Here is a 288,358-nt window from a genome sequence, read left to right as displayed (position 1 = left end):
GTTAGAAGAAATGGAAACTTTTTTTTTTTCTCACAAAGTGTCATTTTCCGCTTACTTGTGACAAAAAATAATATCTTCTATGAACTCACTATGCCTCTCAGTGAATACTTTGGGATGTCTTCTTTCCAAAATGGGGTCATTTGGGGGGTATTTATACTATCCTGGAATTCTAGCCCCTCATGAAACATGACAGGGGGTCAGAAAAGTCATAGATGCTTGAAAATGGGAAAATTCACTTTTTGCACCATAGTTTGTAAACGCCATAACTTTTACCCAAACCAATAAATATACGCTGAATGGGTTTTTTTTAATCAAAAACATGTTTGTCCACATTTTTCGCGCTGCATGTATACAGAAATTTTACTTTATTTGAAAACTGTCAGCACAGAAAGTTAAAAAAATCATTTTTTTGCCAAAATTCATGTCTTTTTTGCTGAATATAATAAAAAGTAAAAATCGCAGGAGCAATCAAATAGCACCAAAAGAAAGCTTTATTAGTGACAAGAAAAGGATCCAAAATTCATTTAGGTGGTAGGTTGTATGAGCGAGCAATAAACCGTGAAAGCCGGTCCTTAAGGGGTAGAAAGCCCTAGGTCCTCAAGTGGTTAAGCTTCTGCTGTGATCACTTCCTACGGCTGCTGGAGGACGGCGTTGCCATATACAAAAATCTTGGTGCCGTCTCATCCTAGCCATCTCCCCCTTGTCAGATGCCACTGTGCACCCGCGTGCACTCACCGCTCAAACTGCCCACCTGGCCGAGCTAAGTGAGATCATCTGCGACCCTTCAGGTTACCGAAGGGGGGAGATTCCCAGCGTCATAACACACACAGACATGATGACCACCTGGGAACAGAAGCACTATGTCTAACTATTGCAGGCAGGATAAACTTCCCAACGCCTGATCACAGGCCAGGATGGGATCTTATCCCAAACAAACTGCTCTGCATAGCTACACAAAGTCGCCAAATAGATAAATAAACTACAGCTGTCAACTGTGTCCTCGGCAGGCCGGAAACACAAGATACTGAGGGTAGCAGGGGGTGGGGGCCTTTTAAACTTCTTGTCAATTGTGTTTCCCTTGGAGGAGGAGCCTGGAGTCTCTCCTTTTCCTGCCGTACACTGAGATGGTTAGAGAAAGTACTGTATTAAAAATGGTTACTCAAACATGTGAAAGTGACAGCGCATAGAGTGATAACGGGTTCTCCCCCGTGCCTCTCCGGATAGGCTCGCTGGATTCGCCGGTATCTCCGTTGTGATGCTTCCTGCTTGTCTTGCTAGCTCCACCCTACGCGTTTCGTCACATCCGCGTGACTCATCAGGGGCGTGGTTAGCTTGCAAGACGTCAGGCGTAGTTATAGGTGGAAATAGCCAAGCCTGATTGGATCAGCTCTATTGTGCAGGCCCAAAGGACTCGCGCCTGCGCACTAGAGTAGATCAGGTTTGGCTATTTCCACCTTAACCCGAATGAAGCTGCTAGTACGCCTGCGCAGGATCGCAATAGGTAAATATTTAACTCGCTGCTGTTCAGAGGGTTGCCATGCTGGATTGCTGGGACATTAGTTAGGTTATCAGCACCACTATTCATACAAAATGTGCTTTGTGGCGTTTTGTCAAATGAATCAGGGCAACTAACCATTTGCTTATAAAGGTGCGTACAAACATCAGATAAAAGTCTTTGGAAAATGAATGATCACAGACCAATTTTACCCCCTTTCATGTAGTATGAGAGCCATACCTACACAGTCTATTCTATTGAGCTGAACGCTCCATCAGATACAAATCTTTTGCATGTGTACAGCATCTTGCAAAGATCAGTATCTGCAAAAAATCTGTTCCATTTATCTGCAGATCAGATCCACCAGGATGGATCTTCAGATGAATGTCTGCTATGGTGCGTACACATGCCTGATCTTTACAAACCATAGGTCGTCAGACTCCGCCGAGCGGATCATTAAAAATCAGCCTGCCAACAGACTGTACCCACTAGGAAACTGTCAGCAGAACGGCCGCGGGTCTGATGATTTGTAAAGATCAGACATGTGTACGCAGCTTAAAACAAGGTGTGTATGAGGATCTACAGATATCAGACTGAATGCAATTTGCAGGAACTGATCTTTTGCAGACACTGATCTGTTGCATGTGTACAGCATCTTGCAAAGATTTTTATCGGATGGGTAGTTCAGCTCAATAGAATAGACTGTGTAGGTATGGCTATCGTACCACATGAAAGGGGGTACAATTGGTCTGTGATCTTTCATGTTCTAAAGACTTATCTGATGTGTGTACCCAATTTAAGTCTGGATAGCACTAATTCACTATCAATTCTAAAGAACAGGGAAAAGATTGGCATTGCTTAATTAGGCTGCAACTGAAATGAACAAAAATTGCATCCTGTTTTTTATCATCTTACAAGTTCCAAAAGCTATTCTAATGTGTTCTGGCTTACTGCAGCACGTTCTACTATCACCATCTCTGTAATAAGTCAACTTGTCTCTCTCTTGTCAGACTTGTCAGGCCTGTGTCTGGAAGGCTGCCAAGTTCTTCAGTGTTGTGGTTCTGTGATGCATCTCCCCCCTCCAGGCCCCTCTCTGCACACTGCCTGTGTATTATTTAGATTAGGGCATCTTCTCTCTTATCTTTTACAAGCTGGATAAATCCTCCTCTGAGCTGGCTGGGCTTTCACATACTGAGGAATTACATACAGGCAGAGCTGTCTGCACTCTGCAGGAAGAAACAGCCTGACACTTCAGTGGAAGATAGCTGCAGGGGGAAAGAAACACACAAATGATCTCTTGAGATTCAAAAGGAAGGGTGTATACAGCCTGCTTGTGTATGAATGTATTTTCTATGTGTGGACATACTGTACATCAATCTACTTCCTGTTTTGGTGGCCATTTTGTTTGTTTATAAACAAACTTTTAAAAACTGTTTTTAACCACTTTTAATGCGGCGAGGAGCGGCGAAATTGTGACAGAGGGTAATAGGAGATGTCCCCTAACACACTGGTATGTTTACTTTTGTGCGATTTTAACAATACAGATTCTCTTTAAAGCGGACCCAAACCAAACTTTTTTTAATTAAAATATTTAGTTGCACCACTCTGACACATACAAAGATAAATAAACACTCCTTCAAACCTATGAGCATTTCCGTGCCTGCTTTTCACCCATCTCTTTTCATAACTAGGGTTATACTGGGGGCAGCTATTAGCAATTACTCCATTGTCAGACACCACTTACTCCATCAGTTTGCCGGTTTTGTCCCGGCAATTTGAAAGGAAGGGAGGGGTTCCTTTAATAAATGTATATTTTATATTTGTCATTATGCAGCTAAAAAAAAGCCTGCTATTATAATTTATAAAATAGATTTTATTTCTGAAATCTTGTATTTTTAATTTGGGTCCACTTTAAAGAAAACATGAACTGAAAATTAAAAGTCAAAATAAACATACACAAGTCATACTTACCTCCTGTGTAGTCTACTCCTCAATCTATTTTTTCTCTCCTGCATCCTGTTTGTCCACTGTGATCAATGGAATTCTCCGTCCTCCATTTTGAAAATAGCCATTACACCATAACAGCTTTCTGGTCAGCACACAGTTAAACTGTAACATCGCCCACTTGAGCCATAGGGAAACATGGACACTTCAGTTCTCCTCTCAGCTGTAACTGACAGCAACTGATATATTTTAGTTCTGACAAAATGTTGTCAGAACTGGAAGGGATCACTGTAAGAAGAAAATGGTGAGCTTCTGAGAGGAACTGATGGCAAGGTAACTATGTAATGTTCATTTGAAGTTACCTCATGTGTTTATTTTAAATAATTTTACTCAGTACAGGTTCTCTTTAACTACACTTAACTGCTTGTCAGGCACTCCTGTTTATTTACTGGGTGCTTGCAGCTGGCTGCAAGTGTCCAGCACTGTCAGTGGTCTCATGCATTCATATCTGAGCTGGGAGCAGTCACTGCTGGACTTAATGTGGCATTGAAAGTACAACTGTATGGAGGCTGACATTTATTTCCTTTTAAAGCAGTACCAGGTGCCTGACAGTCCTGCTGATCCTCTGCCTCTAATACTTTTAGCCAGAGGATTCTGACATTGTCAGATCTGACAAAATTAGCAGCATGCGAATAAAGATGGAGGAAAAGATGGCACTGCTGTGAATGTTCAGATTATTCTATGGAGGCTCCGTAGAAGCGCTGTTTGGCGCGAAACGGCCGTCAAGCATCCTGCGCCCAGCACCCACGCCTCTTCTCACATGGTATGTGCATCACCAATTACAGCTTTCTTTGATGTTGTACTTTTTGCACCATTTGATATCTCAGCAATAATCTGAACATTTGCAGCAGTGCCAGCTTTTCCTCCATCTTTATTCGCTTGCAATTAAACTCTATAGCTTTAGCACGCTGAAGAGGTTCGTATGAAGAGGTGCGTTTGCAGTCCATCTACATCCACTGCATGTTCCCAACGTTGAGTCATTTATCTCATGCCACTGTAGTGCCAACCTCTAACCTCTCTCTGCCCGTTTAAGATTAGCAGCATCCTTGTTTCTGGTGTGATTCAAACTCTACTGCAGCCAAAGAAATCAGGCCACTAGTATTGTTTAAAAGGAAATAAATATGGCAGCCTCCATATTCTTCCCACTTGAGTTGTCCTTTAAAACATGTTACCTGCAAACATGCATTTGGTTGCAAATGCTCCTATTTGGTTGCATTATTTTGCAACCAGAAGATGCTTACTCCTGGCAATTGGCCAACTATACACTTGCCATCCATTTGAAAGAGCCTTAAAGGAAACCTAAAGATGCAAAAAAAAAAAAAAAAAGTTTCCCTTACCCGGGGCATCTGCCAGCCCCCTGTAGCCACCCTGTGCCCGCACTGGTCCTCAATTATCCTCCGCTGCGGCGCAGTTTCAGCATCTGACCTGCAAGTCGATGGTCCCGGAAGCATCTTGCGCAGACGCAGCACGAGGTTCTCTTGTACTGCGCCTGCGCAGGATGCTACCCACGCGAACGAGGAGGGCAGATGCAATGGCCGTCGACTTGTAAGTCGGCGATACCGAAACAGTGCCGCAGCGGGGGACTGGTGGTTTGTTCCAGGACAGCATAGGCACAGGGGACTGGCAGAAGCCCCAGGTACCTTTTTATTCAGGTTTCCTTTAAAGAAAATCTGATCTGAGTCAGTCATATAGGCATAGAAGCACACACTTCCAAGAGTAATAAATGCCCTTACTAGGGACCACATTTCACAATTTTTGCAATGATACAAATTACCAGCAAAAATGGAATTTTGAAGAAAAAAAAAAAGAAAAAACAGATTTTGCGTTACACCTCACCAGTATTTAAAAACTTTTTTGTATTAATTATATTGAGGGAAATAAAAACTGCACACTAGTGTATTTTACGATGCATTTATTAACATAACTAAGTGCTGTTTGAGATGGCAACAAACAGGTTCTTACGCCTGTATAAAGACTTGAGTTATCTTCCACCCATTTTAGTATTCAAGATATGGAAAAAGGTTCAGACAATTTTAAATGATCCACAATTCTGTAATCCAAATACAAGCAATATGGTTTACCAGATAATAATTGTAACCATTCAAAAATCTAAACAGAGCAAAAAACAAACAAAAAAAAACTTGGACAAGTCTGTCAATTCTTCACAAATTGTAGTGCTTGAATTGTATTCTAGCTTCAAGCCAGAATCAAATACTGCAGAACATTTTCACACCGGTGCACTTTCATGACATTAGAAACAGTATGCTGTACTCTAATCACACCTAAAATAGAAAAGAAATAGGTTAAAAGCTAATAATGTGCACATAATTGAGCGTTTTACTGAGATTTCAGCCCAAGTCTAATGCCTGGCATACATGGGTCGACCGGCGGCTCGATTAGCCGCCGGATCGACCCTCGCCGCATCCCCGCGGATCGATTCGCACTCATCCCCGCCGGCGGTCCTTATCAGCCGCTCGATTCCCTGCCATTGTCCGCCAGTGGGAATCGAGCATGCGCGGGTCGAGCGGCATTATCGGGCCAGCTGAATATTATCAGCGGGTCAATACACGGTACAGAAACATACCGCAGTGTTCTCCCCAGGCTCTTTTAGCCGGGTGCTCCACCCGGCTAGATTTGGTGACCACCCGGCTGTCATCGGCTCACCTCCTCACCTCCTCCTATGCTGTAAGCACAGTTGCCCTGCATTTTCAACTCGCCCCACCCGGCTACTTTTTCATGCCACCCGGCAGCTATTTCATGCCACCCGGCTGGAAAAAAATTCTGGGGAGAACACTGTACCGTGTATCCCCAGCATAAATCTATGAAAGCTTGATCTGGCTGTTTTAGGATTGATGTCCTCATGTTCAAAGAATACTTTTAACCTCCTTGCCAGTTATCCCGAGCTCAGCTCGGGGTAACCTGCACAGGAGGATTTCTCAGGCCCCGCTGGGCCGATTTTCACAATTTTTTTGATTGCACGCAGCTAGCACTTTGCTAGCTGCGTGCATATTTCGATCGCCGCCGATTCGCCGCTACCCGCCGCGCCGACCCCCCCTCCAGACCCCTTGCGCAGCCTGGCCAATCGGTGCCAGGCAGCGCGGTGGGGTGGATCGGGATTCCCTCTGACGTCCCAAAGTCCATGACGTCGATGACGTCATCCCACCCCGTCACCATGGCGGCGATCGGTTGAGGTAGGGGGATGCTGCTCGTCAGCGGCTATCATGTAGCTAGCGCTAAGCTAGCTACATGAATACAAAAAAAAAAAATTGATAAAAAAAAAAACACAATTGGAACGGCAAGGGGGTTAAGCAGCACTAACTGAGCCCTGGTGACAGGAAGGGGCAGGACTTGCGTGATCACTATTCTTTCCTACAGACAGCGGATCAGAGATGAAAAACGAACTAACAAGTAACGTGTCTATATATCTTATTTAAAGTTTAGATAGTTTACACAGCAAATCTAGCTGCAAACAGATTCAACAGAATATGATTATTTCTTCCTGTGATACAATGGCAGCGGCCATGTTCTGTTTGTAAACATTACACACAGGCAAGCTGATCTGCATCTCCAGCCATCAGCCTGTGAAAACCTAATTCTCCTCCCTCCCCTCTGCCTCTGAAATCTCTGGCTAGTAAGACCTCCCCCTCCTCCTGCCCAGACTGAGCTCCCATAAGCCCTTGCTACTGTCTGAAAATGCCAAGGCAATCTGAAAAGCTGTGGGCGAGGCTTGTTTACTTTAAAGGGAATTAGAGTATTAAAAAAAACAAAAAAGTATTTGGCTTGAGGAATGCCCTATAAACTATATGAAAGGAACACAATTATGCAATAAGTAAAAAGTTTATCTGGAATCCACTACCCGAAAAAAAAAAAAAAGTGTTTAAAGGAAAACTGTAGGGCAGGTGTCTCGAACTCAATTTACCTGGGGGCCGCAGGAGGCAAAGTCAGGATAAGGCTGGGCCGCATAAGGAATTTCACAATCGCGGCGCATCGCGCCTCTGCCCGCCCATCTCACTCTTCCTTCACAGAGAGGGGTGGGGAGAGGCGGCGATCCGTGCGGCAATTGACGTCAGGAGGGGCAGAGCTGAAGCTGAAAGCTCTGCCCCTTCCAGGAAATGCCGGCGGATTGCCTCCCGGGCGATTTGGGGGCTCTGCAGCCCTCATTTAGTGGCAGGGATGCGGCGGATTACTTGGGAGCACTGAAGCGAACTATAAGGAAGCTTTTGCCGGCGAGGGCCTCAAAATATTGTATCGAGGGCTGCAAATGGCCCACAGGCCACGAGTTTGAGACCCCTGCTGTAGGGGGACGGGGGAAAATGAGTTTAACTTACCTGGGGCTTCTAATGGTCCCCCGCAGACATCCCGCTGTCACCAGGAGCGTACTGCGCAGGCACAGACCATACTGGGCCTGCGCAGTACGCTCCTGGCGACATTAGCAGGAGCGAGGACACGGCAAATGCAGGTGTAGTGGTTTTCAGACTTTAAAGTCTGGAATTCCAGAAGTGAACATGAGGCAGGGCCGGAGCATCGGTGAGTGGCTGCGCGGGCACAGGATTTCCTCCACGACCCCCCCCCCCCCCTCTACAGTATTCCTTTAAAGAAAACCTGTAACAAAAAAACCTCTGGGGGGGGGTACTCACCCCAGGTGGGGGAAGCCTCCGGATCCTATTGAGGCTTCCCCCGTCCTCCTCGGTCCCATGGTGGCGGCGATAAAGCTCCCTGAACATCGGGGATGTAAATATTTACCTTCCCAGCTCCAGCGCAGGCACAGTATCGGCTCTCCGCTAGGAGATAGGCGGAAATAGCCGATCATTGTCGGGCCGCTCTACAGCACAGGCGCATGTCGCCTGTGCAGTAGAGCGGACCCAACAGCTATTTTCACCTATCTCCGTGCGGAGAGCCGCAACAGCGCCCCCGCTGGAGCCAGGGAAGGTAAATAAATCAACGCTTGTCAGGCTTATCGAGGGAGGATTTCAGGACACTTTGGGGGAGCCAGCGCTGGACTGCCTGCAGCTACAGGCGAGGGGGAAGCCTCATTGGGACCCTGAGGATTCCCCCTCCCGAGGTGAGTACCCCCCAGGGGAACTTTTTTTTGTTACAGGTTCTCTTTAAAGGAGGTTTATTTCAGCCAGCAGATTGGGTCCTTCAATGTAGGATGACCTGTAGCTAAACATCTGATTACACTTTGTATCCACATTGGGAAATGGTTGGTCTTTTCAGCACAAATTGTCATAACTGTCCATCTCTTTAATCACTTCGGGACCGTCTCTAGCCCCTTAACCATTTCAGTCCGTGGGTTGTTTTCACCTTATAGACACAAGGAATTTTCACATTTCAGCGCTTCTCCCATTCATTCCCCAATAACTTTATCATGATCACAACAAAATGATCTATACCTTCTTTTCCGCCACCAATTAGGCTTTCTTTGGGTGGTACATTATGCTAAGTATTTTATTCTAAATGCATTTTAATGGGAATAAGAAGAAAAAAATAGAAAAAAAAAAAACAATTTCTTCTCAGTTTTCAGCCATTATAGTTTTAAAATAAAATGCAAAAATGTGGATAAAAGCCACACATTTTATTTACCCATTTGTCCCAGTTATTGCAATGTTTACATTATATATCTAGTACAATGTATGGGGACAATACTTTATTTGGAAATAAAGGTGGACTTTTTCAGTTTTACATCCATCCATCTAATTACAAGCCCATAATGTAATAATAATATTATACCCTCCTGACATACATATTAAAAAAAAATTTTGTCTCTAAAGTCTGTAGGTGTAATTTTACTATTTGGCCACAAGATGTCCTCGCGCATTATTTCAATAAGTACACTAAATACAAACACACAGAACATTTATATCGCGCTTTTCTCCTGGCGGACTTAAAGCGCCAGAGCTGCAGCCACTAGGACGCGCTCTATAGGCAGTAGCAGTGTTAGGAAGACTTACCCAAGGTCTCCTACTGAATAGGTGCTGGCTTACTGAACAGGCAGAGCCGAGATTCGAACTCAGGTCTCCTGTGTCAGAGGCAGAGCCCTTTACCATTAATACGTGTCTGTGTTACTTCGGAAGGGACACAGGCATCTCATTGATCATAGGGACCTAGAGGGGAGGAACAGTCGGTGGCAGGAGCAACGGAAATGTGTGAGCGGGAGAAAGCGCGGCAGCACCATTTGAGAATAATCACCGATTTTGTTAAAAAAACAGTGATCATTCTCACTGGACAAGTACGGACTGGCCCAGGGGACTTCTGTCCCCTGCCACCAATCCGCCGTCATCACAATCCCCCGATCATCACAATCGTGTGCACAGCCCTGCAGACTGCACGGACGTGAAGAACTTCAAGTGAGAGGAATACAAAGTTTGCTATCTTCATTCCCTTATAAACAATGCCAGTTGTCTGCCTGTCATGCTGAGCTTTTGGCAACTGGCACGGTTTATTAGAGAATGAAGATGGTAGCCTCTGTATTTCTCCCATTAAGTATGAAGGAGAAGCACGAAGGGGTCTGAGAACTCAGGGTAACCATAAAAGGTTAGTATTAGACGTTGGTAGGGAAAAGGTTCGAGTTAGGTATAGGTAGGGTGTAGGTTAAAGTTAGGCATAGATGGTAGGAGGGGTTAGCCAAAGATGTAGAGAAGGTCCATTTGCAAATAGGATAAAGGTGACAGTACACTATTGGTAATGTTATTGCTAATCTATTATTTGGAATAGTAAGAGAACAGTAAAAATACTATCACTATCCAGGAAAGCAGCTAGTAGAATAGCGGTAACATAGGTACTGTACTTTTCAGAATAGCTGCTAGTAGAATAACGGTATTAATAATTAAGTATCAAAATAGTCATATCCAAATTTTCTTGCGGCTTTTATATATAGATGCCATAATGTGGGCTAATAAAAGGTTTTGGAGTTGCAAAGACTTCAAAAGGTGTAGGAAAAATATACAGCTTGAAGATGGGTTCAAATACAAACCTGCCAATTCTCTAACCTTCCAGCAGCACTTTCGGTGGTCCTAAATGACCCAAATGAGGCTAATAAACTTGACAACTAAGATTAGACACTATTTTACTAACTCAAGGCCAGATCTGCAGGATCAACATTACCACCCAATCTTCTTTACCTCAGCTCCATGAATTTTAATTCACAAGGGAGCTAACGGTTCTGTCTTTTTCCCCCCCCCCCATTTTATAGCTAAAATACTGCACACACACACTGTCTCTTCCAGGGCTAGTAGCCAATTCCCAAAATACTCACTGCTGAAGAGATTCCAGGCCAGGAGGCAGGTTGCATCCAGTGTATGCTTCATTTACTATGCTGTATTCAAGCAACGCACTTATGCAAGGATCCTACAAATTGAAACATATCACATGTAAAAGATCAGCATTTGCACAAGGTAAACTAAAATGGGTAAGTGGGCAATCTGTAAATTACTGTGTACACTAATCATCCAGATGCCAAACTTGTAGGGGGGCAATCTAACTATCCTGACTTTAAAGGACAACTGTAACAAGAGGGAAATGGAGGCTGCCATATTTATTTCCTTTTAAACAATACCAGTTTCCTGGCAGCCCTACTGATCTATATGGCTGCAGTAGTGTCTGAATAACACCAGAAACAGGCATGCAGCTAATCTTGCTAGGTCTGACAATGTCAGAAACACCTGATCTGCGTATGCTTGCTCAGGGTCTATGGCTAAAAGTATTAGAGGCTGAGGATCAGCAGGACTGCCAGGCAACTGGTATTGCTTAAAGCGGACCCAAACCAAACATTTTTTTAATTCAAAATATTTAGTTGCACCACTCTGACACATACAAAGATAAATAAACTCTCCTTCAAGCCTATGAGCCTTTCAGTGCATGCTTTTCACCCATCTCTTTTCATAACTAGGCATATACAGGTGGCAGCCATTAGCATTAGTATTAGTGAGGAAGAGATCTCAAACATCCTCTGTCGTCTCCGCCAGACAACCTGCGACCTGGACCCTGGACCAACTAAACATATGCTGAAATGCCCTGACCTGCTTGGTCCAGCATTTCACAAAATAGTAAATTGCTCTCTGCAAGCAGGGAGGTTTCCTACCTCTCTAAAAGAAGGAATCATCAAGCCCCTTCTTAAAAAACCTTCCATGGATCCAGATGCTATGAGCAGCTACAGACCTGTCTCCAACCTCCCCTTCTTAGGTAAAGTTATTGAAAAGGCTGTCTATCTGCAACTTGAAACCAGGCTGTCAGTAAACAACATCCTGGACCCTCTACAATCTGGCTTTAAGAAACACCACAGCTGTGAAACAGCCCTCATCCAAGTCTGCAACGATCTGCTCATGGCAAGGGACAGAGGGGAATGCTCCATCCTAATCCTGTTGGATCTCTCAGCTGCTTTTGATACAGTTGACCATGAAATCCTGCTTAACAGACTGCAGGAGTACTGTGGCATCAGTGGATCAGTCCTCCAGTGGTTCAGATCATTCCTGACTGACAGAACACAGAGAGTATCCCTAGGACCTATAATGTCCAAACCTGCACCTCAACAATTCGGAGTGCCACAAGGATCAATCCTATCCCCTCTGCTGTTTGCAATCTACATGTTGCCACTCGGTACACTTATCCAACGACATGGCCTGACGTACCACTGCTACGCCGATGACACACAGCTATACCTGTCCTTCAAACCTGGTGGAACAGACCCTACCCCAAAAATAAACTCTTGCTTAGCTGAGCTTCAGGCATGGATGAATGATAACTGGTTGAAACTGAATGCTGACAAAACTGAGGTCCTGTTTGTCCAAAGCCAGTGCTCGCCATCAAAACAGCTCTATCCTAAAGCAACACCAATCAGGATTGGGAATTCAGACATAAACAGCTCCAACCTTGTGCGCAGCCTTGGCGTACTAATCGATGGGGAATTGAGTTTCAGAAACCAAATTTCATCTGTAGTTAAATCTTCCTTCTTTCATCTGAAGAACATTGCAAAGATTAAACATCTGATTCCCCCAGAGGATCTTCAAACCCTAGTCCACGCCTTCATCACATCACGGCTGGACTACTGCAATGCCCTTTATGCTGGCCTCCCCAAAAAAGACCTGCGTCGCCTTCAATTAGTGCAGAATGCTGCTGCCAGATTGCTAACAAACCAGCCTCGCCACTGTCACATTACACCGATCCTTCGCTCACTGCACTGGCTACCAGTAGAATGGAGAATACTCTTCAAGATTGGACTGCTGACATTCAAATCCCTGCACAATCTGGGCCCTGGATACATGAAGGACTTGCTGAAGCTGCACCACACCTCTCACAACCTCAGATCAGCAAGTTCTATAAACTTGGTCACTCCCAGAGTGCACCTCAAAAAATCTGGAGACAGAGCCTTCTGTCATGCTGCCCCTACTCTTTGGAACTCCCTACCACACCCAGTAAAGACAGCACCATCCCTGGAGCTATTCAAATCCAGACTGAAAAGCCACCTGTTTAGCCTGGCATTTCCAGATTTATAAAATTCTTCCTCTGTACCACGATGGTCGGAGCCATGCTTATGCGCTTTGAGTCCCACGGGAGAAAAGCACTTTACAAATGTTATTTGTTGTTGTTGATTATACAGGTGGCAGCCATTAGCAATTCCTCCTTTGCCAGACACCACCTACTCCAGCATTTTGCCGGATTCTGTCCCGGCAATATGAAAGGAAGGGAGGGGTTCCTCCAATAAATGTAAAATATACAGTTGCGGACACACGGATAAACACAGTATTCAGAATTCCAAATCACAAATACACGACTGCCTGACACGTGTTTCACGATCAAGGATCGCTTCTTCAGAGGAATACAGTATACATGTACATCATATGTGGACCCTTGTGTAGCTTAAGACCGCAATCTGCAAGAACGTGAAGACCAAGTCTAATGGACTAGTTCCAAAACGCCACCGCCGACTCCACGAGTCGGGAAGTATTTGTGATTTGGAATTCTGAATACTGTGTTTATCCGTGTGTCCGCAACTGTTAAGATTTTGATAAGAAGAGTTAAAAGACTATAATTGTCCATTTAAAGCCCCATACTCATTTTTAGTAAAGTTGGCATTTAACTTAGGGGTGGAACTACACTATTCTGGTTTTATCTGTAACGTGTTGTGTACGTAGCGCATTTTGCCATTGCGGCAAATCGCCTGTGATTGACAGCAACCGCGGCAGTGAGATCACTGCCATATAGTTAGTATTGCGCTAGCGCTTTAGAGAGCTCTAGCACTCGCCGGAGATTAGCAGGAATCTTCCCAGTGAGAATAGGCCTTCAAACAGCATGATTTTCATCATAGTGTCTCTTTATGCGTTCCCACTTGTTCTATTGGGGTGAGCTGAAGTGAAAGGCAAACATTTCATTTCAACATTTCATCATTCAGGGATGCAAATGAGTCCAAATCAATTTCACGATCAAGGATCGCTTCTTCAGAGGCATACAGTATACATGTACATCACATGTGGACCCTAGTGTAGCTTGGGACCGCAATCTGCAAGAACGCGAAGACCAAGTCTAATGGACTAGTTCCAAAACGCCACCCCCGACTCCACGAGTCGGGAAGTATTTGTGATTTGGAATTCTGAATACTGTGTTTATCAGTGTGTCCGCAACTGTGAAGATTTTGATAAGAAGAATTAAAAGACTATAATTGTTCATTTAAAGCCCCATACTCATTTTTTGTAAAGTTGGCAAAATGCGCTACGTGCAGCATTTTCCCGGAATTCTAGAGCGATCGCGATTAGAATGCTAAAAAGCGCTAATCGTGATCGCTCAAAAATCTAGAGAGTGTACAGCGATTTTACAATGTTAATCGCTGTAAAATCACGCTTGCAAAACGTTTTGTGACTACAAGTGAGAATGGGCCTTTAATGTCCCCATTATCAGTTGTGTAAGAGGGACAGCATAAAATGATCCATGGAGCCTGTTGTAAAAAAAAAAAAAAATCCCCATTTTTTATCTTCTTGCAGCTAATCTGGTCTCTGGTCCTTAAGGGGATGATACTTAAGTAGTTAAAATAACCTCAAAATTAATTCTGCAGCTTGTCACTCCTTAATTGTAATTTCACCAACAGAAAATGGAATGCAATAGAATATGAAGGGTGCACAGTGAACTTACCTTGACAAGAATATGCGGGTTACCAAGTATGATTAACAGGGCCTTTGGTCGAGTTGTTGCAACATTGAATCGTTTTGGATTGGAAAGAAATCCTAGCAAGCTTCTGGAGTCTTTATAAACAGATTCCTCGCAAGACCTTACCTGTAAAGATTAGAAATTGCAATATATGTCATTACAACACACAACCAAAGCACTGTAAACATTGCAGATTGTGTAAAAAAAAAAAAAAAGAGGGGAAAATGTATAATGCCAAATTGTGTTATATCAGTGTACAAATGCGAGCACTGAACAATCTTCACAAGGCAACAAATGCCACATAGCAATACACACATAGGCTTAATACTAATGGGAGTGTTTTTTAAAAAGCTCTCAGAAAGCTCTGGAGGCCAAAAAGCGCTCAGAAAAGCACTTCTAGTGTGTCTGTTGCCCTTGCTGCTATCTTTCGGTATAGTTCCTCTAAAAGGCTATTCTAAAGGTGGTCTGAAAGAACGTGGAAGGTAATATTAAGCCTGTGTATTTGGAGATAGCACCAGCCAGGTGAATGCTGTTTACTAAAAATATATTCAGGCTACGTTCACAGTGGGACATTGCGGAGCTGCATTACAAAGTTTTATTGTGCAGCTGACCACACTTACACACTGATAAGCCTATGGGACGTTCACAGTGCAACGTTAGTGTTGTATTATAATGTGTAGCGTTATGGTAATGCACTGCTGCAGTGCCTTACCTCTAAATGCACAGGTTACCAGGTACAGGAATGCATACTTTTCATTGCCTGAATGCTTTACTGTACCTATTGTGTGCAACAGTAATGCATCGTTAATGTACGTTACCACCTTTTTTTTGCATTGTAATGCTGCATTGTGACATTAAGGTTGCATTACAACGTCCCACTGGGAATAAGCCCTCAAGCATAAAGAAGGCCCTCTCAAAGAGGTAAGTGGAACAAATAAGTAATAATTCTCTGAGATTCTACAAACACAGAACATTTATATTGCGCATTTCTCCTGGCGGACTCAAAGCGCCAGAGCTACAGCCACTAGGACGCGCTCTATAGGCAGTAGCAGTGTTGTGGAGACTTGCCCAAGGTCTTCTACTGAATAGGTGCTGGCTTACTGAACAAGCAGAGCCGAGATTCGAACCCAGGTCTTGTGCGTCAGAGGCAGAGCCCTTCACCAGTACACTATCCAGCCACAGCATTCATACTTCTACATAACCATCCTCAAAATAGATTTTAACCTGATATAAATAGAAATCAGGCAACCAAGCCATTCTCAATATCTGTCAGCTTCACGTTATAGCAAAATTTTGTCACTGCCGGACATCCACTGTAAGTGCACACTGTTAATAGTCACTTTTTAAAGTGGAACTGAAAAGTGGAACTGAATATGAATTTTGTACAATATCTGCTGAATTCCATAACAGGGCAGTGATGCCGGAGGTGGGGCAACTTGGGCATTAAACACTCAACCTTACCTGCAAAATAATTTTATGTATTTATTTTTTGCACCACTCTGTTAACTTCACTTACTCAATACTGCAAAATGCTTATTCTGTTGCTTGGCCACACCCCCTCCCAGCCCGTGATCAACCACCCATCCCTCTGCACTGGTGCACCAGACAGGATAGTAGTTCTAAACAGATTGGCACTTCTGTGCTAGGGATGATCAATGAAATACACATTTCTTGCAGCATTTTACATTTCATGTAAATTATATGCACTTTGAAAATGGATCAATAAAAATTGTCAGAAAGTTATTCTGATTGGTCCAATTTTAAGCTGCCTATAATTTACATGAAATTTGAATGCATGTAGACCTTTTTTACATTTCGTTGATCATCCCTATTATGGGCCATCTTCGCTCACACACAAGTGCAGGCCACTCAATGGAGAGGGTGACATGGCCAGAGGGGTGAGTGGGGAGTTGTGACAGTAGGTTCTCTGTAGTCTGCCTAAAAAAGCCACATAGTCATTCCAACACTACAAGTCTCAGGGACATCTCCAGCAAACTTGAAGCCATTTGAAGCATTTTTTTCATTTAAAAAGGAAAGGCTGTTCTGTTCATCAATCACACTTATCCTCTATGATAAAACCTAACTGTCTCTGCGTCCCATCCCTGCACATCCTGTGTGTGTGTGTGTACAGTGTTTTGCGCTACTGCGCATGTGCAGGGAGGGACGCAGAGACTGAGGAGAGCTGCGAGAGGATGAAGCCAGAAGGGGCGGGCGTGTGTGTGGGCGTGTGCACACATGCGCACGCCCGCCCCTTCTGTGAGAGCACTTTTCACACATCACGCTTCTTCCATTCATTTGCCAATAACTTTATCGCCACTTCTGACACCCAAATTATCTATTCATCTGGGTTTTTTTTGCCGCAAGTTAAGCTTTCTTTGGGTGGCAATTTTTACTAAGAATTATTTTATTTTAGCTGCATTTCAAAGGGAGTAATAAGAAAAAAATATGCTCAGGTTTTAGCCATTATCGTTTTAAAATAATCTGTGCTGTGATAAATAAAATCGATATTTGTCCATTTGTTCCGGTTCTAACATTGTATAAATTGTGTTCCTAGCACAATGTATCGTGACAATATTTTATTTGGAAAGAAAAAAGGTATTTTTTCAATTTTCGTTTCTCTATACTAGATTTTTTTTTTTTTTAAACAACTATTGGCGGGGGAAATAAGGGGTTCAAATGGGTATCTTTTTTAACAACATTTTTAGGTTTAGGTTTTGGGGCACACATTGCCTCTAAACAGTGCCATATGTTTAGCTGCGCCCTTGGTGCTAAAGTGAAGTCCATAGCAGCATAGATACACTATACAGCGGTGCTAAACAGATTTAAGGATATCTGAAGTGAGAGGGATATAGAGGCTGCCATATTTTTTTTTTTCCTTTTAAACAATGCAAATTGCCTGGCTGCCCTGTAGATCCTCCGCCTGTATTAAATTTAGCCATAGACCCTGAACAAGCTTACAGATCAGAGGTTTGACTCAAGTTTGATTGGATTAGCTGCAGGCTTGTTTCAGATGTGTGATTCAGCCACTACTGAAAGATCAGCAGCATGTCAGACAGCTATTCTTATTAATGTTTTAGTATTTATAGTGCTGACAGCTTGCACAGTGCTGTACAGAGTACTAGTATATAGTCTTATCACTTAACCGTCCCTCAGAGGAGCTTTCAACCTAATCTCTACTATAGTCTAATGTCTATCATAGTCTAGGGCCAATTTTAGGGGGAAGACAATTAAATTATCTGTATGTTTTGGGATGTGGGAGGAAACCACTGTGCCCGGAGAAACCCACACAGACACGGGGAGAACATACTAACTCCGTGCAGATACTGCCTAAAAGGAAATAAATATGGCAGCCTCCAGAGTCCTCTCATTTCAGGTGTCCTTTAATGCTTGCACTGTGGTCCATTTAAACCAAGATTCCCAGTTCCAGAAGGCAAAACTGGCATTTCAATATATACACATCTGTAAAAGCTTCTTGTCTAAGTTCAGCTACATTTAAAACATTCATTATAATTATTTCTTTACAATATTTTAACACCTAAAAGCAAACACTTGTAAACGTCTGAAAAACAACCACTTTAACACAAAATTCACAGAAGGCCCTTTAGTATTCGCACTAAATGGCCCATTGGCTTATTTTATACATACCATTGAAATGATGATCACCAGGAACTCTTGGCCTTGAAATTCTTCAACTGACCCCACTTTAATGTCCATAAGGTCAACAGTCCGCAACAGAGTTCTGATTTTCTCACCCTAAAAACAGATAAATACAGCTTATTTTTTCACAGTATTACTTCCAGCACATAAAAGATTGCAAGATCACAAGGACAGGGTCTTTCCACTAGTATCCCATGTCTATATGGCACGCTTGTACATGTATTGCTAGAGGTTCTGACCTGTGCATTAACTAAGTATGTATTTATGATAACCTCTACTGCCTGTATGGTTTTCTTTTTCACAACTGGGGAAATGGTGCTATATAAATTAAAAAATAGTGTTATTAATTAAAGCAACACTAAACATTCCAATTTTCCATGTTCATGTGCAAAGTACCTGTTTCCGGTATGGAGTAATTACTCCAATGTCTTTAGCAGACACCGATGTGGTAACATGCTTCGCTAGAATACAGCAGTAACGCATAACCTGGACAGCTTCTGATGGGTTAAACCAGGATGGGTTGCCTGCTTCACGCATTTCTGTTCCCTGTGGAAAGGATAGGAGAGCAAGTCTTTAGAGAAAGATAGAGAAATTCCCACATCAAGCAGCAGGTTGGGGGGAAAAAAAATCATTAACCCTTTTTAAATCAATAGATAAGAACATAAAAATGTAATAAAATACATATAGAAAAGAAATGGATAGTTCATTCATTTTGTCACTAAAAGAAAGGTCTGTTAAAAAAAAGTAGGATACCCAAATTGTCTATTTGTGTAAAAAGTTTGCCTCTGTAAAAGATGCAGTAATTTGTAAAAACAAACAAAAACAACAACAACAAAAACACGAGCAGCTAAAACAAAATAAAAATAAAGCTGTTGAGTTGCTTTGGCTACTTACCCTTATGCCATGGAATATTAATGGGAAGCCTTTTCTAGGCAGTTTATCCCATCTCAAGAGTTTATTTACTACGGCAGGATCGGCACAGACCTCCAGTTCCTTGTGGTAGAAAAGCTTGGATGGGAGCTTTAGCAGGGCAGCATGAGACCGATAGTTCTTTACTAGCTTTGTGACCTTAAATTTGAAAACAAAAATATCACAGGAATTACTGTTACTGGTACTAATAAAGTATTTATGTGAAATAACCGTTACAGCACCCACAAAAGTGTGATGCCCTCAAATTCAAAGGAGCCCTCCATATAGCAGTATTAGGTGGCCACTGTTTACCCCACCCACTCTTCATATAGCAGCATCTCCTTAGCGGCACCCTGTAGGGGGGAGACTTGGAGGGCTCTTACAGTCTTCAGGGCCCTGGTTAATTGCTCAGCTGGCCCCTATGGAAGCACTAGTCCTGCATAAAAGTATTCCCACAAGTGGGTGGTCTGTACTGTCATGGTTATTTTGTGGAAATATTACTGGTAATTGCCATAATTCACTTCAAACCACCACAACAACACACATAAGAGCAGTTATTTACAAAAGGGAAATGGGCGTCAGGAAAGAAAGACATGACCTGGGCGGGTGATTTCAGTCACTGTTGACTCCACCCTTACTCTGCAAAACAGAAAACATTAGCCTTCTAAAAACCAGGAAAGTGCCAGAAACCAGTGCGAGCTGGACTGCTGCTGTAAAGGACAAAGCCATTGAGACACAGATTCTGGAAGGACAGTGAGCACTTATTGAAGACCCCAGACTCTTAAGTTCCTGCTGCCTATCCCTGCAAGATGTTTGGAAGCGCTGCCAATGTCTCCTGCTGTACAAGATACAAGAAACCACTGTTTGGTAGAGGAGTGGTTCACTATAAGATTAGCGTTAGTTTCTGATTTCCTGTCCCCCTGCATGTAAACTAATACTTTTTTTAATGTGTGTGCAGTCATGATTTTTGCACAAAACAGTATGGGAACATACTTTTGTTTTAGTGAAAACTAACAGTCTTGTCAGGATATTATACAGTGATGTGAAAAACTATTTGCCCCCTTCCTGATTTCTTATTCTTTTGCATGTTTGTCACACTTAAATGTTTCTGCTCATCAAAAACCGTTAACTATTAGTCAAAGATAACATAATTGAACACAAAATGCAGTTTTAAAATGATGGTTTTTATTATTTAGTGAGAAACAAAACTCCAAATCTACATGGCCCTGTGTGAAAAATGTGAAAAAGTGATTGCCCCCCTTGTTAAAAAAAATAACTTAACTGTGGTTTATCACACCTGAGTTCAATTTCTGTAGTCACCCCCAGGCCTGATTACTGCCACACCTGTCTTAACCAAGAAATCACTTAAATAGGAGCTAACTGACACAGAGAAGTAGACCAAAAGCTCCTCAAAAGCTAGACATCATGCCAAGATCCAAAGAAATTCAGGAACAAATGAGAACAAAAGTAATTGAGATCTATCAGTCTGGTAAAGGTTATAAAGCCATTTCTAAAGCTTTGGGACTCCAGCGAACCACAGTGAGATCCATTATCCACAAATGGCAAAAACATGGAACAGTGATGAACCTTCCCAGGAGTGGCCGGCCGACCAAAATTACCCCAAGAGCGCAGAGAAAACTCATCCGAGATGCCACAAAAGACCCCAGGACAACATCTAAAGAACTGCATGCCTCACTTGCCTCAATTAAGATCAGTGTTCACGACTCCACCATAAGAAAGACTGGGCAAAAACTGCCTGCATGGCAGATATCCAAGGTGCAAACCACTTTTAAGCAAAAAGATCACCACGGCTCCTCTCAATGTTGCTAAAAAACATCTCAATGATTGCCAAGACTGGGGAAAATACCTTGTGGACCGACGAGACAAAAGTTGAACTTTTTGGAAGGTGCGTGTCCCGTTACATCTTGCGTAGAAGTAACACAGCATTTCAGCAAAAGAACATCATACCAACAGTAAAATATGATGGTGGTAGTGTGATGGTCTGGGGTTGTTTTGCTGCTTCAGGACCTAGAAGGCTTGCTGTGATAGATGGAACCATGAATTCTACTGTCTACCAAAAAATCCTGAAGGAGAATGTCCGGCTGTCTGTTAGTCAACTCAAGCTGAAGCAATCTTGGGTGCTGCAGCAGGACAATGACTGAAAACACACCAGCAAATCCACCTCTGAATGGCTGAAGAAAAACAAAATGAAGACTTTGGAGTGGCCTAGTCAAAGTCCTGACCTGAATCCTATTGAGATGTTGTGGCATGACCTTAAAAAGGCAGTTCATGCTAGAAAACCCTCAAAGCTGAATTACAACAATTCTGCAAAGATGAGTGTGATCCAGAGCGTTGTAATAGACTCGTTGCAAGTTATCGCAAACGCTTGATTGCAGTTATTGCTGCTTTCTTTTTCACAGAGGGCCATGTAGGTTTTGAATTTTTTTTCTCACTAAATAATAAAAAACATAATTTAAAACTGCATTTTGTGTTCAATTATGTTATCTTTGACTAATAGTTAACGGTTTTTGATGAGCAGAAACATTTAAGTGTGACAAACATGCAAATGAATAAGAAATCAGGAAAGCAGCAAATAGTTTTTCACATCACTGTATGCATGTATGCAGACCCAGCCTCTGACTGGTGTAAGTAGTCCATCCCCTTACTGTTGTACGTACCAACAACGGATTGTAGTTCCCACATGCTCCATAGGTTTTCTCATCTCTTAAATATATGGGTAAATTCATCAGTCGCTCCAACAGTGATAAGTTCAGCCCATATGCCAACGCAAATCTTGACTTTATAACTGGTCCAAGCTGCAAGGGATCTCCTGCGAGAACAATCTGTCAAAAGATACATGTCAAGCACAATCTATGTAGATGAAGTATAAAAAAAAGAGTGAGAAAAAGGTTAAATACCTGTCCAGTCACTTCAGAAACGAGGCCCAGCGGTATAAGGCACTCCGGCTCACTGGCCTGTCCTGCTTCATCAACAAATATGTGAGTAAAGTGACCAATCCTGAAAAAAAAATCACAAGAATTTGTTTTGCTTCCTCGTTTAGCGTAAACTTTGTATCACAACACCAGCAATAAGTTATGGACAGCAAGATTTGTGACAGGAAATGTAAAATAGAGCTGAATGTTAAATGTTTCTGCTTTGTGTGATATGTAGGAAAAGAAACAAGACTCCCGAGCATCTGATATCCAGGATTACATGAAATAAGGCATCCCCTGGATCCCTTACACTGTGACTCTGCTGGTCTCTTCCCTGAGTTGTATGTTTATAAAGTTAAATAAAAGGACAAATAAATATATCCTATTGGGATTACATTTTTTCACAAAAAAATTAATGACATTCCTTTGTAACAATATGTGTGTCTGTATTTTTGGAGCTGTCCAGTGCAACCATGGGGATGTACAGATTACCCAGCAAGGTCAGGGTGAACAAAACTCCTAGGAGTGTGTAAGGGGCTAAATGGGACCAAAAAGCCTCCTTACTAAAATGCTATATACACAGAATTTTGCCTTCTTAAAACAGAAGGTATTTGTGATTATACAGGTTGGAGTGCGCATATGTTCAGACTTGTTGATCCTCACCAGTGCTCACTCCAACCTGAATGATCACAAATACCTGCTCTTTTAAAGGGACCCTGAACAGAGACTAAAAATGGAATTTGAACTTACCAGCCCCCCCCCCCCCCCCCCATAGCCCTGAGGTCCATCGGCGTCCTCTGGGTCCCTTCTGTTCTCCCGATGGCGACTCCGGTAGTGCGCGACTTCACCAGGAGTCCTGTACAGCTGTGCATTCTTGGCCCAATCAAGCGCTCGTCGCCATGAGCGTTGTGTGGTTTTCGAAATAATGAACCATGCTTGCGCAGAACACTTACGACGACAGGTGCATGATCGGGCTGGGCGCATGGACAGGCTGCACATGCGCACGACTCCCAGCGAAGTTGCATGCTATCGGAGCCACCAGCTGGAGCTGGGAGGGGACCGAGAGGAAGCAGAGTGGGCTACAGCTACAGGGTAGGGAGGAGGGGGGGCGGTGGATTTGGGCCTACAGGAACCCCCAAGGTAAGTTCAAATTCCATTTTTAGTCTTTGTTTAGGGTCCCTTTAAGAAGGCAAAATTCTGTTTTACATAGCATTTCTTGTAAGAGGGCTTATAAGTCCTTTTTGGCTCTGGTTCACAATAAGCCTGCTGGGCAATCTAGGTGTTTCAAGTTCTACCTCATAGAGCCATATTAATCCATGCCATGCACTGATGAGGATCAACCAGTCTGAAACAGCCTGTATGCATGTTAGATTAGTGTGGCTCCGCAATGTTAACAAGCAGACACATAATTGCACTCCTGCGGTTCTGGAGAGGTGTTTAGCTTTCTGGGACAATTTGCATATTCAGCAGTGATGCGCTGTGGGGCAGCTCATGTGCTCACTCCAACCCGAATAATTGCAGATACCTTTTAAGAAAGCAAATTTATGTTTTACACACATATTGTAAATTCTTAAAGGAAGCATCATGCAATATAGAGAAAATGAGATCTACTTACCCCTCGCCAGGTCAGCATCTTCTGCGATCATGCTCACGTGGTCTGGAGTGTTCTGCTCAGGCGCAGAACTACTGCACAGTACAATCTGAACCACGTCAGCGCGACCACAAGCGGCTGTCGCGCAAGTGCAGTAGATGCCGACCTAGCGGGTCGGTATCTCCAACCGAGGGGAGATGAGATGAGATCCCATATAATGCAACTTTAAAGAATGAACTGACCTTATCTGCGAGGAAGACATCAGATGACAGAATGAATGTTGCCGCATCAACAACTTAATCAGGTTGGAGGGAAGACAGGAGCTCTCCTATTGCCAGGCTGCTTCCACCCATCTTCCCTACTGATTTGGTAGGAGAAGAGAGGATAACTGTCATTGAAGTTAAAGGGGGGTGGTAATAGAGAGTGTCACAAACCATACAGGAGAGTACCCTGGCCTTGATCTCTTGTTGTCCTGATACCTTATCAGGTATCCAGTGAGTGGTATGAAAATGGGTATTTCTGGTTTGCTATGGAATATTGCTTACTACCACTGTACATAACCAAAAATAAAATTTCAAGCTTGAGGCTAGGTTCACAGTAGGACATTGTGGTGCTGCACAGCTGGATAGTGTAATGGTTAAGGGCTCTGCCTCTGGAGACCTGGGTTCGAATCTCGGCTCTGCCTGTTCAGTAAGCCAGCACCTATTCAGTAGGAGACCTTAGGCAAGTCTCCCTAACATTGCTACTGCCTATAGAGAATGTCCTAGTGGCTGCAGCTCTGGCGCTTTGAGTCCGCCAGGAGAAAAGCGCTATACAAGTGTTTGTCTTTTTTGTCTTTAATGCAGCTTACCGTACTGCAATAAGAAGTCTAGGCGACATTCACAGTGCAACGTTAGCATCGCATTGTAACATGTTGAGTTATGATAACACACTGCTGCGGTGAGTTACTGCTAAATGCACACGTTACCAGGTACAGGAAAGCATGTGTTTCATTGCCTGTATGCTTCACTGTACCTACTTAACGTGATGGTAATGTAGCGTTAATGTGCGTTACCACTTTTTTTGTTGCACTGTAATGTTGTGTAGCAACTTTAACCTTTTGCTGACCACGTCACGCCGATGGGCGTGGTCGCGTCGGCAGCCCCAGGACCGCCTAACGGCAATTGACGTAAAGTCCTGGGGCTCTGTTTTGCAGGAGATCGCGTGCAGGCTGCGCGCGCATCTCCTGCTTGGAGGGGCGGAGTTCCGCCCCGCCTTCAGTCTCCATGCGGCTATTGCCGCTCGGGAGACTGTTAGACGGCGTGATCGCGCCGTCTATTTAGACTGTGCAGCGCTGCGATCAGCAGCAGCGCTGCACTGGGGACAGCCGTGTGACACGGCTGTCCCCCTGGGGACAAGAGAGCGATCGGCTCTCATAGGCAGAAGCCTATGACAGCCGATCGCAGTAATTGGCTGGCTGTGGGGAGGGAGGGAAGGTAGTTAAAGAAACAGTGTTTTTTTTAAACACGTACAATAATATTTATTAAAAAAAAATTAAAATAAACATGGGGGGAGCGATCAGAGCTCTCTGTTGGTGGGGAGAAAAGGAGGGGGGGGGGATCACTTGTGTGCTGTGTTGTGCGGCCCTGCAGCTTGGCCTTAAAGCTGCAGTGGCCAATTTTACTCAAAATAGCCTGGTCACTAGGGGGGTTTAGCCCTGCAGTCCTCAAGAGGTTAAGGTTGCATCACAAGGCAGCGTTGTACTGTGAACTTAGCTTGAGAGAATTAGGTTTTTTAAAGGCAATGAGGCCAACTCATAAAAGGCTGTGCTAAAGAAAAATCTGGTCAGTAAAATACCGCATTCTGTATTTTAGACTTCTGTGTGCTAATTCATAAAAATGTTCACAGGTGCGGTAAATTACCGAAGTCCATTGACAAAAACCTATTGCGAGGCATCCCGACATCCTTTTAGATGTACATGTTTTGTTATACTGCCTCTGCTTGCTCTGAATGTCTATTAGGGTCAGTTTCAAACTCTGCTATAGGGGATAATGGCGCCGCCGGCCGAATCGCTTGCGTTAGCGATTCGGCCGGTACCGCCTGCAGAATTTGCTCGGGAGGCTGCGAATCCCATAGCCGTGCATGGCACGGCTCATGGGATTCGCCTGCGATCCCGCACAACCGGAAGTGCCGCCGCACGTCTCCCTGACACGTGCGGCACAAGTGGAAACTGGCCCTTAGGCTTTCTTAACATTCTATTTAATTTCCACAGCTTAGATTAACTTCCAAGAAACTTTACACATGCCCTGCTTTGGTGATTTTCCCCACTAGCTCCTAACAGGTACCCAAGTGGTTAAATAGACACACAGCCTAAGGTATTCAGGGGATGCCCGTTCTTGTTCAGATCTCGCTCTGCTGCTGCCTGGGGGGGGGGGGGGGGGGGTTTAAAAACTTGTCCCACCAGTGAAAGCTGCAAGTCCTATCATGGCCGCGCTTCATTGTACGAGTGTAGCTACACTGTGTAAGCACCAAGCACAGCCCATGCCTGCGCAGTGGCGCCATGCCACAGGTGCACAGCTTTTTTTCTCAGTGTGCAAACTGCTCCATGCTACTTTGCAAACCCTCCTGGCCGCAAAGAAGAGGGCCCCCGGTTGGCAGTGGAGGGTCTTGGAGGATTGGGGAAGCCTTTGCAGCTTCCCTCTACCTACTTATTTAGGTTTAGTTTTTTTCTCAATTCAAATTTGCTTTATCTAATTCCATTGGCTCACATTGATGACAGGGTCAGGAGCCGATTTCATTGGCTCACAGAGCTCTGCAGTCACTATGAAGGGCCTGCTGCGATGGGTGACCGGCGAGTACGTGCAGTGATTCGTTGGTAAGCACAGTTTTTGTTTTTTTTTGGTACCAGCAGTCGTTGGTCCTTAATGGAGTTCTGTGGGGAGGGGATTGAAAATAGAAATGGACACTTACCTGGAGCTTCTATCGGCCCCCTGCAGCTGTAATGTCCCACGCCGTCCTCCAACTGTTCCCTGCCGCCGGTCTAATCTGCAGTCTAATTAGACTGCCGCTGCGCGGTTGTGGCCGCGCGCCTCATTGGGAGCTTACTGCGCAGGCGCAGTACAAGAAAACTTTGTACTGTGCCTGCGCAGTAAGCTCCGGGAGCGAACACTATTAGTCTACCAAGTCGGATATCAGACCAAGACCGGTGGCAAGGAATGGAGCATCGTTGGAGGACAGCGTGGGATATTACAGCTGCAGGGGGCCGATAGAAGTCCCAGGTAAGTGTCCGCTTTTATTCTGAAGCCCCCCCCCAACAGAACTTAAGGGGCCAGAGACTGCTGGTACCCATGTGGTTAAGATTATTTTTACTTTCACATAGCAGCTAATTTGAATTTACAGACAGACAAACTGTTTAGCCTGCTATGGCAGGTCTAACATTTAACCAACCTTAAACCAATCTGGTAAAACATTCCAGCACTGCTGCATGTGGATATTATAATCCGAAATCGTGAAGCTTTTTGGATATCTTCCCCTGATGTCGAGTAAGGCCTCACCATTTCATGTATAGACTAGAAACAGAAGGTGATACATAAATAAGATTCAATATGACATTGAAAGGTGGCAGGAATTAAAAAAAAAAATAAAAAATTATGAGATAGAATATATATATATATATATATATATATATATATATATATATATATATATATATATATATATATATATATATATATATATTTTTTTTTTTCCCTCCTCCATTTACTTCCGTTGTGGAAGAGGAAGGATCCCCTTGTTTCCTAGCTGCACATCACTCTTAAGCACTCTTAACACACAATACAATAAAAGGACCTGATTCAACACAAAATGATCATAAAAATGGATCGGCTGTACAGAACAATTTTTTTTTTAATTCGAGCAAGAAATGAATGGATTTTATTTTATGTTTTTTTTTAATAAACTTGATAGAGAGTGGCAGAAACTTCAGTACCATATTTATGAAAATGTAATGGTGTAGGGTAGATTGTTAATTTCTTGACTTATAGGCCCAAGCTATTTTAGTTTTCAAACATTTCTTTTTTCCATAAGTGTGGAAAAATTGAACACACGGGTGTGCTACATTGGTCAGAGTTTCAAATGTTACAACCAATCAAAGATTTATTGTAATTATTGAATTGGAGTGAATTGTAAAAAATTGTATCGAATGTGTTGCATTGCCTGAGGTCTGATTGGTGTTCAGGGTTCCAGTCTGCACCCTCTATATGTACTTCTACTGAGGGTTGCACTTTCAGCATACTTTTATGCGCCTTGGGTACTATGGGAGAAAAGAGCTTTACAAATGAGTACTAAGCAATCAGATAACCAGGGGACCCAGTCTCCCCTATACCCAACTGAGCTAAGTGGTTTTGGGTTCTCCATTTTTTTGGGATTTATGAAGTTTAACCTGTTCTGGCTTCAGATCGACCAAAGGACATGGTTTATATTTTTAAACTTAAACGTGGTTTCTGATGTTTACATATTCTGTTTACTTTAAGGCCTCTTGATAAGAAACAAATTAACCCATAGCTCCGTATTAGAAGGAAAAAAAAAATAGTACCAAGCACCCACACAACAATTTAGAATGTAAGCTCCTTGTGTATCCTACTTGATGGTGCATTATTGGGCTACTACTCCGATGCATAATCAGGCATTGCGTGTCTTAATGCTTATTATCTGTATTGTGTTGTCGGTCACCCCTATTATTATCTGTAACCTTATTTATTGTCCATCACTGCATAATATTTTGGCACTACAGTATATAAATCCAGAAAATAATATTAATAAGACAATATGGATGAAACAACTAATATCAACTTACCTCCTACTAACTTCACAACTAGAGATAGTCAATAGGATGCTAATAGTTTTAAACTGAAACAAATGTTATATTTTATGTAAATGTATGCACCTTGAAATTGGACTAATTGAATGCAATAGCTGATGATTTTGATTGGTTCAAATCCAAGCTGCATAAATTTGAAGCAACTCAAAATGATTAGCATTTTATTGACCATCTCGATTTACAACCACCCCTATCCCTCAGGGATGCAGTCTTGGAGTCACCTTTGGCTCTTCAATCTCCTTTGCTCCACACATTCAAAACATTTTTACGTCCTGTCACTTCTACTTGTGCAACATTTCCAAAATATGGCCCTTCCTATCCCCAGAGACCACCCATCTCCTGGTAGAATGGTCTCTCAACTACTGTCGCATACTCTTATCTTGTAATCCACTAATTTGACTTTCATATCTACAATTTATCATGAATTCTACAGCTAGACTTACCCAGCCTTTTTCCCACTCCTAATCTGCTGCTTCTCGGGACAGATTTTTAAAATGGCTTCAATTTCACCTCAAAATCAAATTTTAAGTTACTGTACTTTGTGTCCAGGTCACTCTACTGCACCTGTCACACCTATTATTATCGATTTATAAAGCTCCAACATATACCATGGCGCTGACCTATGACGTGATATAAATACATTTCCAACTGTTCTCTCTAGTCTTCCACTTGACTTTTTCACTCATTGCCTCTACCAATGCAGGGCACTAAAACATCTCCAGGAACGGACTACCAAGTCCTACCAAACTTGCCCCAAGTACTCAAAATACATCTCTTCAAACTTGCTTACACATCTTCTTTTAACCAATACTAATTAGCCACAGATCAATTTAAACTACGTTCATCAGCTTCCTCAACTGTAAACTAGATTGGGCCGAGTCCTCTTCTCCTCCCTGTGTCAGTTTTTACTTATTATGTATGCAGGTTTGTCTTTTGTATCCTCTCTTTACTGTACAGCATTGCATAATGTAGGCATTCTATAACTTTATAAATAAAAAATATAATCAATAAAGTTTACTTACCTCTTCTTGGCGACTGGATGCATTCACCCTAACCATACTACCAGGTTCTAAATGCCCACTTTCATGCAGACGCAGGCACACAAGATCTGCAGCACTGTTAGATGGAGCACACACCAAAATACGACTGTCTGGCAAGGCATAATGGATCTATAAAAATAAAAAAAAATGTGAATTGTGAGGTGCACTCTATAGTGAACGCCAAATAAATACAAGAAGTAAACCTCAATAATGTACAAGCATACAAAGGACTAGTCTGAGTTCATTTTGTTCTTTTTCTGCCTGACCTTAAGGTATGCAAGTGACAGTTTCTCTCTAGTCAAAGCCTAGCCCGACTGTAGTGTAATCCTTACTGACAAGCAATTACTGACATAAAACTCTTGCCTGGCAGAGAACAGCTTCTGAGTGCAAGAGGATAGGTAAAAAAGGTCAACAGTTCATATATTTTAGCTTCTGGAACACTGGAAGAGTGTACCAGTCATAGTAGATAACAAACCTTTTTTTTAGCTTTTAAAAAGCAAATAAAAAACTCTAGTAATTTTCAGGAGGAGGAGGATAGATCCAATTATTTTTACCTCGTATGTACTTTAGGCTCATGAGCATAATACACTTTGCAAAGAGGCACTTATCTTATGAACTTCTCTTATAAACACACAGTGGCAGTTAATTATTGTGTACTCACATTTTCTTTAAAAAAAAACAAAAACAAAAAACTTCCAAAAACACAGAATATGCTCAAGTATAAGCAGACCTCCCAACTTTTACCCTACAAAACAGGGAAAAATGATTGACCCGAGTATAAGCAGAGATATCTCCAGTGTAGGTTAGCCAGCCATAGGTGCCACAGTATAGGTATTCCCAGTATAGGTTAGCCAGCCATAGGTTCCCCAGTATAGGTTATCTAGCCATAGGTGCTCCAGTATAGGTAACCAAGTGTAGACGTCCCCAGTATAGGTAGCCAGCCATAGGTGCTTCAGTATAGGTATCCAGGTGTAGTTGTTCCCAGTATAGCCAGGCATAGGTGTGCCCCCTCCCCTTGCAGGCACTTCACTCCTCACTTCCCCAGCACGCAGTGTTCCTCCCTCCCTCTCCTGCAGACTGGAAGATTAGATAGAAGGAGAGGGAACTAGCTGCACAGAGGGACTCGGCCGTAGGGATTCCTCCATCCCTCTCCTAAGGTCCTCCTTCCTGGCTGAAATCACAGCAGCCGGAAGACTCACCTTCCGGGGGGCGGCTCCAGGAGATGATCACGTGTAGTCGGGCTCCTCTGTATACATTGCGGCTAACAGGAAGTAGTGTGATTACTACTTCCTGTTAGCAGCGATGTACACAGAAGAATGTGGCGGCACGTGATCACCACCTTGAGCCGCCCAGAATGTGATTCACCCAGCTGCGATTTCAGCCAGAGAGGGGAGCAAGGAGGGGGACCCAAGGAGAGGAAAGGAGGAGTCAGCCTCCCCTCCCCGCGACCGAGTCCTGCTGCTCCCCTCTCCTATCTAATCTTCCAGCCTGCGGGGGAGGGAGGGGGCAGCAAACTGCTTCGAGGGGAGGGGGGGAGGGAGTGGGAGGTTCACTTATACTTCACTGCAGTATAAGCAGAGACCCCCACTTTGGAACCACTTTTTTGGTCCCAAAAACTCTGCTTCTACTCAAGTATATACGGTACATACAAAATGGAGACTTCAAGCATCAAATTGATTCTTGTCTCAAATAAATTAAAGATAATATTAGCACACTGCTGTTCTAAACATCCTACTTCCAATATAAAACTACAGAATAGATACATTTCTGCATTTTACTTCAAAATACAGTCTCTTTACCTAGTAAGAAAATACACATTACACCATTATATGTTATAAATAGGAGAAAAATATCTGTTTATTTAGTTGAATTTACAGAGACAAACTAGGGCCATCACCTGCAAAATAGCTTCTATAACCGTAATTGTTTTTCCTGTTCCCGGAGGCCCAAATAGAATGTATGGGGTGGGACGACACTCTCCACTCAGTATCCGCCTCACAGCCACCTTCTGATGGTCATTTAGTATTGGATTGAAGAACTGACTCATTTTCTTTGCAGCAGTTTTCATACCTGTATAAACCAAACAAACCACTGAGACATCAAATAAACTTGTTTTGCAATAGAATACGCAATTTTTTGTAATTACGACAAGTACAGGTTTCTTCTTTGCCAACTATGTTCAAAGTGAAAGCGGAGCAAGAAAAGTGATCCCTCAGCTCTACCGCAAAGTAATAGATATACCAGGGAGTCAACCAGTCCACACCTGGATCCCCTCTTAGGTGTGTGACAATCACAGCAGCAAAGACAGAACGACTGGGTCTCCACCTGGATTTGTGCAAAAATGCTGGTTTATTGTACCATAGTAATAGAAAAAACACACGACGTTTCGGCCAGCGGCCTTTATCAAGTGACACTTGATAAAGGCCGCTTGACGAAACGTCGTGTGTTTTTTCTATTACTGTGGTAACCAGCATTTTTGCACAAATCCAGGTGGAGACCCAGTCATTCTGTGTTTGCCAAAGTGAAAGCGGAGTCATCCTCAGGTTCCAAACATGGAGAGGCTTCACATTCTGCCATTTTTAGCCATTTATCACAGACCATGGGAATCCGTGGCCTGTCCTCATCACTTAGTGTTTTGTTTTGAAAATTAAAGCCTCAGATCAAATTTTAATGTTTTTTTAGCTATTCATTTGCAAAACTTTCTTATATCCTTGTATGAGCTCCTTGATTATCTGCTGCCAAATAAAGCACTCCTAAAATACCTGGTAAAGAGTCAAGACACCAGCCACTTCTTGTGCCACTGGCACAGTCTTGAGTCTGTCTGACGAGAGAGCAGCCTACATCACGTAGGCTGCTCTCTCGTCAGACAGGCTCAAGACTGTGCCACCCTCTTGCAGTCTGAACAGCAGCTTCTGGTCTTGTGAATAACGTTTATACAAATGCCTGAGACTCACCATGGCTCAGCAGAACTTCGAGAGCAGCCTGTGCAGTTGAGTTAAGGCTGCATAGTATACACAGGTTAATTGCAAGGTAGGGAGACAGAAACACACTACAGGTTCAAATTAAAAAGTAAACCTTTAAGTTTAAAAGCTGCAGAATCAAAAGTTCTGCAAACTTGTCTACAGCACTCAGTTTCCAGAATGGGTCCTGTGAACCCCAGCTGGTTGTCACACTTCGGACACTTTTTGAGTATTAAAACTGTAGCTGTTCCCCCACCCAAATAATACTCCAGCCAACTGCATAGGTCAGAGCATGATCTCATGGAGCAGAGGAGAGGGTCTGTGCAAAGCATTCAAATCCTATAAACTCCAGATTACACTCCAGCAACATGCTAGAGCTCCATTTTGGAGATTAGTGCTGGCAGCAATTTCGTAAGCCTGAGTACGCAGTCTTAAAATGTTATTTACAATTTTTAACACTGCCCTACAGCAAGTAAGATTTCACAGCCTACTTGTGCTAAAAAAAGTTAGTGTATCACACAACTGAACCTTGTGTAGCAGTCTGTGTAGCAACTGTCACCATGTCGCTCATGGAAATAGAATTCTTCTCTCGAGCAGATGCCCGGTTTTCCTCGTTCTGCAAATTACAAAAGAAAAAAGTATATAATGTATTACTGCAGTATTTAGAATACATTATTATGAGTCTTCAAAACTTGCACAGAAATCTACGGTAAAACCAAGTCTGATTAAGTGTAACGCCATAGCCTCTTGATCTACTGCTGCCTTGCCCCCAATCGACCTGGATTTTCCGGCCTGTCCAATCTGTACTTAAAATACATTTTTAGTCGAAAAACAACCGAAACCCTTGCTCCATCCTTCCTCTCCGAACAGCAAAATGAAATACTGACAGGTAGATGTAGGAGATAAATATTTAAGAACTACTGAATGCACACAGCCATTTTTGATTTGCAAATTCAGTTTTCTGCAGAAACACCGGATAGTTAGCAAAAATAATGCTGCCATTGGTAAAACTGATTAGTATTTCTTAGTGAATTCCCAAAACTGTTGATGAATACAAAGTCTTCCTCAAAGCCGGTTAAAATCAACAATTTCTTTTATAAGAGCTGACTGCCATATAAGTTGCCCACTAACAGTAGTCTTTATTGTAGTTATACCACTTCTATACTTGTCCACCATCTTGATTTTACTAATGGATGTAGTAGGGGGTGAGTGAATATACTTAGAATGGATTTTTTAGGTAGTCCCTCACATTATATAGAAGTGGTAAGATTGTACAATCAAGATATCACTAGTGGGCACCAGAGACTACCTAAAGTATCCATTCAAAGTACTGTACAGTTTACTCTTCAACTATTCAGATTGGTAGAGTTGCGCAATCAAGATTAGATCGTTAGTGGGCACCAATAGGCTAAAGAATTCTCTCTCAGATTACACCATTGCTCCTTCACATTTACAGAGACAACACTTGAAAGCAACATTTGTGTGTCTTGGGGGGTGTACACACATTCAGTTTTGATTAGCCAATGATTAGCCAATTTTACCACTTCCATGTAATGAGGACCAACAGAGTTTAAATTTTATAAACGGATTGTGTAGGAAAGCTATAATACATACATGGAAGTAGTAAATTTGGCCAAACATTGTCCAAACAAAAGTGGATGTGTGTACACATCCTTAAACCTGATACACATCAAATTTTGATTGGCCAATGATCGGCCAATTTTACCACTTCCTTATAGTATGAGAGCTTACCTACACAATCTCAGTGTTCTCCCCAGACACTTTTAGCCGGGTGCTCCATCCAGCTAGTTTTGGTGAGCACCTGGCTGTCATCGACTCATCTCTTCCTATGCTGTAAGCAAAGTTGCCTACAGAAGCACCGCCTCTGCATTCTCTCATCGTGCTCCACCCGGCTACTTTTTTATGCCATCCGGCTGGAAAAAAACTCTGGGGAGAACACTGCAATTTGTATAGTATTCAAAATATGTGTAGAAACATTTTCCTCCCACTTTACTGACTCATAACTATGCTGAGTCTACTCTTTATACGGCATCTTTGAGCAGTTGAAGAAAAAAAAAATAGTTAAAATCGGACATCTTTTGTGTTCTAGAAGAAATGTTGTCAATCATTTAAGTCATTTGTAGAAAAATTGTTGATTGATAATAGTATATGTATCAAGGGGTTGAGGTAATCTTTACCATTCCAGGGAGTGCTTGGCCATCCCAGGCTTTCAAAAAAGGGGTATATACCCATGAAATGTTGAGAAACACTGTCCTAGAACACAAAAAACATGTTCAGTTGCTTTTTTTTTCTTCTCCCCCCCCCCCCCCCCTTTCAGGTAATAATGGGCAAAAAGAACTATGGTTACAGTCCAGAGCAAAGCTGGTGACGCATATTATATTGGTTTAATTCCTACAATGGTATGAAACGTTTACTACCCCATGCTAACAAAGTCTTTTCTACTGATCACTTTAATTAAATTGGCAATCTAAAAAGAGTTTTTCCAGCAGAAACCATGCGATTTTTCTGCTAAACAGTATCCCCCCACCCCCCTTTATAAAATAAGTCCCATTATAGGGGTAACCTAAAAACTACTAATTTTTCTGTCCTGACAGGTTCCCAAATCTCTTGAGTAGGCCATTTCTGAATCAGTTATAAAGTGGTCAACCTGAGTTTGCATAACACAGAAGACAACATAGGTTTAATAATCTCCAAAGGCTAACACTTCAAATAGCAAAATACATATGCTAAGTGCTCCTGAAAAAATCATTCATATATCAGACTTAAAGAGCATCTGAAGCCTTCTAAAAATCATCTTTTTATTAGACCTTTATCTTTAACAATATGAGCAGTGCTAAAATGCCGCATTCACGCAGCAGAAAGAGGTCATTAACCCCCCTAAATCCCCAGGGCAAAATGCGGAAATTCCACGACTTTCTAAGTCATGGATTTTGCTGCCCGGGGAGGCAGAGCTTTGCGCTGTAGCTCTGCCTCCATTAGTGCCAATCCCCACTGATCGCCGCCCATCTCCCCACCCCTCTCAGTGAAAGAAGACTGAGAGCAGCAGGAAGAGACGGTGATCAGCTGGGATTGACGCAAGTAGAGACAGAGCTACAACACAAAGCTCTGTCTCCTACAGGAAGCGATCCCCCGCATTTTGCCCTGGGGATTTAGGGGGGTTAATGACCTCTTTCTGCAGCGTGAATGCGGCATTTTAGCACTGCTGATATTGACTGGTAGATAATGGCACAGGTTTACTGAGAGCAACAGAACAGAAGAGCATTTGTTATGCAATTACATTTCAAAAGCATCATTGTACTCTTTATTTTTCCGCACAAATTAGGGTGCTCTGAAGCAAAGCACTGGGAAGACAAGAGCAAAGAGAAATAAAAGCTGTGGAAAATGAAGCAGCGTATTTTACTAACAAAGACATGGGTGTGCAAAGCATGGAAACTAAAGGCAAAGAAGGAATTTTTTTTGCAAACATAAAAAGAAACTTGCATCAAGAATGCACTTATGAGACCCTAGCTCTCTATATTCCAGAAATATTTCCCCACTGATCAAAGCGGTCATAGCCCAAATGCAGGGTTGGGTTTAAGATTCCATTGGGGATATCCGGTAGATCTGCTCTGCTCAAAATGATCAGCTTCGGGAGACTTTTATATCCCATGCAGGTGTTACCATTGTTGTGGAAACACTCTGATATAAAAGGTATTGAACAAGGCCTTCATGAGATTTTTATGGAGTAATAAGAGGGTACGGATTGAGCTGTCTAGATTGCAACTCCCAAAGGAGATGGGGGCCTCGGTCCCCAAACATACAAAAAAAAAAAGAAGAAAGATGACCAGCACTTGCAAATTCTTAAAAAGCAGAATATTTATTCACAAAAAAGAGTGAATAAAAATAGCCATGACATCCGGACTCCCAGAATGTAACTATATCTCTTGGTAGTAAGTATAGCTCTTAGCTGCATACAATGGCATGAGGACTTCCTCCAGAATAGGTTACGCCTCCATTGCAGCCCAATTCTAGTCACAACGGACTGTCGCCGTTTCGAACGGATAAACCGCTCTTTGTCAAGTGAAAGTATGTCTCCCAAACATACGGAGATATAATCTAGCTTGTATATTCCATCATGTACGTGATTGGATTACTGGCACTGAGGAATTTTCTACCGGTGCTGGAGTGTCAGGTTGCAGAACCCCTAGAGCTAGTAAGCCTTTTACATGCTAATTGGCCACCCTGCCTTTGTGACTAAAACATAGTATAATCTATAGGGATACCCTTTTAGCATGGAGAAAAGTGAGAAAGCTCTTTAGTCTTCCTTAGAGAATTGTAAAATATGCACCTCTGGTAATAATCCAGGATTCAAACCAGGATTGATGCAGGATAATATACATATGATAGACAAAAGGTCCCAAAATAAAGCAGTACATAGCATGAAAGGGTGAAAAAAATATTTGACAGTACCGAACCTGTAACTTTGTATATTGGAGGGCAACAACTGTGTGAAAAAAGTGATAATCATTGAGCGATGGAGGGAATCACATTTACTCATGATATCTCAGGCCAAATCTGCCTTTAACATACAATACCAGACATCTATACCAGAATATGTGGATTACTGTCCGAAATGAAAACATCCCAGGGCAGACCTGGTTCATTGCATTTGGAACTGCCTGATGATTCAGATGTACTGAGACAATGTGCTGAGGTATGCAGTAAACTAGGCCGCAGTGCCCTACCGAAAGACCCTATGTTACTATTGTTCCAACTCAGTAGCGGATGGCACAACTACCCTCAAAGTATCTGACTTGCAACATGTGCTATTCATAGCCACACGAAAAGTAATACAATACAATAACATTTGTAAAGCGCTTTTCTCCCATAGGACTCAAAGCGCATAGTTGTGTCTCAGATTAATACAGGGTCTCAGGCTGGGTTGTGTTACAGAGGAGATAGTCAGATGTTCATGAATGCAGACTAAAGAGGTAGGTTTTCAGTTAGACTTAAATGCTTCCAGGGATGGAGCTGTCCTGATTGGGTGTGGCAGGGAGTTCCAAAGTGCAGGGGCAGCATGACAAAAGGCTGTCTCTAAAGGTTTTGAGGTGGACTCTGGGAGTGACCATGGTGTTGCGTCCTTTTGATCTAAGATTGTGGGGGGGTGTGATGCAGTTGCAACAAGTCCTTCAGGTATCCAGGGCCCAGATTGTGCAAGGATTTGAATGTCAGTAAGCCAATCTTAAACAGAATTCTCCATTTTATCGGTATCCAGTGGAGTGAGCTCAGGGCTGGTGTTATGTGGCAATGGCGGGGTTGGCTCGTTAACAGCCTTGCGGCGCCATTCTTTGCTAATTGCAGGCGGCGTAAGTCTTTCTTATGCAGGCCTGTGTAGAGGGCGTTGCAGTAGTCTAACCTTGATGTGACGAAGGCATGAACTAGGGTTGGAAGATCCTCTGAAGGAATTAGGTGTTTAATCTTTGCAATATTCCTTAGATGAAAGAAGGAATGTTTCACAACAGCTGAGATTTGATTCCTGAAGCTTAATTTCCTATCAACCAGTACTCCCAGGCTGCGCACACAGTCTGAGTTTTTCAGGTCTGAGCTCCCTATCCTTAGCGGTGTTGGTTGAGACTGGGGCTGCTTTGCTGTTTAGCCCTGGCCCTCGATAACAAGAACCTCAGTTTTGTCAGCATTAAGTTTTAGCCAATTAATATTCATCCACTCCTGAAGCTCAGCTAAGCATGAGTTTATTTGTGGAGTAGGGGTCTGTGATGCCAGGTTTGAATGACAAATATAGCTGGGTGTCATCAGCATAGCAATATGTCAGGCCATGTTTTTGTATGATTTCTCCAAGTGGCAGCATGTATATGGTGAAAAGTAAAGGGGATAATATTGCACCCTGAGGTACACCGTATTTTAGTGGTACAGGGTTGGAGAGGAAGGGCCCTAAGGCTACCCTTTGTGTTCTGCCAGCCAGGAAGGAGTTGAACCACTGGAGAACAATGCCATCTATGCCACAGTACTCTTGTAGCCTGTTGAGCAAGATTTCATGATCGACTGTGTCAAAAGCCGCTGAGAGGTCGAGCAAAATCAGGATGGAACATTGGCCCTTGTCTCTTGCAATGAGCAGATCATTGCAAATCTGGGTGAGGGCTGTTTCACAGCTGTGATATTTCCTGAAGCTAGATTGAAGAGGGTCAAGGATGTGGTTTCTGGAGAGCCTGTCTTCAAGTTGGAGGTAGACAGCCTTTTCAATAACTTTTCCCAGAAAGGGGAGGTTAGAGACAGGTCTGTAGCTGTTTAGAGCATCTGGGTCTAAGGATGGTTTCTTGAGTAGTGGCCTGACGATTGCTTCTTTCAGAGTAGAGGGAAACCACCCTTCTTGTAAGGAACCGTTGACTATTTTGTGGAATGCCGGTGTAAATAGTTCAGGGCATTTCAACATGAACTTAGTGGGGCCAGGGTCCAGATCGCAGGTAGTCTGGCGAAGGTTTGAGAGGATGTCCAAGATGTCTTTTTCAGTGAAGTAATATACACTAGGTCAGTGATGGCTAACCTTGGCACTCCAGCTGTGACAGAACTACAAATCTAATCATGCCTCTGTTTCCCCGAATTATGCGAAGAGCTGTAAGAGTATAGCAATGCCTCATGGGACTTGTAGTTCCACCACAGCTGGAGTGCCAAGGTTAGCCATCACTGCATTAGGTGGATTTATGCCACCTCACCTTCCATCAGGGACTTAAAAGAGGAACTAAGACACTTAATGATGCTGGATAAATTGGACGCCAGTTTGAAGAAGGACAAAGGCACAAAAAAGTTCTTCCCCAAATGGAAACTGTTTATGCTGGATTTCTTGTCTACTACAGATCTTTGTACATTGGTGACTCCCTGTAAATATACGGCCTGGTACCTGAAAGCGCAAATTGTCAACGCCCTGGGTCGCCTGGACTTTTTAGTTCTAGTTTAGATCAGAGAGTGGTTGGGGTGGGGGGACAGACAGGGGGGGGGGGGGAATGGGAAGTCAAATTGGTTCATGCTGCACACACACTATTTTGTACCGCTTTTTGGTTCACTTTTTTTTTTTTTATGAAAAATAAACACTTATATAAAAAAATGCACTTACAATTAGCAACAATGCCTCACCTTCTAGTTTTGCTATTAGCAGTTTTCAAATGTGAAATACTTTACCCCACGTGGACACAGAAATTGCTAGTGTTGGTTAACAAATACTGGTTTCCTACTTCGGAAACCTTAATTGCGTTGCAGAACACACTTCAAAAACCTCAGGTGGTGGAGGCGGGCAGGGAGAGGTCATGTGGCTGCGGTCCACGCTGCCTTACATGATACTCTGAAGCTTCCTCCTTCCAAGCCAGTGAGAGAAAGCAATGGTCTTGTGGCGTGGCCCACACGTCAGTGACCTCCCTCTGCCCATCTCTACTACCTGTGGCTCTGAAGTGTGTTGCACAATGTAATCCAGGTTTCTGAAGTAGGAAACCCAGATTCAAAACAGTAACACTAGAAACTGCTTCCATGTTCCAGAGATCCTTAGAGTTTGGAAAAGTTTCTTGACTTTCACTCCCTTAAAATGATGGTCTGCTAGGACTTTTTTAGCTTTGTATCATGTCTTCCAAAAAAAGTAGAGGCAAAGAGACGGTCACTAGAGAGAGAGAGAGAGAGAGAGAGAGAGAGAGAGAGAGAGAGAGAGAGAGAGAGAGAGAGAGAGAGAGAGAGAGAGAGAGAGAGAGAGAGAGGGGAGGGAGAGAGAGAGAGAGAGAGAGTAGCCATGCCCCCAGTGATACTCAGCTGTGGCAATTTCGTGCACTGCAAGTGCTATAAAAATGATAAAAATCAACATTATGCAAACCAAATTTCTTCAGATTTGCTCCACTTTAAACTACAAAGAATTATTGGTCACCAAACAGATGTAGCAGTTTTCAACAAAGAGCTATTTCAAAGAAACAGGTTTGCCCATGAACATTTAATATTCACATTGTGACAAAGGCACCGATACCGATACAAAATAAGTGAAAAAAAACAAAACAAAACAAAAAACCAGACAGATGGAAGCCATCATGGCTACTGGCCACACACTGCTATGACAACTGTTGTAAATCGACACAATAAATCTGAACTACACATTTTCAGCACGGGAAAGGCTGGAAAGCAGATTGTTCTGTAAGTAGCACTTTATTTATAGCTGCATTACAGCACCAAGCAACGGAGCACAAAAACAATGCAGCCACTAGTAATTCAGAGCTATTAAGTGCTCCCGAATCAAAAGAGCAAGAACAAGGAGAGTATTGTATTTATTAAAATGGGAACCATGCTATCTGCCAAAGCAATCATTTGGGCTTTGTTTTGTGCAATACTTATGACATTCATACAATAAAATCCCACGGGGTTGCTCAGTACATACACGGTTACATTTAAAGCGGATTTGTGACATTTTATAACAGGCATTTTTATTTTTTACAACCAGAGAATTCTTTACAGGGTATTGAACATGCTCTTTATCTTGCCTCTAGAAGCCTATGTACATTGATTCATCTACATAAGAAATGCTCATTGCAAGTGTTCCAATTGTTTCAAACAATGGCACTAACTACTTATTGAAAAACAAAGTCAACAGAGCTTTCTCTTGAAAAAAAAAATGTTGATGCAGTTACCTTGTTGTCCTGCTGGGAGAGGGTCTGCTCCTCTTTGCCCACACAGTCTTGTGTGTTGAGCCCTGTGGTGCTGACCTGTGGAGACTGTAGTACCACTGTCTCTGGAAACAACACTTTAGAAATGCAAACACAAGAAACAAATCCAGTGAACTGAGCCATGTTTAATGTATACTTCACAATTCCATCAGCTTGAGATACTGCACAATAAAACAGGCATTTCAGGCAACTTTCAACACATTTCTTTAAATGTTACTGTTGCAAAATAATGTGGACAAGGCAACATCTAATAGCAATAAGATTAATAAGCAAATGTATACAGTGTGTAGTAATGCAGTGGACAAAATATTTATGTTAGCCAAATCTGCTTGGAGCCGCTGAATAACCCATTTCTCCCTTTGTAGAATCACTTAGTGCACAGGTGTCAAACAAGGCCCGTGGGCCAAATGTGGTGCTCCATGCTATGTTGTGTGTCCCTCAAGAGCTTTAAATGTGCATGAATATATATTCCATAAATAATCATGCACCCCTCCTTGGATCCAAACCCCCCCCCCCCCCCCCCCGAAACACACACACCTCTTTCCCGTAGCACCCTTTCCCCACGTAGAGTAGCGAAGCCGTGCAATATTTGTGCCTCTTCTGTTCTTCCCCGCAGCCGCACGATGTGCTTCCATCCCTCCTTCTCCCGATGACGTTCATTATCAGGATCCAGAGGTATGCAGCAGAGCGTGTGGCTATCGAGATCAGTGGAGACCCAAAACAGCACTGAAGCAGTTGAATATTAAACTGCTCCACTACACAAATTTGCAGAAGGGGGAGGAGCAAGGATCCAGCCTCCCCTCATACACCATAGTTAGGCCACTTTGAGACTTAAATAAATGTTAAAACTTAAACAATTTTGCCCGCGACAGCCTTTTTTTTTTTTTTCTTTTTACATTTTGGCACCTTATGAGTGCATTTTCACCCCTCAAAGTAGAATGAACAAAAGGAGGACAGCTTACAGTTCCCAACACTACACTACAAGAGGAACTTAAGCTAGGCAGGAAAAAAAAAATTAGTTTTACTCACCTGGGGCTTCTACCAACCCCCTGCAGCCGTCCTGTGCCCTCACAGTCACTCACGGATCCTCCAGTCCCCCACCATAAGCTAGTTTTGGTTCGACAGGCTTGGCCACGCGTAGCCTTCTTTGCGTTTCCGTCTGTAATAGCGCCCTGCACAGTTTGCTACTGCAGACGGGAAGCCGCGAAGGAGACGCGTAGCCAGGCCTGCGCAGGAAAAGTAAGCCTGTCTGCGAAAACAAAACTAGCTGGTAGCAGGGAACAGGAAGATCCGTGAGAGACTGTGGGCACAGGACGGCTGCAGGGGGCTCTCCCAAGCTTAAGTATCTCTATAAGGAAGGTGGCGATAAAGGGTGGTGACTGAGGCAGTAACAAGTTTTTTGTTTTTTTTACATTTGTTTTTATCTGCACAGTTCACCACCCACCTTATTCATACTTCATTCTCTGCTCAAGAGGTAAATGGAAGTTTTTGTTAGTCACTGTACTGACACAGACTGCTATGGACCTGTAGGTCACAAGAAGTACAATTTCAAGACCCCACGTCTGAATAGAATAGATGCAGGAATGGTGTATCTGCATATGCAGTGCAAAAGTAATAACTCACAATTTACATTAAGCAACGCGAGTGCTTTAGAATGCAACATCAATTTTGGGTTTAGTTAGGTTTTAAAGTCTACTTAAATTTCTGAGCAAAACAGAGACAACAATTTTGTGAGTTTACATGGTGCATGAAGTTACGAGTTCTTACGGAATATTTGTGTACCCAATAAATACCCATTTGTTTGAGCAATTCTTATAGCATAAATACAAGGATTTACTATAAATACATCAATGCCATTCCTACCCCTAACAGAAGTGATCGCTCCTAATATGGCAATAAGCAAATTATAGGTTTTTAAGTAAACCCAAGCTTAAAGCTGCAAAAAAAAAAAAAAAAAAAAAAAAAAAAAAAATTACTAGAAGCTTTCTGTGTCCTCCTCAACCCCACCACTGCTGCTCGGGACCCTCTGGAATATTGCCACCGTGCTCTTCTTCATGCACGAGCGCAGCCATAATATGCCCATGCGGCTCTGGCTTACTGCACAGGCACGACCGTACATATGCAGGTGCAGTACTACCCCACTTGTACACTGCAGGGAGCGCGGCCACAATAACATATCCAACAAGCTCTTGTCAGCTACATAGTGGGGGTCCATGTGAGACAACCGTGAGGGTAAGACATAAGCCACTTGACTATTTAGATGCTTCCCTCTACCTAGGTAAGCATCTGTTTTTTTTTTTTTTTTGTTACAGCTTTCGTTTTGGGTACACCAAGTTGTAAAAGCACTATATTCTTCCCTGGACTGCCAAAGTCAGACACCTCCCCCAGTCATGCGTTGCTACACAAGGCACATCAGCAACCAGGTACATAGTGTACTACCCACACCACAAGGGGTGGGAATGGTAGAGAACAGTCAAAGTCACATGACTGCCTTTTACAACTATTAAAAATGTTTTTTGTTTAAATATTAGCAGTTACCACGAATGTAATCTTGGTGAAGTGGCAAGAATGTATTGTAGCAACTGCAGTGAGTCTCTGGGAAAGGGATATATATGCTGTGCCATTGTCAATTCACTCCAGGATTTGGAGTTCACTCTGAGACAGGTGCTCAGGTGCAACAAAAAAGGCCACTTTGGTCAGTGCAAAAAGTCCTGCTCTGGGAACCACATTTGTGGTAGATTGATCCCTATGTACATGGATTTTGACAAACATTAGGTTTGCACCTTGTAGAAAGGATTATTGGTTGTTGTAGTTAGCCAAACATCTAGAGGCCAAGTTTGTTTGTTTGAAGACTATCTACAGATCTGCTTTTGCAATGTGCCAAAAAGAAAAGAAACCTGCAACCAATCCCCTTCTATTTATAATAAATATAGGAGAGCCACTTTAAAAACTTAAACTGAAATCTAAACTGAATTTGGCCCTGATTTTAAGCCTTCGAGTGCTTACCTGCTTGTCCAAGGTGTACTGCTTGTTCAACAGCAAACTGGCATCTTCTGCTAGTGACCCTACACAAAATATATTGTACATAAATGCAACAAATGTATGCAAGATGCAAAGAGCACTACAAGACTTTTTAATTAGGACTGTAAGGATGAAAATAGAAAGCACAAAAAAGGGCACAATAAGTTACTTCTGTAACACAAAAACCATACCAGATTTTAGAAGTTAAAGAGGAAAGCCATCCAAAATGTTAGACATTTTGTACTTGTAAGTTAAATTACGATAATATTGTACTTCAGCTTGTCTTTTGTATGTTTCTGTAGAAACTAAATTAACATAGCTACACTTCGTTGATTGGGTTCACAAAGGAAGGGAGTTACTGTAATTCCATTTTTTCCATTGTCACATGACTGACCGTCATGTGGAGTGCAGCAGCAGCAGAAGTGCAAATTGGCACCACTTATTGGGTTTTAGCACTGCCATCTAGGCAATAGTAGTTCAGTGTCACTAATGGACATTCTGGGAAATGTAGACTCGTGACTAAAGCTGGGTACACACGGTACAATTTTTCTTCAGATCGATGGATCTATCAGATAATTTCCCACCGGTGCGAAAGGATTCTGATCGATTTTGCAAACTTAGCGCAAAATCGATTGGGAACAATTTGGATGTCTACAATGAACTTCTTATGAGATCAGTCGATCTGGTGGAAAATTGTACCGTGTGTATGAGGCTTAACATACAGTAAGTATGGCGGGCAGCATTATCCCCTTCCATGGCTCTAGATGTTCATTTTGAATATCCTGATGGCACGACCAGTCCTACTGTCATTGTATCCTATTTTACAGTATTTGCATGCTTTTTTTTAAAAAGAGAATCGAATGAAATCATGGTGTATGGGAGATTATCTAGTAGTTTGGAGTTCCTCTTTAAATACTGCAGTATTATTCAAAGAATACTGTAAATGTCACAGGTGTGTGAATATAAGAACATTAACAAGTTACCCTGTACTTATAAAAGACCTCTGACTAACTTTATTCAGCAACAAGCCCTCCAAAAATACAGATCTGGATCCTACAATTAAAGGATTAAGTGACAATAAAGCTAATGTAAACACAGCCTCACATAGGGCAGTGATTGTACTTACAGTCAGTACCATCTGTGACCTGATCTGTGTTAGCATAGTACACCATAACCCAAGGCAAGCTCTGTGCAAATCTGACCTGCATCGTGTCACATTGAACTTTCATGCAGAGGCCAACACTGCCCTTCTCTGTGCCCATAACACTATCACACTCTGCTCACCTCCCCCCTTGCCAGCATTTATGGACAGGATACTGTGGGGAAAGTGGGTGTGAGATCCAGGTGCAGCTCTGTGCAACCAGGCTTCTGGACATCAAAAGCACTTGCATTTAGGATTTTTATTACCATTGCATAGTGACACTTAAAACATTCACATAAGATGCTAATGCAAAACACTAAACTAATAATATATGCAGAAACATAGTAGTTCAGAAAATGTGTTATAAGCAGACAAGCATGCCTGTTATAGGTGAACTCCACTTCCATTGGCTCAAAATCATAGGACTGCTCCAAATTCGAGTTAACACGTAGTGAAACTTCCTCATCGTGTATCTAAAAACGGTAAAAAGTGTACAAGCAAGTAATGCATGTGCAAAAATGTTGATCTAGCTAAAATACTGAGTTAATATTGTTTACTGCCAAAGTAATATTCATTTCAGTGTTAATGAGATGTAATAGGACTTAAAACATGGAACAAATATTAATTACACCATACAACCAATGCCTAACCTTAACCACCTACCCCGGTTAACCTTTACCCCCCACCCCCAATGGCTAACCTTAACCACCTATCCGCCACAGCTAACCACAGCCACTAGCGCCCCCCGCGTCAATCCAACTAAAAAAAATTGGGGTGCACAAACTTCCCATCAAAGTTGATATTTGAATAGGCACCTATGGGGCTTCCAAGCTTCCACCAATAGCGGGTGCCCAAATTTAGCAGATGTATTTATGTAGCATAGAATTTATGTATCAGACAGAACTCTTGCCTTGCAGTTCAAATCTGGGCAAGGACATTATTTGTATTGAGTTTTATTTTTCTCCCTGTGTTAACGTGGGTTCCCTCTGAACATATTAATTTCCTTCCACATCTCAAATTGGCTTTGTCTTAAAGGACAACTGTAACGAAAGTGATATGGAGGCTGCCATATTTGATTACTTGTATACAATACTAGTTTCGTGGCAGCCCTGTTCTATTTGGCTGCAGTAGTGTCTGAATCACACCAGAAACAAGCATGCAGCTAATCTTTTCAGATCTGATCATGTCAGAAACACCTGATCTGCTGCATGCTTGTTCAGGGGCTATGGCTAAAAGTATTAGAGGCAGAGAAGTAACAGGACAGCAAGGTAACTGGTATTGATTAAAAGGAAATTAATATGGCAGCCTCCATATCCCTCGTTGATTTGAGGCTATGATGGACATCGGGATTAGTTTGAGAGCTCCTCTGAGGGACAGTTAGTGAAATAACTACAGCTGTGTCCAAAATTATTCAACCCCCCCACTGAAATTGAGTGTTTTGGCCAGTTTGACATTGATTTTGATCATTTCAGTCATCTTGTTTACAATTAAATCAAAGAGGCACTTGTAAGTCAGACAAATATAACATAACATTTATAATGAAATAACCACAAATGTCTTTTCTGTACTCACATCATTATCAGTTTTATTCAACCCTCAAGTGACAATCATTCTTAGTACAAAATCCTTTTCCAGTTATAACAGCTTTTGAACATGAAGCATAGCTTGACACAAGTGTCTTGCAGTGATCTACGGGTATCTTAGCCCATTCTTCATGGGCAAAAGCATCCAGTTCAGTCACATTCTTAGGCTTGCGCACTGAAACTGCTTTCTTTCACCTCCTTAGCGGTATGGACGAGTTGTTATGTCCATTACCGCCGTAGGACGCCGCTCAGGCCTTGCTGGGACGATTTTCATAATTTTTTTTTTAAACACGCAGCAAGCACTTTGCTTGCTGCGTGTTGTATACGATCGCCGCCGATGCGCCGCTACCCGTCGCATAAGGGCCTCCCCCCCTCCGCAGCCTGGCCAATCAGTGCCAGGCAGCGCTGAGGGGTGGATCGGGACTCCCAATGACGTCATCACGATCGTCGCCATGGCGACGGGGGAAGCCCTAAAGGAAATCTCGTTCAGAACGGGATTTCCTTATGGCTAATAGCGCCGGCGGCGATCGGAGGGGTGGGAGGGATGTGGAAGGGAGGGGGGCATCATGTAGCTAGCGCTAGGCTAGCTATATGATTGAAAAAAAAATATTTAAAAAATAGCGCTGCGCTGCCCCCTGGCGATCTTTAATAGAGCGCTAGGGAGGTTAAGTCCCACCAGAGGTTCTCAATCGGATTCAAGTCTGGGGACTGCGATGGCCACTCCAAAATGTTCCAGCCTTTAATCTCCAACCATGCTCTAGTGGACTTGGAGGTATGCTTGGGATCATTGTCCTGTTGAAAGGTCCAACGTCTCCCAAGCCTCAGGTTTGTGACGGACTGCATCACATTTTCATCCACTATCTCCTGGTGCTGAAGAGAATTCATGGTAGCTTGCACACGCAGAAGCTTCCCTGTACCTGCAGAAGCAAAACAGCCCCAAAGCATGATTGACCCCCCAGCTATGCTTCACAGTAGGCAAAGTGTTCATTTCTTCATAGGTCTTGTTCTTCCTCCTCCAAACATAGCGTTGATCCATGGGCCCAAACAGTTCTAATTTTGATTAATCAGTCCACAGAACACTATCCCAAAACTTTTGTGGTTTGTTCACATGACTGGCATACTGCAGTCGACTTTTAATTCTTTGGAGACAGCAAGGGGGTGCGCCTGGGAGTTCTGGTATGGAGGCCTTCATTACGCAGTGGGCGCCTTATTGTCTGAGCTGAAACTTCAGTACCCCCATCTGACAAATCTTTTTTCAGTTCCGTAGCAGTCACACGGGGCTTTTCTCCACTTTACGCTTCAGGTAGCGCACAGCAGTCAAAGTCAGAATCTTCTTTCTGCCACAACCAGGTAGCGTTTCAACAGTGCCCTTTGCCTTGCCTCTTTTTCTAGATCGGGGGGGGGGGGGGGGGGGGGGGGGAGTGCAGTATGGCACGTCTAGGGAAAGAGACACCAATGGAGAAACGGAGCTGTGCGGAAGAATTGCAAGGGAGCCCACAGACTAAAGGGAGATGAAGGAAGCACCAGGTGAGAATAAATGCTTTTAAAATGTTTGGTCTCATGGATTCTTTTAAGCAATCTGGAGAATGTTAAACATTGACTGGCCTACCTACTTCATAGTCAGCATTTAGCTGCATCCCTAGCCTATAAATACCAATGTTTGAGAGATCAAGCTGGCCTATCAGGAGAACATTTTTAAACATTTTACCCTCAGAGCCACACAGCTTGTGTGGCTGAAGGGTCTGCCAAACTTGAAAAGTTACGAAGGGGAAGACAAAAAATGTATTATTTGTCTTGCAAGGGCCACAACTTCGAAGAAAAAAAAAAAAAAAAAAAAAAAAAAAAAAAAAACATTAACAGTCCTTGCTGCTCACTATACTTCATACTGATCGTAACAACTTGAGGACCACAGTCTTTTCGCCCCTTAAAGTGAATGTTTACCGATTCTAAAAACAAAAAGTCGGATACTCACCTAAGGAGAGGGAAGGCTCGGTCCTAATGAGCCTTCCCTCTCCCGGTGCCCGGTCCCGCGCAGGATCCCCCGTGGCAGTATTCGACCAGTTCGGTCAAATACTGCCACTTCCGCATGCCTTCGGGAGCTTTCGGAAGCCTTCGGGAGCACTCGGGCTCCCGATGACGCGGCCGCTCCATACTACACATGCGCGAGCGCCCTCTATGACGCGCTCGCGCGCACGTAGTATGGAGCGGCCCGTCTTCGGAAGCCCGAGTGTTCCCGAAGCCTTCCGAAGTCCCTGCGGCGGCGGACGCGAACAGGGAAGCCAGCGCAGCACCGAGGGCACCGGGAGAGGAGAGGGAAGGCTCATTAGGACCGAGCCTTCACTCTCCTTAGGTGAGTATCCGACTTTTTGTTTTTAGAAACGGTACCCATTGGCTTTAAAGGGAACCTTAACTGCCGTGGGAAAATAAATTCACTTACCTGGGGGCTTTCCCAAGCCTCCTGCAGCCGTCCTGTGCCCGCGCCGGTCCTTCGGTGCCCTCCGGTCTCCCTCCGCCGCTAAGTTTCGATTTCGGACGACTGCCGGTTGTCCTCGGGCCTCTTCCGCATTCCTCGTCGTAAACTGCAGTAAAGCGCGCCCGCATGACGCGTTTGGCGTCATGCGATGACGCGTTTGGCGTCATGCGGACGCGCTTTACTGCAGTTTACGACGAGGAATGCGGAAGAGGCCCGAGGACGACTGGCAGTCGTCCGAAATCGAAACTTAGCGGCGGAGGGAGACCGGAGGGCACCGAAGGACCGGCGCGGCCACAGGAGGCTTGGGAAAGCCCCCAGGTAAGTGAATTTATTTTCCCACGGCAGTTAAGGTTCCCTTTAAGGACCAGAGCCTTTTTTTCCATTCAGACCCCTGCAGCTTTCACGGTTTATTGCTCGGTCATACAACCTACCACCTAAATGAATTTTACCTCCTTTTCTTGTCACTAATACAGCTTTCTTTTGGTGCCATTTGATTGCTGCTGCGAGTTTTAGTTTTTATTATATTCATCAAAAAAAGACATATATATTGTCAAAAAAATGACTAACTTTCTGTGCTGACATTTTTCAAATAAAGTAAAATTTCCTATACATTTGAGCGCGAAAGTTATTCTGCTACATGTCTTTGATAAAAAAAAAAAAAAAAAAAAGCCATTCAGTGTATATTTATTGGATTGGGTAAAAGTTATAGCGTTTACAAACTATGGTGCCAAAAGTGAATTTTCCCATTTGGAAGCATCTCTGACTTTTCTGACCACCTGTCATGTTTCTTGAGGTGCTAAAATTCCAGGTTAGTATAAATACCCCCCAAATGACCCCATTTTGGAAAGAAAACCTCCCAAAGTATTCACTGAGAGGCTTGGTGAGTTCATAGAAGATTTTATTTTTGTCACAAGTTAGCGGAAAATGACACTTTGTGACCAAAAAAATAAATAAATTTCCATTTCTTCTAACTTGCGACAAAAAAAAAAATGAAATCTGCCACAGACTCACTATGCTCCTCTCTGAATACCTTGAAGTGTCTACTTATTTGTGGGGTGTGTTCACTATCCTAGCATTTTGGGGGGTTAGCGGAAATTGATTTTAATTGTTTTTTTTTTTCACAAAGTGTCATTTTCCGCTAACTTGTGACAAAATAAAATCTTCTATGAACCCACCATACTCCTAATGGAATACCTTTGGGTGTCTTCTTTCTAAAATGGGGTCATTTGGGGGGTTCCTATACTGCCCTGGCATTTTAGGGGCCCTAAACCGTGAGGAGTAGTCTTAAAACCAAATGTCGCAAAATGACCTGTGAAATCCTAAAGGTGCTCATTGGACTTTGGGCCCCTTAGCGCACTTAGGGTTCAAAAAAGTGCCACACATGTGGTACCGCCGTACTCAGGAGAAGAAGTATAATGTGTTTTGTGGTGTATTTTTACACATACAGACGCTGGGTGGGAGAAATATCTCTGTAAATGACAATTAGATTTTTTTTTTACACACAATTGTCCATTTACAGAGAGATTTCTCCCACCCAGCATGGGTATGTGTAAAAATACACCCCAAAACACATTATACTACTTCTTCTGAGTACGGCGATACCACATGTGTGACACTTTTTTGCAACCTAGGTGCGCTAAGGGGCCTAACGTCCTATTCACAGGTCATTTTGAGGCATTTGGATTCTAGACTACTCATCACGGTTTAGGGCCCCTAAAATGCCAGGGCAGTATAGGAACCCCACAAGTGACCCCATTTTAGAAAGAAGACATTCCAAGGTATACTGTTAGGAGTATGGTGAGTTCATAGAAGATTTTATTTTTTGTCACAAGTTAGTGAAAAATGACACTTTGTGAAAAAAAACAATAAAAATCAATTTACGCTAACTTGACAAAAAATAAAATCTTCTATGAACTCGTCATACACCTAACAGAATACCTTGTGGTGTCTTTTTTCTAAAATGGGGTCACTTGTGGAGTTCCTATACTGCCCTGGCATTTTACGGGCCCAAAACCGTGAGTAGTCTGGAAACCAAATTTCTCAAAATGACTGTTCAGGGGTGTAAGCATCTGCAAATTTTGATGACAGGTGGTCTATGAGGGGGCAAATTTTGTGGAACCGGTCATAAGCAGGGTGGCCTCTTAGATGACAGGTTGTATTGGGCCTGATCTGATGGATAGGAGTGCTAGGGGGGGTGACAGGAGGTGATTGATAGGTGTCTCAGGGGGTGGTTAGAGGGGAAAATAGATGCAATCAATGCACTGGGGAGGTGATCGGAGGGGGGTCTGAGGGGGATCTGAGGGTTTGGCCGAGTGATCAGGAGCCCACACAGGGCAAATTAGGGCCTGATCTGATGGGTAGGTGTGCTAGTGGGTGACAGGAGGTGATTGATAGGTGTCTCAGGGGGTGGTTAGAGGGGAAAATAGATGCAAGCAATGCACTGGTGAGAGGTGAGCAGGACTGGGGTCTGAGGGCGTTCTGAGGGTGTGGGCGGGTGATTGGGTGCCCTAGGGGCAGATTAGGGTCTAATCTGATGGGTAACAGTGACAGGTGGTAATAGGGGGTGATTGATGGGTAATTAGTGGGTGTTTAGGGTAGAGAACAGATGTAAACACTGCACTTGTGAGGTGATCCGACGTCGGATCTGCGGGCGATCTATTGGTGTGGGTGGGTGATCAGATTGCCCGCAAGGGGCAGGTTAGGGGCTGATTGATGGGTGGCAGTGACAGGGGGTGGTTGATGGGTGATTGACAGGTGATCAGTGGGTTATTACAGGGGGGATAGAGGCATACAGTTCACAGGGAAGGGGGGGTTCGGGGGGTGGGGGGGGGGGGTCTGGGGAGAATCTGAGGGGTGGGGGGGTGATCAGGAAGGAGCAGGGGGCAGTTTAGGGTTAAAAAAAAACCAAAAATTAGCTTACCTGGTAATGCTGTTTTTAATAACCCTCCAGGACAGGTGCTACATATGAGATATGGGCTCCGCCCTCAACAGGAAACACAAAGAACTAGCTCTCTATAAGTTCCACCCCTCAGTATCCACCTGTCAGTACGTTCCAATTAACTGTCCTGATACCGATTCTTCTTTCAAACAATTTAACAAAAAACTTGCATGTACATAAACATCCGTATAAACACACAGAAATATATGCTTCAGTCAATATTATACATAAATATATATATCAAAATGGGTGGGTCACCTGTCCTGGAGGGTTATTAAAAACAGCATTACCAGGTAAGCTAATTTTGGTTTTTTCAAATAAGGGTTACATATGAGATGATATGCAATAAATACCAACCTCAGGGAGGGACAACAGCCTGAAGAACTTTTCTTCCAAATGCCTGTTCTTCTGCTGATAAGCCCAGTCGGTAATGCCTAATGAAGGTGTTCACGGATTTCCAAGTTGCTGTCTTGCAGATATCCGCCGCTGTTGCTCCAGCTCTATAAGCCCAGGAAGTTGCCACTGACCCTGTTGAGTGAGCGGTTACCTCTCTAGGACTTTGAACTCCTTTCGATTTGTAACTGACAAACAAAAAAACTAATAACTAGAGGTTCTAATGCTAACCTCTCATCCGAGTATAGCGATAAGGCTGCCACTTGGATCTTTAGGGTACTCAATGCTAGATTTTTGTCAACGTATTCTTGCAAAAATCCTAACGCTGTAGCGAGCCTATTGGATCGGAGTCGTGTCTTTCTCCTCAATTGACAAAACGTTTTCCAATAGTTTTGATATATTGCTCTAGTGACTTTCTTTCTACTTTTAATTATATTCTATTAACCCTCTATCTTTTAAGATCTTCCTTTCAGAAACCAAGCTGTCAATCGAAGATTCGGAATCTGAGTCCATTTGTCTTTTCTTTTTGAGAAGGTATAGTCTGTCTGTTAACGGCATTGGTCTGTCCACCAGCATCAACTTAATCATTGGATACCAGATTATTTTCAGCCAATCTGGTTCAATTATTAGATACATTGTTATCGATTTCAGCTTCTGTAATACTATTGGTAACAGCGGTATTGGAGGAAATGCATAAGATATTTGATAATCCCACATTTGAGCCAAGGCATCTACTCCCGAAGCGCCTCTTGGGTCTAGAGAGAAAAACTGGCGGCACTGAGTATTCTCCAGATTGGCGAATAAATCGATCTGTGGTTGTCCCTACTTTTTCGCTAACAACTTGAACACTTCAGGACTAAGCATTAGATTGATATTCTCTTCCCGCTGAACAGATCCACCATGTTGCTTAATGAACCCTTTAGGTGAACCGCTGAGATCGATTGAAGATTGTTCTCCGCCCAATCTAGCAGCTGCAGTAGCAAATCAAGAAGTTGTGATGACCTGGTACACCCTTGTTTGTTTACATACATCACTACTGTTATATTGTCTGACCTGATCTTGAACATGCTGGTCTTTTAACCTGTATTTTGCATGGTCTAGGGCTCTCTTCACTCCCAGATGCTCTCCGAAATTTGAAGATTGGGTCTTAATCTGCTTTGACCAAGTTCCTTGTAGATATATCCCATCTATGTGGGTTCTCCCAAGAATACTTGCGTCTGTTAACACTTTTGTCATCTGAAACTACCATAGTCGTCCCCGAGTGACATTGTCTGCTATTATACACCAACTGAGTGATTGTTTCAACCGTGTTGGAATAGACACCATGAGGTTTAAAGCTGCATGACTTACTTTCCAACTGCGCAGGAGCCGTTGTTGTAATATTCTCACGTTTCAATCAAGGATGGTCGTAGTCAGCCAACTTCGCTACGCTGGAACTACACATGGTTTTACTCAATTACACTTCAACAAACTACGGCTGCGAATATCAAATATTCGTTTTGTATGCATCACGTAGACTATGCATTAAAAATACGCAATTACGCGTAGTGTGAAGCATAGTGTGTGCGGATGCTTGTGCTTATATGCAGAAAATTTTACGCATTCATTTCTCTATAACTGCTTATACCGGGACCTCTTCAATGCATACATTCCCCTTTCCCCTGCGTAAATTTGTAAGCATACAATCACACGCTGAAAATTAAACGCAAGAAACGCATTCGTAGTTCACTACGCAATACACACATTCACTACGCATAGTGGGCGTAAGTTACGTGTAGCAGTACTTCACTATGCGTAAATTCAGAAGCGTTGTTTTGAAAAACTTTACCTATGAACTACCATGCGTAGATGCAAACTATGATGCGTAAATTCGCACTGGCGTAGTTTCTGCTCATCCCAGGTTTCAATGCCCAATACACTGCCGGTGCTGTGGATGTCAAAACCTATTAGACTCATCACTTGTTTGACTGTTACCATTGATTTTTGCTGGAAATTTTCCACTAAGGCATGAATTTTGCCTAACTTGTCTTGTGGAAGAAATAATTTCTAAGCTATGGAAATTAATTCTGAACCCAAAGAACTGAATAACCTGTGTTGGAATCAAATTTGATTTTTGTCGGTTCCCTAACCAACCTGCTCGTACCAACTGCTGGATGACGAGATCTCTGATGTTTCAACTTCACAATACTGTCTGTCACTACTAAAAGGTCATCTAAGTATGGCATTATCATAACACCTTTTTAATGAAGGGTTCCCACAATTTCTGCCATTACTTTTGTGAAGATTCTGGGTGCTGACGTGATTCCGAATGGGAGCAGTAGCAGACCATGCTTTCTTAAGAGAAATTTCAACTTATTTTCTGGTTTTTAAGGCCGCTTTAGACCTTGAATGCTAACTCATTCACCTTCCAACCTGACTAAATGCAGCATCAAGTTTAGAACATGAATTCTCAGGCTTAGCGTCTTCCTCAGAAAATGGAAAACGCCTTTTCAACCCTGAGGCTACTTTCACAGTGGGATGTTGCGTTTTGATGCAACGTTACAATCGCAACGCAAACTTACACCACAGCACCCCAAAAGGTTGCAACGCAAGTTAATGCCTCGTTATCGTCCCAGTACAGTAGAACATACAGGCAATGAAAACTATGCTTCCAAGTAATTACTGAGCATGTGCAAACCGTCCAACGCAGCCAATAATGTGTATAACGCACAGCATGCAGCACTATCTAACAATGCTACAAGTTACACACAAACGCAACGTGTGCACTGTGAATGTCCCACAGACTTAGTATTGCTGTGCGTTAGTCTGCGTTGAATCATTTTATAACATGCGATTTTACTGTCGCACTGCGAAAGAGGCCCTAGATACAAATATTCTTTTATCCGGCTCTTTCCATTGAGCTGTGATTAAGTTTTAATAGAGGAATATGAACTGGGAAACATAACTGCTAATGCTCACATGGTTCCATTTCTGTGTATATCATGTATCATTGCAGATTTTTTTTTTTTTTTTTTGAATGAATTGCCTTCAATGATTCTTCAGTTTCTTCCAGCAGCAAACTTAAACTTTGAGGACTTTACAGTCCCCCGTAAGGTCGGAAGTGTCGTGCTCACAGCGCTATTGCCCTTGCCTCCGCTCTGGACACGCTGAGAATCACACTACCGCCAAAGGAAGTCCCCTTTCCGCCTCCGCAAAGTGAAAGCTTCCCTCCGACGCGCGATCGGTCTCCACTATGCTGCCTCAAACACGGTCTCTCCTTACATAGCTGACCTCCAGCATGATTCAGAGATCCACTACCGTGGAAAAACAAGGTAAACCCCCAGTAATCCTTCCAGGACAGGGCTACCTATAAAAGTTCCATGGCCTCAGCACTGCCTGGCTGCTGACCATATCTAGCTGTAGAGAGCTAGAGGCTTCCCGGGACAGGAAACACAAAGAACTTGTAGGTCGATACTAACTGGTGGAACTTATAGAGAGCTAGTTCTTTGTGTTTCCTGTTGAGGGCGGAGCCCATATCTCATATGTAGCACCTGTCCTGGAGGGTTATTTGAAAAAAATAGCGTTGACAGATAGTGACAGGGAGTGATTGATGGGCGATTCAGGGGGTGACTGGGTGCAAAGAGTGGTCTGGGGGGTGGTCTGAGGGGTGCTGTGGGCGATCAGGGGGCAGAGGGGGGAATCAGTGTGCTTGGGTGCAGACTAGGGTGGCTGCAGCCTGCCTTGGTGGTCCCTCGGACACTGGGACCACCAGGGCAGGAGGCAGCCTGTATAATAGGCTTTGTATACATTACAAAGCCTATTATACATAGGGGCTGCGGCGATCCGGGTGCTAGTAACCCGCCGGCGCTTCCGAACGGCCGGCTACAGCGTGAGGGGGGCGGAGCCAGTCGCCGGCGGCTGATAGCGTCACGAATGACGCGATCGCCGCATAACCACGCCCGCAGCCGCCCCCGCCGGTGGGCGTATTGCGGTCGTTTAGGCCCAATCTTTGCCGCCGCCCATCGGCTGGGGGCGGTCCTCAAGTGGTTAAAGAACACATGAACTGAGAGGAACATGGAGGGTGACATTTTATTTTCTTATAAAAAATGCTGATTGCTTGGCTGTCCTGCTGACTGCCCCACCTCCCACTTTTTTTTTTTTTTTTTTAATAATCTTTGCCATAGATCCTGAATAAACATACAAAGTCTTTTAGCTGATGCTTGACTGCCAGGAAACAGATATGGCAGCCACCATACCCCTTTCACTTCAGGCGTCCTTTAAAGTTTCCTTTAGATGACCCAAAATGTAAGGTGTATTAGATTGTCAGCTTTAAAGGACTTACGAGGTGAAAATAAACTTCTGAGAAAAACAATTATATCTATCCTACTTCTCCTAAAAATGACTTTTTTAGATATCCCACAGTTTTATTTTATATTTAAATCTAGTTTTTAAGTTTTTACTGTTTCATTATCTCTGCTCAATGACACCTTCATCGAGTATACCAGAGCTCAAATCTATGAATTATTGACCCTTTTTATCCCTTTTCTGCTCTTAAAAGCCATTTACTGACAGAAAAATGTTTTATGGCTGTAATTACTTATCCGTGAGGGTCATGCTATAGTCTGACCCAGTCCGACCCGGTCCCGACCCAGACAGAAATTGATACTTGCATACCTGATGTTTAACTTTTTCAGGCAGAGAAAGAAAAAAAGGAACACAGCATAGTTATTTGTGTGCTAGGCACTGTACATATACATGTGTATCTCATGATGTCACATGTCACCTCGTAAGTCCTTTAAAAAACTACTTACATTGGTTAACAAATAAAGGAAAAAAGTAAAAGGCGGTCTCATTCCTAACAACCAGATCTTAGAGAAGCTATGTAATTCAGACTCATTCTGTATTGTACATACAACGCTGGAAGGAAAAGCTTCAATTGTTTTTACAACATTGTTCCCAAAGCACTGCATTAAAGACCTGTTTGGAACAAAAATTTGCGATTCGCTTAAAGCACTTTTACATTTATTTCTCAGATGAATGAAGCTACAGAAAATTATATATTATGCTCACATTTACTGGCATCAGTTCTAACAGATTAATTCCATTTCTTCTTTTAGCAGTGTGACTGACACTTTCTATCCATGTACAGAACCATAATACAGTACATTTTTTATTGCAAAGTGCTGAATTGGAGACACTTACCTCAGCTACAGTACCTACATATTCCAGTGCAGAAGTGGTACGTGCTTGGTATTTTAACAAAACTTTATCTCCTAAAATAAAAAAATATATATACATGGTGGATATATGCTTACAGAGTAAGGCCCAGAGAATATAAAAATATCTAAAATCCATAGCATCTAATGACAATCCATCTTTTGCTAACCACAGTTCAGTCAATAAAATCTATGGTTTTTAGGTTAACTGTAATTTATATTGCTATACAAAGTTTACCGGAACTCAGGAACACATTTGCAAACACATGCTACGGGTGATTTTCCCTCAAAGACAAACACTTTTTTTAATTTGCAAATCTCAAGCTTTTTCAATAAAATTAAAAGGTTCTTTAAAGGGAAGGGGTCCAAGCAAAATAAAAAAATTAGTTTCACTTCCCTGGGGCTTTTACCAGCCCCATGCAGCCATCCTGTGCCCTAGTAGTCACTCACTGCTGCTCCAGTCCCCCGCTGGCAGCATGCCGACCTGGGAGGTCGACAGGTCGCATTGCGCACATTTTTACGCATTCCCGCTAGTGCAGGAACATTAACACGTACATTTTTACGCGTTAGTGGTTCAATGCGTAAAAATTTACGCATTGAACCACTAACGCGTAAAAATGTGTGTTAATGTTCCTGCACTAGCGGGAATGCGTAAAAATGTACACAATGCGACCCGCCGACCTCCCAGGTCCGCATGCTGCCAGCGGGGGAATGGAGCAGCAGTGAGTGACTACGAGGGCACAGGATGGCTGCATGGGGCTGGTAGAAGCCCCAGGGAAGTGAAACTAATTTTTTTATTTTTCTTGGACCTTCCCTTAAAAAAAAAAAAAAACTGTTAGCAAGCTGCCACATTCCTTATCTGATGTCACTTTAAACATATCTTTATCAGAAAGAAAATTAATGACAGAGATCTAAGCAGCATACACACGCTACATGAAAATTGACCAATGGCTGAGAATCGTGCTTATAGGTTCAGGTGCTTAGAGCTTAGTTGTCCTTCTTACCCTCTTGTCTAAAGCAGCTCCATCATGCACTATGTGTCGGCCTTCCCCTACTTCATTATATAGGAACACTGCATTGCACTGCTATAGCTGAGAAGCATCTGTACAGGACTCAGATTGTTCACCTGAGGGAGACAACCCTGCTGCAGACAACCATAGAACATGTATTTGCACCTTCACGATTCACAAAATGAGGGTCAGATGCAGGTGGGGGGGGGGGGGGGGGGAATGCTGTTTTTAAAATATGCAGACAGCAAGATGACCGATCCTATGAAAGAAAAAAAGACGACCCATACTGCTATATGGTCAGGCAAGGTTAGATGGTAAATTTTATTATTAGAACTGTTATTTCAAGACTACCCTAAAAAGAAATTGTCAATACAATTTAAACCTTATTCTAAATTAACATAGCATTGAAGATTTAATGGGTAAATAACTTACCCATTCTCCAGGAAATACACATTCTTAAAGAGACACTGAAGCGAAAAAAAAATTATGATATTATGATTTGTATGTGTAGTACAGCTAAGAAATAAAACATTAAGATCAGATACATCAGTCTAATTGTTTCCAGTACAGGAAGAGTTAAGAAACTCCAGTTGTTCTCTCTATGCAAACAAGCCATTAACTCTCGGACTTAGTTGTGGAGAGGGCTGTTAACTGACTTATTATCTCAACTGTAAGTGAACTGTTTACTTTTTCTCTGCTAGAGGAGAGGTCATTACTTCACAGACTGCTCTGAAAGACTCATTTTGAATGCTGAGTGTTGTGTAATCTGCACATATTATAGAATAATGCAATGTTAGAAAAAACACTATACACCCGAAAATAAAAAGTATGAGCATATTTTCTTTGCTGCTAATCTTCTAGTAATGATACCAGAGGAGGTGGAAAACGGCACCAGATGTCAGACTGGCAGTAAGGAAGCAGGTAGATGCGAACGACTGTGCCACCGGATGAAAGACTCCAACATGCATCAAAAAGAAAGGATTCCGGGCACCAGTTGAGCTTGCTTGTCACCTTTTATTTAAATGCTCCCAATACCTTCATAACGATTAGCAATGATTCCTAGCCTTACAGCTGTTTCACAGGGTAACCCTGCTTCTTCAGAGGCAACAGATCATTGCTAATCGTTATGAAGGTATTGGGAGCATTTAAATAAAAGGTGACAAGCAAGCTCAACTGGTGCCCGGAATCCTTTCTTTTTGATGCATGTTGTTGTTAATCTTCTAGTAATTATTCATAGTACACAACCAATTCACTATATCATATTTTTTTTTTCGCCTCAGTGTCTCTTTAAACCGCTTCCCTCGTCGGCAAAACCAGAGTGGCGTTTTTTTTACCTGAGCCCTCTCAGAAGAAGTCTGGAGATCTGTGGCCATCCTCACCTGTGTTGCAGTGGCCTGCTCCCAGGTAGTGGCCTCCGATCAGGCCATAGCTGCCAAGCTATACAGGTGGGGGTGGCCACAAAGCTTCAGACTTCTTCAGTGAGGGTTTAAAAATAATGTGTATTTCTCTGCAAAAAGGTGAGTGATTCACTTCAATCACCGATTCTTTGTTAACTTACATGATAATGCCCCATAATCCAGGCATACCCTATTATCCATCCAAGATGGTGGATTAATATGACAGCCTTACCCATGAAGAGAGATGGTCTTCCTTCAACCATCCCAGGCACTTCCACTACTAGAAATCCACCATGCTTTTGGAGAATTACCCCACTTAGACTGAATTCCTTAATTTCTCTCTCATTGTGGATATCCTCAAGCCAAAGCAATGTTGACATCTTCTTGCGATAATTGGCTAAATTAAGGATCTGTGTAAAATTGAAAAGACTCCAGAAGTGAGTTTTGATCATTTAAAAAGAAAATAAAAATGAATTTTATAAATTATCAAATCAAACAAAGCAATGTATAGCTCAAGTTTATGCGAACACAGAACGAAGCAAACAACACAATAACCCTCCATAATCCTGGCATACCCTAAAATCAATCCATACATTTGCTTATTATTTGGCAATACACTTCACGGATTTCTGGCCATCAGTATTATTGTCAAATCACTGGAACCTGTCTGAACATAGAATTGATTGGTTGATGTTCTGAAGTACCTTTAAAGTTAAACCTGATGTGTTCTTTTCTCTCATTTCATTTTAATGGATTTTGTAAACGTATTGAACCAACATCATCAAATTCCGCTGATTATACTACAAGTTAAACAATAATAAATAAAAGGAAGGCATGAGCCTGATTCAATGCATACATGTAGTAAAGACGCCTGGTAAAAACGGGTTCTCAAATTTCCTTTTATTGCAGCTTTTAACATTGCAGTTTTTGCCAGGACGCATCAAGTGCCCATTTTTACCAGCTTCATTTTCACACCTTGTTTATTACTTTTCAGTCCCTAACAAACACATCCCCCACAATAAGTTGTTCCAAATTACCCTTAAGTTTGATATTCATTTTCTTACTGTTTAGGGTTGTTTTCATTTGATAGGTGCTGAAAATGGATTTTGTAGATTTAGGGAAAAAACCTCTATAGACAAAAGTCTCTGAAGAAAACTGATATTAGGTAGCAAGATTTCCATAAGGTTAAACAGCGATTTTGTTACTGCAGTTGCACAATAGAAGTGTGCACAGGGATGGGAATATGTGTGAGCTGAGAATGGGGGATAAGGTATGACCACCTCACCAAATCACAAACCACCTCCATTCCATAATACCACTGTACTGTCCCATTCCCTTCCAAAGGGCTACAATCTGATTTTATATATACATTAAGTTTTGCACACCTAATAGTATCCATATAGCAAGCAGTATACTGTATCACAATGGCTTGGGTGCAGTGTAAATATAACAATAAATACATGGGGAAAAAGTACACGCACACCTGCAAAATTTGTATGCAAAACTTATATTGAAAAGCTCACAAAGGTTTAAACATACATATACAGAAACACCAGTATGGGATACACATATGTACACAGCAAGTTGTCAAAATAGTGGCCATAAAGCCTGCATGTAATGGAATAGACAAGTCCCAATGTACTGTGATACACACAAACACCTGCAATCAAAAGTATGTATTTGTGTGGTCATTGTGTTTAATGTGGCTTTGTTGCTAAAAGTGAATATTTTGAGAGTACATTGGGACTTGTCTATTCCATTACATGCAGGCTATATGGCCACTATTTTGACAACTTGCTGTGTACATATGTGTAGCCCATACTATGTACAATCTGATTTTACTCACCTTTCAGCAAAACTCACTACTTGTGTGAGTAATAGCAAACAAAGGTGGCAAATTTGCTACCAAATACATTACTTATATTTTGGTGAGGATCGCTAGATTGCTTACATTCTGCACTGTGCTTTGCCCTAGCAGAATCATAGTGAAGCAGGCTCAATAATACAATTCAGAATAATTATTTTGTCAATACCAAAAACTTACTTCTCCTAGGCAAGGTTCTACTGCTAATACATCCAGGTTGTGTGTAACACATTTTTGAAGCCTTTCTGGGATAGGATATAATGGTATAAAACTTGGAAGCTGTCTTCTTGATGCTCTAATACACACAATGCAAAGAGGTTACATATTAGTCTTGAGTACAGTATCAAGAAAAGAAAAGGAGTACCATAAAATAGTATTGGAGATATATAACATATATAAAAGGATATATAACATATCATAGAACATATCTGAAAATAATATAACAATCCAGAATGGATATTTCACAATTAGACAGCTATACAAAGAATCTAAGGAATTATACTAAAGTACCACAGTCTGAGGTGAATGGCTCCTAAGCCTATGGTACCTCAACAACCATTTTGACTAGGTTAAATAGCATCTATACAACCTAAATCCCATAACACAAACAGGGTTAAAGGGACTCTAAGCATACCCACAACTAATTAATTATATCCTCACACCTACCAGCATGTTTGTAATTAGATCTCCCTGGGTTCCTTGTATTTCATTGCATTGTGCTGAATGGAGCTGCCGACACTGGGGAAAGTGTTGTCCTGTGTAATACAATGCTGGACTCCAAAAAGCGTAGAAACGATGGAAAGATGCATATCATTTTGAAACTCTCTTTCTCCTCTTTTCAATGATATATAAACCGCCGCCCTACGCCTTTTAGTTTTCTCTATTTTTTGAAAAGGCGTAGGGCAGCGGTTTATATATCATTGGAAAGAGGAGAAAGAGAGCTTCAAAATGGTATGCATCTTTCCATAGTTACTGCACTGCTCGGAGTCTCTTTAATGAAATATAATTAAATAAAACGCAGCTTTGAAGGAAACCTATCCAACAAGCGCTTGCCAGACATGCTCTTGTGACCGCACTCCCCGTCATGTGGAAGTACGGTTATACTGCACAAACTTGGGGAGATCCCCTCAAAGAGAGCACAGTAAGCCACGGTAACTAGAGGCTTCCATGTACGTGGGCGAGTATGGAATTTTTTTGTCATATGTTTGCTGTAACCCATTCGCGTTCCGTCGTTTTCACGTGAGAAATGTTCACCTCCCATTCATTAGCCTATAACTTTATCACTACTTATCACAATGAACTGATCTATATCTTGTTTTTTCCGCCACCAATTAGGCTTTCTTTGGGGGGTACATTTTGCTAAGAGCCACTTTACTGTAAATGCATTTTAACAGGAAGAATAAGAAAAAAATGGAAAAATTCATTATTTCTCAGTTTTCAGCCATTAGTTTTAAAATAATACATGCCTCCATAATTAAAACTCACGTATTGTATTTGCCCATATGTCCTGGTTATTACACCGTTAAAATTATGTCCCTATCACAATGTATGGCGACAATATTTTATTTGGAAATAAAGGTGCATTTTTTCCATTTTGCATCTATCACTATTTACAAGTTTAAAATAAAAAAATATAGAAATATTTCATCTTTACATTGATATTTAAGCAGTTTAGACCCTTAGGTAAATTTTTACATTTTTTTTTTTTATTGTAATGGTTTCTTGTTTTTTTTATAGTAAACATTTTATTTGGGTAGTTTTTGGAGGGTGGGAGGTAAACAATAGATTTATAATGTAAATGTGTGTTAATTTTTATATTTTTTTACTTTCAGTTGTAGTATTACTTTTTGGCCACAAGATGGCGGCCATGAGTTTGTTTACATGACGTCACTCTAAGCGTAACACACGCTTAGAGCGACGCATGGGGGAGGTGACAGCCAGAAAAAGCACAGCTTCCGAGAGAAGCTGTCGCTTTTTCAGCAGGGGAGAGGAATCAGTGATCGGGCACCATAGCCCGATACATTGATTCCGTGGCTACCGAATCCGCGGCCAGGAGTGCGCGTGCACATGCGCGATCGGCTGCGGGAGCGCGCATGGTTCCTGGACGTAGATTCTACGTCCAGGAACCAAAATAGGTTAAGATGCCCCTCTATGAGTACATGAAAGAAACAGGAGATCAGTTTAAGAAATATTAATTAATGTTATATAAAATTATCTTTCCATTTCATCTAGTAACCAGGTATGAATTTCCAAAAACGGACTAACATTTTTCTTTTATTGCCATCATTACATTTTTCAGCAATGTGTTCTATGTTGGCTGTTCCGAGGGTTCAGACTAGATGGATTCAGTTCCTATGCACATCGATGAGCTGTGGGTACTCATAACCCTGCCTCTGGTTTACCAACTGTGCTTCTCTCTGGACCACTTTTAGTAGATACTAGCAACTGTAAGGAAGAAGCCTCTACTGTGTGAGTGCCAGCAAAAAGCTTTCCTACTCTGGGCTAAGCAAAAATGACATTGGTCAATGACTGACAGGGAAAAGTGTTATTCAGTGATGAATCCACTTTTTCCATAGCGGAAAATACTGTAATTGCACTACATTTGAAAGAAAGTATCCTGGTCAAGTCATAATTCACCAAAGATCACTGAAGCAACACAAATTTGTAATGGTTTGGTCTTGTATGAAAGCATCTGGTGTTGGAAGACTGCACAACTGATGGAATGCACAAATGTATACTGATGTCGTATATGTGAAGGAGTGCTACTACGGGGTTGCTATGGATGCATGTTGCTAGGGACACATTGTGCCCCAGCGGCATTCATCACCACTTGGTTGTACAGGGTCTCTATGGATGCACGTCGCACAGCTCTGCCTGCCCAAGCGCTGATTGGATGGCGAGGATGCATTAGCATACGCGTCAGGAGTCGGATGCGAACCAATCCCAGTTAGGGGGTTATGTACCTTGACACCGCCCATGGTGCACGGACAAGGTGGACCTTTGCAGGAAGCGGATTCACCTGCCCGCCGCCTACGCTGCACATGGAATATAACAGCTGAAGGGGGTGGCGCGGACATTTTACAATATTGATCAGATTGGCATTGTGTGACCTGGGACATTATGGGCATCTTCTTAAAGGAATACTGTAGGGGGCGGAGGAAAATGAGTTGAACTTACCTGGGGCTTCTAATGGTCCCCCGCAGACATCCTGTGCCCACGCAGCCACTCACTGATGCTCCGGCCCCGCCTCCAGTTGACTTCTAGAATTTCAGACTTTAAAGTCTGAAAGCCACTGCGCCTGCGTTTCTGTGTCCTCGCTCCCGCTGATGTCACCAGGAGCGTACTGCGCTGACACAGACCATACTGGGACTGCGCAGTACGCTCCTGGTGACATCAGTGGGAGCGAGGACATAGCAACGCAGGCGCAGTGGTTTTCAGACTTTAAAGTCTGAAATTCCAGAAGTGAACCGGAGTCATTAAAAGGTATCACCTTTGGTTTTTATGTCTTCGGATTCTATATAAATACAAAGTAATAATAAAAGGGTACATAGAATACAATCACTTGCCTTTTTTGAGGTGTGGAAATAACCACGTTTTTACACTCTAGCTCCTGAATCACTTTGTTTTTCTTGGAAGAATATTCTTTAGAAGGCAGCAATAAGGATTCCTCTTCACTTTCAATCATGGCTTCAATGTAACGTCCAATCACAAAATCTTGAAAACATAACAGCACCAGCTCTTTGCACCGACCTGGGTTTCTGAAAAAGATATCAGCACAAAAGTTGACCAAAATCTCATAGAATTTTTTTATTTTTATTTATGGACATATCCATGCCTTGCACTGGTCAATGCCAATTTAATCATGAAATAACGGTCAGTAAGTTGGATTAGTATTGCTCTGTAAATTGAACAGGCTACAGGCACACTATACATTGAGCAACGAATGACCCAAGTAATCTTTAGTTCTTAAACCAGTTATTATGACTATACCAGCAAGCTTGATGTTTATTACTGAAAAACAAAAACTACGATTTATTCATCACTAGATTACAAAGGATATTCTAGAGACTTCCCACTGTCCCTGGCTTAAAAAGTTTGCCAGGAAAAAAAAAAACCTATGTGCACAGTTATGTATTCCTGTCCCTCTCGTCTCAGAGGCTACCATCCAGTAATGAACCTAAATATAAGGACATGGAAGTTCTAGGGAGGGGGAGTGAGGCAATCTGAGCAATGTCATTGGAACAGAAAGAGCCAAGCTGTAGGACCTTTCTCCTTAAGATTTTTCTTGCATCATAATTTGATGCCATTCAGGTCAACTACACAATCTGGAGGGGAGTAGCTTCACCATATGCTGCCAGTTTCGCCAGTCTGCAAATTGCTATGCCCCAAGTTGTCTGTTCACCTCAGATTCGAGCACATAGCAGAAAAAGAAACAGGGGCTCAACAGGCAGAACACAAGTGTAGGGTCATGAGTCCAAAGGCAGAAAACAAGGAGAGGGAGGAGGTACCTCAGTCAGAGCACAGCAGGAAAGAAGGCAGAGTTTCTTAAAGAATACATCTGGGGTGTTAAAAAAAAAAAAAAGCAGATCTACTTACTTGGGGCTTCCTCCAGCCCCTAGCAGCTTATACGTCCCTTGCTGGAGCACCGCTCCCATACGGTGGCCTGGGGTCCCTCCATTGCAGCAGCCAACCTGGCAAGGTCGGCAGCCACTGCGCCTGTGCGAGCCAGCTCATGTAGCCGGGAGCATTCTGCGCAGGCGCAGAAGTCATGCGCCTACGTAGAAAGCTCCTGATTACAGGAGCACAATTGGCGCGTCTGCGTGCTTGCACAAGTGCAGAGGCTGCCAACCTCGCCATGTCAGCTGCTGCAATGAAAGGGAACCCTGGGCCACCGGCTGGGAGGGGCGCTGCGGTGAGGGACACATAAGCTGCCAGGGGCTGGAGGAAGCGCCAGGTAAGTTGATCTGATTTTTTTTTTTAAATATCCTGGATGTATTCTTTAAGTCAAAATCTCAGGAGGAACAGGGGAGCAGCAATCTTAAAGGCAAAATACAGAAGAATGACATTAACATGGATGAAAAGTCAGAAATGATTGAAAGGTAGAATCATGGAACCAAAGGCGAAAAACAATAGATGAAGAAGCAAGATGTGAAAGTAACAACATAAAACATTTTACAGTCTGTTTGTATGAAAAGGGTCTATAGTTTTAAAATGTACTTAAAACACTTAAAGAAGCTGAGCAGACCAGACTGTAGTTATAATAGAAAATCCTAAAACTGGATTACCGTACATAAAACCGGAAAGAAGGTTTAGCACACCAAAATGAATCTATACCTTGCTTCACAAGTGATTGTAATGCAAGTCTTTTCTCCAGGAAGAATTTCCAGTGGTTCACTACAAGCAGACTGAGGAGTTTCCGTATTGTCCACATTCAAATCCCCGCTTCCAAACTGTTCAGTATAGATTTCACACTGGTTATTAGTAATTGGATGATCTTCTGAGGAGTTATTTAACGTCCTGTTCTTGGAATTATTTATTGGATAGCGGTATATCGATGTTAAAACAGAAGCAGGTTCTCTTAGAAATTTAGAGCAGTAACCAGGAATTAAATGAGGCACACCATACAATTTACCATTAGAGGTACGAGATATTAAACTAGCAGACACAGTCTTTTTATTTTTCACAGGACTGTGTTCACTTGGTTTTTTTTGTTCTGACTTTACTGGCGTTTTATTAAAACTGTCTTTGTTAGAAGCCAATATTTCAAACTTGAACTTGTTTTCTTTTTCCAGTCCTGCAACTCTGCAGGCTACCAACGCCTGACGATTATTTCCTTTATTCCTGTTAAATATAAAGCAACAATCGAATCGTCAAAAATTATTATGTAAACTTATTTTGAGTTAAACATACCTTAGGCGACGTTAATTCTGTCGTTTTTTGTTCAACAGTTTGTACAATATAGTGAATGTGCCCAAGATAACAAAATGACCAAGCATCACTTTATTTCTCTAGACATCAAAATGAAAATGACACATAAAAATGCAGCATATATGCAAACTTTAACCTCCAGCGATGTATATTTAAGGGCAGGGCTGTTGAGACATTTTTGGGTCCTGAAATTGGGGCAGACAAGAGTACAGACTCTTGACTCCAACTAAATTGAAATAGTAATAAATAAAAATATACAGCAAGTATAAATGTCCAATTTCACAAAAAATGGTCTTAACGGTAAATACTTCTTTCCTGTATGAATAAAGCTAAATGAATAGCTGTGTTTTAGTGAGGTTCAGCTATTTCAGCAACGCATTTTGATATCCACACTGACATAAGTGCCTTCACAGTCTCATGTCCACACTGAAGTGTTGTGCAGCTGGGCATCCCAGCAAAGCACTACTGCATGTATTTCAGTGCGTTGTGCTACGCAATCCCATGCAGTGTAACTGAATCGGATCAGTAACACAGCGGCCAGCAACGCAGGAGCCGAGCATTGTGTGTTGCTAGCCAATGTACAAATGCAATTGGACGTAGATGTGAAAGGTACAGGTACTACCGAACTAGGGTCCCCAAGAAGCAGCAAGATCCACCATTTACCTGAATAGCGTGTTCTGCATGAGTGTACAATTGACTGGCAAAAAAGGATGTGTGTATAGGCCCTAAATAAAACCTTGTCTTTTCTTTTTTTTGGGGGGGGGGGGGGGGGGGGGGGAGAGGTATTTTGTTTAAACTGGCTAAGTACAGCATCAGCTAGCTAGCCAGTAGTTCTGTGATTAAATGGCATGCATGTTTCCTTCCTTCAGTGATCATGGCATAGTTTCACACTGTCATGTTGCGTTGCAATAGACACTATTTTGCGAACAGCAACACAGTGTGATGATAAAGTTCCAAGGTGTCAATACTGCCTTATTTGCAATTTGATGCAGTGGAATCCGTTAGGGCTCTTTCACATCAGAGCTGGCGTTGGAGAAAGCTCAAAGCATACGTTTTGTTGTATAAGTTTTAATGCGTTTTGATATGCGTTGCACTGCAGTGAGTGTGCGTTTTTAATGCGTTACAGCACATAGGAAAACGCAGGTCATTTTTTTTTCTTTTTAGTTTTCAACTTTCTACATTGTTCCTCTGTTGCATTCTGGGACTGATTGCCTGCGTTAACGTTTTAAAAACGCGCATAGCGTGCGTTTTACATTGACTAACATTGTAATGCATAAAGCTAGTGTCGGCCAAAAAACTGCGCCTGGGTGCAGTGTAACGCAACGCACAAAAACGCTGCGTTATATGTGAACGCTAAAATGAAAGTCTATGGCCTTTCATTTCACCTTGGGTAACGCAAACTTTACCCGTTGCGTTGAAACGCAGAAAATCTGCCCTGATGTGAAAAAGCCCTTAGGAATGCACTGTAGTTTTTGCCTTAACTTATCAGCACACACATTGACATGCATAATGCACATCTATCACAATGTAATAAATGCTGCGAGTCAATGACAGTGCACACTAAAGCTTGTGCACAACTGAATTAAGTGTAAAATGTTCCTTTTACTTTGATTGCTTTGCGTTATGTGCACATTATAAGGGCACACTATGCAATGCGTGTGAAACTTGCCTACAATACATCATCATATTAAAGGATACCTGAGGAGAGAGGGATGTGGAGGCTGCCATATTTATTTCTAAGCAATGTCAGTTGGCTGGCTGTCCTGCTGATCTTTCTGGCATCATTAATGTCTGACTTGCACACCTGAAACTAAACAAGCATGCAGCTAATCCAGTCAGGGCTCGTTCCCACTATCGCGAATCTGCATGCGTCCAATGCATGCGGATTCGCACATGTAATGCAAGTGGATGGGCCTGTTTCCACTGTAGCGTTGTTGAGGTGCGTTTTTTTCAGCGGTAAAAAAACGCACAAAAGAGCCAACGAATTCGCCTGCGAGTGGAATGCATGCGAATCGCCGCTAATGTATTTAATATTAAAAACGCATGCGTTTGTTACATGCGTTTTTACCCGCGATTTCGCACCTTTTTCTATTTTATTTTGCCCTGGCAGTGTCATGGTTAATAAAATCGCACGCGAAATCGCGGGTAAAAACGCATGTGGAAACGCATCCGCATGCGTTTTTACAAGTGTCGGAATGCCGGCGAAATCGCGTCGCAACAGTGGAAACAAGCCCTCAGACTTCAGTCTGAGCACCTGATCTGCATGCTTGTTCAGGATCTATGGCTAAAGGTGCATACACACATCAGACTATAGTCTTTGGAAAATGAAAGATCACAGACCAATCTTACCACCCTTCATGTAGTATGAGAGCCATACTCTACACAGTCTTTTCTATGGAGCTGAACTCCACATCAGAAAAAAATCTTTGCAAGATGCTGCACACACAGATGCTGTGCAGACACAAAAGATCAGTATCTGCAAAACGGGAAAATTGATACTTACCTGTAATTTTCCTTTCCTGGTGCATCTCCATGTCGGCATACTCATGGGTTAGCTCCGCCCCTCTAACCCCTATAGGACCAATCAAAATTCTATATATATATGGTCCCTACCCCTTCCACCTCATTCTAATAATTTAGAACTCAGACACGATGGACCAGGGTGGGACGTATGCCGACATGGAGATGCACCAGGAAAGGAAAATTACAGGTAAGTATCAATTTTCCCGTTTCCCTGGTGCCTCCATGTCGGCATACTCATGGGATTTGCATAGTAGTAATAAGAGACCAAACGGGTGGGTGCTATCAACAACTATTTATGTACTGCTGATAAAACACTCTGTCCAAATTTAACAGAAGTCAACAGAGCTGGATTCACTCTGTAATGATTTATAAATGTGTTAGGCGACGACCAATTTGCTGCCTTGCAAATATTTATCAACGAGACTCCAGTCGCTGCTGCCCAAGAGGAAGAGATACTCCGCGTCGAATGTGCTGAGGTAGAAGAAGGTGCTTCTGACCCTCTGGCTCTATATGCTTCCTTGATCAGTCGGACCAGCCATGCTGCTATGGTCCTAATGGCGACTTCCTTTCCTTTCCTTGGACCTGCTGGATTCACAAACAGGTGATCCGAATTTCGGAATGTACTGGTTACCTGAAGATACAATTGCAACCATCTTGCCACATCTAATGGATGCCCATTAGGAAACCCATCTTCCATAGGAAAGGCTGGCAACGTCCACTCCTGATTCAGATGCTTTACTGATATCACTTTTGGAAGGAAATGTGACATTGGTCTTAGTACCACTCTGTCTTGAAAGAAGCTCAAGAAGGGTTCTTTCCAACTCAGTGCCCTTATTTCTGATACTCTTCTTCCTGATGAAATTGCGATCAGAAAAGCCATCTTTAAGGTCATGTTCCACACTGAACAGTTCTCTGGAGGTTCAAATACTTCAGAAGATAAATATTCAAGAACCAAGGGAAGATCCCAACTTGGACATATTTTCTGTAACGGCGGTCTCAACTTCATGATGGCCTGGAAAAACTGCTGCACCAATCTGTGTGATGCCAGTTGTGTGCCAACTAATGCTGATATTGCTGAAACCTGTACTCTGAGTGTTCTTACAGTCAGTCCTATATCGAAACCTGTTTGCAGGAACTCCAAGACGTGTGGTACTGAGGGAGTAAGGTAATCCACTCTCTTCTGTAAAGAGAACTCAATAAATCTTCTCCATACTCTATAGTAGGTATTATTCGTAGAGGACTTTCTTGCTTTTAGCAATGTTTCTGCCACTGTTTGTGAAAATCCTGCTTTCAACAAATTTTCCCTCTCAATCTCCACGCAGTCAACGATATTCTGTGAATATGCTGATGTCTCAGTTCTCCTTGCGACAAGAGGTCTGATAACAGGGGAAGCTTCCAATGGGGTGCCACTGACATCTTGAGAAGTAACGGAAACCATGGCCTCTTTGGCCAGAATGGAGTTATCACTATCGCTTCCACATTCTCTGCTTGAAGTCTGTTCAAGAACCTCAATATAAGCGGAGTCGGGGGAAAAGCGTAGATCATATTCGCCCTCCATGCCTGAGTCATTGCGTCCACTCCCTCCGCCTTCTTGGACGGGAATCTGGAGAAGAACCTTGGCAATTGGCAGTTCAGATCTGAGGCGAACAAATCCAGCTGCGGCAGACCCCAACGTTGCACTAACATCTGGAAGATCTCCTTTTTCAACATCCATTCGTTGTTCTCTATCCGGTTTCTGGACAAAAAATCTGCACGTGCATTCTGATTCCCTGGAATGTACACAGCTCTTAGTGACAATAGACTCTTCTCTGCCCACCGCATGAGTGGTTCCACTTCCTTCATTAGAGACTTGCTCCTGGTGCCTCCCTGCTTCTGCACGTAGGCCACTGCCGCCTTGTTGTCCATTTGGATACAAACTGCATGTCCGTTCAATAGATGAGCAAAGGCTTGAGTTGCCCTGAAGGCTGCTCTCAACTCCAGAATATTGGATACAACCTCCGTCTGGGGATTGCTCCATCTCCCTTGGGCCCATTTGTTCATACAATGTGCTCCCCAGCCCATCCTGCTGGCATCCGATGTAACAATGATCCAGTGATATGGAGATAACTGATTGGCATTGCATAAGTTCTGCTGCTGCATCCACCACAGAAGGGACATCCTGACTTTTTGAGATATCTTGATTAACTGTGTCATCGAGTGATGGTTCCATTGACTTAGAAATAACTCTTGCAGAGGTCTCATGTGCCACCTGCTCCATTTCACCATTACTATGGCTGAAGACATTAATCCTAGCACATGCATACATGTTCTTGCCGTCAATGAGTGTTGATGGAAAATCCATCTGACTTTGTGAATCAGGTCTTGAACCTTTGCGTCTGGTAGGGATACTGAATCGTTCACTGTATTGAACACTGCGCCTAGATATATCAGTATTCTGCTTGGTTCGAACTGGCTTTTGCTTAGATTGATAACCCAACCCAAGTCGGCCAGGAAGTCTATTACTTTCTTTGAGTCTTTCAGTAGATCTTCTTTGGATCTTGCCACTACCAGAATGTCGTCCAGGTAATGATGAGCTTTTACTCCCTGCGTCCTTAGTTCGGCTATTGCTGATACCAGTATCTTTGTAAATGTCCGAGGAGAGGTTGAAAGTCCGAATGGCAGCGAACAGAACTGTAGATGGTTGTTCCCTAGAGAAAATCTCAGATACTTTTGATATCGATGATGTATGGGTATATGGTAATAGGCATCTTGAAGGTCTATGGACATCATCCAGTCGCCCGGGGATATTGCCAATATTATCGATTGTAATGATTCCATCTTGAATCTGGGCACCTTTATCAACTTGTTCAGATATTTCAGATCTATAACCGGCCTGAATCCTCCTGATTTCTTCTGTACCATAAACAGAGGCGAATAGATCCCTTCGAATTTTTCCGAAGTCGGCACCGGTAGTACTACTTTCTGTCGTACCAAGGACTGGACGTATTTCAACAATACCTGCTTTTTCTCTGGATCTGCCGGGATTCTTGTAGGAACCCATCTGTCTTGCGGTAACCTCCGAAAAGTCCATTTGTGCCCATTCTTTATCACCGAATGTACCCATGGGTCTCGAATCTTCTCCACCCAAACTTTGACAAATGATCTTAGCCTTGATCCTTCTGTCACCGCCTGGGCGGGCGCACCTTCAAAAAGGCTGCTTTTGCTGTCCTCCGGGCTTGGTTGATGATTTTAGGGACCTTGCCAGGTTAGCCTGAGTGCTTCTCCAGTTCTTCCTAAATGACCTTCCTGGTCTATAACTCTTGGCGTCAGAGAATCTGTTTGTCGGCTGTCTTTTTGTACTTGGATAGTTCTTCTTTACTGGTCTATCTTGCGGTAGCAGTCCCGATTTTCCTCCTCTCACTCTTGTAATGGCCTTGTCCATCTCTTTGCCAAACAGTGACGAACCATCAAAAGGAATCTTCACCCAGCTCTGTTTTGATCCCATATCTGCCTTCCAGTGCTTCAGCCATAAGGCCCTTTTAGCTGTTACCGAGTTCAACATTACTCTAGATGCAGCCCTCAAGGTATCCATTGCGGCTTCACTGATGAAGTCAGCTGAAAGCTTCAAATCATCTAATGCTGTAATTATCTCTGATGGATCCACTCCTTTCTCAATTGCCTCTTCTATATTGGCGATCCAGACACTTAATGCCTTTCCAACCGATGTCAGTGCTATAGCAGGTTTACAGATTTGTCCAGTTGTAAGATAGACTTTCTTCAAATCATTATCAATTCTCCTATCCAGGATATCCTGGAAAGTTACTGTATTCTCCATTGGTAGGGTGACATGCTTCATTAATCTTGAGAGTGAGGCATCAATTATCGGTGGAGAGGATAAGAAAGGAGCTTCTTCTTCTTTAATTGGATACAGCTTCGAAAACTTATTGTGTAGGGATGTCTTGTTCTCCACTTTCTCCCATTCTTCCAACACGATATTTTTAATTTCTCTCATCAAGGGAAAAGAACAATGTTTCTTAGACAGATGAGTATAGTACTCCTTATTCTGCGGTTGTTCCTCAGGAGGGTCCTTCCATTCCAGAGCCTCCTTTACCGCAGAGATAAAAGGTGCCGTAAGAGAGAAGCTAAAGAGGCCTGAAGACAATTCCTCGTCTGATGCCTCTGGATCTGGTTGCCTTTCTGTCGTATTTGCCTCAGCTTGTGACGTACTTGCTGATGAGGAGAGCGTGGCTACTTCCTCTCTCACTACTCTCCTTATTACTTCCACCAGATCTTCTGTCTTTGCTTCATTCTCTTTTGCCACTTGACCTAGGCAAGATGAGCATAAGGTTTTTCCCCGCATAGCCACCCCCGGGCATGCCCAGCACTGGCCCTTATCTGGCATTGATTGCTTTCTCGGGGATCTAGATCTGGATCTTGAATGGCGTGATGATCTATGTTGTTTATCGAAATAGGTTGAAGGGCCATAATGAGATCTTGATCTTGACTGTCTGCTTCGGTAAGATCCTCCACTTCTGTGCCGTGACGGTGACCGAGGGCTATTAGCACCTCCTTGTCCCGGTGGAATCACATAAGAGCTGAAAAACATAATTTATATATTCATGAGCTCAGTGATCCTGCACAAGCAAGCTTTTTTTTTTTTTTTTTTTTTTACTCTCCCCTTACCCAGAAGGTCCATAATGATCGCCAACCTCAGCGGAAGCGTCCACTATAAGGAAAAAAAATAAACAAATAAATACATACATAACTAAGCAGACATGCTCCTCGTATGATCATTAAGGTATGTTGTATACCTATTGCACACCCTAGACAAAAAACTGCTAATTACCTCCAGAATTATCAGAAGCTTCTCCCTCCTCCATTAGTCCTGTCTCTGGAATGAGGGTAAGCCAACAATACTTTACAACAATTGTGCAATATAAACAGCAAAACTAGCAGCCCATCCGCCTGCCAGCTGGTCAGCCTTACACTGAGCCATCTGGCCGACTTTAAATAGGCCGCCCCCGCCGTCTCCAGCGTGGTCACGCAATACTAGGGCATTATGCCCACAACAAAGATGGCCGCCGCACTTCCTGGTCCCTCAGATGAGAACTTCCGGCGGCTCGCGCATGCCCAGACGCCATTTCCGCACGCCGGGAACATGCTTCAGAGCTTTTGCCGCTCCAATACCGCTCTGCCCAGAAACAGCCGCCCATCTTACCTGCTTCATCCGCGCAGATGTCTGAACCAAAGCGCGACATTGCTGCTCCGCTCTCCAGCTTCTCTATGCCCCTAGAATCCTCCTGGACGCTTCCACTCCGCATTTAGCTGGAAACTGAGGCGGCTCCACCTGAAATACCCGGTACAGGTACAGGGGTACAATTGGACGCATTTAGCAGCCCATTACACAGGAAGCTTAACCTGTGGTATGGGCAAGGGAAAGAATAGTAAAACCTAAAGACAAATAGCTTAACCTAAAACTTTAACAGACACAGGTCCTATAGTGTCTGAGGACGGAAAAAAGAATGAGGTGGAAGGGGTAGGGACCATATATATATAGAATTTTGATTGGTCCTATAGGGGTTAGAGGGGCGGAGCTAACCCATGAGTATGCCGACATAGAGGCACCAGGGAAAGATCTGTTCCTGCCAAAAATCCATTCCTGCAAAATGCAATGATAGTCTATGGGATCTGCAGATCATCATACACACATGATTTAACTGACATTCATCTGCAGATCAAGCAATCATCCGCAGATCTGAAAATCCATCCTGGTAGAACTGATCTGCAGATGAATGTCAGTTAAATCATGTGTGTATGAGGATCTGCAGATCCCATAGACTATCATTGCATTTTGCAGGAATGGATTTTTGGCAAGAACAGATCTTTTGCAGCTACAGATCTTTTGAGTGTGTGCAGCATCTGTGTGTGCAGCATCTTGCAAAGATTTTTTTCTGATGGGGAGTTCAGCTCCATAGAATAGACTGTGCAGGTATGGCTCTCATACTACATGAAGGGTGGTAAGATTGGTCTGTGATCTTTCATTTTCCAAAGACTATAGTCTGATGTGTGTATGCACCTTAAGTATTACAGGCAGATCAGCAGGACAGCCAGGTGATCTGCATTGTCTAATAGGGAAGAAATGTGGCCTCCATATTACTCTTGCTTCAGGTGTCCTTTATATACAGAGGAGCAGGGATGGTCAATGAGATGCAAATTATTTTGAGGTCATGCAGAATTATGCAAATATATGCAGCTTTAAAAACAGATCAATAAAATGCTGCCACTGCAAGATTTGATTGGTCCATTTTAAGATGAATACATTTACATACACATTTGCATAATTTTTCACAAATTTGAACCAATTTGCATTTTACTGACCATCCCTACAGAGGAGTCGTCGAGGAGTCAATAGAACCAGAAACTGAGGAGCTAAAAGATCTATGTGCCGACTTCACAGCCCTTCTTATAAATGCTAAACTACAGTGGGCTCCTGGGCTATTACCTCTCCCTCTGGAAGGGTACCTGTCCTTTGAGCCAGGTATGGAGCAGGGTTTTTCGGTCATCTAGCAGAAACCAACGTTTAGGACATTTATTGAGGGCTCGTTTCCACTGTTGCGACGCGATTTCGGCCGCATTCCGACGCTTGTAAAAACGCATGCGGATGCGTTTCCGCATGCGTTTTTACCCGCGATTTCGCATGCGATTTATTAACCATGACACTGCCAGGGCTAAATAAAATTGAAAAAGGTGCGAAATCGCGGGTAAAAACGCATGTAACAAACGCATGCGTTTTTACTATTAAATACATTAGCGGCGATTCGCACGGATTCCCGACGCAGGCGAATTCGTTGGCTCTTTTGTGCATTTTTTTACCGCTGAAAAAAACGCACCTCAACAACGCTACAGTGGAAACAGGCCCATCCACTTGCATTACATGTGCGGATCTGCATGCGTTGGACGCATGCAGATTCGCGATAGTGGGAACGAGCCCTAAATAATGTGAAGCTGCAATCTCTTGCAGAACTTAGAAAGGAACAGGGAAACTTTATTTTTGGAAACACTTGCCACTTCTTCATTGGATTAATGCCCCATACACACATCAGACCATAGTCTTTTGAAAATGAAAGATCACAGACCAATCTTACCACCCTTCATGTAGTATGAGAGCCATACCTACACAGTCTATTCTATGGAGCTGAACTCCACATCAGAAAAAAATCTTTGCAAGATGCTGCACACACAGATGCTGTACAGACACAAAAGATCAGTATCTGCAAAAGATCTGTTCCTGCCAAAAAATCCATTCCTGCAAATTGCAATGATAGTCTATGAGATCTGCAGATCATCATACACACATGATTTAACTGACATTCATCTGCAGATCAGATCCACCAGGATGGATTTTCAGATCTGCAGATGATTGTCTGATCTGCAGATAAATGTCAGTTAAATCATGTGTGTATGATGATCTGCAGATCTCATAGACTATCATTGCAATTTGCCGGAATGGATTTTTGGCAGGAACAGATCTTTTGCAGATACTGATCTTTTGTGTCTGTACAGCATCTGTGTGTGCAGCATCTTGCAAAGATTTTTTCTGATGGGGAGTTCAGCTTCATAGAAAAGACTGTGTAGAGTATGGCTCTCATACTACATGAAGGGTGGTAAGATTGGTCTGTGATCTTTCAGTTTCCAAAGACTATAGTCTGATGTGTGTATGAGCCTTAAGTCTACAACTTGACTCCTAGACCAATAACTTCACTAACACAGAGTGAGAAACACAGATCATACAGTTTCTGTTCTATATAAAATGATCCTATCAGATAAGTTTAAAACTATTGCACACTGGTATGGGCTAATGATTAACAACCAACAGCAAGGAGGCTGAATACAATCCAAGTTGTCACATCTGTTGACCTTCACAGATCCCTGGGAGATACTCAGGCCCGTTTCTTGGGCCGTGCCGCCGCCCGGGGCGCTGTTGGGAGAGGGGCGCTGTAATGGAAGGGGGAGCTGGAGCCGCGGGGAGGGCAGCCCGACCTCTCCCTCTCTCTCTCCTCTCCCAGGGCCGCCCACCGTGCTCCCCCCTCCAGACTGCAGAGTAATGCGCAGGGAGCGCTGTATACAACATACCTCCCTGCGTTCCAAGCGCTGCTCTCTCTCGCCGCCGGTCTCTTCCTCTCTGCCTATACGATGATACACACGCTGCTTCCTGTTTAGCCGGAAGCAGCGTGTGTATCATCGTATAGGCGGCAGAGAGGAAGAGACCGGCGGCGAGAGAGCAGCGCTTGGAATGCAGGGAGGTATGTTGTATACAGCGCTCCCTGCGCATTACTCTGCATCTGGGGGGGGAGCAGGAGGGCGCACGGGTGAGGAGAGAGAGGGAGAGGTCGGGCTGCCCTCCCCGCGGCTATGGCTCCCCCCTCCATTATAGGGGGGCACCTACCTAATCTAACCTACGCTGGGGGGCAGCTACCTAATCTAACCTACGCTGGGGGGCAGCTACCTAATCTAACCTACGCTGGGGGGCAGCTACCTAATCTAACCTACGCTGGGGGGCAGCTACCTAATCTAACCTACGCTGGGGGGCAGCTACCTAATCTAACCTACGCTGGGGGGCAGCTACCTAATCTAACCTACGCTGGGGGGCAGCTACCTAATCTAACCTACGCTGGGGGGCAGCTACCTAATCTAACCTACGCTGGGGGGCAGCTACCTAATCTAACCTACACTGGGGGGCAGCTACCTAATCTAACCTATACTGGGGGCACTTATCTAACCTGTATTGGGGGCACCTACCTAGCTAGCCTATACAGGTGGCAACTATACTGGCTACCTATATTGCAGGCACCTACCTAAATAACCTATACTGGGGGCACCTACCTATCTAACCTATGCTGGGGGCAACTATTCTGGCTACCTATATTAGAGGCACCCACCTAGCTAACCTGTACTGGGGCACCTACCTATCTAACTTATACCGGGGGCGCCTGCCTATCTAACCTATACTGGGGGCAGCTATACTGGCTACCTATACTGGAGGCACCTACCTGACTAACCTATAGTGGGGGAAACTATACTGGCTCACCTATGCCTGGCTACTTATTCTTGGCTACCTATACTGGGGGGGGGCGCTATACTAAGTGCAACTAGACCTGGCTAACCTATACTGCGCAATTTTTACACCCTCACCCTGGGTGCATTTTAACATAGAAACTGCACTGGAGATACTTTTCCATAGAACTTCTAAGATGTCTTTTAAAAGCTACAAAAACAAGTTATTCCACAACTTCTAAATGCAGCAAAGAGCCTTATACCCAAATATTGGAAAAAGTGGTAAGAATCCTTCCTGCAAAGAGTGGTATGAGAGGATAAATAAAATATGCAGAAGAAACCATACTAGTAGAAAGAAACATTTAATATTATGTAACCTGGGCAGGCTGGAGAGGAGATACAACCACCCCCAGAATATGATAGTGCTATTGGGAGACCGACACACTATCCTTTTGCTGATTTTAGAGAGCATATTTTCTTATTCAACTGACTTTGTTTATACTCTTTAGTTGCAAGTTCATTATAAGTTACATAATTGTTAATTGTTCTTGCTTTAATTTTTTTTATTTTACTCCGTTTGAAAAATAATGCATATAGAATCTGTTTACTCACAACAGACGTTGACTTTGACTATGTAAGGTATCAATGCTCATAGGATGCAGTGATTAATGAGACTAGGGCTGTTAGTCATGTCTTAGAAAGCACGATCATGTAAGAATTATATGCACCTTGTATGCATTTTTATAACTGGATTTTATTTAACTGTATGAGCATTATCCTTATTGTAAGTACTACCATGTATGTTTACAATTGCTAAGAACTACGATACATGCAATAAAATTTACATAAATGTGTTTTTTTGAATAACAGATTCATGTACAGTTTCATACAAGAAAGAAGGCTTACTACATACTCTATGCAGACTTGCAGGGTTTTACTCTCTCCTTGTTTGATCACTCCAAAGTTAGTCATCCTGGAAACCTCCAACCCTCCTTTATTCATCATCAGCGCAGCAGAGTACAGGCTGTCTGCATCGTTACCAGATGACAAGCTACATGAGCATAAAGGAATCACTTACTTTATTTTTAATAAAACATTTGTTAAGACTCTATAACATCCAAGAAAGGCAGGTGTCAATCACCCATATGACAAAGTGAATACCATGAAAAAGTACATTGAAAATAAATTCTAAATTAAAACCTGTAATCTCTTATTCTCGAAAGTACTCAGTCCCATCCCTGCAAAAGTCCAGACTGTTATGTTCATTGTCTTTGCTTTATGTAACCTTAAAATTATCAGGTTATACGGTTGCTGCTGCTGCTGCCATAGCTGCAATTAACATTACGTTCTATTGCGGCACCAAACTACTGTTCAGGCTATGCGCCAATATTGACTGCTTCCACAGAGGACAGCTACTACTGCATGGACAAAACTGGAGGATATCTTTGAAAAAAAGAACATCTAAGGGCCAGTGCACACCAAAAACCTCTAGCAGATCCGCAAAACGCTAGAGGTTTTTGAAGCCGATTTTCAAAGTGATTCTAGGCATGTTTAGAGAGGTTTTCTGAACATACCTAGCGTTTTTTGGATAATTTTTGTGTAGCAGATTACAAATATTGTTACAGTAAAGCTGTTACTGAACAGCTACTGTAACAAAAATGCCTGGAAAACCGCTCTGATCTAGCGTTTTTCAGAGGATTTTCCACTTTACTATACTTTAACATTGAGGCAGAAATGCCTCAGAAATCTAAAAAATGCTGCAGCCCCCGAGTTTGCGTTTGTGGAAAAAACGAACCACTCTGGTGTGCATCAGCCCATTGAAATGCATTACCCAAGCAGTTTTCAAAATGCTCCAGAACCACTCGGGTGTCCACCAGCCCTGAGACTCAAACAAAAGATTTATGGGTGTTCTCCTATGAGCTTGGATTATATAGTCTATCATTTGGAACATGAAGTGAAAGGAATACGGAGGTTTCTACCTTTATTCCCTTATAATCAATGCCAGTTGCCTGGCTATCATGCTGAGCTTAATGTCTTCATAGTTTTTGAATCGCACACCTACAAGCAGCATGCTATCAGTGGAGTCAGACCAGAATAAAAGCATCTGATCTGCATGCTCATTGTGTGCCTGTGGCTTGGACTACTTTTAGGGCTGGTGCACACCTAGCGGCTTTTTGGGCGTTTTCAGATCCGCTTGCGGCTGCGGATCTGCTTGGTCAATGTATCTCAATGGGGTGGTGCACACCAGAGCGGGAGGCATTTTGCAGAAACGAAAAATGCCTGGGTGAGGCATTTTTTGGATTGTGGATGCGTTTCTACCTCAATGTTAAGTATAGGAAAAATGCAAACCGCTCTGAAAAACGGCACTTCAGAGCAGTTTGCCAGGCGTTTTTTGTTACAGTAGCTGTTCAGTAACAGCTTTACTGTAACAATACAGGAAATCTACTACACCAAAACCGCTAGACAAAACCGCAAAACGCTAGCTGAAACGCTACAGAAAAAGAAGAAAAAGCGTTTTAAAATCTGCTAGCATTTTGCGGATCTGCTAGCGGGTTTTGGTGTGCACCAGGCCTTACAGAGGATGCAATGTGCCAGTGGATCCATTGCCAAGCAGATTCCATACCTTTCTCAATGTAATGAGAAGAGGTCGGCACTACCAAAATGAACTATTTATTTAAAACATAAAAAGCTGTGCAGGCTTGAAGGAAGGTTACTTAGGCTGAAACAGCTGGATACAGCTATACTTTTTATTCATGTTTTGTACATGATAATGTATGTGAGAACGAGTATGTGATTACATAGCAATGCTTCATGCTATGAAACAAAATAGTGCATGTTATAAAACGTGCTGAGTGTGCCACGTTTTATGCCCACATTTCCCAAGCATTGTACAATGCATAGAATGTGAACTTTATAGTCTGATTTGAATAAAAATTCCAACACAATGAAATAATTGCAACACTTCCACAACCAGCTCTTGCTAATGTAATGCTGTGTGTGTTCTCACTTGAGCGATGGGATTTTATAAAACAAAAAAAAACATCAAGACCATAGCATTGTATTAGCAAGAGATTTGCAAATCACTAGCCCTTAAAAAGCTCTTGTAGGGCTGGTGCACACCGAGCGGCATTTTCAGCGTTTCTGCAGCCGCTTGCGGCTGCGGATCCGCTTGGTCAATGTATCTCAATGGGGTGGTTCACACCAGAGCAGGAGGCGTTTTGCAGAAACGAAAAATGCCGGGGTGAGGCATTTTTTGGATTGCGGGTGCGTTTTTGCCTCAATATTAAGTATAGGAAAAACGCAAACCGCTCTGAAAAACGGCACTTCAGAGCGGTTTTGCAGGCGTTTTTGTTACAGAAGCTGTTCAGTAACAGCTTTACTGTAACAATATATGAAATCTACTATACTGAAAACCGCAGCAGCAATCCGCAAAACGCCATAGAAAAATAAAAAAAAGTGTTTCAAAATCTGCTAGCATTTTGCAGATCTGCTAGCGGTTTTTGGTGTGCACCGGGCCGTAGTGTGCGCCAGCCCTAAGACACACCAGCCAGCGCCAGCCCTAAGACGAATAGATTTTTAACACAACCTCTACAAAAAGTTGAGTACAGTTCAGGTCTCTCAAAATTAGTTTCAACTTTATAATAGAGCCAAATTGCAAGAATATTTTTATTTTAGACTGTGTGGAAGTGGGTGTGTATAAAACTACGATAGATAGATAGATAGATAGATAGATAGACTCCGATTAGACCTACCGGTAATGGAGTTTCTGATTGTCATCCGGGACAACCCGAGATCCGGTCCCGCCCAGGATCTGGGGAAACACCAAATCAAGAAGTTTAAAAGCCCCCGCCCTCCCTCAATCCTCAGTGCGTCTGAAAGTAAGTAGCCTAGAAACACCAAGGTGAAGGAAGAACTAGACACCCCTAGTGCCTAAAGATTCCCTATGCTCCTAAATAGCAGAAAGGTGCCGGATAGGAAAGGGAAGGGTTATAGATGTTTGTCCCGGATGACAATCAGAAACTCCATTACCGGTAGGTCTAATCGGAGTCTTTCTCTAATTGTCATCCGGGACAACCCGAGAGATAGACAAGAAGTCTTTACTAAAGACTCACCTTAGGGAGGGACCACCGCCTGAAGCACCTTTCTGCCAAACGACTGGTCTTGTTGTGATAAAACATCCACTCTGTAATGCTTGATAAAGGTAGATGCATTTGACCATGTTGCCGCTTGACAAATCTGGTGAATGGTGGCTCCTGCCCTCTCCGCCCATGATGTGGATAAAGAGCGAGTTGAGTGAGCTTTAATGTTACTAGGAACGGGACTATCACTACTCTCATATGCTAAGGTAATGGTTTGTCTGATCCATCTAGCGATTGTTTGTCTGGACGCCTGCTGACCTGTATTCTTCCCTGAAAATAGGACCAATAGACTACTGGATTTCCTAAAGTCTCTAGATCTAGAAAGATAAACTAATAAAGATCTCCTAACGTCCAGACAGTGAAAAGATTCCTCTTTAACCCCCGCTGGCCTATCACAAAATGAGGGAAGAATGATCTCCTGAGACCTATGGAATTCCGATGTTACCTTAGGCAAATAAGAAGGGTCTAACCTGAGTCTTACACTATCAGGACAAATAATGAGGAATGGATCCTTGATGGATAATGCCTGAAGATCACCTAAACGTCTTGCCGACGTTATAGCAATCAAAAAAGCCAATTTCAGTGTTAGAAATTTTATATCAATCTTCTCTATGGGTTCAAAAGGATCTACTGTCAGTCTGTTCAGTACTAAAGACAGATCCCATTGAGGAAAAATTTTTGACTTGGCTGGAGTTGACCTCTGTAAAGCTTTGAAAAAGTTCTTTACTAACTCCTCCTGCGCCAAATGTCTATCTAACAATATGGATAGGGCCGAGCACTGGACCTTGAGAGTGCTGGGAGCTAACTTCATTTCAAAACCGTCCTGGAGAAACTCCAGTACTGAACTGGTTAAATGCTGATGCCTCGCTTTAGCTTCACACCATGCTAAATAGACCCTCCAGACTTTGCGATAAATGCTTTGAGTTACAGGCTTCCTACATTTCATTAGAGTCTCGATAACTTTTTCTGACAGGCCCTTCTGTCTTAAGATTACCCTCTCAGGATCCAGGCTGCCAGTTTGAACAAATCTGGATTGGGATGGATTAGAGGTCCCTGGATCAATAGATCCGGACGGAGTGGGAGGGGCCATGGAGGTTGTGTTGTCATTTTCAATAATGTCGCATACCAAGGCCTTTTTGGCCATTGGGGTGCTATCAGAATTAGGCTCCCCCCTTCTCTTTGAAGTTTTAGAAGAGCTTGAGGAATTAAGACTGTGGGAGGGAAGGCATACCCCAGAACAAACCCCCAAGGAAGATTCAGCGCATCCAATCCCAGAGACTTGCTGCTTCTGTGAAGGGAGAAAAATCTTTCCACCTTCGCATTCTTTGGGGATGCGAAAAGATCTATCTCTGGTACACCGAATTTCTCCACCAGCCTCTGAAAAACTTCTGGATGGAGTTCCCATTCGGCCTGGTTTACTTGCTGGCGGCTTAAAAAGTCCGCCTCCACATTGAGAGACCCCTTTATGTGGATCGCTGATAAGGACAGAACGCGAGGTTCTGCCCAGGTCAGAATCTCTGAACAGAGAGCCATGAGATCGACTGACCTCGTTCCCCCCTGTTTTGCCAGATAAGCCACAGTTGTGACGTTGTCTGAAAATACTAGGACATGATTCCCCTGTATAAGCGACTGGAATGAAAGAAGGGCCTTCTGAACTGCCATCAACTCTCTGAAATTGGATGATTTTCTGCTGACCGCCTGAGGCCAACTCCCCTGAGCATGATTCCCCCTGGCTGTTGCGCCCCAACCCCAAGAACTTGCATCCGTAAAGATCTTTACTGGATCTATCTGTCTCCAGAATCGACCCTCGGTGAGATTGTGATTGTCCAACCACCAGAGTAGGCTGGATTTCACTGAGTCGGGAATAGGAATGAGTAGATCCAGGGAATCCTCTGATTTGTCCCAATTGGAAAGTAACAGGGATTGTAGCACTCTGCCGTGAGACTGAGCCCACGTCACTGCAGGGATCGACGCTGAAAATAGACCGAGGACTCTCATGATGTGGCGAAGAGAAGATCTCTCCTGAACCATCAGAGAATTTACCTCCGATTGGATTTTCAGGACTTTCTCTGGAGGGAGAAAGATCTTTCTTTCGATCGAATCTATTTTGTAGCCCAGAAACGTAATCTGCTGAACCGGCTGGAGCGCCGACTTGTCGAAATTGACAATCCATCCAGCCTGAGTCAGAGTCCTGATAACAATGTCCCGGTGTGAACACACCAGATCTATTGTCTCCGCAAAAACCAAAAGATCGTCTAGATATGGGACTATCGAGATTCCCTGGATCCTTAATTCCTTCATAATCTCTGCCAGGACCTTTGTGAATACTCGAGGGGCTGATGCTATGCCAAATGGGAGTGCCTGAAACTGAAAGTGTTGAACATGGGAGGGAGTTCGAATTGCAAACCTTAGATACTTCTGATGTCTGCAAAAAATCGGAATGTGCAGGTAGGCGTCCTGGAGGTCTATTGAGACGAAGAATTCTTTCCCCTGCAATAGACCCCTCACTGAATAAATACTCTCCATCCTGAATTTCTTGTAAATCAGAAAAGGATTGAGAGATTTTAGATTCAGAATAAATCGAAAATCTCCGCTGGCTTTCTTCACCAGAAAGACATGGGAGTAGTACCCCTGGAATTTCTCTTCCTGTGGAACTGGAATGATAACTCTTTTTTCCCGAAGTTTTCGAATTTCCCTTTCCAGGCCCCCGGCTTTTTCCGGGTCCCTTGGGAATGAATTTACAAATCTCCTCCGCGGGGGTTCGACTGAAATCTGAAGACGGTAGCCTTCTTTTATAATACGAAAAACAAAAGGATTGGGATTTAGCTTCTCCCATTCTAACCGAAAATAAATCAGCCTTCCCCCTACTGGTAAAACGTCATTTATTCTGCTTGGGAGGATTTGTCCTACCAAGGACAAACCCTCCTTTTCCCTTTCCTTTAGGAAAGGACCATTTCCTCTGCACATTCCTATTTCTTACCTGCTCCTCTCCCTGTTTCTTAGGAACAAAAGGTCTTTTAGGCCTGAGATTCCTCTTTTTATTAGGGAATTGTTTCCCTTTCTCTGCCGAACGGGCTAAAATATCCTCCAGACCTGATCCAAATAAAAGATTACCCTCGAAAGGTATAGAACAGAGTCTATTTCTGGATGTCTGGTCCCCCTCCCAGGTTTTCAGCCATATTGCCCGCCGAGCCGAGTTAATTAATGCTGTGGTACGCGCAGAAACTCGAATGAGTTCCGTGACTGCGTCGGCCAAAAAGGCCACCGCCTTAAGCACCACCGGCAAAGAGGCTGCATAATCTTTAAGAGGAACCCCCTTAGAGATTTGCTCAATGAGGTTATCCATCCAAATTTTCAAATTGCGCGAAATGCAAGTGGCTGAAATACCTGGAATGAAGCCAAAGGCTGCTGATTCCCAGGCCTTTTTAAGTAGGGAATCTACCTTCTTGTCCATTACATCCTTGAGGACACCCGAATCCTCAAACGATAAATCGGAATCTTTGGAGTATTTAGATAAGGAGGCATCTAGCTTAGGACATTTCGTCCATTTATCAATCTCTGATTGAGAAAAAGGAAACTTTCTTTTAGATGATTTGGGTATAAATAAAGGTTTTTCTGGGTTCTGCCATTGGGAGATAATAATTTCCTGCAGAGTTCTATGAATGGGGAATACTCTCCCTGTAGCCTGGCCCAGACCTGAGTATACCTGATCCTGAGGTGTAATCTCTGGAACCGCCTCTTTGATCTGTTCCGTGGAGTATACAGCCTTTAATAGTTCGGAAGATTCCTCAGGAGAAAAGAGAAATCTAGGAGCTCTTACTAAATCCTCTTTCCCCGAATCCCCGGAACCGGGTTGCTCCCCCTCCTCTAAAGAGACTGACCCCGAACCATCCTCCCTCTCCTCCTCTTCTTCTTCCTCCTCAGCCCCCAAAATATCCACAACGGATGTGGGCTGTAACCCAACCCCAGAGGGTATAGTAGAAGGGCCTGGCAGGGGATCAGAGGGGGGAGGAACAAAGGATTCCTTAAATTTATCTAAGGTTTCCTGCATATTCTTATTGACTACCTCCATGACTCCCTTCAACAAGTTAGAGGTCTCTGATGCCACAATAGAGTCTGTGCACGCCTGGCAAACATTTCTAGGGGCATCCGGAGGGATCTTAGTGTTACACAACCCACATCTCTTATACTTGGGCGGAACATTAGATTTAGGATCAGTCTTTGCCTGAAATAAAACATACAAAGAAACAGGCATATAACTGAAAAGTCATCCAAGGTGATATAGATATGCATACGAAACACATCACCCTCCACTGGAGGACTTACCACCCCTGACCCGGATGGCTGCGTCTGTGAGGAGGACTTGGCTGCCGGTACTGCCACCTCCGATTGCTGCTGCTGTTGTGGCGGCTGCGGCTGCTGATGCGACATGCTTCCTCTCCTACAGAACGCTCGGGGAGACGCCAGGAACACGCTGTTTTTCCCTTCCTGGTTCCCCGTGATCCTCCCCTCTAGTGGTCACCTGACGTCAGTGCGCGCTCCGCCTCCCTTGCGCCTGACGTCATCGCGGAAGTTGCCGAAGCCCGACGCCGGATACGCCTTGCAGAGCCGGCGTCAGGCGAGGAGAGGAAAGGCACGCCGACCTCCAAACACCACTCGGTCGCTGCCTTCTATGCGCAGAAGGGATTGCAGTTGAGCACCCACCTCCGCAAGCGCTTTCCACTGCCCGTCCCTCTGCTTCCAATAAAACACCCTCTGGTGAGTAATACAAAAATAACAAACTAACGGAGCTTGCTTCCAACAGGTGTTTCCGCTGCGGAAACACAGATGAACTGAGGATTGAGGGAGGGCGGGGGCTTTTAAACTTCTTGATTTGGTGTTTCCCCAGATCCTGGGCGGGACCGGATCTCGGGTTGTCCCGGATGACAATTAGAGAAAGATAGATAGATAGATAGATAGGGTTCTTCAGTGTATCAGGGCATTAAAGATACTGAGAGGGAACTGGTACACGAAAATTCTCAATTTTTGGGTGTTACAAAATAAGTGTGACACTATTACCCATCTTTGTTAGCTGGTGCAATGCACAGGGCTCTCCAGACATAACATGACTGGCTGCTTTCCAATACAACTGCATTCACCACATCGTAGCGTTGAGGTTTATAGCCTTCAGGAAGTATTAGTGAGGTCATTGTAAAGAAAATACTTTCATCAATTACACCAGTTGTCCCATAGAAAGCTGTAATTTTTACCTGCATGCATAAGAAGAGAGTAAATGTAAGCATTTCTGAAAGATGCAGAGCACAAGATGTTTGAGGCCAGCCATTAGAGATGGTCAATAATATGCTTGTGTTTCCAGCCACAAATGTAATGAAAATTGCATTTTCAGGAGCCAGAAAGGGCAGAAAGTACATTCAATTCGCCCATTTCCAAGCTGCATTATGGTTGAATGCAAGCTGGAAAAATTAACCATTTGGGAACCAGCTGCCTAACCCCCCTTAACCTCCTTGGCGGTATGGACGAGTATACACGTCCATTACCGCCGGAGGTCGCCGCTCAGGCCCTGCTGGGCCGATTCTTACCAAATAAAAAGCAGCACACGCAGCCGGCACTTTGCCAGCCGCGTGTGCTGCCTGATCGCCGCCGCTCTGCGGCGATCCGCCGCGAGCAGCGGCGAAAGAGGGTCCCCCCAGCCGCCCGAGCCCTGCGCAGCCGGAACAAATAGTTCCGGCCAGCGCTAAGGGCTGGATCGGAGGCGGCTGACGTCAGCTGACGTCCATGACGTCACTCCGCTCGTCGCTATGGCGACGAGGTAAGCAAAACAAGGGAGGCTGCTCATTGCGGCATCCCTTGTTAATTCTGATTGCCGGAGGCGATCGGAATTATGCTTCAGGAGCGCCCTCTAGTGGGCTTTCATGCAGCCAACTTTCAGTTGGCTGCATGAAATAGTTTTTTTTTAATAAAAAAAAAAAAACCCTCCCGCAGCCTCCCTGGCGATTTTAATAGAACGCCAGGGAGGTTAAGGACCAGGTGAATTTGCATGAGGGGGGGGGGGTGTCAGGCAGCTGGACCCCAGTGTTGCTTCCTGGGCCAGATATCCCCCCCTTTAGCCATCAGCATTTACTCACCTCCCAGGCTCCAGCAATGAGCCGCAGTAGACCCCTTCGCTCTCACCTGCATCCCTGCTCATACTGCTGCTCAATTCCGGGTCGCGGCTTGATGACATCATCAAGCCGGGACCAGACACTGACGTCGGAGCGAGAAACGATGCCGGCCAGAGCAGAGGGGAGCGCCGATCGCCGGGGGAACGGAATGAAGGTGAGTGGATCCTCATCTCCCCCCCCGCATCAGTAACAGGGATCACTACAATCCGCTGGCGATCGTAGTGATCACGTGATCAGCAGCCATATGCGACAGCTTAATCTTCTCAGGTGCGCACTATCGCGTCTGGAGCGGAAACGGCGGGTGGCATAGAGCCTACGCCACATCAGGCTGGAACAGCCACAAGCGCGGCGTAGGATTTACTATCACCGGTCACCCAAAAGGTTAACAACTCACTGACCATAAAGCCTAGTACCGACATCCAATTTTGATTGGCAGATATTTTACCACTTCCATGTAGTAAGTTAGCTTACCTACTCAATCTGTATTAAAGTATTAAACATCTGTTGCATGGTGGTGGAATAATTGGTCAGTGATTGCCCAAGTAAAATTGGATGCGTGTATGCACCAAATTTTGTATAAATTGTTAGTAACTTGGAACTTGTCCAATCAAATGCACTTCCTGCCATTCTTGATAGGACTATTTGCAATCTCTACTGGCCATCTCTGCCGGCCATCTCTGCCGACCATTAACATCCAAAAGCAATTGGTGGCAAATCTGATCATTAAGGCAGGGAACATATTTATTATACAGTCTTCAAGAGGTGGTGCTCATGGTTAGTTGTCCACTCCAATGGATTCAATGTCCCACTAATACAGCATCACTTCAATCCATGCTTGCCAATCTCACTTCTGCGTCTTAGGCTCCGCCCTAAGACGCGGAAGTGAGATTGGTAAGCGTGGATGCGTTTGAGCGGTGGTGGTAATCCTCTCCTGGAGATACAGTGGACCGACCTGGCACGCGCAACGGGGGTGGGGGAGGACCCAAATAGGAGGAACACATGGAGCCTTCCGGTTGGCTGACACGTGGTGAGGAGCCCATACAAATTACTCTGCGCGATTGTTGAAGACAGGAATTTGTGAATGTGCAACTATTTTATATTAATAAATATTTTAGCAGTATTACGCTACGTAAGGTTTTGTTTTTTTATTGAAGTTGACAAGCAATTACTATCATTGAGGGGAAGATTTAAAGACATTTGCCAGAGTGGTGGGGGACGACCCGGGAACAGTCCTAAGGCGCAGTCTGACCTTATTAAGGGTCACGACACATGGTGAGTGTGTCACTAAAGGGTGTGGTGGAGGGTGTCCCATTAAACTGATTCTTATGGAGAGGAGTTTGAGAGATTAACATCTATTGAGGTGATGCTGTATTTGTGAGACATTAATTCCATTCGAGTGGACTACTAGCCGTGAGCGCCACCTCTCGAGGACTAATGCTGGGCATACACGGCGCGATAGTTATCAATCGAGCCGCTGATGGCTCGATTGATAATATTCAACCTGTCCGATCACTGTGGCGGATCGATTCCGCGCTCGATCCCCGCGGGCGGATAATGGAAGAAACGAGCGGCTGATCAGGAACTGCCCGCAGGGACGAGCGGGAATCGATCCACGCACCTGCGAGGACGAGCGGGGACGCGCTGGAATCGAGCCAGCGGCTCAGCATAAGAGTAACCAAGCAGCTCGGGGTGACCCAAACCACCTGGAATGTATAGGGGGATAAGAGAGACCGAAAAGCCCTCCTACTAATAGGCAAAGCTTGGTGAAATTTGCCTTCTTAAAAACAGAAGGAAATTTTCAATAATTCAGCTATAAGTGAACATTTGTGGTTACCCACAATGCACCACTGCTGAATATGCAAATGGTTAATTTTCGCCCTATAGGCAAGGCAAGCATCCAGAACCGCTGGTGTAAAGCAAGCCTATAGCTTTAAATATAACACAGCCACAGCAACCTCAAATGTAGACAGCCTGTTTCGGACTTTTGGCCCTCATCAGTACATGGCAGGGATTTATATGGCTGTATGGGATAGGGCTTGGACCAGTACAACAGAGTAACCAAGCAGCTCGGGGTGACCAAAACCACCAGGAATATATAGGGGGATAAAAGAGAGGACTGCATTTTATTTTATATACGAGGAGGTGAACTAGCCAATTTTATTTATCACATGATGTGTATGTGAGCTCTGTGAATACATATTAAACATATTGCTGACAATATGAGAGTGATAGGAGTTGAGATGCCGATATATCTTAAATGGTGTCAATTCACAAAAAAACAAAATATATGGACTGACATACACAATTTGGTCTGATAAATGGAGAAGAGAGACATCAATCTTCTCCAAGATGACCAATAATGGTAATTTTCAGTGAAGAATCTCCAAAGGCGATCGTTTAAATGCAAACGGAAAATACAAAACACTGATTATTTCACCATCAACAAACCACTCTGTACTTCTTATCCATCACAATCGATTATAAAATACAATACAATCGTCTAAAATGTCATTTAGAATCATTCACAGCCAATTTCGGACATCAATGAGGTTTATTTTCATCAAATCCATTTGCATTTATCAGATTGCTTGGGAGATTCTTTGCAGAAGATTATAATGTTAGTTGGCACCTTAAAGGCGCATACACACATCCAATTTTGATCGGCCAATGACTATCCAATTGTACTGCTTTCATGTAATATGAGCGCCAACATATGTTGAATACTACGAACAGATTGTATAGGGAAACTCTCATACTACATGGTAGTAGTGAAATTGGCCAATTAAAAAAATTGTATTTGTGTACGCACCTTCAGACATGGTTTCTTATCTAGGCACAGAAGTGCTGATGGAGGAACAGAGGATTAATACAGTTATTTCCTATATAATACAAGAGTTATCAAGAGATAACATAACCATGGTGTAAACTAGATGAATATAAGGTAGCCATCTTCTCAAACACAGTCCGCAAGTCTGGAGGCTAAACTGTAATGGTGGGGGAGTTATGTTCATTTGGCCACCCACTAACCTCAATGAAGACTAATTACAAAGCAGAAGGATGATTGAGCTGCTGATTTGTAGTGTCCAATCGGGAAGCTGTAGGAGGATGATATCAGCTGAAGCTATGAGTCAGCTGCTAACAGGAAAATAAGTGAAGGCAGAATATGGGATAAGATGAATGCCTGGAAATGCTAAAGCACACTGCCTTTCCAACGCAACCAGAGAGAACACCAACCTGGACTTTCTATGATATAGCACGTCACAATATACATACATTATACAGTAGATGCATTATGTACAACAATATTCAGAGAGGATGCCATATTTTTCTGCACTCTAAAGCCTAATACACACATTCAATTCTGATTGACCAATAATTGGCCAACTTTTATCACTTCCATGTAGTATGAGAATCTGCCAAATCTGTTTACAGTATTTAAAATCTGTTGCCCCTCATACTTCATGGAGGTGGTAAAATTGCCCAATCATTGGCCAATCAGAATTGGATGTGTTTGTACCAGGCTTTACTTGTAGCTATCTGCCAGATTCAAATGCATTAAAAGGATTATCCTCCGAGGACCACAAAGAATGTCTGTAAAAACAGCATGTTGTCATACTTTAGCCCGGACGAGCGGGGATGCGCTGGCTCGATCCGGCGCATTAAACGAGCCATGTATGCCCATGAGGCTAAGTTCACAGTGGGAACTGCGTTGTGTTCCCTGTAAAAATAGAAATGCAAAGAGAGGAAAAGTCACATGGCACATTATGCCCATGTTGCGTTACATACAGTGAAGCATACAATCAATGAAAAGTATGCTTCACAGCCACTGCTAAAGCTGCAATTAGTGGTAATGCACTGCATTGGGATACTGTAGTCCGTTGGATCACATCACATGGGATGCACTCTGGGCATCACATAATATTACAATTGTAGTGTGATTCTGTGCGTTACAATTCCCGTTACATCGCAAAAGCCTACTATAAACTTAGTCTCAGAGTAAGTAAATTACACTGTAAGGCATAAGAAGACAACCTGACCAGCAGAGTAAGCCTTCCTATGTTGGACCATAGGTCACGTGTAACTATGAGGACAAGGAGGAAGCTTTTATGAGCCATTTGTATTCTTTTATTTTCATCTCTAGCTAGTAGTTACAATTCCAGCTTTGTGGTGTAGTGTTCTGATAACATCTTCCACCTGTTCAGCTGGGTGTTGGAAACAAAAATAAAGTACTGGTCTGCACTGGTCCTTCTTCTGAAGAGTGTCCTCCCTCTGATGTCCAAAAAGGTCAGTATGCTTTTTTTGTGTACATATGCTCCATGTGTACTTTTTACAAGCAAAACAATCAAAATAGCAACATAAAAATGCTATATTCATAGCTCACATGTAACAGTAGCAAGAAGGGGAAAGAAAAGCTTACATTGTCTACCCGCTTACACCTCAGTGGCTTTAAAGAGCATGCCTCGCTATTCCATGTACTTGGATTAATAAAGTACTCTGCTTTCACCCAATCTCCTCTGTATGGCAAATATCCTAGAAAGGAAAATTAAAAGTAGATTGTTTTAAACTTTGGACTGTTCAGGATGCAGAACAACAACTTCCCAGTCTAAACTGACATATCATACATGGGAAGCAGATAGCTCCACAATCTATTCAAAACAAAGATTTTGATAGGCATATTGCTTTAAGTTTGACAGATCTTAACTGAAATACAATGAAAATGTTAACTGCTAAACAACATAAATTGGATATAACTGCATGAAATGGTGGTTCAGCACATTTTCTGCTAAGTTTTTTTTTTTTTAATTAGCTTTAAAGTGAACCAGAGACGAAGCACCCTCATGTATTCTACCCTGCTCTCTGCTTCATCCTTCACTGCTCAGCCTGCTTGTTATCAGCCCTGGTAAAATCCCCGACTGAGCATTCAGTTTGGCTTTGCTCAGGAATCATTATAGCCAGGGCCGGCACTACCATAGAGGCAAAGGAGGCAATTGCCCCAGAGCCTGTAGGGGCCCCCAGTGGCTACAAGAGGAAAACTTTTTTTCAAAAAGACCTTATAGTTTTTGCGAAAATCGATTTTAAAGTTTCAAAGGAAAAAAAATAATACACATTTAAAAACCTGCCGACTAACGGTTTATAGCAAATCCACCTTAACCACTTAAGGACCACCCCCACCCGATTGGCGGCGGCAAGGGCTGGGCCCAAACGACCACAATACGCCCATCGGCGGCAGCGGGCGTGGTTATGCGGCGATCGCGTCATTCGGGACGCGATCAGCCGCCGGTGACAGGCTCCGCCCCCCTTGCGCTGTAACCCGCCGGCCGTTCGGAAGCGCCGGCGGGTTACTAGCTGCCCGATCGCCGCTGACAAAGTGTATAATAGGCTTTGTAATGTATACAAAGCCTATTATACAGGCTGCCTCCTGCCCTGGTGGTCCCAGTGTCCGAGGGACCACCAGGGCAGGCTGCAGTCACCCTAGTCTGCACCCAAGCACACTGATCTCCCCACCCCCCCCCCCCCTGATCGCCCACAGCACCCCTCAGACCCCCCTGCCCACCCCCCAGACCACTGTTTGCACCCAATCACCCCCTAACCACCCATCAATCACTCCCTGTCACTATCTGTCAACGCTATTTTTTTTTTTTAATTCCCTAAACTGCCCCCTGGGGACTCCTGATAAACCCCCCCCCCACCCCTCAGATTCTCCCCAGACCCCCCCCCCCCCCCCCCGTGTACTGTATGCATCTATCCCCCCTGTAATAACCCACTGATCACCTGTCAATCACCCATCAATCACCCCGTCACTGCCACCCATCAATAAGCCCCTAATCTGCCCCTTGCGGGCAATCTGATCACCCACCCACACCATCAGATCGCCCGCAGACCCGACGTCAGATCACCTCCCAAGTGCATTGTTTACTTCTGTTCTCTCCTCTAAACACCCACTAATTACCCATCACCCACCCCCTGTCACTGCTACCCATCAGATTAGACCCCTATCTGCCCCTAGGGCACCCAATCACCCGCCCACACCCTCAGAACGCCCTCAGACCCCAGCCCTGATCACCTTGCCAGTGCATTGCTTGCATCCATTCCCCCCTCTAATCACACCTTGAGACACCCATCAATCACCTCCTGTCACCACCTAGCACACCTACCCATCAGATCAGGCCCTAATTTGCCCCGTGTGGGCTCCTGATCACTCGGTCAAACCCTCAGATCCCCATCAGACCCCCTTCCAATCACCTCCCCAGTGCATTGATTGCATCTATTTTCCCCTCTAACCACCCCCTGAGACACCCATCAATCACCTCCTGTCACCCCCCTAGCACTCCTATCCATCAGATCAGGCCCAATACAACCTGTCATCTAAGAGGCCACCCTGCTTATGACCGGTTCGCCCCCTCATAGACCACCTGTCATCAAAATTTGCAGATGCTTATACCCCTGAACAGTCATTTTGAGACATTTGGTTTCCAGACTACTCACGGTTTTGGGCCCGTAAAATGCCAGGGCAGTATAGGAACCCCACAAGTGACCCCATTTTAGAAAGAAGACACCCCAAGGTATTCTGTTAGGTGTATGTCGAGTTCATAGAAGATTTTATTTTTTGTCAAAAGTTAGCGGAAATTGATTTTTATTGTTTTTTTTCACAAAGTGTCATTTTTCACTAACTTGTGACAAAAAATAAAATCTTCTATAAACTCACCATACACCTAACGGAATACCTTGGGGTGTCTGCTTTCTAAAATGGGGTCACTTGTGGGGTTCCTATACTGCCCTGGCATTTTAGGGGCACTAAATCATGAGGAGTAGTCTAGAAAACAAATGCCTCAAAATGACCTGTGAATAGGACGTTGGGCCCCTTAGCGCACCTAGGCTGCAAAAAAGTGTCACACGTGGTATGGCCATACTCAGGAGTAGTAGTATGATGTGTTTTGGGGTGTATTTTTACACATACCCATGCTGGGTGGGAGAAATCTCTCTGTAAATGGACAATTGTGTGTTAAAAAAAATAAAAAATGTGTTATTTACAGAGATATTTCTCCCACCCAGCATGGGTATATGTAAAAATACTACTTCTTCTGAGCACGGCAGTACCACATGTGTGGCACTTTTTTGCAGCCTAACTGCGCTAAGGGGCCCAAAGTCCAATGAGCACCTTTAGGCTTTACAGGGGTGCTTAAAATTAGGCACCCCCAAAATGCCAGGACAGTAAACACTCCCCACAAATGACCCCATTTTGGAAAGTAGACACTTCAAGTTATTCAGAGAGGAGCATAGTGAGTCTGTGGCAGATTTCATTTTTTTTTTCCGCAAGTTAGAAGTAATGGAAACTTTTTTTTTTTGTCACAAAGTGTCATTTTCCGCTAACTTGTGACAAAAAATAAAATCTTTTATGAACTCACCATGCCTCTCAGTGAATACTTTGGGATCTCTTCTTTCCAAGATTGGGTCATTTGGGGGGTATTTATACTATCCTGGAATTTTAGCACCTCATGAAACATGACAGGTGGTCAGAAAAGTCAGAGATGCTTCAAAATGGGAAAATTCACTTTTGGCACCATAGTTTGTAAACGCTTTAACTTTTACCCAAACCAATAAATATACACTGAATGGGTTTGTTTGTTTTTTTTATCAAAGACATGTAGCAGAATAAATTTAGACAAAAATGTATACAGAAATTTTACTTTATTTGAAAAATGTCAGCACAGAAAGTAAAAAAAAATAATCATTTTTTTGACAAAATTCATGTCTTTTTTGATGAATATAATAAAAAACTAAAACTCGCAGCAGCAATCAAATAGCACCAAAAGAAAGCTGTATTAGTGACAAGAAAAGAAGGGAAAATTCATTTAGGTGGTAGGTTGTATGACCGAGCAATAAACAGTGAAAGCTGCACTGGTCTGAATGGAGAAAAAGGCTCTGGTCCTTAAAGAGACTCCGTAACAAAAATTGCATCCTGTTTTTTATCATCCTACATGTTCCAAAAGCTATTCTAATGTGTTCTGGCTAACTGCAGCACTTTCTACTATGACAGTCTCTGTAATAAATCAATGTATCTTTCCCCTGTCAGACTTGTCGGCCTGTGTCTGGAAGGCTGCCAAGTTCTTCAGTGTTGTGGTTCTGCTATGAACTCACCCTTTCTGGCCCCTCTATGCACACTGCCTGTGTGTTATTTAGATAAGAGAGAAGAGAGAAGCTGCTCTAATCAGCTAGATAAATCGTCCTCTGAGCTGGCTGGGCTTTCACATACTGAGGAATTACAAACAAGGGCAAAGCTGTTTGCAGAAATAAAAGAGCAGCCTGAAACTTCAGTGCATGGGGGAAAGAAACACACAAATGATCTCTTGAGATTCAAAAGGAATGCTGTATACAGCCTGCTTGTGTATGGATGTATTTTCTATGTGTGGACATACTGTACATCAACCTACTTCCTGTTTTGGTGGCCATTTTGTTTGTTTACAAACAAACTTTTTAAAACTGTTTTTAACCACTTTTAATGCGGCGAGGAGCGGCGAAATTGTGACAGAGGGTAATAGGAGATGTCCCCTAACGCACTGGTATGTTTACTTTTGAGCGATTTTAACAATACAGATTCTCTTTAAGGGGCGAAAAGACTGTGGTCCTCAAGTGGTTAAATGCTGGTAAATGTCACTTGGGAATAAGAGGAAAACAATTTTTCAAAAAGACCTTATAGTTTTTGAGTAAATCGATTTTAAAGTTTCGAAGGAAAAAAAGTATACTTTTAAATGCGGTAAATGTCACTTTTAGTAGCAAACCTAACAGTTAGGGCTGCACAGTTTTTCGGTTCAAAACCGAAACCGCGGTTCGTGGCAAGACGATCTGCTGATCGTCAGTATCCTCGGTTTTTCGGTCCGCTGTCTGTACCTTTTGTGTTATGAATTATTGTTAATGAGCGGGGAACAGATCCACTCGAGCGAGCTGGCTGGGCACATACAGCGTGTACAGCTCCACCTACCGCTGCCGTCATTCCATCGCTATCCAGTGATTGGTAAAGCTGTATGTGCCCGGCTGCTCGCTCGAGTGGATCCGCCCCCCGCTCATTAACACATACATATTCACTGCTTCTGGCCAATCCGCGCACAGCGAGGCCAGACACAAGGTACTACAGACAGCGGGCCGGACAGTGCGGGCACTATGAAAGCTGCTGCAGATAATAGTGACGATCACTAGATCGTCTTAACATGAAGTCCCTTAATGTTCCGGGGTATCTGTTGCTAAAACCGGCCCTGATTATAGCAGAGCCAGAAGGGGGCAGGCTTGGGCTTGAAAATACATCATAGAAGACAGACTCAGCTATAATGATTCCTGAGAAAAGCCAGACTGAATGCTCAGTCGGGGATTTTATCAGGGCTGGTAACAAGCAAGCTGAGCATAAAAGGATAAAACAGACCAGGGTAGGAGTTTTCTCTAATGTTCCCACTGATATATATGGTAAAATACATGAGGGTGCTTCGTCTCTGGGTCACTTTCAGGTTTATACTGGTTAGAGAAATTAGAATAAAGTTTTACCAGGCGCTTGGAGGGGATCAGCTATTACAACGAGCAGCGTGTAGTACTGAGGGGTCCCTTAAAACCTCATAAACAGTCAGAAAATACAAAAAATGTGTCTACACACGCTTAAAGTTCAAATCTAAATTTTTCTTTTTATTGGATAAAACTCCTCAATAAAAACCTCAATTACTTATACCAAATATTGCACGTTAAATAGTCACTCATTCAACCTGCACCACTCTTTCATGCACATACTAGAAGGGCCCTTCTAAAAAAAAAAAAAAAAGTCAGATGAACTCTTTAAAAATCAAAGTCAAATTGGTCAAAAAAAAAAAAAAAAAAAATATTAAAAGTGAAAAAAGATCAAAAAGATATCAGATAATGTATGGAGAACAAAAATGTTGCTTTCTCATGTAAAAGATATTGCTCAGTGTTGTCCTAGAGTAGTTCCCCTATGAAGTGTCCTATGTACATCAGGTTTCCATCACCGCATAGGTTTGTTCTTCTTTCAATATGGGTTACTCGTCCTAGTTCAATCTGTAAAAACAGAGGTGCCACACTCACAGTTTGGTCCGCTGATGTCCTCAGGTATTTGCAAGGTAACAAAGAATCGAGGTCGGCACTCCACTGGCGATAATAAACTTGCGTTTATTGGAAAAGTTGCAAACACGACACGACGTGTTTGCAACTTTTCCAATAAACGCAAGTTTATTATCGCCAGTGGAGTGCCGACCTCGATTCTTTGTTACTGTGAACATACGGGTGGAGTGGTGAACCATTGAGTGTCTGAGCACCGGCGGACCAGGTGTGTGAAGCCTGGGAGGTTGAGGACCCCGGCGATCTGATTATTTGCAAGGTACCCTCAATGGCTCTCTCCGCCGTTGCAAGACCGAGACCGTCTGTTGTCAGACTACTCACGTTAGCGCTGGTCTCCAAGTGCACGCCTACGTCACTTCCGTGTGGTAGACACAGTTGTCCGCTCGCCGCACTTCCAGCCGCTTCTCACTCGTATTGGATATGTTCGGGTGACGTCACCACCATAGAGTCCGCTGGAGCTTAATGCACAGAATACCGCTGCGCGCTTCTGCGGATAATCCAAGTTCCAGCAAGCTCCTTAAAGAGGAGCTGTTAGGTATAGGGTCTCAGAGACAAAAAACACATATATCAGTAGCTAAATACTGGCTGTACTTACATTACATATGCATTTCACTGTCCACGTTTGGATTTCACAGAATTTTTACATAGTATATGCAGAGAATGATGCTCCTGACAGCTCATGGCAGGTTCCATGTTTGTCTGTCTTGTCTGAAGCCAATTGTGATGTCAGATCCTCCCTTACCCTGCTTCCTGATTAATTATACATTAGCCCTCCCAAGTCCCAGCCCTCAGACACTCCTACCAGTCTCTGGTCTTATGCTCGGTACACAAGATGTGTTTTCCCGCTCGATCCGCGGGTCAATCGGGATCGATTCGATTATTTCCAACATGTTAATTATGCCAAATCGACGGCAGGAACGATCGAAATCCGAATTGAGCATGTTGGAAATAATCTAATCGACCCGCGGATCGAGCGGGAAAACGCATCGAGTGTATTAGGCACTCAGCGGGGAGCGATCATGTCTGGGTTGCGTGCGATCTCGCTGTCAGTTGGGGTGGGGGGAGCTGTGCGAGCGATTGCATTGTCAGTCGCGGGGGGGGGGGGGGGGGGGTTTGCGGATGAGTGCGATGTCATTCAATTTGCGGGCGGTTGCGATGTCGGTCGTTTTGCTTGCGATTGCGATGTCAGTCGTTTTGATTGCGAATGCGATGTCGGTCGTTTTGCGAGCGATTGTGCTGTCGGTCGTTTTGCTTGCGATTGCGATGTCGGTCGTTTTGCGAGCGATTGCGATGACGGTCGGGGGGCGGGGGGATTGGTGACCGATTACCACCTGTTCCCAAGGTGGTATTCAAAAGGGCTCCCGATTTGGGATTATCTATTGCAACTGCAGCCAATGAAAACAAGGGGAGGGAGGATAGTGGGAGGGGGAGGGGTAGAGCAGGGTTCATGAGATGTGGGTTGTGCCTAAATTGCAAGAGGACCAACAATCCGGGTAGAATAGTGGAGGTAGAAACTATGGACTCAGTAAAATATAAGATTAGGGATCCCATTACCTGCACTACTTGTGGAGTGATTTATTGTATCCAATGTCCCTGCAATAAAAGATATATTGGGAGAACTAAGAGGTCATTGCAGAGTAGGGTAGGGGAACATTTTAATAATATTCTTAAAAGGAGTGAGGGACACCCGCTTTCTAAACATAAGGAACAATATGGGGGTATCTTAAGGGGTACCATATTTTTCGGCCTTGAGATTGTAGAACGCAGTGGGAGGGGAGGGGACTATATAAAGAAAATGTCACGGAATGAATCCAGGTGGATCTTTCAGCTAGACACCATCATTCCCAAGGGTCTGAATAGTGAAATGGAATTCTTTGCTTTTTTTGAGTAGGAACAGCAAACTCAGGGTGGTAGTGACTAATATAGAACACACCCTGTGGATATAAATAGAGGGGAAGGTGTTGGGAACTGGGAGACTAATGTCTGAGGTTGGGGTAGATCTGTGTGTATATGGATGTAAGCTTAAGGGTATGTGAGTGGAATGATGATCTGGTACTTTTTGCCTAATTGATGATCTGGTACTTTTTGCCTAATTTTGTATGACGTATTTGCACACAATGGGCTCAATTCTGGTAGCGTTTAGTAAATAATTACCTCATGAAATTGGGATTACCTCATGAGGGAAATCAACTTTTGAATTCTGGTAGTTTAAGTAAAGTTTTACCTCATGTAATTTCATGAGGTAATTCATGTGGTAATTTTCTACTATAAATGTGTGGTATTTAGTAGTAAAATACCTCACACTTGAATTCTGAAGTGAAATAAGGTGCGTGTTTGCATGTCTTTTACCTCACATAATTAGACCTACCTCAACCACATGATAAATGCAGTGCTGTGACAGAATTGTGATATCTGTCACATAACATGGAGCCTTTTCAGCTTGTTTTTTGTTCCAACGCCCCCCCCCCTCCCGACCCCAGTCTCTAAAAGTGCTCCGACCTACCACCCCCCACGACCCCCATCCTCTAAAACAGTGCTGTCTAACTTTTGCGGGCTCGGAGGGCCGTTTTTTTTCCAGACCACATGGTGGAGGGCCGGCCGCCCCCCACCCCCACAAAAAAAAAAATTGGCAGCAGTTTCACCACAAAATGCAATTAGAGTGATAGCAGATTCTCCAAAAATGCAATCAGATTGGCAGCAGATATCCCCACAAATACAATCTTATTAGCAGCAGATTTCCCCACAAATGCAACGAGATTGGCAGAAGATTTCCCCACAAATGTAACGAGATTGGCAGATTTCCCCACAAATGTAACGAGATTGGCAGCAGATATCCCCACAAATGCAACGAGATTGGCAGATTTCCCCACAAATGTAACGAGATTGGCAGATTTCCCCACAAATGTAACGAGATTGGCAGATTTCCCCACAAATGTAACGAGATTGGCAGCAGATATCCCCACAAATGCAACGAGATTGGCAGATTTCCCCACAAATGCAACGAGATTGGCAGATTTCCCCACAAATGTAACGAGATTGGCAGATTTCCCCACAAATGTAACGAGATTGGCAGAAGATTTCCCCACAAATGCAACGAGATTGGCTGCAGATTTCCCCAAAAATGCGACGAGATTGGCGGCAGATATCCCCAGTTAGTGGGGGTCCCAGAGCTGAGGAGGGGGGCACAGCGCAGGAAGGGGGGAAATTGTGCAGAGCAGCGGGGAGGGGGGGGGAAGCCTCCCCCCCCCCTCCCTCACCTTAGGGGCCCCCCTTCCACGCTCCCCACTCCCTCCAAAAGTGCACCCAGCCAGGGGCAGCAGCGACTCAGCGAGGAATCACTTACCCCGGCAGGATCAGGGCAATAGCGCTGCGTGCCGCTGGGCTGGGCTCCGTCTCCTCCACTGACCTATCACGCTCTCGCAGTACTTCCTGCGAGAGCGTGATAGGTCAGTGGAGGAGACGGAGCCCAGCCCAGCGGCACGCAGCGCTATTGCTTTGATCCTGGCTATTGCTCTGATCCTGCCGGGGTAAGTGATTCCTCGCTGAGTCGCTGCTGCCGCTGGCTGGGTGCACTTTTGGAGGGAGGGGGAAGCGCGGAAGGGAGGGCCCCTAAGGTGAGGGAGGGGGGGGGGGAGGCTTCCCCCCCTCCCCGCTGCTCTGCACAATTTCCCCCCTTCCTGCGCTGTGCCCCCCTCCTCAGCTCTGGGATCCTCACGAGGCGGGCTGGCTTCTTCCAGCAGTCGGGAAAACACCTCACTGTTTTCCCCCTGCATGTCGCTAATTTAGCGACCATAAGCAGCAGGTGGGAAAATGTACCAGAATTAAGAAAATAAAAAAAAAACAACGTGTGAGGTATTTTCCCGACTGCTGATTACTTCACCTCGCACAGCTACCAGAATTGAGCCCAATTTGTCTATATACAGATCACTCTTTAGCGGAGTTTTTAGCTTGTTTTTATTTTATTTTTTATATTCATTTTCATTTTTATTTTTTATAATAGGGATAATATCGGAGAAAATTGCTCAGCCCACTGTGACCTATGACCCCATGAATAAGGGGGTTGGACGATCTGCGAGTTGATATTTAAGAAGCAGGGAGAATCGGGACCTTAGACTCACAAAATCCTCCTGAGGAAGGCCACCGCTAAGTGGCTGAAATGCATTGAGGTTTTAGACTTTTAAATATATATACACTCTCTAAGATTAAGGAGCTTGCTTGAACTTGGATTATCCGCAGAAGCGTGCAGCGGTATCCTGTGCATTAAGCTCCAGCGGACTCTATGGTGGTGACGTCACCCGAACATATCCAATACGAGTGAGAAGCGGCTGGAAGTGCGGCAAGCGGACAACTGTGTCTACCACACGGAAGTGACGTAGGCGTGCACTTGGAGACCAGCGCTAACGTGAGTAGTCTGACAACAGACGGTCTCGGTCTTGCAACGGCGGAGAGAGCCATTGAGGGTACCTTGCAAATACCTGAGGACATCAGCGGACCAAACTGAGTGTGGCACCTCTGTTTTTACAGATTGAACTAGGACGAGTAACCCATATTGAAAGATAAACAAACCTATGCGGTGATGGAAACCTGATGTACATAGGACACTTCATAGGGGAACTATTCTAGGACAACACTGAGCAATATCTTTTACATGAGAAAGCAACATTTTTGTTCTCCATACATTATCTGATATCTTTTTGATCTTTTATCACTTTTAATATTTATTTTTTTTTGACCAATTTGACTTTGATTTTTAAAGAGTTCATCGGACTTTTTTTTTTTTTAGAAGGGCCCTTCTAGTATGTGCATGAAAGAGTGGTGCAGGTTGAATGAGTGACTATTTAAAGTGCAATATTTGGTTAGAGAAATTGCATACTGTATTACAAACAAAAGATGTCCCACAAATTCTTGTAAAAAAAAAGAAAAAAAAAAGAAAATCGATGGGAAAAATATTGCGAACACTATAGGGATGTCAGCAGCCATACGCAAGGCAGTTATTGGATTTTTTTTTCAACATACAATCAGCTGGGCACTACAGAGGCATTGCATGTAGTGCCTCACTAGTAGCAGGCATGTCTAAATGTCCATTTCCTGAAAGCCTTTTTGCTGTATGTAATGGAATTTTTATGCAAATTTATGCAACTTGAAAATGGACCAATCAAATCCCACCACAGCTTTACTTGACTGGTTTAAAGGGACTCCGAGCTCAAAATAAAAAACGAAATCGGTACTCACCTGGGGCTTTCTGCAGCCCACCGTAGGTCGGGAGGTCCCACGGCGTCCATCTGGCTCTTCTCGAAGGGCCTGGCCAGAAATGGCTCCCCGGCGGCTCCCGGCGACACTGGGCCCGAGTGTCGGGCTAATCGCGCATGCGCCGTACTGTCGCGAGCCGGCCGGCGTGGTGACGACAGACGTCACCTTTTAGGAAGAAGGAGCCCGACACTCGAGCCCAGTGTCGCCGGGAAGCCGCCGGGCAGCCATTTCTGGCCAGGCCCTGGGAGAAGAGCCAGATGAACGCCGAGGGACCTCCCGACCTACACTGGGCTGCAGAAAGCCCCAGGTGAGTACCGACTTCATTTTTATTTTGAGCTCGGAGTCCCTTTAAGCTGCAATCATCTGCATAAGAGGACTATAAGCAATGGTCATGTGACCACCATTTTATTTTTATTTTTTTTAAAGATTTGATTCATAACTAATATAGCTAATGGGAGGGAAAAGGAGGCAGCAGCATAACAAAATATATGTCTGGTGAAAGGCTTTAAAAGGAAATCTAAAGTGAGAGGGCTACTGAGACTGCCATCTTCCTTCCCTTATAAATAATGCCAGCTGCCCGGCTGAGCTTTTTGCTTTAGTTATCTCTGGGTCACAATTCTGCAACAAGTATGCCGCCAGTGAAGTGGAGTCAGCCCAGAGTCACAGCATCTAACTCATTCTAGGCTAGTGACTAACAGTATTTGGGGCAGAGCATTAGCACAGAAGTCAAGCAGCTGGCATTGTTCATTAGATAATAAAGATGGCATCCTTCATATTACTCTCACTACAGATTGCCTTAGGATAGGAACACACTAGGCAGAATCACATATGCGTTTTCCGTAGCACATAATGGAAGACACATATGTGATTCTTCCTAGTGTGTTCCTACCCTTAAAAGGGATACTTAAAGGACTTACGAGGCGAATTTTAGAAAAAATGTTAGTTACCTTATTGCAATATCAGACCTCAGGGCAGACGATCAGTGCTTCCCCTGTCAGTTTCAGGTGCTCTGTTATCTAAATCCAGGATTCATTACAGGCCCCGACCCTCTGCAGGGTCGCCTGAACTGATGAGATAAGAATTGCCGCTTTAAACAGCAATGTGAGTTACACTCGTGGCCACCACATAGCGGCTCCGTCCCCCGCTGTGAGCCGCTGCTAGGAGGGAGCCGCTGCTATAGTAGGCAGCCCTGCCGGTATCATCCATTCACACGCCGCGGCCTCCCTTCCCCCACCCGCCGAGCAGCCAGCACATCTACCCCCCTTTGCGGAGGAATTCTGGACATGCGGTGACTGAAGAGCCGCTGGCTCATATTGAGCAGAGAGTCACTGAGGAGCCGCTGGTGAGCCGGCTCACGTACGAGCGGAGTGTGACTGCATGTCCAGAATTCCTCCGCAAAAGGGGGTAGATGTGCTGGCTGCTCGGCGGGTGGGGGAAGGGAGGCCGCGGCGTGTGAATGGATGATACCGGCAGGGCTGCCTACTATAGCAGCGGCTCCCTCCTAGCAGCGGTTCACAGCGGGGGACGGAGCCGCTATGTGGCGGCCACGAGTGTAACTCACATTGCTGTTTAAAGCGGCAATTCTTATCTCATCAGTTCAGGCGACCCTGCAGAGGGTCGGGGCCTGTAATGAATCCTGGATTTAGATAACAGAGCACCTGAAACTGACAGGGGAAGCACTGATCGTCTGCCCTGAGGTCTGATATTGCAATAAGGTAACTAACATTTTTTCTAAAATTCGCCTCGTAAGTCCTTTAAGCCCTGAAAAAAAAAAAAAAAAAGTTTTACTCACCTGGGGCTTCTAGCAGTCCCCTGCAGACGTCCCGTGCCCTCGCGGTCACTCAGGGATCCTCCTGTCCCCCGCTGCCAGCTAGTTTAGTTTTCGTCCGACAGGCTCACTGTGCCTGCGCAGGCCTGGCCTGGCCACGAGTCTCCTTCACGTACCCATCTGCAATAAAGTCCTGGGCAGGCGCAGGACGCTATTGCAGATGGGAATGCGAAGACCGCGTGGCCAGGCCTGTCCGCGAAGTGAAAGTAGCTGGCGGCGAGGGACAGTAGGATCTGAGAGTGGGTACGGGGCGGTTGCAGTGGGCTGGTAGAAGCCCCAGGTGAGTAAAACGTACTTACTTAAAACTTACAGATTTTTTTTATTGAAAGCTTAAAGGAAACCTAAACTGAGAAGGATATGGATTGTTCCTTTTGCAATAATACCAGTTGCCTGACTCTCCTGCTTATCCTGTGTCTGGGCTGGTGCACACCAGAGCGGTTCTGAAGCGGTTTTTAAAACGCTTGCAGGGGGAAAAAACGCTTGGCTAATGAAAGTGAATGGGATGGTGCACACCAGAGAGGTTTGTTTTTTCCACAAACGCAAACTCAGGGGCTGCAGCATTTTTGAGATTTCTGAGGCGTTTCTGCCTCAATGTTAAAGGATACCCGAAGTGACATTTGACAAGATGTGACCCTCACCGATAAGAAATTCCCCTGTTTATCTCTTTCTTGCTCTCAGAAGCCATTTTCTGCTAGGAAAGTGTTTTATAGTTGGAATTTCTTATCAGTGAGGGTCACACTGTAGTCACTTCCTGTCTGAGTCAGGACTGAGTCAGACACTTACATACCTGATATTTAACTCTTTCAGAGAAAGGAGGAAAAAAAAAGGAACACCGCATAGTTATTTGTGTGCTAGGCACTGTACATACACATGTCTATCTCATCATGTCCCATGTCACTTCAGGTATCCTTTAAAGAGACTCCGTAACAAAAATTGCATCCTGTTTTTTATCATCCTACAACTTCCAAAAGCTATTCTAATGTGTTCTGGCTTACTGCAGCACGTTCTACTATCACCATCTCTGTAATAAATCAACTTATCTCTCTCTTGTCAGACTTGTCAGCCTGTGTCTAGAAGGCTGCCAAGTTCTTCAGTGTTGTGGTTCTGTGATGCATCTCCCCCCTCCAGGCCCCTCTCTGCACACTGCCTGTGTATTATTTAGAGTAGGGCAGCTTCTCTCTTTTATCTTTTACAAGCTGGATAAATTCTCCTCTGAGCTGGCTGGGCTTTCACATACTGAGGAATTACATACAGGCAGAGCTGTCTGCACTCTGCAGGAAGAAACAGCCTGACACTTCATTGGAAGATAGCTGCAGGGGGAAAGAAACACACAAATGATCTCTTGAGATTCAAAAGGATGGCTGTATACAGCCTGCTTGTGTATGGATGTATTTTCTATGTGTGGACATACTGTACATCAACCTACTTCCTGTTTTGGTGGCCATTTTGTTTGTTTATAAACAAACTTTTTAAAACTGTTTTTAACCACTTTTAATGCGGCGAGGAGCGGCGAAATTGTGACAGAGGGTAATAGGAGATGTCCCCTAACGCACTGGTATGTTTACTTTTGTGCGATTTTAACAATACAGATCCTCTTTAAGTATAGGAAAGTGGAAAACCGCTCTGAAAAACGCTAGATCAGAGCTGTTTTCCAGGCGTTTTTGTTACAGAAGCTGTTCAGTTACAGCTTTACTGTAACAATATTTGTAATCTGCTACACAAAAATGCTCCAAAAACGCTAGGCATGTTTAGAAAACATGCCTAGAATCGCTCTGAAATCTGCTTCAAAAACCTCTAGCGTATTGCAGATCTGCTAGAGGTTTTTTGGTGTGCACTGGGCTTCTCTAAGGCCCAGTGCACACCGAGCGGATTTGGATGCGATCCGCCAGGCCGCATCCGCCTGTAAATCCACTTGGCTAATTTCAATAGGCTGGTGCACACCGGCGGTTTGAGGTTTGCAGCAAACCGCAAACATGCCTCCTGCTGTACGTTTGCGGTTTGCTAAAAAACTCAAACTGCCGGAGTGCACCAGCCCATTGAAATACAATAGCCAAGCGGATTTACAGGCGGATACAGCCGGCGGATCGCATCCAAATCCGTTTGGTGTGCACTCGGCCAAATCTCTGAAATCCGCACCAAAAAAACGCTAGCGTTTTGTGGATCTGCTAGCGGTTTTGGTGTGTACTGGCCCTGATACTTTTAGCCACAGCCCCTCAACAAGCATGCAGATCTGGTGCTCTGACTGAAGTCAGACTAGATTAGCTGCATGCTTGTTTCAGGTGAGTGATTCAGCCACTATTGCAAACACAGATCAGCAGGATAGTCAGGCAACTGGTATTATTTTAAAAGGAAAAATCCATATCCTTCTCAGTTTAGGTTCCCCTTAAAGAGAATCTGTACTCTAAAATTCATACAATAAAAAGCATACCATTCTATTCATTATGTTCTCCTGGGCCCCTCTTTGCTGTTTCTGCCACTCCCTGCTGAGACCCTTGAGGCTTGTAATTGCCAGTTTTAGGCAGTGTTTACAAACAAAAAACATGGCTGCTAACCAGCATGTGACAGGCTCAGAGAAGCTCAGTCTGTGACTCATACAGAGCCTGCAGGGGGTGTGGAGAGGGTGTACATAACTTCTATCCTATCACAGCAGCAAAGCAGCACATTCCTGCCTGTGCCGACAAAGCCAGTAAATGAAAAAAGATTAGATAATATATCAGAGATAATACAGCCACTGTGCAACTAGGAAAGGCTGCAGTAAGACAGACCACATTAGAACAAGTATAGGAACTTATAGGATAGAAGAAATAAGGCTGAACATTTTGTTACAGAGTCTCTTTTAAAGTATCCCTTTAATGGACAAGAGACCTGAGAGGGATATGGAGGCTGCCATATTTATTTCCTTTTAAATAAGACCAATTGCCTGGCAGCCCTGCTTATCTTTTATCCATCAGTAGCATCTGAATCACACGGCAGTCACACATCTAATCTTCATGCATATTCAGGGTTTATGACAACGACTTAGAAGCAGAGGATCAGCAGGACAGCCAGGCATGTGCATTGTTCAGAAGGAAACAAGTCAGCTTCAATATACCCCTCAGGTCAGTTGTCCATTAAAGACATTCTTAAATAAAAACATATTTGAAGTAGTTACCTTCACAAGCATCACACACGGAAAAATATGTGGTTTGATTGATTTCTCCACCTTCTTCATTGCAAGATGTAATATTGCCAATTAAAACTTTAGTGTCAAAACCCAAAGCCTTTGCATGAACAGGAGTTTCAGTCACCCATCTGTCAGAGACGCACTGTACCTGAAAAAGAACAAAACTTTTGGAAGTAATACAACCAACCTGGGTAGTGGTGGCACACAAAAGGCCCAGCACTCATGCTAAAGTGACACTGAAGTGAAAAAAATAAATAAAATAAAAATTATGATATAATGAAATGTACGTGTAGTACGGATAATTCATAGAACATTATTAGCAAAGAAAAAGTCTCATTTTTATTTTCAGTTATATAGTTTTTTTTTTTCATAATATTGCATCATTCTCTAATATTTGCAGTTTACAAAAGTACACTCTGTACTTTTATTGATGAAACAGAGCAGAGCTAATGCTTATATTATACAACTGTGGAATACTAAGCCCTGCTGGGACATCTTAAAAAAGGTACAAAAAAAAACTGTATTTTATATACAAGTAAACTGGCTGGATTTCTATGCTCCTAACTGCATTTCATGTTTCATTTAGCGTTTTTTGCTGGTGGAATCATGGACATTGCTGCTGCCGCCCACAAAACAGATCAGCAATATAATGATAGGTAGGCACGGTAACTAGTTCTGATATTACAACATGTTTTTGTTCTACTAGTATGAGGCGTAAAATTGACAGAAACAATTATTTCTGTTTTCTTGTCTTGCACAGACCCTCACAACCAGAAGAAAGTTCTTCTACTCAAAGAAAGAGATCAGCCTCACATTCTAGCAAGTCTCATGTCAGTAGAAGCACAAAGGATCATCCTCACTCTGATAAAACCAAAAATTGCTGGGCATGTGGTCAACGATGTATGCCAGGAAAACTTGTGTGTGCAGACTGCTTTTATGCCATTCCCATGGAGGAGGGACCTGTGCAGGATCTACCCTCACTAGTGCGGGATATTGTACAGCAATCTTTGGCGGAACAATCCACATCTCAAATGAGGAACTATGAGGGTGCAGCAGGGTTTGATACACCTGAAGAGGAGAACTTTTCAGTTGGGTTTGATTTTTCGTTAGTAACCCCATTTATAAAATCCGTCAGGGATGCCATTCAATGGGAGACCGACGAACCACCTGCTAAGACAAGGCGTTATTACCCACATCTTAAGAAAAATTCATTATCTTTCCCAGTTATGGAGGAGGTTAGCAAACTCATTCGGGAGGAATGGTCAAGAGTAGATAAGAAGGTCTCCATGTCGAATAGATTATCAAAACTCTACCCTATGGGAGGTGATGTTATATCTCAATTAGATACCCCACCAACACTGGATGCATCTGTTATGCGCGTCGCAAAGCATGTAACCTTACCGCTAGAGGACGCAGTATCGTTCCGGGAGCCTTTAGAGAGGAAGGTTGATTTCGATCTTAGGAAGGTATATACTTCAGTGGGTGGAGCCTGTAGACCAGCCATTGCACTAACCTCAGTATCCCGGGCAATCAGGGCTTGGGCAGACAAATTGGCAATACAGGCTAAGGTGGATAGGAAGACACTCTCTAATGGCTTAGAAGAATTTAGACTGGCGGCAGACTATCAGTGAAGCGGCCTTTGACGTAATTAGGGGTACTACGAGAGGAATGGTTCATGCAATCACAGCCAAGAGAGCCATGTGGCTGAGACCTTGGTCCGCTGACCCAAATTCGAAATCATCATGGTGTAAGATACCGTACGATGGGAAGAACTTTTGGTCCAAGGATGGATACGGCCATATCACGGCTGACCGGGGGCAGATCGAGTCTCCTCCCCAGGACAGGAAGCAGAGAAGATATAGACCGAATGAAAGGAGACCGTTTCAGAACAAGACAAGGGAACCTAGACAATCAAGAAATAATTATTCCTTTCACAGAAGCTGGCAGGGAACCCAGTCCACCCTGTCAAAGTTCAACAAGCAGAGAAACTCTAACCCCAATGCGCAGGCCGCAAAATCGTTCTGAGATTCCATCCACCCTCCTGGAGCCGGTAGGGAGACGTCTTCAGAAATTTGCACATCTATGGGCGGAGAGGATCAAAGACAACTGGGTAACAAGCACGCTAGCATGGGGTCATGCATGGAGTTTCAGGCGGCAACCTCCAGAAACACACTTCAAACCCACAGCAATACCAAAATCTACACACACACACACACACACACACACACACACACACACACAGTTCGATTATGTAAAGGGATTGGAGGAAAAGAGAGCAATTATACAGGTGCCTCAATTAGACAGATTCAAGGGACTTTATTCTCCCCTATTCTTTGTGACGAAAAAAAACAGGCCAGCTAAGACCGGTCTTGGACTTACGTTTCCTAAACAAGCACATAGGTCTGGACAAGTTCAAGATGGAGTCATTGCAAACGATACTACCAACCATACAGCTGGGGGATTGGCTACTGGCAGTGGATCTGGCCGACGCGTATCTCCATGTACCAATTCGCAAATCTTACCAGAGATACCTCAGATTCGCTGTGGGGGATGCGCGCTACCAATTCCAGGTGTTACCCTTTGGCATCTGCACTGCACCCAGAACCTTCACAAAAATCTTAGTCACTCTCATAGCCTATCGTCGTCAACAGGTTCTACATCTACACAACTACCTGGACGACATTTTGCTGATAGCTCCATCAGAAAGCAAATTGTGCCAGGACAGGACAATCTTGCTGGACACGTTAAAACAATTCGGCTGGCTGGTAAACTGGGACAAAAGCAAATTGCAACCTACACAGAGGATAATCTTTCTAGATGCAGAAATAGATACAATCAGGAATGCTGTAGCGCTACCACAGCAGAAGTTAACGACAATCATAGAGATGGTGAGGAGAGTCAGGTAGATGGACTACCTGACAGCGAGAGAGTGTCTAGCGGTTCTGGGGACGTTTGCCTCAGTGATTCCCATGGTGAGATGGGCAAGGTGGAACATGAGACCCATGCAAAAATCGTTCCTAGACCAATGGAACGGAGAGGACTACCAACAACAGATCGCAATTCTTCCATGGGTGAAGAGCCACTTGCTTTGGTGGAGTCACAAAGAAAATCTCGAGAAACACCACCAGGTGAAGATGGACAGCCCGATATGCATAATAACAGATGCAAGTCTATGGGGCTGGGGTGCGCACATGCAACATACCTATGCGCAGGGCAGGTGGAAGCAGGATACGAGAGAGGTACCAGCCAACATTCTAGAGATGAGAGTGACCTTCAAGGCACTCAGATAATTCACCAAGGAGATCACTGGCAGAGGTGTTGTGTTGAGGATGGACAACACGACGGCGTATATACAAAATCAGGGCGGCACCCACAGCCGCACCCTTCTGAAGGAGGTGCAGCCGATAATGATCTGGGCACAACAGAATTTATCATATCTCCAAGCGTGTCCTATTCTGGGGTTGAAGAACTATGTGGCGGACTCGCTCAGCCGTCAATGGTTGGACAACAAGGAGTGGAGTCTGATATTCAGAATAGTCTGCGATACATGGGGAGAACCAGAGATAGACTTGATGGCTACACCCGAGAATGCCAAGTGCCGAGCTTTCTTTTCGAGGTACAGGTACCCACAGGCGGCAGGCTGGGACGCCCTGTCACTACCTTGGAACTTCAGGATAGCATACATCTTTCCTCCTGTACCGCTGATACACAGAGTACTGAAGAAGATACAACAGGAACAAGCGGTAGTTTTGATAATAGTTCCTTACTGGCCACGCAGGCCCTGGTTTCCTCTCCTACAGAAGCTAGCTTCAGCACCTCCGATCACATTACCATGTGTAAAAGACCTACTGTCGCAGAACCACATCTACCATCCTCATCCACACATACTCAATTTAACGGCGTGGAGACTGAAAGGAGGAGACTACAAGAGCTAGGTTGTTCTCCTGAGGTAACAGATACATTACTAAAGGCCAGGAAAGCTACCACCAATACCACAGAACATGGAAGCGCTTCATAACCTTCTTGCAGGAGGGGAGCCTACTCATATCCACAATACAGGTGAATAATATCTTAGACTTCCTCCAGAAAGGCCTAGATTTGGGACTTAGTCTGAGTACAATCAAGACGCAAGTATCAGCTATCTCAGCCCTAACACAGAAGAAATGGGCCTTAGATCCCTTAGTAGTGCAATTTATGCAAGCAGTAACAAAAATAAGGCCACCTAAGAAGAGCTGGTATCCGCAGTGGAGTCTGCCTCTAGTACTCAACGGTCTTTCCAAACAACCTTTTAAACCTCTAACGGAGTGCACGTTATTTAATTTAACGTTAAAAGTAACCCTACTAACAGCGATTACCTCTGCTAGAAGAGTATCAGAGTTGCAAGCACTGAGCTGCGATCCCCCATTTACGCAATTCTTCCAGGATCGAGTATCTTTAAGACAAGTTGAACAGTTTATTCCCAAAGTAGCCACTCAGTTCCACTTTAATCAGGAATGGAATCTTCCAAACTTTTCAGATGATACAATCGCAGCACCGGATTCTCTGAATGTTCCGCAATTATTAAGAAGGTACATAGATATTACTAGCGAGTTCAGTAAAACAAGAAGACTGTTTGTTATCCCAGCTGGATGTAAAAAAGGGGAGGCCGCAACGACAAGGACAATATCAACATGGTTAGTGAGGGCTATCAGAACAGCCTATAAGGCCATGGGCGAGGCTCCACCAGAAGAAGTTACGGCACACTCGACACGATCAGTGTCGTCATCATGGGCAGCATTCGTAAAAGTAGCCCCGGAGATGATCTGTAGAGCTGCAAATTGGTCTTCGGAAAATACATTCATATCTCACTATAAGGTGGACCCAGGAGGGTTGTCCACTATGGATTTCGGCAGAGGAGTATTGTCGGCAGTCAAAGCTTCATGGACTACGACATAGCAATATAACATAATTTGGCTGTGGGCCCTCTTTTTCTCTTATGTTAGACTGAATAAAGTAATTCTTTGGTTTAAGCAGAGTAAGCTTGTCCCTCCCATTTTTTCTCCTCTTTGTATAGTTAGATCCCCGTAGTAATGCTGCCATGGAAATGGAAAACGAAAAATTGAATACTTACCTATCGGTAATTTTCCTTTCAATGTCCATGGCAGCATACGGAGATCCCACCCTAGTTAGCTCAGTCAAGGGGTAGGACTATCAAAAAAAGCACCTTAGAGGGGGCAGGCTTGAAATTTATATTGACAGGTCCTGTAGGGGTTAGGAGGCGGGACTAACCCCGTAGTAATGCTGCCATGGACCTTAAAAGGAAAAGGAAAATTACCGATAGGTAAGTATTCAATTTTCAGTTTTCCTGCAGTAAAAGTACAAGAAACAGCTAGAGGGCCGATGCATACCAAAAAGTGCTAGCATAATCGCAAACGCTCAGTGCTTATTTCTAAACTATTTTAGGCATGTGCCTAGTGATTTTCTATTGATGTCTAGCCATTTTTGAAGCAATTTGGTGTAGTATTTATTTTATTTTTTATTTTATTTATTTTTTTTACAGTACAGCTGGAAGTGCACAGCTTTTCATAAACAAAAAAACAAACAAAAAAACCTTGGAAAACAACTTATGAAAATCACTCAGAAGCGCACCAGCTCAGGACAGGTTGAGATAAATGCTTCAGAAAACAGCACTGTAGCCTACCAAGCTTGGTCGGTGTGCTCAGAGAAGCTATTTTGCATAGATAACTTTTCTAAAGTTTCTTAACTCTTCCTGTACTGGAAGCAATATGAGACTCATATCTGTGCTATCAATGTTTTAATTCTTAGCTGTACCATCATAAGTTTATTTTTATTTCAGATTACCTTTAAGCTATTGATAAGGGTTAATTCACATGTTCCAGTCAACATTCCGCTGCCCCAATCCCTGCTCACTTAGAACTAATAGAATAGGACCCAATGCTGAATGCTGGAAAGATGCTACACAAATTCCATGTGAATTTAGTAGGTGCTTGCTGCAACTGAGCCGCTAGCGCATCTGTTGCCTTGCAGATTCTGTGCCTTTCTCAATGTAATGGCAACAGATCTGCTGCATGCTGAAAATGGGTGCAACAGAGCATTCTGCGCTGCAACAGATGCTTTGCAATTTCATTGTGTTGGCACCACATCTGGCCAACAACCGATGCACTGACATAGCGCATTCACTGGAAATGTAGACTTAAACATGACTCTGACAACATCATCCTCCATTCCATCCTCATACATACTTTCTATTATGATTGGCTAATCACGGACCAATTTTACCACCTCTATGTAGTATAAAGGTCAATATATATTGAATACTACGAGCAGACTGTGTAGGTAAATCTTCATACTACATGGAGGTGGTAAAATTGATCAGTAAATTACCAATTATAATTCAAAGTGTGTACCAGGTTTTGTTCTCCCACCAACAGAGAAATGTCTTACTGATAAATTGTAGGGGGGGGAAAGCATAGAGACACTCATGTGAATGAAACATAAGTGTACATGTTCTTTAGTCCAACCCTGCCTTACTGCATTTTATTTAGTTTTTTTCTTATAAACCCCCACACAGTAATTTCTCATTATCAATGTAGAGAAGTAAGGCTGACCATACAGTTATCAATTTTTACAGCCAATGTGATCACTTATATCTGCCAATCATCTATCGCTTTCAACATCGATTTTGGACAGGATTTCGGACAGGTTTTAAAAATGTCCATGTGAGAGGATGGTGATGAAGCAGTAGTAGGGAATTCATGTCTGCACAACACAGCATCAAGAGGTACAACGCCTGCAGTTCAACTGCACATATCAATATGTAACGGAGCAAGCACAAATGTACCTAATTTGAGGAAGTGGGTGGACAAATGACAAGCAAAATCCGGGTACACACTTTCAATTAGGATTGACCAATAACTGATCAATTTTACCACCTCAATATAGTATGAGGGTCAACAGATATTGAATACTATGAGCAGATTGTGTAAGTAATCTCTCATACTACACGGCAGAGGTAAAATTGGTCAGTGAATGGCCAATCATAATTGCAAGTGTATACCAGGCTTAAGGCAGATAAATCACACTGCCTAGAATCATGCATCTTTTGCTGCATATGGCAAAACGCACATTCCTGCACTGGCCATTAATGTTAATTGCTCACTTCAAAATTGCACGCTCTTAGGCCCGGTGCACACCAAAAAAACGCTAGCAGATCCACAAAATGCTAGCAGATTTTGAAACACTTTTTCTTCTTTTTCTGTAGTGTTTCAGCTAGCATTTTGCGGTTTTGGGAAGCGTTTTTGGTGTAGTAGATATCATGTATTGTTACAGTAAAGCTGTTACTGAACAGCTACTGTAACAAAAACGCCTGGCAAACCGCTCTGAAGTGCCGTTTTTCAGAGCGGTTTGCGTTTTTCCTATACTTAACATAGAGGCAGAAACGCATCCGCAATCCAAAATCTGCAGCAGCCCGGGAGTATGCGTTTCTGCAAAACGCCTCCCGCTCTGGTGTGCACCAGCCCATTGAAATACATTACCCTAGCGGATCCGCAAGCGGACCGCAGACCGCAGCAGAACCGCTCTGGTGTGCACTAGGCCATAGAGTTCAAAATCTTAGTTTTTTGCCACAATTTAAAACTGGACAGCCTTCTGCATTACCAATTACAAGGTATTTCACCACAAGCTGAAAAATCAAGAATGAGAACAGAAAATGTGATTACAAAGCGCCAAAAACTCAGACAGGCCTGCAACCTTGCTACAAAAGGTGTGCTCCCTGCCTGAGACTAGGCTAAATTTACAGTAATGTGTTGGACAATTTAATAATTGCAATAGTACATTCACATTGGTGAGTTAGGAGTGTAGCGCGATGGATCAGTCAGGTGTAATGCGATTAATACAGTGCATTACCGCATAACGTTAATGACGACAGTGGCAGTGAAGCATAATTACAAAGCACTATAAGCATCGCACTGCAGCCATAACGTGCCATGTGATATATTTTTTTTTTCTATCCATTGCATTCTTGTTTTACAGGGAATGTAATGCAACTACCCACTGTAAACTAAGCCTAAAACAAACACAGCTGCATACGAGCAGTCTCTGACAAATCTGACCGGATTTACAAAGGCCCCCTGTGCTGGAGGTCACTAGAGAACATGCATTTTTCCAGAAACTTGGCAAGTATAATATAAAAATGGTTTGCTGCATTAGTGTGCAAGCCTTGCTTACTAGCTCATTACAGACCATAGTGAGGAAGCTTTTAGTGATGCTCACTACACCTGTTAAATATACTGGCTGCAACATTACTACAATAGACCAGTCAGCTTCTTTCATGTTCTATGCACAGCACTATGAACTATGGCGACACACTAATGGTAAAATGAGAGAATAGTGGTAAGTTTTGCAATACATTTTAGCACAGTAAAGCTAGTCAAAAAAACAAAAAACACAAAACACCCCCATCTTCATTTAAATGTGACTTGTGAATAATGCCTGCAACAAAAAGCTCCAGTACCTGATTGTAATACCAATAATAAAATGCCTCTTCTATGCTCATATTAAAATCAGGATCAACAACAAAGTCTAGATTAAACCACTCCACAGGGATAGAAAATAAGCTCCTTTCTATATCCACAGCCTGCATCTCTTACTACCTCAGAAAGGTTTCTGTGTGGCAGACTAAAGGGATGCAAAACCAGCAAAACCAAAAGTGTAAGCCCCACCCACACAGCAAGCTTACTGTCTTCATAGCTGAATGCTTATCAGCCACATTTACAGTCATTTGACTAGTTTACTTTATTTCATACTAGAGATAAGCTTAAAATCTGACTTTTTGTGAATGATTCGCTCTATAGGAATTGGAACTTTGCACGAGACTAATCAGATTTGCAGAGCTATTGAGTAATTGCTTAATACCTTGACTGCTCAGGAAGTTGGGTAATGGCATTAGCAGAGACGATCATTAGAGATATTTAAAGTACACCTGAAGTGAGAGATATATGGTGGCTGCCATAATGATTTCCTTTTATTAGGGTCATCAAATTGGCACGCAAGCCAGAACAATTAGCATCTGACTGAACTATAATGATTAGGATGGTCAATGAGATGTTAATAATTATGAGTTGATGCTAATGTATAAAACAAAATTGGAATAATCTAAAAAAGGTATAACGCGCCCATTTCAGTATTGGCCAAGACTCAACTTTATTGCACAAATAGTCAAACACACGTGTGCTCCAAGAAAGCAGGAGTCAATGAAATGCACAATGGGTATCATTCATAAAGAGGCTGTCGGTAGTGCGGGAAAACACCGTTCTTCTCCGCAACCGGTAATTAAGACTTCTGGGTGGGCATTAATAAAGAAGTTGCCTGTTGCGATACAAGTGCGGAGGTTTTCTGGAGGAAGCTGGCGGTAGCGTGGCGGAAGACATGCGGAAACGTAAAAGCTGCCCGATTCCCTCCGTGCGCTCCTCTGTCTGATGCTGCTTGAGAGGTCCGTCCCATTCATTTACCTTTAATCCTCCCGCCTATCGCTACTGTCGAGCAAGCGGTATTTTCCTTCCGGATACCGCTTGCTCTAATATTTATGAATGGAAGTGTTTGTAACTTTTTTAGATAAATCTAGAAAAACTCCGCACAAGGCGGAAATGTATCGCTCTGTCAGCTTTTCATGCGGAAAGAGCCTTTATGAATGGGGATTATGCTGAGTGGTCGGTAAAGTCACCGGTATTAAGCATTTCCGCATGCGGAAATGCTTTATGTATGATACCCAATGTTTAAAGAGAAATCGTAACCAACAATTGAACTTCATCCCAATTAGTGGCTGATATCCCCTTTCCCATGAGAAATCTTTTCCTTTTCACAAACTGATCATCAGAAGGGTTCTGTATGGCTGATATTATGGTGACATCACACTGTGGGGAGTACATTTGAAATCGGCGCCAGTAGACTTGGGCGCAAGATACAGCGGTATATGGCTGATCCTGCTTCTGTACAAGTCCGGGCCGTTTTAATTACTATTCCCCCTCCAGGCCGACATGGATAGTGGGGGAATGAAATAATTCGGCTTCCAGCGATTGCTGGAGGCCGAATTATTCTGTTTTTTAAGCAACCTCGGCTCTGTCTTCTGACGGAGCCGACGTTACTCAGTGAGCACTGCAATAGGAGTGATTCCTATAGTAGTCTATGGAGGCGCCTGCTGCCACCAAATCTAGCAGTGCTGAAAAGCACTGCTCCGCACTGTGGGAGCCTTGTTGCATTGTGGGAAATAACAGCTTTTTCCAACTGCCAAAAAAGCAGTATCTCCTTCCACAGACATCAGCTGCCAGCAGTAAAGATGTCACTATGTGATAAATATCAGAATGTACCGTAAGGGCCCGTTTCCACTATCGCAGTTTCCACCGCGAATCCGCAGTTTCCCCGCAGGCAAATCGTGCGGGGAAACTCTGCCATAGGGTATAATGGCGCCCCCGCAGAATTCGCAGTGGAGGCTGCGATTCCCATAGCCGTGCATGGCATGGATGATGGAATTCGCCAGCGATCCCGCCCACCCGCTCGGTGCCAACATGCGTCTGCGAGACGCACGCCACACAAGTGGAAACGAGCCCTAAATCAAGGAGAGGAAATATTTTACAAAGGGAAAACATTAAATTATTTATAAATGGTTATTGTAAAAATTAAGCACTTTTTCATTACATTATTTTCACGGAGTTCCTCTTTAAAAACACATTCTGGACAGACACATAGTTAAAACCTAGGACCGCTGTTTTCCACGGTCATATCTTTATGCATATTTGTCACAGATTGAAGTCAACTGACTGACTCTCCATTACTGGGCACTAGCAGAACTACTAAAGTTGTTTTGCACATATACCATGCATTCAGAGTACATTTGAAATCGGCGCCGGTAGACTTGGGCGGGCCGATTTAATTACTATTCCCCCTCCAGGCCGCCATGGATAGTGGGGGAATAAAATAATTCGGCTTCCAGTGATTGCTCGAGGCCGAATTATTATGTTTTTAAGCAACCTTCTGACGGAGCCGACGTTACTCACTGAGCGCTTCAATAGGAATGATTCCTATTGAAGTCTATGGAGGCGCCGGCTGCGCCCAAATCTAGCAGCGCTGAAAAGCACTGCTCCGTGCATTCAAACCCATGCACATGACAGCTGCTCCCTCTAAGGGCTGGCTCCCACTAGGGCGTTTTTGGCAGCGTTTTGGGAATCGCCCAAAAACGCTTCGCCAATGGAAGTGAGAGGTGGGGAACCCATCAGTGCGATTGCAATTAGATGTAATAGCAATCACAGGACATGCAGCATTTTGAGCGCATTTGCACTAAATGCTAATTATTGATTTGAAAAGCAATTTTCCACCCTTTTGGGGGGGTTGAGCGATTACAATTTAAATAAAAGTTATTATACACACCAGGTTTCCGGATTTCCTGCTTCTGTCTGTAGCCCCGCCCCTAAAGGAAGAGGTCACAGGGGCTTTTCTAATTGGTCCTAGAGAAGCACCTAGGACCTCTTCCTTCAGGGGGCGGGGTTATGGATGGAAGCCGGACATCTGACACCCAGTAAGTATAATAAAGTTTATTTAAGAAAAAAAAATGAAAATTGCTAATCTGAAGTGCTGTACAGTGCTTCTGAGCGACGGGAAATGCGATCGTAATTGCACTGGGAATTGCTGCACGCAGCACTGCAGCAATTTTAAAGTGCTGTATGGATTCCCAGTTGGTTTCCAGGCCTAATAGGGACTTAATATTTTCCAAGTCTACTGCATGCATATTAATCTCACTAATATTATAAAAGCGAAAGTTTGGATGTTTGTTACTCAATCACGCAACAATGGCTGAACGGATTTGAATGATATTTGACACACACATAGTACATATAGGATACTTCATACTCCCATAGCCAAAAAGTGGGAGGAGACAAATACAAATTTCACTGGGAAAATGTAAACTGCAGCTATTCTTACACAGTTAATGGTAGGGTTCTCAAACTTTGCACAGTTGGTCACTGGGTGACTGGGATTAATATTCAGGAAAGTGGGTGGAGCCTATAAAAGCCAATCAAAATTCACCTATTGATTTTCAAAGGGAATATTTAATTGCTGCCATTCTTGCACTGTTAATGGCACAAGCCTCAAGCCTGGTACAGTTGGTCATTGGGTGACTGAGGTTCACATTCAGAAAAGGGGCGGAGCCACATCCAATTAGATTTAATTTCAATGCAAATTATTGATGCCAAAGACCACAAAGCTCAAAAAGTTGGTCATTGAGTAATTGTGTGATAGGGTTAGAAAAAGTGGGTGGAGCCAACACCAGCCAAATACATACCCGGGCAATGCTAGGCCATCAGCTAGTGATTTAATACATATTCATTGATAATAGATGAAAAATGTTCATTAGGAACTCCTCTCCATTAAGGAATGATCAGTAACAATTTATATTGTATATCCAATGCAAAGTACTAAGTATGTATTAAGACCAAGATACTTACAGTTTGGCAGATAGCATATCATTGCATGTGGGTTTCTCCTTAGTTTGACAGCCTCCTTGATACCTTGATGCGGTCATCTGGCTGTGAGCACATCGACCTGTTTCTCATCACACTGATGCTGCTCTTCGCTACTGGCAGCTTCCCTGATGCGAGGTGCAAGGTTGTGCACGCATATTCTTCTTCGCGTTCCCCTCTGCAATGGAAGGGGAACGAGAAGAAGGATACGCGTAACCAGGGCTGCGCAAGGGAAGTGGCCCGCTGACTCAGAGTCATCAAAAACAGAACTTAGCCGCAGCGAGGGAACGGAGGAGCGTTGAGAACCGGCCGGGGACAGGAAGGCTGCAGGGGGCTGGTAGAAGCCTCAGGTAAGTGAATCTCATTTTAATTCTAACGGTTTAGGTTCACTTTACAGTGGAGTATAATGGTGGTAATGATGAACACAAAGAAAATGTTATGCACATCAGGGTCCTTTCACATTGCCGCAATGCAAAAGACAATATAATCACATCCCAATGGGATGCCATTATATCTCTACTAGTAGACCTAAGCCCGTTAGTATGATGGGCTCTAGGTCTGTCTCACAGCCCAACTCCCCTCCTGCCCCTGTGACCGCTGCCACATGTCAGCGCACATGCCCCCACCTGCCATGTACACATGGCCACACACACACCCACCCAGCCCCTCCTTCTCTTGTCCCGACGGCTGTCCGTGCTGCACATGCGCAGTAGCGCAAATACACAGACACAGGGACGTGGGACGCAGAAACACAGGGCTATTATTATATAGGATGGTACGTTCAAAGCAGTGGAGCAGGTTCTGTCGGACTAACACACAACATTCTGGGCGTTTTACTGAACAACATGTGCATTTATAGTGGCAGTGAAAAATACTTTAAATGTACTGTATGCTTCACTTTATGTGGCACATCGCACTTCTAATGTGTGATGTGAATTTTTGGCACCATTGTGATCATATCGCAATGCAACATGCATAGTGTGAAAGGACCCTAAGGCTGGTTTCACAGTGGGACATTACAGGCGCACGTTAGAGCAGCCTGTAACGCACCCCACCGCACAGCAATGAAAAATCAATGGGCTGTTCACAGTGCCCACGTTGCGTTACAGTGTAACGCTGCGCCATAATATAACGTACTGCATGCAGTACTTTGTAAGCGGCAGAGCCGCGTTACACTGTTTGCACATGCTCAGTAACGTTGGGGAGGAGCGGAGAGCGGCCAGGCACATGGCTAATTAATATTCACTGCACTCAGTGACGTGCAGTGTTTACTTCCTGGAGCGGCCGCTCTGTGCGGCGATTGGCTGGCGGGACCACGTGATGCCGCATGCGTCCAAGAGTGCGCATCACGGACGCCAGAGTGAGCTGCACAACGCGGCTCACTCTGACGTCCAAAGCAGGGAGCACCAGGCGTTGCGTTAGGGGCACGTTCTGCGACCATCACGTCCCCTAAAACGCAACGTCCTGGTGTGAAACCAGCCTAAATTTTTTGCGATTGAGTAATTTGAAATATTTTCTCAAACATTTTTCGTTTCTACCTTTGGAAATTGCAAAAACTGCAATTGCACTGTACAGTACAACCAACATATAGGACGCAAATCAGTGACTAACAGCCCTTATAATATGAGAAAAATGTTACCTTAATTGCTTTCCATCCTCCAGAGGTTTTGTCCTCTTTATAAGCCACGTTAACTTTCTGACCAATACTTAAAGGTTCCAGACTGATCACATCGTCATTTGTGAAGTAGATCTGATCATTGATCATTCCATAATCATTGCAAAAGCGTGTTACCACTCCATCTGCATACCTTATGAACTCACAGTCTAGATGCACAGAGGAAATTATATAAAAATATTACTTTGGGAGCAGTATTGGTATAAAAGGTTCAGTACACAAACAACATTTTGTGAACGAGGCTGTACAGACACATCTCGAGCCTGTGGGCTAGTGACAGTTTCTGTCACTATGGTGGGCAGTTGGAAGCCCAATGTGCTGCACATGGTGGAGGAGCACAGGGGAAAATGGGCAGTTTCGGGCAGCGTCGCATCGTGCAAACTGTGCAAGTCTCCATGGAATTGAATGGCCCTTGTGGTGGGGAAGTGTACTGCGGAGCTGCGCTTGTGCATCGGCCGGGCGCTTTCTAGAACAGGCATTGAAAAAGCAGTCCCCCATGAAGTAAAATCTCAACACAGCCGCTTCCGTGCACAGTTGTGACAAGTCTATTTTTTTTCTTTTGCTGCAAAGGTAACAGCAAAGAGTGTTAAATGATAATTCTAGGTCGACAGGCTGAACTGCTCAAATGGTGTGCACTTCAGCCACCTGAGAAAAAAGACCCTTACTCTTTGTCGCCAGATCTCCAAGGGTCTCAACCACAATTCCTACAGGCAACAATGTATTCAAGCTAAGTGCACGCTATGGGCATTGCGTATCGCCCACGCTATAAAGAGGGCATAAGTTAAAGTAAACCTGAGATAAATAAAACAAAAGGATTACTACTTACCAGGGGCTTCCTCCAGCCCCCTTGGTCCATAGGCTTTCTCTGCGTCTGTCCAGTCCAGTCCGTTCTCCCGCCGCCAGCCCTGGAAGTCGCTTACTGCACATGCTCAACTCTGGCCGCGCACTTCTTTGGTCAGTTCTGCACATATGCAGTTTGTTAAAACTGTAACTTCGCTTGCGCAGAATGCTTCCAGCCACACAAGCACTATTGGTGGGTGCTTGCGTCTGGGACCACACATGCACAGTAGTCTCTGACTGGTTCAGCCAGGAACTTTAATAGGGCAGACTGCAGTTAAATGGACAGGATCGGACAGACACTGAGGGAGCCCACGGACTACAGGAGGCTGGTAGAAGCCCCAGGTAAGTGAAAATCCTTTTGTTCTATAAGTCTGGTACACGCATCCAATTTTGATTGGCCAATAACTTGTCAATTTTACCACCATGTAGAATGAGGGCCAACAGATTCTAAATACTATGAGCAGATTGTGTAGGTATGCATGTAAGTGGTAAAGTTGGTCAGTGATTGGCCAATCAAAACTGGATGTGTGTTACAGACACTCTGCACGTCACTTTTAATAGAATGAATATTGCTCTGGTAACTTGGTTGTTGACACACATTATCCAGAAATGTACTGTAGGAAGTGCATTTGGATAACAAGGTCTGTGACAATGCCGAGATGTCCGAAATGTCCAATTGTACAGGCAGTGCATTCACATGCAGCCATGCACTGAGCAGCCACATGCATAGTGTGACCTTTACCCTTCCCATGCCATCCCAAGATTTTTGCAGCTCAAAAACAAATACTGCTGCTGCTGCAAAAATAAAAATAAATAAAAATGTGCTAGTTTTCCTTTGAATTACCATAAGCATTATTAAATGACAAATTTCTGCACTTAGTAATCTCTGCCTTATAAATTCACTTCCAAAGCCGCTGCACTATAATGCCATCTGCAGTGTTTCATCAATTGTCAGCTTCCATATGACTGCGGGCTTGTGCACACCTAAAAGTGCTACTGTAATCGCAGACGCTCTGCGTTTTTATAAGTGATTTTTCTAAGTGATTCTAGGCATGTGCCCAGCGATTTTCCAGCTATGCCTAGCAATTTGTGGAGCATTTTGGTGTAGCATTATTATTATTTTTTTTTGTACAGTAGAGCTTGAAGTGTTCAGCTTTTGTAAAAAAAAAAATGCTTGGAAAAACGCTCTGTTCTAGTGCTTTTTAGAGTGATTGTCCAGTTTCCTATCCTTAAAATTGAGGCTGAATCGCCTCAAATGCTGCAGGACCCACGTTTAAGGAAAAAAAAACCACATTGTTCTGGGGTGATTTATCCCAAACACATTAGCCAAGCGCTAGCGTTTTGAAAAGCACTCAGAAGTGCTCTAGATGTGCACCTGCCCTGAGCAGTACAGACAAGAACATACAGTACAATCCCTTTATAGTAAACCCAAAGGGACCAGGAAAAGTAGTTTACTATATCAGAATTGGTCGTACATTGTTGTATATTTATACAGACACATTAACTGGGACCTGAGAGTATTGGATCAGAGTTTTCTATAACGAGATTCTACTGTATAGGCATTTCCAGCCAGAAGCACACCTAGGAGCTCATCTTCAAAAAAGGAGAGGTTCCAAGTTTTTCTGTACGTCCAAATAGCTGCAGCCATCGCCCCATGCCACTTCCAGTTGTACGTCGCATTGTCTGTATATGTGTGCCCCCAGCAATACATCATATCAGCCTTATGACATATATAGCTGTCTTATGCAAAGTTCTGCACAGAAATTCTTTTGTTACCTGTAAAAGTTTTCTGCTCGTCCTCGGAGGGTGCTCTCCTCCAAAAAAAGGAGCCCACCCGAGCAATTAAACCCAGCATAGCAGCAGAATGTATTCGGGCGGCAACAGCTTCCTCTGCCTCTATTAATCGTTCAGCAATGACGGTTCACACCCAGCCAGCACATGCTAGCATTCTGCGGTATGAAGTTATTATTTACAGGTAGAGGCGCCTTCCAAATGACGTCATCAGATAGCCGCAGCCCATGCGGAAGGGAGTGGACGGCTTCTTTGCTGGTCCCCTGTCTTGGAACGTACCATGGCTGCTGTGGGATTCGAGTGCACCACTATAAAATAAACAGTTATAGGACCCATAGACTTTTATTGCGGTCACGTACCATTACTTTGAAGGTGACAATACGCAGAAAACCGAACGAACACGGTGTTTAATTTGAACACTGCGTTTGTACATTGCAGCCTACAGTATTTATTCTAGGTAAAGTGGTGCTGTATAAAATCGTGATTAGACTGATCTCTTTTAGAAACTCAGTGATCAGCACTACAGTATTAATAAATAGCATTAAAGTGGTGATGCTGTTAAAGTGACAGTCTTCAGTTGGCCTCCAGTTTAGTAGATAAAACCAGCCGGTGTGTGTAAAAAAGAATGGGGACAGGTCAGTAATGCACATAGTGCCTAACTGTCCCTCTTTTGGAGGGACAGTCCCTCTTTGGGGGTACATATTTCAGCGCGGAGAGAGCCGAATGACGGCTTTCCCCACTGCCGCTAAACTCCGAGGCGGCGTTAAATACTATTCCCCCTCCGAGTTGTCGCAACTCGGAGGGAGATGTAATTCGGGGTCTGGCAGCCACCAGAGCCCCGAATTACCACTACATGGGGCGCGCATCATAGCATTGCTGCTATGACAGCGCCCAGCCCGCTAAAATGAACTGATCCACTCTTTGGGAGCCCTGTCCCACTGTCCCTCTTTCCTCCTCATTTGTCCCCTTTTCTATGTAAATATATATATTTCTCTACTAAAAATGTGTTTGATTGACTCTAAACTTTATTCTCATACTTAACGTTGATATTTTACAAATTTAAAAATGTTAATATGAAGGAAAATGAAGCAGGATAGAAAGGACCAGTGTGGTTTAAATTATAAAACAACATATTTTTCTCATGAAATCTTTATGGTATGCGGGAGTAGGGGTGTGACGAGGGCATGATTGGGGCTGTGGCAGGGCGTGGCTTAAAGTGAACCAGAGATGAACGTTTCACACAAAATAAACATACATTCGATAGCTTGTAAAGAATAAATGCTCTACCTGATAATTTCGCCGCTCTGGTGTGCCTTTTTTAGTGTTTTTTATCCATTATTGCTCCAGGAAAAATCAAATATGGGCGCCGGCTCATATTCCTTCTGCTTCCGGTTTATGACTTGTTCTGGATGTGCTGTCTAGGCTATATGAGACTAGGCTGCTATTTAAGCGATGTGCTTTCATTTTGGTATGATGTGCAGCTGCCTGTAGGAAGTGTCTCTCATAGGAATGAAACTGCAGTCATCATTAGTATCTATGCTGAGATCACACAGAGCACACAGATCATATACTGGTTGAACTCGATGGACGTATGTCTTTTATCAACCAAAATAACTGTAACTATATTGCAGGCTTGCAGCCACACTTGTCTGTTTCAGAGATTCTCTCTCAGCAGCAGCAGCCCCTCCCATGTCATCACAGCTCTCAGTATGCAAAGCAGGAAATTTGAGCCAGGAGGTGGCAGGCTTGGGCTTGAAAATACTCCACAGAAGAGTGACTCAGCTATAATGATTCCAGGTCAAACCTAGACTGAGCCAGTCGGGGATTCTTATCACAGCTGCTAATAGTCTAATTAAGCAGATAAGAATGAAACTAAAAGCAGGGTAGGTGTTTACTGTCATGTTCCCACTGATAAATGTAATAAAATACATGAGGGTGCTTTGTCTCTGGTTCTCTTTAAGTGTTCCTCTTTCTCATCTCAAAAAGTTGGGAGGTATGAATGCATAATTGATTTTAGCCACATATATTTTATATAGTACTGGCAAATCACTTGTAGTATGTATGATACAATCAGAATCATATTTATTTCGCCAAGTATAACGGGGGTTGTACCCGGAATTATTTTTGGCACAACAGGGTCGGAGATGGTACAAACACATACGTGCAATCCAACACATACAATCAGGTACAGTAGTACAAGTAAGCATATACTTATATATACATACAGCCGTTAAATCTAGTGAAGGACGCGTGGGGAAGTCTGGAGTGCTATGTGAGGGGAGCAGCCTGCCGTCTACCGGTGTTGCTCGCTCAGCTCCGCAGCAGTCCCAGATCCCCGCAGTGTCTCCTGGAAGAGAGTGTATAGAGAGAGAGAAAGAGAGAAGGGATAGCTAAGAGAGAGTGTAGAAGAAAGAGAGCCAAGGCAGGGAGAGAGACAAAGGCAGAGTTTTTTGAGCTGCAGGTTACAAACAGTCCGAGTAGTGACCATCCCTGCGAGAAATCGCCAGGTGGGCCACCCCACGCAGATCTTCACGGCTGGGTGGTGGAGCAGGCTGATCGCTGATCTTCAGGGCTGGGTGGTGGGTGGTGGTACAGGTTGACCTGGTCCGCGGCAGGGGTAGACCCTGGGTGGCCGAGCAGGCAGGGGGCTGCGGCTGGTGGAGGCTGTGGCTGGTGAAGGCCCTCTCTGGATTCCATGTGGGAGACCCAGCAGGAAGCGGTGGTGGTCAGGCCTTCAGCATGTGGGGTGTCCCACATGCTCCGGCTGGCATCCTGGACTCCTAGGCCCCATCGCATCGGCCCACGTGGTGGAGGGGGATCCTGTAGCCACCTCAATCCTGGGCTGCGGAGGAAGGCTGCTCCTGCAGTGCTGGTGACGTCCTCGTCGCCCTGGGTAGTGGGGTACAGCTGAGCTCTGGGTCGGCAGCTCTCCCTTGCCTGCTTAGGTGTGGGAGCCGATCCCTGAAGCCTCTGTCATAGCGGTGGCTGGAGGGGCTGGCTCGGGGCAGCAGTTGGGCAGCAACAAAGGTGCCATTGCAGAAGCGCTGATCCACCCAAACAGCTGGTCCTCTGAGTGAAGCGGGGCGCACCTGACCAGCAGAGTAGCCGGTGGCCTGCACAGGCATCATCCTCCATGGCTGGAACGTGCGGAAGACGGGTGCCTCTCCCCTGAGAGCCCTCAGTACCGTGGTGGTGTCAGCGCGGGTGGTGTCGCTGATGGTCTAGGGGCAGTGGCGGCAGATCGGCAGAGCTCCGTGCTGCCTCTCCATGCCTGCACGCTGCACGTGGGTCCCCGAGCAGCTGATCCTCTTGCCAACCGTCCTCTGCCACGATCTGTGGCTGATAGAGAGCCGGACCGGCAGTGCCCATGTCCTCCGCCTCCTACCTAAGCGAGAGGTGAAGCCAGAGGTGAGTGGAGGAGGGATAGCCCTCTAAAAGTGTAAAAAAGGCCGGAACCCTGTGGCCGAGGCGTCCGAGTCTGGCGCAATCTTGAATGGGTATGTTTGAAAGGTGCAAAGGTTGGCATACATGATACAAATTGTGATAGATCAGGGAAATGATCAATAGCTTCCTTTTCTTGATCGTTTACTTGGTCTACTAACCTTGCCCTAGTTTTTAATAGATTTTCCTTAGATCCAGTGTTTTTATGGAAGCCAACATCATCTAATCTAAAAACGTCTTCTGTATGCCTGGCTTTATTGTGCAAACGACCATACCTGCAATATGTGGACATCTGAATAATTCATATAATTGCTTTTATTATATTATTTTCTTGCTTGCTTGAATTATACCTGTAAGGCTTATCATTTCTGCACCCTTTCCAATACTTCATCATTAGTTGAGTACAGGAGTAAATGCCAGTGCTGATGCAAGATGCCTTGGCAGATAATGCAAGACCAACTTGTCAGATAATCTAGTGTTAGAACAGATGTCCGCTTAGGTGGCTTAAAGCAAACCTGTGAGCAAAAAGAAAGTCTTGATACTTGCCTAAGTACTGGGAAGCCTCAACTAAGTAGTGGGAAGCCTCTGGGTGAGCCAGAGGCTTCCTACTTCCTCCTTGACCTCACTGCTTCTTGCCTGGATTGTCTTCTTCATGGGTACTCTCCCATTTGTGTACGAGTGCAGACATACTGCACCTGCACAGTAGCATGAAGGGCATGGAGTGAAAAGTTGTGCACAAGCAGCTTCGTGCTACTGCGCAACTCTATTGGCAAAAAATATAAAATATTGAGGGGCGTGGCTTGACGCCAGGGGCGTAGCAATAGGGGGTGCAGGGGTAGCGACCGCATCGGGGCCCTTGGGCCAGAGGGGCCCTGAAGGTCCCTCCCTCAACTACAGTATTAGCTCTCTATTGGTCCTGTGCTCATAATAATCACTTCTATAGATACATTGAATAGTGGTAATCACTAACAAACTGTTCCCCATCCCCTTCTTGCATCTCTGACACTGTAGTTGCCATTGGCAGGTTTTGGTGCACCGTATCAATTGTCATGTATACAGTGCTTGGGGGGCCCCATGTAAAACTTGCATCGGGGCCCACAGCTCCTTAGCTACGCCACTGCTTGACGCTCAAGAGAGATGGCAGAGCTCCTGATCCAGACACTGCTTTTAATACCTGCTCCGTTCCAACGACACCCTTCCAACTGTTATGGACCGCAGGACCCGAGGCCAGAACGCTTCCAGAACCAAAAACAATCCCCGCCCGCAGACTGGGTGCAACTTACCGGAGATGTTCTGCTCTCAATCCGAACGCAAGGCCCCAGCCTCCGCTTTTAAAATGGCGTTGTCACAAGGCCTTTCACCCGATGGCTCCCTCACATCCAGAGAATCTTCAGACCGTGAGTACTCTAGTCTAGACCAGCTAAACAGCGAGACACGGTCACATACGCTCACTTAAGAGACTTTGCTGAGGATATCAAATCAACCTTCACTAACGCCATCGCGTAAGTCCGGATTAAAACACTCTCCAAAACAACCCAGGTACATAACACTAGATTAATCGCCTGGAAGACCTTGATAACAGGGGGCGACGCAATAACATCAGAGTACGGGGAGTCCATGAATCAGTTCCCGCAGACCAGATCACTTCTGCATTAACATCTATCTTCAACGAGCTGCTTACTAGGCCCAAAGACCAGCCTATAGAATTTGTGAGGGCGCACAGAGCTCTCAAGCCGCCTGGTAGTGATTCAGATCCCCCTAGGGACATTATGGCCTCGATTCATAAAGCATTTCCGCATGAGGAAATGCTGAAAACTGCTCACTTTACCGACCACACAGCCAAATCTGTATTCATAAAGGCTTTTTCCGCATGAAAAGCCGACATCCACGAGCAGAGTGATCAATCACCGCCTTGCGCGGTGATTATCACAGCAAAAGTAACAAATGTCAATTCATAAAGATTAGAGGTAGCGGTATGCGGACGGGTATTACCGCTACCTCTGATGTGGCGAGAAGCGTGCGGAATCCGTTGCAGTGAATGGGACAGACCTCCCAAGCAGCTGCAGAGAGAACACCGCACGGAGGGATTCCGCCTGCTTCTCCTGTTTCCGCATGCGTAGGACAGCCTAACGCCTGCCTACAGCGGAGTATCTCCGCACGCCTGTCACAACTAGCTACATTTTTATGAATTACCTCCCTAAAGGCGGAAATACCGACAGCGGTGTTTCCCCGCTCGACTTTCCCCGCTCGCAGGCACTTTTATGAATCGAGGCCTATATGTTGCCTCCCATCTTTCCAACTGAAAGAAGATATAATGAAAGCTGCACGCTCACAAGATGACATCCTTTTCAATGACTCTCACATAGCCTTATATCAAGATCTTTCTCCGTTAACCCTGCAACAAAGAAAGGCATTAAAGAGAACCCGAGGTGGGTTTGAAGAATATTATCTGCATACAGAGGCTGGATCTGCCTCTACAGCCCAGCCTCTGTTGCTATCCCAAACCCCCCTAAGGTCCCCCTGCACTCTGCAATCCCTCATAAATCACAGCCACGCTGCTGACAAACAGCTTGTCAGAGCTGGCTGTGTTTATCTCTATAGTGTCAGTCTGCTGCTCTCCCCGCCTCCTGCAGAACTCCAGTCCCCGCCTGCATCCCTTCCCTCCCTGCTGATTGGAGAGAAAGGACGGGGGCAGGGACCGGAGCTATGCAGGAGGCGGGGGAGCAGCTGAGACTGACACTACAGATGTAAACAGAACCTCACAGCATGGCTGTGATTTATGAGGGATTGCAGAGTGCAGGGGGACCTTAGTGGGGTTTGGGATAGCAACAGAGGCTGGGCTGTATAGGCAGATTCAGCCTCTGTATGCAGATAACATTCTTTAAACACACCTCGGGTTCTCTTCAAAACCACTTTTGCAACTGCTTGTGGAAAAAAACTATAAATATCGCTGGCGTTTTCCTTTTGCGCTCTCTGTGACAGACAATGGCCTTACAAGGCGGGGGAGGAGGGGAGGAGGTGCAGGCACCCATAAATCAAAGCCAAAGCAATCATCACATATCTATAAATCAGCTGTATCAGTAAAGGACCCAGATAACAGAGACAGCTGCCACACTCCTGATTACAACCCCCAGCCAGGAGCTAGGAACACAGACCTCAAAGTCAAGGGAAACAACATTAAAGCAGTACTCTGCAATGCCAGGTCCATAAACAACAAAACAGCAGTTATTCATGATCTAATAGAGGCTTCAGATCTAGCTTTAATTACAGAGACATGGTTGGATCAGAACTCAGGACCCACTCTCGCAGCTGTGGTACCAGACAATTACTCAGTTTTACACTGTGAAAGGCAAAACCGCAAGGGCGGAGGATTAGCTCTGTGCTTCAAATCCAGTTTGAATATTAAACCCCTTGCTGTAGCCCCCACCCACTCTTTTGAATGTCTAGCAGCCCAGCTCTCAGCTGGAAAAAAAATAAACATACTGCTTGTCTACCGACCCCCTGACGCTGGCTCAGCTTTTCTCAAGGAAATAGCAGAATTTGTATCTTGCATAACACTGAAACACCCTAGGTGGATAATTCTTGGAGACTTTAACGCACGGGTAGATACACACTCTTCCCAATTTGGAACTAAGCTACTTCTCTCCATGAATGAACTGGGCTTCTCTCAAGCCGTCAACCTCCCTACCCACAAAAAAGGACACACTTTGGACCTCATTTTCCATTCAGAACTCCTAATATCCAATGTGGAAATTGATCCAGTAGTTTGGTCAGACCACCACACTGTCCACTTCTCCTTTACAGCACCGGCTACAAAACACCAAGTGAAAGAACTAATAAAATATCGTTCCTTGAAAGGTTTGACACCCCAACACCTTCAGAACAGCCTCAATCTAGGTGGACTGACAGATCACAACTTAGGCCTTGAATCCATGGTCCTTAAATATAACCACGATGTCTCAGCCGCTTTTGACGCCATAGCTCCCTTAAAGATTAAACGTTCCGCACCATTACATCACGCTCGCTGGTTTGACAACTCTATAAAGGAACTAAAGAAACAGGGACGCAGACTGGAACAAAGGTGGCGCAAACATCAGTCTCCTGATGACAAACTTTCCCTAATTGCTCACCTGAAAAAATATCAAACGATGATTAACAAAAAGAAGTCCTTATTCCTGTCTCACGAAATTGCAAATGCAGCCAACAGACCTGCCCAACTCTTCCGCACGGTTGACAGTCTCTGCAATCCATCTTGCAGGAAATCCAGCATCAGACCTTCACAGGAACTGTGCGAGAAATTTGCCCACTTCTTCTCAGACAAAGTCTCCTCCATACGATCTGCCATTCAATTCACAGCCCCAGAAACCCATGCAGAGCCATATAACAGGTGCAAAAATAGCCTACCACCATGGTCTGATTTTAAGGTAATCACTGAAAAAGACATCTTGGATATCCTCTCAAACCTTCGCCAGACTACCTGCGATCTGGACCCTGGCCCCACTAAGTTCATGTTGAAATGCCCTGAACTATTTACACCGGCATTCCACAAAATAGTCAACGGCTCCTTACAAGAAGGGCGGTTTCCCTCTACTCTGAAAGAAGCAATCGTCAGGCCTCTACTGAAGAAACCATCCTTAGACCCAGATGCTCTAAACAGCTACAGACCTGTCTCAAACCTCCCCTTTCTGGGAAAAGTTATTGAAAAGGCTGTCTACCTCCAACTTGAAGCCAGGCTCTCCAGAAACAACATCCTTGACCCTCTTCAATCTGGTTTCAGGAAATATCACAGCTGTGAAACAGCCCTCACCCAGATTTGCAATGATCTGCTTATTGCAAGAGACAAGGGTCAATGTTCCATCCTGATTTTGCTCGACCTCTCAGCGGCTTTTGACACAGTCGATCATGAAATCTTACTCAACAGGCTACAAGAGTACTGTGGCATAGATGGCATTGTTCTCCGGTGGTTCAACTCCTTCCTGGCTGGCAGAACACAAAGGGTAGCCTTAGGGCCCTTCCTCTCCAACCCTGTACCACTAAAATACGGTGTACCTCAGGGCGCAATATTATCCCCTTTACTGTTCACCATATACATGCTGCCACTTGGAGAAATCATACAAAAACATGGCCTGACATATCATTGCTATGCTGATGACACCCAGCTATATTTGTCATTCAAACCTGATGTCACAGACCCTACTCCACAAATAAACGCATGCTTAGCTGAGCTTCAGGAGTGGATGAATAATAATTGGCTAAAACTTAATGCTGACAAAACTGAGGTTCTTGTTATCGAGGGCCAGGGCTCAACAGCAAAGCAGCTCCAGTCTCAACCAACACCGCTAAGGATAGGGAGCTCAGACCTGAACAACTCAGACTGTGTGCGCAGCCTGGGAGTACTGATTGATGGGAAATTAAGCTTCAGGAATCAAATCTCAGCTGTTGTGAAACATTCCTTCTTTCACCTAAGGAATATTGCAAGGATTAAACACCTAATTCCTTCAGAGGATCTTCCAACCCTAGTTCATGCCTTCGTCACATCAAGGTTAGACTACTGCAACGTCCTCTACACAGGCCTGCATAAGAAAGACTTACGCCGCCTGCAATTAGTACAGAATGCCGCTGCAAGGCTGTTAATGAGCCAACCCCGCCATTGCCACATAACACCAACCCTGAGCTCACTCCACTGGCTACCGATAAAATGGAGAATTCTGTTTAAGATTGGCTTACTGACATTCAAATCCTTGCACAATCTGGGCCCTGGATACCTGAAGGACTTGTTGCAACTACATCACACCCCCCACAATCTTAGATCAAAAGGACGTAACACCTTGGTCACCCCCAGAGTCCACCTCAAAACCTTTGGAGACAGAGCCTTTTGTCATGCTGCCCCTACACTTTGGAACTCCCTGCCACACCCAATCAGGACAGCCCCATCCGTGGAAGCATTTAAGTCTAAACTGAAAACCTACCTTTTCAGTCTGGCATTCATGAACATCTGACTATCTCCTCTGTAACACAACCCAGCCTGAAACCCTGTATTAATCTGAGACACAGCTATGCGCTTTGAGTCCTATGGGAGAAAAGCGCTTTACAAATGTTATTGTATTGTATTGTATTGTACTTTCCTACTCAATCCAGACCTGGATGACTTTTGTGCCACTTTAAATATCGCTGTTCCCGAGCTGCCTTTATGGTATGCCGAATTTAAAACATAGGGTCCAGACTCCCTTACCGGCCTAGAGACGCCAGGCCCCCGCTCCAGACCCTCATCTTCTAGAAAATCCAAACCGGGACGTAAGACCCATGCCAAATCTGCCACTCTGGATATTGCAGCAGATCTGGGCTGTGCTGCCCTCGAGGAAGACTGACCTCTCACCTATCTAAGTTTCTCCATAGATAAATCTACCAGTTGACCTATTATCACTTATAACATAATGCCCTGTCATAAATAGCATGTGCACTTATCAATGTGATCACTGATCATTACTACTGTTTATCATTGTTTCTGGTTCTTTCATGTTGTTGTTTTAACCTGCCTTATATACCTACCACACTTGTGGTCCATCCTGCTAGAAAGATAATGTATATATATATATATATATATATATATATATATATATATATATATATATATACCTGCTACAGTCATTTAAGTATCTGTTCTAACGCTCTATAAAAGTCTTATTATATGATTATCTTCACTTGCAATTAGTGAACCTCTCCCTTACCCACCTTTATAATGATAGGCCTCTGGCTCTTTCTTAGCCTTCTGTTTGTGGTGTCGTTGCAGGACCTAACAATGTCTACCCAAGCTAGGGATTGAAATCAACAATGGAAACTCCTTTCATACAATGCCAATGGATTACATATCCCGGAAAATAGATCCAAATTCTTGGACTTTATTCGAAAAGAGGGTGCTACCTTTGCTTTCTTTCAGGACACACATTTCTGCAAGAAAACCATGCCTAAATTTTACGACACGCATTTCCCAATACACTTTCATGCTCCCTCTCCACTGGATAAGACAAAAGGAGTTTCCATATTGATTCATAGATCTACAAACTTCCAACTTGTATCTAAACTAGAAGACCCAGAAGGGAGGTATCTATTTGTGCATGGGAAAATACAGGACCGAGACATCACACTAGCTAACACTTATGCCCCGAATACTGGTCAGGTCATATTTTTCCGAAAGGTAACTGATTCCCTGTTATTCTTTTACCAAGCTTCCCTATTCTTGTGAGGTGACCTTAACCTCCCACTAAACCCCTTATTGGACACATCTAATGGCACCTCCTCCATTAAATTTAGAGATATCAAAAAAATCAGAGATCAATTGGACAGACTATCCTTAGTAGATGCCTGGCGTCTCCTTCACCCAGATGATAAAGATTTTTCATTGTATTCAGGACCCCATAGACGTTACTCCCGTCTAGATTACTTTTTTGTCCAGCAGAGGTATGCGGCTCTGGTTCTTAAAGTGAACCTAAAGTCTGGCCAAAAAAATGAGATTAACTCACCTGGGGCTTCCCTCAGCCCCCTGCAGCCGATCGGTGCCCTCGCAGCCCCGCTCCGATGGTCCAGGACCCGCCGGCGAACACTTCCGGTTTGGCCATCACCGGCCGACAGGCATGGGAACGCGAGTGATTGTTCGCGTTCCCAGCCTGTATATCGCCCCCTATGCTGCTATTGCGGCCTTAAAGCTAATATTGGCATAATAAATCTAGCAGACCATGCTCCTGTTTCACTCCTACTAAAACCGCCTTTTACCATACCCAAATCGTTCTGTTGGAGACTAAACCCCTCCATACTATCAGATGAGACCCATTCGAGAGAAATTATACACCATATCTCTGAATACTTTCATTTAAACACTTCTCCAGACCAATCGGCTCTTTTTTTGTGGGAACCACACAAGCCATATATACAGTGGCTTGCAAAAGTATTTGGCCCCCTTGAAGTTTTCTACATTTTGTCACATTACTGCCACAAACATGAATCAATATTATTGGAATTCCACGTGAAAGACCAATACAAAGTGGTGTACACGTGAGAAGTGGAATGAAAATCATACAGGATTCCAAACATTTTTTACAAATCAATAACTGCAAAGTGGGGTGTGCGTAATTACTCAGCCCCCTTTAGTCTGAGTGCAGTCAGTTGACCATAGACATTGCCTGATGAGTGCTAATGGCTAAATAGAGTGCACCTGTGTATAATCTAATGTCAGTACAAATACAGCTGCTCTGTGATGACCTCAGAGGTTGTCTAAGAGAATATTGGGAGCAACAACACCATTAAGTCCAAAGAACACACCAGAAAGGTCAGGGATAAAGCTATTGAGAAATTTTAAGCAGGCTTAGGCTACAAAAAGATTTCTAAAGCCTTGAACATCCCGCGGAACACTGTTCAAACGATCATTCAGAAATGGAAGGAGTATGGCACAACTGTAAATCTACCAAGACTAGGCCGTCCACCTAAACTCACAGGCCGAACAAGGAGAGTGCTGATCAGAAATGCAGTCAAGAGGCCCATGGTGAATCTGGACGAACTGCAGAGATCTACAGCTCAGGTGGGGGAATCTGTCCATAGGACAATTATTAGTCATGCACTGCACAAAATTGGCCTTTATGGAAGAGTGGCAAGAAGAAAGCCATTGTTAACAGAAAAGCATAAGAAGTCCTGTTTGCAGTTTGCCACAAGCCATGTGGGGGACACAGCAAACATGTGGAAGAAGGTGCTCTGGTCAGATGAGACCAAAATGGAACTTTTTGGCCAAAATGCAAAACTCTATGTGTGGCGGAAAACTAACACTGAACATCACTCTGAACACACCATCCCCACTGTCAAATATTGTGGTGGCAGTATCATGCTCTGGGGGTGCTTCTCTTCAGCAGGGACAGGGAAGCTGGTCAGAGTTGATGGGAAGATGGATGGAGCCAAATACAGGGCAATCTTGGAAGAAAACCCCTTGGAGTCTGCAAAAGACTTGAGACTGGGGCGGAGTTTCACCGTCCAGCAGGACAACGACCCTAAACATAAAGCCAGGGCAACAATGGAATGGTTTAAAACAAAACATATCCATGTGTTAGAATGGCCCAGTCAAAGTCCAGATGTAAATCCAATCGAAAATCTGTGGCAATATCTGAAAACTGCTGTTCACAACGCTGTCCATTTAATCTGACTGACCTGGAGCTGTTTTGCAAAGAAGGATGGGCAAGGATTTCAGTCTCTAGATGTGCAAAGCTGGTAGAGACATACCCTAAAAGACTGGCAGCTGTAATTGCAGCAATAGGAGGTTCTACAAAGTATTGAGTCAGGGGGGCTGAATAATTACGCACACCCCACTTTGCAGTTATTTATTTGTAAAAAATGTTTGGAAGCATGTATGATTTTCGTTCCACTTCTCACGTGTACACCACTTTGTATTGATCTTTCACGTGGAATTCCAATAAAATTGATTCATGTTTGTGGCAGTAATGTGACAAAATGTGGAAAACTTCAAGGGGGCCGAATACTTTTGCAAGCCACTGTAAGAGGCCACTTGATTCGCATAGGAGCTAGAATCTAGAGAGAAAAACAAGCTCACATTGACCTACTACACTCCAAAATTAGGTCACTAGAGACAAAACACAAAGCTTCTCTACTTGCTCCTCTCCTAGACGAAATTAGCACCCTCCGTAAACAGCTCCCAAAACTTCTAACATACCAAACTAAGAGAAAATTTCTATTGTCGCGAGGTCTATTCTATGAATACGCTAACAAATCTGGCTCCCTTCTAGCACGCGCCCTTCGAGAAAAATCTGCCAGCATGCAGGTTAAATCCCTAATTAATGCTAAACAGGAAAAAAAGATCTCTACTAAAGATATTGCGGAGGAATTTAAGAACTTTTATCAAAATTTATATAATCTCCCTACCCATCCACAAGATTTACATGCCCCTCTAATCAGATCTCAAGCAATTACACAATTTCTCTCTAAGTACGGTTTAAGCAAATTAAACTTAGAAGAGAGAGCCCTCTTAAACTCCCCAATTTCAAAAGAAGAACTCTCAGAAACAATTAAAACACTAAAAGCTAACAAAAGCCCTTGGCCTGATGATTTCACAGCTCAATATTACAAAATCTATGCTGATGTCTTATCTGCACACTTCATTTCTGCATTCAATGATGTGACAGCCTAGACCACACCTTCAAAACAACTACTCGAAGCACATATAACTGTGATACACAAGCCAGACAAGGACCCACAATCTTGTTCAGGATACAGACCTATCTCCTGAACACGGACATAAAGCTATTCGCCAAAATACTAGCCACGTGAATTCTGCCTTTATTAAACTCTAGAATACACCCAGATCAAGTGGGTTTCATGTCAGGGAGAGAGGCCAGAGATGGCACAATGAGAGCCTTTGGTATACACACTTGGCTCACTCGGCATTCGGTGGAGGGTATTTTCCTATCCACCGATGCTGAGAAAGCTTTTGATAGAGTCTTCTGGGACTTTATCAGAGCTTCCCTTCTACACATACAATACAATACAATACAATAACATTTGTAAAGCTCTTTTCTCCTATAGGACTCAAAGCACATAGTTGTGTCTCAGATTAATACAGGGTTGAAGGCTAGGTTGTGTTACAGAGGAGATAGTCAGATGTTCATGAATGCCAGACTGAAGAGGTAGGTTTTCAGTTTAGACTTAAATGCTTCCAGGGATGGAGCTGTCCTGATTGGGTGTGGCAGGGAGTTCCACATGGACTTAGGTCCACAGATGACGAACTGGACTCACTCCTATACTCAAATCCTTCTGCCAAAGTCAAAGTAAATGGCCTACTCTCAGACCCCTTTAATCTGTCCAATGGCACAAGACAGGGCTGCACCCTGTCCTCCCTGATCTTCATAAAGGCACTTGAACCTCTGCTAAATTGGATACGTGCTGATCCATCTCTTGAAGGAGTTGTGCAGGGTGCAGAACATAAGATATCAGCATTTGCTGATGATTTACTATTTTTTCTGACTAAACCATCCACATCTATTCCTGCTTTATTACACAAATTGAAATACTTTGGATCCCTTACCAACTACAAGATTAACCTCTCCAAATCCTCAGCGATCAACATTTCTTTAAAACCCACCTCATTAACTGCTCTACAACCATTATTCCCTTTCCAATGGGAAACCAATTAGATATCTAGGAATACAGATCCCAACCGATCTCTCCAAATTATTCGACCTAAACTTTGTATCTCGCTTCAAAAAAATCCAACAAGACCTGGATGGATGGCACTCTTACCCTCGACTTTCTTGGTTTGGGAGAATAGCCTCCATTAAAATGAATATCTTACCTTGGATATTATACATTAGCCAGACAGTTCCTATCTTTATTCCTCAGCAATGTTTTGCTAAAATACAATCAGCTATCAATAGCTTTGTTTGGGGGAAAAAACCTGCTCACATAAAACACTCTCTCTTGGCCTTTGATAAACTAGAAGGAGGACTAAACTATCCACTACTCTATAAATACCACCAAGCGGCAATTCTTAGCAGAATACCAGAGTGGTGTTTCCCCGACTCCACCAAGCAATGGATACAAATAGAACAAGCTTTTTCTAGTATTCCCTTATCAGGCCTACCTTGGATTTTAAATGAAAATATTCCTAAAAATATTTTCTCTCTCACCCTTTAATATTTGCCACCCTACGTACTTTCCGCTCATTCACAAATAAAGGTCTTTTATCATCCTCTCCAGGCCCCCTCACGCCAATCTTGAACAATCCCCAATTTACACCGGGACTTTATCCAGCTTTCTTTCCAAACCTCAATCCACATACTTTGCGCTTGAAAGATGTATCCAAGTGTGGTACTTGTTTACCAAAGAAGCAGATTGAAACATTGACTGACAGACACAATATTTCCTCCTGGTCTTACCTACGACTTCAAAGTTTTGTCTCTTCTCTAGCCAGGAAACACAAAATTGATAGATCCCTCACTAACTTTGAAACATTGACCATTGCAACGACGCCACACAGACATGTGATCTCATGGGTTTACAAAACCCTATTAAACCTGAACGTACCTGAAAAATTCCCTTTTCAAGATAAATGGGATCAGGCCCTAGAAAATGCTATTACTGATGACCATTGGACTTAGATTCTAAGGGCTCTTTTTTTACATCTGCGCAAACTTTGAGCGTTTTGAGACAACGCTTACGTTTGCGTTAACGAAGGTAAAATGAAAGTCCATAGACTTTCATTTTACCTTTCACACCCGACGCTGCGTTTCGGTATGTTGCGGTTCCGACGCACCCGGGTGCAGTTTTTCGCCCAACACACCCGGGAGCCGGCCTTTTCTGTCAGGTTCAATTGATAGCTACCGCCGCTGATTGCGTCGCACCGCAGATACCCGACGTCACGCCGCAGGCTATCAACGCTTGCAGGATAACGGCTCCTGCACGCAGTGTCTGATGTGAAAGAGCCCTAACTAATAACCTCAAAGGTTCTTTTAATGTCAACATTCAAGAATTAGGTTACAAGCTTATTTCCCATTGGTACAATACTCCAAAAAAATTGAACCACATAGGCATCCTCAATAATGATTAGTGTTGGAGATGTGGCTCAGAAGGAGGTGATCTGATACACATCTTTTGGTCATGCTCAGAAATACAGAAATTTTGGGCCCAGAAAATCTCCTCCATCACTGTCACCTATTCTCCTGAAGTATATTTACTTCACGAGGTTCCAATGTCAGCAAAAAATTACAAGAAATGTATTCTCATACACCTCATTAATGCAGCCAGAGCTCTACTCCCTTGTGTATAGAGATCTGACAAAATTCCCTCAATAACCCAATGGTGGACCAAGATAAATTCTATTGCAGAGACGGAGGAGATAATTTCTGCTGCCTAAGACAAAACTGACCAATATATCAAAACATGGGCTTTATGGTATGAGTTCAAGGATTCTCCTGAATACAAATCTATGATGTAAACTCGGCCTACAACAAAGAGGCAGCCTACCTTTCTAATACATGCCTATGTGTTGAATAACTTCCTCCACCCTCCCTCTCCCCCTACTCTCCCCCTTTCCCTATCTTACCCCCTTCCCCATGCAACTAAGCAATCTGTTACCTACCTATTGATATCACCCTACTGTTACTACATATCTTTAGCTTTGGAATGTGTAGTAGCTCTTTATTCCTATTAGTTATCTATAATTTGTGCAACTTGTGATTACTACAGATTCTTCTGGACAAAATGTTATCTGTGATATTTGTGCTATTGTCGCTCTTTCTCCCAATTATTCTAACTAATCTTCCAAAAGAGGACATTTATCAATCTTCCACTTTAAACAATATTATGCACTCAGGACTATAAGATACTTCAAATCCACTGTATCTTAACGCAACCATTTATGGCATTATGTAAAGCTCTCAGTACATTTTTCCAGCTGTTTCAAACTTTTCTTATCTTTACAGTATAGCATCTTATAAACCCTTTGAATCTGTATTGACATCACTACTATATACTTGGGAGGCATACCGGAGCGGGCGGTGAGGGTGGCACAGAAGCACACAACTTTCTGCAGGGCATAGCACAAGAACTACTAAAAAATTGAATATCAGAGGAATATATAGTAACAGGGATAGTGAATAAAAAACTTTTTGACCAATATTTTTCTATACTTTCTCCCTTATAACCACCAGCCCCGACTGCTCTCTCCTCTTATGCACTCAACTAGTAATTCTTCCCATTTTTTGCTTTTCACCTCTCTCCCTTCCCCTCATCCACTCAACCATTTCTTCACCTAATCTCATCCATTTATTTTTTGTCTCCTCCACTCATCTTCCTTCTCTTACTTTTTCAGCTATTTATCCCCACCATACCTATCCCCACCTTCCTTTTCCAGTCCCTTCACTTACCATCATTTGCCTACCCCAGGCCCCTTTCCTCATTTTATCCCTTACTGACAGTATTTAAAATCCCAACATAATCTTTCCTTGCTTTTTACATTACTTTTTGATACTTTGTTACACATGAATTTACAGTATACAAAATCTAAGTAAGCTATTATTGTGATTGTTTTAATTTAAACACCCACGCTATGATAACATTGCCCTGACGTTTTCTAGCCCTCTCTGTTCATTAACATTCAAGAGGCACTTGTTTTCCCTGGCTCATGTACATTCTTTCCCATGCTTTTGTGTTGAACGTGAATAGATGTTTCTTCACAGTAGAGCAGGAGAGCGAATTCTTAACATACAGCCAGAATCACTGAGCTGAATTTATCTGGCCTGCATAAAACGCTGCTACACACACTCTCTTCCTGACACTCACTGACTCGGGCAACCATCGGTATGTATCAACATTTTTAGAGTAATGTCTACTTAAGATATTTCAACTTTTATATCTCACAAGAACGTTTATGTGGTGTTTGTGAAGTTTGGAGAAGGGTGAAGTTTCCTGTTTACTTTTACAAACTGAAACTGATTTATTAGAAAGACCTGTAAGTAGATATGTAAACCTTGTCTTTGATTGATTTTGCTTAATGTGTGCCTGTTATTGGTGGTGTACAATATATTTGTTTCCGTTTGTCTGTGATGTATTCTTAAGTAGGTTTTCTATTTTATTTTTTTTAATTTGGTCTCCTCTCAAATATCTTTTCCTCTCAACAAAAGCAAGCAGAATGGATATTACGGGCCATATCTTATTAGCTTTTCTCCTGAGATGTCTCCAAGAGCATACTTTTTCATTTTATCTAAAAAATAATTTTCAGCAGTTAGCAATTGAAATAGTTTTAAAACATAGGTAACAGATAATACAAATAGGGCATCTATTACAGTCATACCAAAAGAAGGGAAATCCTCAGATATGTGTGCCAATTACCGACCAATATCATTAGTTAAAGTGTAGCAGAGCTGAAAAATTAAAACGTTTTATACATACCTGGCGCTTCCTCCAGCCCCATCTGCGCCGATCACTCCCACCCCACCATCCTCCGCTGCCCGCAGTTTCAGGAACCGGGTCCCTGCACTTCCGTCAGTTGGTGCCAGTCTAACGTAAGAGAAGTACGCTGTTTGCGTATCTCTCCAGCAGCCGCTCGAGAGATACACAGAGGGCGCACTTCTCCTGCGTACCTGGCCTGCGACTGACATCAGTAACGGGACCTGGTTCCCGAAGCTGCGGGCAGCGGAGCACGGCAGCATGGGAGCGATCGGAGCTGATTGGGCTGGAGGAAGCGCCAGGTATGTATAAAATCTTTTTAATCAGCTCTGAGTCCCTTTAATATAAGGTGAAACACACAGATCTGCTTAGCGGAGCGTTCAAATCCAGTCATATCAGGTGAACGATCGACCGTACACACGCCCGATTTGACGTCCACACGACTGGACGTTCAAACGTCCAAACAATCGGTCTTTTGGAAAACTCAGACGTGTGTATGAGCCTATAGTTGCCAAGATCTTTGCTAAGATCTTAGCAACAAGATTAGAGAGAATTAGTGATAAACTAATAAACCCACAGCAGACAGGTTTCATGAATGAAAGACAGACACAGGACAATATTTTTTCTGCAGTTACTTCTATTCACCATTGTAAGGAAAAAAAGATAGAAGGTGCACTGTTGACAACAGATGCTTAGAAAGCATTCGACAGGATGAACAGAGACTTCCTCTTTTCTACACTATCGAACTTTGGTATAGCAAACACTTTCATCAACAACATCAAGAGATTATATGCTAATCAATCAGCAAATGTAAAAATTAATGGCTCCCTCTCTAATACCTTCAGTGTCACTAATGCCGTCAGACAGGGCTGCCCACTGTCACCTATTCTCTTTAACCTAGGGTAATGCTGGGAATACACAGTTCATTTCTGCCGTGCATTTCTGCTCTCGATCGTTTTTGCTGCTCTATTCTGCAGTCGATTCTCTTATCTTCCGCTTGTTTTTCTTATCTTTTTCCATTCACGTCTATCAGAAATCGAGCGGCAAAAGAATTGAAAGGGAGATCGGACATTTCGGAAATTATCTATCGAACCATCTAACCAGCATTAGAAGACCTTACCCGTACTATCCAGGAAGATTCCGATATACATTGCTTGAGTATAAATTAATGGTATATGCCGATGATTTACTTTTTATGGTTACAAACCCGGTACGGTCAATCCCTAAAATAGATGAGATATTATCGGTATTCAGTAGCGAATCAAACTTTAAAATTAATACAATCAAATCACAGATCTTAGGCATTGGTTGCAGTGACAAAACAAAGTAAATAACTTAAGACTATTTGTAATTATTCGCTAGAACAAAACTACATGAAATATTTAGGTGTTAACCTATGCCAGGATTTTTAAAGATTATACCATTTAAACTTTGCTAAACTACAAACCGACTACCAACAAAACCTCCAAGCCTCCAACTATGGAACATTCCATATTACAATGTGTTAAGAAGAGCCGAAATAATTATAATGATGGTACTCCCAAAGACTTTGTTTATATTACAGAGTTTGCCAATAATGGTGCCTTATGGTTGGTTCAAGACCTGGGAAAGAATGTTCCAAAACTTTCTATGGAAAGGTAAAAAGGTCAGAGCTACCTACAGTAGACTTACTAAACCAAAAGAAAAGGGAGGATTAAGACTACCAGACGTCTATATATACTATCAGAACATCCACCTACTGAGAGTCCTCAATTGGAGGTTGGGCAGTTCAAGAAAAATATGGGTAGAAAGGGAACATGATTGTCTGGACACTGATAAACTACAACAAGAGGGGGATCTCTAAAAACATGCGGTAATTGACTGGTTAAATCACTCAGGCGTGCACCACCTCTACTAGGCTAAAATACATCATGCCTTGCGTCCAAACAAATGCAACACTGGTGGTGCACACCTGAGTAATTATCCAGTCAATTGCAGCATGTTTTTAGGGATGCACCCCCCCCTCTTCTTTTTTTGCTGTATGTAACTTCCAGGTTCGCTGCTCCCAGTCTGTATTCCTACGTTTACTGTTTGCATGGTAAGTAATGTTTCATTAGTAATTATGCATATGATTTGCATCTGATTTGAATGTGAAGTGTGCAGTTAGCTTAATGGATGCACTGGCCCTCTCCTCACTGTCCATTAAATATAAGTTACACATTTTTGCCTAGCTGCTCCCAGGGTTATACGTATGTTGTTCTGTCTTAGGTTAAGCCTCTTGCCCGGAGGATTACCTCATTGTGGTGCAAGAGTGTAGTATATTATACTTTGCATGCAAACTATAGTGGAAGCTAAAGATCCTCCATAGTATAATAAATGTAGCATTTGTTTGGATGCAGGGCATGCATTCTTAGCCTAATAGAGTTGGTGTATGCCTGAACAATTAACCAATGAATTGCAGCATGTTTTTAGGGATGCTCAACTGCGCCCCCTTCCCCCTCTTGCTTTGCTATAGTATGTAACTACCAGGTTAGCTGCCCCCAGCCCGTATTCCTGAGTTTTCTGTTTGCATGGTAAGTAATGGTTCATTAGTAGTTATGCATATGATTTGCATCTGATTTGAATGTGAAATGTGCAGTTAGCTTATTAGAACTGCTGCACATGTGAGGTGTTGGTCATTTCGCATGCAGCCTGTTGTGTTATGTGCATGTCCTCTCCTCACTGATAAACTACAGTCATGTCACTACACAACAATTAAAGCAATAGCCAACCAAACTACACACCCACAGTTTTTGCCACAATCAGCATGTAATGTGCTCCCCAAAATGGCTTAGCTCCACTAGCATCAATTAAAATATGCAAAAATGTCCAAAGGTCACAACACAAGCTGGTTTACCCAAAACAAAGTAGATTCTGATATAAGGATAGTACAGTTTATAAGGAAAGGGGTAAACATCTGCGCTACATCATTAGGTGAATTACAGATCCATAGTTTCATGAAGAGAATCACTGGAACTTTTGGGAAATGCAGGTCAGATCTTACAACTTTTAAAAAACTTTTCCTCGTCGCTCAAGTCCCTGCTAATTCACTAAGCAGACTATATAATGAGAAAAATTCAAGTACCAACACCATAGATAAACTCTGTAGCAGATGGAAGACAGACCTCAGTATCCAAATACCCTCTGATGTTAGACCTTTGATTTTTAGGCAAATATGGTTCAACTGCAACCCCTCCTTACAGCTACTACAACTGAAAATCATGAATCAATGGTATGTCACATCTGATAATAACCTAAATATTAACCACTTGAGGACCGCAGTGTTAAACCCCCCTAAAGACCAGGCAATTTTTCTGAAATTGGGCCACTGCAGCTTTAATGCTGGGCATACACGGCATTTTCAGCCCTTATCAATCGAGCCGCTGATGGCTCGATTGATAATATCCAACAGGTCCGATGACCTGCCGGGTAGATTACCCGCTGGCGGACAATAGCGGGGAATCGAGCGGGTGATAAGCGGGGACGAGCGGGGATAATTGGCTAGGTGTATGCTAGCATAATCGGCTAGGTGTATGCCTAGCATAAGGGCTCTCTGCATGGCCACACAACTCAGCACACAAGTGATTGCCCCCCCCCCCTTTTTTTCTCCCCACCAACAGAGCCTTCTGCTGGTGGAGTCTGATCGCCCCCCAGCTGTGTGTTTATATTTCTACAAATATTTATGTTATTATTTTTTATTAAACTTCCTTATTTTTTTTTATTTTTGTATTCCCCCTCTCTCCCCCCGCCAGCCAATCAGCGTGATCGCCTGTCATAGTCTTCAGCCTATGACAGACAGCCGATCACTTTCCTGCCTCTGGAGGGGACAGCCGTGTCACACGGCTGTCCCCAGTGAAGCGCTGCCTAATCCCAGCACCGTACTATGTTAACCTCCCTGGCGTTTTCCCAGGATTTCTGTGCAAAAAGTGATAAAATTTATTTTTAAAACTTTTTTTTTCCTGTAACTTGCCAAAATGTGTCAAGCAAGGGTCTAGTATACAGTGCAGGAGAGTATTGATGTGTATGCACGTTTATACTGTTCACAGCATGTTTTTATGGACGGATATATCTGTCCATACCGCTAGGGAGGTGGTTAATAGACTGCGTTTTCGCCATTTAACAGTCTCCTAGACTGAAGAGCTCTGTCATTCATGCGGAGATGCGCGCGCATCAGCGCCACACCGGGATTGCTTCCTACTCTTATATCTGGTGGTCCTGTCATAACCTCCCACTTTTTTGGGCAGGATATCTCAAGGTTTTGTTGTTTGGCTAGATAAAAACTGTGACATATGGGCGCTATTTGGATTATACCATAGCGAAGTCAAAGATGATACAAAAACCCTTATTATTATAGGAATGCTGGTAGCAGGAGACACAGTTAGGAAGCACTGGCTTAAACCTACCATAATACCTCAATTTAAAGCGGAATATAACCCAGCATTTCTTCTTTGCTCTAAAAAATTATTTACAGCATATTATTTTTTTTTCCAAGCCAGCATTGGAAGGGTTACACACAGAGCTTGAAAGTTCATTGCATTAAAATCTGGACACATCTGAAGTTGTAGATAATGTTATTTTGTGTTTACTTAAATGTATCAAGTGAGGAATGTGACACATTCTCTGACTGTGCAGAAGCAGCTGGAGACAGAGAGACACTGAAAGCATGTCTGCCTTGAATACATAATGAATAAAACCAGTTATTATTAAAATGCAAAGTCAGCTCATAAAGCAAACAACTGTACTTTTGGGAACCTATAATTTCTAAATGAATAATAATACTTATGCACAAATGCAAATATGATAACCATGTGGCATATAAAAAGTAGGAAAACATGTTTTTATTGAATATTATGTCAAGGTGTTAAACCGCTTTAAAGAATGGTTAGCGGTTATGGAACATAAGCTTAGTAGAGAGGTAGCCCTGGTGAGGAGAATATCCAGGAAAACCAGCTTAGTGTTTTAGTTATCCAAGTGGCCGGAAATAAGAAAGTTACCGTAATATAACTGTAATACCAACATTTTTGCTGTTGATTGTTGAATGTATGGAATTAGAGTCATTGTGACTGAGGCCAGTAATGCCCGACACAGCTTACCAAAGTCAGCTTGTTGTGGCATATGATGAATTAGAGACATAACCTATATGTCTGAACTTTGGTACAGTTAAACAATACATACATTGTGTAAAAAATATTTTCTGTCAACTCTTAAATAAACAGCAACCTATGATGCTACTATTTGCCCGCTGCTAGGAGCGAGACAATGAAGCCTGCTATACTAGCCAGGCTATTGGCACTCAGTGCAGCTGATGTTTGCAAAAAAAAAAAAGTAGGTAAAAAAAAGCTATTATCAAACTTATCATGAGTAATTTCTTGCTTGGTAGGAGCTGTAAACGTATTTTACTGATAAGGATTGAAAATATCTCCTTGGAGAAAACTCATTTACCGGTGATATAACTCACACACCTAGTTCTGGCTTTAAGAATAATTATTGTCTTTTCTTTCTTGTTCTTTTAACTTATACATTTGTAGTTTTGATTTTTGCATTTGCACTTCTCCTTAGATCATCATGAGCAAAGAGGATGTATATAATGAAGAATATAGTTATGACAGGATGGCTTCCTTTGAGTTAGGGGTGGAAGACAGCAGGAAGTACCAGGAGAATCTGAAATCTCCTGATGGCATGCACCCATGTGTTAAATACAAAACTTGGATATTTTCTCTGTTGATCGGGGTAAGTATGGACAGCAAAAATCACCTGTTATGTATGATATTTTTGTATAACTTACTGTATATATGCACTTTTCAATGTCCATGCCATATAGTATCCATGAATTGACTTCAATCCAATGCCTTTTTGATTTGTCTGGTGAAAATAAGTCAAATTCAAGTAAACTTCTTGAATAATAAAATTAGGCGGTAGTTGGATGGCAGTGCGGGGTTGAGCAAAGGTTTCTTCCACAAAGGAAGAACAGTGGCCGGTTTGAATACAGAGGGGAAGGTGTCGGTGGAGAAGAAGAAGGAGAGGTTGAACAGGTGGGTGAGGACAGGGGCCAGATCAGGTGTGGGTAGAGGGAGTCTGATAAGACCAGATCTATGGGGCAGGAAGTGTCAGGAGAAGTTGCCATCAGCTCGTTGACTTTCTCCGTGGTGACGGGAATTAAGGAAGTAGGGTGGGGGGAAAGGCAGGAGTAAGGTGGGGGAAGAGAATGGGGTGGTGAAGTGGAGGAGAGGGGAGAGATATCCCTCTGGATGGAGGTAATTTTGTTGATAAAGTGGTTTGACAGGTCAGTGGCTGAGAGGGTGGGGGTTGGGTGGAGGGATTTGGTTGAGTAGGGCATTGAAGGTGGCAAAAAAATGACGTGGGTTGGAGGCTTAGGCAGCGATCAGACCAGTAAAGGATTTCTGTTTGCTATTAGCGAGGGCAGTATGGTATATCTGAATCTTGGTTGTGTACTCCAGGAAGTCGTGGTTATTGCGGGATTTCCTCCATTTGCGTTCTACAGCTTGTATCTCTTTTTGTAGGTTTCTAGTGAGGGTAGTATGCCAAGGTTGGAGGTTGGGGCGACAGCAGAGCTGGATTATCCACCAGGCAACACAAGCAGCTGCTTTGATCTATTGAAAGGTTAGGGCCCGGCACCTCCAATAAAGATTTATTGCCGCTGTTGATGTAACTCTTTATGGTCCATTAAAAACAGTCTTCAGGATTTCTCTCTGTAACAGATAATAAGACACATACAGACAGTGTTTTCTCCAGGATATTCCCCTCCCTCCCCTCCTCCTTAGTTTAGCTGTCAGACACAGGTGGGGTCTGGAATGACTAATGTTATTTGTGTGATCTCTGTCCAGCGATCTCCACTAATAAAAATGTTTTGACACATAGTTTGACACACTGTGGCATTATTTGCAGAGTTTGAGCAGAGAGGAGCAAAGTATCTATTACAGGGGGGAAGGGGGGAGATTTCCCCCAGGCCTTTCATTCAGTGATTTATGGCCAGTACAGTGCCTGGTGTATTCAGGGTTGTTGTTGTTGTAAGGCAATGTGAAACACTAGGCTAGCTGATAAAAGTGCAAATTAGAGAAAAGGCAAGCTGGTAAATATACACAGCATGATGCAGAGCTTCCCTGGAAGGTCTGTGGGCAAAAATCTCTTTTCTGAGGGATTTTAACAGCAATCGCGATTTTACTATGATTTTAACCTCCCTGGCGTTCTATTAAGATCGCCAGGGCGGCTGCGGGAGGGTTTTTTTTAATAAAAAAACAAACTATTACATGCAGCCAACTGAAAGTTGGCTGCATGAAAGCCCACTAGAGGGCGCTCCTAGTGCGTACTTCTGATCGCCTCCGGCGATCAGAAGTAACAAGGAAGGCCGCAATGAGCAACCTTCCTTGTTTCCCTTTCCTCATCGCCATGGCGACGAGCGGAGTGACGTCATGGACGTCAGCCGACGTCCTGACGTGTGCCGCCTCCGATCCAGCCCTTAGCGCTGGCCGGAACTGTTTGTTCCGGCTGCGCTGGGCTCGGGCAGCTGGGGGGACCCTCTTTCGCCACTGCACGCGGCGGATCACCGCTGCACGCAGCGGATCGCCGCGCTGCGGAGGCGATCAGGTAGCACACGCGGCTGGCAAAGTGCCGGCTGCATGTGCTCCTTTTTATTTGAAACAAATCGGCCCATCAGGGCCTGAGCGGCACCCTCCGGCGGTACTGGACGAGCTGAGCTCGTCCAGACCGCTAAGGAGGTCAATGTAGGTCAATTTGAGCGTTTTTTTAAAAGCTCTCAGAAAGCTCTGATGGCTAAAAGTGCTCAGAAAATCACTTATAGTGTGTCTGAGTCCTTAGCATTTGTACGCTGCCGGTGAGTTGGGCGCCAGGAGCGCCGAATTGATGGCTCTTCCTGCTGCCACTAAACTCCCCGGCGACGTTAAATACTATTCCCCCTCCGAGTCGTCGCAATTCTGAGGGAGGTGTAATTTGTGGTATGGCGATCACCGGAGCCAGAATTTTCCTTGCGTATTATTGCATATTATTGCTGATATGGGGCTCCTGGTTTGGGTAGCCGGTGCTGAGTGCCGTGCACGAAAACCGCCTGCTTTGCCATCTTACTTCTCCAATCTTGTTATTAGAAACCATAATCTAAAGCATGCATCAATTGTTAGAGGCAGATTCTTTCACTATGAACGGATCATAATGGCTTTTCCACCTGTCAGTACTGAGTATGGATGTTGCCTATAGGGTTTCATACTATAGTAAAGTGGGTTGTGTGCAGGCAGTGATGCACTGCCACTGACCACCAAAAAGGCATGGATGTTAAGGGGGGCGAGGGGGATTGGAGTGAAAACAGTGATGGGAGGGGTACCAAAACTTTTGGAAATTAGCATTAGCGAGGCAGGGATCATGGTGCCAAGAGGGAGGTCAGTAAAGATTTGTTACCTGACTGAGGGTGGTCTGATAAAGAGGGAGGAGATATCCGAGATGGAAGAGGGGCATATTTGAGGGATTAGTAGAGATGGTGGGGAAGGGGAGGACATAAGTGGGGGTCGGGAGGGGGAAGGAATGAGCCTTGGGGAATTAAAGTGACCATACATCTGTTGACATCTGGCTACCTATACTGGGGGGTGACAGCTTGCTATATATACTGGGAGGTCATCTGGCTACCTATAGTGGGGGGTCACTTGGCTACCTATGCTGGGGGAACATCTGGCTACCTTTCCTGGGGGGTTGTCTTGCTATCTCTTCTGGGGGGACATCTGGCTACTACCTATAGTAGGGGGACATCCAACTACCTATACTGCAGGGACATCTGGCCACCTATATTGGAGGGGCATCCTTTCAACAGGGTGGCTGAGGAAGGTGGCCCCAAATTTATTGCTCTGCTTGGGGCCCTGTGTGGTCTAAATCCGGCTCTGGGCGACGGTTAATTCGAAACGATGGGACTCATGTGAAGTAAATTGGAGAGAAGGGGGAGAGGTGAGGACACGGAAAGTTGCAGGACGGGGAAAGGAGAAGGCCCACCCTTTCCCGGGCATGCTATCAGGTCTGGAATTATGGCTGAGGTGTAGACCTCCATACCAGTGGGATGCAGCAACCAACAAGTCAGAGGGGGTGAGTCAGGTCTCAGTAAAGGCGAGGAAGGTTTTGAAGAAAGGAGTCATGGATGGTCATAAAGTTGTTACAAATGGATCTGGCATTCCAGAGATCGCAAGAGACAGGGAGAATGTGTCTGAGGATGGGGCGAATGGGAATGAGGTTGAGGTGAGGGTGTTCGTAGATATGTGTGTATGTCGGGGGAGTTAGTGTGGGTGGTGCAGTGGGGAATGGGGCTAGGTGGGCAGTTTTAGTCATGGGGGGTTAGTGGGAGTAAGGAGAGAATTGTGCGGGGACCAAAGTGGCCAGGGGACAAAGGGCAGGAGCAGATGGAGCCAGAACATGAAGTAGCGGTGGGGGGACGCAGGGGAAGGAGGAGCAGGTATGAGGGGAGACACATATTGGGTAAGACTGAAAAGGCTAAAGTTAAGATCTTCTGCATCTAGAGCACCAGGCACGACATAATATACTGGGTCTCTCTAGATCAGTGATGGCTAACCTTGGCACTCCAGCTGTGACAAAACTACAAATCCCATAATGTCTCTGCCTGCCCGAGTTATGCTTAGCGCTATCAGAGTATTGCAATGCTTGTTCAGGGGCTATGGCTAAAAGTATTATGCTTAGTGCACATAATGCAATTTTCCATCAGATCGATGGTCCAACCAATTATTTCCAAACCAAAAATACAATAAAAATGTACCTGTTAAAAAAATTATTTACAGGTCCAATCGGATTGCTGATCATTTTTTTAATTGATTTTTTAATCACTTCTATACATAATCGATCAGAAAAATGATCAGGAATCAGAACAGACCTGTCAGAAATAATAGATTTGACTGACAATTTATGGCACAAAGATAAATGCATTTCCCTACAGTAATCTATTAGCAAATAAAGATATGTTCTTTAAATATATTTTCCGTCTATATTTCTTTAGTGATTTTTTTAGACATATGATTTACTGAATTTTCTGCCTGTGTATTTCAGAGTTGTCTTCTTGCGATCTCAGTCTTTTCACTTTATCTTGGCAATGTGTACCCCTCTGAAATGGACTATTTAAGATGTGCCGCAGGATCTGTAAGTACCGGTATTCATATTCCTACTTGCTAAAGTACATCTGAGGCAGATCTCGGGTCAAAAAACAGAAACTTACCTGAGTAGATGGAAGCCTCTGAATCCTCCAGAGGCTTCCCACATCCTCCTCCCAACCACAGCGGCTGCCTGGGATCCTCCTGAAGATCGCAACCGCACTTCCCTTCATGCATGAGTGTGGCCATGCTGCAGCCATACGAGTACAGCCACACCTGCACAGTACAGTCTTTGTTATCTGCCACTCAGTGGCGTAGCTAAGGAGCTGTGGGCCCCGATGCAAGTTTTTCAATGGGACCCCCCCCAAGCACTCTATGCATAACAATTGATACGGCACACCAAAACCTGTCAATGGCAAAGTGTCAGAGGTGCAAGAAGGGGATGGGGAACAGCTTGTTAGTGATTACCACTATTCAAAGTATCTATGGAAGTGATTATTATGAGCACAGTACCAATAGAGAGCTAATGCTGCAGTTGAGGGAGGGCCCTTCGGGGCGGTTGCTACCTCTGCACCCCCTATTGCTACGCCCCTGCTGCCACTGACAGGGACAGGCTAGTGCTGGATAAGTGTGCTTTCTGGTGGCTTGAGACTCAATGTTAAAAATAGGCCCAGCTAATATAATACTATACCCAACTCTTATATATATATCATGAACTCTGTATTAAATCTTAAAGAGAATCTGTACTGTCCAATTTGTACTATAAAAAACATACCAATCGAGTCACTGTGATCCATCTTTGCCGCTTCTGCCACTCCCCGCCACGATCCTGGCTTTTAATCGCCAGTTTTAGGCAGTGTTTACAAACAAAAACATGGCCGCTAACCAGGAAGTGATGTTTGTGTGTGTGTGTGTATATATATATATATATATATATATATATATATATATATACACACTCACCTAAAAGATTATTAGGAACACCTGTTCAATTTCTCATTAATGCAGTTATCTAATCAACCAATCACATGGCAGCTGCTTCAATGCATTCAGGGGTGTGGTCCTGGTCAAGACAATCTCCTGAACTCCAAACTGAATGTCAGTATGGGAAAGAAAGGTGATTTAAGCAATTTTGAGCGTGGCATAGTTGTTGGTGCCAGAGGGGATGGTCTGAGTATTTCACCATCTGCTCAGTTACTGGGATTTTCACGCATAACCATTTCTAGGATGGTGTGAAAAGGGAAAAACATCCAGTATGCGGCAGTCCTGTGGGCGAAAATGTGTTGTTGATGCTAGAAGTCAGAGGAGAATGGGCCGACTGATTCAAGCTGATAGAAGAGCAACATTGACTGAAATAACTTGTTACAACCGAGGTATGCAGCAAAGCATTTGTAAAGCCACAACCTTGAGTCGGATGGGCTACAACAGCAGAAGACCCCACCGGGTACCACTCATCTGCACTAAAAATAGGAAAAAGAGGCTACAATTTGCACAAGCTCACCAAAATTGGACAGTTGAAGACTGGAAAACTGTTGCCTGGTCTGATGAGTCTCAATAGAGTCAGAATTTGGCGTAAACAGAATGAGATCATGGATCCATCATGCCTTGTTACCACTGTGCAGGCTGCTGGTGGTGGTGTAATGGTGTAGGGGATATTTTCTTGGCACACTTTAGGCCCCTCAGTGCCAATTGGGCATCGTTTAAATACCACGGGCTACCTGACCATTGTTTCTGCCCATGTCCATCCCTTCATGACCACCATGTACCCATCCTTTGATGGCTACTTCCAGCAGGATAATGCACCATGTCACAAAGCTCGAATCATTTCAAATTGGTTTCTTGAGCAATGACAATGAGTTCACTGTACTAAAATGGCCCCCACAGTAGTGTTGGGCGAACAGTGTTCGCCACTGTTCGGGTTCTGCAGAACATCACCCTGTTCGGGTGCTGTTCGCGTTCGGCCGAACACCTGATGGTGTTCGGCCTTTTAAGTATGGGTTCGCCCCGAACTACTAAATGGCCGCCGAACAGGGCCGAACAGGGCCCCTGTTCGGCCGAACAGAGCCCTGTTCGGCCGAATACTGCCCCCCTATGGGGTCGCAGGCATAAGGGGGGAGCATGCCCCGATCGCGGGGGGGGGGGGGGTCAGAAATCCCCCCCACCCCCTCCGCTAGCGCTCCCCCCTCTGCCCGCTTCCCCATACAAAAGTTTCAGGAAGTACCGGTCCGGTGGTAGTGGGTGGCTGGCAGTGGGCGGCACTGTGAAGTGAGTGACTGAGGAGGAGGAGTCCGGAGAGTGACGCGTTGAGGGAGGCCGGGCAGCGGGCGGTTCAGCAGTAGTACCGGGGGGGAATTTCCGACCCCCCCCCACGATCGGGGCATGCTCCCCCCTTATGCCTGCGACCCCATAGGGCCCCCAAAAGCGGGATGTTCGGGGAGTTCGGGGTTCGGCCCGAACATGCCGAACATTGCGGTCATGTTCGGCGAACTTTCCCGAACCCGAACATCCAGGTGTTCGCCCAACACTACCCCACAGTCACCAGATCTCAACCCAATAGAGCATTTTGGGATGTGATGGAACGGGAGCTTCGTGCCCTGGATGTGCATCCCACAAATCTCCATCAACTGCAAGATGCTCTCCTATCAATATGGGCCAACATTTCTAAAGAATGCTTTCAGCACCTTGTTGAATCAATGCCACGTAGAATTAAGGCCACATTTTGTCACATTACTGCCGCAAACATGCATCAATTTTATTGGAATTCCATGTGAAAGACCAATACAAAGTGGTGTACATGTGAGAAGTGGATCGAAAATCATACATCATTCCAAACATTTTTTACAAATAAATAACTGCAAAGTGGGGTGTGTGTAATTATTCGGCCCCCTGAGTCAATACTTTGTAGAACCACCTTTTGCTGCAATTACAGCTGCCAGTCTTTTAGGGTATGTCTCTACCAGCTTTGCACCTCTAGAGACTGAAATCCTTGCCCATTCTTCTTTGCAAAACAGCTCCAGCTCAGTCAAATTAGATGGACAGCGTTTGTGAACAGCAGTTTTCAGATCTTGCCTCGATTGGATTTAGATCTGTACTTTGACTGGGCCATTCTAACACATGGATATGTTATGTTTTAAACCATTCCATTGTTGCCCTGGCTTTATGTTTAGGGTCATTGTCCTGCTGGACGGTGAACCTCCGCCCCTGTCTCAAGTCTTTTGCAGTCTCCAAGAGGTTTTCTTCCAAGTTTGCCCTGTATTTGGCTCCATCCATCTTCCCATCAACTCTGACCAGCTTCCCTGTCCCTGCTGAAGAGATGCACCCCCAGAGCATGATGCTGCCACCAGCATATTTGACAGTGGGGATGGTGTGTTCATAGTGATGTGCAGTGTTAGTTTTCCGCCACACATAGCGTTTTGCATTTTGGCCTAAAAGTTCCATTTTGGTCTCATCTGACCAGAGCATCTTCTTCCACATGGTTGCTGTGTCCCCCACATGGCTTGTGGCAAACTGCAAACGGGACTTCTTATGCTTTCTGTTAACAATGCCTTTCTTCTTGCCACTCTTCCATAAAGGCCAACTTTGTACAGTGCATGACTAATAGTTGTCCTATGGACAGAGTCTCCCACCTGTGCTGTAGATCTCTGCAGCTCGTCCAGAGTCACCATGGGCCTCTTGACTGCATTTCTGATCAGCGCTCTCCTTGTTCGGCCTGTGAGTTTAGGTGAATGGCCTTGTCTTGGTAGGTTTACAGTTGTGCCATACTCCTTCCATTTCTGAATGATTGCTTGAACAGTGCTCCGTGGGATGTTCAAGGCTTTGGAAATCTTTTTGTAGCCTAAGCCTGCTTTAAATTTCTCAATAACTTGATCCCTGACCTGTCTTGTGTGTTGTTTGGACTTCACGGTGTTGTTGCTCCCAATATTCTCTTAGACAACCTCTGAGGCCCTCACAGAGCAGCTGTATTTGTACTGACATTAGATTACACACAGGTGCACTCTATTTAGTCATTAGCACTCATCAGGCAATGTCTATAGGCAACTGACTGCACTCAGATCAAAGGGGGCCGCATAATTATGCACACAGCACTTTGCAGTTATTTATTTGTAAAAAATGTTTGGAATGATGTATGATTTTCGTTCCACTTCTCATGTGTACACTACTTTGTGTTGGTCTTTCATGTGGAATTCCAATAAAATTGATTCATGTTTGTGGCAGTAATGTGACAAAATGTGGAAAACTTCAAGGGGGCCGAATACTTTTGCAACCCACTATATATATATATATACTACAAGTTTTTATTACATAGTGAATTATCTGCACTCCAGTCTGGGATTCTCACAGTTTCTCAGCCCGTGACAGGCAGCTCCCTTCCCCCTTCAGTCTCACAAACTGCACAAGCTGAAACTGAGAGAAGAGAGTGAGGAGTAAACAAAGCACACAGAGCCTGCAGGGGGCATGCATAATTTGTATTCATTACAACTTCCTTCTGGGAAGGCAACTTCCTATCTGGGAAGACAAAGCTTGACAAAGAAAAGAAGATTAGATATATTACAGAGTGCAACTAGAAAAGGATGCAGTAATCCAGACCACATTAGAAGGTATAGGAACTTCTAGGATAGAGGAAATAAGGCTGAACATTTTGTTACAGAGTCTCTTTAAAATACAGTAAGTGAAAGGCTAAAAGCAGAGCATAGAGAGGAGTCATTTACACCCTGAGGAAACGCCCAAAGGGGGCATGAAATGCGTAGGTGGGCGGAAGCTACATCACGCCTGGCCAGGCCCAGCACCATCGCCTTGCCACGCTGGAAATACCACGCTGCGCGGCTGACCAAACGCTGAGACTGCTAGGTGAAAGGACGAGACTGAGTGCCGAGACCCAGAGGTAGGAAAGGCTGGGGCGCCAGCCAACCGAGGATCCACACACCACCACCTAGAGGTAGTGATATATGCGCAGGTCCACACGATATACAGCCTGGAATCCAGCAATAACCCGAGAGACTCTGTTGAATCAACTGAACAACACTGCGGTGAGATGCATATATACATGTCCATATAATATTGTTTTGACAATGCTGTGGACCTAAACGCTGAATCTAAGGAGAAGTATGTGGTCGCATGTTGATATGCTGCTATGAGAAAGTACAGCGTGCACTTCCTCTGCATGTAATAGGACTAATCCAGCATGTGCTTTGCAACTAACATCTATCTTGGATAGGTGATGCATGTGACACTTGGCTATATGCTGTGGATGCTTACAACTTGCAGGATGAACTTTGCTGTATTAATGTATATGTTACGGCCAGAACCCGAAGTTTGGCCACTTCTAGTTCTGGCCGGCCACTTCGGGTTCTGGCCGGCCAATGTGCGAAGTGGCCGCTGCGCTGCGGCCAATGTTAGAAATGGATTTATTCCTGTGACATTCATGTATCTTCTGGCCGCAGCGCAGCGGCCAAACGTATAACCACTTAGTTAATTTATTGCAATTAAGCCGGCGGCAATGTAACAATTCAAGCCACCGGCTTTTTATCTGCCTCTCTCACTCTCTCTCCTCTTATGGGCAGCCGGCGGGGGACACGCGTGTCCCCGAGAGTCGTTCGTCGCACCAGGAAAGCAGAGCGGGGAGGCTGTAGACATTGCTTCTGCCAGCACCCGCTCTGCAAGAACGGCAGGATAACCCTGCCGCGACAAACGACTCCGGGGGGGGGGGACACTCGTGTCCCCGCCGGCTGCCCATGGAAGAGCGAGAGAGGCGGGGGGAAGGAGGAGAGAGAGGCGGGGGGAGAAGGAGAGAGAGGCAGAGAAAAAGCCGGTGGCTTGAATTGTTACATTGCCGCCGGCTTAATTGCATGAAATTAACTAAGTGGTTATACGTTTGGCTGCTGCGCTGCGGCCAGAAGATACATTAATGTCACAGGAATAAATCCATTTCTAACATTGGCCGCAGCGCAGCGCCCACTTCGTACATTGGCCGGCCAGAACCCGAAGTGGCCGGCCAGAACTAGAAGTGGCCAAACTTCGGGTTCTGGCCGTAACATATACATTAGGTGCTCGGATGGTATCACCAATATCAAGACATTGCAGTTACACTTTAGATTAGAGTGCATGAGGTATGTGTGATTGGTGCATGTGATTGTCGTGAGCTGGCCAGCGACGTGTATTTTGATAGCTCCGCTACTTGCTCTTTGTTTTTATGATTTCTTACTATTCACATTTGTATAATAAAGTATTTGATTTTTGCACATACACTTGATACCATATTTGCCTATTTTTGAATAACTGAAAGTATAATAACCTTGGGGGAGCTGTGGAACCCAGTCTTTAAAGGGAATGTTCGAGGGGGAAAAAAAACAAGTTCTTCTAACCCAGGGCATTCCTCCAGTCCCTGGCAGCCAATATACCCTTGCCATTTGGCATCTTCTGTGCCTGCGCGAGTGTGCGGCCACGCCGATCGCTCTCACATGGCCTGGAGCGCGCAGAAGCAGGCGCAGAAGATGCCGACCTGGCGAGGTCATCTGCAACGGAGGGGACCCTGGGACGAGGGCCGGCCTTAGCTTTCACAGAGCCCTGAGCGAAACCTGATTTTTGTACCACCCCCTTCATCCCCCCACCCCACCTCCATTTAGAATGATAGCACAGTACCAACAATTTGCACCACGCGTTATAGCCGCAGTGCGCCCTCCCCAAAAAACGCCCTCAGACTCAGTATAGGTAGGTAGCCAGGTATAGGTGCCCCCAATATAGGATCTCATGTGTAGGTGCCCTCAATATAGGTTGACAACATAGGTGCCCCCAGTATAGGAAGTCAGTTGAAGGCCTCCATTCCCCCCCCCCCCCCATAGGTAGCCAGGCATAGGCGCCTCCAGTATTGGTAGCCAGGTGTTGGTACCCTCAATAAAGGTAGCCAGCCATAGGTGCCTCCAGTATAGGAAATCAGGTGTAGATGCCCTCAGTATAGGCAACCAGCTATAGGCGCCCCCTTGGAAGATGGTGCCCTGAGTGACCGATCCAGTCGCTCAGGTCAAAGGCCGGCTATGCCTGGGACACCAGAGCTGCCGCAAGGGACATATCAGCTTCCTCAGACATTCCCTTTAAGCACAGCAGAGCTTAAAAGAGCCTACGAAATTGGCCTACACCACTGTGAGTACTGCCAGCAATTTGTGCTGGCTGGTAGAGACTGCTGGTTAATTGAATTCCAGATAACCGGGACTCTTCTGTGTAATTATTATTACAGTAGAGCATTGGTTCCCAACTGGTGTGCCGTGACACACTTATGTGTCGCGGCAGCACCGGCTATGTCTCGCCCCCCTCCTCCTATTAGTGCAGGACTACAAGAAAATGGCTGCTGCCTGCATTTGTCAGAGGGCGGAAGCGGAGCATTGAGGACGGAGCTGAAGTGTGGATGCTTGGAGGGAAGGAGGAGAAGGGGCAGAGGGGTGGCCATGGAGTGGTGAGTTAGGGAAGTTTCTTCCTGTGGCACTGTGTGAGCACGTGGCAGCAGCACATTGTCCCTGCACCACCTGTCATATAGCATAGTGTACTGTCCCTACAGCTATTCTGTGCCAGCATTAGCAGAACATTATTCCTGCAGCCCAATGCTCATTGTGCAGCAGTGTTGTGTCCCTCTAAGCCCCATTGTGTTAATGGTAGTATATCACAGCAGCAGAAGCAGATAGTCCCTGCAGCCCCCATTGTGCCAGCAGCAGAAGGAGATTGTCCCTGCAGCCCCCACTGCACCAGCAGCAGAAGCAGATTGTCCCTGCAGCCCCCACTGCACCAGCAGCAGAAGCAGATTGTCCCTGCAGCCCCCACTGCACCAGCAGCAGAAGCAGATTGTCCCTGCAGCCCCCACTGCACCAGCAGCAGAAGCAGATTGTCCCTGCAGCCCCCACTGCACCAGCAGCAGAAGAAGATTGTCCCTGCAGCCCCCACTGCACCAGCAGCAGAAGCAGATTGTCCCTGCAGCCCCCACTGCACCAGCAGCAGAAGCAGATTGTCCCTGCAGCCCCCACTGCACCAGCAGCAGAAGCAGATTGTCCCTGCAGCCCCCACTGCACCAGCAGCAGAAACAGATTGTTTCTGAGCCCCTCATTGTTCCAGCAGCAGAAGCAGATTGTCCCTGCAGCCCCCACTGCACCAGCGGCAGAAGCAGATTGTCCCTGCAGCCCCCACTGCACCAGCAGCAGAAGCAGATTGTTTCTGAGCCCCTCATTGTTCCAGCAGCAGAAGCAGATTGTCGCTGCAGCCATTGATTGTGCTTTAATCATATTCATAAAAAAAGCTTTAGCCCTCATTTTCAAGTGTGTTCTGAAAATGCACTTTATTGATTTTCTGATTATTCTCCTTATTTTTCTATCATACATGATGTGTCACGTATATATGAATGTTTGGCGTGATGTGTCACGACCTGGAAAAGGTTGGGAACCACTGCAGTAGAGGCTCCTTATCCGGCACAGGTGGGGATTGCCTGATGCAGGATATGTGTTTCTGCTGGATGCTTAACTACCTGCGGACCGACGCAGTTTAAATCTACGGCGGGCGGGTGGCGCTGCGGTTCTGACCGGACGTAAACTCTACGTCCCATTCACCGCGCGCCACCGCCCGTCCCTGCCGCTCTCGACGCTCTGTCCCTGCCGCAATGTGCTGCCCTGCCGCCTCTATGACGGCAGAGCACTGTGAGCCGTGCAGGAACCGTTTTCATTGGCTCCTGGCCCTGTCATTCCTGTAAGCCATTCCCATTGGCTTACATTGAGTGACAGGGTCAGGAGCCAATGAAAGCGGCTCCTGACCGGCGCACAGCGCTCTGCCGTCATAGCGACGGCAGAGAGAGCAGCCTGCGGCGGGGACAGAGCGACGTGACCGGCGGGAGTGGCGGATTTAGCGGCGATTCGTCGGGAAGCGGCGGTTTACTGTACCAGCACCCTCTGGTCCTTAAAGGGAAGGTTCAAGCAAAATAAAAAAATGAGTTTCATTTACCTGGGGCTTCTACCAGCCCCATGCAGCTATCCTGTGCCCTCGTAGTCACTCACTGCTGCTCCAGTCCCCCGCTGACAGCTTGCCGACCTCTGAGGTCGGCGGGACGCATTGCGTACATTTTTACGCATTCCCGCTAGTACAGGAACAATAACACATACATTTTTACCTGTTACTGGTTTAATGCGTACATTTTTACGCATTGAACCAGTAATGCGTAAAAATGTATGTGTTAATGTTCCTGCACTAGCGGGAATGCGTAAAAATGTACGCAATGTGTCCCGCCGACCTCCGAGGTCGGCAAGCTGCCAGCTGGGGACTGGAGCAGCAGTGAGTGACTACGAGGGCACAGGATGGCTGCATAGGGCTGATAGAAGCCCCAGGTAAGTGAAACTCATTTTTTTTATTTTGCTTGGACATTCCCTTTAAGGGGGCAGAGGGTGCTGGTACTGAAGTGGTTAAAGAGGAACTCCAGTAAAAATAATGTAATTAAAAAAGTGCTTCATTTTTACAATAATTATGTATAAATGATTTAGTTAGTGTTTGCTCATTGTAAAAGCTTTCCTCTCCCTGATTTACATTCTGACATTTATCACGTGGTGACATTTTTACTGATAGGAGGTGATGTCAGTGAAAGTAGCTGCTATTTGCTTTTTTGGCAGTTGGAAACAGCTGTAAACAGCTATTTCCCACAATGCAACGAGGTTCACAGACAGGAAACTGCCAGGACCGTGGTCCTCACAGTTTCCTGTGGGAGGGGTTTCACCACACTGTCAGTCATACAGAGCCCCCTGATGATCCGTTTGTGAAAAGGAATAGATTTATCATGGGAAAGGGGGTATCAGCTACTGATTGGGATGAAGTTCAATTCTTGGTTACGGTTTCTCAGCGGATCGCTCAGAAATAGCCTTATCAGCTTGCCGACAGCGCGTACACACGTGCTACTGTCGGCTGACCATCCGCCCAGCAGGAGGGTCTGACGGACACGTCGTTTGCGGCGGTATGGTGTGCCTTTATGCTGAACTAATCAAAATAATTACAGCTGATCACAGGTGGAGCTAATTAGCTTGGTGTACATTTGAGAAGGTTGTTAGTTACACCTGATTGAATTTACAAGTATTCTTAGGAGGGAGTGATCATTTATCCTTCTTATGCTGGGAATACACGATGAGATTTTTCAGCACATTTAGGAATACACAAAGAGATTTTTCAGCAGATTTACTGTCCGATAAATTTTCCGATCATTTTTTCCATTCAACCCTATGCTAAATCGATCAGAAAAACGATCGAAAATCAGATCAGACATGTCGGAAATTATCTATCGAACCATCTATCTTCCCAAAAATCTCATGGTGTATTCCCAGCATCAGGCTCCCTGCACACTGCAAATCTGATTTGCGATTCCGATTTGTGATTCCGATTTTCCCTGGATGCTATCAAAAGAAAAATGCAGCATGCAGTACCAATTACAAAATCGGAAATTGAAATCGCATGTAAAAATCGATTAAAAATCGGAATCACATGTAGTGTGCAGTTAGCCTCAACGTGTTATTTTTTATGTGGCTGTTAAAAGTTGCATTGAGCAAATGCTCCTAACACTAACATCCCCCCTACATACCTAACACAACCTACAGCTTACAGCCAAGATGGTGTTTGGCTACATAATAGCCAAACAATGGGTTACCTTCCCCCGACACTGCCTCCGCCGATGTCTAATGCTAGGTACACCATACGTTTTTGCGTACGATAGATGAATTCTGCCGATTCCGATATTCCTTCCAAACGTTTTTTTTGGTCGATTTTACATAGAATTGAATGGAAAACAATAAGAAAAATGAACGGAAGATAATACAATCGACGGGAAAAAACTATAGGATGGAAAATCGACTACAAAAGTAAGTATTGTGCATTACACTTCCAGTGCTCAGCTATAGTATAGCCAAGTGTCTACCATTATTTCTGGTGCCCACATTAACCTCCTGGTGCTTGGCTATAGTATAGCTGTAACGATTGGTGTAGCAACACAGACGTCTGATTATGTGTGATCTGCAGAATCACCAATAATACAGACGCTATACCTGATTATGTGGTGATCTGCAGTATCACCAATAATACAAGTATAGCTGGTAAAATACAAAGTATGTAGTGCTTGGTGTAACAGTAACAGAATAGTTTAGCTAGACCTCACCAGAGGAGCTGGTGGGTACTATAGGTATACAGTAACTGAATAGTTTGACAAAATCTCACCAGAGAAGCTGGTGGGTACTATTAGAACACAGTAACTGATTAGTTTGGCTTACCCTCACCAGAGGAGCTGGTGGGTACTATTAGAACACAGTAACTGAATAGTTTGACAAAACCTCACCAGAGGAGCTGGTGGGTACTATTAGAACACAGTAACTGATTAGTTTGGCTTAACCTCACCAGAGGAGCTGGTGGGTACTATTAGAACACAGTAACTGAATAGTTTGACAAAACCTCACCAGAGGAGCTGGTGGGTACTATTAGAACACAGTAACTGAATAGTTTGACAAAACCTCACCAGAGGAGCTGGTGGGTACTATTAGAAGAACACCTCACCAGTGACAAGGGCTCACTGGTGAGTAGAAAGGTCAGACAGGCTAGGATCAGTAACAGGCGGGCAGGTACAGTACATAATCGGCAGGCAAGAGAGTAGTAAGATATCAGGCAGGGTTCAGTCAGAGGGTAGCCAGAGTCATACACAGAATATCAAAATACAGTAATACAATAATCCTAGTCTTGTGTGAAATCCCTGGTTTCCTCCCAGATCAAAGCACACCGGATACTATCTAAGGTCTGAGCGCTAACACGTGAGTATTCGCAACAGCAGACAAGTTGCGAGTGAACAGTGAAGGCTTATGAAGCAGAGGAGACCCCACAGCCGCGCCCACAACAATCAGCCAATCCGGAGCACCGTGAATCTCCTCTGACGTCAGCCGACCGGCTGGTCAGCTGACGCGCCTCCTCCCCGCATAAAGGTCCTGTCTCCGCCCGCGCCCGCGCGATACGGCAACCCTATGTGCAAAAGACAAACACGTCCTCGGCGTACTAGACGCCAGAGGCACGGGCGAAGTCCCTGAACAGGAAGGCAAGGCGGCTGCGGAGACACCCTGCGTGCCCGCAGCCGCCATTGCTGCGGATGTTACAGTATCCCCCCCTGAGGCGTGGACTCCGGACAAGATCCACCTGGTCTGTCAGGATGAAACTTATGAAACTCTTCCCTAAGCTCCTCTGCATGCATGCGACAAGCCAGCATCCAAGATCTCTCCTCTGGGCCATACCCTCTAACAGTGTACCAGGTACTGTAGGGAGTTACGCACTACCCGAGAATCCAATATCTGCTCTATCTCATACTCGGGTTCCCCATCAATCACCACAGGGGGGGGGGGGGAATCCACATGCACAGCAGGCTTCAAGAGGGACACATGGAACGATTTGACACCTCTCATAGAGGGCGGAAGTGAAATAACATAGGTAGCATCATTGATCCTTTTGGACACTGGGTATGGCCCTATGAATCTGGGACAAGTTTTGCAGTGTGCTGCTTCAAAGCTAAATGTCGAGTAGACACCCACACCATATCACCTGGTGAAAAGACCCACTCTACAGATACAGTCTACAGTCTCTTATCTGCCTGCTTTTTCTGGGTAGCAAAGGCCTTCTTAAGATTTCTCCTGACCATACCCCAGATCTCCTTTAAAGTTCCCTGCCACTCCTCTAGAGCCGGGAAAGGAGATGACACCACGGGCAGTGGGGAAAACTTAGGTGATCTCCCCGTTACAACCTGAAATGGGGAGAACCCCGAGGAAGTACACTTTAAATTATTATAGGCAAATTCTGCAAAGGGTAAGAACTTGACCCAATCCATCTGGGCATCTGCCACATAGCACCTAAGGAACTGTTCTAAGGACCGGTTAACCCTTTCGGTCTGCCCATTAGTCTGTAAGTGGTAGCCGAAGGAAAACGATAGATTCATACCCAAATGATGACAAAAGGCCCTCCAGAACTTGGAAACAAACTGGACTCACACTCTCTGAGATACCATGCAATCTGAAAATGTGGTGAATAAAGAGCTCTGCCAGTTCCTGTGCAGAGGGGAGTCCGTCCAGGGGAACGAAATGGGCCATATTACTGAACCTATCGACTACCACCCATATGACTGGTTTCCCATCAGATCTGGGCAATTCACCCACAAAGTCCATGGACAGGTGAGTCCATGGCTGCTCAGGCACCGGTAATGACTGTAGTGTACCCACAGGAGCCCGTCTAGACGACTTACTCCTGGCACAAACAGAACAGGTTCCAACAAAGTCCTTACAGTCAGAGACAATAGAGGGCCACCAGACACATCTGTCCAGCAACTCCTGCGTGCGGGCAATACCTGGGTGACCTGCATTCTTATGGGCGTGAAAAACATGTAGAATTTGAAATCTGAACTGGAGTGGTACAAACAGAACCCCATCTGGTTTCCCTTTGGGAACCTCCTGCTGAAAAGGGTTCAAGACAGATGCCCAATTTTCCCAGGTCTCAATGTCAGGGGCGTCAGAGGACTGTGGTGACCCTCCCTCCACTTGAATCTTGGTAGCGCCTATAATGACTTTCTCCAAACAATGATGACAACAGTAGGAGGACCAACTCAACAGTTGTCTGGAACTCCAGTCGATCTGAGGGGAGTGTTTCTTTAGCCATGGCATACCAAGAATTAAACAGTGGAGGTGGACATTTTAAGAACCAGGAACTGTATTTGTTCCTTATGCAACACTCCTAGCTAACATGTTAACACAGGAGTCTGAGTAAGTGGTTGTTTCCCCTGCAATGGTGAATCATCCATTGCGGTAACCACCACCTGGCATCCCACAGAAAGGAGAGAAAAAACAAATTTAACGGCAAAATCATAGGCCATCACATTAACTGCAGAACCCGAGTCTATAAAGGCCTGGGTGGAATGAACCTGACCCTCCCAGGCAATAGAACACGGGAGAAGTAAACAATTGTTTTTTAGAGGTAAGACTGGATCGCCTAGGGTAGTACCTCCAGCTACACCTAGGCGATAGAGTTTTCCGCCTTTCTGGGACAATTTGACACTATATGTCCTTTCTCTGCACAATACAGACAGAGTTTCTCAGCACGTCTCCTGTTCTTTTCAACCTCCGAGAGTTTGGTCTGTCCAATCTGCATTGGCTCATCCAGAGGCGGAGGGGAAGGAACAGGAGGTGAAAAAATACCAGGAGCAATTCTCCCTGAGATTTTACCCCGAGCTTGCTTTTGGTAGCGAACTCGCCGATCAATCTTGATTGCCAAGGATATAGCCTCATCCAAGGACTTAGGCTCAGGGTGACCTAACATTAAATCGGCTACAGTATCAGACAATCCCGTCAGGAAACAATCCAGCAGCGCATACTGCCCCCATCTGGCTGATACTGCCCACCTTCTAAATTCAGCTGCGTAAGTCTCGACAGGGCTATGCCCTTGTCTGAGAGTCTTACGTTTCCTCTCAGATGTAGCCAAATCGGGATCGTCATATATAACTGCCATCGCTTTAAAGAAATCCTGCACAGAGGCCAAAGCCTCACTACCCTCGGGGAGACTGTAGGCCCAGGACTGGGAATCCCCAAAAAGTGACCTTCTGACTCTCTGTACCTGAAGATACTGGCCGTAACTCAAAATATGATAAGCACCGGTGCTTGAAGTTTCGAAAATCAGAGCGATGCCCCGAGAATCTTTCAGGAGGGGGCATCCTGGGCTCAATAACTAGAGGGGAGGATACTTGTGCATTAGGACCTTTAAGACGGTTAACTGTCTCAGCCAATTGGTCAATCTGAGTTTGCTGTATGTTAACCGTCTTGATGAGATCGTTAACAGTCGTGGTCAAAAGTTCAACCCGATTGCACAGTGTCTCCATAATTCTTTGGTCTGCAGTTCTGTAACGATTGGTGTAGCAACACAGACGTCTGATTATGTGTGATCTGCACAATTACCAATAATACAGACGCTATACCTGATTATGTGGTGATCTGCAGTATCACCAATAATACAAGTATAGCTGGCAGAATACAAAGTATGTAGTGCTTGGTGAAACAGTAACAGAATAGTTTAGCTAGACCTCACCAGAGGAGCTGGTGGGCACTATAGGTATACAGTAACTGAATAGTTTGACAAAACCTCACCAGAGGAGCTGGTGGGTACTATTAGAACACAGTAACTGATTAGTTTGGCTTAACCTCACTAGAGGAGCTGGTGGGTACTATTAGAACACAGTAACTGAATAGTTTGACAAAACCTCACCAGAGGAGCTGGTGGATACTATTAGAACACAGTAACTGATTAGTTTGGCTTAACCTCACCAGAGGAGCTGGTGGGTACTTTTAGAAGAGCACCTCACCAGTGACAATGGCTCACTGGTGAGCAGAAAGGTCAGACAGGCTAGGTTCAGTAACAGGCGGGCAGGTACAGTACAGAATCGGCAGGCAAGAGAGTAGTAAGATATCAGGCAGGGTTCAGCAACAGAGTCAGATGGGCAGAAGTACAGAAACGATAAGCAAGAGCAGAGTCAGAGGGTAGCCAGAGTCATACACAGAATATCAAAATACAGTAATACAATAATCCTAGTCTTGTGTGAAATCCCTGGTTTCCTCCCAGATCAAAGCACACCGGATACTATCTAAGGTCTGAGCGCTAACACGTGAGTATTCGCAACAGCAGACAAGTTGCAAGTGAACAGTGAAGGCTTATGAAGCAGAGGAGACCCCACGGGCGCGCCCACAACAATTAGCCAATCCGGAGCGCCGTGAGTCTCCTCTGACGTCAGCCGACCGGCTGGTCAGCTGACGCGCCTCCTCCCCGCATAAAGGTCCTGTCTCCGTGCGCGTCCACGCGATACGGCAACCCTATGTGCAAAAGACAAACCCGCCCTCGACGTACTAGACGCCAGAGGCATGGGCGAAGTCCCTGAACAGGAAGGCAAGGCGGCTGCGGAGACACCCTGTGTGCCCGCAGCCGCCATTACTGCGGATATTCGAATAGCCAAGTGCTCATTGCTGTTATGACATTCATTCAAACTGCTGGAGCCTAAAAGTGCACGGCTATACTGTGCCGGAGTTCTGCTCGGCCCAAATTACCGTGTTGGCACCAACACCTAGTTGTGCAGGAAGACATTTTTGCAAACACATCAGCTACGTTTTCACTCAACTGTATGTTAATACCTACATTTGACAACAGCCATGAAACACTAGAGGGGATATTCTCTTACCCATGGCCTTTTCAGAAGACAGCCTTCATCCATGGTGTTTTATACTGCGGGACAGGCTTCATTCAGGGGGACAGGTTAGCCCTTGCTCAGGGATTATAGTGCATATTTTATAATATTTAACTTAGAAGGCATCTATTTCTGAAATGATATGTTATTGTGGACTATTAAGAAGCTATTATTCGTTTTTCATTGAAAAGTTTTATCTGTCTAATTTATGCCAACTTATGTATTGTATTTTTTTATCCTAGTACAGTTTACCGTATTTTGTTTAAAAACTGTTTTGTTTTCATGTGTTGGCTTAGGATTGTGCAAGGATTGCATTAAAGCAAACCTGAACTGAAAATAAACTTATGAAATAGTCAATTGCATGTGTTGTACTAATGGCAAATTGAATACTAGTAACATAGAATTGAGTCTCATATTTTTATTATTAGTTTAGAGGCTGAAGTTTTACAACTAAATTCTAAACAGCAGCCATGACAGTCCAAGGAAAAATCAGCAGCGGCAAAACAAACAAAAATAATGACCCTTAGAGCTTTTCAGAATGAACATGCTATTAACAGTGCTTTCTCATCCAGATAAAAGTGTTGTGCCTTCTATTTACTTTTCAGGATATCAGGCTGAATCAGACTTGCTGTTCTCTGGGCCCATATACATATAGTAGATAGCAGCGCTAGTTTTTTTTTAACACTTGCAATGCAGGAATGTAGAAAGTGAATTTTTCTTAGTAGGACTAGTTTTATATGGACCAATTTTTTTCAGTTTAGTTCAGGTATGCATTAACAGAAAATAACTTATAGTAGTTTGTCAGGTAAGACTACATAATTTAAGCAAAATAACATTTACCAGACTGACCAAGATTCTTGTTCTCGTATGTTTACGATTGTCATAATTGGAGCAGAATATAGGGAATTCATTTTTTTTTTTAGCCAGAGCTGTGTGGTGTTTTATTAATCAGTATACTAGTTCTGTTGCAATGCGGCTTAAACTGACTTTCAAGATGATTTGTTTTGTTTTCAGTGTATCCCTTCAGCCATTGTAAACTTTGCAGTGTTGAAAACTAAAGACAATGTGGTAAGTGTTTCTCGGTAGCACATAAAAACAGGGAACACCAAGAGCCCAAATAGTGTAATATGTACTGGTAAATGGTTACTAGATAGAGTAAATAGTAATACTCACAAACCAGGGTTACCATTAGGCATGTAGATGAGAAAAAGGGGGTTCAACCCTCCACCAAGGGTGGACTCAATATTATGCAGGAGAACAGAGGCGCCAAAAGGATAAAAGGAAGCTAAATGAGCTTAAAAACCAAATTCTTGGTAAATAGAGGAGATAGTGGTGGACTTACCTCCTTCAAGTAGACACACAACAACTGTAGTAAAAACAGTCAATATAATTTATTTATGAACTCCAAATATGCAACGCGTTTCGCAGGTTTTATCCTGCTTCATCAGGCAATAACAACGGAGCAGTAGCATATGTGGGCAGTAGAAGAGCCAGGCACCTCTGTGTTCTACTACAGTTGTTGTGTGTCTACTTGGAGGAGGTAAGTCCACTACTATCTCCTCTATTTACCAAGAACTCGGTAGCACATAGGCAGTTTTGGTATTTTTTTCTGTGTATTTTTTCCCTCAACCTATTGAACAGATAACTGATGTGATTGCATTTCATAGGGGAGCATCAGCTAATGGACTTGTAAAGTTTTAAAGCTTATTTCATTATCTAAAAGTATAAATCAATTCTTTATTTTTATCTGATTAACAAGTAATAAGGATGCTAACCAGTCAACCCAAAAGTTAAAAATCACTCTTTTCTTGTTGATAAATGATCATTCCCCAGTTTATCTGACTCTTATTGGGTACATTGCCACACAAAGGAAGTTGCAGGGCATGCTGAGTTGTCTTTTGTTTGCTTCTTTACTTTCCCCTCAGACTTAACTAAAGCAGCCTGATTGGCTGAAGCCTTCCCCCCCCCCCCCCTATTTTCCCCTGCCACACCTCTGTTCCTCTCTGATTGGCCAATATTTCTCATGCTGAGACAATGCTCTTTCTATTGCAGAGCTTGGTGGGAGTGCCAGTAGACTGGGAGGAGGGCAGGCAATGCATACACAATCAGGCAGAGGAGTGTAAGGGAGGAAATGAAATCAGGATTGACTTCAAGATAGACACGGTTAAAATGGAGAATCCTAAGAAGGATTTTCTCTTTTTTTTAACTATAGAAAAATCAAAAAAAAATTTTTTTACATAGGAGTGTGCCTTCCTTAGAGAGGAGTGTGCCTTCCTATAAATAGGAAGGAACACTCCTCTCTAAGGAAGGCACACTCCTAAGGAAGGCATGCTCTTTACATAGCAGCGAGCACTGCTATGTAAGGCATGCTTAGTGGCCGCTCCTTCACATTAAGGTGCGCTGCATAACAGTGCAGCTTAATGAATCAAGCACGATGTCAGCAATGATCAGGTGCGAACCAACCGTAGGCCTAAGGCCTCAAACACGAAAATATATATACAAAAATGGGTTGGGAAACTCATATTATAATATAAAAACACAAAAAGCTTTATTCAAGGTCAGAGAGAATTCAAATGTGTTGATGTTGAAAATAGACAAATGTGGTGGGAAGCTGGGAGCACAGTAGAGCGTGCAATAATACCATGTATATGGTAAATCACCTGAAGCCAAGAGGAAGTATCAAATTACAATTATGCCCAGACAAGGTGTCAGCAGTGCATGCATTGTGTTATCCAGATGCTATCATTGCATCACGTTGTGATGCACTGATATTGTGTGTTGCGTTGGACTGCATCGCATATAGGGCTTGATTCACTAAACCGTGATAACTTAAATATCACACCTTATCAAAGATATCACACCTTATCAAAGTGAACACGCCTTATCAGAGTAGCATAGCGAGAGCTGCAAACTTATGCCTGCTAATTGGCAATGGCACTCATCCTGCCCTGAGCCCCTGCGAGTTCGTAGCGCTCGCTATGCCACTCTGATAAGGCGTGTTAACTTTGATAAGGTGTGATATCTTTGATAAGGTGTGATATTTGAGTTATCACAGTATAGTGAATCAAGCCCTTAGTGTGCTAGGAACTTTAGTCTTATGTTTTCTTTTTTAATGTAAAGAATAGTGCAACAGTAACTGTGTACCCTTTATCTCTCCAGATATAGTGTTTATTTTTTCACTTTTTCAATCTTTTCAGATATCTCATTATCAGATTTTATATGTATCCACTTTTTCAATTACTACTACTTGCCTAATATGGTTTGGCTGCAAGCTTGCAATTAATCCAACAGCAAATAATGTAAGTTTCAGATTTCTGTTACTTATCTTATCCCCAGTAAAGTTTAATGCTGCTTGAAAATAGAGGAGTTTATAACCTGAATACCAATATGTTTTTGAACGATTTAATATATTTCACTGCTTACTAATAATCATTGTTAATGACTCAAAACTAGCATATGTATGTAGCGTTAGAGTGTACCTACTGTTAATACAACACAAATACATTTAGTAACAGCCCTTTAATGCTACATGTTTCACTGTAAGCAAGATACCCCCGGCACTGGTACCCAGCTGTGAAGGTAAATGTTAAATTAAGTTTTTAGACTTCTAGAGATTATTGCCGTGATTTACTAAGATACTTCAGAGCTGGAAAACTGAGGGAAATAAAAGTGATCCAGCAACCCTAACCTGGGTTTATTAAAAATTATCTGCTGTTTGATGAGAAAAGTTTGCCTGGGACAGATCAGACTCCAGTGAGGATTACTAATGTACTTGTGAAATAGCTGTGAGATAGTAGTAGAATGACCAAATTCATGGAGTTGAAAGTTTTCCTCATACATCTAGGTTAGCTTGAAATTGTTAAAGAAACACTCACACTACAGTTGCACAAACTTGCAATCTCACGATTGCTTTTTATGTGTTGTTTTCGCAGTCCTCACTATGGTTAGCTGTGACTCAGGCAGTGGCTTTTGTCCTAAGTGTAAGTTTTACATTGGGCCCCCAAGCATTCCATAGATACCAATTCATATGGTGCAGCAAAATCCGCCAAGGACATCCACAGTGTGAGAAGTGTAAGCAGAGGAGGGGAAGAGTTTGTTAATATTTATAAGGCATCATTACCTGCATAGCACCATTAAAGAGCTAATACTGTGGTTGAGGAAGGACCTCTAGTGGGCCTCTCAGGTCCCAGGGGGCCAGTGGACCCAGGTAAGGACCGTCTGCAGTCTTTTGCTGCCTAGTGATTCAACAGACCTTGTTTCCTGGATAACCTAAGCTCTCCACTGTTGTTCAGTGTTCTTCAGCCTTGAAGAGTAAATGAATGCTTTTATCTTCATGCAGCCGTGATGGTCGTTATCGCCGCGCTTTGCTAAGTGTCATTCGCAAAATCACTCGCCTGTACCCATGTCACAAGATTACGGAAACGATCGCTCATCGCTGAAAAAAAATCACATATTGGGTATGGACCTTAACTTGTCCAACTGGGCTGCCACCTCTTTCTGGGCATGTTTATGCTGCTGCAAGGCTGGAGTATCAGCCCTATCTTTTCTCCCTGGCAGATCAGAGCTGGTCGCTTGTTCCTGATTTCCTCTGGTCAGAATAGCCTGCATGTATCCCAGGAAAGGTCAGCTGCACCACCAGAGTCTCTAAGGCCTCAGTGGTCACCTCTAGACAAAAACCTGCAATGAGTGATAAACTCGCACTGCTAAAGCCAAAGAGATCAGCAGGATGCCAAGCAACTGATTTTATTTCAAGGGAAATAATTATGGCAGCCTCCATTTACTTCTTGCTTCTGGTTCCCTTGAACTTCAGTCCCATTATGGATGTATCTGGCTTTGTCTGCTCTGGAGAAAATGAGACAAGGGACTCCATTGCAAAAGAGGCCACAAACTTCACTAATATACATTTACTGTACCTTATTGGTAATTGTAATAAATGTTGATATTAAAAACTTGGATATATTCTTGTAATAATAAATCTAAGTCACCAAATTCATAATGGAAGCTTCCATTTTCCCTGGTTACTCAAATACAATACTTTCTGGAACATTCCATTTCCTGATCTGGGAACTCTAGTAGCTGACAAAACTATTTATATATTTCATTTATTTCCATACCAAATGCAACATCCTATGCCTGGCCTTGCCATGGAGCAGATTATCATTTATAATTTGAATATATAGCCTGAAGCACATCCTTGTTATACATGAGGAAGGCAATGGCATTAATATTTTACTTTCCTGTGCCACTTGTAGCACCACTAAGATAATATTTACAGCTTTGCTTTAGAGCAGGCAATCCATCCATGCTTTGACAGCTGGCTGCAGGGGATTAGAGAATGGATGCACAGATGGAGATATCACACTGAAAGGTGCTGTCATTTGGGTAGATTTATCTAAGGAAAGTATCTCATATAAAGCACCATGGCTAATTGAAAAAATTGTTAAGCATGATAAATGGAATTAATCAAATTGATTGAGCAATCAAAAGTGCAAGAGTTCACATACTCAAGTTGAAATTTTAGTGTTCACTAGGAGGTTTTAGGGATTAGCAGTAGAGAAGGTCAAGGCAATGCTGTTTTTTAAAGTGAACCTGAGATGGTTAACTAGCTCCAGCCCCATGAGCACCATGGCCTCCCTCGCCGTCCTCTTCGATCCTGGCTTTGGTCCTGGTTTCTGCAAATGCGAGTCTTCACCCCTCGTCACTCTCCCGTCCCCTGGAGCGTTCTGCGACCGCGCAGAACGCTCCAAGGGATGGGAGCACAGAGGAGGCACATGGGAGGTCCAGACGCACATGCGCAGTAGCTGACAACTGGAGGCGACTGAACAGATTACCGGTAGTCTTAGTGCCGGGATGGAAAGGCCAAAGAGGACGGTGAGGGAAGCCACGCTGCTCATGGGGCTGGAGGAAGCCCCAGGTAAGTATAAATGTGGGCCAGTGTACCATCTCTGGTACACTTTAAGGCTTTCATGCAAATTTAGTTGTGCACAGCTTGGAATTGGGCCAATCAAAGGTACTTCCTGACAGTTTTGATTGGCCCAATTCAAAGCTACATAGAATTTGCTCCAATTTGCATGCAAATCAGGAAAATCTCATTGATCATCTCTTCTCTGTACCAGAGGTAACAAATTCATGTATGAAATGGCATATTAGCTAAGTCTAAGGGCCTGTACACACTGCTGCGCTTGCGCTCCGCTTTTCAAATCGCATGTGTTTTTTAATCGCAAGGTCTTTTGAAAAAGGATGAAAATCGTGAAGACCTGTACACACTGGTGTGATGCGCTTTTTCTATGTAGGCTTGCGATTTAAAAATCACATGCGATTTTAAAAACGCAGCGCAAGGGCAGCAGTGTGTACAGGCACTTAAAGTGTACCCGGGGTGGCATGTGACATGATGAGATAAACATGTGTATGTACAGTACTAAACATATTAATAGCCAGGCTGTTTTACTTGCTTTATTTCGCTGCCTGAAAGAGTTAATATCTAGGCATGAAAGTGACAGCTTCTGTCTTGTCGGTACCTTGTTAGGAATATAGTAGACATCATTGATAAGCAAATTATAGTCATAAAAGTTTTTCTGGCAGAATACAACTTCTGAGGGCAGGGATTGATAACATACATGAACTATTGAACTTTTTCAGACACTTAATAAGCTGCCACTGATTAGAGTCAGTAAAACACTCAACCTACTTTGTAAATGTTTAAATATAAAAGAATACCCTGGGATACTTAAATAAAGTTATTTTAGGAGTACTTCATTCACTTCTCCCCTCCTCTTTTTAAGCGTGATCTTCTTATAAGCTTGTGCTCTTCTATTTGTACTCTAGCCTAATGGACTGGTGTAATCATATGACATTTTAAAACTCGTTACAGATCCCATCACTGTTTAAATTTCTCAGTTGTACTAATTATTGTTTGAAAAATGTGGTCTTGAAAGATGTACCAATATGTAATGCCAACGGTAGTTAACTTCACACTGATCTGTATTTATACCACAATAAAATGTTTTGAAAACAAATAAAACTCATTACAGTGCATCAGTGTTTTTTGGTTTACATTTATAAAATAATACTTGAAAAAGTCTTTAACTTGTGACACCTGTCATGAGCTAATAAACATCTCATCATCATAATATAATAATTTACGTGAAAATAAACTGATGACCCGTTTTCCCATTTTTAGATAAATTTTAATGTGATGCTTCTCATTCTGATGGAAATTCTTATGGCAACAACCGTGATCATTTCTGCAAGATCTAGGGTGGACTGCTGCCCTGTGAGAAAAGTAAGTATCCATGTCTCTTTTGTTTTGTTCTGTCTCTGTTTGTAAGTGCTTTATTAGCTCATTCTGTAAAAATGACAAAACCATTTCAGTTACAAATACAATGTACATGTTATGGCCGAAACCAGAAATCGACCAAAGTCCAAAATGTTGGGGATTTCTGACATTGGCCGGCCAGTTTGCAAAATGGCCAAAGTCAGTTGGCCAAAGTCCAAAATGCACAAATCCCAGAACATCCCGGGTCCTGTCCAGCACCATGAATGGCACTCAGAACTTCCTCTCTGCACTGAAAGTTACACAACAGTATAATAACCTTTACAGAAAAACATTTTTTTTGTCACAGCTGATACAAATCCTGCAATAAATCTGCAGTGTGTTTACTTCCTGATTTCATGGAAGCAGACATATTTGTTAACATCCTGTGCTTTCAAATTAGCTGCTCTGCCGTGGAAGTCAGGTGACACAGGAGAGAGATCAAGTTACAGTGGTGATTAGTCAAAGATGAGGGGGGATGCATGGCTGGGGGTGCTTTGCTGGGCGCTTTGCATGGCTGGGGGGCTTTGCTGGGCGCTTTGCATGGCTGTGAGTGCTTTACTGGGCGCTTTGCATGGCTGGGGGTGTTTTGCAGGGCGCTTTGCATGGCTGGGGGACTTTGCTGGGCGCTTTGCATGGCTTTGAGTGCTTTGCTGGGCGCTTTGCATGGCTGGGGGGCTTTGCTGGGAGCTTTGTACGGCTGGGCGTGCTTTGCTGGGCACTTTGCATGGCTGGGGGGCTTTGCTGGGCACTTTGCATAGCTGGGGGGCTTTGCTGGGCGCTTTGCATGGCTAGGGGCTTTTCTGAGTGCTTTGCATGGCTGGGGGGCTTTTCTGGGTGCTTTGTATGGCTGGGGGGGCTTTGATAGGGTGTTTTGGGGTGCTTTGCTGGGTGCTTTGCATGGCTGGAGGGATTTGCTGAGCACTTTGCATGGCTGGAGGTGCTTTGCTGGGCACTTTGCATGGCTGGGGGGCTTTGCTGGGCACTTTGAATGGATGGGGGGGGGGGCTCTGCATGACTGGGGGGCTTTGCTGGGGACTTTGCATGGCTGGGGGTCTTTGATGGGTGCTTTGCATGGCTGGGGGGATTTGCTGGGTGCTTTGCATGGTTGGGGGGGGGGGGCTTTTCTGAGTGCTTTGCATGGCTGGGGGCTGCCTGCACTATTTACAGACATCAGATTAGGGGACCGTAGTGGCAAAGAGAGGCAGAGCAGCACGCACGCTACCCGCCTGGAGCTGTACACTTCACATGCGGAAGTGATCAATGACATCACTTCTCCATTGAAGTGTTTGCGTCTTGGGGGTCACGTGTGCGCTGCTCTGCCTCTCTCCGCCTCTCCGGTCCGGTCGCCCTGATTTGAGATCTGAGTAGAGCGGCAGCGGAGAGAGGTAAGCGGGACTTGCCGGCCACATTTAGCCACAAGGTGTTCTGGCCGGCCAAAGTGTACAATAAAAGTATATTTTGCACATTGGCCATATCAGCTGGTCACTTCTAGTTTTGAACAGCCAGAACGCGAAGTGGTCAGACTTCGGGTTCTGGCCATAACATATACATTGACCACAGCATGTTCCGTACTGGAGTATGATGACTTATAAGGTAAAGTACGTAGTAAACATATACTTGTGTATTCATGTGGAATTTATTTTGTGGAATTAGTGACACATTTATATGAAAAAGCTGACGTGTTTTAAATTTAGAATATTGATTATTTTTATGAATGTATTTCTCTTACATTTCTGGGTCCACTGAATGTCACTTGTATGTCTATGCCAGGCAGAGTATTTCCACTCAGTGATAAAGCACTGTGTTGTTATACACTCAGTCACAATATGCTGTTTAAAACCTGTATTTTGTAAATGATATTACCTGAGCTGCAGAAGTTTAATCTAGAGTCCCGCTCACAGATTTCAGTGTTATTCTAGGGCTTGAGCTGTCTGAGCAATAAAAACATATTCGTGATATTTTGCTAGCAATATTATTGACACAGGACACTCTTACCATATGTTAATTACGTGTATAAAAATTAATTATTAAAGTAATACTGAAGTGACTATGAAAACACAGTGAGATACCTATGTCCTCTCTCTGTGCCCTCTGTCCACCAATGTCTCCTGCTATTGAAGTTACAGATGATGGGTCCATACTGTTCACATGCGAGTCTGGGCTCACCCATGCACAGTACAGACTGTCTTTGGAAGCACTTGGGGACGCAAGTGCTTCTGAAGTCTTCTTAGGAGTCCCGATGCATGACATTTCATCAGGGGATATTGGTGGACAGAGGGCATGGCTAGGCTAGAGGACTGGGAAAGCTGTATGGGTGTAAGATCTTTGATATTCCAGCGGCGACAGAACGCCGAGATCCGGGCTGCAGCGCAGACGTCACTAGAGCACAGAGCGGTGCTCAGACCCCATTGGATAAGTGGAGGACGTGTTTCCAGTACGCGCTCCGCAGATGTATACATTAGCTTAAGTGTGCCGGTGTGTCAGCTGACTAGTTGACACGCTGTCCTGCGATTGGTTTAGTTTCAATTCTGTTTTGTGTTGATTGGTTAGTCCTTGTATTTAAACTTAAAGAACAGGCAAATGTTTGTGATTTCATGGTGCTTGTCTGTTGCTGTATCACCATTCTTGGAAATTACAATAAAAAAAATGTGAAGATTCGCTCAATAAGGGTTGAGTCCAGATTTGGATTGTATGTGTATGGACATTATGCTATGGGAGGCTTGATGAACCTCCTGCCTTCATCTGTGACTCCCCATAGGATATTGATTTGATCCTGAGGCCTGCAGACATTGTGTGTTGGTTACTGTGATTTCATGGGGGCAGCCATCTTTTTGGTTGAAAGAAGGTGACAGGGAGCATGAGACACAGTTCAAATTGTCCTGTGTCCTGATCACCCCTCTCAGTTGCTAGGCAATGAGAACAACAACAACAGAAATCCCATCATGCTTTGCACAGCATTAGGGGAAAATGCCTGGGCAGATTTCTTTGATGGGCGGAGCTTAGCTTCTGTGGAGCTAAAAATAAAGTATCTGAATGTTGTTAGAAGAACTGTGTGGCCTGCATTACAGATGATAATCATTCTCTCCCTTTTATAGAATACAACCTTTGGGAGCTCAAGCAGTTTAAAACCAGTCAGTTTTCCTGCCAGGATGATAAAGTCTTACTCTGTAGGTAACCAGATATATTTGTTCTCTGGTTGTCTCTATGCAGCCCTTATGTTGATTATAGAATTTGTATCTTTTCTTTTTGTGTTTTTCAGATTGTCGAGGTGGTTGTGGGGATGTCTGCCGTATTTGGTGGTATTATTGCATTACACATTGATGCACTCTTACACAGCCCCTATTTGTATATCTCCATCTTTTGGGTACTAGCAGCTGTGAGTATATAAATATTCCATTCTGTTCAGTTTCTGTAATAGAATGAAGACTTCTAATTTTTAAGATGAACTTTCTTTCCCCACCACCCCTGGTGGCTGTTGTCAGATTTCCAGGTGACTTTACAAGAGAGTGCTGTACATGCCTTCCTACGTATTATCTGTAAATCTCATAGCCTGCTTTTGTTAAAGTTAAATTTACCGTGACACCAGCATGCACAGTGTACATATTGATTCATGCTTGAAGAATGGAAACAAAACCTCTAATTACATGTATTTTCCAAAGAGACATACATCTTCTTTGGCTTGGGTAGTGGATACGAGATTCTTATACTTGTACTTATACTTCAAACTGTCTCTCTTCCTGAAACATGACTCATAGTGAACCATGCTCTCTCAAATTGTTTTTACTAGTTATCCCTCTGCTAGTAAAATCATATCATATTACTCGCTGTACACTTTTATAAGAAAATGATTAATTACTCTAGAAATATAAACCTGATGGAGATTGTAGCGATATTTTAAAATCGTGATGTCTGATATATGAGATGCTTGTACAAATAAGAAGTTTCTCTGCCGTATGTGACTGTGTCATATAAGCCCAATTATGATGTAAACAGTGTTAGTCAGCAGACATTAGAGGACAACTTGTGCTGGTACAATCTGACAACGGTAGGATTTTCCGTCATCACACATAAATGGGAACAATTCCTGTTTATTCTGTTGAGGTTGAAGTGACACCAGCATGCGAACACCAACAGTGGCAGATTATTAGGAAAAAATGTACAGTGATCTGACAAGCTTTACTAGTGAATATGATCTTCTTCCAGACTCGTTTAGTCATCCTGGTCGCTCTCTGTTGTTCCGCTCTGTTCAGCCGCTCAGCCCCTAAGAAAGCTGGAGAGTCACGGGCTACTCTACATAGGTGGGAGCCTTCTGCGCATGCTCAGCAATTGTTACAAACTATGCAAGCGCAGAATACTCCCACCCATGGTATTGCAAACCGGAGGCACGGGGCATTCAGCTTTCAGAAGGACGTAGGTATATAGGCTCAGAGCAGGTCACACGAGGATGGGGGGAGAGCAGGAGTCACGGGGTGGGGGCGGAGTGCAGGACAAACTGGGTATGGGGGGGAGTGGAAGACACGGGGGAGCGCAGGACAAAAGGGACAATACAGGGAGACCCGACATCGCAGCGGATCAGCGGTTTGTATCAATTGGCGTTCAAACGTTGGGGGCTCCCTGTATTCGGCATATAAGTCGCAAGGACTTCTCACTAATTTTTGTGTCTTATATGCCGAAAATATGGTATTTCTTAATTTCAAATGTTAATATGAAGAAAAACTAGTGATGATAGAAAGGACCAGTGTGGTCCTATTGCTTTTTTTCAGTGCTATGCGTGACTAGGGGTGTGGCATGGGTATGATTAAGGGTGTGGCATGGGCATGTCTTAAAGTGTACCTGGGATGACATGTGAGGTGTTGAGATAGACATGTGTATATACAGTGGCAAGAACACAATCACCTATGCTGCGCTCCTTTTCATTTTTCTCTGCCTGAAAGAGTTAATATCCATAATATCCAGCTATATACCGTGTTTCCCCGAAAATAAGACACTGTCTTATATAAATTTTTGCTCTAAAAGATGAGCTAGGGTTTATTTTCAGAGGATGTCTTATTTTTGGGCAAAGACTGGTGGTTTTCCTATACAAAATGTACATACTGTATGCCATACTGAAACACGTGCAACATACACAGAGCTTGTGGTTTGCAGATATTGGCTCTCACTTACAAGAAATTAATTCTTCTGATCATATGAATAAGAGTCTATTTCTTGCAGGCAGATAACTCTGCCAGGCTCCCCAGAGCTCGATAGGATAAGCTGTGTGTACTGGGAAGAAGTGAAGTGCTGCTGATGCTTATCACAACAGATCAGGAGGGATGGCTCCAACAAAAACACAAATTGCCTGTCACCTACCGGTATATAGGACTGTGTAGAACTCACATTATACTGCTGCTCTCCTGTATCCAGGCTTTGTATTGAGTAGCTTGCTGGTGTCATGTGGGCTGCTAGCTAGAGCTGAAATTCGGGGGATGTCTTACATTTCAAGCATTCTTGAAATTCCTGCTAAGGCTTATTTTCAGGGGATGTCTTACTTTAGGGGAAACACGGTAACTGACAGTTTTTCTCCAGTCAGGACCCAATCGGGTTATAGCGTCCCTCACTGATAACAAATTACAGCTATAAAACACTTTCCTAAGCAACTCGGCTTCTGACTGCAAGAGATAGATAAAAAGGCCAATAGTTTATGTATTTTTGACAATAAACATTATATCTACTTTGTAAATTGGTATACATAAAATAAAACCATGAGATGTCTAAAAAAGTCATTTCTAGGAGGAGGACAGATCCAATTGTATATCATACCAATTTATTTACACCTCAGGTTCACTTTAAAGTGTCCTTTTTTCTCATCTCAAAAAGTTGGGACGTATGCTGTTGGGGGTAACTGTCTTTGACAACATTTTTATTGCCGTTGTTGGATTCACAATGGACTTAATTCATTAAGCTTAATGTGCAGGAGCACACACTATGCACGCCTTACTAAGCAGTGCTCGCTGCCATGTAAGGAGCGTGCCTTCACTTAGTTACGTGAGCTGCTTCTGAAGCAACGAACGTAACTATCAATGCGGGCAGTCCTGTGAAGTATCGCTTCACAGGACCGCCCACATTTAAAGTTACACGTGTTGCTATGGAAGCAGCTCACGTAACTAAGTGAAGGCATGCTGCTTACATGGCAGCAAACACTGCTTAGTAAGGTGTGCATAGTGCACGCTCCTGCACATTAATGCGCTTAGCAACGCAGCTTAATGAATCAAGCTCAGGGGTACCCATTAGGCAGATCGCAATCTACTGGTAGATCGCAAAGGACTTCGTGGTAGATCTCGACCCCACTACATTTTCCATTATGTATATACTGTACAAGTGTGCTCCTAAAATTGTACATAGGTAGATCATTTTGACTTGGGACCTTATGCTCATAGGACTATATGATTACATTTTGCTTCTGCTTCAGTCCTTACTGGACTCTTTTTTAAAAAATGTTTTATTTATTTTGCATTAGGTGACCTAATGGTTAGCGCTCTATCCTTGCAGTGCAGGGACCCCAGTTCAAATCCCAGCCAGGTCAACAATCTGCAAGGAGTTTGTATGTTCTCCCAGTGTCTGCGTGGGTTTCCTCCGGGCACTCCGGTTTCGTCCCACATCCCCAAAAATACAGATAAGTGAATTGGGTTCCCCATAAAATTGGCCCTAGGCTACGATACATACACTACACGGTTAATACATAGACATAGGACATAGGACTATGGTAGGAATTAGATTGTGAGCTCCTCTGAGGGACAGTTAGTGCCAAGACTATATACTCTGTACAGCACTGCGGAAGATGTGGGCGCTTTATAAATACTAAATATTAATACATAATAATAATATTTATTGCATTTGACTTTTATAATGGTCTTCTATGGGAATTTACGTTCCATGCTTGGCAAGGATGTAAACTATAGTGTTATTTTAAAACAAGCATGGGTTGTGTGGAATATTAAACATGCTTACTACCTGTAGCAGCCAGCTTGCTTTCTGTTAGGTTGAAGTTGTAGATGTAATACTTTACAAAAACGTTTGTAGATCAGTTTTTATTCAACTTTGATTTCACTGGCTAAATACTCCTGTGATTTTGAAAGTATAGCCCCAAATGATCTATATTAACAGCAAGAGAAGGAAATAATAAGTATATAATTTTCTTCATAATCCTCTCAGCAGTTATTTCTTTTGATTTGCTTCTGCGGCCACTAGATGTCAGTACAGCTCAAAAATAGAAAATGTTTTTTTCAAATCAGTTCCTAAGTGTTCCAATGTGGAAATAAAATTCTCAGGGAAACGTAAAAACAGAGAGGAGCCTGCACACATACACACTGTACCTTATTTACTCCATTTTTGTTTATCCATAACAATTAATTGTTTGTGATCTCCAAACAAGTTTAGCATAATACAAAGCACAACCAAAGTGAATCCAATACACATTTTTTCAATGCGTACATATTACAATATAATCCTATTAAACAATGATACAAAGCTTAATACAAATATTACCCATGTAAAAAGCAATAATCCAATTAAACAATGATACACATATCACCCATGTAAAAAGCAATAATAATTAAACAATGAAATAAAGCTTCTCTAATAATGAGTAAAATTATACTACATTATACTCCGGTGTCCAGACTTAATTGCTTAAAATCCTGTTGAACGTTGCTTAAATTTGATCTATTAATGCAAGAAGACCTAATGCTGGGTACACACGGTAAGATTTTCCGTGCGATTCGCACGGAAAATCGTACCGTGTGTAGTAGGCATAAGAAAGGAAGCTCTCTGAATCCCTGGAACTTCAGTGAACAAGTAGGGTTACTTGGAACAGTGGTTATTTTGCCCAATCTAATTTAAGTTGGGCCATACATCACTCGATATGCCACCAGATCGACCATTAGATGGACCTTTCTCTGATAGAATCTGTTCAGAGAGGGGGCTATTTCCTGCCCAAACACTGCACTGATTTCCCATAGATTTTTAGCATGAAATCTATTGGAAATTGGTCTCAATTCACTAAGATCATGCTGGCGATAATAAGGCAAGAGAAAACTTACCACCACACATCGATCTTGCCTTATTAAGGTGAAGAGATACGTTTTCACAGTGAGAGAGTTATCTTATCATTTCTGTCCTTAAAGAAAATTTGTAATGAAAAAACCTCCCCTGGGGGGTACTCACCTCGGGGTGGGGGAAGCCTCCGGATTCGTTTGAGGCTCCCCCCGTCCTCCTTGGTCCCACGGCGGCGGTGAAAATCCTCCCGGAGCGGCGTCGATGTAAATACTTACCACCTTGGCTCCAGCGCAGGCGCAGTATTCGCTCTCTACACGGAGATAGGCGAAAATAGCTGATCTCCATCGGGCCACTCTACTGCGCAGGTGCAAATCTCCTGCGCCTGTGCAGTAGAGCGGACCCGACGGAGATCGGCTATTTTCACCGATCTCCGTGAGAAGATTTGCAACAGCTCCCCCACTGGAGCAAGAAAAGGTAAATATTGCACAGCCCGACAATTGTCGCCTGTGCATTCTGTGGGCTGCAGCAAGACCGCCGTGGGACACAGGAGGACGGGGGAAGCCTCAATAGGGTCCAGAGGCTTCCCCCTACTGAGGTGAGTACCCCCCAGGGGAACTTTTTTTCAGTACAGGTTTTCTTTAAGTTACCTCCTCTGTAGTTATTTTCACATGCAGTTAATTAACAGCCTGTCTTTAACGTTAGAATTGAAATGTTAACTTTAGAGATCTCTCCTTAACTTAAAGACAGAAGAGTTTACTACATGCCTTATCACCATGGTGATTACACTAGAAGGTTTATTAAAGACAGGAGATAAGCTTAATGAATTGAGGCCAATGTGCTGCTGCCACCCTCAAGTGTATATGTGTCACCCTGTGCTGTGTGCAGTGTTGAAGGCTTACCTGTCACACACTGTATGTGAATTCTGGCCTTCTCCAGTGTCCAGCATCACCGGAAGGAAAGGGAAGGAGCAAGAAGAAATAGCTGAGAAAAGTCACCATGTACTAAATACCATGAGTAAATATAAAACAATAATAAGATCTAGTAACCACGGTAATAGTCAAGGTCACAAAACATTTTCCTTGATATATAACAAGGTCCAGAAAACATAGTCCCTGCTGAGCATTTGTACCGCCAAATGGGTACTAATGTGGGATGTATAAAGATAAATGAGAACCATGTGTGAGTTGAGCCAGGGTTATATACGTCATACTTACCTCACGTGTTGTTTATTCATTAAACTCTTTCTCCTCTCCCGCGTCCTGTTGGTCCAGTGTGATCAATGGAATTCTCAGTCCTCCATTTTGAAAATGGCCATTACACCATAACAGCTTCCTGGTCAGTACATTGTTAAACTGTAACAACTGTACAGATGTACAGATAAAAATCAGATTAAATTAAGATAAAACCAATTTACAAGCAGGGACCCGAGTCACAAGGTACACCAAAATAAGAAAGTGCTTTCAATAAACGATCCCAGATAGGGTATACATATGGTGCCATACAAACTCCTACCTAGGGCTGTGAGCTTGTAAATTGATTTTATTTTCATTTAACTGGATTTTTATCTGTACATCTACTATTTGAATAAAGCATCTACACTTAGATCATTTTATTCCCTTATTTATTGCCCATACAATTTACACATGTGAGGACTTATACAACAAAGGACCTAGGAGAGGGTGAACCTCAGTTTGCAGCTGTGATCGGAGAGGATTGGAGAATCGTTCCAGATGATACTACATACGCTAGTTTCACAACCTTATAACGTGGGTTGTCATCAGAGCCGGGACAAGGTCCTCCAGCACCCAAGGCTGAGACACCAAAGTGCGCCCCTCCATCCCTGCCACCCCAGCCATCACACACTGATTGCTATTAGACTAAGAGGCGCCACAGGGCCCACAACCTCCCCAACACCTTAATATCTAGTTATCTGGCTTGCAGTAACTGCCATGTATCCCCTTTTCTTATTTCTTTCTGCTTCAAACACAATTAGGAATGACAGCTGAATGAATTCTGCGCCCCCTCCTACACTGCGCCCTGAGGCTGGAGCCTCTCCAGCCTATGCCTCGGCCCGGCCCTGGTTGTCATCAGCTTTTAGCCTTATGAGTTTCATCTAACCGCTGTTATACAATTGTTATACAATATGGAGTTGTTTGAAGATAACCAGCACTGAAATGTATGTTACAGGTCCTGAGGATTGAACTGCTAAAATATTATTTTCCATATCCAACCAATTTGGAGGATTAACTTTGGACGCAGTCGCAAATTACTGATCTAACCTAGCAGCTTCATAATATTTGAAAAAGTGTGGAACACCCTTGCCTCCAATGGATTTTTGTCTTGTCAGAATCAGAATCATCTTTATTATCGCCAAGCACACCAAGTGGTGTGCCCGGAATTGCTTGTGGTTCACATGGCCTCTAACATATAACGACACATGGCAGACATAACAAAGGCATACATACAAATACATTTGGAGCATCTTAGTCTTAAATAGAGTCCTCGGGGGGGGGGGAGTGATTGCTGCTGTGATAGTCCGCGTGTCAGTCCGAGATTGCAGCTGAGAGGAGGGGATGCCTGGGGCTGGAGTGTCCCTGGGATGTAGGCCAGGGGGGTGTGGGGGGGGGGAGTTTTGAGTTCAGTGAGTTCATCAGGAGGACTGCTTGGGGGAAGAAGGTGTTCATGCGCCTAGTAGTCTTGGCACGGATGGATCTGAGCCGGCGTCCCAGTGGAAGGGTCTCAAAGTATCGTCTGCCCGGGTGGGAGGGGTCGAGTAAGATCTTGGAGGCCCTTGTCTTCATTCTCGTGGAGTAGAGGAGATCTAGCGAGGGCAGGCGGGAGCCAATGATCCTTTCTGCTCTTTTTATCACTCTGTGGAGTTTGTATTTGTCTTTGGCGGTTGCTCCTGCGTACCAGACAATGATGGAGCAGCAGAGGATGGATTCGATGGTCGCAGAGTAAAAGCTGGTGAGCAGATCCCGTGACATTCCGAATTTTTTCAGTTGGCGTAAGAAGAAAAGCCGCTGCTGAGCTTTCTTCTGGGTTCTGGTGGTGTTCTGCCCCCATTTGAGGTCGCTTGTTAGGGTTGAACCTAGGAACCGTACGCTTTGGACTCAGTTTAAGGGGAATTCTGGCTCTGGAGATGTCCCAAATAAATTCATTAACTCTGACTGAAGTAGGGCTAATTGTTTTTTGAAATAAGAGGATGGTTAGAGCTCTAAATAAATATATGGTAGATTTATTATTTTGACAGCGTTCATCCTCCCAAATCAGAATAGATGAACCGGCACCAACCAGGAATCATCTATTGTGCTGTTTATACTGATCTGGAGTGCTGCCAGATCCACCGTGGCACATCCCAAGTGGCCATTCGAGGAATGCTTCACAACCGTTTCTTCAAGTGACATCCTCCTAACCCTGAAATTTGTCATTTCTGCCAGTTCAATATGTTTGATGAGCTGGCTAAAATTGGCTGCATATAGACCTTGTATGGATTTGGTAATATGAGTACCTAGGTATTTTAAGGAATTTTCCTTCCAAATAAAGGGAAAATTACTTTTAATCAAGGAAATCTCGATCATTAAAGCCTCTGTTTTATCATGACTGCACTTTAGCCCCGATACCCTACCAAAGTTTGTTAAAAGTGTAAAAGTTATGAGAGGTGTAATATGGGGATTTGATAAAGATAACAACAGTAGGTCGTCAGCGAATGCACTACATTTGTAGGAGTATTTTTCTAAAAGTGGTCCTTTAATAAAAGGGTCACATCTAATCCATTCTAAAAGTGGCTTTAGGGCCGGAACAAACAGGGCAAGGGATAGGGGGCATCTGTGTCTGGTTCCTCTTCCTATCTGGAAATGGTCAGATTCATACCCTGTTGCCAGAGTAGTTGCTGAGGGATTGGAATACAGGTGTCTTAAAGAGAATCTGTACTCTAATATTCTTACAATAAAAAGCATACCATTCTATTCATTATTTTCTCCTGTGCCCCTCTGTGCTGTTTCTGCCACTCTCTGCTGCAATCCTGGCTTGTAATTAACAGTTTTAAGCAGTGTTTACAAACAAACTAACTAGCTTCTAATAGGCTCAGCTAAGCATAGTGTATGAGTCATTCAGAGTATGCAGGGGGCCTGCAGAGGGTGTGTATCACTTCTACCAATCACAAGCAGCCCTGCACATTCCACACAATCAAGCTTTAGCCCGACAAACAGGACAGAGGAAAGATACATTGATTTATTACAGAGACAGTGCAGTTAGGAAAGACTGCAGTAAGCCAGAGCAGATTAGAACAGGCATAGGAACTTATAGGATAGAAGAACTAAGGCTGAAAAAATTGTTACAGAGTCTCTTTAACGTGGACATGAAGGGGCCTCTGCATCCAAATTTCTCCAGTGTTTTAAGTAAATATAGCCAATTCAGGGAGTCAAGGGATTTTTCCATGTCCACGGCCAAGAGCATTCAGGGAGATTTACATTTATTGGCATACTGAATCAGATTATTTATTTTCCTTACCTGAACGGAATAAAGCTCACTTGGTCAAAGTTAATCAAATGAGCTATAAAGGAATTTAATCTGTCCGCTTATATTTTGGTAAGTTTCTTATGATCTACATTAATAAGGGGCATTGATCTATAGTTTTTTACATAAGGTGTGGTCTTTGCTTTCTTAGGGTTTAACTACTATAGTTGCCCTATTGGATTCTGGGAACATTGGATGGAATGATGGTCTTCCCTGTTTGAAAAAATAATAAGTTGCAAAATGTGGGAAATAATGTGGTTAAGCTTTTTAAAGTATTTCAATAGTAATGCTGCGCTCTCCAGACCTGAAAAAGAAACAAGCTCCACATAGGGTAATATTGTTCAGTTTATGCACACTGATATTCAGCCTCTTCCACGTCATCCGTGTTTTGTGCTCCCCAGGTGCCACTTCTAGTTAGGTCTCCTCACCCTCTCTCACTAAATGCTCACCAGATATATACCACCCCAGTGGATCTTAAGCAGTATGCTGATACAATCGACTTGAAATCATTTCTGTAAGGGGACAAAATCTCCACATAGGGTAATACAGTTCAGGATGTGAGATGCTTCACACTGCAGACACTGTGCCTCCCCTTTAACACCATGTGAATGTGCCAACTCATACACTACATGCTTTACTTCTCACTGGATATGACCCACCACCAGGCCCGCCATCAGGGGGGGACATCCGTGACTCCCGTCACGCGCCCGGCCGCCGCTCAACCCCTCTGGCCGCTGCTCCCTCCCTCCATCCCTCTAGACGCCGCCGCCTCCGCCGCGTCAGACCTCGATCAGGCGGCGACAATAGTGCGGGCGCTAGGACCCAGCGCCCGCACTGATATGCGGAAGTGACATCACTTCCGCATATAGAGCGGGTGCGTCCGGTGCCCGCTCTTACTGGTCGAGTCGCCGCTGATCTTGAGGTCTGACGCTGGGCTGCTGGCTGCAAGGTAGGGGAAGCGGCGGCGGGCGGCGGGGGTTGCTCCCTGTCACTCACTGTCACTCACTCACTTGCTAAAGGGCCTCCCTGTCACTCACTCACTAGCTAAAGGGCCTCCCTGTCACTCACTCACTAGCTAAAGGGGCTCCCTGTCACTCACTCACTTGCTAAAGGGCCTCCCTGTCACTCACTCACTTGCTAAAGGGCCTCCCTGTCACTCACTCACTTGCTAAAGGGCCTCCCTGTCACTCACTCACTAGCTAAAGGGCCTCCCTGGCACTCACTCACTTGCTAAAGGGGCTCCCTGTCACTCACTCACTTGCTAAAGGGGCTCCCTGTCACTCACTCACTAGCTAAAGGGGCTCCCTGGCACTCACTCACTTGCTAAAGGGCCTCCCTGTCACTCACTCACTAGCTAAAGGGGCTCCCTGTCACTCACTCACTTGCTAAAGGGGCTCCCTGTCACTCACTCACTAGCTAAAGGGGCTCCCTGTCACTCACTCACTAGCTAAAGGGGCTCCCTGTCACTCACTCACTTGCTAAAGGGGCTCCCTGTCACTCACTCACTTGCTAAAGGGGCTCCCTGTCACTCACTCACTTGCTAAAGGGGCTCCCTGTCACTCACTCACTTGCTAAAGGGCCTCCCTGTCACTCACTCACTTGCTAAAGGGCCTCCCTGTCACTCACTCACTTGCTAAAGGGCCTCCCTGTCACTCACTCACTTGCTAAAGGGGCTCCCTGTCACTCACTCACTTGCTAAAGGGGCTCCCTGTCACTCACTCACTTGCTAAAGGGGCTCCCTGTCACTCACTCACTTGCTAAAGGGGCTCCCTGTCACTCACTCACTTGCTAAAGGGGCTCCCTGTCACTCACTCACTTGCTAAAAGGGCTCCCTGTCACTCACTCACTTGCTAAAGGGGCTCCCTGTCACTCACTCACTTGCTAAAGGGGCTCCCAGTCACTCACTCACTTGCTAAAGGGGCTCCCTGTGTTATGATCATGTCTGCAGCGTTTACTGCTGGCTGCAGTGGTATTGTAACCCAAGCAGTTCTGATGTCATTACATGCATTTTCTTGCATAGTTTGGTTTGCACTTAAACTAGTTGCTGATTCCATCTGCAGTCACTCTGAAATTAATGACAGTTTAACATGCTCTTGTGTAAACAAACATTGTCTGCTGCAATGGAGGGGCAATCCCTTTCCTGCAGGCTGCATATCATTGTCTGCCTTTTCCTGCTGTCAGCCTGTGATTAATTACCATTCACTTGTGTGGGAATCTGCAGGTCTGCTCCCATTGGATGACCTCAGTATAAAGAACTGCTTCCTGCAATGCTTGATGGGCTACCATAGTCTCAGATCCTGTCTGTTACTCTGCCCGTGCCCCACCTCGTTCCTAGTCCGTGTGGACTGCGCTGACTCCTGCGAAGGGGTCAGCGAGTCCTCCTAGTTCTGCTCTTGTTTCTAGAAGTTGTTACTTTGCTTGTCTTGTGTCATATGTTGGTTCATCGCCAATATATACGCATACTTGCACGTTTATTATTTTCCTTGTATTCGTGTTACGTTGATACATCAGTGTCGCTGATATATACGTACACGAACTGTTTATATCCTGTATTCCGTTAGTCAGCGTTCCAGCACGCTGAGCTAGTTATTCTGTTCCTGGTCCTGTTTGTGGATTGCGTTCATCTCTGCGAAGAGATAGCGAATCCTTCTGAGTCCTGTTCCCTGTATTACTCCAGTCTTAGTCAGAGTTCCTGCTTATGTCATATATCGGTTCATTGCCGATATATACATATGTTAGTCAGACGTTACAAATAGTTTCATTGATAGCTGTAATTGTAATACGCTAGGAAATCATACTTATTGTATATTTATCTGTGTTACGTTCATCTATCTTGATCCTGCTATTTCCTGACTATCCTGTCCTGTCTTTGTGAGGCACGCCATTCCTGCAAACGCATTGGCTACCTCATTCCAGTCTGTTTTATTGTGGACGCTTGCTGTCACTGAGTAGTGGCTAGTTAGGCAAGCGTTCATTCTGTCTACCTATCCTGATCTCCTCAGTCCTGGTTTATGCGCTCAGCGCTACTTTGCGCTGAGACGTTATTATGAAAGTGTTGTTTGTGGCTGTTCGGATCTGCACCGGCTCTGTGCACCACAATCTCTTATTGGAGTCAGTCCTCTCCTCCACTAAACTGGGGATATCCTGATTCCTTGTGCTGGTGTGTGTACCTCCTTCACGTCAGCTTATGCATCACGTGCTGACCGTGGAGAATACACCTCCAAGCGTGACATTATGGTAGCCCCATTACCAATCCCTATTGTGGGGGGGATTTCCAGAAATTATGACACTGTTTGTCAGGGGTCCTGCTCCTTTAAAAAATTTGAAAAGCTTGGTCCTGAAGTTACAGACAAATTTATATCAGAATTGGTTAAAGTTCTGGCCAATCCCGACTTTCGGGCTTCTGCAATTTCTACCTGGTCTGATTGGATCGTTTGTGCTCTTTTTAAGGGCAAACTTTTTGATTGGGCAATCGATGTCTTAGATCACACTCAGTTTAGACAAAGTCCTTTGCAATTTATAGCTTTTGTAATTCACAATTGGTTGCGCATAGATCCATTGCCTTTTCCTCTTAATGAACTCCTGGCAGCAGGCCAATCAGCTGCTCCTTCAATTGCTTGCAAAAATGACCAGCAAGCAGAAAGTGTTACTGATAATTTTCCTGCAGCTTTGAATAAATCACCAAAAACAGCAAGGTCAAAGGCAAAACGCAAACGTTCTAAGAAACGTGTCCAATCTGCAGAATCGTTATCTTTAGCGACTGCGCATCAGACCTGCAATGAGATTCTGCCATTAACAGATAATGAAATGCAATTGTCTTTCAGGGGAGTTAAATGGACTTATGAAACTACTAATGAACTTTCATCACTGGCTAGGGAAAATAAAGATTTTTGTTTAAAAGAATTATCTGAGTATGATTATGAGGATATATTACAGAGTATTGAACAAATCAATCTATTCGTGCAGCAAGAAAAATTTGCATACACTACAGTCCAACACTTGCTACAGGTATTGGAGATCCTTAGGAATAAGAAATCTGCCAATCGCCTGCTAAATAATCCAATGTATGTTTCTGCCATAACCACATTTGCAAACTGTGATCTGCCTGTTAAGTATGCTTGGAATCCTCCATTTGAGAAAGGAGAGATGGAAGCTCTGGTCAATGAATGGAAGAATGATTCAAGTTCATTTTGTCAATTTTACAGTGCAAAAAGTGAATTAGTATTGAATGCATGCATTAAGTCTGCCTATAACCTAATAAAAACTGGTGTGTGTGGGTATGACTTTGTGGCTCCATTGATCGATGTGTGGAAGATGATTTTGGACGATTTTTATGGAGACTGTCCCACTTCTCCAGTTACTGAGTCCCTGCCATGTTTTGTGAATGTTCCTGTAACTCCACCCTGTACCATGGATAACTCAGTGTTACTTCCCAGTAAAACAGAAGCCACTGATACTTTCTTAACTTTGCCCTGCACAAATTTCTCAGCAGAGAATCCAGAGGTCCTGCTGACTTCTGAGTCCAGCCTAGCCAGTACTCATGAGTCTTTGTTCAGTGAAACAGACACCAGAAAAATCTTGCCTGTCTCTGCAAACACTTCTGCAGAAATTACCTGTGTTAATAAAGTTCAACTCCTGTCTGATCCAGCAAATGCCAATAGATGCACTACATCAGTTTCCGAGTCCCAGCAATCCTGTCCAGAAACCTCAGAACCCCAGCATCTGAATTTTCCAATTTCACAATTGAATGGTGATTCAGATGCGCAAACATTGTGTTTTGATCTTCCTGTTTCTACACCTCACTCTAGTTTCGTGAATAACTCAGAGCGTCTGCTATGTGAATCCGAAATCGCAGAATTATTACCGTGTTCAGAAAATATTCCAGTAAATTTGCCCTGTACCATGAATTGTGCAGTAGATCTCTCCAATGAAACTCAGGTCACAGAATCATTTTGCTGTCCAGCAGGTGCTTCCATGGTTTTGCCCTGCAATATGGACTATTCAGTGATCCTGTCCAGTGAAGCTGTGGTCGCAGAGTCTTATGCTTCACCCAGTACTTTGGATACTTCAAACCCTCTAGCAGAGGAGTCTGAGGCACTGCTTGCCTCAGTTGGTGTTGCAGTAATATTCACTTGTCTAGCAGCTGTTTTGGAATTACAGTCTGCTCTAATAAAACTTGATGAATTTCTGCCCAGCGAAGCAGAAGCCATTGAAATATTGTCCTCGTCAGCAAGTGTGTTAGATACCTTGCCCTGTACACAGTCTGATTTATCCAATGTTGTTGAGTCCCTCTCCAGTGTTGTAACAACCGAGGAACTCCAGCCCTGTCCTTTGAATGTTTCAAAAGTCTTGCCCTGTAACATGGATAATTCTGATTCTCTGGTCAAAATAATAGAAATCTCAGAATTTCAGTCCGGTCTAATGAGTGTTCCTGAAACCCAGCCCTGTATCCTGAAAGATTCTGGTTCTCTGGCCGCTGTGGCAGAGGTTCCAGAGTCCCCTTCCTGTCCAGGGAATTCCTCAGTTTTGCCTAGTCCAGTGGGGGCTGCTGCAATACTGACATGTTCTGCAGCACCTCATGAGCTCCAATCCAGTGTATTAGATGAGTCTCTGTCCAGTCCAGAGGTAGTTGTGGAGTTCCTATCTGGTTCAGTGCATACATCAGAAGATTTGTCCTGTCTTGTTAGTGCCCCTGAATCTGATTTGTTACTAACTTTGCTGGAATCAGCGACATCTAAGTCTGATCCTGCATTCTCGTGTAAAAGCCCAGTAGTTGCGAAGTCTAGTCATGATGATTTTTTTTTGGCCAGTCCTGGTTTTGGTCTTGTCTTGGCTGACCCTGAGGCTCACGGTTCCTTGACATGCCCAGAGGTTTCTCTTGTGCCAGTGTGCCCAGATGTTCTTTGTGTGCCAGAATGCCCAAGTGTGTCTAAGGTGTTAGCGTGCTCTGATGCTTCCTTAGTAGGAACATGTTCTGATGTTGCCAGTCTGCCTGCATGCCCAGAGATGGTTCTGGTCCCTGAAAGCCCTGATCTTGATGTTTGTCCTTGTGGCCCTGACTCGGGAATTGCCCTAGGTTCCATAGGGGTTCTTGATAGTTCTCCATGTGAGCCTAAGGGGCGTTCTGACCTATGGGGATCTCTTTGGAGCTTCAAGGTGTTCTGGGAGGTCTCTGAGAAAACTTGTCCTGGTGCCTTGGACTGGTTCAATAGTGGGTTTTGTGTTGGTAAAGACAGTCCCGGTGGGCATTGCAAAGGCTTTGGCGTTTTTGAACGGTTCCTGGAAGGCGGTGGGTATCGCTCAGGGAGTTTCGGAGGGCTTTATTCTGGAAATCATGGTTCTGATGGGTGTCACACTGGGGCTTGTAGTACTGATGGGCATGGTTCTGTAGGTTCTGGTTCTGATGGGTCCAGTCTTGTGGGGCCTGATTCTGGAATTTGGTCTTGCCGGGCTGTCCCGGTCATCATGAATTATCAGTCAGATTGTTTTGTCGGGAATTTCAGTTTTGAAAAGCGTCTGGTATCCGCTTTTAAGGGGGGGGGGGGGGGGGGGGTTATGTTATGATCATGTCTGCAGCGTTTACTGCTGGCTGCAGTGGTATTGTAACCCAAGCAGTTCTGATGTCATTACATGCATTTTCTTGCATAGTTTGGTTTGCACTTAAACTAGTTGCTGATTCCATCTGCAGTCACTCTGAAATTAATGACAGTTTAACATGCTCTTGTGTAAACAAACATTGTCTGCTGCAATGGAGGGGCAATCCCTTTCCTGCAGGCTGCATATCATTGTCTGCCTTTTCCTGCTGTCAGCCTGTGATTAATTACCATTCACTTGTGTGGGAATCTGCAGGTCTGCTCCCATTGGATGACCTCAGTATAAAGAACTGCTTCCTGCAATGCTTGATGGGCTACCATAGTCTCAGATCCTGTCTGTTACTCTGCCCGTGCCTAGTGTTGGGCGAACAGTGTTCGCCACTGTTCGGGTTCTGCAGAACATCACCCTGTTCGGGTGATGTTCGAGTTCGGCCGAACACCTGACGGTGCTCGGCCAAACCGTTCGGCCATATGGCCGAACTAAGAGCGCATGGCCGAACGTTCCCCGAACGTTCGGCTAGCGCTGTGATTGGCCGAACGGGTCACGTGGTTCGGACCCGAACGCGCTCTGATTGGCCGAACTGTCACGTGGTTCGGGTAAATAAATACCCGAACCACGTCATATCTCCGCCATTTGTCTGTGGGTTTAGCTTTGGGTAGGCAGGCAGGGTAGTTCGCGCTCCAGCCACGCTAGCCAGGGTCCCCCCCAGTCATTGTGTGTCGCTGCTGGGAACAGTAGTACACCGCTCGTTCAGCCACACTATATAGCATTCTGTGTACTGTTCTGTGTCTGCTGGGAACAGTAGTACACCGCTCGTTCAGCCACACTATATAGCATTCTGTGTACTGTTCTGTGTCTGCTGGGAACAGTAGTACACCGCTCGTTCAGCCACACTATATAGCATTCTGTGTACTGTTCTGTGTCTGCTGGGAACAGTAGTACACCGCTCGTTCAGCCACACTATATAGCATTCTGTGTACTGTTCTGTGTCTGCTGGGAACAGTAGTACACCGCTCGTTCAGCCACACTATATAGCATTCTGTGTACTGTTCTGTGTCTGCTGGGAACAGTAGTACACCGCTCGTTCAGCCACACTATATAGCATTCTGTGTACTGTTCTGTGTCTGCTGGGAACAGTAGTACACCGCTCGTTCAGCCACACTATATAGCATTCTGTGTACTGTTCTGTGTCTGCTGGGAACAGTGGTACACCGCTCGTTCAGCCACACTATATAGCATTCTGTGTACTGTTCTGTGTCTGCTGGGAACAGTGGTACACCGCTCGTTCAGCCACACTATATAGCATTCTGTGTACTGTTCTGTGTCTGCTGGGAACAGTAGTACACCGCTCGTTCAGCCACACTATATAGCATTCTGTGTACTGTTCTGTGTCTGCTGGGAACAGTAGTACACCGCTCGTTCAGCCACACTATATAGCATTCTGTGTACTGTTCTGTGTCTGCTGGGAACAGTAGTACACCGCTCGTTCAGCCACACTATATAGCATTCTGTGTACTGTTCTGTGTCTGCTGGGAACAGTGGTACACCGCTCGTTCAGCCACACTATATAGCATTCTGTGTACTGTTCTGTGTCTGCTGGGAACAGTAGTACACCGCTCGTTCAGCCACACTATATAGCATTCTGTGTACTGTTCTGTGTCTGCTGGAAACAGTAGTACACCGCTCGTTCAGCCACACTATATAGCATTCTGTGTACTGTTCTGTGTCTGCTGGGAACAGTGGTACACCGCTCGTTCAGCCACACTATATAGCATTCTGTGTACTGTTCTGTGTCTGCTGGGAACAGTAGTACACCGCTCGTTCAGCCACACTATATAGCATTCTGTGTACTGTTCTGTGTCTGCTGGGAACAGTAGTACACCGCTCGTTCAGCCACACTATATAGCATTCTGTGTACTGTTCTGTGTCTGCTGGGAATAGTGGTACACCGCTCGTTCAGCCACACTATATAGCATTCTGTGTACTGTTCTGTGTCTGCTGGGAACAGTAGTACACCGCTCGTTCAGCCACACTATATAGCATTCTGTGTACTGTTCTGTGTCTGCTGGGAACAGTAGTACACCGCTCGTTCAGCCACACTATATAGCATTCTGTGTACTGTTCTGTGTCTGCTGGGAATAGTGGTACACCGCTCGTTCAGCCACACTATATAGCATTCTGTGTACTGTTCTGTGTCTGCTGGGAATAGTGGTACACCGCTCACCCGTCACTGTATAGCATTGTGCTCTGTGTCGCTGCTGGGAATAGTGGTACACCGCTCACCCGTCACTGTATAGCATTGTGCTCTGTGTCGCTGCTGGGAATAGTGGTACTGTATAGCATTTCTGTACTGCCACTGTACTGCTGCCAGTCAGCGTGTACTGTAAGGATAAGTGAAATGAGGAAGAAATCCGGTGAAAGAGGGAGGGGCAAGGGAAGAGGTGTTTCCCCTGACGGTTCACGTACAGGCCACAGGGGAGCACCCAAGAAAACCCACTCAATACCGCCCATGTTGTCCAGGACAACAACCCTCACAAATCCAAAAGAACAGGACCAGATAATTACTTGGATGACCTCTCAAGCGTCCAGCAGTGGGTTAAGCAGCACCAGCACATCACGCACGAGGTCCGAGTCCTCAGCCAGTTACAAGGAGCCAGTGGGCACAAAGCTGACACAACCGGCAGCGACACCACGCACACAACTGCCAGATAACCAGTCCGATGAATTACCTCAGGACACAATGGGGTATTCGCAGGAGCTATTCCCAGCCCAACAAACTTCCACCTTTCAAAGGTCAATGGAGGAACAGCCAGAAATGTTGTGCCTGGATTCACAACCGTTAACTGTGGGAAATGCACCGCGCACTGAAATACAAGGCGAGTCCGAAGAGGACTCGGAAACCCAAATCCCAGAGCAATTTGGGCAGGAGGGGTTGCAATTGCAGGAGGTCGGCCGACAAGATCTGGAAGACGACGTTGGAGTGTGCTGCGCAGAGGTTGTTGTGGGGAGCTCTACTCCACGGCGGTGGCCCACAATGACATATGACGAGTTTGAGGAGATGGAAGAGGAGGGTATGGACAATGTGGACAGAGACCCAGATTTTGTTTGTGAACGAGAACATCGCCGTCGTAGCAGCAGCACAGATGAGTCTGTTGAAGAACACACTGCTGCACGAGTTCGCCTTGTGCCACAAGGTAGGCGGCGCGCAATTTCAGGCACCACAAGCGTGGAAGTTCAAGTGAGAGGCAAAAGAGGAGCAAACAGAAATCGCCAGCAAGGAGGCAGGTGCTCCAAAGTCTGGGCTTTCTTTGAAGACTGCACTGAGGATGTTACCATGGCGATTTGCAAGGTGTGCAAGACCCGCCTGAGCAGGGGGAAAAATATTAACAACCTCTCCACCACCAGCATGAGCCGTCACATGCTATCCAAACATCCCACTCTTTGGACAAACGCGTCAGGACAGGGTACCAGAAACAACACTGCCTCCCTTGGGTTCACCAGACTCACCACCAGACCCGCCTCAGCAGCAGCAGTAGCCCAGCCATTGCGTGGTTCACAACATTCACAAACATCAGACGACGCTGACACTGTCACTTTCCGGAGTAGTGCTCTTGAGGTCTCCCAGTGTTCATCAAACACAACAACCAACAGCCCTTCCGTGTGCAGCGCTACGGTTCAGTTGTCTGTGTCGGAGATGTTTGAGCGCAAGAGGAAATTGCCAGCAAATGACCCCCGGGCCGTGGCAGTAACAGCCAGCATAGCCAAGCTTCTGGCCTGCGAAATGCTGCCATATCGATTGGTGGAGACAAACAGCTTCAAGGGCATGATGTCAGTGGCCATCCCACGTTACGTGGTTCCCAGCCGCTACCACTTTGCACGCTCTGCAGTGCCTGAGTTGCATGAGCACGTGGTCAGCAAAATAACCCGAAGCTTGAAGAATGCCGTTGCCTGCAAGGTTCACCTCACCACTGACACCTGGACGAGTGCGTTCGGCCAGGGTCGATACATCTCCCTTACCGCGCACTGGGTGAACCTTGTGGAGCCTGGCAGCGATTCCTCACCTGCTACGGCACGGGTGTTGCCCACGCCACAAACAGCTGCACCGCCGTCCCTCCCACTGGATAACAGCAGCACCTACCTCTCTGACTCCTTCTCCTCCAACGCATCTCAAAGCTGTACCTCATCCGGAAACGCTAACCCAGCAGCAGTAGGATCGTGGAAGCAGTGCAGCACAGCTGTTGGCATGCGTCAGCAAGCGTTGCTGAAGCTAATCTGCCTTGGGGATAAGCAGCACACAGGGGAGGAAATTTGGAGGGGAATAAAGGAACAGACGGATTTGTGGCTGGCACCGCTGGACCTGAAACCGGGCATGGTTGTGTGTGATAATGGGAGTAATCTCATTCGCGCTTTAAGGTTGGCTAAGCTGACACACATCCCTTGCCTGGCGCACGTGATGAACCTAGTAGTTCAGCGATTCCTGAGGACATACCCAGGCGTGCCCGATCTGCTGTTGAAGGTGCGTCGAGTGTCCAAACATTGTAGAAATTCCAGTACTGCTTCGGGGGCACTCGCCAAGATGCAGGAGCGCTTCAATCTCCCCCACCATCGCTTGCTGTGTGATGTCCCTACGCGCTGGAATTCTACGCTGCACATGCTAGCCCGCTTTTGCGAGCAGAAGAGTGCAGTGGTCCAGTACATGACGGCGCAGTACCGAGGCGCATCCGGCCAGCTGCCAAGCTTCTGTGGATCCGATTGGGCCAACATGTTGGACCTCTGCCAAGTCCTCCAAAATTTTGAGCAATCCACGTTGCTTGTGAGCAGTGACAACTCTTCAGTCAGCATTACCATACCACTGCTGTGTTTACTGAAGAGGTCGATGTTAAAAATCAAGGAAACAGCTGTCATGATGCAACTGGGGGAATCTGAAGGAGAAAACGATCAGCGTGATGGTACCAACATCAGGCCATCCGCCTCAGGGAACGCTGGCCCCAGCAGCTATGACGAAGAAGAGGAGGAGGAACAGCTGGAGTTGGAGCAGGAATTTCATGCCACCACTGACGAGGGCCAGAGCGGTGCACGTTGGACTTCCACAATTCAACGCGAATGGTCAGCAGAAGCAGACCAGGAGGAAGGTGACGACTATGATGCATCACAACAACTATCACAACGCTCACAAGAGGATGATGAGGATTCTGGTAGGACTCTGGCACACATGGCTCAATTCATGCTAGACTGCATTGAACGTGACCCACGCATTGTGCGCATTCTGGACAACACCAATTACTGGGTTTATACCCTTCTGGATCCACGGTACAAACACAATGTTCCAAAACTGCTTGAAGAAAGAGTCAGACAGGTCAAAATGGAAGAATACCAGCAGGCCCTTGTGGAGACTTTAGAGAGGAGATTGACATCCTCCCCCTCCTCTAGCCAGTTGTACGCAGACAGACTGACTTCCGCAAACCCAGGACGACCAGGAGGGCAGCAAACAACGCAAGCCGCAGCTAGTACCCAAAAGGGAATGGTATCGGCAGTGTCCTTGGAGTGGGAAAATTTTCTGACACCCATGCAGCCGCAGCCCACTGAACAGCAAGCGTGCAGATCCACCTCCAACACCGATCGCCTGGAGAAGATGGTCAAGGACTACATGTCAGATGGCGTAGCTGTGTCGAACCATCCATCTGCACCCTTCAACTATTGGGTATCGAAGCTAGACACCTGGCACGAACTGGCAATGTACGCAATAGAGGTGCTGGCTTGCCCAGCAGCCAGCGTTATGTCGGAACGCTGTTTCAGTGCTGCCGGAGGCATCGTCACAGATCGGCGTATCCGCCTCTCTACAGAAAATGCAGACCGTCTGACTCAAATTAAAATGAATCAATCCTGGATTGGAAATGACTACGCAACACTCCAGGACCCCAACCAAGTAACATGACCAATGAACATCTGGGATGGTGTTGCGTTTCCGGGCCCTGTTTATTGAACCTCTCATCTGTATTACATTTATGACTGCATGGCGGCAAAAAGCATTGCTGCTATATCCGCACGCTTTTTGTCCACATGCAAGGCCTGGGTTGTTGTGTCTCACAAAGCGTGGCCTTCTCCTCCTGCGCCTGCTCCTGTTCCATCACGTCTGCTGCTGCTGGGTTAGCGTTGCCGCGTGGTCCCTGTTTATTGAACCACTTATCTTTATTACATTTATGACTGCATGGCGGTACAAAGCATGCTATCCGCACGCTTCTTGCCCTCATGCAAGGCCTGGGTTGTTGTGTCTCACAAAGCGTGGCCTTCTCCTCCTGCGCCTCCTCCTGTTCCATCACGTCTGCTGCTGCTGGGTTAGCGTTGCCGCGTGGTCCCTGTTTATTGAACCACTTATCTTTATTACATTTATGACTGCATGGCGGTACAAAGCATGCTATCCGCACGCTTCTTGCCCTCATGCAAGGCCTGGGTTGTTGTGTCTCACAAAGCGTGGCCTTCTCCTCCTGCGCCTGCTCCTGTTCCATCACGTCTGCTGCTGCTGGGTTAGCGTTGCCGCGTGGTCCCTGTTTATTGAACGACTTATCTTTATTACATTTATGACTGCATGGCGGTACAAAGCATGCTATCCGCACGCTTCTTGCCCTCATGCAAGGCCTGGGTTGTTGTGTCTCACAAAGCGTGGCCTTCTCCTCCTGCGCCTCCTCCTGTTCCATCACGTCTGCTGCTGCTGGGTTAGCGTTGCCGCGTGGTCCCTGTTTATTGAACCACTTATCTTTATTACATTTATGACTGCATGGCGGTACAAAGCCTGCTATCCGCACGCTTCTTGCCCTCATGCAAGGCCTGGGTTGTTGTGTCTCACAAAGCGTGGCCTTCTCCTCCTGCGCCTCCTCCTGTTCCATCACGTCTGCTGCTGCTGGGTTAGCGTTGCCGCGTGGTCCCTGTTTATTGAACCACTTATCTTTATTACATTTATGACTGCATGGCGGTACAAAGCATGCTATCCGCACGCTTCTTGCCCTCATGCAAGGCCTGGGTTGTTGTGTCTCACAAAGCGTGGCCTTCTCCTCCTGCGCCTGCTCCTGTTCCATCACGTCTGCTGCTGCTGGGTTAGCGTTGCCGCGTGGTCCCTGTTTATTGAACCACTTATCTTTATTACATTTATGACTGCATGGCGGTACAAAGCCTGCTATCCGCACGCTTCTTGCCCTCATGCAAGGCCGGGGTTGTTGTGTCTCACAAAGCGTGGCCTTCTTCTCCTCCTGCGCCACCCTCCTCCTGTTCCATCACGTGTGCTGCTGCTGGGTTAGCGTTACCGGTCCCTTTTCCTGGAACCTCTTATATGTATTACATTTATGACTGCATGCCGACAAAAAACATGTTACCTGTGCAAAGAAAACAGACATTTCCCGCATTTAAAAGACAGTTTTCCCTTTGAAACTTTAAAATCGATTTTTTCAAAAACTATAAGCTCTTTTTGCTAATTTTTTTTTCCTCTTGTACCCACTCCCAAGGTGCACATACCCTGTAAATTTGGGGTATGTAGCATGTAAGGAGGCTTTACAAACCACAAAAGTTCGGGTCCCCATTGACTTCCATTATGTTCGGAGTTCGGGTCGAACACCCGAACATCGCGGCCATGTTCGGCCTGTTCGGCCCGAACCCGAACATCTAGATGTTCGCCCAACACTACCCGTGCCCCACCTCGTTCCTAGTCCGTGTGGACTGCGCTGACTCCTGCGAAGGGGTCAGCGAGTCCTCCTAGTTCTGCTCTTGTTTCTAGAAGTTGTTACTTTGCTTGTCTTGTGTCATATGTTGGTTCATCGCCAATATATACGCATACTTGCACGTTTATTATTTTCCTTGTATTCGTGTTACGTTGATACATCAGTGTCGCTGATATATACGTACACTAACTGTTTATATCCTGTATTCCGTTAGTCAGCGTTCCAGCACGCTGAGCTAGTTATCCTGTTCCTGGTCCTGTTTGTGGATTGCGTTCATCTCTGCGAAGAGATAGCGAATCCTTCTGAGTCCTGTTCCCTGTATTACTCCAGTCTTAGTCAGAGTTTCTGCTTATGTCATATATCAGTTCATTGCCGATATATACATATGTTAGTCAGACGTTACAAATAGTTTCATTGATAGCTGTAATTGTAATACGCTAGAAAATCATGCTTATTGTATATTTATCTGTGTTACGTTCATCTATCTTGATCCTGCTATTTCCTGACTATCCTGTCCTGTCTTTGTGAGGCACGCCATTGCTGCAAACGCATTGGCTACCTCATTCCAGTCTGTTTTATTGTGGACGCTTGCTGTCACTGAGTAGTGGCTAGTTAGGCAAGCGTTCATTCTGTCTACCTGTCCTGATCTCCTCAGTCCTGGTTTATGCGCTCAGCGCTACTTTGCGCTGAGACGTTATTACGAAAGTGTTGTTTGTGGCTGTTCGGATCTGCACCGGCTCTGTGCACCACAATCTCTTATTGGAGTCAGTCCTCTCCTCCACTAAACTGGGGATATCCTGATTCCTTGTGCTGGTGTGTGTACCTCCTTCACGTCAGCTTATGCATCACGTGCTGACCGTGGAGAATACACCTCCAAGCGTGACACCCTGTCACTCACTCACTTGCTAAAGGGGCTCCCTGTCACTCACTCACTTGCTAAAGGGGCTCCCTGTCACTCACTCACTTGCTAAAGGGGCTCCCTGTCACTCACTCACTTGCTAAAGGGCCTCCCTGTCACTCACTCACTTGCTAAAGGGCCTCCCTGTCACTCACTCACTTGCTAAAGGGCCTCCCTGTCACTCACTCACTTGCTAAAGGGCCTCCCTGTCACTCACTCACTTGCTAAAGGGGCTCCCTGTCACTCACTCACTTGCTAAAGGGCCTCCCTGTCACTCACTCACTTGCTAAAGGGGCTCCCTGTCACTCACTCACTTCCTAAAGGGCCTCCCTGTCACTCACTCACTTGCTAAAGGGGCTCCCTGTCACTCACTTGCTAAAGGGGCTCCCTGTCACTCACTCACTTGCTAAAGGGGCTCCCTGTCACTCACTCACTTGCTAAAGGGGCTCCCTGTCACTCACTCACTTGCTAAAGGGGCTCCCTGTCACTCACTCACTTGCTAAAGGGGCTCCCTGTCACTCACTCACTTGCTAAAGGGGCTCCCTGTCACTCACTCACTTGCTAAAGGGGCTCCCTGTCACTCACTCACTTGCTAAAGGGGCTCCCTGTCACTCACTCACTTGCTAAAGGGGCTCCCTGTCACTCACTCACTTGCTAAAGGGGCTCCCTGTCACTCACTCACTTGCTAAAGGGCCTCCCTGTCACTCACTCACTTGCTAAAGGGCCTCCCTGTCACTCACTCACTTGCTAAAGGGCCTCCCTGTCACTCACTCACTTGCTAAAGGGGCTCCCTGTCACTCACTCACTTGCTAAAGGGGCTCCCTGTCACTCACTCACTCACTTGCTAAAGGGCCTCCCTGTCACTCACTCACTTGCTAAAGGGCCTCCCTGTCACTCACTCACTTGCTAAAGGGCCTCCCTGTCACTCACTCACTTGCTAAAGGGGCTCCCTGTCACTCACTCACTTGCTAAAGGGCCTCCCTGTCACTCACTCACTTGCTAAAGGGGCTCCCTGTCACTCACTCACTTGCTAAAGGGGCTCCCTGTCACTCACTCACTTCCTAAAGGGCCTCCCTGGCACTCACTCACTACCTAAAGGGGCTCCCTGGCACTCACTCACTACCTAAAGGGGCTCCCTGGCACTCACTCACTTGCTAAAGGGGCTCCCTGTCACTCACTCACTTGCTAAAGGGGCTCCCTGTCACTCACTCACTTGCTAAAGGGGCTCCCTGTCACTCACTCACTTGCTAAAGGGGCTCCCTGTCACTCACTCACTTGCTAAAGGGGCTCCCAGTCACTCACTCACTTGCTAATGGGGCTCCCTGTCACTCACTCACTTGCTAAAGGGGCTCCCTGTCACTCACTCACTTGCTAAAGGGGCTCCCTGTCACTCACTCACTTGCTAAAGGGCCTCCCTGTCACTCACTCACTTGCTAAAGGGCCTCCCTGTCACTCACTCACTTGCTAAAGGGCCTCCCTGTCACTCACTCACTTGCTAAAGGGGCTCCCTGTCACTCACTCACTTGCTAAAGGGCCTCCCTGTCACTCACTCACTTGCTAAAGGGGCTCCCTGTCACTCACTCACTTCCTAAAGGGCCTCCCTGGCACTCACTCACTACCTAAAGGGGCTCCCTGGCACTCACTACCTAAAGGGGCTCCCTGGCACTCACTCACTACCTAAAGGGGCTCCCTGGCACTCACTCACTACCTAAAGGGGCTCCCTGGCACTCACTCACTACCTAAAGGGGCTCCCTGTCACTCACTCACTACCTAAAAGGGCTCCCTGTCACTCACTGCCTAAAGGGCTCCATGTCACTCACTACCTAACCTGGGGGTCCCTGTCAGAGGTGTCTACCATAAGGGGTCATTCTGCCTATTTATGTGAAATGCTGTCTATTTATGTGCCTCATGACTGCTGAATTTGTCTTGTTGGGGGCCTAATGATTGAATTTTTACTTGTTGGGGGCCTCATGATTTGTTGGGGGCCTCATGATTGCTGAATTTGTCTTGTTGGGGGCCTCATGATTGCTGAATTTGTCTTGTTGGGGGCCTCATGATTGCTGAATTTGTCTTGTTGGGGGCCTCATGGTTTGTTGGGGGCCTCATGATTGCTGAATTTGTCTTGTTGGGGGTCACATGATTGCTAACTGCGAGACTATGGGAAAAGCTGAATCATTACCATATGAGACAATAGCATTAAACCTACTTTTTTTTAGCTTTTTTAAACAGAAAAGAAAACTGGGAGGTTCTAAAAAAATGATGGAGCACTTCCTCCTTCCGGCTTGAAGGAGGAAGTGCTCGATATCGAGGCTTGCAACGCGTCCATTCAGACACTTGCACCTCGTTGAAACGCTGGGCGGAGAGTGGCGTTCTGGGTAATTAACCCCGCCGCATCTAGCCGCTCAGCTGTGGCAATTGGAGCTAACTTGAATCACGAGTATCCACCGTGGTTATTCGTGATTAATTTGTGGACAGCAAGCCTCCAACTAGCTCTACCAACATGTAATGGCTACGCACATTTCTCAGTTGGGGGGGGGGGGGGCCCGGACTGATGATTTGTGAGGGGCCCTAAAATTTCTGATGGCGGCCCTGCCCACCACTATATGCTGGTGGAAACTGCTCTTTTTTTTAGAAGGTTTCAATCACGACTCGCACTTGTTTAAAACAGGACTCTTGCAAGGTCCTTCCGATTTATTCCACAGTAAAAATTCTCAATAAAACATACAGAAAAAGAAAGACCACATAGCGTAATACTGTATGCAATTTGCTTCTGTGCGCATATATCAGCTCACTCACGCCTCCAGAAGATTTTCCGCATATACAGACACTATGGGCTTGATTCACAAAGCGGTGCAAAGTGTTTGCACGCCTGTGAAAAGCCCTTTATCACGCCTAAACTCAGTTTAGGCGTGATAAGAAGAAACTCGCGCGATCTCCCGCGCGCAAAGTTTTGCGCGCGTAGCGCACCGCGCTGCGCGCGCAGTGTACCGTGCTTCGCGCAGCGTCCATTGAGCCCTATGGGACTTTGCGCGCGCAGCGCGGTGCGCTACGCACGCAAAACTTTGCGCGCGGGAGCTTCGCGCGAAGAGCAGCACAAATCGGTGATAACTCAGCTTTGCACGGCTTATCACGCCTAAAGTCTTTTAGGCGTGATAACTGAGTTATCACCGCTTTGTGAATCAGGGCCAATGTGTCAATGCCCATCCGCCTGTTGCAGGGTGCGTCTCAGCCGTTCCACGCTAGCCCGCTCCGCCGCCTCTCTCGCTCTCAGGGATCCAAATAGTGCGCTTTTGCTCTGACCGGCCGGTTCCGTGCGCTTCCTGGATGTGCGCGACGTCAAACGTTAGCTCTGCCTTACGCGCGTTTCGTCCTCAGCCAGACTCACCAGGGGCTCCGTGTCCTGACGTCTGACGCCATGTTACATAGTGACTCCCTGCTCCCGATTGGAGCATCGCTCGAGCGGAGCAGTGCTTTTCAGCGCTGCTAGATTTGGGCGCAGCCGGCGCCTCCATAGACTTCAATAGGAATCATTCCTATTGAAGTGCTCAGTGAGTAACGTCGGCTCCGTCAGAAGACAGAGCCGAAGTTGCTTAAAAACATAATAATTCGGCCTCCAGCAATCGCTGGAAGCCGAATTATTTCATTCCCCCACTATCCATGTCGGCCTGGAGGGGGAATAGTAATTAAATCGGCCCGGACTTGTGCAGAAGCAGGATCAGCTATATAACGCTGTATCCTGCGCCCAAGTCTACCGGCGCCGATTTCAAATGTACGCCGCTCGAGGGACTGGATGGGTATTATTTACATCCTAAAACACATTAAAATTTTAATATATGCTATTTTTAAGAACACTCCTTCCGATCTAGGCCTTCATTATGTTGATTTGTTAAAATTATTTTTATTTAGTTTATATGTAAAGCAGTAAGCGGACTACCGCCCTCTGCTGCCTGAATCTTTGTCCAACCTTTCTTTATTTTTAATTCCGAATAAAGCCCCCTCATGTGGTCTAAAGTGATATTACACCCACCACATATTTTATCTGTGACATTTATTCACTCTGTGCCTATAATTATTTAACTAGATTTAATTTAATATATTAATGTGCAACACTAGTTCTAGTAATTATTGACAGACCAACATCTTAGGGCCTGCCAATGGTTGTGATCTTTATTCTCCACATCTTGTGCCATTACCTTGTGCTGTGCTTATAAATTATTATTTGTGCTAATTTTTGGTATGTGGTGGGTCCTATACCTATGACTCCCCCTCCAATTATTGATTTTTGATCTATTGATTTGCCCCTACTGTGCCCTGTGCACTTATTATTTTATGTGCATCCTCTATACTGTATTTTTGTTGTGTCAATTCTTCCAAAATCCAGGGAGTATCCTTATTATGTGTGTTACATCATTTTGTGATGAACCTACTAATACCAATGTTTATTTATATTGGATCCTACCCCATAACAGATCCCAAATTGTGCTAAGTTCTACACCCCTTGCTATGAATATTTGTGTTTAAGTGCTAAAGTGCTGTTCAATTGTTATTTAAGGTGGGCCCTGACCTTCAGGAAACCCTCCCACCTACAATGAAGTGTGGTCATATCATACTATCCAGTGGTTTTCAAGTCTTATGTACAGTAAAACCTTTACTACAGAAACTGACATATCAATCATTTGAGATGTGACAATTGAGGTCAAATTCAATATTCAGTCCATGAGGACTCAAGGTTCTCAAATTAAATATCCATCTACCCTCTGCTTTAGAAATTTCTTTCATGAGATTCAACCCTCTCCATTTCTTCCTGTACTTCTCAAGAGCCATGAATCTCAAGCCTGCTGGATTCTTTTTTTTTTTATTTCAAAAGGTTTTTATTGGGTCAATATATAAAAGATGCATCTGGTACAGCAGTGGCATTGCATGCAGCAAATTCTACATTCCAAATCAAAACCACAATTAACATGAACAAAACATCATGTCATGACACATACTATCTGCTTTATCTCCATCTATATATGCCAAGTCTGTATCCAACCTGTTGATGCCGACCCAGTTTTCATCCCCCCTAAAGTAACCTTCCTCCCCTGTCCCTATACCCACCCTCTCTCTTCTCCCCATGTGGACCATTACTCATGCTAACCAAGCTTGACTGGCTCTTTTCTAGCCTCAATAACCCCAAGGCCTCAGTATCAGCCTGCTGCCTTATCCATCAGACTCTCCCAGCAACCGTTTTCCTGCTTCAGATTCTGTATATATATGCCACATTAACCATGAATTGGCGTGCGAAAGGGGTTTACGATGCGATTCCTGCAATAAAGTCTCCATGCGCTCTATGTGATCTACCTCTGATCTCCATACCTTAATTGGTGGTGTTTCAGTAGATTTCCAATACCTAGGTATAGTTAATCTAGCAGCTGTTAAGAAGTGCCTGATTAAAGATTTTTTAAATTTCTTAATTGGCATAGGTAGCATCAAGAGGAGCAGAGATTCTGGATTGTCTTCTAACTGATAGTACAGGCATTCTCTAGTTATTGTACAAATTTTTGACCAGAATGGCTTTATGCGGCAACAAGCATACCAAATATGCACCATTGAACCTTCTTCTAGTCCACAACGCCAACACAATGGAGAGATCTCAGGATTATTTTTATCCAAGACTAGGGGTGTTTTATACCATCTCGACATTATTTTAAAAGCATTCTCCTTTGCCCGTCCAGAGATAGAGGCTTTGTTTGCGAAAACGAAAGCCTTGTCCCATTTTTCTTTTGGAAATACCCTATTGAGTTCTGAGTGCCATTTTTCTATGTAGGTCGGGGTAGAGTCAAAGACAATGTGCAAAATAATTTTATAGTAAATCGATAGCGCCTGTTTGTCTGGCGGATCTACAAAAACCTGTCGTTCGATTTCTGAGAGATCTCTCGTCGTGTACCCCTCCTTCAAACATTGCCTAATGAAATGCGTCAATTGCAAATATGCAAATTGTGGGAACTCAAGTCCACCTAGTCTGTCTGTCAGTTCCTGTCTGGTAGGCGGTATCCCCGAGGGCAGAAGATTACCCAACGTGATGTCCTCCCCTAAGGCTTGTCTATTTGGGAACCCCTGACTAAAACCTGGCTGAAATAAATAATTATTTCATATTGGAGTTAAAGGACTCAGGTATGACGCCACCCGGTGCTGTCTCAATAGTCTATCCCAGAGGTTTAAGGTCACTCTCATGATTTGAGGCCACCCACTACCATGTTTCTTTCTTTCCGACCTATGGATCCAAACTGCTGAATTGAGTCCCCTGTGTGCCAATTCATCTTCCAAAACTGCCCACTGACGAGATTTTAATGCCCAGTCCTTAATTCTGTTTAAATGAGAGGCCAGGCGATACAGTTTGGGTTCAGGTAATGCTAGCCCCCCGTCTTCTTTAGCTCTATATAGGAGTCTCGCTGCGAGTCTAGGCCTGCGTCCTTTCCAAATAAATTTGGACCACATGCTTGTGATCGTCTTAAAGAACTTGTTTGGAATATGTATTGGCAATGTCTGAAGTGGGTACAACAATCTCGGCATTAGGTTCATTTTTAAAATATTAATGCGTCCTGTCCAGGAATGGAACAAAACGTCCCATCTTTGTAAATCATCTGTGAATTTTTTATTGAGAGGTGTGAAATTCTCTTTATATAGCCGTGTAGGATCTTTGGTTATCCTTAGGCCCAAGTAAGTAATATAATCTTCCTTCCAGGCAAAGGAGAATGCTCTTTGTATTGAGTTAACCTTATGTCTAGGTACTGATAAATTGAGTATCTCACATTTGGAGAAATTAACTTTAAAGTTACTCAGTTCCCCAAGAATTTCAAAGGTAGATAAGATGTTGGGCAGCGTTGTAATCAGATCTGTCACGTATATCAGTAGGTCGTCTGCATATATGGATAGTTTATACTCATTATGACCTATTTTCACCCCTCGCACATTAACATTGTTTCTCAATGCAATTGCCAGATGTTCCATTGCGATTATATGTATAAAAGTGGCGACAGGGGGCACCCTTGTCGTGTTCCATTATGTATCTCGATTTTCTCTGATAGAATACCATTAATTTTAATTTGAGCGGAAGGACACTCATACAGGGCACAGACACTATCCAGGAATCTCGAAGTCGGGGAAAGACCCAGATGGGCCAAAGAGCCCCTCATAAATTTCCAAGAAAGCCTATAAGCCTGCTGGATTCTTATCATGATGCAATTTAAAGTGGTTTGAAACACTATGACTCTCGAGACCCTTCTTGATATTATTGACATGTTCCCGAATCCGTTTGAATAATTCCCTAGTGGTTCGCCCTATGTATTCTAGTCTGCAGGGGCACCACAGGATATATACAACCCCTTTGGTTCTACAGGTGATACACTGTTGAATTTTATAACTCCTTCCAGTGTTTCTAGATGTAATTTGTTGTCCCTGTACTCCGGTTGATTCTCTACATCCCTTGCAGCTTCTGCATGGAAAGAAGCCTACTTGTCCCAGCATGTCACTAGCTGTTGTTCTGGGAGGTTCAATACAACTCGACACTAAAGTGGATTTGAGTGTCGGAGCTTTTCTATAAATGAAGTGGGGTTTCCCTGGTAGAACCTTCTGTAATACTCCATCCGCCTGAATAATATTCCAGTTTTTTCTAATAATCCTTTCCAGGTCCTTATGTTGTTGGTTGTAATAAAAAATGATTGAATACTCCTTATAATTAGTGCTAACTCTAGATTTATTAACCAACAGTTCTTGTCTGGGTAGATTTCCTACTTGCATTCTCTCCTTCCTCAACGTCTGTTCATCATAACCTTTTTCCAAAAACCTATTAAGGAGTGTTTCACTCTGTGATAAATAATCATCCATATGGGTACAGTTCCGCCTAATCCTTACAAACTGTCCTCTTGGGATGTTCTTAAGCCAGTTGCCGTGGTGGCAGCTTCCCATAGGTATAAAGCCGTTCCTGTCCGTGCTTTTAAAGTACGTTTTGGTGGTAAGGCCTTCTTGTTTTTTCCTAATCTGTAGGTCCAGGAAATCCACTTGTTCTCCACTAATATTAAATGTTATATCAATTTCAGACCACACTTTATTGATCTCATCACAAAACTGCCTAAGCGATGTTTCTGGACCACTCCACACAAAGAAGAGGTCATCGATAAACCTAGACCAAGAGACCACAGATTTATATAGTTCCAACTCCTGTACTCTCTTCTCTCACTCCCCCATATAGAGATTTGCCACACTTGGTGCAAATTTTGCCCCCATTGCGCATCCAGTTTGTTGCACATAATACGCGTCTGTGACGGACGAGCCATCAGTGCGCAGAAAACGCAGCCGCAATCGATTTCCTGCCTCGATTGTCGTTGCGCTGCCCAATCAGAATCTCATGTCTGTGGACACCAGGCAGTCCAGCCTGGGGGGTCTCTGCTGTCTTCAGGGGAGTTAGTTAGCAGAGTTCTTTTCATGAAGCCTGTGCCCTGTGACTTGCTAATTAAGCCAGAGGTGTAACACTCAGATGTTAATTAACAAACCAGGAGTCTTTTCAGAACCAAGGAAGCTAATCCCAGCAGGAGGCAGACTTAGCGGAACCATTCAGCCAGGATAGGGAAACATAGAGTTATGATCTTTATGCATGTTTTAGAAGTACCATACATCGGAGAGCTGTGGAAGTTATATCATTCTGCTGGTCCGGATCTTGTGAGTATTTTGATAGTAAATTGGGGCCACTGGCATAACCAGAACTCGGGGGATTCCACTGTTTTTAACCGGGCATGCAAACATGCCCAAGTCTGGTATCATATGAACTGGCCTAGTCTGAGAAATATGAATATGTGATGGTCATGTGTGTGAGGAAAGCGTAAGCCGAGATATGACAAATGTCATATTTGGTGGGCAGAGAGCACCCAGCCAGGGAGCTCACCGCCCCTGTCCAACCCCTGGGCTGTACTTGAGGCTCCACCCAAAGGTGGGCATTGTTCAAAAGTCTTTGGAAGGAACCACTCAGGCAGTCCTCCCATTCCACCCATATGAGAACATTCTGCTGCGAGCCAGAGGACACATGGCTGGCGGCCATCTTGCGGAACTTTGAATTAAGCTCTGAAACAAAGGGCACATGGCTAGCGGCCATCTTGATTGGCCATCTTCTGTAACCTGGAACAAAGAATTCTGCTGAACTTGAAACCAAGGACTTGATGATTTTCCCACAAAAGGACATATTTCCACAAACCCTAAGTATTTTCTCCCTTTTATTTTTTATACTGGCTACTACTGTTTTAATAATTGTTGATTTTAATAATTGTCTGTATATATTAATTGTTTATATTGCCGTGAATAAACGACTTTATCAAAGTCATTCACTGTCCGCTACCCTGCTTATCAGCCGCACCACTGAACCAGACCTCTGGAGAGACGCTACTACTATTGTTTGTTGTTGGCTAGACAGAATAGAGTGTGTTTAACCGTTTTTATTTGCAGGACTAGTCAGTCAGCGGGCTCCTCGGGCCCATGGTAACCGAGGTGGTGGCAGTTATACCCTGAATCGTGTGTGAGTTGTAATTACCCGTATCTCACAGGCTCCCTTCTGGTTTGTCTGCGGCTAATTCCCAACGGTTCCTGCGCATTGACTGCGACCAGAGTTCGCACGATCCGTGCGCTGGCACCGTTTGGAAGGCCATTTGCAGTCAGCCACCAGGGCTTCCTGTGACAGCGTCTTCATACCAAACGTAATTATGATTAAGAGAATATTCCAATAATTGCATGATGAACTCAATTTGGGCCTCTTTTAAGGATCCATCCTCTTGTAGAACCTCCCTGATGATTTGAATGCTTTTAGCATGGGGGATTACTGTATATAGTGAGGCTACATCACCTGTAATTAAAATATAATTTTCCTGTATCTCCAGCTGTTCCAATCGTTGTAGCATGTGCTTTGTGTCCCTTAGCAAATTTGGTACTTCCGCTACTCTCGGTTGCAGAAATATGTCTATGTATTCCCCTATCCTTTGTGTAAGAGACCCCACACCACTCACTATGGGACGTCCATGGGGGTTCTGGGGATTTTTATGTACCTTAGGGATACAGTAAATGACCGGGATTCTGGGGGTAGTTGGCAAGAGGTATCTGAATTCATCTGTGGTGATAATGTTATCCTTCTCTCCTCTCAATAAAATCTGTTTTAATTTGTTCTTAAAATTGGCAGTCGGGTCTCCTCTCAGTTTCTTATAGGTTAAATGATCTTCAACAATCCGTGTTAATTCTGCAGTGTATTGGTTTTTACTCATCACTACTCCCCCCCCCCCCTTGTCTGCCGGCTTCAGTATGAGATCTTTATTATCTGCTAAACTTTTTATCTCTTGTTTGATCTGTGCATATCCTTGTATCTTCCTTAATTGTATCTTTTCTAAATCATTAAAGAGAACGAGAGACGAAGCACCCTCATGTATTTTATTACATTTATCAGTGGGAACATGACAGTAAACCCCTACCCTGCTTTTAGTTTTAGTCTTCTCAGTCTAATCTATCTGTTATCAACTGTGATAAGAATCCACCGACTATTCAGTCGAGGTTTGACCTGGAATCATTATAGCTGAGTCACCCTTCTGTGGAGTCTTTTCAAGCCCAAGCCTTCCCCCTCCTGGATCAGATTTTCTGCTTTACATACTGAGAGCTCTGATGACATGGGAGGGGCTGCTGCTGCAGGAAAAATCTCTGTCTAACAGACAAGTGTGGCTGTGTGATCTGTGTGCTCTGTCTGTGCAGCCAGTCATCATTATTATCTACTGTATGCAGTTTAATTACTATGAGAGACACTTCCTACAGGCAGCCACACAGCATACCAGAATATGAAGTTGAAAGCACGCAGATGAAAGCCTGCAGCAGCCCTGCTTGTCTATAGTCTCATATAGCTTAAACAGCACATCCAGAACACCTCATAACCTGGAAGCAGAAGGAATATGAGCCGGTGGCCATATTGGATATTTCCTAGAGCAATAATGGATAAAAAACACTCAAAAAGGCACACCAGAGTGGCAAAATTATCGTGTAGAGCATTTATTCTTTACAAGCTATCAACTGATATGTTTATTTTGTGTGAATAGTTCATCTCTGGTTCCCTTTAAGGACGGCTCTTTTAAAAGTATCCACCGCATTATCTTTACTGTTATACTGCGGGTTGAAAAGTGACCTATTCCTCAAATTTGTATGTGTATACTGGCTTGGAGGGTTAATCCGGCTACTAGGTCCCTCTTTGCCAAGAAAGTATTTTTTAATATTAAGTTTCCTCGCGTATCTTTGGATATCTAGGTATGCTCCAAACTTGTTTATTGGTTTAGGGGGGGGGGGGGGGGGGCATAGTTCAAACCTTTATCCAGCAATTTTATCTGGGACTCTTTAAGGGGTACCCCACTTATGTTGAAGATTCCTGTTCCTTGGCTTTCCGCTATCTTCTTCTTTTGTTTTCTAGTGCCTCCTCTGCACCCTCTTCTGTTGAAGAAAATTGATGTGCAATCTTGCGCTAATAACACCAGACTTGACTGGGAATATGTTGCAAACACTAGCAGCTCCTTAGTCCTGGCTGAAGGGATAGCTATAAACTGAAAAACATACAAAAAGGGAGCGCTCCGTAGTGCATTAACGTTATTTATTCCTCAGACACGCAAAGTATAAAAAACACTTACTAGAACACAATAGAATATAGACATATCAAGGGCAAAGCCCGATCAGACAATCATGGGTGGCAACCTGTTCCTCCTCTGTGGCCTGCACAGAGGAGTTGACAAAGGCGTGGATACGCCGAAACGCGCCGTGGAGTCACTGCACACGGGCATCAGAGGGAAAGCACCATTGTCCATTACCATCTGGGACACCCATCCACTGCAGGCCACAGAGGAGGAACAGGTTGCCACCCATGATTGTCTGATCGGGCTTTGCCCTTGATATGTCTATATTCTATTTTGTTCTAGTAAGTGTTTTTTATACTTTGCGTGTCTGAGGAATAAATAACGTTAATGCACTACGGAGCGCTCCCTTTTTGTATGTTTTTCAGTTTACCCTCTTCTGTTGCCCTTTTGTTGCCTCTCCCCCAGCCCTCTTCCTTCTTCTCCTATAGATAATACCAATCTTCCCACTGATCTATTCCTAAAAAACGATCCTGCTCTTCCCTCCTGAATGAATGTTTGTTATGCATGGAAGGATCTCTATCGTCATCTTCCAGGGGCTGGTATCTATAATACCTAGGTGGATTTCTGTCTCTCAGATGATAGTATTGAGTACCATACCTATCCTGTTTTTGCGGGTATTTTGGGGGTCTTGTAGACTTGGGGCTTCTTGGGCGTCTCTGCCAATTGGGATTTTTTGGGAGAGTCCACGATCTATCCTGTGGATTTGCTGCATATTCAGCCATAATTGGTCGGGTCTCTAGAGCCGTTGTTTCCTGCCTAACTATTGAGGTCTGATCTTTTTTCTCCGCCTCCTGTGGCACAGAAGTATTTGTTGTAGGTTCTTGATTAGCTTGTTGATCAGCCCGTTTAATTTGCCATTTATATGCTTGTTGGATTCTATAGTCCCTACAATCACTGGAGTATCTTTTTTGTTTAATGTCCATAATCTCCTTTTCGTTGCTAACCAGCAACTTAGTAAGATCATCCATTTTTATTTTATATTTTTCTTCACTTTTATGTGTCTCCATTTTCAGTTTTAACTCATCAATTTCATTCTCCAATCTATCCAATCTATTTTTCTTCCTTTTAGCTAATCTTTTTAGCAACCCCACCCCACATTGATTAAGATAATCTCCCATTTCTCTATCGTTGTCTGCATTGTTTTCCCCATCATTGACGTCGCGCACATCCAGGAAGCGCACGGACCGGCCGGTCAGAGCAAAAGCGCACTATTTGGATCCCTGGGAGCGAGAGAGGCAGCGGAGCGGGCTAGCGTGGAACGGCTGAGACGCACCCTGCAACAGGCGGATGGGCATACTGTATATGCGGAAAATCTTCTGGAGGCGTAAGTGAGCTGATATATGCGCACAGAAGCAAATTGCATACAGTATTACGCTATGTGGTCTTTCTTTTTCTGTATGTTTTATTGAGAATTTTTACTGTGGAATAAATCGGAAGGACCTTGCAAGAGTCCTGTTTTAAACAAGTGCGAGTCGTGATTTAAACCTTCTAAAAAAAGCGCAATTTCCACCCGCATATAGTGGTGGGTCATATCCGGTGAGAAGTACAGCATGTAGTGTATGAGTTGTTAAAGGGGAGGCACAGTGTCTGCAGTGTGAAGCATCTCACATCCTAACCTGTATTACCCTATGTGGAGATTTTGTCCCCTTACAGAAATAATTTCAAGTCGATTGTATCAGCATACTGCTTAAGATCCACTCGACCAGCTGGGGTGGTATATATCTGGTGAGCATTTAGTGAGAGAGGGTGAGGAGACCTAACTAGAAGTGGCACCTGGGGAGCACAAAACACGGGTGACGTGGAAGAGGCTGAATATCAGTGTGCATAAACTGAACAATATTACCCTATGTGGAGCTTGTTTCTATTTCAGGTCTGGAGAGCGCAGCATTACTATTGAAATATTTTATCCAGCGTTGGACTTTGTGCAGCGATCCCAGTGACTTTATAACGAATTAATATATGTGTATCTGACTATTTCATCAGTTGTGAACCTTGGCGCAGTGTTTTTGTACCTTGAAGCTTTTTAAAGTAGCTAAAGGGAAATTCATCCACCTCAGGAGCTTTACAGGATGGATTTTTTTTTAATGGTTTTCTTTCTTTCCCCAGGAGAAATCGGTGCATTCATCAAGTCAACTTGTTCAGGGTTTAATTTGGGTAGTTTGAGGCCTCAGTCACACCTGAAAACGCAAGCGTTTTGCATTTTTGTGCACTTTTTATTTTTGCTCCTCCCGGCGCTCCACTGCGCGCTGTGTTTCTGGTAAAAGCGCTTTTCTAAGTGCTTTTCCAGAGCAGTTTTGTAATTCACTCCCTGATGCAAGTCAGGAAGTGAACTCTTTGACCCGGAAAATAATAAATACAGTGTATTTGTTCTTAGAAACGCGAACGCAATCGCTGCACAAAGCGATTTTGTGAGCGTTTTGAATTTTTCCTATACCTTCCATTATAGCAAAAATGCCCCAAAAATGGTACAGGCACCACTTTGCCGACCGTAATGCAGGCGCAACGCGCTGATATGAACCTTCTGATAGAAATTCATTGCACAAGTGTTTTATGGGCAATTTTGAAAATCGCCTGCGCTTGAAAAAAGGGCAAAAAATGCCCTTAGTGTGAATGAGCCCTAAAATTGAGTTGGTATTGTCTGGGAGGAGCTATTATTTTTATATAGGGATTGGTAATATTTTTTGAATAATGTGGAGATGTATTTAGGCGTGTTAGTCAAGCTGCCATGGGAGAGTCTAAGGGTGAGTAATTTTTCATCCTTGTTTCTATCTAGAGTTTCCTAGCGAGGTGGAAATTGGATTTATTAGCAAGGTGAAATATTTCCTACTTAACCACAGAAAGGTGCATGTAGTTTAATGTGTAAGTAGCATATCTAATTCCTCTCCGACTCTGTGAATTAGTTTGAGAATCGATAATGACATGTTATCAGCGTGCTGATCCCATCAATTATTTTCTTTTCCAAGAGGAATTTCACGATGGCTTTATCCTTTTTAAGGTTTTTATCTAAGCTAAAAAATTGGCCGCTCGGAAAGTATTTGTGTGCTTTCCACCAAGCTGCGGTGGAAGTATCGGGAGCTTTATTATAATTAAAGTATTTTCTGAAGGATTTTTAAATTTGGGACTCTACTTTAGAAACTGAAAGGAGGTGGGGAGCAAGTCTCCATCTACATTTTTTAGGAAGGTTGTTACGTGAGCCAAAACTGGTGGAGACTAGGAAGTGATCAGATAAGCAAGAGTGTAAACTTACCATATTTTTAATATGCACCATGAGTTATTTAATGATAAGGATATTATCGACCATGGAGGAACTGAGATGGGGATTGGAAAAAGAGTGGAATTCTCTTTTATAAGGATGCAAATCTCTCCATGTGCCTACCAGGTTTAGCTCTTTCATTAATCTAACCAGTGATTTGGGGGACAGGAATCTTGCATTGTTAGAAGATGTCCGTGAGCAGTCTGTGATGGGATCTAGTATAGTGTTAAAATGTCCACTTACTATAAGTGAACCTTTTGAGTGATTCCTTATGTTATCTAACAGGTTAGAAAAGAATGTACCATTTTTTGAGGAGGGGGCATAGATATTAATAAAGGTGTACTCCTTGCCCGCAATTTCCTCAGATACTATAAGGACCCTCCGTTCTGTGTCTTTAAATATATTTTGAAAAGTAAATGTACTGTTCCTGTGGATCAAGATAGCTACTCCATTTTTCTTTAATAGAGAATTGTTGGATATGAAACATTCTATGTACTCTTTGTAGAAAAAAATAGGGCAAGAAGAATCTGTGTGTGAGGAAACGCGGAAAAGCCGCCGCAAGGGCTCAGAGTGAGGCGGCTGTTTCCTCGTCCATCATGGCGGCACAACGCGGAGAAACCGCCGCATGCCGCATGGACAGAGCGGTGGAGTCCGCGTTGGAGGCGGCAGATTGCACGGATGGCAGAGCAGCTGACAGTGCAGCCGGACGCGGGGAAACCGCCGCCCCCTTAGAGACCGGGGCGGCGGTCCCCGTGCTTGAATCAAGGGTTACATTGCAAGACATGTCTGGTGTGGCTGGGACTACTAGTCCACACAGATTCAGAAGGACGCGCGCGCGCGCTGAGAGACAGAGGTTATATGACAGCCAGAAAAGGGTCAGCTGACCAGGCTGGTCAGCTGACATTTTCACCACTTGCCATTGGTCCAGCACTTAAGGGAGGCGCTGAGAGCGCCTTACTATATATACTGGGTGCTGGGCATTCTCTGGTTGTCTGCCGTTGCGATCACAACGTGGTAGCACTCAGACCTTGTCTGTATCTGTGTTCTAGCATAGTTTCCAAAGGTGTTGACATCAAGGCGTTCGCACCTTAGCATTAGGAACATTGCATTGTATTATTTGTTATGAACTTCCGCCTGTTTGACTATCCCTCTGAACTCTGATCTTGTACCTTGCTATTTCTGATATCCTGTTGCCAAACTCTGCTTGTCCCTGGACTCTGTATTTGCATCCTGATTCTGTACTTTGTCTGTGTGTTAACGACCTGGCTAGCCGACCTCGAGAACTGGCCTTACTGTTAGAGGCAGTTCCCAGACCTGTTAGTGACACCCTCCCTCTCGGGTGTCACTCACGCTCTGACCTTCCTACTCTCAGCCTAGCTCCTCCCTCCTGGAGAGTGTAGGCCATAGGAAGGAACATCCTTCTGGAAAAGTGCTCAAAGTATACTGTTGCATAATCTCTCACTTGTTCTCCCTAGTGTCCAGAGGTTAGTAGATATATCTGATTATCGGTGATACTGCAGATCACCAATAATCGGGTATATTCTGTATTCCTGGTGAGACTGCAGTTCACTGGTAATCACACCCTCTCTGTGTTACACCGATCATTACACTGTGAGATGGGTTTCTTGTAGCATTAAAATGTTCAGGAATTGGCTCTATAAGCCTTGCAACATTTGGTTCCCTTAAACCAATTAAGACTATTAAAGCCCTATGTGTTGTGAGAGACAATTTTCATGGAGGGAATTTAATAGAAGGGTTATCCACTGGACCACTCAAGTGAAACCTGTAGGCAATGATTAAGCCTAAAACACAAGTAACATTTGGCATGAGTAATTCAGTGTATATGACCTTGTGAACAAAGAAAATAATTAACACTTCAACCGAAAGGGGAAATAAGTTAGAGAACATACTCATAATCCTCTTAAGCTTCCCACCAAAATATAAATTGAGATGAGAAGGCATTAGAGGAAGTGTGAAGCTGCAATAAACAGGCAGTATCTCGCTCATCCACAACAAGTTAAGGAGTGACCCTCTCCAAGGTCACCTGGACCAGGTACAATCAGACTTCTAAGAACTTAATGATAACAGAAAACCATTGTATTCCTAAACTTCCTAAAGTTTCAGTAACTGGATCATAATAGATTGCATACTTGAGCAACCAAATGGCTCAAGTAAGAACTCTGAGCTACAATAATAAGGAGATCATGGTAGAATTACAGTACCTAGGGATCTTTGAGCTTTGGGGATTTTGAAAGGCGTTGAAGCCCTTTCTCTGGGCCTTTTTTGGGAAAGATTGTTGGACGCCATTATTTTTGAAAGGTTAGGAAGTTGTAAGGGGATCAGTTAGCTTAGCTTGATCAGGATCCAGTAGCTTATGATCTTTCAGAGCTTTCAAAGCTTCCAGGAGAGTTTGTATGTGGAACTTTTTTTGGCTTAATGTACAAGATAGCCTGAATGGAAATCTCCATTTATACTATATTGCTTTTATTTTTAGGATAGAAGTCACTGGTTTTAGGTTTAAAGAGGGTTATCCTTTTCATCAGCGGGACGGCTAACAAAATAATTGAGTGCGCATGTGTACTAAGGGGATAGAGGAGGTATAAAGGAGCTGATTAGTCTAACATCTCCAGCCCCTGATGAGTACGTGATACGAAACGTGTCGGGCGGAGCCTAAACGACGTGGACTACAGCTGTCTTGTGGATGTTACATGCTTATTTTATATCAGAATATGTGAGTGCACTAATTTTAAATTTTTATATTAAAGCTACAGTATTACGCTATGGAGACTCCCTTTTAGTCTATTAGGTTTGATGCTCGGCAGGAGTATAAAAAATATGGAGATGGTGCAATAAAATGTGGATGGATGAGAAGAGTTTTAAGCTTGGAAGCCATCATACGCTATAGCTGTCCTATAACTTGGCAGCCAATATAGAAGGTGAGAGGCTGGGTGTCCCGGTATTTGAAGCAGTAAAATTTGGTGGAGGAAACAAGGAATAATCACTGGTGATAAAGTGAATGCGCTGTCTGTGATTTGGCAGCTAATATACAAGGTGAGGAGCCTGGGATTCTGAGTGTGTGGCGGGTTGACACTGAAGTTTTTAGATTACACATGTTGGTGTCATATATTTGTATGCAGAGTCAAGCTATGTTTTTTTGTTTATTTTTCTTTTATGTGTACTAACAGAGCATGAAGGCACTGAAGTTTGGAGGCAGGTGGACATTATTGAGAGCGCAGTATCCATGGAACTGTACAACTGATGCACTATATGTTTGGTGATAAGGACTGCGATCCAATATCCTGTTTTAGGTGGACTTTTGGGAATATTTAGTGGGTTCACACTTATATTGTATAGTATTGTACATAACACTATAGAGCGCACAATTCATTGTACAGATATTGCTAACATCCTGTGCTTTCAAATTAGCCTCTCTGTCATGGCAGTCAGATGACAAAGCTGAGGGATCAAATTACAACTTGTGCTTAGTCACAGATAAGGGGGAACTAGACAGGCTAAACTCTTTAAATACATTCAGGGTGCATTTCTCTCCATTTTCATTTTGACCTGTGCAAGATTTCAGGTCCATTGTAATGTGGACATGACGTTCTTATATCTCTTACGTTGATGCACCCACTCCAGGGTAATATCAATAGGATTTAACGCATTACGCTGCCTAAAGTGGGGGGGGGGGGGGTCACAGTACTTCCAGGTAGCACATGTTCCCACACCAATGCGTTTCTTGTAAATAATGCCTGCTGATTTGGTAAAACAAGATTATAAATAGTGACCGGCACACTACTATTGGCGTGAGCTTGTGCTTTAATTTTTTAAAGAGATGTCAGAACAACAAAAAAGATAGAGAAATTGATCAGAACATAGAAATGAATAGCTCTAAAGTAAAAGCATTACCTTTTGCTGAGACTATTCAAGAGCAGTATTGCCTGTGGGGATCTGATGATAGATGAGATGCAGGCACTTTCTGCAACTTCTCCCTAGTATGGATTTAGGGCTTTGATCAACCCTAATATATAAAACAATGAATTCCTGGGATTTCCCTGTTTTGGCTGTGAGAGAGGACTGTCAGACTAATATGGGCTTTGTAGGGCCTGGAGGATATCTGTGCTGGCACCTGGGTGGTCCACCTTGCTGTTCCAATGATCCTGCAAGCTTCTGTAATTTGTGGCCTAGTCCACCAGAAGAAGCCTGAGGCTTTATGTATATCTGTGGACAAGTTGTGGGCCACAGCCGGCACGGTGCACATACTTTCCTGCTGGGAAGTTCCTTTATTGCCCAAGTTGGGAGAGGAGGATAACAAGCACTCAGAGTGCCAACTTTTGGGGCTGAATCCGAACTTGCCTGAGGAACTCTGTCGTCCAGTCCTGGGGGTGGAGGCTCTGCCCATGTTCTATGAAGGCTCTCTGACTGCCTCTCAGGCTGCACCCAGCAATGTCTATGAGAGTGTCTGAATGATGGGGGTCACCCAGAGTTGCTTTTTGGCTGCTCTACAGTTTGATGTGGGGTACTTTGGGGTCTTGTGCAGCAGAGCCATGAGAACTAGCTGCCATCCACCATTGCGTCCAATTCTTGAACCCATGTAGTTTAGTTCTAAGGAAGTCATAGGACACTGTAGTGGGGAGATTTTCGTCTGAGTGTGCAAGGTTAAAAACAAAGTAAAGAGTCTCAAGGTAATTAGGCTTGGTAACTAGATGTTCTAGTTATTTTTAATAAACAGGAAAGGTATTCTTTTTCAGTTTTTCCCCCAAGTGTATATGTGTTGTCCCTCCCCTTCAACCCTGGCCTGTGTGCAGTGATGAAGGGTCACCTCCTCCAGTGTTCAGCATCAACTCAAGTACCTGTACGACATGACATATGCTGGTGTCATGACATGTGAGCATTCAACAGTGCACATACAGGGTGGGGTGGGGGGCTGGACACAGATACACTTGAGGAGTACACTGGCAAGATTTTCTGGCATTCCTAATCGATCCTTTTGACCGATTTCGGCCAGAAATTGATCAAACGTTTGGGTGGCCATATTTACGGTATCAACTATCTTCTGATCTGATAAAATTATCAGGTTCGAGTGCTCTTTCTGCACAGTTAATTGTTTGTGATTCCTACTGGTAGAACAATGCTTATCAGAAATGCTGTCAAATACTAAAAAACACTGCTAAACAGGAAGATCACAGACTAGTTTATGTATGAAAATACCTTAAATACATGAGAAGTTTTAGCATATTGTATTGTGGATTGAGTCAAAACTATCCTGTAACATGGCTTACCACAAAAAAAAAATTACGTTCAAGTGAAACGTGGTGGTAGTGTAATACTGTAAGGATGCTTAGTTGGATTTTTAGGGCCTTGCCAGCTCTCCAAAATAGATGGAAGTATGGTTTCAGCTCTCTACCAAAATGTACTATATGAAGGCTTGATGGGAAAGTGAGAGGCTGAGGGATCTTAAACAGCGCTTTCAAATACAATTTTAATAATTAAGAAGACTATAATATTATAATTAAGAATAATTAGCAGTGAGAGATCAGTGTTTTGCTTACTGATAGGAGAGAGGATTAGCGACAGTGCCAAAAGCAGAGGAAGGAGCAAGAAGGAAAAGCTGAGAAAAGTCACCATGTAGTTTAGTTCTATGGAAGTGATAAGCCCAGGGCCAGTTCTAGCTTTCTAGCTACAATGGGGCCCTGGGTCAAAAGTAGCTTGTGTGACCCCCCCCCCCGACGCCCCCTTCCAACCAAATCACCCCAGGGCCCCTGAGCCAGCTGCCAGCCCGCTCCAATCCCCCCCCCCCATCCATCACTCAATATTTATTAAGTGTCCATCATATGTCCCTATTATTCACCTCCTCCTTTTCCTATACAGAGTAAACACACAGCATCCCCGCTTTCATGGGGCACCATAGCTGCACTGGAGGGAGGCACATTGGGGGGCCCAAACAGGTTCTGGGGCGCTGAGGCAATTGCCCCCTTCGCCTCTATGAAAGTGTTGGCCCTGCATAAAGTACAGTTTCAACTGAGTGTGCAAGGTGGAAAACAAACTGAAGCGTGTGAAGGTGTGAGAAAGGTTATTAGTTTCTGTTTTCAGAGAAATGAGGTTGCTTGCTTGAAAACAGTCATAAGTAAAGAGAAACAGGTGATGTAATTTGGTCAGCATAGGGGCCAGAGTGGAGGAGTGGCAATGGAGCAAGTCAAAGGGGAAATGTATAAAGTGGGCAAGTTGACAGGTTTGAGGTAACTTTGTCTAAAACAGAGCCCAATATGCTTAGAAAGGAGCTGCAGGCAAATTGGCTAAGCTGTGGAGCAGTTCACTGGAACATTAATTCTCCACCTAATAGTTTTTCTTATAATATAGTTGGCTCTGTCTCGTGCACTGAAAATAATGGAGGTCCTTGGGGACATGGATTAAAAAGGTTGAGAAAGACGTTATAGAGGCACATAGGTTATACGCATAAGAGGATATAAGGAAGAAATAGTAGATTTTGTTGGCTATATTATGAGTGGTCTTGCTTGACTTGTATTCAGGATAACTGCTATTGACTTTCATTTAGTCATTTGCAAGGAAAAAACTATGAAAGCAGCTCTGTCAATGCTGTAGCTTTATTCCTGTACAAATTATATTATCAATGTATGAAGCGATAAAAAATGCTTAGTCAAAGGGTATTGGCTTATTTCTTTTAATTTTTTTTATTACATTGAAATTCCCAGACGATCTGACACTTTTGTTGTAAAGAGTAGCCAATGTTTACTGCCATCGCATTCACTTCTCCAGAGGGCTTTGTTTTAGAGAACTAGACTGTCTGCAACATGTTGAATAGTGGCATGCCAAAAGTGTTCATTGTGGTTTTGTGGATGACTTTGAGCTTTCATATGTTTTTGTCCCTTTCAATGAGTAATTTTGTACGGTTTGCCGTGTCTGTATAGGTAAAAATGCTTTGATCAATCTGATGTGTATTCTAAATATAGATGGAGACATAATAAAGCTGTAGGACAATTTAGGGAGTTCCTCTAAGTGACACGGCTTTTTCTGTAAAACATTTACCTATTCTTGTCTTCCAATCAGACAGCGTTATCTAAATGTGGCATAAGCTGTAAAAACTTGTTTTATTCCTACAATCACCTGGTGAACACTTCCCGTGGCATACTAAATGATGCAAGTAGACAGGGAAGTGCGTTTGCCTGTAAACAGTACATTTGATTTATATTGTGTATGTAGTGCCTGTCTTCATTGTATGTGCGCAGAAGTTATATTCTTGAAACACACTTGAAATATTTTGAAGTACAATCATAGTTTACTTCTCTTCCAGTAAAGAGAAGCTTGGTACTTCCTTTTTAAAGCGAATCTGAGATGAAAAACTAACTATAACAAGTAACTTGTCTACAGTATATATCTTATGTAAAGTTTATATAGTTTACAAAGCATATCTAGCTGCAAACAGCTTCAACATTTTATGATTCCTGTGATACAATGAGGGCAGCCATGTTCTGTTTGTCACATTGTCACAGGCTGAAGGCTGGAGATGCTATCAAATTGCCTGTGTGTAAATTCAGTCCCCTCTCCTCCTCCCTTCTCCCCTCTGTCTCTGAAATCTCTGGCTAGTAACCTCCTCCTCCTCCTGCCCAGACTGAGCTCCCATAAGCCCTTGCTACACTGTGAAAAGCTGTGGGCGAGGCTTGTTTAGTTTATAGGGAATTAGAGTATTAAAACAAAACAAAAAAAGTATTTGGCATGAGGAATGCCCTATAAACTATATGAAAGGAACACAATTATGCAATGAGTACAAGTTTATCTCGGATCCACTTTAACTTAACAAACGGCATTGGAATTTTAGTGACAGATTTAGTTTGAAGTGCCTGTGGCACCATGAAAAATTTAGAACACTTCATTGAGCTTGTTTACTCTATGGGCTTGATTCACTAAGACACATAGCAAGCCTTATCAAAGTTAGCACACCTTATCAAAGTTAACACGCCTTATCAGAGTAGCATAGCGAGCGCTACGAACCTGCAGGGGCTCAGGGCAGGAGGAGTGGAGCTCTCGTCATTGCCAATTAGCAGGCATAAGTTGACTATGATAAGGTGTGCTAACTTCGATAAGGCATGCTATTTGTCTTAGTGAATCAAGCCCTATGCATTCATATTTGACATAAGAACAAAAGATATGTTAATGCAAACCTGAAGTGAAAGCAAACTTATGAGATAATGAATGTATGTGTAGTACAACTAAGAAATAGAACATTAGTAGCAAAGAAAAGAGTCTCATATTGTTTTCCAGTACAGGAAGAGTTTAAAAAAAACCCTTCACTTGTTATCTATGCAAATGAGCTTCTCTGAGCTATTGGACCCAACTTGGGTCGTATACAGTCCAGTTTTCTGAAGCACTTGTATTAAAAAAATCTGAGGAGCGCTAAAAGTGAAATTAGATGTACCCCAAAATAATTGGGGGGAGCCACCTCATGATACCCACAAGTGTAAATAATATACAAAAATCATGGGTGTCTGCTAAAACAACTGCAAAACTATGGTTGCAGTACAACCATAGAAAATCCCCTTATCCCCCCTTTAAAAAAGCAACACACAGCCATGTATCAAAAAATGAATGAAAAAATAAACACCAGCTGATGTTCATTCTTTGATACATGGTCATTTGTTGCTTTTTTTAAGGGGACCAGCCCTCTGACAAAGCTTGAGATAAGGTTTTACTGCAGTAAAGTTCAGTTTTTCTTTGAAAATTGAATTTAACATTATTTTCACGAACATTAATGCCAAAAGAAAACTGGCATTTTCGCTCATCACTGCCTGTTTCTGTGGTGAGGGTGCAGGACTGTTACCTTTGTTTTACACTTTTTTCTGTAGTTGAGCCTAGCTGATTATGTTACTGTGCTCACTGAACACTGTATTTAGAAAACTATATTCATAGTGCCCTGAAATCAGTGTCAATAATTTGTAACAGATTCCACAAAATGTTGAAGTTGAAAACAATCCTTTGCGATTAACAGGACTGCAACATGCAATTTCAGAAGATTTGCAGCATGTTGCACATTCATAGTATGAATCATCCTTTCTACACAAACCAAGCCAACCTCAGTCATGACTGTTGAGGCAAAGCAGATGTGACCTGATTGCCGCAACGAGATGGCTTGAGTCACCTGAAAGACTCATACATCGATGGAACACCAGAGAGCACCAGGAGAGAAATGACACAATAAAACAGATTTTAGATACTTTTCTGTTCCCAATAGTCCTATAACTTAACTGTGGTTTATCACACCTGAGTTTAATTTCTGTAGTCACCCCCAGGCCTGATTACTGCCACACCTGTTTCAATCAAGAAATCACTTAAAGAGAATCTGTACTCTAATATTCTTACACTAAAAAGCATACCATTCTATTCCTTATTTTCTCCTGTGCCCCTCTGTGCTGTTTCTGCCACTCTCTGCTGCAATCCTGGCTTGTAATTAACAGTTTTAGGCAATGTTTACAAACAAACTAACCAGCTTCTAATAGGCTCAGCTAAGCATAGTGTGTGAGTATGCAGGGGGCCTGCAGAGGGTGTGTATCGCTTCTACCAATCACAAGCAGCCCTGCACATTCCACACAATCAAAGCCTTAGCCCGACAAACAGGACAGAGGAAAGATACATTGATTTATTACAGAGACAGTGTAATTAGGAAGAGCTGCAGTAAGCCCCAGCACATTAGAACAGGCATAGGAACTCATAGGATAGAAGAACTAAGGCTGAAAAAATTGTTACAGAGTCTCTTTAAATAGGAGCTATCTGACACAGAGAAGTAGATCAAAAGCACCTCAAAAGCTAGACATCATGCCAAGATCCAAAGAAATTCAGGAACAAATGAGAACAAAAGTAATTGAGATCTATCAGTCTGGTAAAGGTTATAAAGCCATTTCTAAAGCTTTAGGACTCCAGCGAACCACAGTGAGAGCCATTATCCACAAATGGCAAAAACATGGAACAGTGATGAACCTTCCCAGGAGTGGCCGCCCGGCCGACCGACCAAAATTACCCCAAGAGTGCAGAGAAAACTCATCCGAGAGGCCACAAAAGACCCCAGGACAACATCTAAAGAACTGCAGGCCTCACTTGCCTCAACTAAGGTCAGTGTTCACGACTCCACCATAAGAAAGAGACTGGGCAAAAACGGCCTGCATGGCAGATATCCAAGGCGCAAACCCCTTTTAAGCAAAAAGAACATTAAGGCTCGTCTCAATTTTGCTAAAAAACATCTCAATGATTGCCAAGACTTTTGGGAAAATACCTTGTGGACCGACGAGACAAAAGTTGAACTTTTTGGAAGGTGCGTGTCCCGTTACATCTGGCGTAGAAGTAACACAGCATTTCAGCAAAAGAACATCATACCAACAGTAAAATATGGTGGTGATAGTGTGATGGTCTGGGGTTGTTTTGCTGCTTCAGGACCTACAAGGCTTGCTGTGATAGATGGAACCATGAATTCTACTGTCTACCAAAAAATCCTGAAGGAGAATGTCCGGCCATCTGTTTGTCAACTCAAGCTGAAACGATCTTGGGTGCTGCAGCAGGACAATGACCCAAAACACACCAGCAAATCCACCTCTGAATGGCTGAAGAAAAACAAAATGAAGACTTTGGAGAGGCCTAGTCAAAGTCCAGACCTAAATCCTATTGAGATGTTGTGGCATGACCTTAAAAAGGCGGTTCATGCTAGAGAACCCTCAAATAAAGCTGAATTACAACAATTCTGCAAAGATGAGTGGGCCAAAATTCCTCCAGAGCACTGTAAAAGACTTGTTGCAAGTTATCGCAGACACTTGATTGCAGTTATTGCTGCTAAGGGTGGCCCAACCAGTTATTAGGTTCAGGGGGCAATTCCTTTTTTACACAGGGCCATGTAGGTTTTGAGTTTTTATTCTCACTAAATAATAAAAACCATCATCAGTGGCGTACCTAGGGCATTTGACACCCGGTGCTGGGTATTAAAAAGACACCCCCCCCCCCCCATTAAAAAAAAAAAAAAACAGCAAATGTGGCATGCTAAACGTGACACGGCGGGTAATGCCAGGTGTAGGCTCGCTCCCCCCCCTAAAGTTGTCCTTAGTATAGTATAGTGGCACCAGTATAGCTAACAAAAAATGGGTGCGGTTATAACATGCGGCGCGCATTGCGCGCCGCGGCGAAAAATGGGCGTGGCCATGACCGGATGAGGGCAGAGCTAACTAATTTAAAGTGAACCCGGGATAAGAGTGATATGGAGGCTGCCATATTCATTTTCTTTTAAACAATAGGCAGCCCTGCTGATCTATTTGGCTGCAGTAGTGAACTGAATTACACCAGAAACAAGCATGCAGCTAATCTTGTCAGTTCTGACAATATTGTCAGAAGCCCCTGACCTGCTGCTTGCTTATTCAGGGTCTATGGTTTAAAGAATTAGATGCAGAGGACCAGCACAGCAGCCAGGCAGCTGGTATTGCTTAAAAGGAGATAAATATTGCAGCCCAATATTATTCTCACCTCGGGTTCCCCTTAAAAGTGCAACACAAAGACAGTGGGCCTTTCCCCAGAAAATTCACATAATTGTTCAGGTTTTCTCAAGAAAATACACGTAATGTGAACAGATTTGACCAGAAAATAGTTCAATCATGTCGGCAGATTTGCCCAAAAAACACGTTCAATCATGTCGGCAGATTTGCCCAGAAAATACATGCAATCATGTCGGCAGATTTGCCCAGAAAATACATGCAATCATGTCGGCAGATTTGCCCAGAAAATACATGCAATCATGTCGGCAGATTTGCCCAGAAAATACATGCAATCATGTCGGCAGATTTGCCCAGAAAATACATGCAATCATGTCGGCAGATTTGCCCAGAAAATATATGCAATCATGTCGGCAGATTTGCCCAAAAAACACGTTCAATCATGTCGGCAGATTTGCCCAAAAAACACGTTCAATCATGTCGGCAGATTTGCCCAGAAAATACATGTAATCATGTCGGCAGATTTGCCCAGAAAATACATGCAATCATGTCGGCAGATTTGCCCAGAAAATACATGCAATCATGTCGGCAGATTTGCCCAGAAAATACATGCAATCATGTCGGCAGATTTGCCCAGAAAATACATGCAATCATGTCGGCAGATTTGCCCAGAAAATACATGCAATCATGTCGGCAGATTTGCCCAGAAAATACATGCAATCATGTCGGCAGATTTGCCCAGAAAATATATGCAATCATGTGGCAACCTGGCCAGAAAACACTTCAATCATGTAGCAGACCTGGCCAGAACAGTCGATACACCTGCTAATATAAATTAAATAAAAATTTACTCACCTGAAGCAGCAGCAGACCTCCTGTCCCGGCCTCCGTCCGGCGCGCAGCTCTCACGATCCTCTGCAGCCAGCAACTGAAACTCCCGCGGTGAGAGCAGGGCTACGGGAAAATGGCGCCCGAAGCCCTGCATTGCAGACTCAGTCTCCAGAGCAGGGCTTCGGACGCCATTTTACTGTAGCCCTGCTCTGCCGCTGTTGGAGCTGCGGGCTGCTGCTGTCAGTGAACTGACACAGCGTCTATTAGACGCCGAAAATCAGTTCACGCTGGGGGTGCTTGGACAATATTAGGGGGTGCTTCAGCACCCAAACCACCCCCCTGGCACCGCCACTGCCCCAGTATAGCTAGTATAGTTGCCCCAGTATAGCATAGTGGCCCCAGTATAGTTTAGTGTAGCATAGTGGCCCCAGTGTAGCATAGTGGTCCCAGTGTAGCATAGGTGCCCCCAGTGTAGCATAGTGGCCCCCAGTGTAGCATAGTGGCCCCCAGTGTAGCATAGTGGCCGCCAGTGTAGCATAGTGGCCCCCAGTGTAGCATAGTGGCCCCCAGTGTAGCATAGTGGCCCCCAGTGTAGCATAGTGGCCCCCAGTGTAGCATAGGTGCCCCCAGTGTAGCATAGTGGCCCCCAGTGTAGCATGGTGGCCCCCAGTGTAGCATGGTGGCCCCCAGTGTAGCATAGTGGCCCCCAGTGTAGCATAGTGGCCGCCAGTGTAGCATAGGTGCCCCCAGTGTAGCATAGTGGCCCCCAGTGTAGCATAGGTGCCCCCAGTGTAGCATAGGTGCCCCCAGTGTAGCATAGTGGCCCCCAGTGTAGCATGGTGGCCCCCAGTGTAGCATGGTGGCCCCCAGTGTAGCATGGTGGCCCCCAGTGTAGCATAGTGGCCCCCAGTGTAGCATAGTGGCCGCCAGTGTAGCATAGGTGCCCCCAGTGTAGCATAGTGGCCCCCAGTGTAGCATAGTGGCCCCCAGTGTAGCATAGTGGCCCCCAGTGTAGCATAGGTGCCCCCAGTGTAGCATAGTGGCCCCCGGTATGAGGGAAGCTTGGAAGGTGGGGTGGCGGGGTCCCCTCCTTCCGGCGCTTCCCCCTCCTAATTAGCAGCAGCCAGCAGCTTAGCGAAGCGGGCGGGGAGGACTTACTCACCTGCTCCAGGCGATGGCGCATAACGTCATCCTCACGTGACGCTGGTCTCTCTGTCGCTCACTGTGCTTCCGCAAATCAGGAAGCACAGTGGGCGGTGGAGAAGGTGGAGACCAGCGTCAGGTGACGATGACGCTATTTGCCATCGCCTGGAACGCAGGAAGTAGGTGAGTAAGTCTTCTCCGCCCGCTCCTGCCCGCTCATCAAGCTGCTGCTAATTAGGAGGGTGAAGCGCCAGAAGGAGGGGACCCAGGTGAGGGAGGTGGGGGGTCCGGCCCCCCTCCCCGCCGCTTTCCCCGCCACCCCTCCTTTCCGGGTTGCTTTCCCCCTCCTGTCCGGCCGGCACAGGCCTCTGTGGGGGCCTTGATGACACCCCCTGGGGCGCCCGACACCCGGTGCGGGGCGCCCCATGCCGCCCTATGGTAGGAACGCCACTGACCATCATTTAAAACTGCATTTTGTGTTCAATTATGTTATCTTTGAGTTCTTGATGAGCAGAAACATTTAAGTGTGACAAACATGCAAAAGAATAAGAAATCAGGAAGAAGGCAAATAGTTTTTCACATCACTGTGTGTAATGATTGGGACACAGAGGCATGTTAGTCATTTAATTGCATAACTCTGTGTCCTCTCTGTTCTTTTGTGGCTGGCCACTGCATACTCCCCCCCCCCCCCCCCCCAAAAAAAAAAAATTCAAGCAGAGCTTGTCGGCAGCCTGAGAACAGAAGGTGCATTCTTTTCAGGCGAGGGACAGAATGCCCTCTCAGGTGTTAGGAACATCCATTCTTCACCTCTCCCTGCCCCTTCTCTGCCTCTCCCAGCTCCTTCCCCTCCTACCTGTGCTCTGTCATGAGAAGTGTAAGGGTGAGGAAATAGACAAGTCTTTTTTCATAAAATCTCTGCCATGAGAGGCACATAGCAGAGCTGCAGCCTTTTAAACAAAAATTAAAAGCAATACCAGCTGATTAAAGGCTGCAGGAGTGGTGGTAAGTATCACTCCATGATCTGGCTCATACCACCCCTCCCGGATCAAGTAGTATGTTTTTTTTTTAAGTTATGCCACCAGCTTGGGTTCTCTTTAAATGCTTCCAGGGATGGAGGTATCCTGATTGGGTGTGACAAGGAGTTCCAAAGTGAAGGGGCAGCATGCAGTACCGGACTTCTGGGAAGGCCACAAAGGCCATAGCCTTGGGCAGAAAAAGCAGAAGAGCGGCAGGACTTGGAAAGATAAGAGGTCACATGCTAAAGTAAAACATCTCTCCTGGTCTGCAGCCGCCCTGCTTTTCTCTGCACACACTGTCTGCAGCCTGAATATTATAGTTCCCTGCATCTCCCTAACTTCCTGGGAGCTTGGTGTGATGACAGGCTGGAGGCTGGAGGTTCACTTTAACCACTTCAGTCCGCAGGTGTTTTCACCTTCAGGACGAAGGCAATTTTGGCCCTGTCAGCGCTCCTGAGAGGGCAAAATTGGGGTGGGGGGGGTGGGGGGGGTTACATTTTGCTAAGAATTATTTTATTCCAAATGCATTTTAACAGGGATAATAAGAAACAAATGGGAAAATAATTATTTTTTCTCAGTTTTCAGCCATTACAGTTTTAAACTAAAATGTTTTACTGCGGATAAAATCCACTTATTTTATTTGCCCATTTGTCCTGTTTATTGCAACGTTCAAAATATTTCCCTAGTAGAATGTATGGCGCAAATATTTTATTTAGAAATAAAGGTGCATTTTTTCAGTTTCAGTCCATCACTAATTACAAGGCCATATAGGCTCAAGGCAATAAGGTATATTGTAATATACCTTCACAACATACATATTAAAAAGTTTAGTCCCTAAGGTAACTATTTATATATTTTTCTTAAACTGTAATATTTTTTTTTTAAACGTGTGTTTTTATTTTTTTAGTTAACGGGGAGGGTGGGGAGTCAATCAGTTTTTACTTAGTGTGTATTGTTTTTGTTTTTTTCATTTCTACTTCATTTTACTTTTTGGCCACAAGGCAGCGCTAAGCACTCTCCTGGAAGATACGAGGAAGTGCGAGATCCTTTTTTTTTTTTTACATTTCGTGACGTAGATTTTCATGAATCAAGATGCCTCCTAATTTGAGGCATCTTGATTCATTCACAGGGGATGGTTTGCCTCGGGGGAACACTCATTCCTCTTCCACCATCGATCCCCTGTAATAGCGGCGGGGAACGAGCCGCCTGCATGCTGATATGCGTGCACAATGGCTGCAACACTGCTGGACGGATATATTCGTCCAGATTGCCTTTGAGTAGCGATTTTTGGACAAATATATCCGTCCAGATTGGCTTAAGTGGTTAAGTATGAGATACTGGTCAGTCCCAACAAACACTTCCAGCACAGGGACCGTTTCTGCCTCCAGGTGTTAGCCATGCTTAAAGAGAATCTGTACTCTAAAATTCTTACAACAAAAAGCATACCATGCTATTCATTATGTTCTCCTGGGCCCCTCTGTGCTGTTTCTGCCACTCTCTGCTGCATACCTGGCTTGTAATTGCCAGTTTTGGGCAGTGTTTACAAACAAACTAACCAGCTTGTGATAGGCTCACATAAGCAGAGGGTGGGAGTCATACAGAGCCTGCAGGGGGCCTGGAGAGGATGTGTATAGCTTCTATCCAATCACAAGCAGCCCTGCACATTCCAGCCTGAGTGTCTCAGCCCGACAGAGCCGACAGAGGAGAGAAGATTATATCATATAACAGAGATAATACAGCCACTGTGCAAGTAGGAAAGGCTGCAGTAAGCCAGACCACATTAGAACAGGCATAGGAACTTATAGGATAGAAGAAATAAGGATGAAAATTTTGTTACAGAGTCTCTTTAATGCAGAACCATGCTAGAGCTGCTAGGATTTCAAAGCATTACAACATAGAACTGAAAATGATCACTTCTCACCCTTTATTACCACTTTAACTTATATACTGTCCTTGATTAGTAATATCTATACTGTCTATCCTTGTTTTGTTTTGTCGAATTCCTTGTAAGTGCAAACTTATTGTGACAGCTAAAATTGATTCTGATTGTGGTAGTTCTCTCTCACCCTCACCTTCACCTTTCAGTTTATTACTAGTCAGCTGCTGTAAACTGCAAATTTGTAGTGAGAAAAAAAAAGCCAAATACCTATATGGAAAGGTAGGGCTCTGGACCCTACACAGCCTTCCTGGTCCTATCCTGGTTTCTTAGTTCCCCTGCTATCCACCATTCCAATTTACTACATGTGCAGTATGGAGCCACCTGTCTTCTGGAGCACTTGGCGACACAAGCACTCCAGAAGCCTTCTGAGGGCTCCCTGGAGGTGTAATCGACCAGTTGGTTGATTACATGCAATGTGAGTGATAGCACTGAAACGTGGGGCCGAGAGAGGACAGGGTAAGCTCTATAGGATCCAGAGCCTTGCTTCTCCATAGGTAAGTATCTGACCTTTTTTTTGCTTCAGTTTTACTTTAAAGGGACTCCAAGCAGAACTAAACTCAAAATCTGAACTTACCTGGGTCTTTCTCCAGCCCACCGTGGGTCGGGAGGTCCCTTGGCTCTTCTCCCAGGCCCTGCTCAGAAATGGCTCCCGGCGACACTGGGCCCGAGTGTTGGGCTCCTTCTTCCTGAAAGATGACGTCAATCGTCACCACGCCAGCCGCTTCGCCACATCATGGTGGCCGGCGTGACAGTACTGCGCATGCGCAAACCGCATTTATGCCAGCAGCAGTCTCTGTGCTCCTGTTTAAGGCTTGCCTGCCTCATTTTGTCTTAAATCAACCCTTTACGTGCAAAATTGTCACTGTTTAAAAGGTTACCTGAGCTGACACTATATCTATGCCAGCATGTGTAGTATGGGACCCTTCTACTTACATGTTCTCTGTTTTGGATCCACTTCTCTCCATTGCGCTGCCCTGTCCCTCGTATGTGGCACTGACTGCAGCCAGTTGCACAGAGGACAAAGAAGCAGTGCATGCTTTGTCCACTTGCACTCCCTGTAATTTTGCACTCCTGCCCTGATGTGCACAGCAATCGATGCCAGTAGTTTTGTGGATATACAACCTCGACAAGTGCTGCTTATACACTAGCATCATTTCTCAGACTGCATGGCCAGAATGATCTTGGTTACTGTGCACATCCAGACAGGAGCGCAATATTACAGCAGGGAATGCGAGTAAACAGAACATGAACTGCTTCTTTGTCAAATGGGGGACAGAGCAGTGCAGTGGAGGGGAGCCCATTCAAACCAATGATCGCAAGTCAGGGTGTTGGAGAGAATGCTGTTGGGTTGGGGGAGTGGGGTGGAGCAATTGGCAACAGCAGGCCTTGGGTGCTGGAAAGTACAAATTCAGCTCTGGCAGCATGACAGAAGACTCTGGCTCCAAATTACCTTTGGGATGACCAAGTTATTAGATCCTTTTGATCTAAGATTGTATGGAGGTGTGCTGCATGTTGTCTAAGCCTGGAACACGTTCTATCTCTTTTCTACTTTATCCAAAACTAAAATGAAACATTTTGAATATAGTTGCACAGTAAGTCAACTTTAAGGTTATACAAAAGTTTAACTCGAAAAATATATTACTTTTCAGTGTTTCCCATGTGCAGTTGCCAGCCATGTTGCAGCCGAGTACCCGAGTCCGTGTTTGGTAAGAATATAACTAAGTACTAAACCTCATTATGTCTAAATAGTAGTCAGGGCCAGATTTGCAGCTCAGGAGCCAATAGGCACATAAGCTCCGGGCCACTAAACCCTGCCCCTTAACACAGGCTACACCCCTAACACACCCCCATAGACATTCAGATGTGCTCCCCTCCCCCACTTCCGTGCCAGTTATAGGTGCCCCAGTATAGGTTAGCCTGCTATAGGTGCCTCCAGTATAGGTAGCCAACCATAGGTGCCCCAGTATAGGTTAGCCAGGCATAAGTGCCACAGTATAGGTTAGTCAGCTGTAGGTGCCACAGTATAGGTTAGCCAGGTATATTTGCCACAGTATAGGTTAGTCAGCTATAGGTGTTACAGTATAGGTTAGCCAGCTATAGGTGCTACAGTATAGGTTAGCCAGCTATATGGGTCAACGTATAGGTTAGTCAGCTATAGGTGCCACTGTATAGGTTAGCCGGCTATTGGGGTCAAAGTATAGGTTAGTAAGCTATAGGTGCCACAGTATTGGTTAGTTAGCTATAGGTGCCACAGTATAGGTTAGCTAGCAATAGGTGCCACAAAATTGCGGCAATCTCGAAAATACGTGTGGTACCTCGAAGATTCTGATTGAAACTTCCGATCAATCGGAAAATCGGACTCTTGGAATTGAATCAAAATTTAAAAAAAAATTGTATAGTGTGTGGCCACCTTAAGGTTAGGTTCACAGTGGTGCAACACAGTACTGTGTGCAGCCCCATAGAATTGTATGGGCAGGGAGTGGGCATGCAGAATTATTATGCAACACAACTGAGCAGAGCACTGAACTGGCTGGTTTACATGGAGGTTGCATAAAACGCACACACTTTCACTGATGAGTTGTTCTGCGGTTCCCTTGTGCTATGCATTTTAATGCACTTTTATATGTATTGGGTTTACAGTGCAAAAAAAATAAAAATGCAAGCTTCAGTGTGTTGTGAAAAAGATTTCAGTTACAATGCATAGTTACAAACTGACCCATAGGGAAGTTTCCTTCAACTGCATTGTGCTTTGCATTGTCTTATGCAATGCATTCAGTGTAAACCACCCTTAATTCACTAACCTTCCAGCAGTCCTTGCTGTGTTCTGTTATGATCCAGGTAAATGCATCTAACCTTTGCCACCTAAGAGCAAATACTTGTTTTCTTCACTGTTCTCCAACCTAAGTAAAGTAACTCAAATGTGTTTGTGGATGAATGTAGGTCTAAGGTTTGAGTAAGGAGCTTATCAGATAGAACCAGAATGTTTTGCTAAAGTTGTAAAAATTATTTCATTTCCTCATTCAGTTATCCTTCTGTGTTTGTTGACTGTTACATTTACCAAACTAGGTTGAAGTCCTGATTGCCACCAGCAGTATTACGTCTCCATTATTATTTACTACCTCAGCCTACCTTTCTGTGAATGTTGTACGGACAGTTGACATTTTTAGTACATATCCACTTGATGTAATGGTATGTTCTTTATTTTTACTTTAGAAGACTGCGTACTATCACAAAACTTACAGCAGTTGTTATGCCTTTCCCATTTCATGTGTATGGTGGTGTATGTGATGCTAATTAACATGAACCTGTCCCTTACCACTTCCTTATAGTGTTGGGCGAACAGTGTTCGCCACTGTTCGGGTTCTGCAGAACATCACCCTGTTCGGGTGATGTTCGAGTTCGGCCGAACACCTGACGGTGCTCGGCCAAACCGTTCGGCCATATGGCCGAACTAAGAGCGCATGGCCGAACGTTCCCCGAACGTTCGGCTAGCGCTGTGATTGGCCGAACGGGTCACGTGGTTCGGACCCGAACGCGCTCTGATTGGCCGAACTGTCACGTGGTTCGGGTAAATAAATACCCGAACCACGTCATATCTCCGCCATTTGTCTGTGGGTTTAGCTTTGGGTAGGCAGGCAGGGTAGTTCGCGCTCCAGCCACGCTAGCCAGGGTCCCCCCCAGTCATTGTGTGTCGCTGCTGGGAATAGTAGTACACCGCTCGCTCAGCATTCTGTTTACTGCCACTCTGTGTACCTCGCTCAGCCACACTATATAGCATTCTGTTTACTGCCACTCTGTGTCTGCTGGGAATAGTAGTACACCGCTTGCACAGCCACACTATATAGCATTCTGTTTACTGCCACTCTGTGTACCTCGCTCAGCCACACTATATAGCATTCTGTTTACTGCCACTCTGTGTCTGCTGGGAATAGTGGTACACCGCTCGCTCAGCCACACTATATAGCATTCTGTTCACTGTTCTGTGTCTGCTTGGAATAGTGGTACACCGCTCGTTCAGCCACACTATATAGCATTCTGTGTACTGTTCTGTGTCTGCTGGGAACAGTAGTACACCGCTCGTTCAGCCACACTATATAGCATTCTGTGTACTGTTCTGTGTCTGCTGGGAACAGTAGTACACCGCTCGCTCAGCCACACTATATAGCATTCTGTTCACTGTTCTGTGTCTGCTGGGAATAGTGGTACACCGCTCGCTCAGCCACACTATATAGCATTCTGTTCACTGTTCTGTGTCTGCTGGGAATAGTGGTACACCGCTCGCTCAGCCACACTATATAGCATTCTGTTCACTGTTCTGTGTCTGCTGGGAATAGTGGTACACCGCTCGCTCAGCCACACTATATAGCATTCTGTTCACTGTTCTGTGTCTGCTGGGAATAGTGGTACACCGCTCGCTCAGCCACACTATATAGCATTCTGTTTACTGTTCTGTGTCTGCTGGGAATAGTGGTACACCGCTCGCTCAGCCACACTATATAGCATTCTGTTCACTGTTCTGTGTCTGCTGGGAATAGTGGTACACCGCTCGCTCAGCCACACTATATAGCATTCTGTTCACTGTTCTGTGTCTGCTGGGAACAGTAGTACACCGCTCGTTCAGCCACACTATATAGCATTCTGTGTACTGTTCTGTGTCTGCTGGGAACAGTAGTACACCGCTCGTTCAGCCACACTATATAGCATTCTGTGTACTGTTCTGTGTCTGCTGGGAACAGTAGTACACCGCTCGTTCAGCCACACTATATAGCATTCTGTTCACTGTTCTGTGTCTGCTGGGAATAGTGGTACACCGCTCGCTCAGCCACACTATATAGCATTCTGTTCACTGTTCTGTGTCTGCTGGGAATAGTGGTACACCGCTCACCCGTCACTGTATAGCATTGTGCTCTGTGTCGCTGCTGGGAATAGTGGTACTGTATAGCATTTCTGTACTGCCACTGTACTGCTGCCAGTCAGCGTGTACTGTAAGGATAAGTGAAATGAGGAAGAAATCCGGTGAAAGAGGGAGGGGCAAGGGAAGAGGTGTTTCCCCTGACGGTTCACGTACAGGCCACAGGGGAGCACCCAAGAAAACCCACTCAATACCACCCATGTTGTCCAGGACAACAACCCTCACAAATCCAAAAGAACAGGACCAGATAATTACTTGGATGACCTCTCAAGCGTCCAGCAGTGGGTTAAGCAGCACCAGCACATCACGCACGAGGTCCGAGTCCTCAGCCAGTTACAAGGAGCCAGTGGGCACAAAGCTGACACAACCGGCAGCGACACCACGCACACAACTGCCAGATAACCAGTCCGATGAATTACCTCAGGACACAATGGGGTATTCGCAGGAGCTATTCCCAGCCCAACAAACTTCCACCTTTCAAAGGTCAATGGAGGAACAGCCAGAAATGTTGTGCCTGGATTCACAACCGTTAACTGTGGGAAATGTACCGCGCACTGAAATACGAGGCGAGTCCGAAGAGGACTCGGAAACCCAAATCCCAGAGCAATTTGGGCAGGAGGGGTTGCAATTGCAGGAGGTCGGCCGACAAGATCTGGAAGACGACGTTGGAGTGTGCTGCGCAGAGGTTGTTGTGGGGAGCTCTACTCCACGGCGGTGGCCCACAATGACATATGACGAGTTTGAGGAGATGGAAGAGGAGGGTATGGACAATGTGGACAGAGACCCAGATTTTGTTTGTGAACGAGAACATCGCCGTCGTAGCAGCAGCACAGATGAGTCTGTTGAAGAACACACTGCTGCACGAGTTCGCCTTGTGCCACAAGGTAGGCGGCGCGCAATTTCAGGCACCACAAGCGTGGAAGTTCAAGTGAGAGGCAAAAGAGGAGCAAACAGAAATCGCCAGCAAGGAGGCAGGTGCTCCAAAGTCTGGGCTTTCTTTGAAGACTGCACTGAGGATGTTACCATGGCGATTTGCAAGGTGTGCAAGACCCGCCTGAGCAGGGGGAAAAATATTAACAACCTCTCCACCACCAGCATGAGCCGTCACATGCTATCCAAACATCCCACTCTTTGGGCAAACGCGTCAGGACAGGGTACCAGAAACAACACTGCCTCCCTTGGGTTCACCAGACCCGCCTCAGCAGCAGCAGTAGCCCAGCCATTGCGTGGTTCACAACATTCACAAACATCAGACGACGCTGACACTGTCACTTTCCGGAGTAGTGCTCTTGAGGTCTCCCAGTGTTCATCAAACACAACAACCAACAGCCCTTCCGTGTGCAGCGCTACGGTTCAGTTGTCTGTGTCGGAGATGTTTGAGCGCAAGAGGAAATTGCCAGCAAATGACCCCCGGGCCGTGGCAGTAACAGCCAGCATAGCCAAGCTTCTGGCCTGCGAAATGCTGCCATATCGATTGGTGGAGACAAACAGCTTCAAGGGCATGATGTCAGTGGCCATCCCACGTTACGTGGTTCCCAGCCGCTACCACTTTGCACGCTCTGCAGTGCCTGAGTTGCATGAGCACGTGGTCAGCAAAATAACCCGAAGCTTGAAGAATGCCGTTGCCTGCAAGGTTCACCTCACCACTGACACCTGGACGAGTGCGTTCGGCCAGGGTCGATACATCTCCCTTACCGCGCACTGGGTGAACCTTGTGGAGCCTGGCAGCGATTCCTCACCTGCTACGGCACGGGTGTTGCCCACGCCACAAACAGCTGCACCGCCGTCCCTCCCACTGGATAACAGCAGCACCTACCTCTCTGACTCCTTCTCCTCCAACGCATCTCAAAGCTGTACCTCATCCGGAAACGCTAACCCAGCAGCAGTAGGATCGTGGAAGCAGTGCAGCACAGCTGTTGGCATGCGTCAGCAAGCGTTGCTGAAGCTAATCTGCCTTGGGGATAAGCAGCACACAGGGGAGGAAATTTGGAGGGGAATAAAGGAACAGACGGATTTGTGGCTGGCACCGCTGGACCTGAAACCGGGCATGGTTGTGTGTGATAATGGGAGTAATCTCATTCGCGCTTTAAGGTTGGCTAAGCTGACACACATCCCTTGCCTGGCGCACGTGATGAACCTAGTAGTTCAGCGGTTCCTGAGGACATACCCAGGCGTGCCCGATCTGCTGTTGAAGGTGCGTCGAGTGTCCAAACATTGTAGAAATTCCAGTACTGCTTCGGGGGCACTCGCCAAGATGCAGGAGCGCTTCAATCTCCCCCACCATCGCTTGCTGTGTGATGTCCCTACGCGCTGGAATTCTACGCTGCACATGCTAGCCCGCTTTTGCGAGCAGAAGAGTGCAGTGGTCCAGTACATGACGGCGCAGTACCGAGGCGCATCCGGCCAGCTGCCAAGCTTCTGTGGATCCGATTGGGCCAACATGTTGGACCTCTGCCAAGTCCTCCAAAATTTTGAGCAATCCACGTTGCTTGTGAGCAGTGACAACTCTTCAGTCAGCATTACCATACCACTGCTGTGTTTACTGAAGAGGTCGATGTTAAAAATCAAGGAAACAGCTGTCATGATGCAACTGGGGGAATCTGAAGGAGAAAACGATCAGCGTGATGGTACCAACATCAGGCCATCCGCCTCAGGGAACGCTGGCCCCAGCAGCTATGACGAAGAAGAGGAGGAGGAACAGCTGGAGTTGGAGCAGGAATTTCATGCCACCACTGACGAGGGCCAGAGCGGTGCACGTTGGACTTCCACAATTCAACGCGAATGGTCAGCAGAAGCAGACCAGGAGGAAGGTGACGACTATGATGCATCACAACAACTATCACAACGCTCACAAGAGGATGATGAGGATTCTGGTAGGACTCTGGCACACATGGCTCAATTCATGCTAGACTGCATTGAACGTGACCCACGCATTGTGCGCATTCTGGACAACACCAATTACTGGGTTTATACCCTTCTGGATCCACGGTACAAACACAATGTTCCAAAACTGCTTGAAGAAAGAGTCAGACAGGTCAAAATGGAAGAATACCAGCAGGCCCTTGTGGAGACTTTAGAGAGGAGATTGACATCCTCCCCCTCCTCTAGCCAGTTGTACGCAGACAGACTGACTTCCGCAAACCCAGGACGACCAGGAGGGCAGCAAACAACGCAAGCCGCAGCTAGTACCCAAAAGGGAATGGTATCGGCAGTGTCCTTGGAGTGGGAAAATTTTCTGACACCCATGCAGCCGCAGCCCACTGAACAGCAAGCGTGCAGATCCACCTCCAACACCGATCGCCTGGAGAAGATGGTCAAGGACTACATGTCAGATGGCGTAGCTGTGTCGAACCATCCATCTGCACCCTTCAACTATTGGGTATCGAAGCTAGACACCTGGCACGAACTGGCAATGTACGCAATAGAGGTGCTGGCTTGCCCGGCAGCCAGCGTTATGTCGGAACGCTGTTTCAGTGCTGCCGGAGGCATCGTCACAGATCGGCGTATCCGCCTCTCTACAGACAATGCAGACCGTCTGACTCAAATTAAAATGAATCAATCCTGGATTGGAAATGACTACGCAACACTCCAGGACCCCAACCAAGTAACATGACCAATGAACATCTGGGATGGTGTTGCGTTTCCGGGCCCTGTTTATTGAACCTCTCATCTGTATTACATTTATGACTGCATGGCGGCAAAAAGCATTGCTGCTATATCCGCACGCTTTTTGTCCACATGCAAGGCCTGGGTTGTTGTGTCTCACAAAGCGTGGCCTTCTCCTCCTGCGCCTGCTCCTGTTCCATCACGTCTGCTGCTGCTGGGTTAGCGTTGCCGCGTGGTCCCTGTTTATTGAACCACTTATCTTTATTACATTTATGACTGCATGGCGGTACAAAGCATGCTATCCGCACGCTTCTTGCCCTCATGCAAGGCCTGGGTTGTTGTGTCTCACAAAGCGTGGCCTTCTCCTCCTGCGCCTCCTCCTGTTCCATCACGTCTGCTGCTGCTGGGTTAGCGTTGCCGCGTGGTCCCTGTTTATTGAACCACTTATCTTTATTACATTTATGACTGCATGGCCGTACAAAGCCTGCTATCCGCACGCTTCTTGCCCTCATGCAAGGCCTGGGTTGTTGTGTCTCACAAAGCGTGGCCTTCTCCTCCTGCGCCTGCTCCTGTTCCATCACGTCTGCTGCTGCTGGGTTAGCGTTGCCGCGTGGTCCCTGTTTATTGAACCACTTATCTTTATTACATTTATGACTGCATGGCGGTACAAAGCCTGCTATCCGCACGCTTCTTGCCCTCATGCAAGGCCTGGGTTGTTGTGTCTCACAAAGCGTGGCCTTCTCCTCCTGCGCCTGCTCCTGTTCCATCACGTCTGCTGCTGCTGGGTTAGCGTTGCCGCGTGGTCCCTGTTTATTGAACCACTTATCTTTATTACATTTATGACTGCATGGCGGTACAAAGCCTGCTATCCGCACGCTTCTTGCCCTCATGCAAGGCCGGGGTTGTTGTGTCTCACAAAGCGTGGCCTTCTTCTCCTCCTGCGCCACCCTCCTCCTGTTCCATCACGTGTGCTGCTGCTGGGTTAGCGTTACCGGTCCCTTTTCCTGGAACCTCTTATATGTATTACATTTATGACTGCATGCCGACAAAAAACATGTTACCTGTGCAAAGAAAACAGACATTTCCCGCATTTAAAAGACAGTTTTCCCTTTGAAACTTTAAAATCGATTTTCTCAAAAACTATAAGCTCTTTTTGCTAATTTTTTTTTCCTCTTGTACCCACTCCCAAGGTGCACATACCCTGCAAATTTGGGGTATGTAGCATGTAAGGAGGCTTTACAAACCACAAAAGTTCGGGTCCCCATTGACTTCCATTATGTTCGGAGTTCGGGTCGAACACCCGAACATCGCGGCCATGTTCGGCCTGTTCGGCCCGAACCCGAACATCTAGATGTTCGCCCAACACTACTTCCTTAACATGAGCCTGTCACTAAAACAGAGGTACTGAGCAGTATATATGTATGCAGAGCAGGATACTAGAGGTCGCTGCACCCACCTTTTCTTCCGGTATTTGTATATTAAAACCCTCCCCTAAACTCAGAAGTCTTTAATATTGCTATCAGGTTTTGCTCTTGGCTGCACAGTAATGTGCAAAATTTCACAGGTTCGGTATCAAATTAAATCAAATCAAATCAAATTAAAAGATAGCTTTATTGGCATGACCAAGATTCATTACAGGTATTGCCAAAGCAAGGGGAAATAGGGGACATGGGAGGGGGTGGGGTAGGGGGACAATGGCTAAGCAGTCTGTGGACATTTTTAGGTTTACAGTTCTGTTATGCTCCTCTCAGTCTGTGGCATGCTGTGACATAGGGGGAGCTGCACGCCTCCTGCATGGGACGCCACGCCGTCCCGACCACCACCTTCCGCACGCCGCAGGACTGCAACAGGGCCCACCGCCGTGCACACTGACCGGTCGAGCTGACTGAGCCAGTTTCTGCTTGGACTGTTGATCCCTATGCCATCTCTACAGATCATGGTTGGCTTGGATGGACATTTGCCACAGCTTCAGGATACACAGAGACCATCCTTTTCATCTATGTGGTAAGATGCACAAATACTGAGCATGCATCCGGATCCTGTGGACATGGTGAGACAAGTCTTGTGTGATGCTCTTTGCTGCAAAGCTGAGGCGCTGCCATGCGCATGAATGATGCCCCTATGCTGATGCTATATGTGCTCTGCCAAGCTTGCTCTACCTGCTTTTACCTGTGCATGCTCCTCTATGGTCCTGTGTTCTGACTGTCCTGCATTGGCTTGCTACCTTTAAACTATATACAATTGAACTGTGCTCTGTGCAACCTCTGATTTGGGAGTTTGGCCTTGACATTATTTATCGCCATTTATGTGACCTTTCTCTAGCGCCAATATAGACCATGTGATCACAGCTCAATGCTAGATGCAGGCGGATGCTTGCGGTTTGTGGTGTGTGTGTTGGGATGGATGAGTCGTGACGGGGTGGCCATCCCATGTGCTTTTTTAATGGTAAACTTATTATGTTAGTTTAATTCTCTCTAATAAAATTTGATATGTCATTTGAAACATTTATCAGTTTTTCTGTGTGCATTTTTAAGTAATCAATGATTGGGCTTTGTATGTTCCACGGTCCTATTCCACTGCCAAATTCATAATTATTAGCATGCTGTGACATAGTGTGCAGCGATTGTCACTGTGGATTCATCTTCTCCCAGTAGGATATATGTTTTTCTCTCATCTTCTAGTGTGAGAAAGTCTGGGAATAGTTCCAACAATTTCTTAAAGTAAGTGTCCCTGGTTGCAGTATATTTGGGGCAATGTAATAGGAAGTGGCTTTCATCCTCAATGGTATGTTAAAGCCACAGCAGTTTGGGTAATGCATGGCTTTTTATTTTTAAAAATAAAGCAAACAAAATACCTGCTTCTCCAAATTATCACGTGATTGCTAACTGTTTTTGCCATCTTAGAATAGGAATGAGTATAGTCTCTTTCAATAGCAGCAGAATATTGTACCGTGTAATCCATCAGTTAAAGCAGAACGTTTTTAATCTGGATGATACCATTCAATAGTTTACTTTAAAAGATAGAAAAGAGTAAGCGTTTAGTCACGCTTGGAGGTGTATTCTCCACAGTCAGCATGCAACGCATGAGCTGACGTGGAGGAGGTACACACACTAGCACCAGGAAACAGGCTATCCCTAGTATAGTGGAGGGGAGGACTGACTCCAATAGGATATTGTGGCGCACAGAGCCGGTGCAGATCTGACAGCCACAAACAATGCTTTCGTTATAACGTCTCAGCGCAAAGTAGCGCTGAGCGCATAAACCAGAACTGAGGAGATCAGGACAGGTAGACAGAATGAACGCTTGCTAGCTAGCGGCTACTTAGCGACAGCAAGCGTCCAAAACCAGACAGACTGGAATGAGGCAGCCAATGCGATGCGGCGATGGCGTGCCTCACAAAGACAGGACAGGATAGTCAGAAAATAGCAGGATTAAGATAGATGAACGTAACACAGATAAATATACAATAAGTATGTTTTCCTAGCGTATTACAATTACAGCTATCAATGAAACTATTTGTAACGTCTGACTAACATATGTATATATCGGCAATGAACCGATATATGACATAAGCAGGAACGCTGACTAGGACTGGAGTAATACAGGGAACAGGACTCAGAAGGATTCGCTATCTCTTCGCAGAGATGAACGCAATCCACAAACGGTAACAGAACAGGATTCAGAAGGATTCGTTATCTCTTCGCAGAGATGAACGCAATCCACAAACAGTAACAGAACAGGATTCAGAAGGATTCGTTATCTCTTCGCAGAGATGAACGCAATCCACAAACGGTAACAGGACAGGATTCAGAAGGATTCGTTATCTCCTCGCAGGGATGAACGCAATCCACAAACAGAACCAGAAGCAGGGTAACTACCTCAGCACGGGTGGTCACGGTACGCGCAACCTACCAAAACGTGCTGGAAAGCTGACTAACTGCACACAGGATATAAACAGTTCGTGTACGTATACATCAGCGACACTGATGTATTAACGTAACACAAATACAAGGAAAATAATAAACGTGCTGGTATGCATATATATTGGCAATGAACCAATATATGATGCAAAGACCAGCAAAGTATCTTTATAACAAGAAACACGATCGGGGGCTAAAGCGACAGCAAGACTGGCTTAAGCTGAAGCTATGAAAACCCAAGGAAACCCTGCAGGAAGCAGATCTTTATACTGAGGTCATCCAATGGGAGCAGACATGCAGATTCCCACACAGGTGAATGATAATCAGTCACAAGCCGACAGCAGGGAAAGACAGACAAGGCTATGCAGCTTGCATGGAAATAGATCAGAACTGCCTGAGCTGCAGCACTACCACTTCCAGTAATAGCTGCTGCAGCAGCGATCATTACAGTACCCCCGCCTTTAAAAGCGGATTCCAGACGCTTTTCAAAACTGAAATTCCCAACAAAACAGTCTGACTGATAATTCATGATGACCGGGACAGCCCGGCAAGACCGAATTCCAGAATCAGTCCCCACAAGACTGGACCCATCAGAACCAGAACCTACAGAACCATGCCCATCAGTACTACAAGCCCCAGTGTGACACCCATCAGAACCATGATTTCCAGAAGAAAGCCCTCCGAAACTCCCTGAGCGATACCCACCGCCTTCCAGGAACCGTTCAGAAACGCCAAAGCCTTTGCAATGCCCACCGGTACTGTCTTTACCAACACAAAACCCACTGTTGAACCAGTCCAAGGCACCAGGACAAGTTTTCTCAGAGACCTCCCAGAACACCTTGAAGCTCCAAAGAGATCCCCATAGGTCAGAATGCCCCTTAGGCTCACATGGAGAACCATCAAGAACCCCTATGGAACCTAGGGCAATTCCCGAGTCAGGGCCACAAGGACAAACATCAATATCAGGGCTTTCAGGGACCAGAACCATCTCTGGGCATGCAGGCAGACTGGCAATATCAGAACGTGTTCCCACTAAGGAAGCATCAGAGCACGCTAACACCTTAGACACACTTGGGCATTCTGGCACACAAAGAACATCTGGGCACACCGGCACAAGAGAAACCTCTGGGCATGTCAAGGAACTGTGAGCCTCAGGGTCAGCCAAGACAGGACCAAAACCAGGACTGGCCAAAAAAAAATCATCATGACTAAACTTCGCAACTACTGGACTTTTACACGAGAATGCTGGATCAGACTTAGATGTCGCTGATTCCAGCAAAGTCAGTAACAAATCAGATTCAGGGGCACTAACAAGACAGGACAAATCTTCTGATGTATGCACTGAACCAGACAGGGACTCCACAACTACCTCTGGACTGGACAGAGACTCATTTAATACACTGGATTGGAGCTCATGAGGCGCTGCAGAACAAGTCAGTATTGCAGCAGCCCCCACTGGACTAGGCAAAACTGAGGAATTCCCTGGACAGGAAGGGGACTCTGGAACCTCTGCCACAGCGGCCAGAGAACCAGAATCTTTCAGGATACAGGGCTGGGTTTCAGGAACACTCATCAGACCGGACTGAAATTCTGAGATTTCTATTATTTTGACCAGAGAATCAGAATTATCCATGTTACAGGGCAAGACTTCTGAAACATTCAGAGGACAGGGCTGGAGTTCCTCGGCTGTTACAACACTGGAGAGGGACTCAACAACATTGGTTAAATCAGACTGTGTACAGGACAAGGTATCTGACACACTTGCTGACGAGGACAATATTTCAATGGCTTCTGCTTTGCTGGGCAGAAATTCATCAAGTTTTATTAGAGCAGACTGTAATTCCAAAACAGCTGCTAGACAAGTGAATATTACTGCAACACCAACTGAGGTAAGCAGTGCTTCAGCCTCCTCTGCTAGAGGGTTTAAAGTATCCAAAGTACTGGGTGAAGTATAAGACTCTGCGACCACAGCTTCACTGGACAGGATCACTGAACAGTCCATATTGCAGGGCAAAACCATGGAAGCACCTGCTGGACAGCATAATGATTCTGTGACCTGAGTTTCATTGGAGAGATCTACTGCACAATTCATGGTACAGGGCAAATTTATTGGAAAATTTTCTGAACAAGGTAATAATTCTGCGATTTCAGGTTCACATAGCAGATGCTCTGAGCTATTCACGAAACTAGAGCGAGGTGTAGAAACAGGAAGATCAAGACACAATGTTTGCGCATCTGAATCACCATTCATTTGTAAAATTGGAAAATTCAGATGCTGGGGTTCTGAGTTTACTAGACAGGATTGCTGGGACTCGGAAACTGATGTAGTGCATCTATTGGCATCTGCTGGATCAGACAGGAGTTGAACTTTATTAACACAGGTAATTTCTGCAGAAGTGTTTGCAGAGACAGGCAAGATTTTTCTGGTGTCTGTTTCACTAAACAAAGAGTCATGAGTACTGGCTAGGCTGGACTCGGAAGTCAGCAGGACCTCTGGATTCTCTGCTGAGAAATTTGCGCAGGGCAAGGTTAAGAATGTATCAGTGGCTTCTGTTTTACTGGGAAGTAACACTGAGTTATCCATGGTACAGGGTGGAATTGCAGGAACTTCAATTTCACACAAAAAGAGCTCCGAATCACCTGCTGAATCAGCCAAAGGTGCTGAAGCAGGCGGGTCAGAACGCCAAATTTGCGAATTCGGAGTCACATAAAAATCATCCAAAATCAGTTCCCACACATCAATCAAGGGAGCCACACAGTCATACCTACACACACCAGCCTCTATTAGGTTATAGGCTGACTTAATGCATGCGTTCAATACCATTTCACTTTTTGCACTGTAAAATTGACAAAATGAACTTGAATCATTCTTCCATTCACAGACCAGGGCTTCCATCTCTCCCCTCTCGAATGGAGGATCCCATGCATACTTAACAGCGAAACATTTAGGCTGATCACAGTCTGCAGATATGATTGTGGCAGGCACATGTATAGGGTTAATTAGCAGGTGATTGGCAGATTCCTTATTCTTAAGAATCTCCAATACCTGTAGCAAGTGTTGAACTGTAGTGTATGCAAACTTCCCTTGGTTCACAAATAAGTTGATTTGTTCAATACTCTGTAATATCTCATCATAATCATACTCAGATAATTCTTTTAAACAAAGATCTTTATTTTCCCTAGCCAGGGAGGAAAGTTCATTAGTAGTTTCATAAGTCCATTTAACTCCCCTGAAAGACAATTGCATTTCATTATCTGTTAATGGCAGAATCTCATTATAGGTCTCAGTCGCTAAGGATAACGATTCTGCAGATTGGACACGTTTCTTAGAACGTTTGCGTTTTGCCTTTGACCTTGCGGGTTTTGGTGATTTATTCAAAGCTGCAGGAAAATTATCAGTAACACTTTCTGCTTGCTGCTCATTCTTGCAAGCAATTGAAGGAGCAGCTGATTGGCCTGCTGCCAGGAGTTCATTAAGAGGAAAAGGCAATGGATCTATGCGCAACCAGTTATGGATCACAAACGCTAGAAATTCCAGCGGTCTATCTTTCAAATCGGAATGATTGAGAACATCAAATGCCCACTGGAATAATTCCCCTTTAAACAAAATATAACTTAGTTGGAGTGCCCAGGTTGAAACAGGAGTCGCTTGGAGATCAGGATTGGTCAGGAACCTGGCACATTCAGAGAAAAACTCATTTTCTGTTTCAGAGCTAAGTTCTTCAAATTTCTTAAAGGAACAGGAACCATAATTAACAGTGTCATACTTTCTGGGAATCCCCCCCACAATGGGGATTGGTAATGGGGTTTTCATAAAGTCACGCTTGGAGGTGTATTCTCCACAGTCAGCATGCAACGCATGAGCTGACGTGGAGGAGGTACACACACTAGCACCAGGAAACAGGCTATCCCTAGTATAGTGGAGGGGAGGACTGACTCCAATAGGATATTGTGGCGCACAGAGCCGGTGCAGATCTGACAGCCACAAACAATGCTTTCGTTATAACGTCTCAGCGCAAAGTAGCGCTGAGCGCATAAACCAGAACTGAGGAGATCAGGACAGGTAGACAGAATGAACGCTTGCTAGCTAGCGGCTACTTAGCGACAGCAAGCGTCCAAAACCAGACAGACTGGAATGAGGCAGCCAATGCGATGCGGCGATGGCGTGCCTCACAAAGACAGGACAGGATAGTCAGAAAATAGCAGGATTAAGATAGATGAACGTAACACAGATAAATATACAATAAGTATGTTTTCCTAGCGTATTACAATTACAGCAATGAAACTATTTGTAACGTCTGACTAACATATGTATATATCGGCAATGAACCGATATATGACATAAGCAGGAACGCTGACTAGGACTGGAGTAATACAGGGAACAGGACTCAGAAGGATTCGCTATCTCTTCGCAGAGATGAACGCAATCCACAAACGGTAACAGAACAGGATTCAGAAGGATTCGTTATCTCTTCGCAGAGATGAACGCAATCCACAAACGGTAACAGGACAGGATTCAGAAGGATTCGTTATCTCCTCGCAGGGATGAACGCAATCCACAAACAGAACCAGAAGCAGGGTAACTACCTCAGCACGGGTGGTCACGGTACGCGCAACCTACCAAAACGTGCTGGAAAGCTGACTAACTGCACACAGGATATAAACAGTTCGTGTACGTATACATCAGCGACACTGATGTATTAACGTAACACAAATACAAGGAAAATAATAAACGTGCTGGTATGCATATATATTGGCAATGAACCAATATATGATGCAAAGACCAGCAAAGTATCTTTATAACAAGAAACACGATCGGGGGCTAAAGCGACAGCAAGACTGGCTTAAGCTGAAGCTATGAAAACCCAAGGAAACCCTGCAGGAAGCAGATCTTTATACTGAGGTCATCCAATGGGAGCAGACATGCAGATTCCCACACAGGTGAATGATAATCAGTCACAAGCCGACAGCAGGGAAAGACAGACAAGGCTATGCAGCTTGCATGGAAATAGATCAGAACTGCCTGAGCTGCAGCACTACCACTTCCAGTAATAGCTGCTGCAGCAGCGATCATTACACGTTTGACTCAATATATAGGTCTTTATCGAACTCTGTTTTCTGATATACAGACTAAAAAGTTAGAAAGCACAGCCTATAATAGTTTGAACAGAAGGAGGTACATACATTTTTTTCTAATAAAAATGAATGTCATTGATGAGACCCTGAGCTGTGTCTTAAAAAAGAAAACTGGACACGAGGTCCCCGTCATCCTCATGGCCCCCTCCGCGGTGCTACTGGCGGCTCCAGTAATGTACCGACTTAGGGTGAAGTCGTGCATGCTCACCCCAGCTGCGTACCCGACGCGTCATCAAGTCCGTCGGAATAAGAGTCCTGCACATGCACCAGCAGGACCGCGGAGGGGCATGAGGATGCCGGGGACCTCGTGGGCAGGTAAGACTTGGCTCAGGGTCCCTTTAAGATGTATTACTTACAACAGGACAGCAAAGGGTTCTTGCATGGATGTTTTCTAATCACTAAAGTGTTGTGGGGTATTATATATATATTATCATTACATATAAGCAATATACATTATATATTTTATATATAATGCACACACACGCAGACATTTTGTTGAAAATGCTTATATTTGAGAATTCATGAACTCACATGTTGTTTTCCATTCAGCGTTTCTATGAAGTCTTGCTCTTGCTCCTTATGCTGATACTGTTGGTGCAGGCTGTGCTCTCAATTATCACCATCATCCAATGTGTACATTATAAATCACAAGTAAAAATGCAGGACTCATCATGGAATGTATCTTTTATGGACAAGGCTAATTACAGAAACAATAATGTAAGTGTAAACTAGATATTATTCATAATATCAAAAACTTAATTGCATTTTACTTACTAGCTTTGGACACTAAGGCAGGAAACCTAAGGTGAGAAGGAAGTGGAGGCTGCCATATTTGGTCTATGTTAAAAAATGGAAATTGTCTGGCTGACCTGGTGATCTTTTAGATTTCTCAACTCAGTCCTCAAGTATCCCCAACAGTGCTGAAAGAGAGCCAAAGGGCATTGGCACTGTGGCCGCTGGAAATGACTTGAATGATTGTGTCCAAAAAAACTGCAGGGTTGGTTATTGCCTGTGTGCCTAGGTGCAGAAATAGAAAGTCTGTAAATAGGAGAAGGAGGAGGATTAAAACCGACACTGCTGGCGACCTTTTTATTCAGTGTGCAATCATGGTGCAGGCAAATAGTCTAAAAGGATATGCGATACACGAGGCACATACCATTGCAATAGAGAGATGAACGAATGCTGGGTGCAGGGGGGCTGCAAGCCTGATGGCCGTTTTGCACTTTAGCCTCCGTAGAAGCACATGGTGGACGCTACCTGGAATCCATAGGGATGACAGCTCCAACAGCTAATAGCTGTTTTGCGGGAAAAGAACTGGAGGTATGGATAGGCTATGCTCATAAATATGTGGCACACGTGTGCCAACTTTTGATCTGTCCCCTACCCATATGAAGTCAAACACAATGGAAAATAGGGAGGGTATGCACATGCACAAGGCAAAGAATTACATATGTGTACATATGTTGACTACGATCCACCATCTTTATGGAAACGCCAGTTGTTACCAGTGCAAGCGTTGGGGCATCCTACTATGTTGCAATCCCAGTTTGCTGTGAGCAGGTGTATAGCACAACTTGCTACTCTCCATTTCCTCCTGTCTTTAACTGCTTACAATCATTTAAAGCTCTTGCAGGCCACATAAAACTTCAAAACAGACCGAATTTGGCCCAAGGGCCTTGAGTTTGACATCTGTGCCATAGGCAGTGATTATGAAGCTTTCTCTCCTCCCAGGCATTTGTGTCCCCCATTTGGAACTAAGAATGCCTTGCCACTGCCTAGTTTCAGCAGGTCTTACCATCTATAGACTTTACCTTACATTATCTTCCAGTAGTTTATGAAAGGTAGGACTGCAAGAGGATGAGTAAAGTAATGCAGCAGCAATGTTATCCAAGCTCAGAGTAGAAGACATACAAGGCAATACTGCACTAGGCAGCACTAGCCCTTTCACAGATGTGGACACTCTTACCAGTACTCTTACAACTCATTGGAAGTGGCTTTTATGCCTGCAGAAAATGGATTAAATGAAAAGTAGATGTTTCATGTATACCTGCATGCTGTGCCTGTGACATGTTGTCATCAAGTATAGCAAACCAAATGTAAAAAGAGGTACAATTTTGCTTATTCTACAAAGAAATTTTAAAATGGCTCGGCCACATTTGTTTCAATGTATAACATAGCTGTGGCCGTAGCGGACATGAGTGTTCGTTTATGGTATAAGATATTATAAAATGGCTTAGCAACATTTGTAATATGGTATAGTGGAGCTCTAAGGGGTATTTTTGGCGCAGAGTAGAGTAGGGTAAGTTACTGGTGCCCTGGGGTCTGGCTATTGGGGGGAAGTGGGGTGAGGCTAGTGTTAGAAGTAGGTGGGGTAGGGTTAGTCTGAGAATTAGGTTAGTTAGGGTTGATGTAGAATATTGGTTAAAGAGAATCCGAGGTGTGTTTAAAGCATGTTATCTGCATACAGAGGCTGGATCTGCCTATACAGCCCAGCCTCTGTTGCTATCCCAAACCCCACTAAGGTCCCACTGCACTCTGCAATCCCTCATAAATCACAGCCGTGCTGTGAGGCTGTGTTTACATCTGTAGTGTCAGTCTCAGCTGCTCCCCCGCCTCCTGCATAGCTCCGGTCCCTGCCCCCGTCCCTTCCCTCCAATCAGCAGGGAGGGAAGGGATGCAGGCGGGGACTGGAGTTCTGCAGGAGGCGGGGAGAGCAGCAGACTGACACTATAGAGATAAACACAGCCAGCTCTGACAAGCTGTTTGTCAGCAGTGTGGCTGTGATTTATGAAGGATTGCAGAGTGCAGGGGGACCTTAGGGGGGTTTGGGATAGCAACAGAGGCTGGGCTGTATAGGCAGATCCAGCCTCTGTATGCAGATAATAATCTTCAAACCCACCTCGGGTTCTCTTTAAATTACCGATATTCTACTATTGGTAGTATCCGGTGCCCAAATTCTCATGTACTTTTTTAGAATTACACCTTAAAATAGTCCATACACAATTTGTAGATTTTAACTGTGTGTTTACCTATTTTTTTAAGTAGTTTAATCTTTATGCACCTCAAAGTACAGTAAATTACATTTGATGCTATTCAGTATGTGCCTTCTGATGTACGTTATGAAAATACATTTAGCTGTTATTTATTATTCTTTTACTTGGCTTGCTTATGGTTGTAGAATACTAATGTATAATTTTATTGTTGTTTAATAATTTCTGCATCCTTCTGTCTCTGTACAGGTCTCCAACAACACCCTGAGGGACAAAGAAAAGGCTTGGAAAGCTGTTATGGTGCAGATGGCTCAGTAACCCATGTCAGTTTGGTAACATGCGGAGGAGAATATAGGCGTTATTAATGAGTTGCCTGGTATAGTTACCAGTTTTATACTTTGGCCATTTTAACTCAGTGTAAAAAGTAGTGGTAGTGTAATTTCAATCAACCAATGAGAAGTCCTCCTTGAATAGGTTTGCATCATCACATTACATGGCTGCAAATTTTGCCTGTCATTTCTGCGTATATTAGCCATATATAATTGCCGTATATACCACATTCTGAAATTAAAATAAATGTTATCAATTTTGTCCCTAATTTCTTAGCCTTAGCACCTCCATGGCCTTAATTTGATGGCATTTGTCACCCCACTATACATAGAAAATATCTCTTTTTGACCTTGACTACGTTGAGACTACAACTTTAGGTCAGGACACAAGGTACTGGACACTCTCCCAGATAGGGACTTGGACAGTCATAAAAAGAGATAGCTAACCCTCTTACATAATATCATATCAAAATTGTAGCTGGAGCAGGGCCATGAGCCGCTTGCGTCCAAATATATATATATATATATATATATATATATATATATATATATATATATATATATAAAATTATTATTATTATCTGCATGATGTAAATTTCTTATAAGTGGGCTATAAAAAAATAAAAATAAAGAGTCGCTAGCAAGCTTACTTTTTCTTTAGGTCTGTTGTAGTTAGGGAGGGCTCAAACAAAAGGCAGAAATGCACCATTCTGTGTTTGTTTGCTTTTCATGCAGTTGCAGTGTTTGGGCCATAAGGATTCAGGCATTTGCATTTTTTTAATGCAACTAAATACACCATGCTGTATTTGAAAAAGAAAACAGCACCAAAAATGCAGTTAAATCATCCGTATACACTAAACCTTAGTATTAAAATACAGTAGGTCTCTAGGCAAAAAAAATAACATGTATGGAGGAGACATTATACGGTATATCTTCTCTAAGGCTCCCAATGGTCCATGTTTTTAGCTATTTCGGTTGAAAAAAGACACACGTCCATCGAGCTCAACCAGTACAAAGTACAACTCCAGCCTGCTTCCCCACACATCCCCGCCGATCCAGAGGAAGGCGAAAAAAAACCCACAAGGCATGGCCCAACCAGCCCCAAAAGGGAAAAACTCCCCCCCCGACTCCAGATGGCAACCAGACAAAATCCCCGGATCAACATCATTAGGCATTACCTAGTAATTGTAGCCATGGATGTCTTTCAACGCAAGGAAAGCATCTAAGCCCCCTTTAAATGCAGGTATAGAGTTTGCCATAATGACTTCCTGTGGCAATGCATTCCACATCTTAATCACTCTTTGTAACGATTGTGGAATTATTTCCGTGATCAGCGCACAAGGCGTGCGCTGACACGGCGGAAATCCTCCACAAGCGTATGAAAGGAGAGAACCCAGCTTTGGTGCAAAGCACCAGTAGAGGGAAATTCCCACCGGCAGGTGGAGCTATGGAGTGCAGAGGAACAAGCCTCTGTACTGCCACAGATGCCAGATGGGAATTGTCCAAATTGCAACCGAGCAGGGCAAGATAGCCCTTGAAGAGAGAGAGCACAGCGACAGGGTGAATGTGTGTTCACCAATCTAGTCGCCAACCCGCGACGATGAACACACAACCGTGAAGATCAGGTGGGAAAGCAATCGCAAGAGATAGCGATTGTTAATAGTGACACAAGACTGAATAAGCACAGAAAAGGGATGTATGTATGTCCACCAATCTTGTCGCCAACCTGCGACGGTGAACACACAACAGAGGAAATCAAGTGAGAACGCAATCGCAAGAGATGCGATTGCGAATGAGAATGAGCACAGGGACAGAATGTATGTGTGTGCACCAATCTAGTTGCCAACCCGCGACGGTGCACACACAACAGCAGAAACAGAGTAGGAACGCAATCGCGAGAGAGGCGATTGCCAGAGGTGACACAAGACTAAGCAGAGGTAAACCCAGGAGCAGAGCAAAGGCACAGTAAATCATACAATGAGAATAAGGAAAATAACAAACGCTAACTAAACGCGAACACCGTACTCATTCGCAGCAGCGAATGCGTTAACAGCGCGGTCTCCGCACATTAAGCGAAACAGAGACAAGCACGCCACCCTAACTAACCACCGACACACAAACACGAAACAGAGAACGCGAGCGCTTGCTTAACAGTTACCTCACCGAGCCTACCGCAAGCGTTCGTATCAGACAAGACAGACGGACGGACAACAGGAATATGAGAGTTACGATCCACCGCTCTTTCGCCAGAGCGAGTGCGATCCGGGTTCAGGGATAGGACAGGAAAGATCCACTGCTCTCTCCGCCAGAGCGAGTGCGATCCGGGTTCAGGGAAAGGATAGGAAAGATCCACTGCTCTTCCACCAGAGCAAGTGTGAACCAAGTAGGGAAACAGAGTTAGCAGGATCCACTGCTCTTTCCACCAGAGCGAGTGTGATCCAAGTATAGAAACAGAGTTAGCAGGATCCACTGCTCTTTCCACCAGAGCGAGTGCGATCCAAGTACAGCAACAGAGCTTAGCAGGATCCACTGCTCTTTCTGCCAGAGCAAGTGTCATCCAAGTATAGAAACAGAGTTAGCAGGATCCACTGCTCTTTCCGCCAGAGCGAGTGCGATCCAGGTACAGCAAGATGAGGTAGCCAGTAGTAACCGCTGCTCCAGCTTACCCTCCAAGAATACAGATCAGAAGGATACACAGCCGCTACCGCTAGAGGCTAGTGCGATCCAACCAGACGAACAGAAGGAGCTACCAGTAGCAACCGCTGCTCTGGTTAGCACCCCCAGACAGACAGAACAGACAATACAAATAATACAACCTGACTGAACTAGAGGGGTGTCTAATACAGCCCCCAGAATACTCTAAGATAACTTTAACAATCCAACAGGAAAGGCTGACACTCAAGGAGTGTGTTAACAAACCATTATGACCAGCAAAGGATTGTGTGAGAAGAAGGCTTTTATACTGCCAGCCCTCAAAGGAGACAGCTGGGCAATTTGCATGTATGCAAATCCCTCAGCAAAGCAACTCTGAAAGTTGCAAGATGAAGCCAGGTCTCTTTTCCAGAGACCTGCATCCCTCAGACATAAGGAATGGTCAAACAGCTGTCTGCCTGTGCAGCCAGCTGAGCGGATCATTACACTCTTACTGTAAAGAACCCTTTCCTAAATAAATGGCTAAAACGTTTTTCCTCCATGCGCAGATCATGTCCTCTAGTCCTTTGAGAAGGCCTAGGGACAAAAAGCTCATCTGCCAAGCTATTATATTGCCCTCTGATGTATTTATACATGTTAATTAGATCTCCTCTAAGGCGTCTTTTCTCTAGACTAAATAAACCCAGTTTATCTAACCTTTCTTGATAAGCGAGATCCCATACCACGTATCAATTTTGTTGCTCGTCTCTGCACCTGCTCTAAAACTGCAATATCTTTTTTGTAATGTGGTGCCCAGAACTGAATTCCATATTCCAGATGTGGCCTTACCAGAGAGTTAAACAGGGGCAATATTATGCTAGCATCTCGAGTTTTTATTTCCCTTTTAATGCATCCCAAAATTTTGTTAGCTTTAGCTGCAGCGGCTTGGCATTGAGTACGATTATTTAACTTGTTGTTGATGAGTACTCCTAAGTCCTTCTCCAAGTTTGATGTCCGCAACTGTATCCCATTTATTTTGTATGGTGCTAGACCATTGGTACGACCAAAATGCATGACTTTTTTCAACATTGAATTTCATCTGCCATTTATGTGCCCATATAGCCATCCTATCCAGATCCTGTTGCAATATGTCCATATCTTCCTGAGAGTTGATGATTCTGCACAATTTTGTATCATTTGCAAAAATAGCAACATTGCTCACTACTGCATCTACTAGATCATTAATAAATAATAGTGTTCTCCCTCTTCAGTAATTCTGTGGTCTATTATTCCCAGGTGCCATAATGCAGATGGAATGATTGAATGTCCCAACTATCCAATGTATTTTCTGTAGTCATGTGGCTACTCTGTGTCCATTATTTGAAACTATGACAACAGAGAGGCTAGTGGCCGTGTCAAGGCAATTCTGCACATAAGTCCTGTTACACATGTCTGAAAATCGTAGAGATGTGGCAGACACTTTTGAGAAGAAGTCAGTGGAGTGTTGACTGCTATCTCTTTGGTGCCTGAGAGTAGACCAATGGATTACTGACATGGAGATCCAAGGGCCATAAGCCATCAGGAGCCTTAAAGTGGAATATAACCCTGCATTTCAACTTTGCTCTAAAATATTATTTACAGCATATTATATGCAAAAAGCATTTTTTTTACTAGACCAGCATTGGAAGGGTTAAACACATAGAGGTTTAAAGTTCCCTGGAGAGATATGCAGAAGTTCAGATAGATACATTCTATTTAGTTGAATGTATCTATTGATAAATGACACACACTTTTTGGCTGTCCTCCAAGCTCCTTCTCAGTGAGAGAGAGTGAGTCACATTCAACACTTAGATACATTTATGTAAACAAAATGCATCTATTTCAGCTTCGGATGCGTCTGCAGAAATCTCCAGGAACTTTAAAGCCCTGTGTAACCCTTCCAATGCTGGTCTAGTAAAAAAAAAAATGCTGGTTGCATATAATATACTGTAAATAATGTTTTAGAGCAAAGTTGAAATGCAGGGTTATATTCCGCTTTAAGGGAGAGGTATGTTTTCTTCCTGCAGATTACTTTTTTTTGAAGTTTCATCTTATGCATGATTGAAAGGAACTTTGTCCTTGCATTCAGTAACATTACCCAAAGCAGGAACGAACACCAACAAATTCAAAAGCTGTCAGTTTTACTGATTCCTTTGCAGATGATGCAATTTATTCTATTCATTGTCATGACTGTACAGTGTCTTGTATTTCTTATGTATATTTGTTCCCCATTATTTGTTTGTACTATGTACAGCGCTACGGAAGATGTTGGCGCTATATAAATAAAAAATAATAATAATAATAAGATGATGACCATGTTTATTCATATTTCTCAAGCTTTTGGCTTTGTTAGCATACAGATGCATCACTTATACAGTGTTAATAACATTACTGCTTACTTTATAAAGTATTACTGCTTGTGTTTTTTTTATTTAAGCATTACCCAAGAGCTAGATATTCCACAGTTTCTATATTTATGTAAAATTTTCATACACCAAACCCTGTTGAAAACAAATTTCAGTATATTACCTGGAATATAATTGACTTTTAATTTATTTGTTTCTACAATGTTATTATTAAACTTACTATGCAAAATCAAATGTGATGAATGTAGCGGTCCATTTTTATGTATTTATGTATGTGTAATTATGACCTGTATACAGTACCCTGTATCCCAGCATGTGCACATGCAGATGCAATATTATTATCACTTGCAGTATACAAGCAAAATGGTTTGGGACAACCAGGTTTTATTGTACTTCTACCCAGCTGTCTCTGCACCAGTGTGTGCTCAGTAGAGATGTCGAGAACATAGAATTTTCCATTCGCGAACTTCCACAAATGTTCGTGAACATGCGAACCGCCATAGACTTCAATGGGCAGGCAAATTTTAAAACCTACAAAGACTGTTTCTGGCCACAAAAGTGATGGAAAAGTTGTTTCAAGGGGTCTAACACCTGGACTGTGGCATGCCGGAGGGGAAACGATGCTAAAAGTCGCACCAACAATTATGTAGTTGACGCAAAGTCCCTAAGGGGCAGAAATCACATTACATTACTACAAATAATGCACTGGAGTGGTACTGTGCGTGCAACTTACCGTAGCAACAATAGCAGTAGTGTGCACAGCTCTGGGTGTCAGTGGGCTGTGGAAATGCAATAGTACTATCAGAATACAGTGAAATAATAATGCACTGGAGTGGTTCTGTGCCTGCAAATTAATGAGGCAACAACAATAGCAGTAGTGTTCATAGTGTGCACACAGCTCTGGGTGTGGGCTGTGGAGTGTCACACACAGAGAAATGCAATAGTACTATCAGAATACAGTGAAATAATAATGCACTGGAGTGGTACTGAGCCTGCAACTTAATGTAGCAACAGCAGTAGTGTGCACACAGCTCTGGGTGTCAGTGGGCTGTGGAGTGTCACACACACACAAAAACACAGGAGACCCATGTACTAGCCCTCAAAAGGGCTGTTTGGGGTGCTTTCACAGCAAGTGAGGAACAAGAACACAGGTCTAGCTAATGCTTTTCCTACCTATCTGCAGCAAGTCGGACCCTGCTCTCACTAACAGTCAGCAGCCAGCAGAGAATGAATCCAATATGGCCACCGCAACTGCTTATTAATAGGGGGTGAGGGGTCCAGGAGGGGGTGCTAGCTGATTGGCTGCCATGTGTCTGCTGAATGTGAGGTAAGGGGTCAAAGTTTGGCTCCATGGTGATGTATAGGGGGCAAGTCGAAAACACCAGATGTTCACAATTCGCTGAGAACGCGAACAGCAGAAATTTGCCGGGAACTGTCCGCCAACGAACTGTTTGGACCAACTGTAGTGCTTAGTCAAAAAGGTGGAAAAGGTGGGCTAGGAACACCAGGGCACTGCAAGGAAAGGGGCACATTCATTGAAGCATGATTTCTTTTTGTAAATGAAAACAATTACCCCTATTATTAATGTACTAGCCATGGATCTGCATGTGCATTGTATATGATGTACATATAAACCCAATTATCCCTAGCCTGATGTGGTCACAAACAGGGCAGATATTTTAAGCTGCACAATAGAAAAACAAGTTAGTTAATCTGTACACCTCCCCTTTCATTTCAATTGATATGCATATATCTAATCAGATAAAAATGGTAAAACATAAAAATTGGGGTTATGTCTACCCAAGACTGTGTCACTGTAACTAATGTATTTTTTTATCCTACTGATCAGGCCTAGATTTACATTACAGTAGCCTATAGGCATAGGAGTTCTGGCACCTTAGACTCCACTCACAAATCCTGATGAGAACATTCACCAAACTGCACCACATGTGTACTGACTGGCTAGGCTATATCACCTCCCCTATGCTTCCCCTGCCTGGCATAGTTAGCCAGTGGTGCCTCCCAGTATTGGGTAGTTAGATGTAGTACTAAGTAGCTACGGTAGAGTGACCCAAGTATTACGCAGCTATAGTGTCCCCTAGTATTAGGTAGCTAGAGGTGCCCCAAGTATATAGGTACCCTTCAAATATTAGCCTGATGTGCACCCCCAGTATTAGGTAGCCACAGATGCCCCTAATTGTTTGGAAGCAAGAGGCACACCCAGTGCATACATACAAAAACAGCACCAGAAAATTTGGGTGCAGGACAAAGCCTAAAAATGGCTCACCCTGCACTGCAAAAGTCCTAGCGGTGTTAATTACTATTCCCCCTCCAGGAAAGACATAATTCGGCGGCCAGCTATTAACCCCGGGCCCTAACTGATATCCATCTCTGCTGGTTTTTATCCACCTCACACTGAGCCACTTGTGTATTACATCATTGTCATGGATATATGAGTTATGACTGTAATTGTTTTACCAACATAACTTAACCAATATAAAAGAGTATTTGCGTTGATAACACTTATGTTACTCGGTACTTTTTTTTTAGAACTTGTTATATGATGTGTATCATTGCATTGTAGAGGAAGTACGCGGCATTTAAATAATACAACACTGCTGCTTAGCAACTATCAGCTAGTTTTTCAAGGTTTATGGAAAATGTGGCATAGACACTTGATAAGTGAAAGTATATGGCAACAGCTAAAAATAAATAGTAACTACCCCTCACTTCAGCTCTCATTGATGGTTGCGCAAATGTAATCAATCTAGAATCCTCTTTGCTTACTGTATATAGAAGAGCAAATGCCTGTTTTTGTCTGAATGATACCCAGATGCTGATTACAAGGAAATATCACACCACCGTTTGTGAGTTTTCCAAATTCTTATCGGGATTGAAGCCATAGTCCAGATGGACCACAAGTTACTGTGCTATTATCACTCATTGGAATTAGAGGCATCGTGGTGACATATAGTAGAATGCAGTACATTATTCAGGATACCCACTATTACGGTCATTTCCTGGTTTCAGCATCAGAAACCATTTGTATAGTTATAGATTGCTAGTATGTAGCTCCACCCTTGTAGTGATGCTCAGCCTAGGCTGTTTAGATATGATATGCAAAATTCTCCTCCCAGAGCATTCTCGGAACCCAGGCATTATTTTCACTGGCTTCGGAATTCTCAAAAACAAACATTCAGCGGTGATCACCTGACAGGACTAAAGGCGTTGCCACTTGTGGTAAATTCAGAATGCAGATCAGGATGAGGAGAATTTTACAATGAGCAATTACATTTAAGGGGAGCTAGAACTTAAAGAAATATGGGAAGTGCAAGGTTAATCAATGTAAAGTAAATATACTAGCAGATATATTTACCTTGTGCTGTTGTGTTAGGGCCCGTTTTGGAAACGCGTGCAGGAGGCCGACACGCACGACATCAGACAGTGCATAGAGTGCACTGTCTGATGTTCACACTGCATGCGTTCCGGACCAGTGCGGTACGGGAACGCATGCTGCACGCAGATTTAGCAAAAACATGCGGCTGTCCCATTCACTTTTCAGTGATGGGATCAGCCACGCAACGCATACAAACGCGGATGGCGTGCGTTCGTACGCGTTGCGTTCCGCATGCGTGGCCATCCGCGTTTGTAATGTGAACCGGCCCTTAGTAGTTATTCTTACACTACATCATAATGCTGCTGATATAGCAGTTTTTGTCTTTTTAGCTTTTGTGCTATTTCTATGGGATATTTATATTGAAGAGTATTTTTCATTATTTTAATGTGATGTCATTCTTTTCACAATATGTAAAGTATTAATTATTGCATAAACTAATTTGATTACAGTTAAGTTCCTTAAACATGTAGTGTTTTGAAAATATTAGTAGAAGCAGCCACTATCCAGTTTGTCTATAAAAGCAAAAACTAAAGGCGATCAAGCAGTTCCTTACGCCGTTTTATAATTTCAATCAAGTCAAATGCATTATTGGAACATCCAGGGGCCTACTAAAATTACATTTTCTGGAGGCATTGGCGTACCTGGCATAGGGCTGCAGATGCTCACAGCACCGGGTGTAGCCATGGCTAGGTGTGCCACAGTGGTTTTCATCCACTGTGTTCTTCCACCTGGGACCTTTTTTCATAGTTTAAGCAACATTCAGGAAAATAGCAGCAGGCAGTGTAGGGGACTTTTCTACTCCCTGCACTAGATAAAGCACCCCTCCCCCTTCCTGTCCCGTGGGCAATGTGTCTCCTCGCTCTCTACACATAGCCTGCAGTGAGTGAATGTGCAGAGCAGCAGGGTGAGTAGAGAGAATGATTGCTGTGCTGCAGCTGGGACATTAGCAGGGAGAGGTGGCAGGATGTGTTTAATGCTTCAGATGTTGCCTGTCATTAGTAGCCATGTGCACTAGCTGCTGTAATACCTGAGTGCCCTAGACTATTGATTATTTATCCTGATCAGTGTAATAAATCAATAATGCAGAACAGTCTGCTGTTGCAGAATCAAGTGATACAGGCAGTGGCGGCACTACACTGGGGCGTGACGGAGCTCAAGCCCCAGCTGACAAATTGTAAGCCTCCCTGAAAGCCCCCCTGAGTTCCCAGAGCTGAGAGGACTCTTTTTTTTTTAAACCCCCTTTCTCCCATGCTGCGGCTGGTGAAATGTACATATTTACAGCCCCCCTCGTTCTCACCCTTGCTGCCGCCGCCACTAAATCACTAACACACCTCAGATTGGCGGCGAGCAGGAAATAGGAGACAGCCAGACCAGCTGGACGTGACCCAAGATGTCACTTCCTTCCTTTTCAATTCACCGCTCGCCTGCTATGTGCCGGTCTGGCTGTCTCCTATCTCCTGCTCTCCGCCGATCTTAGGTGTGTTAGTGGTTTAGCGGCGGTGGCAGTACAGGGGGAGAACGACGGGGGGGGGGGGGGGGGGGGTCTGTATATATGTACATTTCTGCAGCCGCAGCACGGAGAAAGGGGGTTTACGGTGGATTGCATAGCACTAGTGGCATGGGGGAGAAGGAGGGAGGACATTAGAGACATGGGGAGAAGGAGGGGGACATTAGTGACATGAGAGAGGAGGGGGGACATTAGTGACATTGGTGAGAAGGAGGGGGGACATTAGTGGCATGGGGAGAAGGAGGGGGGACATTAGTGGCATGGGGAGAAGGAGAGGGGACATTAGTGGCATGGGGGAGAAGGAGGGGGAACATTAGTGGCATGGGGGAGAAGGAGGGGGAACATTATTAGTGGCATGGGAAGAAGGAGGGGGACATTAGTGGCATGGGAAGGAGAGGGGCATTAGTTTCATGGGGGAGAAAAAAAAATTCACTACTGTGGCATAGGGAGAAGGAGGGGTCATTTTAGTGGCATGGGGGAGAAGGGGGGGACCTGTATGGAGGGAGGCATTTACTGGCACGGGGGAGAAGGAGGGTTCCATTTTAGTGGCTTGGGGTATCAGCTGTGACTCTGTGCCTGTACTCATAGTAAACCAGCTGCAGTGTGTGTTGATATCTGCTACCTCCAGTATGTACATCATAAGCTGTGACTCTATGTCTGTACTGATAGTAAACCAGCTGCGGCGCTAGTCTACTTTAGGGGACCCAGCGCAAATCCCCATAGACAATTGGAACTGTGCTGAAAACGGAACGAATTTCCGCTTTCAGCTTGTTTAAAACCCCACAAGTTATATATCTATGGAAAGCTAAGATTCTCCTCTAACGAATTCTGGCACTTTCGGTGAGAAAAAGCTTAAACTCACCGTGCAGGAAGCGCCGAAAGTCCGCAATCGTGGCTCCGTCGGCCATCTTAGCTCTGCTGGTGATGTTTGTCTCCCTCCTCATTGGAGGGATTGTTAGCTGGGGGCGTGCCAGGAATAAAAAGTGAACTCCACATGCCACCTAGTGGCTGTGGAATACAAGTAATTCTTGAATTGAAAACTGTCATTGTAATTTAAAAATTGAAAAAATACAAGAAATGGATTTAATGAAATAATAAAAAAAATAATGAAAATAATTAAGGTGTGCGTGCAATCTCCACTATCCATGTGGACATAGAGTAGGAATAAAAAGTTGTCCGAGCGAAGCGAGGACCGAGCCCGTAGCCCAGCGAGCGAAGCGAGCGGGCAAGGGGACAGTGACTCCACTAAAGCAGGTGTGCGTGCAATCTCCACTATCCATGTGGACATAGAGTAGGAATAAAAAGTTGTCCGAGCGAAGCAAGGACCGAGCCCGCAGCCCAGCGAGCGAAGCGAGCGGGCAAGGGGACAGTGAGTCCACTAAAGCAGGTGTGCGTGCAATCTCCACTATCCATGTGGACATAGAGTAGGAATAAAAAGTTGTCCGAGCGAAGCGAGGACCGAGCCCGCAGCCCAGCGAGCGAAGCGAGCGGGCAAGAGGACAGTGAGTCCACTAAAGCAGGTGTGTGTATATAAATAACATTATTTTAATAATAATTTATTAATGTATTATAATACATTATTATTCCCATGCCCAAGTTCAGAGCAACTTATGTTTTATTACTCAGCCACTGGGTGGCGTGTGGAGTTCACTTTTTCTTCCTGGCACGCCCCCAGCTAACAATCCCTCCAATGAGGAGGGCGACAAACAGCAGCAGCAGACAGCTAAAATGGCCGACGGAGCCACGATTGCGGACTTTCGGCGCTTCCTGCACGGTGAGTTTAAGCTTTTTCTCACCGAAAGTGCCAGAATTCGTTAGAGCAGAATCTTAGTTTTCCATGGATATACAACTTGTGGGGTTTTAAACAAGCTGAAAGCGTAAATTTGTTCCGTTTTCAGCACAGTTCCAATTGTCTATGGGGATTTGCGCTGGGTCCCCTAAAGTAGACTAGCTCCCCAGCTGCAGCGTGTGCTGATCTCTGCTGCTTCCAGTATGTACAGTATAAGCTGTTACTTTGTGCCTGTACTGATAGTAAACAAGCTGCAGTGTGAGCTATCTGCTACCTCCAATATGTACAGTATAAACTGTTACTCTGTGCCTGTACTGATAGTAAACCAGCTGCAGTGTGTGCTTATATCTGCTACCTCCAATATGTACAGTATAAGCTGTGACTCTGTGCCTGTACTGATAGTAAACCAGCTGCAGTGTGCTGATCTCTTCTGCTTCCAGTATGTACAGTATAAGCTGTTATCCTGTGCCTGTGCTGATAGTAAACCAGCTGCTGTGTGTGCTGATATCTGTTACCTCCAATATGTACAGTATCAGCTGAGACTCTGTGCCTGTACTGATAGTAAACCAGCTGCAGCGTGTTCTGATCTCTGCTGCTTCCAGTATGTACAGTATAAGCTGTTACTTTGTGCCTGTACTGATAGTAAACCAGCTGTAGTGTGTGCTGATATCTGCTACCTCCAATATGTACAGTATAAGCTGTGACTCTGTGCCTGTGCTGATAGTAAACCAGCTGCAGTGTGTGCCGATCTTTGCTACCTCTAGTATGTACATTTTAAGCAGTTTGTCACATTATCTGTATTTTGGAGGAAACTCTACCAAATTACGTGTATTTTTGGTGAAATGCTGTCAAATTACTTGTATTTTGGGGTTAAACCCTATGGCAGAGCTCAAACTTCTCTGGCAGACCTTTTACTCCACTGATAAGGTCTTGTTTATTTGGCCCCTCCCATGACCATGCACACATTCTGTTGTGTGGCCATGCCCATTTTTCGGTGTGAGTCCCACCTACCAACCATTGAGCCCCTTTTGAGTCCCCTCAAGAATATGAAGCTGGAGCCGCCACTGGATACAGGTGCTGACAGACGACTTCTGTAGTGAGCAGCAAAGCAAGCGCCAGACAATTTAGATCAGCCTGATTGCAGGTAATTTTATCTCTTTTCCCCAACTCCCCCTCCCACCGTGTTGTCTTTCCCATGACCCTTTCCTCTTTTCAGAATTTAGTGGCTTCTTTTAACAGTATGTCCCTGCCAAACAGCACTGGTGATGTCTGCAGTCCTGGGAAAGAGGTCTTCCTGCCATTTCTTCTCTCCCACCAGGCTTTCTGTCTTGTACCTCTTCCTCTGTATTCCCCCCTCCTATGCAGCCCCCTTTTTCATATGTCCCCCTTTTCTGACTGTCCTCGGGTGAGGTCACAATCTAATCATGCTATAGTCATAGTCTAATGTCCTACCATATTATTATTGTTTATTTATATAGCACTTACATGTTCTGCAGCGCTGTATAGAGGACAGGGTTTCAGAACAGTTAGCTCCATCCACATCCTGATGACTCCTTTTCCCCCCAAGTCCCCCAAAATCTCCAGCGACACGCTAGATGCCTCAACCCTCCCATCCAAAAATTTCCCTAGGTACGCCACTGCCTGGAGGATTTTTGTGCATTTCCACAGTGAGCACACTCAATCAAGTCAACTGATGTAAGTGATGTATATAATATGTAAAAAAAAATGGATAATGTCAGGTGCAAGAATCCCTTATTCAGGCCCCACATATTTTTCTTCCCTTTGTATCAGTACAGGTCAAATAGAGTTTTGGAGCAGTTATTCATTAAATCTTTTTCTGTAGCTATATTTCTGACTCTAGCAAGAGTCAGATATCTGGCTATGGACAAAGTTTTAGCATTGTTGAAACTTTAGTAGCTGTAACTGAAGAAAAAAAAGAGAGAGAGAGAGGTATAAATTACTAACCTTATTCTAATCTATTATCAACATAATACGCAGCGCTGGACATTAGTTAAGGTTACAAACATTATTAAGGGGTGACATACAGCAATAGGACAATACAGGATTATAAGAAAAAACAGATCCCACAGCACAGTAGGAGTACAAGGTAATTTTTAGTCAGTCACTGGATGGAAGCATGGAGATAAGGCAAGTCGAGTTCACTCAAATGCATAGCATGGGTGCACAGTAATGGAGGTGCGTGATCAGGTAGTAGACACAAAAGGAGGACGACCCTGCTTGAAGGATTACAATCTAGAGGGAGAGGTGGGGAGACAAAAGTTAGGGGTCCAGAGTTCAGCTGCGGGTTTAGAGCACTAGTGAGGGGTCGTAGGCCAGAGTGAAAAGGTGAGTTTTGAGTGCCATCTTTAAGATGTTGAAGGAGGGGGCTGCCCTAATGGGTGGAGGTAGGGAGTTCCATAGTGTTGGAGCAGTTCTTGAGAAATCCTGGAGGCGTGCATGGGACTGGATGATGCGAGGAGCAATCAGGCGACGTTCGTTGGAGGAGTGGAGTGAGCGGCTAGGTGTGTACCTCTGAGTAAGATTGGAAATGTAGGTTGGACAGGTTTTGTGGACAGATTTGTAGGTTAGACACAGTATGTGGAATCTGATTCTGGACTGGATAGGAAGCCAGTGGAGGGATTCACAGAGAGGAGCCGCTGTGGTGGAGCGAGGGCAGGAGTGGATAATTCTGGCTCCCACATCCATGATGGACTGCAGCTGTGCAAGTCGGGTCATAGGGAGACCAGAGAGAAGGGCATTGCTGTAGTCAAGGCGGGAAATTATGAGGGCATGGATGAGGAGTTTGGTGTTGGCAGCGGGCTTAAGAGGTAGGGCGAATGGTAGTCTGGTTAACAGTGACATGCACATCTGGGCAGTTCAGGGATGGCCGGAGTGAGAAGATCATAAATTCTGTTTCCTGTCCAGATTTAGTTTCAGGAACCTAGCTGACATCCAGGAGGAGATGGCTGATAGACAGGAGGAGTCCTTGTCCATGGTAGTGGTGGATAGGTCAGGGGTGTGGCGGTAGATCTGGGTGTCATCTGCATACAAATGATAGTTAAATCCCATGGAGGAGATAACCTTGCCAATGGAGGATGTGTATAGGGAGAACAGTAGGGGCCAAGGACCGAGCCTTGGGGGACTCCTGCTGAGAGGTGGTTAGGGGTTGATGAGGACTCATTAAAGGAGGTTGTGAAGTAGCGTGTCACGGTCACCTACCTGTACGGACTCGGCGGCTGACACGAACGGATGTCCGCGTGCGTCCTGGGGCAGGCCACCGCTCCATTAGGCGTGGGGTCTTGGCGGTTTGCGTCCGTTCGCGTCATGCGCGGTGGCATTGGCCTCAGCGCCGGAAGGCGCGGGTTGAGTGTACTGCGCAGGCGCGCTGCGGAGGGACGTCCGCGTGTACATGACGTAATTACGCATGCACGCGCACGCGTACGTTTGGACGCGTTGACGCGGTCATGCGTCAAACGGCCTATATAAGTCCAAAGAGAACATGGCCTCAGTGCTGTTGTATTGCAGCAAGTGAGAGGTTCTCCCGTGACGTGAGCTTTGACTCTGCCCTTGTTCCTGTATTCCTGTTATATGATTGCCTACCTGGTTACCGACTTCTGCCTGTTACGACTACCCGCCTTGTTACCGACCTCTGCTTGTCTGACTACCCGATTTGTTACCGATTCCTGCTCTGGACGACTACCTGCTCTGTTATCGACCCTGGCCTGTATGAGAACCCGCTCCGTTGCTGACCTCTGGAAAAGGATCAAGACTACGCTGTTGCTTCACTATCCAACTACTGCATCGGTTGCTGAGTTATTGCACACCCGTACTCAGCCCGCGGAAGTGCTGCAGATTCATCCTGGTCACGCCGCTTGGTCTGCTAGCGCTTCTGCCCTTTGCCTCCCAGAAACTCTGTCCTCACTTCAGAGGTTCTGTGGGGTGACTTGCAAGAGCCGCTGCCCTCCACACTTCAGACTCCAATACTGCAGGTACGTGGTCTGTTTCGTTACAAAATACAACAGCCACAGAATGGAGTCTGAGGAGGCAGCAAGGGTACTAAACGCCCTATATACACAAATGGCGACACTCACCGATGCCTTTAAAGACTTGCAAGCTGGCTATACCCGTCTGGAAGTTAGACTAAACGAGCTATCAACTCTGCCTGCTAGTACTGCTCCTCCTGCTGTAGGACCTGTAAATGCAGCCCCTCTGCCTGTAGTCCCTGCAGCTGCAGCTGTAGCTGCCCCAGAACCTCGAGTACCAATACCTGAGAGATTCTCCGGAGATCGTACAAAATTCAGAGCTTTCCGTCACTCCTGTGAACTATATTTTTCATTACAGCCCCGCACCTTTGCTACAGAAGATACTAAGGTGGGGTTTGTCATTTCACTACTACTGGGGGACCCACAATCCTGGGCCCATAACCTTCGGGAAAAACAAGACCCAGCTTTGAATTCTGTGGCTGCATTCTTTACAACTATGGCTTCACTATATGATGATCCACAACGAGTGGCTACTGCAGAGGCGATGCTCCGAAACCTCCGTCAGGGGAAGAGGCCTGTGGAGGAATATACCTCTGAATTCCGACGTTGGGTCACAGATACGACCTGGAATGAATCTGCACTAATCCATCAATTCCGTCTGGGTCTTTCGGAAAGTTTAAAGGATGAACTGGCTCGTGTAGGCATTCCTGGGACTCTAGAAGAATTAATTCAACTGGCCATACAGATTGATCGTCGTTTTAGGGAACGACAACTGGAAAAGAGTAGCACCTCTCGTTTCTTCTGGAACCCACCTCCAATGACAACACCCCCTAATCCCTCAGATCAGCCCGAACCCATGCAACTCGGACTAATTCGTTCCTCATTAAGTCCTGAGGAGAGACAGCGCCGCCGAAGAGAGAACTTGTGTATGTACTGTGGCACAGCCGGTCACTTTGTGAGAACCTGTCCTGTGAAACCTGCGGGTAAGAATAAGCCTAACATTACTTATATCCCGGAAACACTTACCGATCCTACTAATTACTGTGTTGTTCCCATTTCTTTTCAGCTTCCAGGAAAAACCCTTAACACCTCGGCTATTATCGATTCAGGAGCTTGCAGCTGTTTCTTGGACATAGTGTTTGCCTCTGAACATCAATTCCCTCTACAAAACCGGAAGAATCCATTACATATTCATCTCGCCGATGGATCCTCTATCAATTCAGGACCTGTTATTATGGAAACCTCGCCAATCCTAACCACAATTTCAACCCAACATCAAGAATTTCTTCGTTTGGACTTAGTCTCATCTCCTATGTATCCTGTTATCCTGGGTCTTCCTTGGCTTAAGGCCCACAATCCCGTTATCAACTGGGCCACAGGATCCGTTATCTTCTCATCCAACTATTGTGGGGAATGTTGTACTCCGGAATACAAGGAATCTACTGGTCCATTGTTGAATGTATCCCTTCATGCTGAGAATATACCAGAATGTTATCATCAATTTTTGGATGTGTTTGACAAAAAGAAAGCTGACCAACTTCCCCCACATCGACCCTATGATTGTCCAATTGACTTGGTACCTGGCGCTCCAATCCCTTTTGGGCGTATGTTTTCACTGTCAGACCCTGAGCAGGAGGCGCTGAAGCAATATATCCATGAAAATTTAGAAAAAGGGTTTATTAGGCCATCTAGGTCTCCAGCCGGAGCTGGAATCTTTTTTGTGCAAAAGAAGGATGGATCCTTGAGGCCCTGTGTGGATTATCGGGAATTGAACAAAGTGACGGTCAAAAATCGCTATCCACTGCCATTGGTCCCAGAGTTGTTTCAGAGATTAAGAGAAGCAAAGATCTTTACGAAACTTGATCTGCGTGGGGCATATAATTTAGTAAGAATACGTGCTGGTGATGAGTGGAAGACAGCATTCCGTTCCCGCTTCGGACATTTCGAATATCTGGTTATGCCATTCGGACTATGCAACGCACCAGCTACATTTCAGCACTTCATCAATGATATATTTAAGGATATGATGGATCACTTTGTTATTGTATATCTTGATGACATCCTGGTATTTTCTGCCTCTGAACAACAACACTGTAATCAGGTGCAATTAGTTTTAAATCGTTTAAGACAACATAATCTATATGTAAAACTGGAAAAATGTGAATTTCACAAAGAAGTAATCCAATTCTTAGGATTAGTAATCTCCGCTGAAGGTTTTACTATGGACCCACATAAAGTTCAAGCAATCAAGGATTGGCCTCCACCTGTGGTTAAGAAGGCGGTTCAAAGGTTCCTAGGATTCGCAAACTTTTATAGGAGATTCATCAAAAAATTTTCCTCCATCGTTTTACCTATAACGCAACTTACAAAACAACAGAAACATTTTTTCTGGAATCAAGACGCTCAAACGGCATTTGACAAATTAAAACAACTGTTCACGTCAGCCCCGATCCTCAAACATGCAGATCCAACATTACCATTTATTCTTGAAGTAGATGCCTCTGAATCAGCAATTGGTGCTATACTTTCACAAAGACAAGGCCCAAAGTCTCTAATGCACCCAGTAGCCTTCTTCTCAAGAAAACTATCCTCTGCAGAGAGGAATTATGATGTTGGTGAACGGGAATTGTTGGCCATTAAAGATGCCCTCGAAGAATGGAGATATCTGTTGGAAGGAGCTGCTAATCCTGTTTTGATATTTACAGATCATCGAAATTTAGAATACTTGAAAACTGCAAAGAGATTAAATCCACGTCAAGCAAGATGGGCACTTTTCTTCTCAAGATTTTCATTTCATATAACATACAGGCCAGGAAATAAAAATGGGAAACCGGATGCATTGTCTCGCATGTTTCCTGAAGACAATGATCAAGAGGAACCCACTACCATCTTGTCCAGCCAGCATTTCTTGTTACTACAATCAGATCTAGTTAAAAATATTAAGTTAGAAAAACTGTCTCCACCTCATAATGTCCAATCAAAGTTATCTCAGAAAGAAGGATTATGGTTCTTTGAAGATAAGATTTTTGTTCCGGAAAAATTCAGAGTTCAAGTTTTTAAGCTATGCCATGACCATCTTCTAGCGGGACATTTTGGTAGTCTTAAGACAGCAGAGTTAATCCAAAGATCCTATTGGTGGCCTGGACTATGGACTGACTGCAAGAAGTATATAGCATCCTGCCCAACCTGTAACCGATGTAAAGGATCCAAGCTTAAACCATGGGGATTGTTGAAACCCTTACCAGTACCTCCAAGGCCTTGGCACTCAATCTCAATGGATTTTATAGTGGAACTTCCACCATCTGAAGGTTATAATTCCATATTTGTGGTGGTAGATCGCCTTTCCAAAATGGCTCATTTCTTACCGATGAAAGGGACACCCACGGCCAAGTCTACAGCAACAATTTTTGTTAAAGAGATCGTACGACTACATGGCATACCCAATGATATTGTATCAGATAGGGGTGTGCAGTTTACATCAAAATTCTGGACTGCTCTGTGTAAACTTCTGAACATCCAATTATTCTTCTCTTCCGCTTACCATCCACAATCTAATGGGCAAACAGAAAGGACGAATCAAACTCTGGAACAATACTTAAGATGTTTTATTAGTTACTCTCAAGATGATTGGGTTCAACTTTTACCTCTGGCAGAATTTGCCTACAACAATTCAATTCACGCTTCAACCAATCAATCACCTTTCCTTGCCAATTATGGTTTTCACCCTACAGTTATACCTGATGTTAATAGCAAAACTTTGGTGCCTGCAGCCGACTCATGGGCCAAATTGATTACGCAGAATAATAAACTGTTACAAGAAACGATGTCAAAAGCACAGGAGCGCTACAAGGAACAGGCTGATCTGCATAGAAGAGGGGATTTGGTGTTGGAAGAAGGAGATCTGGTGTGGTTATCTACTACTAATCTAAGACTTCCTGGTCCTTCTCGGAAATTAGGACCAAAATTTATAGGACCATTTCCTATAAATAAGAAGATAAGTCCGGTAGCATATAAATTAACACTACCTGCAACGTACAAGATACATCCAGTATTTCACGTATCCTTGTTGAAACCTGTGGTTCTGGATTCATTTCCTGATCGTGGCATAGGACCACCTCCTCCTGTGGTGTTGGAAAATGAGGAAGAATACGAAGTAGAGGCCATACTTGATTCCAGGAGAAGAGGCAGGCAGATACAATATTTGATCAAATGGAAAGGGTATGGCATTGAAGAAAATACATGGGAACCTGTCTCCAATATTCATGCCAACAGACTGATAACAGCCTTTCATCAAAAATATCCTGATAAACCAGCACCTCAGGGCATCCGGAGGCTGCCCCTTAGGGGGGGGCATTGTCACGGTCACCTACCTGTACGGACTCGGCGGCTGACACGAACGGATGTCCGCGTGCGTCCTGGGGCAGGCCACCGCTCCATTAGGCGTGGGGTCTTGGCGGTTTGCGTCCGTTCGCGTCATGCGCGGTGGCATTGGCCTCAGCGCCGGAAGGCGCGGGTTGAGTGTACTGCGCAGGCGCGCTGCGGAGGGACGTCCGCGTGTACATGACGTAATTACGCATGCACGCGCACGCGTACGTTTGGACGCGTTGACGCGGTCATGCGTCAAACGGCCTATATAAGTCCAAAGAGAACATGGCCTCAGTGCTGTTGTATTGCAGCAAGTGAGAGGTTCTCCCGTGACGTGAGCTTTGACTCTGCCCTTGTTCCTGTATTCCTGTTATATGATTGCCTACCTGGTTACCGACTTCTGCCTGTTACGACTACCCGCCTTGTTACCGACCTCTGCTTGTCTGACTACCCGATTTGTTACCGATTCCTGCTCTGGACGACTACCTGCTCTGTTATCGACCCTGGCCTGTATGAGAACCCGCTCCGTTGCTGACCTCTGGAAAAGGATCAAGACTACGCTGTTGCTTCACTATCCAACTACTGCATCGGTTGCTGAGTTATTGCACACCCGTACTCAGCCCGCGGAAGTGCTGCAGATTCATCCTGGTCACGCCGCTTGGTCTGCTAGCGCTTCTGCCCTTTGCCTCCCAGAAACTCTGTCCTCACTTCAGAGGTTCTGTGGGGTGACTTGCAAGAGCCGCTGCCCTCCACACTTCAGACTCCAATACTGCAGGTACGTGGTCTGTTTCGTTACATAGCGGTTGGAGAGGTAGGATGAGAAGCAGGCCGGGGCAAGGTCATGAATGCCCATGGACTGTAGGGACTGGAGGAGTAGGGGATAGTCCACTGTGTCAAAAGCTGCTGAAAGCTCAAGGAGGAGGAGAATGGAGTATTTGCTTTCAGCTTTAGCTAAGGCGGGGTCATTGACCACTTTGGTGAGAGCTGTTTCGGTTGAGTGGTCAGGTCGAAATCCAGATTGCAGTTAGTCTAGCAGGGAGTTGCCATTGAGGTACTGGGTTAGGAGTTTGTGAACCAAATGCTCAAGGAGTTTTGAGGCAAAGGGGAGGAGGGAAATAGGGCGGTAGTTGGACAGTAGTGAGGGGTCGAGGGAGGGTTTCTTGAGCAGGGGTAGTACAGTGGCCTGCTTGAAGTCTGAGGGTAAGGTGCCTGTGGATAGGGAGAGGTTAAACAGGGTAGTGAGGAGTGGAGCCAAATCCATGAAGTGAGGATGGAGTAAATCAGAAGGGACAGGGTCAAGGGGGGAGGTGGTGGTATGGGAAGTCTACAGTAGGTGGTTGACTTCCTCAATGGTAGTAGGAGTGAAGGAGGTGAGGGGAGGATAGGGTGGAGGAGGAGCTGGATGGGAGGGGGTGGGAGGTGAGGATTGAAGGTAGGATATTTCCTGAAGGATGGGGACACTTTTGTTGGTGAAGTGGGTGGTTAAATCTGTGGCAGAGACAGATGAAACAGAGGGTGGGGAGGGGTTTAAGCAGGGAGTTGAAAGTGGCAAAGAGACGCCGGGGATTGGAAGCTTGTGCTTCAATGAGCTTTGTGAAGTATTCCTGTTTTGCATTGGCTAGGGCTGTGTGGAACTGCAGCAGGTTAGTCTTGTACTGTTGGAAATCCTGGATAAGTTGAGTTTTCCTCCATTTCCATTCAGTGGCCCGTTATGCTCTGGAGTCTGCAAGAATGGGTAGTGCGGCAAGGCTGGAGGTTAGGGGGTGGTTGAGGCGGAATATTGGGGTACAGCTTCCGCTAGGGCTGATGAGAGGGTTTGAAGATACTGAGCTGCAGCAAGATTAGGACAGGTTAGGGTGGGGAGAGTGGAGGAAAGGGCATGGAAGGGGGTCAGGAAGGACACTAGGGTTGAACTGACGTAGGTCTCGCTGCCATCGACCAGGTGGGTGGGCGGGTAGTTTGGAGTTGCCTTCTGTGAGGAGGTTGAAGGTGAGAAAGAGATGGTCTGAGGGTGGGAAAGATGCGATGTCAAGGTCTGTAATGGTGGTGGATTTAGTGAATATAAGGTCGAGAGTGTGACCTGCAGAGTGGGTGGGGGTGTTGGTGTGTTGAACTAGGCCAAGGGAGTTGGCTATGGTGAGTAGCCGGGTCATTACCATTACCGTAATTCTGTGTTGTTCAAACCCACAGCTGTGGAGGGCAGATCATTTTTCTTATGCTACATATTGTAAGGGCCAGAAACCCCACCCCCCTTGTGTCCCCCCTTCTATTATGTCAGCATACCAGATTGCATCAAGCACTGACACGTACAGTAGATTAATATGAACTGCACTTTAATGACTTTATGCTGGAGATGGAAAGTATGTATGTATTCATCCATTTCCACTACACACAATGGCCTCAATTCACTAAGCTTAACTCCTGTCTTTAATAACTCTTCTGAACTGTTTTACAGTTATCACCATGGTGATATAATTGTGATAACTGTAAAACAGCTCAGAAGAGTTATTAAAGACAGGAGCTAAGCTTAGTGAATTGAGGCCAATATCTAGAATCAAAGTAGTTTTTGTTTCTGAAGTATCACAAATAACAATGTTCCTTTGATAACAGCTAGGGCGGGCTTTGACAATTTAGTTTGGAAAGTTATTTCAATACATTTTAAGCAATCTTATTAAAAATACATCTTATAGATATTTTTTTCCCCTATGAAACTCTCATTTTGACATTTTATGACTCATGTGGTATTCATTGTATCCATTTTGCTTCTCTTATCTTTCAACAGCAATGTAGAAAATGTTATCAAATAGTTTTTAAAGATAATCTTCCTTTGAGTGTGTTTTATGACATACACCTATGGTATGTCATGTGCTCACTTCAATCCTGACTGACTGTAGTGTACAATAATATAGAAAATGTTATCAGCTTTATTAAAGATTATCTACCCTTTTATGCTATTTACTAGTAGCAAAGCTCACCCATTGAGTAACAGGTTCCAGAGAACAGGCATGTGCCTCCCAAAACCATGGGCTGCCCACGACGCAACACCTGCATGACCATGCCCCCCCCCCCCCCGTGTGCACAGTCAGCAGAGACCTACCGCACGCCCATCCACAAACGCTGCCCAAAGCCTGACTGCGTGCTACACATGCACGCCAGGCACCTGACGCATGGACACAGGAGAACGCAAGGACGGGTATTATTATACAAGTTGGTATCATGCAGGACTTCTGTCTATATTGTCTTGTATTGCAAAGTTACACAGTTAGTTTCGTTGAAAAAAGTAATCCGTCCATCAAGGTCATCAAAGGGGTTAAAAAAATAAACAAATCACGTATCCCAGTTTATATTGCATTGTTCCATGCTGCTTGTATTTATAACTTCAAAAATAACTGGTATATTTTAAGCACCGCTACTCTTTTTGTAGACTTGGTTAAGAGGGCTTTTTTTTTATTGTCGCCTGAAATCCTTACATAATGCATATAATCCTTATTTAAAGTTTAGTAAATATCAATTATTTAATGTTTTTAAATGAGATAGTGATATATACAGTATATACAGTGAGATGTGAAAGTTTGGGCAACCTTGTTAATCGTCATGATTTTTCTGTATAAATCGTTGGTTGTTACAATAAAAAATGTCAGTTAAATATATAGGAGACACACACAGTGATATTTGAGAAGTGTAATTAAGTTTATTGGATTTACAGAAAGTGTGTAATAATGGTTTAAACAAAGTTAGGCAGGTGCATAAATTTGGGCACCACAAAAAAGAAATGAAATCAATATTCAGTAGAAATTACAGCCTCTAAACGCTTCCTGTAGGTTCCAACGAGAGTCTGGATACTGGTTGAAGGTATTTTGGACTATTCCTCTTTACAAAACATCTCTAGTTCATTCAGGTTTGATGGCTTCCGAGCATGGACAGCTCTCTTTAACTCACACCACAGATTGGCAATTATATTCAGGCCTGGGGACTGAGATGGCCATTCCATAACGTTGTACTTGTTCCTCTGCTTGAATGCCTTTGTGGATTTTGAGCAGTGTTTAGGGTCTTTGTGTTGTTGAAAGATCCAGCCCTGGCACAGCTTCAGCTTTGTCACTGATTCCTGGCTATTGGTCTCCAGAATCTGCTGATACTGAGTGGAATTCATGCGGCCCTCAACTTTGACAAGATTCCCAGTCCCTGCACTGGCCACTAAGCCCCACAGCATGATGGAGCTTACCTCAAGCGGCCCTGTTTGTGCTGTGGGCGGAGAAAAGGCTTCCTCTGCATTACTCTCGCATACAGCATCTCCTTGTGTAAAGTGCGCCGAATGGTTGAACGATGCACAGTGACTCCATCTGCAGAAAGCTGATGTATTAGGTCTTTGGTGCTGGTCTGTGGGTTGACTCTGAGTGTTCTCATCATTCGCTGCTTCTGTTTATCTGAGATTTTTCTTGGCCTGCCACTTCGAGCCTCAACTTGAACTGAGCCTGTGGTCTTCAATTTCCTGAATATGTTCCTAACTGTGGAAACAGACAGCTGAAACCTTTGAGACAGCTTTCTGTATCCTTCCCCTAAACCATGATGGTAAACAATCTTTGTCTTCAGGTCATTTGAGAGTTGTTTTGAGACTCCCATGTTGCTACTCTTCAGAGAAAATTAAAAGAGGAGGGAAACTTGCAATTGAATACTCTTTCTTATAACTGGATTCACCTGTGTATGTAGGTCAGGGGTCACTGAGCTTACCAAGCCAATTTGAGTTCCAATAATTAGTTCCAAAGGTTTTGGAATCAATAAAATGACAACAGTGCCCACATTATGCTACCTAATTTTACTTAAACAATTATTGTGCACTCTCTGTAAATCCAATAAACTTCATTTCACTTTTCAAATATTACTGTCAGGCACGGCCATACTCGGTGCAGTTGGTAACTCCCAAATATATGCAGACATCCAGGATTTGATGCAAGTGATGTTTATTTACAGTGAAAGGTACATGCAATGTTCAAAGCAGGGTTTCCAGGACATAATGCAGGAACAGGTTTTGCAACACAAGTTCAAGAACAATATGCAGGAATATTACCCAGAGACTGGCAAACGGATACACGTCCAGGAACAGATATGCAGGTTGCACCAGGAACAAGCATGCAGGTAATCCAGGAGCAGGTATACAGGTAAACCAGGAACACGCATTCAGGCAAGGAATCTAGGTACTCAGGACATGAACAGGCAGGGGCGCCTCTGGCCTTTTTGTCACTCCAGGCAAGAAAACCTGTGGTGCCACCCCCCCCCCCCTTCCAAGCTGCCACCATGTCCATGAAATAAACAGAAAACATGCTGACATAAGAGCATGTTCAAACACCTTGTTTTCACAAACAAAGTTCAGACATATTTTCCCCAAAATAACAATGGTCTGTATTAGGTCCCCCACTGATCAAATGCAGATACCATGTCCCCCACAGATCAAATGCAGATACCATGTCCCCCACAGATCAACAGCAGACACCATGTCCACCGTAAATCAAATGCAAATACCATGTCCCCCACAGATCAACAGCAGATACCATATCACCCACAGATCAACAGCAGATACCATGTCCCCCACAGATCAACAGCAGATACCATGTCCTCCACAGATCAACAGCAGATACCATGTCCCCCACAGATCAACAGCAGATACCATGTCCCCCACAGATCAACAGCAGATACCATGTCCCTCACAGATCAACAGCAGATACCATGTCCCTCACAGATCAACAGCAGATACCATGTCCCTCACAGATCAACAGCAGATACCATGTCCCTCACAGGTCAACAGCAGATACCATGTCCCTCACAGATCAACAGCAGATACCATGTCCCTCACAGATCAACAGCAGATACCACGTCCCTCACAGATCAACAGCAGATACACGTCCCTCACAGATCAACAGCAGATACCACGTCCCCCACAGATCAACAGCAGATACCACGTCCCTCACAGATCAACAGCAGATACCATGTCCCCCACAGATCAACAGCAGATACCATGTTCCTCACAGATCAACAGCAGATACCATGTTCCTCACAGATCAAATGCAGATACCACATCCCCTGCAGATCAACAGCAGATACCATGTCCCCTGCAGATCCAATGCAGATACCATCCATGTCCCTCACAGATCAAATGCAGATACCACGTCCCTTGCAGATCAAATGCAGATACCACATCCCCTGCAGATCAAATGCAGATACCACGTCTCCTGCAGATCAAATGCACGTACCACCACCTAGCACTCAGCTGCACACGTACCACCGACCATCCAGCCACACACATACCACAACCTATCACCCAGCTGCACACGTTCCACAACCTAGCACTCAGCCGCACACATACTACCACCTAGCCGCAAACTTAACCACAACCTAGTACTCAGCCGCACACATACTACCACATAGCCGCACACGTTCCACAACCTAGCACACAGCCGCACACATACTACCACATAACCGCACACGTTCCACAACCTAGCACCCAGCCGCACGCATATAACCACATAGCCGCACACGTTCCACAACCTAGCACTCAGCCGCACACATACTACCACCTAGCCGCACACCTTCCACAACGTAGCACTCAGCCGCACACATACCACCACCCACCCGCACACGATCCACAACCTAGGACATAGCCGCACACATACTACCACATAACCGCGCACGTTCCACAACCTAGCACACAGCCGCACACATACTACCACATAGCCGCACACGTTCCACAACCTAGCACTCAGCCGCACACATACTACCACCTAGCCGCACGCGTTCCACAACCTAGCACCCAGCCGCACACATACTACCACATAGCTGCACACGTTCCACAACCTAGCACTCAGCCGCACACATACTACCACGTAGTCGCAAACTTACCACAACCTAGCACTCAGCCACACACATACTACCACCTAGCCGCAAACTTACCACAACCTAGCACTCAGCCGCACACATACTACCACATAGCCGCACACGTTCCACAACCTAGCACCCAGCCGCACACATACTACCACCTAGCCGCACACGTACCACAACCTAGCACCCAGCCGCACACATACTACCACCTAGCCGCACACGTTCCACAACCTAGCACTCAGCCGCACACATACTACCACCTAGCCGCACACGTTCCACAACCTAGCACCCAACCGCACACATACTACCACCTAGCCGCACACGTTCCACAACCTAGCACCCAGTCGCACACATACTACCACATAGCCGCACACGTTCCTCAACCTAGCACTCAGCCACACACATACCACCACCCAGCCGCACACGTTCCACAACCTAGCACCCAGACGCACACATACTACCACCCAGCCGCACACGTTCCACAACCTAGTACCCAGCCGCACACATACTACCACCTAGCTGCACACGTTCCACAACCTAGCACCCAGCCACACACATACCACCACCTAGCCGCACACGTTCCACAACCTAGCACTCAGCCGCACACATACTACCACATAGCCGCACACGTACCACAACCTTGCACCCAGCCGCACACATACTACCACCTAGCCGCAAACTTACCACAACCTAGCACCCAGCCCCACACATACTACCACCTAGCCGCACACGTTCCACAACCTAGCACTCAGCCGCACACATACCACCACCCAGCCGCACATGTTCCACAACCTAGCACACAGCCGCACACATACTACCACATAGCCGCACATGTTCCACAACCTAGCACCCAGCCGCACACATACTACCACATAGCCGCACACGTTCCACAACCTAGCACTCAGCCGCACACATACTACCACCTAGCCACACACGTTCCACAACCTAGCACTCAGCCGCACACATACTACCACCCAGCCGCACACGTTCCATAACCTAGCACCCAGCCGCACACATACTACCACCCAGCCGCACACGTTCCACAACCTAGCACTCAGCCGCACACATACTACCACCTAGCCGCACACGTTTCACAACCTAGTACCCAGCCGCACACATACTACCACCTAGCTGCACACGTTCCACAACCTAGCACCCAGCCGCACACATACCACCACCTAGCCGCACACGTTCCACAACCTAGCACTCAGCCGCACACATACTACCACATAGCCGCACACGTACCACAACCTTGCACCCAGCCGCACACATACTACCACCTAGCCGCACACGTTCCACAACCTAGCACACAGCCGCACACATACTACCACCTAGCCGCACACGTTTCACAACCTAGTACCCAGCCGCACACATACTACCACCTAGCTGCACACGTTCCACAACCTAGCACCCAGCCGCACACATATAACCACATAGCCGCACACGTTCCACAACCTAGCACCCAGCCGCACACATACTACCACCTAGCCGCACACCTTCCACAACGTAGCACTCAGCCGCACACATACCACCACCTAGCCGCAAACTTACCACAACCTAGCACCCAGCCCCACACATACTACCACCTAGCCGCACACGTTCCACAACCTAGCACTCAGCCGCACACATACCACCACCCAGCCGCACATGTTCCACAACCTAGCACACAGCCGCACACATACTACCACAAAGCCGCACATGTTCCACAACCTAGCACCCAGCCGCACACATACTACCACATAGCCGCACACGTTCCACAACCTAGCACACAGCCGCACACATACTGCCACCTAGTCGTACACGTTCCACAACCTAGCACACAACCGCACACATACTACCACATAGCCGCACACGTACCACAACCTAGCACACAGCCGCACACATACTACCACCTAGCCGCACACGTTCCACAACCTAGCACTCAGCCGCACACATACTACCACATAGCCGCACACGTTCCACAACCTAGCACCCTGCCGCACACATACTACCACCTAGCCGCACACGTACCACAACCTAGCACACAGCCGCACACATACTACCACCTAGCCGCACACGTTCCACAACCTAGCACACAGCCGCACACATACTACCACT

General features: G+C 44.6%; 2 protein-coding genes across 5 annotated transcripts; one reads left to right on the top strand and one right to left on the bottom strand.

Annotated features, from left to right (window-relative positions):
• Positions 1 to 5,396: 5,396 nt before the first annotated feature.
• MOV10L1 (Mov10 like RNA helicase 1) lies at positions 5,397 to 127,456 on the bottom strand. Its single transcript, XM_068276347.1, has 26 exons — positions 127,245 to 127,456; positions 124,593 to 124,777; positions 110,430 to 110,589; positions 94,505 to 94,617; positions 88,985 to 89,175; positions 80,701 to 80,838; positions 67,638 to 68,144; positions 65,870 to 66,061; positions 62,484 to 62,598; positions 60,672 to 60,849; positions 58,019 to 58,089; positions 45,832 to 45,923; positions 44,295 to 44,353; positions 41,253 to 41,365; positions 33,112 to 33,199; positions 31,521 to 31,693; positions 29,606 to 29,752; positions 27,152 to 27,273; positions 22,120 to 22,219; positions 21,880 to 22,044; positions 19,187 to 19,360; positions 18,689 to 18,838; positions 18,281 to 18,388; positions 14,621 to 14,761; positions 10,755 to 10,846; positions 5,397 to 5,781 (listed from the first exon to the last, which is right to left on the bottom strand). The coding sequence occupies exons 1-26, from the start codon at positions 127,321 to 127,323 to the stop codon at positions 5,772 to 5,774; spliced, it is 3,663 nt and encodes a 1,220-aa protein (XP_068132448.1). The 5' UTR covers positions 127,324 to 127,456; the 3' UTR covers positions 5,397 to 5,771.
• Positions 127,457 to 144,941: 17,485 nt separating this feature from the next.
• Positions 144,942 to 263,548, top strand: MLC1 (modulator of VRAC current 1). Of its 4 annotated transcripts, XM_068276342.1 has the most exons (12): positions 144,942 to 145,049; positions 151,215 to 151,385; positions 155,724 to 155,813; positions 173,025 to 173,078; positions 175,208 to 175,309; positions 179,191 to 179,292; positions 182,421 to 182,492; positions 182,585 to 182,701; positions 240,071 to 240,127; positions 241,488 to 241,610; positions 256,545 to 256,712; positions 259,235 to 263,548. In XM_068276342.1, the coding sequence occupies exons 2-12, from the start codon at positions 151,221 to 151,223 to the stop codon at positions 259,301 to 259,303; spliced, it is 1,119 nt and encodes a 372-aa protein (XP_068132443.1). In that variant the 5' UTR covers positions 144,942 to 145,049; positions 151,215 to 151,220; the 3' UTR covers positions 259,304 to 263,548. The 4 variants fall into 4 exon arrangements, with proteins under 4 accessions (XP_068132443.1, XP_068132444.1, XP_068132445.1 ...); XM_068276343.1 differs by lacking the exon at positions 182,421 to 182,492; XM_068276344.1 differs by lacking the exon at positions 241,488 to 241,610.
• The last annotated feature ends 24,810 nt before the right edge of the window (positions 263,549 to 288,358 follow it).

Source organism: Hyperolius riggenbachi, chromosome 3 (genome assembly GCF_040937935.1).
Source record: "Hyperolius riggenbachi isolate aHypRig1 chromosome 3, aHypRig1.pri, whole genome shotgun sequence".
Lineage (NCBI taxonomy): Eukaryota > Metazoa > Chordata > Amphibia > Anura > Hyperoliidae > Hyperolius > Hyperolius riggenbachi.
Note: the sequence above shows the minus strand (reverse complement) of the source record. Positions and strands in the feature narration are given on the sequence as shown.

Bases quoted from the DNA above. Each gene is read 5' to 3' on its own strand.
- MLC1 (XM_068276342.1), top strand. From the start codon at position 151,221: ATGAGCAAAGAGGATGTATATAATGAAGAATATAGTTATGACAGGATG. The intron at 182,493-182,584 runs GTAGGTAACCAG...TGTGTTTTTCAG, and splicing joins GGATGATAAAGTCTTACTCT to ATTGTCGAGGTGGTTGTGGG. The intron at 241,611-256,544 runs GTATGTTCTTTA...TTTTCCATTCAG, and splicing joins CATATCCACTTGATGTAATG to CGTTTCTATGAAGTCTTGCT.
- MOV10L1 (XM_068276347.1), bottom strand. From the start codon at position 127,323: ATGCTGGGTTTAATTGCTCGGGTGGGCTCCTTTTTTTGGAGGAGAGCA. The intron at 68,145-80,700 runs GTATGTAGTAAG...TATATTTAACAG, and splicing joins ACCCTGCAAGTCTGCATAGA to GAATAAAGGAAATAATCGTC. The intron at 58,090-60,671 runs GTAAGGCTGTCA...TTTTTATTTTAG, and splicing joins AAGACCATCTCTCTTCATGG to GAGATAAAGTTTTGTTAAAA.